This window comes from Oncorhynchus mykiss, chromosome 6, assembly GCF_013265735.2.
Source record: "Oncorhynchus mykiss isolate Arlee chromosome 6, USDA_OmykA_1.1, whole genome shotgun sequence".
Lineage (NCBI taxonomy): Eukaryota > Metazoa > Chordata > Actinopteri > Salmoniformes > Salmonidae > Oncorhynchus > Oncorhynchus mykiss.
This window is the reverse complement of record NC_048570.1, coordinates 39,357,032-39,618,933: the sequence shown is the minus strand read 5'-3', so window position 1 is coordinate 39,618,933 and position 261,902 is coordinate 39,357,032. Positions and strand designations below refer to the sequence as shown.

The 261,902-nt window shown below is 43.5% G+C and overlaps 5 protein-coding genes and 1 long non-coding RNA gene across 15 annotated transcripts in view; 2 read left to right on the top strand and 4 right to left on the bottom strand.

Annotated features, from left to right (window-relative positions):
* Nucleotides 1-35,506: 35,506 nt before the first annotated feature.
* On the bottom strand, nt 35,507-82,290 carry pgm5 (phosphoglucomutase 5). The gene is made up of 11 exons (XM_021606441.2): nt 81,636-82,290; nt 79,900-80,062; nt 73,775-73,921; nt 69,777-69,902; nt 69,438-69,628; nt 66,873-67,027; nt 50,974-51,089; nt 43,904-44,039; nt 42,955-43,138; nt 40,385-40,522; nt 35,507-35,983 (listed from the first exon to the last, which is right to left on the bottom strand). Exons 1-11 carry the CDS (start codon nt 81,891-81,893, stop codon nt 35,894-35,896), a joined length of 1,704 nt encoding a protein of 567 aa, XP_021462116.1. The 5' UTR covers nt 81,894-82,290; the 3' UTR covers nt 35,507-35,893.
* An 854-nt stretch (nt 82,291-83,144) lies between these two features.
* On the bottom strand, nt 83,145-84,998 carry foxd5 (forkhead box D5). The gene is made up of 2 exons (XM_036980089.1): nt 84,112-84,998; nt 83,145-83,921 (listed from the first exon to the last, which is right to left on the bottom strand). Exons 1-2 carry the CDS (start codon nt 84,847-84,849, stop codon nt 83,805-83,807), a joined length of 855 nt encoding a protein of 284 aa, XP_036835984.1. The 5' UTR covers nt 84,850-84,998; the 3' UTR covers nt 83,145-83,804.
* A 7,289-nt stretch (nt 84,999-92,287) lies between these two features.
* Nucleotides 92,288-97,211, bottom strand: cbwd (COBW domain containing). The gene is given in 5 exon segments (XM_036981746.1): nt 92,288-92,372; nt 95,454-95,550; nt 96,356-96,442; nt 97,117-97,163; nt 97,165-97,211. Coding segments are annotated over 5 exon segments (363 nt in total).
* Nucleotides 97,212-101,810: 4,599 nt separating this feature from the next.
* On the top strand, nt 101,811-178,382 carry dock8 (dedicator of cytokinesis 8). 2 transcript variants are annotated; one of them, XM_036980088.1, is made up of 47 exons: nt 101,811-102,029; nt 119,179-119,293; nt 124,263-124,438; nt 126,378-126,449; nt 127,916-128,024; nt 130,390-130,602; nt 132,264-132,349; nt 133,307-133,373; nt 139,324-139,473; nt 140,472-140,552; nt 140,643-140,802; nt 140,976-141,109; nt 141,813-141,906; nt 142,179-142,341; nt 147,917-148,034; nt 148,141-148,211; nt 148,321-148,465; nt 149,025-149,126; nt 149,370-149,465; nt 149,542-149,776; nt 150,053-150,217; nt 153,973-154,148; nt 154,391-154,486; nt 155,231-155,323; nt 155,436-155,585; nt 155,794-155,907; nt 156,133-156,288; nt 158,628-158,946; nt 159,258-159,409; nt 162,475-162,657; nt 162,792-162,918; nt 163,101-163,185; nt 163,380-163,476; nt 163,754-163,888; nt 163,978-164,130; nt 167,537-167,695; nt 167,777-167,877; nt 168,206-168,398; nt 168,649-168,792; nt 169,236-169,367; nt 169,527-169,661; nt 169,778-169,864; nt 170,010-170,246; nt 170,420-170,563; nt 171,843-171,949; nt 174,752-174,922; nt 178,102-178,382. In XM_036980088.1, the coding sequence occupies exons 1-47, from the start codon at nt 101,977-101,979 to the stop codon at nt 178,151-178,153; spliced, it is 6,303 nt and encodes a 2,100-aa protein (XP_036835983.1). In that variant the 5' UTR covers nt 101,811-101,976; the 3' UTR covers nt 178,154-178,382. The 2 variants fall into 2 exon arrangements, with proteins under 2 accessions (XP_036835983.1, XP_036835982.1); XM_036980087.1 differs by having other exon boundaries at nt 155,228-155,323.
* A 5,580-nt stretch (nt 178,383-183,962) lies between these two features.
* The window catches only part of aopep (aminopeptidase O (putative)), a 121,501-nt gene continuing 43,561 nt past the window's right edge, over nt 183,963-261,902 (top strand). For 4 of the 9 annotated variants that reach the window (XR_005052096.1, XR_005052097.1, XR_005052098.1 and 1 more), the window contains exons 1-14: nt 183,964-184,114; nt 195,297-195,976; nt 196,149-196,318; nt 196,412-196,574; nt 197,093-197,461; nt 230,818-231,046; nt 237,579-237,685; nt 244,684-244,786; nt 244,949-245,056; nt 245,755-245,798; nt 246,485-246,538; nt 246,636-246,696; nt 253,545-253,607; nt 255,690-255,773. Coding sequence is in view for 5 of the 9 variants with exons in the window: in XM_036980082.1 (XP_036835977.1) it covers nt 195,324-195,976; nt 196,149-196,318; nt 196,412-196,574; nt 197,093-197,461; nt 230,818-231,046; nt 237,579-237,685; nt 244,684-244,786; nt 244,949-245,056; nt 245,755-245,798; nt 246,485-246,538; nt 246,636-246,696; nt 253,545-253,607; nt 255,690-255,773 (2,208 nt within the window). In the remaining 4 variants the exon portion in view is untranslated. Of the gene's footprint in view, nt 184,115-195,296; nt 195,977-196,148; nt 196,319-196,411; nt 196,575-197,092; nt 197,462-230,817; nt 231,047-237,578; nt 237,686-244,683; nt 244,787-244,948; nt 245,057-245,754; nt 245,799-246,484; nt 246,539-246,635; nt 246,697-253,544; nt 253,608-255,689; nt 255,774-258,641; nt 258,743-261,902 lie in introns of all 9 variants that reach the window. The other 5 variants (XR_005052099.1, XM_036980086.1, XM_036980083.1 and 2 more) reach the window with 5 other exon arrangements.
* On the bottom strand, nt 213,673-216,397 carry LOC110525923. Its single transcript, XR_005052100.1, has 3 exons — nt 216,170-216,397; nt 214,470-214,603; nt 213,673-214,323 (listed from the first exon to the last, which is right to left on the bottom strand). It is a non-coding gene; the product is annotated as an uncharacterized LOC110525923 (long non-coding RNA).

The following is a 261,902-nucleotide window of genomic DNA, read 5'->3' as shown; positions in this document are numbered from 1 at the left end:
TGAAATATATTATTTTTCTCACCCATCTACACACAATACCCCATAATGACAAACTGAATCAATACATATTAGAATCACCTTTTGGCAGCGATTACAGCTGTGAGTCATTCTGGGTAAGTTTCTAAGCTCTTTCCACAACATTTGCCCATTTTACTTTTTATGTTTTTTTCAACCTCTGTCAACAATGTCATTGCTAGACAGCCATTTTTTTAGGTTGTCTGGCTGAATGGTGAATTTTTTTCATCCCAGTGTCTGTTGGAAAGCAGACTGAACCAGGTTTTCCTCTAAGATTTTGCCTTTGCTTTGCCCTATTCTGTTTATTTTTAGCCTTAACTCCCTAGTCCTTGCTGATGACAAGCATACCCATAACATGATGCAGCCACCACCATGCTTGAAAATATGAAGAGTGGTACTGTTGTTGGATTTGCCCAAAACATAACGCTTGGTGTTCAGAACCTGTTTGCCTTATTGCAAACGGGATGCATGTTTTGGAATATTTGTATTTTGTACAGGCTTTCTTCTTTTCACTCTGTCGTTTAGGTTAGTATTGTGGAGTAACTACAATGTTGTCGATCCATCCTCAGTTTTCTCCTATCACAGCAATTAAACTCTGTGACTGTTTCAAAGTCATCATTGGCCTCATGGTTAGCGGTTTCCTTCCTCTCTGGCAACTGAGTTAGGAAGGACGCCTGTACCTTTGTAGTGACTGTATGTATTGATATACCATCCAAAGTATTATTAATAACTTCACCATGCTCAAAGGGATATGCAATGTCTGCTTTTTTATTGGTACCCATCTTACCAATAGGTGCCCTTCTTTGCGAGGCATTGGAAAACCTCCCTCGTCTTTGTGATTGAATCTGTTTGAAATGCACTGCTCGACTGAGGGACCTTACAGAGATGAGGTAGTCATTCAAAAATCATGTTAACCACTATTATTGAGTCCATGCAATTTATTGTGACTTGTTAAGCAAATTTTTAATCCCAAACTTATTTAAGGTCGCCATAACAAAGGGGTTAAATACTTACTGACTCAAGACATTTTCAGCTTTTCATTTTTTATTCATTTGTATTTTAAAAAAAATTGAAGAACACAATTCCACTTTGACATTATGTGGTATTGTGTGTAGACCGGTGACACATTATCCAAATTGATACCTTTTTTAAATTCAGGCTGTAACACAACAAAATGTGGAAAAAGTCAAAGGGTGTGAATAGTTTCTGAATCCACTGTATGTAACAAACATGTATGTTACATTCCCCACAGTGTTGAGAGAACATGGTTTATCAGTTATCGTGTGTGTTTGTGTGTGTGTGTGTGTGTGTGTGTGTTTGTGACGTTAGGGGAGGGAGTGGGAACAGGTGGTACCTCAAGACTACAGGCAGTCCTGACAGCCGTAGGGTCCCTAGACTCCCATCCCTCATTAAATATTGACACAGAAACACTGGAACTGTCTGTGTGTGAACAGTAATGAAGCACAGACACACAGAGGTGGGCACAGCAACGCAGCAGCACAAGCTGTGTGTACGTGTTGGTACAGTAATAAGGTACGTTTGTCCACAGAGATATACACACAGATACTTCACAATTAATCACAATTACATCAGTCAGAGGGAAGTTAGAGCTGTCCATTTGTTGTGATGTGATGGATACCTTCTTGTGACAAACAGTTGGTGCTTGTGAGTCTGTAATCCTGTTGACAATGTTGCCACACCATCTCAATTCCCCAAAGTGTTGAGAGAACAAGGTGTGTGTGTGTGTGTGTGTGGTAGGGAATGGCCATAGCATAGAAAACCGGTGCAGTGCTGGTGTTAATGACGTCCCTTGGGTCCCTACTGTACAGCTGCTTGTACAGACCTGTCTCACTGTATACCTCTAATGAAATCATGATCACACACGGTCCCCTTGTGCCAAAAGCCCTTTTCCTCCCCATCAACATCAATCTCTCACACATACACACACACACGCATCTTCCTATATGTCTCTAACACACATACACGCAAACTCTCTAAAACATCTGTCAAATCACTTTCAGATATCACCCTAATACTTGATGTCTATACAGCAAATTGGCCAGTGTTACCTAGTGTTGATTTTTGAGTGTAACATTTCTAGTGTTGATTCAAGTGTTAAATTAAAACTCATTGGTGCAAAACAACCCCAGTGTTGGTGTTAATAACCAGTTAAACCAAAACCATGCAGATCATATTTCCCAGCATGCTCTATTGCAGGTAGCTTTTTAGAATTGTTTGTTTTCAATATCTGTTTTTGCATTTACATTGATTCATTAACGTTATGCTACTCAAAACTAAATAGGATACATTTTTCTAAACTAATCCAATCTGTTACTTGGATTTATAGCACCCATTACTGAAATGGTTGTTCCAGATTAGATGGTTTAGGCAGTTTCATATCTTAGTCTTCCCAACTTGACATTCATTATGAATGCAAATGTTGGATTTCCCCACTCTGGCTAGATTACAATAGGAATTACACATCACTTTGCAAGCTATCATAATGTGATTTGCAGGCCTGAAAACCACAAGTTTCAGGCCACTATATTATGGTAAAACTAGGCCCTCAAAATAAGCTCTAATTTAAACCCCCTAGAGTCAATGTCCATGTCCCACAGAACTGTAATTTCCATCATAATGAAATTCCCATAAAAATCCTGTCAGTTCAGGGCTGAAAAGTAATGAATGCAACAAACATGTCTCTGTCACTAACAAATACCACCCATGACTGTAACTACAATTCACTCGACGGGCAAGGCACTCTGGGAAATATGCAAATAAGGCTTTACACTAAACGGTGTGTTGATTTAACACTGAAAATGTATAGCCACTGGACCAGTGTTACATTTAACACAGTCAGTGTTGAATTAATACTGGAGAATTTGCTGTGTAGTTGAGAGAAAACCATTTGTACTATACTGTAAACATTTTGCGGATACATACAGTACCTAATGCATGTTTAATTGCATCTTATCACAAGTGTCGGTGGAAAATCAGTGATCCTATGGAAAGAGGTTGTATATGTAGTATGGAGAGTCTTGATGCATGTATTTTGTAAGTGTATCCTCCCTGGAAACGAGTGGCACCTTGCAGCCGAAAGAAGTGCCAGCGTTTGCAAGGTGACCCTTTTTTCTTTTTTTTTTTTACATGGTCCTTCGAGACCAGATTTGAACCAACAACCTACCGAAGGATACCACATAACACCCTCTGAAAAGATAGTGTGCATGCTCACTAAACCACCATCGAAAAAGGTTTTGGATAGTGTTTTGGTCATCAGTGGGACCTCCTCCTGTTCTCTGGCTGTTTTAATTTGATTCCCCCTGAAAAAAGTTCCAGACCTTTTATGGCACAAGAGAGTTTTTCTAGCCTTTGTGCCATAAACCACCGTACAAGAGGAGAGATCATAGGCCTACTCGTGATACGCTAGCGAGCAGTGCTCCCAGCGGTTTGGTCACCCGTGGGACTGTACTTCTTTCTCTTCTGAGAGAGCTGTTACAGTTTGATCTTCTTCTCTCCCCTCCACCAGCCCCGGGGCGTCTGATTAAATGCTAATTAAAGCCGTTAGCCATGCTATCGCTGGCGCTAACTCCTCTCTCTGTCACCGAGATTAATGCCCCTCGTTTATCATTCCACCTCACCGGCCCGGGATACCTGCCCACAGAACCTGATCAAGACATCCGTTCCCCACTCCCCTCCCGCTACCTGCCTCATGGAGATCGAGGAGGTTTTTAACATTTTAATTTGAAAATTGCCCTCAATTACATCGACAGTGAGCGACCACTTGCTGGAGCGCTCTCTCTGGTTGAGTGGGAAGAGGATGGCGAAGCGGGTCAGTGAGCGCGATGAGCGATACGGGGACATTAATAAAAAGAGAGAAGTTCATTTCAAGCCGAGGGGACTTCAGTGCGGGAGCAGCTCTCATTATTTAACTCCAGTTTTATTTAAAGGACTTTATTTAAGGGTACCAAGTTAATATGTCCTCCAGGACAGAGAGTTAAAGCGCCTGACACAGTGAGAAAGTTAGGGGCCATAAGTTATACCCTGTGGAAACACCGTAGACTTGTCTTTTTATTCCTTTTGACAAGTAGACCTTTTCAAGCATTAAAACCAGGATAACTTTTAGAGGCATATAAACTTGATAGAACCGTGTTAGACGGTACATTGACTTTTATACTTTCACAATCATTGGCTCACAAAGGTAGAATATGTTCCAATAGAACTCATCAGAATGGGTAGATGTTATGCATGGTAACAGGGCAGCCAAGTGCAGCTTAAACAGTCCCAGGATGATCGTTTCATTAAACACGAGAACCTTGTCCTTCAGAGTCCTGGTGAATCTCCATTTTGTGTTTCTCATGTTCGTTCTGAAATGGCAGAGGGGACGAGACTTTGAACCGAATACTATGCGGTGATTGACAGGGATTGGCTGGAGCCGTGCTTGCTCCAACGACCCTGCGTTGAAAGCTGTGAGCTACAATCATTCGCCTTTTCAATCTCTACATCAAACTATTAAAAAATTCAATAAAAAAATAAGCTCAGAGTTCATGAACAGAACAATCAACTGCTAATATAATATGTATAATCAGGATAAGTGCCGTGAAGGTCATCAGTTCCAATGCAAGTAGCCATTCTTTCTACTTGCTCTTCATATCCGTGCTCCTGTATAGTACAGCGTAAAAAAATCCTATGCCATAGTGCACACCAGGAGTCAACTGTGGCAGTAAGACACTCCCATCTCTCTGCTCCACAAATGGCCTACCCTTCTGGCTCAGAAATGAGCTGGGCCCCAGAGTGTTGCTATGAAATGGTTTCCAAGGACAATTAACAAATATAAGGACATTTTATGTGGCAGTGACCAGTTGGCAAAAACACTTTCTCACTTCATCTCACACTGTCAGTGCCAGGACATTGCCGGATCTGTGTCCAAGCCTCCTAAATCTCTCTCCCGGTGTTTAGAATCCTGTTATATGAACAGGGAGAAATGAAGGAAAAACCCACTGCGCTGCCCAGTCATCCTCTTAATGCCTTAATATAACTCTCCTATTGTTCACTGTAATGCTTTCTACATTTTATTGTCTCACAGTAAAGGACCCCAATAAAGAATATTTCCGATTATTCAATAGAAGCTACGGTATGGGAGTCGGTCAAAGGCATGATCAATAGCATGACAATGGTTAATGTTCTGAGCTGGAGATATACCCCATTTGAAAAAATACGATAGTATACGATAGTATAATACTTTGCTGTAGTATTCAATTTAGTGTATACTGTAGTATTTACATAGTATAAATACTGTAGTTAAATAAAACTGTACTATACTGTATACTATAGCAATGAATGTATTGTTTTTGTGGATTGTAGTATACTGTAGTGTTTTTGTCAGATGATGTAATAGTACTATGATGTACTATTTCCTGTAGTGGTTTTGTGGACTGTAATATACTGTAGTGTTTACTGTAGTGTTTTTGTGGACATTACTGTAGTATTTACTATAGATGTTTTCATTTTATCTTTGACATAGAAGTGGAGTCTTTCTCCTTCAGGAAACCTACCAGAGAAATAGTCAAATAGAAATGTTTCACAACTTGTAGGACAGGGGTCTATAGCAAATAAGAAACTGAGATTAGCTCTACTTCTCTCCACTGCAGCAGGCATCCTGTGCCCAATGAGCAGAGACAAAGGAAGGAAAGAGAGGGATAGGGTGAGAAATAAACAATGGCATTCATGTTCAGTCAGTGAGACTCACCAACAACGCATGGAGAGCAGACCTGAAGGCTACCGAACATCTAACCATGATAATTTACATTATCTCCCAGTGCTATATCACCTGGGGACAGAACATTTTTCCATTTCTGGGTGAAGCCCACACTACCTGTGTGAGTACAACATAACTGTTGCCGGTAGCTGGCTCTTTTGAGGGTGCTGGCCTAGGCTGCTAAGTAAAAAATGAAGTTGTGAAAAGTATTAGCTATGTAAATAAAATAGGATTTGTTGATTGAATACTGGTTGTTTTTGTATGAAATGCACGGGTCGGTTGCTGTTCTATAGACATGACACGTAGTGTGAAAAGGTTCTACATTCGTTACTATCGTACCAGCCGAGTTTGATTATCCTATCCTGTGTTCTCGACCTCTGCAGTCACCAGTCTCATTTTGCTCTGCTGTGAAGAGATAGGGAGTCAAAGGGATGCACATTTCATCACTACCCCATTCCCCTCCCCCGCATGCAAATGCAGATGGCCCCAGGCTAGTCCCATGCTTCTCTATATGCAGAACCAGTGACAGGCATTACACACCCTTCTCCCGACTGTTGCAAACTGTTCCCCTTAACAACCTGCCACTGTGTCCCTCTCTGGAAGTCCATCACTCAGTATGGATGGCTGTGATTGGACCAGCCACTCCGATGAAGGCTTTAATGATGAAACATGTTGTTTTGTAATGGTGGCTGAATATCTCTGTCATTCAATTAACAGACATTTATTGGACTGCGAGGTAACAATAGTATAATTTGTCATTATACCTTAAAATTCACTGTATCACAATTCCAGTGGGTCAGAAGTTTACATAAACTAAGTTGACTGTGCCTTTTAAACAGCTTGGAAAATTCCAGAAAATGGTTTCATGGCTTTAGAAGCTTCTGATCGGCTAATTGACATTATTTGAGTCAATTGGAGGTGTACCTGTGGATGTATTTCAAGGTCTACCTTCCAACTCAGTGCCTCTTTGCTTGACATCATGGGAAAATCTAAAGAAATCAGCCAAGACCTCAGAAAAACAATTGTAGACCTCCACAAGTCTGGTTCATCCTTGAGAGCAATTTCCAAAAGCCTGAAGGTACCACGTTCATCTGTACAAACAATGGTACGCAAGTATAAACACCATGAGACCACGCAGCCGTCATACCGCTCAGGAAGGAGACACATTCTGTCTCCTAGAGATGAACGTACTTTGGTGCGAAAAGTGCAAATCAATCCCAGAACAACAGCAAAGGACCTTGTGAAGATGTTGGAGGAAACAGGTACAAAAGTATCTATATCCACAGTAAAACGAGTCCTATATCGACATAACCTGAAAAGTCACTCAGCAAGGAAGAAGCCACTGCTCCAAAACCGCCATAAAAAAGACAGTCTATGGTTTGCAACTGCACATGGGGAGAAAGATCGTACTTTTTGGAGAGATTTCCTCTGGTCTGATGAAACAAAAATAGAACTGTTTGGCCATAATGACCATCGTTATGTTTGGAGGAAAAAAGGGGAGGCTTGCAGGCCAAAGAACACCATCCCAACCTTGAAGCATGGGGGTGGCAGCATCATGTTGTGGGGTGCTTTGCTGCAGGAGGGACTGGTGCTCTTCACAAAATAGATGGCATCATGAGGGAGGAAAATTGTGGATATATTTAAGCAACATCTCAAGACATCAGTCAGGATGTTAAAGCTTGGTCGCAAATGGGTCTTCCAAGTGGACAACAAACCCAAGTATACTTCCAAAGTTGTGGCAAAATCGCTGAAGGACAACAAAGTCAAGGTATTGGAGTGGCCATCACAAAGCCCTGACCTCAATGCTATAGAAAATGTGTGGGCAGAACTGAAAAAGCGTGTGCGAGCTAGGAGGCCTACAAACCTGACTTAGGCCTACAAACCTGTCAGGAGGAATGGGCCAAAATTCACCCAACTTATTGTGGGAAGCTTGTGGAAGGCTACCTGGAACCTTTGACCCAAGTCAAACAACTTAAAGGCAATGATACCAAATGCTAATTGAGTGTATGTTAACTTCTGACCCACTGGGAATGTGATGAAAAAAATAAAAGCTGAAATAAATTATTCTCTCTACTATTATTCTGACATTTCACATTCTTAAAATAAAGTGGTGATCCTAACTGACCTAAGACAGGGAATATTTACTTGGATTAAATGTCAGGATTTGTGAAAAACTGGCTAAGGTGTATGTAAACTTCCGACTTCAACTGTATCTACTCCTCCTTTTTCTCTACCTCAATTTCCTCTTTTCTACTTCTTCCATTTTCACTGAGAGATATGACAGTGTTAATGAGTTTGTGTTAGCTTGTGCAAGTATGTGTCTGTGTGTGTGTGTGCTGCCAGTTCCACAGTTTTACTTTAAGTTGTCGCTGAACCGGGTGATAATCCATGTCTTCTACAGGGAGGGAAAACAATAACAAAAGGATATAGGTACTAATGAAATCCTAGGGGGAGAGAGATGGAAAGGAAGAAAAAAAAAGGACATCGAGAGAAGGAAGATAGAGGTGGAGGGAGAGAAAGAAGGTGGATGAAGTGGGGGATTGAATAAAGGGAAAGAAAAGGAAAGAGAGAACTACAGAGAAAGAGAAAATAAAGTGGGACACTGAATAGACGAGAGAGAGAGGGAGAGTAAACAGAGCAAGGCTGCTGAGAGTTCAATATCAGTTGAGACAGCGTCACTCTCTCCAGTGTCTGTGCATCCACTTGCTCTCTGACACATTAGTCTTGACTTGAATAGGACTCAGGCCCAGAGCCATTCTCCATCAGGCCCCCACTCGCCACTGGGATTGGATTAGGGCAGCCCATTATACTGTTGCCATGGTGACCTGGACACCTCCGCTGATGAAGTGAGAGTTTGAGAGCAATAGCCAGACTGAGATGCAGAGGTGTGAGTGTGTGTGTTTGTTTGTTCATTTATTTCAATTATTCAAACTTAAAGAGATACTTTGGGATTTTGTCAATGAGGCCCTTTATCAACCTCCCAAGTCAGATGAACTTGTGGATACCATTTTTAAGTCTGCGTGCAGTTTGAAAGAAGTTAGAGGTAGTTTCGAGAGCCAATGCTAATTAGCGTTAGCACAAATCAAAATCAAATCAACTCAAACGTTTTGTCACATGCGCCAAATACAACAAGTGTAGACTTTACCTTGAAATGCTTACTTACAAGCCCTTAACCAACAGCACAGTTCAAATGACTGGAAGTCTAGTTACCCATAGACTTCCAGTCATTGTGCTAGCACTAGTTAGCAACTTCCTTCAAACCGCACGCAGAGACATAAAAATGGTATCCACGAGTTCATCTGACTCTGGGGAAGTAGATAAAGGGTCTCACCGACAAAATCCTGAGGTATCCCTTTAAACATTTGAATTGCTGGTATTACCATTCATATTATTTTGATTTCATTCCCTTTAATAACCTTTCTTTGATTATTGAAATGTCAGTGCTGGCTGCCCTGCATGTTTTAAATACATCTAACAGGCATAATTCACATACAGAAATAACATTTATTTCAATAAAAGACTGAGCAAACTTTTATTAAAATTAAATTGCAAAACAAAAAGAAATACACAGGGAGGTCTATTCAGGAATCAAATGACAGAGGTCATTATAAAGCTCGAGCTTGTTTGGATTTAACCAATTTCAACTAATGTTTATGTAACTTATTCTGGTTTACCTGCATGTTGATGTATATGGGTTCTATTGTGCCCGCTTCAGATGCAAAATCCAAAGGAAACGTAGTAAAACCGTTAACCAGAACAATCCCACTGGGCACAGACATCAGTACAACGTCTAGTTTTGATTTACATTTGGTTGAGTTGTCAACAAACGTGAATAAAATAAAAAACTTTAAAAAATCACCAAGTCACCATCCACCTTTGGGTTAAATGTTGGGTAAAAAATACACAATTCCCTAACATTCGAATCCAACTAGTTTTCCACGTTGATTCAACGTCATCACATTGAATTTTTATTGTTGAAATGATGTGGAAACAACGTTGAATTAACCCGTTTTTGTCCAGTGGAATGTTCTTCAATCATGCCCAGTCCTTGGGAATTCAGCTCGTCAAGGGCTTGACGATTCGTTGCCTAGTTGAATCTGGTTTGTTATAGCTGGGCTAGAACAAAAGCCTGCACAGCCCAGTCTCCATGACCAGGATTAAAGCGGGGTGGCTGGTTGCACAAGACTAGAGTATGTCACAAACACTGTCTTAATGGATGGCCGGATAAGAGATGCCATCCAACGCACCATCTGGCTAATGCCCTGTCCTCCGGTTATGAATGACACTAAATTGTGCCCAGGAGAGAACAGCCACATGTTCCTGATGAAGGCTGCTAGGGTATTAGGGATCCCCAGATCCCCGCCAAGCGGGCCGTTTGTCATACGACGGCGTGACACACAACAGGATGTGGCTAATGAATAAAAAGATACGGTTTTAATGGATGGTATTTATCCAGCACCTTTCTTTTAGCTTTGACATACGGTACATGGCCATAAGTAGGTGGACACCCCTTCAAATGAGTGGATTTGGCTATTTCAGCCACACCCGTTGCTGACAGCTGTATAAAATCGAGCACACAGCCATGCAAACATAAACAAACATTGGCAGTAGAATGGCCTATACTGAAAAGCTCAGTAACTTTCAATGCAGCACCGTCATAGGATGCCACCTTTCCAACAAGTCAATTCATCAAATTTCTACCCTGCTAGAGCTGCTCTGGTTAACTGTAAGTGCTGTTATTGTGAAGTGGAAACTTCTAGGAGCAACAACGGCTCAGCCGTGAAGTGGTAGGCCACACAAGCTCACAGAATGGGACCGCTGAGTGCTGAAGCGCAGAGCGCGTAAAAATCGTCTGTCCTTGGTTGAAACACTCACTACCGAGTTCCAAACTGCCTCTAGAAGCAACTTCAGCACAAGAACTGTTCTTCAGGAGCTTCATGATATAGGTTTCCATGGCCGAGCAGTCGCACACAAGCCTAAGATCACCATGTGCTTTGCCAAGCGTCAGTTGGAGTGGTTTAAAGCTCGCCGACATCGGACTCTAGAGCATTGGAAAGGCGTTCTCTGGAGTGATGAATCACACTTCACCATCTGGCAGTCCGACGGACTAATCTGGATTTGGAGGATGCCAGGAGAATGCTACCTGCCCCAATGCATAGTGCCCACTGTAAAGTTTGGTTGAGGAGGAATAATGGTCTGGGACTCTTTGTCATGGTTAGGGCTAAGCCCCTTATTTCTAGTAAAGGGAAATCTTAACGCTACAGCATTCAATGACAATCTAGACAATTCTGTGCTTCCAACTTTGTGGCAACAGTTTGGGGAAGGCCCTTTTATGTTTCAGCATGACAATGCAGTGCACAAAACATGGCCCATACAAAAATGAGGTCCATACAGAAATGGTTTGTCCAGATCAGTGTGGAAGAACGTGACTGGCCTGCACAGAGCAATGACCTCAACCCCATCGAACACCTTTGGGATGAATTGGAACGCCGACTGCGAGCCAGGCCTAATCGCCCAACATCAGTGCCCAACCTCACTAATGCTCTTGTCGCTGAATGGAAGCAAGTCCCCACACAATGTTCCAACATCTAGTGGAAAGCCTTCCCAGAAGAGTGGAGGCTGTTAAAGCAGCAAACGGGGGACCAACTCCATATTAATGACCATGATTTTGGAATGAGATGTTAGAAGAGCATGTGTCCACATACATTTGGTAATGTAGTGTAGCTTTTTATCAGTGGTATCCACCGTTGACGTGGTAGAGAATGCATCTTGGTCTGTTGAAGTTCCACATAGCTGTTTACATTGCAAGAGGAGTAACTCACCTCTCCTCACGGACCAGTGATGTGTAGCACCCACCTTGAGGATGCACGGCAGCCATTTTGTGCCAGAGTGTTCCCCACATCGTGTGTGAATGTGCCATCGTCTGTCCATTTCTCCACACATCCCAGTATTACTAAATAAAAGACTGGGATGGGCCAACTCAGTGAGGGGCTGAGGGTTAGAGAAGCCCAATAGGGAGAGATGTGGAGAGGAGGACTCGTCTGTTTTTGAATTCACCACAGTGTGCCGTGGCCAGGCAGATGGGGGAGGTGGAGGTAGAAATAAAACATGCATGAGTCGCCTGCAGCCCAGGAAAATAATTACTGTCATTTAGCAGACATGTAGAGGGAGCAGCGCAGCCCAGCCTGCCCCCACCTCCCTCCCTGCTACAGCCAGACCCTGCCTGCATACCGATGAACAGAGAGAGAGGGGGAGAAGAAAGAGAGAGAGGGGGGAAGAGAGAGAGAGAGGGGGGAAGAGAGAGAGAGAATGGTCACTCGAAGAGAACCAAGTTATAAATGTGTGTGTGTGTGCGTGTGTGTGTGTGTGTGTCTTACCCTGTAGAGGACTATACATTCCAGGAGGGCTAGCGAGTTGAAAGTGTACCGTTTTTCCCCCTGCTGGAAATACTAATAATACCAAACTAAATGCAGGAGATAATTTAATTTAATCCTAACTCTTGGTCTAAGATTTACCTCTAATTCGATGACTGTATGCACACATCACATGAGCAAAGATGCACATTTGCAGCTCTATTCTCCTCAGTTCATAGTGCCGTAGCATGCAATATCTGGTCCACTGGCTTAATGAAGAGAAGCTATTTATTTCCCTTACTGGAAGATCAGAGAGAGTTTTGACCTGTCTCTCTCTCTCTGTGTTTATCTCTATTGCTGCTGCTCTCCCCCTCTCTCTTTTCCTTCTCTCTCTCTCTCTAAGCAGCCTGAACTCAAGCAACTATAGATTTATACTACATGGAGTGCTGCCAGCGTAGGCCAAATGCATGAGGTGCTCCCCTGGTGACTCCCTATCATTCTTTATGGCTGATCCACTGGTCCTGCGTTCATTAACGTGAGTTATACGGTGTGATTATTACCTTCCCCAACCTCAGCCATCCTTTCAGCCCCAGAGGAATGCAATGCTGCAACTCTATGCCACTCCTCACGTACTGTACTGTACACTGCAACATCTGCCTCCAACATGTTCTGAATCAAGGTCTGCATCTATGGGCCCAAAAGTAGTGCACTATAGAGGGAACATGGTGCCATTTGGGAAGCATTGGGGAAGCAATCCAGGTACACGCTTAGAAAAAAAGGTGCTATCTAGAACCTAAAATGGTTCTTCGGCTGTCCCCATATGACAACCCTTTGAAGAACCGTTTTGGGTTTCATGCAGAACCCTTTCCACAGAGGGTTCTAATTCACATGGAATCCAAAATAGTTTTTACCTGGAACCAAAAAGGTCTCTCCTATGGGGACAGTTGAAGAACCCTTTTTTAAATTATTTTTTTATTTTATTTTATTTTTTACCCCATTTTCTCCCCAATTTCGTGGTATCCAATTGTTGTAGTAGCTACTATCTTGTCTCATCGCTACAACTCCCGTACGGGCTCGGGAGAGACGAAGGTTGAAAGTCATGCGTCCTCCGATACACAACCCAACCAAGCCGCACTGCTTCTTAACACAGCACGCATCCAACCCGGAAGCCAGCCGCACCAATGCGCCGGAGGAAACACTGTGCACCTGGCCACCTTGGTTAGCGCACACTGCGCCCAGCCCGCCACAGGAGTCGCTGGTGCGCGATGAGACAAGGACACCCCTACCGACCAAGCCCTCCCTAACCCGGGCGACGCTAGGCCAATTGTGCGTCGCCCCACGGACCTCCCGGTCGCGGGAAGAACCCTTTTTTCGAAGAGTGTGTGAACATTCCTTGTAGTGGTCCGTTACAAAGTCATGAATAATAATTAGCATTTTCTTTCTTCATGTAAATACATTAAGATATAAAGGGGTAACATATACAGTATACATAAATGTTGAGTTGAATCAAATGTTTAAACCTTTTCTCATGCATGGAGTCTTCACAGTTTTAGCAAAAATCCTGTGACATAAAACGGCACCTTTCTTTCATTATATTTATGCTGTTGTTTGTTGTTATATCATATACTAAGAGCTCTATTCAATCCGATCCGCTTTAACCTGCATCCGCATAGCAGTTGTTTTGGCGGTGTCGGAGGTGGAACTGCGTTAGAGCTGTCAAATCCAAAAGCTGCTCCTGGCGTTATACCTAAAGTGGGTATTGGCATAGGCTGCACAGAGTCACATGAAAAACAAAAAATGTAGTCGATGTCCATGCCTCCGTAGAAATCTACTTAGCATAATACAAAAATTCCCATAAAAATGTGTCTGTTTAAGCTAGAGATATGTTTTTTTTGTTGATGCATGGGCTGCGTCTCAATCCGCCGTGTTTGTCAGACCAGGAGATGAAAATCGGTCTTCTCACGAAAACCTCTGTAGCGTCCAAGTGGGGTTGGCCTACTCATCTGACGGAAGTACTGCCGATCTGTAAACTTCTGTCTGTAGCGACTGAACAGTTTGGGCTACACACTAATATGACCCCTCTATGGCAAGGTGAGACTCTCATGAACAAGTATATGTCGCTGTTCTCCGTTTTGCTCTAGGACGCTCACGAGCCTCACAAGACAAGTCTGAAAGTAGCCTGGTACCAGTTTTACAAAATGAATGGAAGTACAGTATACAGGGCATTCTGAAAGTATTCAGACTCCTTGACTTTACGTTTCGTTACAGCGTTATTCTAAAATGGAATAAATAAATGTTTTCCCTCATCAATCTACACACAATACACCATAATGACAAGTGAAAACAGGTTTTTTAGAAATGTTTGCAAATGTATTACAATTTTTTTTTTAAACAGAAATAAATCAAATGTTACTTGTCACATGCGCCGTATACAACAGGTGTAGACAGCGAAATGCTTACTTACAAGCCCTTAACCAACAATGCAGTTCTAAGAAAGGTGTTCCTTTTGTCCAGGTGGGAAAGGGCAGTGTGGAGTGCGATAGAGATTGCATCATCTGTGGATCTGTTGGGGTGGTATGCAAATTGGAGTTGGTCTAGGGTTTCTGGGATAATGGGATAATGGTGTTGATGTGAGCCATGACCAGTCTTTCAAAGCACTTCATGGCTACAGATGTGAGTGCTATGGGTCATTAGTAATTTAGGCAGGTTACCTTAGTGTTCTTGGGCACAGGGAGTATGGTGGAATGCTTGAAACATGTTGGCATTACAGACTCAGACAGGGAGAAGTTGAAAATGTCAGTGAAGACACTTACCAGTTGGTCAGCGGCCTTGTGAATGTTGACCTGTTTAAAGGTGTTACTGACATCGGCTGCGGAGAGCATGATCACACTGTTATCCGGAACAGCTGGTGCTCTCATGCATGTTTCAGGGATACTTGCCTCGAAGCGAGCATCAAATTAATTTAGCTCATCTGGTAGGCTTGTGTCAGTGGGCAGCTCTCGGCTGTGCTTCCCTCTGTAGTCTGTAATAGTTTGCAAGCCCTGCCACATACGATGAGCGTTGGAGCCTGTGTAGTACGATTTGATCTTAGTCCTGTATTGACGCTTTGCCGGTTTGATGGTGTATCAGTGGGCATAGCGGGAGTTCTTATAAGCTTGCGGGTTAGAGTCCCGCTCCTTGAAAGTGGCAGCTCTAGCCTTTAGCTCAGTGCGGATGTTGCCTGTAATCCATGGCTTCTGGTTGGGGTACACAAATAGCACAGTTGGTTCAGAGACTATAAAACAGCAGCCCTCCCCTCCGGCCCCATCTTCTCCCTTATTTACATAAGTATTCAGTAACTTTGCTATGAGACTCAAAATTGAGCACAGGTGCATCCTGTTTCCATTGATCATCCTGGAGATGTTTATACAACTTGATTGAAGTCCACCTGTGGTATATTCAGTCAATTGACAGTGCATGTCAGAGCAAAAACCAAGCCATGAGTTCGAAGGAATTGTCTGTAGAGCTCCGAGACAGGATTGTGTCGAGGCACAGATCTGGGGAAGGGTACCAATACAATACAACAGGTGAAGACTTTACCGTGAAATGCTTACTTAAAAGCCCTTAACCAACAATGCAGTTCAAGAAATAGAGTTAAGGAAATATTTACTAAATCAACTAAAGTAATAAAATAAAATAAAAAAGTAACACAAGAAAATAACATAACAATAATGAGGCTATATACAGGGGGTACCGGTACAGGGTCAATGTGCGGGGGTACAGGTTAGTTGAGGTAATTTGAAAAGTCACTATGCATAGATAATAAACAGCGAGTAGCAGCAATGTAAATAGTCCGGGTGGCCATTTGATTAATTGTTCAGCAGTCTTATGGCTTGGGGTAGAAGCTGTTCAGGAGCCTTTTGTTCCTAGACTTGGCGCTCCAGTACCGATTGTTCTCTCTGCTACCGCACGGCAGTCTATGACTTGGGTGACTGGAGTCTTTGACAATTTTATGGGCTTTCCTCTGACACCGCCTAGTATATAGGTCCTGGATGGCAGGAAGCTTGGCCCCAGTGATGTACTGGGCCGTACGTAGTACCCTCTGTAGCGCCTTAAGGTCAGATTCCGACAGTTTCCATACCAGGCGGTGATGCAACCAGTCAGGATGCCCTTGATGGTGCAATTGTAGAACTTATTGAGGATCTGAGGGTGAAAAGGTGTTGTCATGTCCTTTTTGCAACTGTCTTGGGGTGTCTGGACCATGATAGTTCATTGGTGATGTGGACAACAAGGAACTTGAAACTCTCAACCCGCTCCACTTCAGGCCCGGCGATGTTAATGGGGGCCTGTTCTGCAGCATTGAAGGTCCTCAAGAACACAGTAGCCTCCATCATTCTTAAATGGAAGAAGTTTGGAACCACCAAGACTCTTCCTAGAGCTGGCCGCCCGGCCAAACTGAACAATTGAGGAAGAAAGGCCATGGTCAGGGAGGTGACCAAGAACCCAATGTTCACTCTGACAGAGCTCCAGAGTTCCTCTGTGGAGATGGGAGAATATTCCAGAAAGACAACCATCTCTGCAGCACTCGACCAATCAGGCCTTTATGGTAGAGTGACCAGAGAGAAGCCACTCCTCAGTAAAAGGCACATGACAGCCCACTTGGAGTTTGCCAAAAGGCACCTGAAGACTCTCAGACCATGAGAAACAAGATTCTCTGGTCTGATGAAACCAAGATTGAACTATTTTGCCTGAATGCCAAACTTCACGTCTGGAGGAAACCTGGCACCATCATGCTGTGGGGATGATTTTCAGCGGCAGGGACTGGTAGACTAGTCAGGGTCGAGGGAAGATGAACGGAGCAAAGTACAGAGAGATCCTAGATGAAAACCTGCTCCAGAGCACTGAGGACCTCAGACGGGGGCGAAGGTTCACCTTCAACAGGACAATGACCCTACGGCTGTAATCGCTGCCTAAGGTGCTTCAGCAAAGTACAAGGTAATAGGGTCTGAATCCTCATGCAAATGTAATATTTAATTTTAAAAAATTATATATATATTTTACAATCTGGGCCACTTACATCTGAGCAAATCTGTGTGTGTGTAGCAATGGAATGAAACATCCAACCAATGCCTCAAGTGTCGTGCTGTAGGTTCACCACACACCCAAAGGGTTGTGGGGCAGTGTCCAGAAGCAACCCCTAGCCCCAACCCCTAGACACTTGTGGAGATGTAGTACTGCAAGAATTCCACCAAACATACTGGAAGGTAAGGTGGCACTCTCATCATCTCAAAAGCCATCAATCCCTCTCTGATCTCCACAAGTGTCTATACTCTGGGCAGTAGGGGCTAGGGGTTGTTTCTGGACAGGCCATGGGTATTATGGTAGCTTAGTCTGTCAGTCTATCACTGTCTAAAAATGTTAATGCTTCCTCTGTCCTTGGGAGAATCTCTATTGCATTTCTTTGATTCTTCACATCCTCTCTCCTCGTCCCCTCAAAACCCATTGGATGAGAAGGTCAGAGGTCCCTCCCCTCTTATTTTCTTATCCAATGGGTTTGAGAGGAGAGAGGATGTGAGGAATGAAAGAAATGCAATTGAGATTATCTCCTTGTTTCCTCAAATCCCTGTCAAAGCACATTGGGGAGAGGAGAGAAGGTTTCTCCCCTCGGGCTCCAATGCACTTTCAAGGAGAGGCAAGGAGTGGAGGAAAAAAGGACAAAGCAATCATTTGATGTTTACTAGGCATGGCAAAGACATTTTGAATGACATGTAGGTGTTTTGTTGTTGCTAGGTGGAGTTATGGTCTCATTGTGCCTATCTAGACGATTTTCCCTGCAACTACACATGTGAAGCTGCAATAAAATAATATTTAAATGTGAATCATTTTTAAATGTTGACCCCGATGTCACACATTGGCCCCTTTATGGTATGTCTGATCTGAGAATATCATAGTCTTATTTTTAGAGATCCAGAGTAAGGAACCACAGACACTCAAAGCATAGGTGTCCAAAGAGAAAACCACAAAAAATATGTTACCTCTGGAGGCAGACTCAATTGCCACACTGCCTTGTGACAATCTATTCAAAACATTTTTTTTTCAATACCCTATCCTTAGAAACTCATGTCTTCATGTGAACCATAGTGGTATAGACTGTTGCAGTGTATTTTGTAGAAAAGTGTAAATAAATGTGTGTGTGTGACATCCATACCCCCTGTCTGCTGAGCCTCCCTCTCTCCGTGTGTGCATGTGTATGGTTCAGCCGTGGAGCAGCAACAGGCCTATTAAAACTCCCCGGGACTCCATCGATCTCCACATCGATCCTCTACTGCTCCAGCCTCCACCTTACAGGGGTAGTCTAGACAACGTACTAACTACCTGGATATTGTCCACTACTACAAGGGGAAGCAACGTGTTCCACTACAGCCCGGTCCCAATTCAACACCATAAACACGGATCGGAGTTGGGGACTTTAATGGTTAGTATTACCCTGGAGGTAAGTCTACACACATGGCTGTAATGGAATTACATGAGCATCGTCATGTTTTGGGGTTGAATGACAAATTCCTAAATGTTACAGCAAGACAAACACCCTTCGTATTTTGCGTTGTGGTGTCTCTCCCTGTGACAATGCCCAAGAGGGTAAGACAGTATGTATGGTGTGAAGAGGTCAATGGGTGAATGAGGTGAGAGACATGTCTTTGTTGAAACATGACAGAATAAAAAAAAAGCAAGCCAGTGCATGGAGCTGCAAGTACAACACACTACACACTACACACACACACACACTACACACACACACACACACACACACACACACACACACACACACACACACACACACACACACACATCTGGCACGCACATCTGGCATGCACATCCTCTCCACAGTCACACGAGGGGTAGCCTAATAAAAAAAAGAGCATTGCATGGGCACAGCACCAGAGTGTTCTGAGAGTACGACACGAGTGCGATAATGTTCCAAGCTGCTTGGTGATGCAAAAAGTGGTGACGCAAAAGCATGTGTTATTGTTGAATGAATAGTCACTAGTACTACTGCTTCTCAAATATGCGAAACAAAAAGTAAGCTTGAATGGTAACATCCTCTGTTGGCTTGCCTCCCATGTTCATAGTTGAGTGATAAGACATTTCTCCATAACAATAAAGATTGATGTGATTGTAAAACAAGTGCATAGTTTCAGACAGACGTTATTTGCTGCCTGGAAACCAGAAGAGCTGTTAGATGGGACAATGTGTGGGAAATCTCAACCACAATTCCCCGTGCTAGACTTTGGTTATCAAAACCAGATTGACAGCATCTGTCATATGCTCCCAAATTGTTTTGATTAGTCCTATAGAACTGCAAGAGTCATTACATTACAAGATCATGTTTCAAATGATACCCTATCCCACTGGGCAAAAACTGGTTGAATTAACGTTGTTTCCACGTCGTTTCAACAAAACAAGTCAACGTGATGACGTTGAATCAACGTGGGGAAACTGATTGAATTTGCAAAAAGTCATCAAGGTAAGGGACATTTTTTTTTTTCCACACCCAACTTTGAACCTAAATCCTATGACAATATGACATTTTAGTTTTTTGTTTCACGTCGGATTCATGTTAGTTGACAACTCAACCAAATGTAACTAAAAACTAGGCGTTGAAATGACGTCTGTGCCCAGTAGGATGTTACTCGGGTATCGATGCAACACAATCTTGTCACTGCTTCCAGCAGACCATGAAAGTACAGTTGTTGTTTGTTTTCCACTTATGTTTGGTTCTGGTTTATGTAATTGTTGCCAATAGTACTAGTACACAATGTTTAAAGTTGATCACATGTATATAGTCTGTTATATATTGCATGCCCCTTGACCTAATCCCAACCAAATGGGCCTCATCATAGAAGTTTGTTTAAGACCACCCAAAAAACAGTCCAATAGCGCCCCCTCTGGATTTCTGAAGTTTTCCGATGTAGGCTCCTCTGCGTTCACTGCAGTCAAGAAATATTATGTGTGTGTGTGTGTGTGTGTGTGTGTGTGTGTACCGCAAATCCCCAAAAGTCCCCATAACGATAGTAAAACGAGGAAAATTCTCCCTCCTGGAGACATTTCCCTCATCCCCACGAGGGGTTAGATTTAGGGTTAGAGGTTAGGTCAACCCTGTTAGGAGTTAGGGTTAGGGCTTAAGGTTTAGAGTTAGGGTTAGGGTTAGTGGTTAATGTTAGGCTTAGGGTTGAGGTTAAGGTTAGTGTTAGGTTTACAGTTACGGGCTATGGAAAATATGGCTCACCAACAGCACACATACACACACATTCTCTTATCAGAAGAGGCTGGTTCGATGTTCATGATAACATGTTTTCTTGTATGCCGAATAAACCAGATATTGTTGTTGTGGAGGGAAGTGGGCTGCTCATTTGATAGTTACAAGGAGCAGGCCTAATCGGACAAGCCCCTCATATCACACCTAGTCGGCCTGGGATACAGATGCAAGTTGGTGGCATTGATATTTGTCAGTCTGGGACACGTACATAGGCTTACGGTGCATGGCCTTCAGATTGCAGGCCTGCTTAAGAGTAGAGCAAAACAGCTCTGTTTCAGCCGTTATGGGTAACCTAGCTGTGTGGAGGAGAAGCTACTGCTCTCTTTCAGCCGTTATGGCCGGCCTAGCTGTGAAGAGGAGAATGTGCTTTTGTTTCCTTAAGTGTCCTAGCATCAATGACCTTTGAAACGTTTGAATCCTTTACGATGTAACGTGATTTGCGGATTCAAATAAGGTATTTAAAATGTGTGTGTGTGTGTGCGTGCGGGTGCGCGTGTGTGTCTATTTTGCAAGCTTGTGTTTGTGCACATGTGTATTGTATGTGACTGCCTCTACGTGACATCCATGTACACTTTCATCAATATAGTGTGTGCTCTGTGCTTGCGTTGTCCTGCCGTGGCATGATGTGTGTATGACACTATAACAGATGAGTAGTGTAATGTTCCATATTGCGGTGAGTGTGTGATGTGTATTAATGACGTTAGGAGGAAGGAAGGGCAGGTCTTCATCAGGGTCCAGCTGATTAACGAGCAGTCCTTCAGTTCTGTCCATGTCCCCAACACTAATGGGACTGGCTTGCCTGATGGATCTTCATACATCTATAATTATAACTCAGTTATAAGCCCTACATCAACCCCCAAAGACTGTCTCTGAGCTCACACCAAAGTTGTTTAGTGATTGTGTGTCCTTGGATGTTTGATTAGCTTCTTGTTTTCATTTTCACGCTGGTTACAACCAGTGGTTCAATTGAGGATTCATAGGGAAGGGAGTTCTGTTTAGAGGGGTTAGGGATAGGGTGATGGCTAGGGTTAGGGTTGAGCCAGGGTTGAACATAAGGGTTAAAGTTGTGGTTTAGGGTTAGGAATGAGTCGGAGTGTAGACATAAAGTTAGGGTTAGGATTAGGGCTATGGCTAGGGTTATGACTAGGGTTAGAGTTGAACTATGGCTTGGACATGAAGCTAGGGTTAAAGTTAGGGTTATGGCTAGGGTTAGAGTTGAACTATGGCTTGGACATGAAGCTAGGGTTAAAGTTAGGGTTATGGCTAGGGTTAGAGTTGAACTATGGCTTGGACATGAAGCTAGGGCTAAAGTTAGGGTTATGGCTAGGGTTAGAGTTGAACTATGGCTTGGACATGACGCTAGGGTTAAAGTTAGGGTTATGACTAGGGTTAGAGTTGAACTATGGCTTGGACATGACGCTAGGGTTAAAGTTAGGGTTATGACTAGGGTTAGAGTTGAACTATGGCTTGGACATGAAGCTAGGGTTAAAGTTAGGGTTATGGCTAGGGTTAGAGTTGAACTATGGCTTGGACATGACGCTAGGGTTAAAGTTAGGGTTATGACTAGGGTTAGAGTTGAACTATGGCTTGGACATGAAGCTAGGGTTAAAGTTAGGGTTATGACTAGGGTTAGAGTTGAACTATGGCTTGGACATGAATAGATAGAGACACTCATTATCAGCTACTTTTACGGACCACTAATCACTAGCGACAGACAAACAGGTCAAAACTATCTCATTTCAACCAATAGGCTGAAGTCAAAACGATTCAGATTTGAAATGGATATTTATTATGATGCATTTGAGGGGTAGGACAACATGGCTTGTTGAATGCTCGGGCTAGGCCCTAGGGCCATGATTGGTGAGAGGAGTTTGCCACTGTAAGGGGATGTTGGAATATACCATTGCAGGTGGACAAATGCTATTATTCTTCTGATGTATGATTAATGACTAATTAGGAATGTTTAAAACAGCAATAAACACAAGCCATGAAATTCTATTCCGTAAGATTCATTCCATTGTCTTACAGCGAGGCCAGTAATATCCTACAGTGCATTTCCAGTTCACTGTTTCTTTTATAAGGCCCTTATTCATTGGCCTTATCTATCAGTCTGGACATTGAGTAAAGTTCTCCTGACCAAGGCTACACTTCAGGTGCTTTGAACACCTACAGTACCTTCGGAAAGTATTCAGATCCCTTGACTTTTTTCACATTTGTAAGGGTCTGAATACTTATGTAAATGTGATATATATAAAAAAAAAGGTTAATGTTCTAAGATTTTAAAACCCTGTTTTTGCTTTGTCATTATGGGGTATTGTGTGTTTAAAAAATATATATATATATTTTTATTTCACCTTTATTTAACCAGGTAGGCTAGTTGAGAACAAGTTCTCATTTACAAATGCGACCTGGCCAAGATAAAGCAAAGCAGTGCGACACAAACAACAACACAGAGTTACACATGGAATAAACAAACATACAGTCAATAATACAATAGAAAACATCTATATACAGTGTGTGCAAATGAGGTAGGATAAGGGGGTAAGGCAATACATTTTTCGCCATAGTGGCAAAATAATTACAATATAACAATTAAACACTGGAGTGATAGATGTGCAGAAGATGAGTGTGAAAGTAGAGATACTGGGGTGCAAAGAAGCAAAATAAAAAATAACAGTATGGGGATGAGGTAGTTGGATGGGCTATTTACAGACAGGCTATGTACAGTGAGACCAGTGAGCTGAGATAAGGCAGGGCTTTACCTAGAAAATACTTATAGATGACCTGGAGCCAGTGAGTTTGGCGAAGAATATGAAGCGAGGGCCAGCCAACGAGAGCATACAGGTCACAGTGGTGGGTAGTATATGGGGCTTTGGTGACAAAACAGATGGCACTGTGATAGACTGCATCCAGTTTGCTGAGTAGAGTGTTGGAGGCTATTTTGTAAATGACATCGCCGAAGTCGAGGATCAGTAGGATAGTCAGTTTTACGAGGGTATGTTTGGGAGCATGAGTGAAGGATGCTTTGTTGCGAAATTGGAAGCCGATTCTAGATTTAATTTTGGATTGGAGATGCTTAATGTGAGTCTGGAAGGAAAGTTTACAGTCTAACCAGACACCTAGGTATTTGTAGTTGTCCACATATTCTAAGTCAGAACCATCCAGAAACGGGCGGGCAGGTGTGGGCAGCGATCGGTTGAAGAGCATGCATTTAGTTTTACTTGCATTCAAGAGCAGTTGGAGGCCATGGAAGGAGAGTTGTATGGCATTGATGCTCGCCTGGAGGTTAGTTAACACAGTGTCCAAAGAAGGGCCAGAAGTATACAGAATAGCGTCGTCTGCGTAGAGGTGGATCAGAGAATCACCAGCAGCAAGAGCGACATCATTGATGTATACAGAGAGAAGAATTGAACCCTGGCACCCCCATAGAGACTGCCAGAGGTCCGGACAAGAGGCCCTCCGATTTGACACACTGAACTCTGTCCGAGAAGTAGTTGGTGAACCAGGCGAGGTAGTCATTTGAGAAACCAAGACTCCGATAAGAATGTGGTGATTGACAGAGTCAAAAGCCTTGGCCAGGTCGATGAATAAAGCTGCACAGTATTGTCTCTTATCGATGGCGGTTATGATATTGTTTAGGACCTCGAACGTGGCTGAGGTGCACCCATGACCAGCTCGGAAACCAGATTGCATAGCGGAGAAGGTACGGTGGGATTCAAAATGGTCGGTGATCTGTCTGTTAACTTGGCAGTATGGTAGGATGTGAATACAGTGGAGGTAAACCTATGCATTGAGTGACGAGGAGGGAGATATTGTCTCTAGTAACATCACTTAAACCAGGTGAGGTCACTGCATGTGTGGGAGGTGGAAATAAAGGGTTAGCTAAGGCGTATTGAGCAGGGCCAGAGGCTCTACAGTGAAATGAGGCAATAATCACTAACCAGAACAGCAATGGACAAGGCATATTGACATTAGGGGGAGGCATGCGTAGCCGAGTGATCATAGGGGTCCAGTGAGTATCCCGGCGGGCTGGAGTCACGGCGATTCAGACAGCTAGCGGGCCGGGGCTAGCAAGCCTTAGATGGAAGTCGCGACAGAAGAAGTCTATTGTAGCCCCCTCGTGCTGTTACGTCGGCAGACCAGTCGTGATGGATCAGCAGGGCTCCGTGTGGTAAAAGGGTCCAGGCCTATTGGCAAAATAGGTATAGTGGCCAAAGAATTTGTCCGATGGGCCTCTTCAGCTAACAGTCCGATATGCTCTAGACAGCTAGCGGGCTGCGGCTAGCAGGCTAGCAGATGGGCATTCAGGGGACGTCGCAACGGAGGAGCCAGTTGAAAAAACCCCTCGGGGAGATTACGTCAGTAGTCCAGTCATGATGGATCGGCAGGGGTCCAGGCCAATTGGCAAAATAGGTATTGTAGCCCAAAGAGTGGCTAGACGGGAGATGGGCCTAGCAAAGGCTAGCTCCAGGCTAATTGGTTCTTGCTTCGGGACAGAGACGTTAGCCAGGAGTGGCCACTCGGATAGCAGCTAGCTAGCTGCGATGATCCAGTTGAAAAGGTTCAGAGATTGCGGTAGGAATCCGGAGATTTGGAGAAAAATAAGACAAATTTGCTCTGGTTTGAATCCCGCTGTGCAGACTGGCAAGAGTTGTCCGGGCTAAAGGTTAGCTGATGACCGCTAGCAGTGGCTAGCTGACTACTAGCTAGTAGCTAGTTAGCTGGCTAGCTTCTATTGGGGGTTCTGGTTCAAAAGTAAAGAAAATAGCAGATCCATTACCACATTGGGTGAGGCGGATTGCAGGAGAGTATGTTGAAGTTGAGGTTAAGAAAATATAAAAAAAGATATGCGAAGAAAAAATATATAAAAAGATACGCCATCTTGGAAATTATGTTTAGATTGAATAGGAAAAAAACAATTTAATCAATTTAGAATAAGGCTTTTACGTAAGAAAATGTGGAAAAAGTAAAGTAAAGTAAAGGAGTCTGAATACTTTCCCGAATGCACTTTATTACTTCATCACATTGGACACAAGTCACATGATTTAATTGGTTTGGTTATTATTCCCAACTGCTTGTGTAAACTAAACTGAACCAATCAGGGTTGAGTAAAACCTTGGGGATACAGTATTGATGCATTGGAAATATACATTGAGTTAATATCGCCATAGAGGATGGAGAGGTATTCTGCGATACCTTAGCATTGGTTAGCTCCACTCGCCCCCAGCATGAGCTCAGCAAGGTAAGGCCATGTAGAAGATGAACGTGTCACTGATAAGAGCAGGTACTACAAAAGCCTGTATCTCTACCTGAGCGTCACTACAACCACTGATAAAAGGGCCTTTTCATCAGTGTGTTCAGGAAAGCAGCCATTCACAATATCACAAGAGGAAATGCTAGCCATTCATAATCTTTCACCTGCATGTGTTGATTCACAAACAGTGAAAGACTAAGGGGTTAGAGCAGGACGGACTGGGGCTCGTTAGCGCTTCAGGGAAAGGTGAGATAAGAGGCACAGGAAAACCTAGCGACTACTCATGCATGCAATGTGCTGAAATGCACATTGATGTTTTATAAGTATTCACAAGAGCTCATAGCTGCTTTATAGTCTGTGTAAACACCTATTAATGCATTAATATAATGCAGTGTTTCTTAATCCTGGTCCTGGGGATCCAAGGGGTGCACATTTGTGTTTTTGTCCCTAGCACTACACACCTGATTCCAATAATAAACTCATCAAACCTTTGATTAGTGTAATAATGTGTGTGTATGCCTTTTGGTCCTCAGGATTAAGAAACACTGATGTAATGCAAAACCCCGTCTTTGAGTTTGTGATGAAGCCCTTTATAACCAAAATGCATTATGCAAATGCATAATGCAAATGTTGACATCATTATTATACTTACAAAATTAATACATTTTAACACATATGGAATCATGTAGTAACCAAAAAAGTGTTAAACAAATCTAAATATATTTTATATTTGAGACTCTTCAAAGTAGCCACCCTTTGCCTTGATGACAGCTTTGCACACTCTTGGCATTCTCTCAACCGGCTTCATGAGGTAGTCACCTGGAATGCATTTAAATTAACTGGTGTTGTTACGGTTTTCTTGTGGTGAAGGAGAGGAGGACCAAAATGCAGCGTGGTTATCTTGATACATGTTTAATAACGAAATAAAAAAACGAACAAAACAAGAAACGTACCACGAAAACCTATACAGCCTATCTGGTGCAAACAAACACAGAGACAGGAACAATCACCCACGAAACACTCAAAGAATATGGCTGCCTAAATATGGTTCCCAATCAGAGACAACGATAAACACCTGCCTCTGATTGAGAACCACTTCAGGCAACCATAGACTTTCCTAGAAAACCCCACTATACCAAATCCCAATACCTACAAAAAAAAACAAGACAAAACACACCACATAAATAACCCATGTCACACCCTGGCCTGATCAAAATAATAAAGAAAACACAAAATACTAAGACCAGGGCGTGACAGGTGTTTCTTGTAAAAGTTAATTTGTGGAATTTCTTTCCTTCCTAATGTGTTTGTGCCAATCAGTTGTGTTCTGACAAGTGGGGGGTATCCAGAAGATAGCCCTATTTGGCAAAATACCAAGTCCATACTAAAACAAAAACAGCTCAAATCAGCAAAGAGAAACGACAGTCCATCATTACTTTAAGACATGAAGGTCAGTCAATCCGGAACTTTAATCAAAAACCATCTAGCACTATGATAAAACTGGCTCTCATGAGGCCCAACACAGGAAAGGAAGACCCAGAGTTACCTCTGCTGCAGAGGATACGTTCATTAGAGTTACCAGCCTCAGAAATCGGCAATTAATTGTACCTCAGATTGCAGCCCAAATAAATGCTTCAGAGTTCAAGTAGCAGAACATCTCAACATGAACTGTTCAGAGGAGACTGCGTGAATCAGGCCTTCATGGTCAAATTGCTGCAAAGAAACCACTACTAAAGGACACCAAAAAAAAAAAAGAATAATTCGTTGGGCCAAGAAACACAAGCAAAGGACATTAGACTGGTGAAAATCTGTCCTTTGGTCTGATGAGTTCAAATGTGAGATTTTTGGATCCAACCCCCGTGTCTTTGTGAGACGCAGAGTAGGTGGATGGATGATCTTTGCATGTGTGGTTCCAACCATGAAGCATGGAGGAGAAGGTGTGGTGGTGTTGGGGTGCTTTACTGGTGACACTGTCTGGGATTTATTTAGAATTCAAGGCACACTTAAGCAGCATGGCTACCACATCATTCTGCAGTGGGACTATCATTTGTTTTTCAACAGGACAATGACCCCAAACACACCTTGAGGCTGTATAAGTGCGATTTTACCAAGAAGGAGAGTGATGGAGTGCTGCATCAGATGACCTCCACAATCACCCGACATCAACCCAATTGAGAGGGTTTGGGATGAGTTGGACCGCAGAGTGAAGGAAAAGCAGCCAACAAGTGCTCAGCATGTGTGGGATCTCCAAGACTGTTGGAAAAGCATTCCAGGTGAAGTTGGTTGAGAGAATGCCAAGAGTGTGCAAAGCTGTCATCAAGGCAAGGCATCAATCAAATGCATTTTGATTTGTTTAACACTTTTTTGGTTACCACATGATTCCATATGTGTTATTTCATGGTTTTGATTGACGTCTTCAATATTATTCTACAGTGTAGGAAATAGTACAAATAAATTTGTGTCCAAACTTTTGACTGGTACTGTATATTTTTCAACCATTCAACTAGTCACACCCTGGCCTAACCAAAATAGAGAATAAAAAGCCTCTCTATGGCCAGGGCGTGACATAAAAAGGTATTAGAAAACACATGAAGCTGATTGAGCGAATGCTTAGAGTATGCAAAGCTGTCCTCAAGCCAAAGGATGGCTACTTTGAAATAAAGAAAAACCTGTGAATGAGTAGGTGTGTACAAACTTTTGACTGGTACTGTATACATCACAAATCAGGACATGACCCTGATCCAGACACGGGAGGCGGATTGTACAGTCCTCAGATGATTTATTAGAAACGGGGAGACAAACACAAAGACAGGTGAAACAGATGAGGGTGTGACAGTATATATATTTATTTTTTTGCTCTCAAATTCCCACTGGGTACAGACATAATTTCCACATCTAGTTTTGATTTTACATTTGGCTGAGTTGTCAACTAACGTTACTTCACCGTGAAATCAACAAAAATTCAACATTTAGGTTAAAACTTGAAATTACCCTACATTGATGACTTTTTGCAAATCCAATCAGTTGTCCACATTTATTCAACATCATCACATTACATTTTTTGTTGAAATGACATGGAAACAACATTCATTTAATCAGTTTTCCAATGTAGATTCCTTCACCTCCAATGTCAATTTTGTCCATTTTCAGAGTCACATGTTGATAGTTACCCTGTGAATAACGCAAAGACAGAGTCAGTGAAAACATTGGACACAAGATGAAGAATTAGGGGTTTATGTTCATTAGCATCAAATTGATACTTATAATGTAGATTCCCTCACCTCCAGTGTCCATTGCTGACTGACAAGTTGACAGTTACCTTGTGGATAATGGAGTCAGTGAAACAATTCCACACAAGATAACAAATAAATAAGGGCTTAATGTTTGTGAACACATTTTTATTTAATTGGGAACTAGTTAACTAAATGATACAAAAGACTACTTACATTGGATGGGGTCTATCCATAGGCAACTGTGCTCCAGACCAGAAGGATCCACTGCAGGAGGTACAAATATATTGTTTGTTGTTGCTATAAATAATCCAGCTAGCCAGTTCTATCAGAAATATCCCCCTCACTAAACCTAGCTAAGTTAGCTAGCTAGCAAGCAACACGTTGCTTGGCTAGCCAAGAACATTTTAACAATAGTTTTGGCAATGAAATATCTAATACATGACATTAACTCTACTGAACTCTACAAAACAATTCTTACCAGTCACACTGCATGTTCGTGGCAAGCTAAAGAAGGAGCTAGCTAGGTAGGTAGCTAGCTGTGTTAGTTAGCAAGTTCGATGAAAACTCTTGCTTGCAGTTGAATAAATGATCTTCTTCCTTCGTCACCCATCAGGTTAAAAACATATTTTAATTAAATGTTATGAATGGATAATAAAATGACCAAAAGCTTTTTGGCAGTGACAACAGCTCTTCTCCTTCTTCAGAAGAAAATTCAAAATTGTAAAGTCTGCTCCATCAATTGGAAGTGGGGCTGTGGATGGGGATCGGGAACGTTTCAAATTTTGATTGACAGCTCGGGAAACATATTTTAATGTATTAAAAAAATTACTTTCAAGTGTTTTAAGTTTCCGAAATAACACCTCATGTATTTTTACTATGTTTCATAAGTGGCAGGTAGGCTATTCCTCAATTTCTGTAGAATTGATTTTCAACTGCAACTCCAGTTGATCCAACTTAGCATTGCAAAACACCACTCTGGGAACCTAATGCTAAGGACGGAGAAGGTTGTGAGGTGAGTATGTATTTTAAAAATATTCATGTACATATATTTTATTTATTTATATATTTGATAAATACATTTCCCACATATATTTAAATATATTTATATTTTATTGAAATATATTCCAATATATCATTTTTCTGTATGTGCGATTTACCCGTGGCTAAAGACAAACATACTTGGAAGAATGTGTGTGTGTGTGTGTGTGCACGCATGCATACATGTGGCATAAACTTCCTGAAAGGTGAAACGCTGCTTAAAATTATACTATGTTAAAAAATATATCGTAAGAAAACATGTTGTATAAACAACTGGACTTCTGCCTTTAATTCCGTCAGTCGCCTTTATAATGAATGATAAGGCAAACAAATACACACACACACACATAGATAAAGACACAGGCTTTGTGGCTGTAATTTCACACATCCAGAACACAAAACATTCAAAACAGAGGCATGATATTAACAATTGGTGTCTTATCAACTGCTGAAATACACAGCTTGCTTCTTTTCTTTGCAGACCAAATAATATTTAAAATGTTGATATAAATAGAGAGTGAATAGCGCTTGCTTGCTATTGGCCCCAGGTGTGACAACAAGCAGGACGTGGTGGCCTCAGAGATGCGTGTGTGTTTTGTGGGGGGGAGCACTCAGGTGTGTGTGTGTGTGTGTGCAGTGGAGCAGAGCTCAGGTGATGACGGTGGGGCTGCGGCGTCCTGTCCTCTCGTGGATGTCAGAGATCTTCAGGGCGATGGCAATGAGGGGACCCAGCACCGCCTGGGACACAGAAGACACACACAGCTTTATACGCACTTCACACATTGCACTAATACTGACAATGGGGGGACCAAGCACCGCCTGGGATACAGACAGCACACACTGCTTCATACACACTTCACACAATACACCCATTACTACCAATACTTCAGGCTTTCTTTTCTAATGCCCATTAGAATGCCCATAGAGACCTTTAAAGGATGCACTACCACTGCTCATGTTCCAATAAGTGTACAATGTGAGTGTGGTATTGGTATACTAGCAACATAGTTACAGCATACTCAAAACGCAGGACGGCCAAGGGACAGTGACTGAGAATATGTTAATCCCTTACGTCCCTGTGTAAAAGGCATTGAAGGTAATCAGTAGTAGTGGTAGATTATAAGCCTGATTGCATTGGCACTGTCCTTAACCCTAACACCGGAGCCTTCTACACTACCCACATTGGTTCCACTAAGAATCCAGTGTTGGGGAGTAGTGAACTACATATAGCTGTACTGTACAAACTTAATCAATTATCTAAAACCACCTTCAGAAATCAGGGTTATACTGTAAACCACCAAAAACAAATGACAACTACAGCCTGAGCATACAACCAAAAGCCCTCCAGTCTTACAGATAACTGTCCAACCAGACACCATAAACATAAACTATTAACACCTATTAATGCATTAATATAATGCAGTGTTTCTTAATCCTGGTCCTGGGGATCCAAGGGGTGCACATTTGTGTTTTTGTCCCTAGCACTACACACCTGATTCCAATAATAAACTCATCAAACCTTTGATTAGTGTAATAATGTGTGTGTATGCCTTTTGGTCCTCAGGATTAAGAAACACTGATGTAATGCAAAACCCCGTCTTTGAGTTTGTGATGAAGCCCTTTATAACCAAAATGCATTATGCAAATGCATAATGCAAATGTTGACATCATTATTATACTTACAAAATTAATACATTTTAACACATATGGAATCATGTAGTAACCAAAAAAGTGTTAAACAAATCTAAATATATTTTATATTTGAGACTCTTCAAAGTAGCCACCCTTTGCCTTGATGACAGCTTTGCACACTCTTGGCATTCTCTCAACCGGCTTCATGAGGTAGTCACCTGGAATGCATTTAAATTAACTGGTGTTGTTACGGTTTTCTTGTGGTGAAGGAGAGGAGGACCAAAATGCAGCGTGGTTATCTTGATACATGTTTAATAACGAAATAAAAAAACGAACAAAACAAGAAACGTACCACGAAAACCTATACAGCCTATCTGGTGCAAACAAACACAGAGACAGGAACAATCACCCACGAAACACTCAAAGAATATGGCTGCCTAAATATGGTTCCCAATCAGAGACAACGATAAACACCTGCCTCTGATTGAGAACCACTTCAGGCAACCATAGACTTTCCTAGAAAACCCCACTATACCAAATCCCAATACCTACAAAAAAAACAAGACAAAACACACCACATAAATAACCCATGTCACACCCTGGCCTGATCAAAATAATAAAGAAAACACAAAATACTAAGACCAGGGCGTGACAGGTGTTTCTTGTAAAAGTTAATTTGTGGAATTTCTTTCCTTCCTAATGTGTTTGTGCCAATCAGTTGTGTTCTGACAAGTGGGGGGTATCCAGAAGATAGCCCTATTTGGCAAAATACCAAGTCCATACTAAAACAAAAACAGCTCAAATCAGCAAAGAGAAACGACAGTCCATCATTACTTTAAGACATGAAGGTCAGTCAATCCGGAACTTTAATCAAAAACCATCTAGCACTATGATAAAACTGGCTCTCATGAGGCCCAACACAGGAAAGGAAGACCCAGAGTTACCTCTGCTGCAGAGGATACGTTCATTAGAGTTACCAGCCTCAGAAATCGGCAATTAATTGTACCTCAGATTGCAGCCCAAATAAATGCTTCAGAGTTCAAGTAGCAGAACATCTCAACATGAACTGTTCAGAGGAGACTGCGTGAATCAGGCCTTCATGGTCAAATTGCTGCAAAGAAACCACTACTAAAGGACACCAAAAAAAAAAAAGAATAATTCGTTGGGCCAAGAAACACAAGCAAAGGACATTAGACTGGTGAAAATCTGTCCTTTGGTCTGATGAGTTCAAATGTGAGATTTTTGGATCCAACCCCCGTGTCTTTGTGAGACGCAGAGTAGGTGGATGGATGATCTTTGCATGTGTGGTTCCAACCATGAAGCATGGAGGAGAAGGTGTGGTGGTGTTGGGGTGCTTTACTGGTGACACTGTCTGGGATTTATTTAGAATTCAAGGCACACTTAAGCAGCATGGCTACCACATCATTCTGCAGTGGGACTATCATTTGTTTTTCAACAGGACAATGACCCCAAACACACCTTGAGGCTGTATAAGTGCGATTTTACCAAGAAGGAGAGTGATGGAGTGCTGCATCAGATGACCTCCACAATCACCCGACATCAACCCAATTGAGAGGGTTTGGGATGAGTTGGACCGCAGAGTGAAGGAAAAGCAGCCAACAAGTGCTCAGCATGTGTGGGATCTCCAAGACTGTTGGAAAAGCATTCCAGGTGAAGTTGGTTGAGAGAATGCCAAGAGTGTGCAAAGCTGTCATCAAGGCAAGGCATCAATCAAATGCATTTTGATTTGTTTAACACTTTTTTGGTTACCACATGATTCCATATGTGTTATTTCATGGTTTTGATTGACGTCTTCAATATTATTCTACAGTGTAGGAAATAGTACAAATAAATTTGTGTCCAAACTTTTGACTGGTACTGTATATTTTTCAACCATTCAACTAGTCACACCCTGGCCTAACCAAAATAGAGAATAAAAAGCCTCTCTATGGCCAGGGCGTGACATAAAAAGGTATTAGAAAACACATGAAGCTGATTGAGCGAATGCTTAGAGTATGCAAAGCTGTCCTCAAGCCAAAGGATGGCTACTTTGAAATAAAGAAAAACCTGTGAATGAGTAGGTGTGTACAAACTTTTGACTGGTACTGTATACATCACAAATCAGGACATGACCCTGATCCAGACACGGGAGGCGGATTGTACAGTCCTCAGATGATTTATTAGAAACGGGGAGACAAACACAAAGACAGGTGAAACAGATGAGGGTGTGACAGTATATATATTTATTTTTTTGCTCTCAAATTCCCACTGGGTACAGACATAATTTCCACATCTAGTTTTGATTTTACATTTGGCTGAGTTGTCAACTAACGTTACTTCACCGTGAAATCAACAAAAATTCAACATTTAGGTTAAAACTTGAAATTACCCTACATTGATGACTTTTTGCAAATCCAATCAGTTGTCCACATTTATTCAACATCATCACATTACATTTTTTGTTGAAATGACATGGAAACAACATTCATTTAATCAGTTTTCCAATGTAGATTCCTTCACCTCCAATGTCAATTTTGTCCATTTTCAGAGTCACATGTTGATAGTTACCCTGTGAATAACGCAAAGACAGAGTCAGTGAAAACATTGGACACAAGATGAAGAATTAGGGGTTTATGTTCATTAGCATCAAATTGATACTTATAATGTAGATTCCCTCACCTCCAGTGTCCATTGCTGACTGACAAGTTGACAGTTACCTTGTGGATAATGGAGTCAGTGAAACAATTCCACACAAGATAACAAATAAATAAGGGCTTAATGTTTGTGAACACATTTTTATTTAATTGGGAACTAGTTAACTAAATGATACAAAAGACTACTTACATTGGATGGGGTCTATCCATAGGCAACTGTGCTCCAGACCAGAAGGATCCACTGCAGGAGGTACAAATATATTGTTTGTTGTTGCTATAAATAATCCAGCTAGCCAGTTCTATCAGAAATATCCCCCTCACTAAACCTAGCTAAGTTAGCTAGCTAGCAAGCAACACGTTGCTTGGCTAGCCAAGAACATTTTAACAATAGTTTTGGCAATGAAATATCTAATACATGACATTAACTCTACTGAACTCTACAAAACAATTCTTACCAGTCACACTGCATGTTCGTGGCAAGCTAAAGAAGGAGCTAGCTAGGTAGGTAGCTAGCTGTGTTAGTTAGCAAGTTCGATGAAAACTCTTGCTTGCAGTTGAATAAATGATCTTCTTCCTTCGTCACCCATCAGGTTAAAAACATATTTTAATTAAATGTTATGAATGGATAATAAAATGACCAAAAGCTTTTTGGCAGTGACAACAGCTCTTCTCCTTCTTCAGAAGAAAATTCAAAATTGTAAAGTCTGCTCCATCAATTGGAAGTGGGGCTGTGGATGGGGATCGGGAACGTTTCAAATTTTGATTGACAGCTCGGGAAACATATTTTAATGTATTAAAAAAATTACTTTCAAGTGTTTTAAGTTTCCGAAATAACACCTCATGTATTTTTACTATGTTTCATAAGTGGCAGGTAGGCTATTCCTCAATTTCTGTAGAATTGATTTTCAACTGCAACTCCAGTTGATCCAACTTAGCATTGCAAAACACCACTCTGGGAACCTAATGCTAAGGACGGAGAAGGTTGTGAGGTGAGTATGTATTTTAAAAATATTCATGTACATATATTTTATTTATTTATATATTTGATAAATACATTTCCCACATATATTTAAATATATTTATATTTTATTGAAATATATTCCAATATATCATTTTTCTGTATGTGCGATTTACCCGTGGCTAAAGACAAACATACTTGGAAGAATGTGTGTGTGTGTGTGTGTGCACGCATGCATACATGTGGCATAAACTTCCTGAAAGGTGAAACGCTGCTTAAAATTATACTATGTTAAAAAATATATCGTAAGAAAACATGTTGTATAAACAACTGGACTTCTGCCTTTAATTCCGTCAGTCGCCTTTATAATGAATGATAAGGCAAACAAATACACACACACACACATAGATAAAGACACAGGCTTTGTGGCTGTAATTTCACACATCCAGAACACAAAACATTCAAAACAGAGGCATGATATTAACAATTGGTGTCTTATCAACTGCTGAAATACACAGCTTGCTTCTTTTCTTTGCAGACCAAATAATATTTAAAATGTTGATATAAATAGAGAGTGAATAGCGCTTGCTTGCTATTGGCCCCAGGTGTGACAACAAGCAGGACGTGGTGGCCTCAGAGATGCGTGTGTGTTTTGTGGGGGGGAGCACTCAGGTGTGTGTGTGTGTGTGTGCGGTGGAGCAGAGCTCAGGTGATGACGGTGGGGCTGCGGCGTCCTGTCCTCTCGTGGATGTCAGAGATCTTCAGGGCGATGGCAATGAGGGGACCCAGCACCGCCTGGGACACAGAAGACACACACAGCTTTATACGCACTTCACACATTGCACTAATACTGACAATGGGGGGACCAAGCACCGCCTGGGATACAGACAGCACACACTGCTTCATACACACTTCACACAATACACCCATTACTACCAATACTTCAGGCTTTCTTTTCTAATGCCCATTAGAATGCCCATAGAGACCTTTAAAGGATGCACTACCACTGCTCATGTTCCAATAAGTGTACAATGTGAGTGTGGTATTGGTATACTAGCAACATAGTTACAGCATACTCAAAACGCAGGACGGCCAAGGGACAGTGACTGAGAATATGTTAATCCCTTACGTCCCTGTGTAAAAGGCATTGAAGGTAATCAGTAGTAGTGGTAGATTATAAGCCTGATTGCATTGGCACTGTCCTTAACCCTAACACCGGAGCCTTCTACACTACCCACATTGGTTCCACTAAGAATCCAGTGTTGGGGAGTAGTGAACTACATATAGCTGTACTGTACAAACTTAATCAATTATCTAAAACCACCTTCAGAAATCAGGGTTATACTGTAAACCACCAAAAACAAATGACAACTACAGCCTGAGCATACAACCAAAAGCCCTCCAGTCTTACAGATAACTGTCCAACCAGACACCATAAACATAAACTATATACACACTGAAGATACAGTATGGCAATTCTTTATAGGTTAAGTATGTGACAGCTGTTATCATTTGATTGGGTTTGTTTAGTAAGGGAGGACTCACCTACAGTCACTAGTGAAAGTCTACAGACCCCTTTCACAGTCTTCACATTTTCTGCCATAAAATTACATTTAAAACTGGAATACAATCAACACAATCTACTCCACGTTTTCAAAATGAAATAAAATGATAGAACATTTTCCAAATGAATACAAAATAAAGAAACTAAGATGTCTTAACTGTGTATGTCTTTACACCCCAGAGTAAAAGGCCCAGTGCAGTCAAAAATGTTTTATATATAGTTCCACACTATGAAGTTGGAATAATACTGTGAAATTGTAAAAAATGATGATAATGCCTTTTTAGAGTAAGAGCTGTTTGAAAAGACCGCCTGAAATGTCGGATTGCATTGGACCGTTTCATACTTAGTGGAAGCACCTTTGGCAGCAATTACAGCTGTGAAACATCTTGAACATGATTCTACTAACTTTGCACAACTCTTAGGACAACATTGATCCATTGTTTTTGTCAGAATTGCTCAAGCTCAGTAAATTTGGTTGGGAATCATTGATGGACAGCAATATTCAAACCTTGTCTCTGATTTTCAAGCAATTTTAAGTCAGGACTGAAACTGGACCACTCTGGAATACTCAACACCTCTTGGAAAGCCATTCTGTTTAGATTTTTTTGTCACTTATATTTTTGGGGCATTAGAATTCATGTTCATTGTGATCCTGACAAACTCACCAGTCGCTCGTGGTGACAAGAATACCAAAAACATGACGATGCCACCACAATACTTGAAAATACAGAGGATTTTACTCTGTGTTGTATTGGATTTGACCCAAGCCTGCAGTTTTTAATTTGGGCAAAAAAGTTAATTTCTTTGCCGTGTTTTCTTGCATTATTACTTAACAGCCTTGTTGCACACATAATGGATGATTTGGAGTAGATATTTGAGCACAGGCTTCATTCTTTTCAAGGTTGTTTATCCTCTGTATTTTCAAGTATTGTGGTGGCCACATCCTGTTCACTGCCAAAGAGCTTCCACCAAGGATTATTAACTCTGGGGTGTGAAGATGTACGCAATCAAGACATCTTATTGTGACCATTGTGAACCATGCCCCTATTGTTGACAATGCCATTGTCCTTGTGGTTAAAAAATTAAGTAATTAGATAAAAAGAAAATTACAATGTTCCATACACTCTTTCAAAAGCGTTCTTTGCGGACAGTAAGGGTTCTTCCAAGAACCGTTTTCATTTGAACAATCCTTTTGGAAGACACATGTTCTTTGTCAGGCAAAGAGTTCTACCCAGAACAGAATAAAGTTTTTTTTTTTTAAGTGTTCTTTGATGATTGTTTGGAAGGCAAGGAGACAAGATGGAGTATTGGTGTCTCTGAGGGGTCTTTGGTCTGGTTTGCTAACTACCTATCTGACTGCCTGTCACCAAGGGATTACCCCAAGGCTCGATCCTAGGCCCCACGCTCTTCTCAATTTACATCAGCAACATAGCTCAGGTAGTAGGAAGCTCTCTCATCCATTCATATGCAGATGATACAGTCTTATACTCAGCTCGCCCCTCCCCGGATTTTGTGTTAAATGCTCTACAACAAAGTTTTCTTAGTGTCCAACAAGCTTTCTCTGCCACTGGTTGATGCTTATTTATAAAACATTCTTGGGCCTCACTCCCCCCTATCTGAGATGTCTACTGCAACCCTCATCCTCCACATACAACAACAGTTCTGCCAGTTATATTCTGTTAAAGGTCCCCAAAGCACACACATCCCTGGGTCGATCTTCTTTTCAGTTCGCTGCAGCTAGTGACTGGAATGAGCTGCAAAAAAACACTCAAACTAGACAGGTTTATCTCCATCTCTACATTCAAAGACTCAATCATGGACAGTCTTACTGACATTTGTGGCAAATTGGCCAGTTTTATCTAGTGTCTGTTTTTGTGTAATATTTCTAGTGTTGATAAAGGAGTTAAAAATAATCCCAGTGTTGGTGTTAACAACCAGATTTGAGTGTGATTGTGTAATGTTTTACTGTGTTTAGAGTCAAACTATAAAAACCAAGCCCATCGATATCATATTTCCCAGCATGCTCTATTGCAGGTTGATTTTCATAATTGTTTGTTTTAATATATGTGTTTTTGCATGTATGTTGATTGGTTGACTAATCCTATTCTACACAAAGATAAATAACATACATTTTAAGAATTGACCCGGCTGTGTGTATCCAATATGTTAGTATTTGGACTTATTGCACCCATTACTGAGATGGTTGTTCCAGTGGTTGTTCCAGTTTAGATGATTTAGGTAGTCACATTAATCAAATTCTGAATGCAGATTGCAGGTGATTAAAAGTTCAAATTGTTGGATATCCTTGCTCTGGCTGGATTCCAATAGGAATTACAATTCATTTTTGCCCGCTGTCATTATGTGACTTGCAGGCCAGGGGCCTCATTTATAAAACAGACTTACTATAACTTGCGCAGGAAACCACATTTGAAGTAGTTATTGATAAAAACCTTACTTTGACATGGAAATGATCTTATCTCTACACATAGTCTAGACTTGACGTGAGTAATTTTCCTGCTGGTTTAGGTACGGCTATTCTTTTTATCCCTTGCAGTTAAAGGTCAGACCGTTTATTTTTCACATCAGCCACAGTTCTGTCTTGCTGCCCCACCTCGTTCACTGCCGCGGCGACACGCTACCAAGCTACCTGTTTTGGCTTTGTTTGTCAACCCACTATTTAGTCCACAGAATAATACGTGTTGCCTGTCTTCAATCTCCTCCACCATCTCCATGATCTCGTCTTCCAAAAAGTTTCCTTTTCTCTTTTGGTCCATGGCTATTCCTGACTAAACCCTCATTTGTGCTAGCATTCTATAAGGGGAAATCGCTGATTGTAAGGCACGTTCAGGTGCCGTCAATTGTAAGTTCATTTGAGATTTATTGATCACAGGTGCGTAAGTTACAAATGGGCTTCTTAGAACCTGCGTAAGCAAGGTTTTTTATGCTCAGTATCTTTAATGAATCGAACGTAAGCACACTGTCGGAAATGATCTGACGACTAAGTTCAAGTATAAATCTAAGATATATATTTTTTAACGAGGCCCCTGATGTGGCCTGTAAACCAGGAGTTTCCTAACAACACTGTGTTAGGGCAGGGGTTCCCAAACTTTTTCATTTAGGTCCCACTTCCAGCATTGGGGAATATTCCGGTGTGCATGCACCATGTCTATTTCTATGGGCACAAGCACTGTACATGAGACAGACTGTTCACACCCGTCTTATTGGTGGAAAAAACATTGAGCAGGTTTAAAGCTTATTTCCTGCAACTTGACACATTTTGTCATGGGGTGCAGAGGCAATGTTGCAGTTTTAAAGAGAGGGTTCTAGGCAGAACAATTTACAGGTGGTTCTATGAAGAACCCTACATAGAAGGTTCTAGCTAAAACCCTCTGCAAAAAGGGTTCCCCTATTGGAACAAATCAAAGAATCATAAATGGTTCTACTTAGCACCTTTTTTCTAAGACTCTAGATCCTCTCCTTAGTTCATGGGCCTGTAAGCTTGTAAATACAGAAAGAAACAGAAAGACCCTCTTATTGCCATTTCTGAGTTGTCGGAAACAAACACACACACACACGCACATACTATAATGGTATAGTACCTATCATAATGGATTCCAGTGTAAACTCCCTACCTGAGTTTCTCTGTTTTGTCTCTCGGGGTCTCTCTCTAAGCTCTCTGCATAGATCCGGACCGTGGCCCCGGCCCCTCCCCCACTCCCACTCAGACGGAAGACCAGACGGGATGCATCAGTGAAGATGATCCGCAGACCCTGTAAATAGACAGACCAGAGGCAGTGAGACAGGTAGACAGACAGACCAGAGACAGTGAGACAGGAAGACAGACAGACCATCGGCAGTGAGACAGGTAGACAGACTGACCAGAGGCATTGAGACAGGTAGACAGACTGACCAGAGGCATTGAGACAGGTAGACAGACTGACCAGAGGCATTGAGACTGGTAGACAGACTGACCAGAGGCATTGAGACAGGTAGACAGACTGACCAGAGGCATTGAGACAGGTAGACAGACTGACCAGAGGCATTGAGACAGGTAGACAGACTGACCAGAGGCATTGAGACAGGTAGACAGACTGACCAGAGGCATTGAGACAGGTAGACAGACAGACCAGAGGCACTGAGACAGGTAGACAGACAGACCAGAGGCAGTGAGACAGGTAGACAGACAGTCCAGAGGCAGTGAGACAGAGGACAGTCAGTGCTGTTTAATGCAGTATCAAATGACATCCACTAGATGCCGCTGTAGTCATATGAGTAAAGGTAAGAATTGACCCGGCTGTGTGTATGCTTACCTACAGTGCAACCCTATCTGTGTTTGTGTACATGTAGTTGTTTGTTTGTGTCAGGAGAGAGAGGGTCAATGTACACACAATGTATGTGTGTAATCTGTCTATGTGGTAAGAATTCAGTAGCAGGCTACAGAGACAACCCACTCATAGCTCTGTAAAGCCTCTTTTCCCTCGACATGTCATCACAGCCAGTCTAAGTGTGTGTGCGCATGTGTGTTTGTTTGTATGTGCACAGCATGTGTACAGTATCTCTGTATGTGTGAACATTTGTGAGCTTGTGTCTCTGTTTTAAGAATGTATGTATACTCCTGTGTGTGTGTGTGTGTGTGTGTGTGTGTGTGTGTGTGTGTGTGTGTGTGTGTGTGTGTGTGTGTGTAAATATGCTTGTGTGTGTATGTATGTGTGTGTACACATGTATGTGTTGGACAGCTGACACCGCCCTCCCTCTCACAAGCAGACAGGCAGAGGGGAGAGACAACAGCTGACACAACCCTGTGTCTATGTGGAATGTATCATGTAATTATATGGACAAGGGGGAGCAGGGTTTACCGGGGGAGGGGGGAGGGGGAGGGGAGGAATGTCACACTTTTGATTGACTGACTTACTAGCTGTAATTGCTGTGCCTCTGTGGAGCACTGTGAGCTCACGGTGACAGTAAAGGATGGCCCAGGTTTGATCCTGCTACTGTCACAGGCCCGATTGGGACTGTGACTGACTGCAAACACACACATACACAAACGTACAGCTAAACACACACAAACACACGCGAGCGCACACACACACGCTTCCATCTCTTATGTCATCATACATCCCAGACCAAGACTCCTGACACCAATGGGTGGCCATCAGGATTTTACGAGTCATTATTTTGTCTGTGTTGGTCTGTGTGTGTCGTATGAGCTGGGGCTGGAGGCTGAGAAATGTCGATGCCAGGCTAGTTTCCACACATTCCAGGACAGAACGAGGTAGTCCGCAGGGTAAGCTTCACAGGCATGGATATGATGGAGGCGCGGGGCAGTGGCGTGTGTGTCTGTGTTTACATTCACCAACAGTAGACTGTCTATAACACTCATCATCTTTACTGAGATGTGTGTGGATAGCTGACACTGACTCCGATTCATCAGTCTTTACACCAATCACAACAAAGGCCCCAGCCGAGACATATCTGCCTCCACCAATGACATATAAATAAAGGCCACGCCAAAACATTAGCCACTGTGACATCACTGCCTTATGCACATCACTTGTTCCCAAACCGTTTAGCCCTGTGACCCACCTACAACGTTGGGAGTCTTCTCATGACTCAACATGTCACCAGAACCAATGCCATAGACATGGTTAAATGTGCTGAATAGCTTTGCTTCTGAAAAAAAAATGCAGGACTCGACTGTGACCAGCGGGGCCTTCACACCATTTGGGAACCAGTGAAGTAAGAACCGGAGAGAAGTGTTTACCACTCAAAAGTATGTTCAACATCAACAGTAGGCCAACTGTTCCTAACCAGAGGTTGTATATCACTCCACTACTGTATCTCTGCCTGTCTAGCTGCCCTGTTTCTGTCTCTCAGTACTGGTGCAAAGCAGTGCTCTACTGGATGTGTGTGTGTGTGTGTTTACTGGCTGAGGAGGAGGGATAGAGACAGCCATGCCCAAACATGGAACCCCACTCTAGGCACATGCACTCTGGGTGGTGTGGAGTAGGAGGATAGAAAGAGAGAAGGATAGAGGGAAGAGGAATATATGCCGACTTTTTGACTAATAAAGTGACCAATTAAATAGACCTCATAGACAACCAAACCTCCTTTCCTTCTCCCCTCCCCTCCTCCCCTCCTCTTCTCTCCCCTCTTCTCCTCCTCTCCTTCCCTCCTCTCAGAGCCATGGGGCAGGTAGACTGACCTGGTTGCGGACCACAGTTCCGTCCACAGGGTCGACGTACTCAAAGTTATCAGCCCGCTCCACGCTGTAGACGGTGTTCCCCACCGCAAACTTCTGGCTTGGGAAGGCTTTGTCTGTGATCACCCCCTCCAAGTCCCTCATCAGATAGAAGGCTGCTCTGGGGTCCACGCCCTCATAGTCAAACCTGGGGACACACATTCACAGGTGTGAACACAGGTGCCCGCGCACAGATTACATTTACGTTTTAGTTATTTAGCAGACGCTCTTATCCAGAACGACTTACAGGCGCAATTAGGGTTAAGTAACTTGCTCAAGGGCACATCGACAGATTTTTCACCTAGTCGGCTCGGGGATTCAAACCACATACACATACGCAGCATAAAGACACACAAACACTCCTTGAAACCACACGCATAGAGACAAACACATTTTAAGACACTTAATTAATTGTAGAGCTTCTTTAAACCAAGTTGGAGCCTTGACATTTAAAGACACTGCACAATTCCTTATATAAAACTCCATTCATTTTCTAAGTCTTCACAGTAAAGCCCAAACAAAGTCCCAAACAGTTTGGTCTGTGTTGAGACTGAGGTGGTTATTTCCCCTCCATCTCCCTCTGTGTCCTGTGGGAAGTCTGTGTCAGGTTTAGGAACATTTACGTGGGAATATTGAGGATTATGTATTTGGACAATGGGGAACACTGGCAGTACTAGTCTCTCGGTCTCTCCTGTGGGAGCAGCTAAAATAAGAGCCTAGAAGGGGGGGTGGGGACAGGGGGACGGACTGAGATAAGAGACTAATGGGGGGTGGGGGGGGTGGGAGGTGCATAACGGAGTCACCCGGGGCAGGAGATGGGGACACCTTATGCAACACCAAGGCATCAATACGGTTTTAATGGAGGGGGGGGGTCCATTAATTGATTGCATAGCAGAGTATCGACTACAGTGACCTGCAGAAGTAGTTGCGTCCGAGCTTGGCCCAGTGGTCCTTGACGATCTCATCCACGCCCTGTTTCCTGGCAGCCATCATGGACAGCCACACCAGCACCGACCACAGACCGTCCTTCTCACGGATGTGGTCTGAACCTGTACACGGGTGGAGAAAAGTTAGCCCAGGAGAACCTTCATAACCTTGTTATAACCCTGTTTTAAACCTTCATAACCCTGTTATTACCTGTTACAAACACATAGAGTGGGATGTTAGACCAGCATGGGATATTTTCTAAGGGATGTTACCCTGGAGGATTCCTTGGCTAAAACGGATTAAAACAAGGTTTATTTCATAGGCCTTTTAACAGACATTCTAACAGGCGTTCTGACAAGAACCCTTTCCTCAGTTCAACTCTGAGCCATAGACTTTAACAGCCACTAGTTTGTTTCTCTGGCTCTCACACAAACACTGGATGGATGCCTCTCCTGAGTCTCTCTGGGAGTCTGAAGGCTTTCTACAGAACAGGAAGCCAGCTCTCTCACAACACATTCTGTTGGTAGTACTATTCATATTGCTGATATTGATGTCACTCAGTCGGGTTGGAAAATGGTGCTTGTAGAACCAGGGTTGTGGGTTTGATTTCCGCATGGCCACATATGCTGAATGCATGAGTAAAAGTGTTGTTATTTTGAAGACACTCTTATCTAGAGTGACTTACAGTCTGTGTTAACTGTAAAGTATTTAGATAAAGGGTTGACCATATGACATCAGCTATAGTTGAAGCCGGAAGTTTACATACACCTTAGCCAAATACATTTAAACTCAGTTTTTCACAATTCCTGACATTTAATCCTAGTAAAATTTCCCTGTCTTTGGTCAGTTAGGATCACCACTTTATTTTAAGAATGTGAAATGTCAGAATAATAGTAGAGAGAATAATTGATTTCAGCTTTTATTTCTTTCATCACATTCCCAGTGGATCAGAAGTTTACATACACTCAATTAGCATTTGGTAGCATTGCCTTTAAGTTGTTTAACTTGGGTCAAACTTTTCGGGTAGCCTTCCACAAGCTTCCCACAATAAGTTGGGTGAATTTTGGCCCATTCCTCCTGACAGAGCTGGTGTAACTGAGTCAGGTTTGTAGGCCTCCTTGCTCGCACACGCTTTTTCAGTTCTGCCCACAAATGTTCTATAGGATTGAGGTCAGGGCTTTGTGATGGCCACTCCAATACATTGACTTTGTTGTCCTTAAGCCATTTTGACACAACTTTGGAAGTATGCTTGGGGTCATTGTCCATTTGGAAGACCCATTTGCGACCAAGATTTAACTTCCTGACTGATGTCTTGAGATGTTGCTTCAATATATCCACATCATTTTCCTCCTTATGAAGCCATCTATTTTGTGAAGTGCACCAGTCACTCCTGCAGCAAAGCAACCCCACAACATGATGCTGCCACCCCCGTGCTTCACGGTTGGGATAGTGTTCTTCGGGTTGCAAGCCTCCCCTTTTTCCTCCAAACATAATGATGGTCATTATGGCCAAACAGTTCTATTTTTGTTTCATCAGACCAGAGGACATTTGTCCAAAAAGTATGATCTTTGTCCCCATGTGCAGTCGCAAACCGTAGTCTGGCTTTTTCATGGCGGTTTTGGAGCAGTGGCTTCTTCCTTGCTGAGTGGCCTTTCAGGTTATGTCAATAAGAGGAGTTGTTTAACTGTGGATATAGATACTTTTGTACCTGCTTCCTCCAGAATCGTCACAAGGTCCTTTGCTGTTGTTCTGGGATTGATTTGCACTTTTCGCACCAAAGTACATTCATCTCTAGGAGACGGAACGCGTCTCCTTCCTGAGCAGTATGACGGCTGCGTGGTCCCATGGTGTTTATACTTGCGTACTATTGTTTCTACAGATGAATGTGGTACCTTCAGGCGTTTGGAAATTGCTCCCAAGGATGAACCAAACTTGTGGAGGTCCACAATTTTTTTCTGAGGTCTTGGCTGATTTCTTTAGCTTTTCCCATGATATCAAAAAAAGAGGCACTGAGTTTGAAGGTAGGCCTTGAAATACATCCACAGGTACACCTCCAATTGACTCAAATTATGTCAATTAGCCTATCAGAAGCTTCTAACGCCATGACATAATTTTCTGGAATTTTCCAAGCTATTTAAAGGCACAGTAAACTTAGTGTATGTAAACTTCTGACCCACTGGAATTGTGAACCGTTAATTATAAGTGAATTAATCTGTCTGTAAACAATTGTTGGGAAAATGACTTGTGTCATGCAAAGTAGATGTCCTAACCAACTTTCCAAAACTATAGTTTGTTAACAAGAAATTTGTGGAGTGGTTGAGAAACGAGTTTTAATGACTCCAACCTAAGTGTATGTAAACTTCCGACTTTCAACTGAGCATTGGGCCAATAACTGAAAGGTTGCTAGATCGAATCCCCGAGCTGACAAGGTAAAAATCTGTCGTTCTACCGCCAAACAAGGCAGTTAACCCACTATTCCTAGGCCGTCATTGTAAATAAGAATTAGTTTCTAACTGACTTGCCAAGTTGAATAAAGGAAAAAATAAAAACAAAGTCGGCTGGGGAGAGAGGAGTATACTAACACAAACAGACTGGTATCTCTTTAAGTGCAGCTAGTCTCTCCGTGGCGAGATCAGTCTGTTCACACTGCCAGTGATCTCTAACTGAGGTGGGCTATTCTACACTAAGGACCAGATCTAAGTGTGAGCTGTAGTGCAAAATTCGCACCTGTTGGTTTTAGATGGGAATAAAAGACGTAAACCATAAAGTTATGTGCATTCGCAAAGTATTCAGACCCCTTTACTTTTTCCACATTTTGTTACGTTACAGCCTTATTCTAAGACGGATTGAAAAGTTTTTCTCATCAATCTAAACACAATACCACATAATGACAAAGCACATTTTTGAGGGAACCCCCCCCCCCCCCCTCCAAATATCTAATTGACATAAGTATTCAGACCTGTACTTTCTTGAAGGACCTTTGGTAATGATCAAGTCTTCTTGGGTATGACACTACAAGCCTGGTACACTTGTATTTGGGGAGGTTCTCCAATTCTTCTCTGTAGATCCTCTCAAGCGCTGTCAGGTTGGATGGGCTGCGCCGCTGCACAGCTATTTTCAGGTCTTTCCAGCGGTGTTCAATCTGGTTCAAGTCCAGGCTCTGGCTGGGTCACTCAAGGACATTTTCCCTTGCTTTGGCAATGTTAACATATGTTTTCCATGCCAATAAAGCCCTTGAATTGAATTGACTTGTACCGAAGCCACTCCTACGTTGTCTTGGCTGTCTGCTTAGGGTTGTTGTTCTGTTGGAAGGTGAACGTTCACCCCAGTCTGAGGCCCTGAGCACTCTGGAGCAGGTGTTCATCAAGGATCTCTCTCTACTTTGCTCCGTTCATCTTTCTCCTCGATCCTGACTAGTCTCCCAGTCCCTGCCGCTGAAAAACATCCCCACAGCATGTTGCTGCCTCCACCATGCTTCACCGTAGGGATGGTGGCAGGTTTCCTCAAGATGTGACGCTTGGCATTCAGGCTAAAGAGTTCAATCTTGGTTATATCAGACCAGAGCATCTTGTTTCTCATGGTCTGAGAGTCCTTTAGGTGCCTTTTGAAAAACTCCAAGTGAGCTGTTATGTGCCTTTTACTGAGGAGTGGCTTTTGTCTGGCCACTCTACCATAAAGGCCTGAATGGTGGAGTGCTGCAGAGATGGCTGTCCTTCTGGAAGGTTCACCCATCTACACAGAGGAACTCTGGAGCTTTGTCAGAGTGACCATCCGGTTCTTGGTCACCCCCCTGACCAAGGCCCTTCTCCCCCGATTGCTCAGTGTGGCCGGGCGGCCAACTCTAGGAAGAGTCTTGGTGGTTCCAAACTTCTTCCATTTAAGAATGATGGAGGCCACTGTGTTCTTGGGGACCTTCAATGCTTCAGACATTTTTTGGTACCCTTCCTCTCATCTGTGCCTCGACACAATTCTGTCTCAGAGCTCTACGGATGATTCCTTTGACCACAGGTTTGGTTTTTGCTCTGACATGCACTGTCAACTGTGGGACCTTGTATAGACAGGTGTGTGCCTTTCCAAATCATGCTTCTGTAGGGCTAAACCTGCAGAGTTCATGTATGAGCTTTAGAATGTTATAATTATAGCCAATGCCTGGGCTTTTCTCCATTTGATTTTTAAAAAACATTTTGTATCATGTTAAATATTAGCCACTATCAGCAGCCAGCATTAGTAAGACCCACATACGTTAATAACAGTCCCTTTAATGTTTGTTTCCTTCAATTTGAAGCTTACATTTTGCATCATTCCCTGCATTTACCTTTCTTTCCTCTGTCACATCAGTGTAAGTTGTTCCTGAGGGTTACTGGATCATATTAGGCTAATGCTGTGCAATAATTTAGGACATATAGCCTATTTGAATAATTCTGGAACTCAGACCACACGTAGCAGGTTAAACCTAGAGCCTGGCGCATGGTTCACGACGATTGGACCGTTGTCATCACAGTTCCATGACTAGTGAGAGTTTGGGTACATTCATAGGACTATTATTCAACCCCTATTGTACACTTTTCTTTCCACCTTCCAACATTTCATGGTTTGAACTTGAATATGACAACTGTCAGGATGAATCAAACCACTGTATGTATTATTCATCAATATATTTTGTGCATAAAGGCTCTCTAAACCTGTTTTATTTTATGATTCATACATACTTTCCTTAACCCTAAAATGTGCCTAAATAATCTACAAAATCAGAGTATTTTTTTAAATCTACCACTTAAGGCTGAACTGAGACGAATATGCATAGATGGCTGTCTTTCATTGATCCCTATTTTCTGAACCCATTCTCTCGATGTATTCTAGTCTGTCGGCAAAATTATAATTAAAGGTACACCATATTTAAAGGGATGGCTTAAGATAAATGTACTGAAACCCCTATTGAATGAAAACTCCAAGAGAAAATCTGTTGGCCAGCAAGTGGGAGGGTTTTCAGCGGTTGAATGACATTTATTCAGCGTGCGCAAGTGAACCACGCCTGCAAAGCCCATTATGCACCTTCATAAGTCTGAATAACAACTACTAAGAAGTGCGCAAGAAAGGCGGAATTTGCTAAGTCGGAATCGGCCTATAGTACACTGAAAAAAATAAAGGTTCTCAAATTAAATGGTTCTTTGAACCTTTGAGTTAAGAGTGGGGTTCTGGACATGATATCTACAGTTCTTCCAAATTCTAAAAGGTTCTCAAAATGTATGGAAGCCTGCAGATGTGTCCCTTTCATAGCACACAGCAAATTCACCAGTGTTAACTAGTGTTGATTCTTCAGTTGGACATTTCTAGTGTTGAGTTAAAACATTACTATAAAGAGTTAAAATAACATTCAGTGGTATAAAATAACCCCAGTGTTGGTGTTAATAACCAGAGTTTAACCAAAACCATGCCGATCATTATCATATTTCCCAGCATGCTCTATTGCAAGTTGATTTTTATAATTGTTTGTTTAAATATCTATGTTTTCGCATGTACATTGATTGATTGAATGCAACAACTATGTATCTGTCACTTGCAAACACAATTCACTCTAAAGGCACCCTGGGAAATATGCAAATCAGGGTTAAAAGCAGGGCTATTCAATTCCGGTCATGGACGGCCAAAAAACATTTCCGGTTTGGGATTTTGTATGGTTCTTCAAAGAACCATCCCATTTATGGTTCCAACTTGTACCTTTTACATCTGATCCTTTCTTTTTAACATATATTTTTTGTTATGTTCTATGTTTTGTTTCCTGTGGAAACTAAGAGGTGCATACTTTGTTGTGGAGTAAATGTTTAGTAAGTCTGGCCCTAATAGAACACTGTACGGCTGTTGGGAAATTGACAGTTGCCAATTTCCGCTGCCCCGCCGCTGTCTCTCTCCACCCCCTCTGTCTTTCTGATTTCATTGAAGTGAATTTTGTTGTGGACACGCGCATGTACGCACGCACGCACGCACACACACACACACACACACACACACACACACACACACACACACACACAGGATGTCTTTACAAGCTGTCTAATAAAACAAAAAAAATCACAAGATCAAAATCACAAGATCAGTCCTTTCCCCATCTGCCTCTTAGTGTATAACAATAAGAAGAAGAATGAAAAGAATAATGATAATAATCTCAAACAAACCACCAATTTGAGTCTATGCCAATTTCAAGACAAAGAGCAACTACAATGTAATGGTTTTATGAAGCAGTTTAAGAAGATCTCAAAGCTCAAATTGGATTCTATGTATGTAAATTAGAAGACAAACAATACAGACCGGACTAATGTTTATGAATAAAAGTTCCAGCTGTAGCTGTTTGACAGGGAGAGAGAGGATCGAACATAGCCCTAATTTACTGCTGCTCTTTCTAGCCGTTTAGCCTTAAATGGGTCGAGCAAAGCACAAAGTCACATAGCACTCCGTCCTATTCATCTCTGTCTCTTCCACTTTTTTCCCCTGCTCTCCATTCCCCCTCTTTCTGTTTTCCCTTAATTACCTCCTTATCTACTGTCCCTCTACATCTCTCTTTCCTTCCCTCTCTCTCTCCTGCTCACTTCAACTTTCTCTACTTCTTTCTCCTGTTCCCCCCCTCCCACCTTCCCTCTTTCTCTCTCCATCCAGAGAGAGAGAGAGAGAGAGAGAGAGAGAGAGAGAGAGAGAGAGAGAGAGAGAGAGAGAGAGAGAGAGAGAGAGAGAGAGAAAATAAGAAAGTTTTTCCTGGTGGGCTGAGCAGCTGCCAGCAGAGGCAGCGGGTTCTGGCGTTTCACAGAGCTCCTCTCTCCTTTTATAGCAGAAGAATGGGGATTATTTACACACACACACACACATCCCCTCATATGTATTATGCTGGGATGACTTCCACCAGGCCTCTCTATTTAAGGATGTGATGTACTGTATATGAATGCTGCAGGAACAGACTGGCTTTTACTGAAAGTTGAGCAAACTTAGCTGTTAACAAGCTGCAGAATGGCTCAGATGAATGTAAATGTCAAACAGGAGTAGAGAGAAACAGTCAGTAACACTCACTTGTCCCGAAGCTCTCCTCTCCGCAGAGCGAGCACCTCCCGGAGTCCATCAGGTTCCCAAAGAACCTCCAGCCTGTAGGAGTCTCATACAGAGCCACCTTCAAGGCCTTGGCCACACTTCACACACACACACACACACACACACACACACACACACACACACACACACACACACACAAACAGAGCTCGGGTTAGTGATAGTTACAGTTTGTATACACACATAGATATACACACACACACACATCATTTGGATTGGACAACACACCTCTGGAGAACATAATCAACAGTAGCCTTTCTCCAATGTATGAGTAGCCCCTTTCTCCAGTTATGAGTCAGAGCTCACAAACTACAAAGTGACCTTTCAGGCTGCTGGCCTCCCAGATCAATCTGCCATCTACTCATCCAATAACTTAATAAGGAAAAAAGAGAGCATCAAAACTAGCTAACCTTTCAGCTAATTGAGCCATGTGCTCTATCACACAGTCGCAGAAAGAGAAAGTGACAGCAAGAGAGAGAATACCAAAATACCGTACGACAGACAATGTATACACCCTTATTGACAAAAAAAAAAAAAAAGCAAAGTCTTCTCATGCTTTGTTGATTTCAAAAAAGCTTTTGATTCAATTTGAGGATCTCCTATACAAATTGGTGGAAAGCGGTGTTGGGGGAAAACATATAACATTATAAAATCAATGTACACAAACACCGTGTGCAGTTAAAATTGGCAATAAACACACATATATATTCCCTCAGGGTTGTGGGGTGAGACAGGGATGCAGCTTGAGTCCCACCCTCTTCAAAATATACTGTATATCAATGAAATGGCGAGGGCACTGGAACAGTCTGCAGCACCCAGCCTCAACCTACTTGACTCGGAAATCAGATTTTGCAGATTAACTGGTGCTTCCGTCCCCAAGCAAGGAGGGCCTGCAGAAGCACCTAGATCTTCTGCACAGATTCTGTCAGACTTAGGCCATGAGACTGAATCTCAGGAAGACAAAAATAATGGTGTCCCAAAAAAGGTCCAGTAGCCAGGACAACAAATACAAACTATATGTAGACATCGTTGCCCTAGAGCTCACAAAGAACTCGTCACTGTTGAACGCGGAACAAGGGAGAGCTCGGTTTGTTGTTTTGGAAAGTCTATTGAAAAAGTTTGGTTACTACCTAGCTACCTTTTGAGTTTGGATCCCGCGACACATTTGACATTACTTGCTGGGACCGCAACTATCTGTCCAGTGATCCTGCCGACCAAGGCCGAGTCTGAGGAGATGTTTGGCGTAGCAGCTAGCTAGCTGCCTATCAAGGTAGTGGTGTTTTCCTGAGAGCTTGAACACAGCCCGCGACTCGGTTAACCTATGGCTGGGACCACGGATTGTCCCGGGCTTGTGGCTGTACCCCTGCTGTTTGTTGTTTTCTTTTTCCTTTTTTTCTTTTTTTTTTACCCCGTTTCCTCCCCAATTTCGTGGTATCCAATTGTTTTAGTAGCTACTATCTTGTCTCATCGCTACAACTCCCGTATGGGCTCGGGAGAGGAAGGTTGAAAGTCATGCAACCTCCGATACACAACCCAACCACAGCATGCATCCAACCCGGAAGCCAGCCGCACCAATGTGTCAGAGGAAACACCGTGCACCTGGCAACCTTGGCTAGCGCCACAGGAGTCGCTGGTGTGTGATGAGACAAGGATATCCCTACCGGCCAACCCCTCCCTAACCCGGACGACGCTAGGCCAATTGTGCTTCGCCCCACGGACCTCCCGGTCGCGGCCGGTTACGACAGAGCCTGGGCGCGAACCCAGAGTCTCTGGTGGCACAGCTGGCACTGCAGTACGCGCTGTACTGCAGTGCCAGCCCTTAACCACTGCGCCACCCGGGAGGCCCTTGTTTGTTCTTTTCAATCTTCCCTGCGACCTGCCTGTCTGTGAGGTGTGAGGAGTAACAGTGTAGTCTACGTTGTTACCATGACAAAGACCAAAGCCAGCGGGAGTACCGTTGAGCACAGTGTTGTCTCTCTATCACAGGTGCATCTTTTAAGTAAACAAAAAGAGTTCTACAAGCAGTTGTTACAACAACAAGATAATAGCTTCACGTGTTTTGTCCAAATACTGGTGGAGTCAATACTGGTGGCAGCAATCTGTAAATTATTCAGAGATGACATAATTTCTGTATGTGAATCCAACAATTACGGATAAATCAGATTATCTCGAGAGACAATCAAGGTCGAACAACATGGTTGTGGACGGAGTTGCAGAATCTCCACAAGAGACCTGGACGGAGTCTGAAGACAAAGTGAGGGAAATGATCTCGGAGAAACTGAAGATTTGAACACAGGAAGATTGAGGTGGAGCATGCCCACAGGACTGGAAAACCCACCACCGACCCAGGTGACAGGACCAGGCCGATTGTGGTCAAGTTCATATATTAGCCATTACTGAGACTCACTTACCGTAATTTCCGGACTATAAGCCACTACTTTTTTTCCCACGGTTTGAACCTCGCGGCTAATTTATGGATTTTTCCCGCTTTCACAAGATTCGTGCCGCCAAAAAACTGAGCACCGTCACATAATGTGACGGAAATCGAGCGCGCTCAAACTTCCCATCATTCTGATTACGGTAGTCATTTTGTCACCCTCATCATGGCAAAGACACGGATAAATGCATATGATGCAGCTTTCAAGTTGAAGGCGATCGATCTGGCTGTTGGAAAAGGAAATAGAGCTGCTGACAGCGTGGAGCATTGTCAAAAAATCCACTATCATCAACGGGTTTCGAGAGGCTGGACTGCTTGCTGCGTGTTGAAGAGGGCAGCGACCCAACATTGGATGAAACAATTCTGAGGCTATTCAACTCTGACACCGAAGGAGATGACTTCAGTGGTTTCAGTGCACAGGAGGAGGAAGATAGTGACCAATGACTTTCTTGGTAGGCTACTGTTTACTGCTATTTTTTTTATTTTTGTTACAAGCCGTGTTTCATTTAAAGGCTGTGTAAAGTTCATTTGTTTCAATGTACCGGTAGGCACCTGCGGCTTATAGACATGCGCAGCTTATTTATGTACAAAATACATATTTGCGGTTTATATTCAGGTGCGCTTAATAGTCCAGAAATTACGGTAGATAATTTGTTTGATGATACAGCAGTAGCAATACAATGATAAAACATCTATAGAAGAGACAGGAATCCTTATGGGGTAGGTGTTGCTGTATATATTCAGAGCCATATCACTGTAATGCTTAGCGAAGATCTTATGTCAACTGTTATTGAAGTGTTGTGGTTGCAGGTTCACCTGGCACATCTAAAGCCTTTTCTTTTGGGCTGTTGCTATAGGCCACCAAGTGCTAACAGTCAGTATCTAAATTAGAGGTTGACCGATTAATCGGAATGGCCGATTAATTAGGGCCAATTTCAAGTTTTCATAACAATCGGAAATCGGTATTTTTGGACACCGATTTGGGCGATTTTTAAAAATGTTATTATTTATTTATAATTATTTTTTACACCTTTATTTAACTAGGCAAGTCAGTTAAGAACACATTCTTATTTTCAATGACGGCCTAGGAACGGTGGGTTAACTGCCTTGTTCAGGGGCAGAATGACAGATTTGAACCTTTTCAGCTCAGGGATCCAATCTTGCAACCTTACAGTTAACTGGTCCAACGCTCTAACCACCTGATTACATTGCACTCCACGAGGAGACTGCCTGTTACGCGAATGCAGTAAGAAGCCAAGGTAAGTTGCTAGCTAGCATTAAACTTATCTTATAAAAAACAATCAATCAATCATAATCACTAGTTAACTACACATGGTTGATGATATTACTAGTTTATCTAGCGTGTCCTGCGTTGCATATAATCGATGCGGTGCGTATTCACGAAAAAGGACTGTCTTGCTCCAACGTGTACCTAACCATAAACATCAATGCCTTTCTTAAAATCAATACACAAGTATATATTTTTAAACCTGCATATTTTGCTGAAAGAAATCCAGGTTAGCAGGCAATATTAACAAGGTGAAATTGTATCACTTCTCTTGCATTCATTGCACGCAGTCAGTGTATATGCAACAGTTTGGGCCGCCTAATTTGCCAGAATTTTACGTAATTATGACATAACATTGAAGGTTGTGCAATGTAACAGGAATATTTAGACTTATGGATGCCACCCGTTAGATAAAATACGGAACGGTTCCGTATTTCACTGAAAAAATAAACGTCTTGTTTTTGAGATGATAGTTTCCGGATTCGACCATATTAATGACCTAAGGCTCATATTTCTGTGTGTTATTATGTTATAACTAAGTTTATGATTTGATAGAGCAGTCTGACTGAGCGATGGTAGGCACCAGCAGGCTCGTAAGTATTCATTCAAACAGCACTTTCGTGCAGTTGGCCAGCAGCTCGTCGCTGTGCTTCAAGCATTGAGCTATTTATGACTTCAAGCCTATCAACCCCCAAAATTAGGCTGGTGTAACCGATGTGAAATGACTAGCTAGTTAGCGGGGTGCGCGCTAATAGCGTTTCAAATGTCACTCGCTCTGAGACTTGGAATGGTTGTTCCTCTTGCTCTGCAAGGGCCGTGGCTTTTGTGGAGCGATGGGTAACGCTGCTTCGAGGGTGGCTGTCGTCGATGTGTTCCTGGTTCAAGCCCAGGTAGGGGCGAGGAGAGGGACGGAAGCTATACTGTTACACTGGCAATACTAAAGTGCCTATAAGAACATCCAATAGTCAAAGGTATATGACATACAAATCATATAGAGAGAAATTGTCCTATAATTCCTATAATAACTACAACCTAAAACTTCTTACCTGGGAATATTGAAGGCTCCTGTTAAAAGGAACCACCAGCTTTCATATGTTCTCATGTTCTGAGCAAGGAACTTACACGTGGCACATATTGCACTTTTACTTTCTTCTCCAACACTGTTTTTGTATTGTTGTATTATTTAAACCAAATTGAACATGTTTCATTTTATTTGAGGCTAAATTGATTTTATTGATGTATTATATTAAGTTAAAATAAGTGTTCATTCAGTATTGTTGTAATTGTCATTATTATAAATACATATATATTTTTAAAATCGGCCGATTAATCGGTATCGGCTTTTTTTTTGGTCCTCCAATAATCGGTATTGGTATCGGCGTTGAAAAATCATATACGGTCGACCTTTAATATAAATTAGATGTGTGGATTGCTTGATAGTCTATGTGATGTAAACAGAGAGATCTACTTTCTTGGGGACCTAAATATTGACTTTTTTTGTATCATGCTGTACTCTCAAGAGGAAGCTTCTCACTGTAACCAGTGCATGTAATCTGGTTCAGGTTATTAATCAACCCACCAGGGTGTTTACAAACACTACAGGATTAAGATCATCCACATGTACTGATCAAATTTTTACTAATACTGTAGAATTTTGTCTAAAGCTGTATCCGTACACATTGGATGCAGTGATCACAACATAGTGGCTCTATCCAGGGAAGCCAACGTTCCAAAAGCTGGGCCTAAAATAGTATATAAGAGATCATATAAAAGATTTTGCTGTGACTCTTATGTGGATGATGTTAAAAATATTTGTTGGTCTGATGTGATTAACAAGGAGCATCCAGACGCTGTGCTTGATGAATTTACATACAAACAATTATTTACAAACAGACATGGGGGAACAGAGGGTTAAATAATGAACAAGTAATTGGGGAATTGAAACCAGTTGTGAAAGACAAAGACAAAACAAATGGAACATGAAAAGTGGATCGGCGATGGCTAGAGGACCAGTGACGTCGACCGCCGTACGCCGCCGGAACAAGGAGAGGGACCAACTTCGGCGGAAGTCGTGACACTGGCGGCACATTTGACTGGCTGACTTACTGCAAATTGAGAAATGATGTGGCTAAACTCAACAAAAAAAGAAGAAAAAACTGTATTATGGAGCCAAGATCAATGATATAAAGAAATATGGAAAAAAAACTTTGGAGTACTTTATATGAAATTATTAGCAGAAAGACATTCAACTCCATATTTCATTGAATCAGATGGCTTATTCATCACAAAGCAATTTGATGTTGCCAATTATTTGAATGATTACTTCATTGGCAAAGTGGGCAAACTTAGGCAGGAAATCCCAAAAACGAACAGTGAGCCATCATACTCATGTATAAAAAAACAAATAATGAAAGAAAAGCATTGCAACTTTACATTTTGTAAAGTTAGTGTGGGAGAGGTGGAAAAAATATTGTTATAGATCAATAATAACAAACCTCCTGACATTGACAACTTAGATGGAAAGCTACTGAGGATGGTAGCTGACTCTATAGCCACTCCTATCTGTCATATCTGAAATATCTGAGCCTGGAGGAAAGTCTTTGTCGTCAGGCCTGGAGGGAAGCCAAAATCATTCTGCTACCCAAAAGTGATAAAGCAGCCTTTACTGGTTCTAACAGTAGACCTATCAGCTTGCTGCCGGCTCTTAGAAAACTGTTGGGGAAAAAATGTGTTTGACCAACAATGCTTCTCTGTATTTATTTTTTTACTCAACCTTTATTTAACTAGGCAAGTCAGTTAAAAACAAATTCTTATTTACAATGACGGCCTACCCCGGCCAAACCCGGACAACGCTTTGCCAATTGTACGCCGCCCTATGGTACTGCCAATCACGGCCTGTTGTGATACAGCCTGGAATTGAACCAGGGTCTGTAGTGACGCCTCTAGCACTGAGATGCAGTGCCTTAGACCACTGCGCCACCTGGGAGCTACAACACTTAATTGTAAACAACAGACTTTCAGCATGCTTTAAGATAAGGGCACTCAATGTGTACTGCACTGACACAAATGACTGATGATTGAATGAAAGACATTGAAAGTAAGAAGATTGTGGGAGCTGTACTGTTAGATTTCAGTGCAGACTTTGATATTATTAACTTGTTGAGAAAACGTATGTGTTATGGCTTTTCAACCTCTGCCATATCGTGGATTCAGAGATATCAGAGGATTTTCTTTAATGGAAGCTTGTCAAACATGTCAAGTGTGGTGTACCGCAGGGAAGCTCTCTAGGCCCTCTACTCTTTTCTATTTTTACCAATGACCTGCCACTGGCATTAAACAAAGCATATGTGTTCATATATGCTGATGATTTAACCATATATGCATCAGCAACCACAGCTAATGAAGTCACGGAAATCCTTAACAAAGAGTTACAGTCTGTTTTGGAATGGTTGGTCACTAATAAACTGGTCATGAACATTTCTAAAACTAAGAGAATGGTATTTGGTAAAAATCATTCCCTAAGTTCTAGACCTCAGCTGAATCGGGTAAGGAATGGTGTGGCTGTTAAACAAGTTGAGGAGACTAAATTACTTGGTGTTACCTTAGATTATAAACGGCCATGGTCAAAACATATAGATTCAATGGTTGTAAAGGGGAAGAGAGGTCTGTCGGTAATAAAGAGATGCTCTGCTTTTTTGATACCACACTCCACAAAGCAAGTCTTGTAGGCTCTAGTTTTATCTTGTCTTGATTATTGTCCAGTCATATGGTCAAGTACTGCAAAGAAAGACCTGGTTAAGCTGTAGCTGGCCCAGAACAGAGCGGTACGTCTTGATCTTCATTGTAACCAGAGGGCTAATATTAATACTATGCATGCCAGTCTTTCTTGGCTAAGAGTTGAGGAAAGACTGACTGTGTCACTTCTTGTTTTTATAAGAAACATTAATGTGTTGGAAATTCCAAATCGTTTGAATAGTCAGCTTACACACAGCACTGGTACACACACTTACCCCACCATGTCACGTTGGCATAAATGATTCGGGAGACAGGCGCAGGAATGCTTAAGAGTTTTTTTTATTTAGCCCAAATTACGGCATGCCGTGTAAAGGCACGGGGACAAAGACCAAACAAACACGTAACAAAACACAGGGTAGAAACTCAAAACAAAAGAGCGCGGAGTACCTCAAATAACGATAATAATAATAATTACGAGACCCGTAATCATCTGCGCAATCTACAATCCCGACACGCTACACCAGCAGCACAACAGTCCCGGCCTCGAGGGAGATCACAGGAACGCAGTGCGGGTCGACCAGGACCCGATGCAGCTGCCGAAGTTGTGTCGTCTTCGGACGGGCCAGTTGAAGCTGCCTGCAGTTGCAGCGTCGTCGGATGGACCAGTTGCAGCTACTGATTTTGCGTCGTTGGATGGAACCGTTGTGGCGACATCGGACGGCCCAGTTGCAGCTGCCGAAGTTGCGGCGACGCCATACAGACCAGTTGCAGCAACGTCGGACGGGTCATTCCCACTGTCTCTCTTAATGGTAGATTATTCTGTCACGTCGGTATGACGGGTCGGGAGACAGGCGCAGGAATGCGTAATAGTTTTTTAAATTTAGCCCAAATTACGGCGTGCCGTGTAAAGGCACGGGAACAAAGACCAAACAAACACGTAACAAAACACAGGGTAGAAACCCCAAACAAAAGAGCGAGGAGTACCTTGAATAAATAACACACACGCACAATGATTAACCCACGGGATGAGACCTGTAATCATCTGCGCAATCCACAATGGCACAAAAGCCAAAACACAGGTACTCACACGCACCAAAATGATTGACAGCACCATGGTGAACAAAGGGCACATGTATACAAATACAATCACTGGGAATAGGGGCCAGGTGTGCATAATGAAAGTTCCAGAGGGACCCGTGACACACCAGACATGCCACCAGGGGTCTTTTTACACAGTCTCCAGGTCCAGAACAAATTCACGAAAGTGTACAATCTTATACAGAGCCATGAATGCATGGAACTCCCTTCCATCTTATATAGTGCAAGTGAACAGCAAACCTTGTTTAAAAAACAAATAAAGCACATCACGGCACAACGCCACTACCCCATGTGACCGATTTGTTGTGTGTATTTATTGACATGTACAGTGCAATTGTAAAGTATTCAAACCCATTGACTTTTTCCATATATTTCTACATTACAGCCTTAGACTAAATAGTTTTATCCCCTCATCAATCGACACACAATACCCCATAGTGAATGCTGCAGAGATGGCTGTCCTTCTGGAAGGTTCTCCCATCTCCACAGAGGAACTGTGAACCTCTGTCAGAGTGACCATCTGGTTCTTGGTCACCTCCCTGACCAAGGCCCTTCTCCCATGATTACCCAGTTTGGCCAGGCAGCCAGCTCTAGGTAAAGTCTTGGTGGTTCCAAACTTCTTCCATTTAATGATGGAGGCTACTGTGTTCTTTGCGACCTTCAATGCTGCAGAAACTGTGCCAGCTCTACGGACAATTCCTACGACCGCATGGCTTGGTTTTTGCTCTGACATGCACTGTCAACTGTGGGACCTTATATAGACAGGTGTGCCTTTCCAAATCATGTCCTAACAATTGAATTTACCACAGGTGGATTCCAACCAAGTTGTAGAGACATCTCAAGGATGATCAATGGAAACAGGATGCACCTGAGCTCAATTTCGAGTCTCATAGCAAAGGGTCTGAATACCTATGTAAATAACACATTTCTGTTTTTTTATTTTTAATACATTTGCAAACATTTCTAAAAACCTATTTTTGCTTTGTCATTACGTGGTCTTTAACACGTTTTAGAATAAGGCTGTGACTTAACAAAATGTGGAAAAAGTCAAGGGGTCTGAATACTTCCGAATACACTGTATGTGTAACTGATCCACACACATACTACATGTTAATGTTTAGAAACGTATGTAAATTGTAAATTCTTTTGTCTGTAATGTATTTTTTGTTATGTGTCGGACCCCAGGAAGAATAGCTCTCGCCTTTGGCGTCGGCTAATGGGGATCATATCAAATCAAATCAAACTATACCTAACCCGGGCCTCAACATCATAACCCTCTGAGAGACAAGGCAAGAAGGGCCTTCTATGCCATCAAACGGAACATGAAAATCGACACCCCAATTATGATCTGGCAAAAAGTACTTGATTCAGTTATAGAACCCATTGCCCTCTATGGTTGGAGGTTTGGGGCCCATTCACCAACAAATAATTCACAAAATGGGACAAACCCAATTGCACAATTCTTTGTATACAACGCAAAACCCCAAACAATGCATGCAGAGCAGAATTAGGACTATACCCGGTAGTTATCAAAATCCATAAAAGAGCTGTTAAATTTTCCAACCATCTAAAAGAAAGCGATGCACACATATTCCACCACAAAGCCCTCACCTACAGAGAGATGAACAAGCAACTGGTTCTGAGGCTCTGTTCACAAACAGACCCCACAGAGCCCCAGTACAGCAATACAATTAGACCCAACCAAATTATGAGAAAGCAAAATGATAAATATTTTTGACAGAATCAACCAAAGAACTGAGAAAATTGTAATGCTATAAGGCCCCAAATAGCAAGTGCACAGTGGCAGAATACCTGACCTCCGTGACTGACCCAAAATTAAGAAAATCCTTGACAATATACAGTCTCAATGAGCATAGCCTTGCTATTGCGAGAGGCCGCCATAGGCAGACCTGGTTCATCGAGAGAAGACAGGCTATGTGCCCGCTGCCCTTAAAATGGTAGAAACTGAGCTGATATAACTAATATTTACCTGTTTATTTATCTTTCCCTACTATTCATACTACAACTATTTGTGCATTGGTAAAATAACACCTGAAATGTCTAACTTTTTTAACCGTTTTTGAGTGTTGTTTTGTGTCTTCTTGCTTTTCTCAATTGCTTTGGTAAGGTAAAGACATTTCCCATGCCAATAAAGCCCCTATGAATTGGACGAGAGAGAGAGAGAGAGAGAGAGAGAGAGAGAGAGAGAGAGAGAGAGAGAGGTTTCGAGTGAGGAAGCAGAGAGATAAAATCGAGAGGGAGAAGAGAGCAGGATGGAAGGAAAGTCTAAAGAGAAAGGAATAGATAGAGATATCAAAGGGAAGGAGAAAGAGAGAACATATAGGGAAAGAGGGAAAAGGGGAGGGAGCTAGAGATAAAGGGGCAGAGAGAGATAGAGCAGGAGATGAGGGAGGCAGGGAGGGAGAGAGACTTGTAGTCTGTTCTCTGGGAGAGAGCTAGTCAAAGTTCTAGTAAAGAACCAAGATGACCCCACACCTCCTCACCTAACTCTCAGTAAATACATCAAAGCATATGCAGCACTCACTTCTGTCATCATGAAATGCTTTGAGAGTCAAGGATCATATCACCTCTACCTTACCTGGCAGCCCAGACTCACTTCAATTTGCCTACCGCCCCAATAGATCCACAGACGATGCAATTGCCATCGCACTGCACACTGCCCTATCCCATCTGAGGAATGCCTATGTAAGAATGCTGTTCATTGACTATAGCTCAGCATTCAACACCATAGTACCCTCCAAGCTCATCATTAAGATTGATGCCCTGGGTCTGAACCCCGCCCTGTGCAACTGGGCCCTGGGATTCCTGACGGGCCGCCCCCAGGTGGTGAAGGTAGGAAACAACACCTCCACTTCGCTGATCCTCAACACTGGGGCCCCACAAGGGTGTGTGCTCAGCCCCCTGTTCACCCATGACTGCGTGGCCATGCACGCCTCCAACTCAATCATCAAGTTTGCAGACGACACAACAGTAGTAGGCCTGATTACCAACAATGATGAGACAGCCTACATGTGGTGCCAGTAAAATAACCTCTCACTCAACGTCAACAAAACAAAGGATCGTGGACTTCAGGAAACAGCAGGAGCACCCCCCTATCCACATCGATGGGACCGCAGTGGAGAAGGTGGAAAGCTTCAAGTTCCTCGGCGTACACATCACTGACAAACTTAAATGGTCCACCCACACAGACAGTGTGGTGAAGAAGGCGCAACAACGCCTCTTCAACCTCAGGAGGCTGAAGAAATTTGGCTTGGCACCTAAAACCCTCACAAACTTTTATAGATGCACAATTGAGAACATCCTGTCGGGCTGTATCACCGTCTGGTATGACAACTGCACTGCCCGCAACCGCAGGGTTCTCCAGAGGGTGGTGCGGTCTTCCCAACGCATCGCCAGGGGCAAACTACCTGCCCTCCAGGACACGTACAACACACGATCTCACAGGAAGGCCAAAAAGATCATCAACGACAACAACCAACCGAGCCACTGCCTGTCCACCCCGCTATCATCCAGAAGGCGAGGTCAGTACAGGTGCATCAAAGCTGGGGCCGAGAGACTGAAAAACAGCTTCTATCTCAAGGCCATCAGACTGTTAAATAGCCATATATACTGTACAAAGTCTTGAAATCACTGGCCACTTTAATAATGGAACAGTAGTCACTTTAATAATTACTCATCTTTTATGTATATAATGTATTCTATTCTATTCTACTGTATCTTAGCCTATGCCGCTCTGACATTGCTTGTCCAAATATTTATATATTCTTAATTCCATTCCTTTACTTAGATTTGTGTGTATTGTTGTGAAATTGTTAGATATTACTGCACTGTTGGAGCTAGAAACACAAGCTTTTCACTACACCCGCAATAACATCTGCTAAACACGTGTATGTGACCGATAAAATTTGATTTGATGGGTGACTATTATTATTTCCATCACAAATGAGTCATTCAAAAGAACATGCAACTAACAACTGTTTGCTGATCCCAAGTTGGAAAAACTCCTGAACACATCGCACTTCAATTCCAGATGCTGAATGCTGGATTGTGGAATTCAGTTGGAATTCTGAGGTCGTGATATCCCGGTGGGTGAGACGTTGAGATGTTGTCTACACCGTGAAATAAACCCACAGTTTTTGTGTGTGTGAAGCCTTTTTATTTCCCTCGGGGAAGGGCTCTGGAACAGAAAGCCTGGCGTTCCAACAAGAAAATGGAAACTCTGACCCTTTGACTCACTGTTGACGTTTCATTCGCATGTCTGCAGCCAACACAAGCACCCGGCACGGCCCTGGTCATGCAGAACGTTGCTGCAACGTTAAGGGGATGTTGGGGCAGCGATAGGGGGGGGGGGGGGGGGGGGATGTTGGGAAAAAGTTGTTTGTTTTCCACGACATCATAACAGCGCTGAGGGAATGGGGTGCTTTTCTAGGGCTTAATGCTCACACCAGCTGTGCCCTGACCACAACCTGACAACAACATAACATAAGCACTAGGCCCCTTCAGAGCTGACACACACGAAACAACCTGACACGAGCTCACAGCTGACACATAACATTCCCCAAACATTCCAGCGATGCTTTCGCAACGCTGTCAATTGTCTCAATAGGAAAACTCGAAAGGGAAGAGGACAGTTGCTTGTTGACTTGGTTGACTCCCTTCATGCTTTCAGTTAAACTGGGAACAGCAACTGTTTTCAAAAACGGACTTCGGTGATGATAGCCGATATCGGTACACAGATAGTTTTTAGTCCAGTATTACTCCTCCCATGGGCGTGTCCTGATTCAGCTGTCAGGAAAGGCTTGGAAGACACATACAAAGACAAAAGCTTCATAGTCATTTAATTAGCATGTATCTTGTTCTCCAGATGCAATCATCCTCATTTTCCTCTCAGTAACACAAAGATTTGTCGTCAAATGTATGTCCTCTTATAAAAACCTGTTCTTTGTTCAGTATGAGAGTCGTGTTCCCATAAAGTTGTTGACTAGGAGAAGTAAACACAGTAGTTAAATTCTAATGAGAGCTATTTGGGCCTGTATCTGAGAAGCAAGCTCATGTCCAACTGTCAATCAAACTATCCAAGGCTGATATCTCTCTGCTCGTTAAATCTCTCCAGTGTAAAAAGACATGTTAGAAATGGACACATGGGTGAGCACTACTTCTTTCTCTCCTTCTCCATCTCTCTCTTCCTTCTGTCTCTCTCTCTCTCTCTCCTCTCTCCTGCGCTCTCTCTCTCTCCTTCTCTATTTCTCTCCCCACTCCTCTCTTTCTCCATCCCTCCCTCCCTCCCTTCTCCCTCTCTCTCTTTCTCTTAGTCCCTCCATCTGTGTCCACAATGAAAACAGCCTCTTTCCCAGCAGTCTTTGCCAAAAGGGAGGGATGTTGGCAGACGAGTGTTACTGGAGACGTGGGGAGAAGATGGACAGTTTGGCCCAGGGACATGAGGGTCAGTAAGACATTGTATAAGAATGGATCTGGTCTCCTGAATGTCCTCCATATATCCTGTTGTACCCCTCCTCAGGTTCAGGATGACAGAGAAGGATGAGCGGGGGGATTTTCGCAACAGGTGCTGGGCTCAGCAATGTCTCCCTGGCAACTAGCGTCACTTTCCAGTCTTATAGATGAGACCCACGTAAACACACCCAAATGCAGATACGAGCGCGCACACACACACACAGACCCAACCCTACCCCCCACACACATACACACACTTATCCCAGTACAAAAATCAGGGAGACAGAATTTAAACTTTTTAAAAAGGCCTTGTTTTTCACTGGTTTATCCTAGTAACAAGCAGAACGGTGGCCTAGCCAAACCCCTCCTCCCCTCTTCCTCCTCCCTCTCTCCTCCCATCCCCCCTCCCTGGAGTGGCCAAAGCAGAGGCAGATGTTTCCCCTCCCACCTTCCCTTCCCTCACTGCAGAAACATAGGGCTTCCCTCGCTTGCGCACACACACGCACTCACACACACACACACACACACACACTCTCACACACACACACACACACACACACACACACACACACACACACACACACACACACACACACACACACACACACACACACACACACACACACACACACAAATCACACAAATATACAAGTATACACTGAGACACACAGGCACATAAACACAAGAACACATATATACATGCAAGCATATACATGCAAGCATACACACACACACACACACCGACAGACAGACAGATAGATAGAGCATGGTTGCTCTCACACTCCTTAAAAGGCATACTACTGGGCTGTGGCCATCATAAAGCTCCCCAGCACTCACTAAATAACACAACACTATTGAGATACGCTGACACCGGTACCGATACAGTACAGGAATCAGCCAGTGTGTGTGTGTCATATGGGCGTTTTTGTATTAATGGGTGTTGGATGACCTTGTGGTGCATTGGGACTCATGAAGATCATCTTTCATGTGTCAGTGTGTTTTGGAACAGGACATTGCAGTCATCAGTGTGTCCATGATGTTTCTATATCAGAAGACATAGCCCCAGCTCTCGTTCATCAGGTGATGAGGATAACCCTGTCTACGCTGAACTGGAGGAGGAGGGAAATGGTACGGTGGTTAGTTACCTGTGCAACCAAAGTAGGGAGGTGTACAATGTTTTCCCTTTTGACTTTCTATAATATAGTACATATTTAGTTAGTGGACAGGATGAAGGCTTGAAAATGGATTGTCTTGTTATTCAAATTACTCTGCTAATCCCCTGACTTCTCCCTCTTTTGTGTGCACGCGAATATGCATGTGTGTGTGTATACTGTACATATGTGCGCGTGAGATCAGTTCCACGGCGAGGGGGCCATCAATGACGTGATGTCACGTCAACCTCACAAGTGACCTAGGGTTAGCGATAGCGGCCGCGGCCCCTTGAGATATGGGCTTGGGGAGTGAGCTCATTTCCTCCATGGCTGTCAGCATTAACAGGACCGCCACTGAGTCCACCAACCCTCAAGAGAAGAGAGGGTCAGGGGCCAGGTTCACACACACACACACAACGTTAATGTACATTACTGACCCCTTGATCAGTGTGTGTGTGTGGGGGGGGGGATTGGGGTTCGCAAGAGTGGAAGACATAAGGATGAATGAGAGAGAGGGATGAGCGAGAGAGAGAGAGTGAGAGAGAGAGAGAGGCGGAGGGGGGGGGGGGGGGGGGGTGAGGCTAAGGTGAAGAGGTGCTGAAAAATGGAAAAGTCATGTGGAGCATTTTATCCAGCAGCCACAAACAGGGTATAGGGATATTGGTGTGTGTGTGCGTCCTACCTGTCGAGGGCAGTGCTGGTAGCCATACTCCTAGCGAAGCCCTTTAGTCCCAGCTGTCTGAAGTAGGGGATACAGGAGAGGTTGGCAGCCATAACAGCCAAGGAGTCTGAAGGGTTCACAAAGAAACCATTCTCACCCAGGATCATATACCGGTCCTGCAACACATACACTCATCAACCATACAGCAATACATGAAGAAATATACAATGCCTAAGACATAAATACCTCATCTAATCCACTAATTCAAGTATCTTAAAGATAAACATTTGCTGTTACTCTAACTGGCACTCCCATCCCTACCAGTTGATACACGGTTGTTTTAATTGCATCTCTCCCAATCAAATCAAATGTATGGGACACACTCCTTCCTACTAAGATGCAACACTCTAAGCACTGGGAGAGGGCTCCAATGGAACATAAAAGAGTGACATAATTCTCCTGATGCTCGGCCCGGTAATTGAGTTAGGCTAATGTGCGTGAGCGTGGCGCTGGTACAAATTACTATGTGAAATGTTGTGGGGGAAAAAAGAGATGTCTGTCACAGATATTAGCTGGTCCCATTGCCTAACATCCTGCTATTGACAAGGAAATAAATGCAGACAAAAACAAACAAAGGCAATTCCACGTTCCCATTAGAAAGCAGACCTGGGTCCACATAGATCAAGTTTTTTTTTCTTCTTTCAAATACTTGATTTGGCTTGATTTGGCATGCTGCCAAGGAACCAATGGAATAGTCCCAAAAGTGTAAACGCTGCCCAATTAAGCAGAATCAAACATGCTCATTAAACGTCCTCATCAGCTCCCCTGAAAGTGTATTGTAGTACTTTGTACATTAGTACTTTGTACATACAGTGCCTTCAGAAAGTATTCATACCCCTTGACATATTCCACACTTTATTGTGTTACAGCGTGAAATCAAAATGGAATAAATTGATTTTTCTCTCACCCATCTACAAACAATACCCCATAATGACGAAGTGAAAACGTGTTTTTAGAATTTTTTGCAAATGTATAGAATCGCTTTGTGGCAGTGATTACAGCTCTGAGTCTTTCTGGGTAAGTCTCCAAAAGCGTTCCACACTTTATTCAAGCTCTGTCAAATTGGTTGTTGATCAGTACTAGACAACCATTTTCAGGTAGCCATAGATTTTAAAGCAGATTTAAATCAAAACTTGGCATTGTGTTTTAGGTTATTGTTCTGCTTAAAGGTGAATTAATCTTCCAGTGTCTGGTGGAAAGCAGACAGAACCAGGTTTTCCTCAAGGATTTTGCCTGTGCTTAGCTCCATTCTGTTACATTTTTTTATCCTGAAAAACACCCCCGTCCTTAACAATTACAAGCATACCCATAACATGATGCAGCCACCACTATGCTTGAAAATATGGAGAGTGGTACTCAGTAATGTGTTGTATTGGATTTGTATTCAGGACAAAATGTAATTGCTTTGATACATTTTTTACAGTATTACTTTAGTGCCTTATTGAAATCAGGATGCCTGTTTTATTCTGTACAAGCGTCCTTCTTTTCACTCTATCAGTCAGGTTAGCATTGTGGAGTAATTACAATGTTGTTGATCCATCCTCAGTTTTCTCCTATCACAGCCATTAAACTCCGTAACTGTTTTAAAGTTTCCATTGTTAAATCTCTGAGCGGTTTCCCTCCTCTCCGTCAACTGAGTTAGGAATGACACCTGTATCTTTGTAGTGACTGAGTGTATTGATATACCATCCACTGTATAATTAATAACTTTACCATGCTCAAAGGGTTATTCAATGTCTGATTTTTTACATTTTTACCCATCTACCAATAGGTTCCCTTTGCGAGGCATTGGAAAACCTCCATGATATTTGTGGTTGAATCTGTGTTTAAAATTCAGTGCTCGACGGAGGGACCTTGAAGATAATTGTATGTGTGGGGTACATAGATGAGATAGTCATTCAAAAATCATGTTAAATACGGTTTTGCACACAGAGTGAGTCCATGTAACTTAGATTTTTTTAACGTTACCATAACAAAGGGGTTGAATACTTATTGACTGAAGACATTTCAGCTTTCATTAATTAATTTGTAAAAATGTCCAAAAAACATGATTCCACTTTGACATTATGGCGTGTAGGCCAGGGAAAAAAGATCTACATTTAATTCATTTTTAATTCCGGCTTTAACAAAGTCAAAGTCAAGTTCCGCAGTGGGATCACCAAAATAAAAATTAAAAATAACAGTTAAGAGAACCGATTATTGTATGGGACAATATACAAATGTTTTTAAGAAAGATACAATTGTATTGAGTTAATGTATTTATTGGTTTCTTTTCATTTTGATAAGAGATGAAAATGCAATGAATTGAAGGTTATTTGTTGATGTAAAAATCGAAACGTAATGATTTTAAGATGGTGTCATTAGATTTTGGGTGGGGTGGGGTCGCAAGAAATTCTTGTGGGAAAAAATGGGATCCCCGCTGAAAAAGTTTGAATACCGCTGCTGTAACACAAGAAAATGTGGAAAAGGTCAAGTGAATACTATACTTTGTGAAGGCAGTGTTCCTCTCCTCCTCAGATGTCTTACCCCGTCTGCATCGAACGCAGCTCCGAAACCAATGTCTCCGCCCTTCATGGCATCAACCAATGGGGCTGCGTATGTGAGGTTGGGCTCTGGAGGCCGGCCCCCAAAGTCCTCCATGGGGACACAGTTGACAGCCGCATTGGCAGGAGCCCCCAGCTCATCACACATGATACGGCGCACGTACAGACCCATCACTGACAATAGAGTACAATATAATAGAAAATAATACAATGGAATATAATACAATACAACAAAATACAATAGAACACAATACAATATAATCACTGGTAAGCACCTGATACAATACTGTAATTACTTTGGTCTTTATTAGTATTGTCCTACCTCCGTTCATGGCGTCTATGCGTATCTTCAGCTGTTCAGGTCCTGTCAGAAGGCTCTTGATGGCGTTGAAGTCAAAGATGGTTCTCAGCAGGTTGAGGTACAACTCCACCGAGTCCACTATCTCAACTAACAACACACAGAAGAGGAGGGCAGTGGCTCAGAGACTAGTGTGTATCTGCATGTGTCTATCCATCCAATAGCATGTATGCTACTTTTATGCAAGGACAGAGTGTATGTGTGGTGAGACTGTGTATGCCTGGCGTGTGAGTGTGTGAACATACAGTGCATTCGGAAAGTATTCAGACCCCTTCACTTTTTCGTCATTTTGTTACGTTACAGCCTTATTCTAAAATTGATTAAATCATTTTTTCCCCTCATCAATCTACATACAGTACCCCATTATGACGAAGCAAAAACTTTTGAAAAAAGAGTAATACCTTATTTACATAAGTATTCAGATCCTTTGCTATGGGACTCGAAATTGAGCACAGGTGCATCCTGTTTCCATTGATCATCCTTGAGGTGTTTCTACAACTTGATTGGAGTCCACCTGTGGTCAATTCAATTGATTGGACAAGATTTGGAAAGGCAAACGTCTGTTTATATAAGGTCCCACAGTTGACAGTTCATGTCAGTGCAAAAACCAAGCCATGAGGTTGAAGGAATTGTCCGTAGAGCTGGACAGGACAGGATTGTGTCGGGGCACAGATCTGGGGAATTGTAACAAAAATTGTCTGACGCATTGAAGGTTCCCAAGAACACAGTGGCATCCATCATTCTTAAATGGAAGAATATTGGAATCACCAAGACTCTTCCTAGAGCTGGCCGCCCAGCCAAACTGAGCAATCAGGTAAGAAGGGCCGTGGTCAGGTAGATGACAAAGAACCGGAAGGTCATTCTGACAAAGCTCCAGAGTTCCTCTGTGGAGATGGCATAACCTTCCAGAAAGACAACCATCTCTGTAGCACTCCACCAATCAGGCCTTTATGGTAGAGTGGCCAGACGGAAGCCACTCCTCAGTAAAAGGTACATGACAGCCCACTTGGAGTTTGCCAAAAGGCACCTAAATACTCCCATGAGAAAATATTTTCTGGTCTGATGAAACCAAGTTTTAACTCTTTGGCCTGAATGCCAAGCGTCACGTCTGGAGGAAACCTGGCACCATCCCTACGGTGTAGCATGGTGGTGGCAGCATAATGTTGTGGGGATGTTTTCAGTGGGAAACTAGTCAGGATCAAGGGGAAAGATTAATGGAGCAAAGTACAGAGAGATCCTTGATGAAAACTTGCTTCAGAGCACTCAGGACCTCAGACTGAGGGTGAAGGTTGACCTTCCAACAGGACAACGACCCTAAGCACACAGCCAAGACAACGCAGGAATGCCTTCAGGACAAGTCTCTTAATGTCCTTGAGTGGCCCAGCCAGAGCATGGACTTGAACGTGATCAAACATCTCTGAGGAGACCTGAAATAGCTGTGCAGCGACACTCCCCATCCAACCTAACAGAGCTTGAGAGGATCTGCAGAGAAGAATGGGAGAAACTCCCCAAACAGGTGTGCCAAGCTTGTAGCATCATACCCAAGAAGACTTGAGGCTGTAATCGCTTCCAAAGGTGTTTAAACGAAGTACTGAGCAAAGGGTCTGAATACTTATGTGAATGTGATATTTCATTTTTTTTAGTATTGTTTTTTTCTATGTCAGTATGGGGTATAGTGTGTAGATTGATGGGGGGAAAAAACAACTTAATACATTTTTGGTTAAGGCTGTAATGTAACTGTCACGATCGTCGTAAGGAACGGACCAAAATGCAGCGTGGTATGTGTTCATGATTAAGTTTTTAATTAAAGAAAGCACTGAACACTGAATACAAACTATACAAAACAATAAACGAATAACGACCGTGAAGCTATAATGAGAACTGTGCTGACACAAGCAACTAACATAGACAATCACCCACAAACAAACAGTGAAGCCCAGGCTACTTAAGTATGATTCTCAATCAGAGACAACTAATGACACCTGCCTCTGATTGAGAACCATACTAGGCCGAAACATAGAAATCCCCAAATCATAGAAAAACCAACATAGACTGCCCACCCCAACTCACGCCCTGACCATACTAAATAATGACAAAACAACAGAAATAAAGGTCAGAATGTGACAGTAACAAAATGTGGGAAAAGTAAAGGGGTCTGAATACTTTCCCGAATGCACTGTATATGTGTTTGCAGTGTGTCTGCGTCTACTCTGTGTGTGTGTCTGCTCTGTGTATGCTGCTCTATGTGGGGGCGTAGGAGCCCCCCCCCCCCCCCCCCCCCCCCCCCAATGTTAGAAACATGCCCCCCCCCACACACACACACAATTATTCATATTTTAAAAATGTTTATGAACTCTCACCTTGCTGAGTTACAAAAGTAGGATACACAAGGTGCAATTTCAAAATGTGGTTGTGCATCAGTCGTTTTATCTTGTTATGTCAGTCACTGAGAGTCACTCAATTAGCCATGTCAGCTATAAAAAAAATGCATGTCTAGCCAGCTATCTAAACTTCTAAATGGTCGAATTACCGACCAGGGAGCCCCCATTGATTTTGTTAGTCACTCTCACTCAGATATTATATTAAAAACTGAAAACATTTCTCTCCAGGAAATTGCAAGACATTTGTCTCATGGGGCAGAGTAGAATTAACCACCAACTAAATTTCATTTAGGGCCCCCAAACGCTAGGGGCGACTCTGACTGCAGGTGTGGGTATGGATGTGGGTAATCAGACCTGATAGCCACTGCAGTCCCTCGTGATGAGTTCAGATTTTTTGTGGCCCCGACCCCCATCAAAGTTGCCCATCCTTGGTTTACAGCAGGGGCAGTCAACTCTTACCCTACGAACCTGCTAGTTTTCTGTTCTTCCTGATAATTAATTACGCCCACCTGGTGTGCCAGGTCTAAATCAGTCCCTGATTAGAGGGGAACAATGGAAAAAAAAGGATTGGAACTGGCTTCACGGTCCAGAGTTGAGTCTGAGGGGTCTAGGGCAGCGTTTCCCAAACTCGGTTCTAGGGAACCCAAAGGTTGTACGTTTTAGTTTTTGCCCTAACACTACACAGCTTATTCAAATTACCAAAGCTGGTTGATTATTTGAATCAGCTGGGTAGTGCTAGGGCAAAAACCAAAACGTACACTCCTTGGGGTCGCATGGGGCGAGTTGGAGAATGCCCTGGTCTAGAGGGTGTAATCCATGTGTTAACTTCATTCAGGAGAGAGGCAACGATGATGATTCCCACGGACAGACAGATAGCAGAGAGGGAGAGCAGGTAAGACAGTGAGAAGTGCCTCTCCAAGCTCATAGAGTTCATAGACTGATGATCTGTCAGAGTGTGAATCAGTCGGAATGATCAAATATGGTCTCTGATGAAACGATAGCAGTTTAAGTCTAGCGGGTGTATTGCATGTGTTAACTTCATGCATGAGAGAGGCAGCCATGAGGATATTTTATTATTTATCAAAACAGTTTTTAACACAGTATAATAACTGTATTATAAGTTGAAAATATTACATTAAGTTTCAACCCAGACTGTATGTAGAGCAGCAGTTGTAACAACCTGACATAGTGGAAGTGAGAAAAATACTAGGAAATGAATCATACAGTAGCAGAGAAAGAGTACAAAATGGTTGTGTAATTTAATATATGCACATTAACAGTCACACTGGTATTCAGTACAGTACGAATGGCCATGGCCCTCAAGACTGATTGGACTGTATCGGAGTACGTGCCCCTCTACAAGGGCCCCCTTAGCCTTGTAAATTTGACCATTTGTAAGTTAATATTTTTCTGTACCCTTTTTTCAAAAGTCACTAGAAATGAGCATTTAAAACCTATTTTTTCAACAACAAAAAATCCCACATAGGAAAATAGTTCCCCCCAATATCAGAGTGGCTTCTATGCCCCTGGCTCTGTGTGTGTCTGGTCTGTGTGTGTCTAGCCCGTGTGTGTGTCCAGTACCTCTGAAGGGTTTGAACTTGTTCTCCAGGTCAAAGTCGTGGCGTCCCAGCCTGGCCAGGTCAATGCGGAGGTCAGGACATATGGCATACTCCTCCAGGGTCCTACTCACCTGGGCAATCTTCTCCATCACCGTGTCTGGAGACGGGCCTATTGGGGGGGACACACGGTTACCATGGACACCAATGTTTGCACATTATGTACCCTGTTCCTGGCCTATGGTTGTTGTTATACAGTGGCTTGCGAAAGTATTCATCCCACTTGGCATTTTTCCTATTTTGTTGCCTTCCAACCTGGAATTAAAATTGATTTCTGGCGGGTTTGTATCATTTCATTTACACAACATGCCTACCACTTTTGGGGTATGTGTCTATAAGCTTGGCACATCTAGCCATTGAAATTTTTGCCCATTCTTCAAGGCAAAACTGCTCCAGTTCCTTCAAGTTGTATGGGTTCTGCTGGTGTACAGCAATCTTTAAGACAAACCAGAGACTCGCAATTGGATTGAGGTCTGGGCTTTGACTAGGCCATTCCAAGACATTTAAATATTCCCTCTTAAACCACCCGAGTGTTGCTTTAGCAGTATGCTTAGGGTCATTGTTCTGCTGAAAGGTGAACCTCCGTCCGTCCAAGTCTCAAATCTCTGGAAGACTGAAACAGGTTTCCCTCAACAATTTCTCTGTATTTAGGGCCATCCATCATTCCTTCAATTCTGACCAGTTTCTCAGTCCCTGCCGATGAAAAACATCCCCACAGCATGATGCTGCCACCACCATGCTTCACTATTTGGGATGGTGTTCTCGGGTAATGAGAAGTGTTGGGTTTGTGCCAGACATAGCGTTTTCCTTGATGGCCAAAAAGCTACATTTTAGTCTCATCTGACCAGAGTACCTTCTTCCATGTGTTTGGATAGTCTCCCACATGCCTTTTGGCGAACACCAAACATTTGTTCTTATTTTTTTCTTTAAGCAATGGCTTTTTTTCTGGGCACTCCTCCGTAAAGCCCAGCTCTGTGGAGTGTATGGCTTAAAGTGGTCCTATGGACAGATACTCTATTCTCCGCTGTGGAGCAGTGCAACTCCTTCAGGGTTGTCTTTGGTCTCTTTGTTGCCTCTCTGATTAATGTCCTCCATTAATGTCCGTGAGTTTTGGTGGGCGGCCCTCTTTTGGCAGGTTTGTTGAGACCTGCCATATTCTTTCAATTTTTTTATTATGGATTTAATGGTGCTCAGTGGGATGTTCAAAGTTTCTGATGTTTTTTTATAACCCAACCCTGATCTGTACTTTTCCACAACTTTGGCCCTGACCTGTTTGGAGACCTCCTGGGTCTTCATGATGCCCCTTGCTTAGTGGTGTTGCAAACTTTGGGGAGCTGTACTGTATGTATGTTTAAGTCTCTGAACTGTGTGTGTGTGTGTGTGTGTGTGTGTGTGTGTGTGTGTGTGTGTGTGTGTGTGTGTGTGTGTGTGTGTGTGTGTGTGTGTGTGTGTGTGTGTGTGTGTGTGTGTGTGCTATCCCAGGGGATCATGTCGCAGGTAAAGCCCACCAGGTGATGTTGCAGGGGGTCCATAAACTCTATGAGCTTGATCAGTCCCCACAGGTGTGGGGGGAGGAGCCTAGGGTCAACCACCTAGTCTTCATTTGTCAGCACTGTGTGTGTGTGTGTCTGAGCATAAGTGTGTGAGTGTGTATGAATGCATTCTTCTGATGTGTACCTCACTCAATAAAGCCTTTGTATCCCCTCACCTCTACAGGGAGGAATCTGGACAAAGAGATCCTACAGGAACAGTTCATCTCAACAGTACTAAAGGTGGGGGACAGGAACTAAACAAGAACTCCCCCCTCTCTCTCCTCATGGTGAACTATTCCAGTTTATTCCTGATACACTTCACATTTGGACCTACCTACTGCAATTGTATTAATCCTCATAATTCTGGTGTTCCACTTCAGTCCAGGAGGACCTCAAAACGTTATGGTATTTACTGTTAATGATGACTACATGCCAAATCTGATAAGCATCTTATTGACTACAATACAAACAGGTTTTACGGAGAGCTACAGTGCCTTGCGAAAGTATTTGGCCCCCTTGAACTTTGCGACCTTTTGCCACATTTCAGGCTTCGAACATAAAGATATAAAACTGTATTTTTTTGTGAAGAATCAACAACAAGTGGGACACAATCATGGAGTGGAACGACATTTATTGGATATTTCAAACTTTTTTAACAAATCAAAAACTGAAAAATTGGGCGTGCAAAATTATTCAGCCCCTTTACTTTCAGTGCAGCAAACTCTCTCCAGAAGTTCAGTGAGGATCTCTGAATGATCCAATGTTGACCTAAATGACTAATGATGATAAATACAATCCACCTGTGTGTAATCAAGTCTCCGTATGAATGCACCTGCACTGTGATAGTCTCAGAGGTCCGTTAAAAGCGCAGAGAGCATCATGAAGAACAAGGAACACACCAGGCAGGTCTGAGATAGTTTAAAGCCGGATTTGGATACAAAAAGATTTCCCAAGCTTTAAACATCCCAAGGAGAACTGTGCAAGCGATAATATTGAAATGGAAGGAGTATCAGTCCACTGCAAATCTACCAAGCCCTGGCCGTCCCTCTAAACTTTCAGCTCATACAAGGAGAAGACTGATCAGAGATGCAGCCAAGAGGCCCATGATCACTCTGGATGAACTGCAGAGATCTACAGCTGAGGTGGGAGACTCTGTCCATAGGACAACAATCAGTCGTATATTGCACAAATCTGGCCTTTATGGAAGAGTGGCAAGAAGAAAGCCATTTCTTAAAGATATCCATAAAAAGTGTTGTTTAAAGTTTGCCACAAGCCACCTGGGAGACACACCAAACATGTGGAAGAAGGTGCTCTGGTCAGATGAAACCAAAATTGAACTTTTTGGCAACAATGCAAAACGTTATGTTTGGCGTAAAAGCAACACAGCTCATCACCCTGAACACACCATACCCACTGTCAAACATGGTGGTGGCAGCATCATGGTTTGGGCCTGCTTTTCTTCAGCAGGGACAGGGAAGATGGTTAAAATTGATGGGAAGATGGATGGAGCCAAATACAGGACCATTCTGGAAGAAAACCTGATGGAGTCTGCAAAAGACCTGAGACTGGGACGAAGATTTGTCTTCCAACAAGACAATGATCCAAAACATAAAGCAAACTCTACAATGGAAAGGTTCAAAAATAAACATATCCAGGTGTTAGAATGGCCAAGTCAAAGTCCAGACCTGAATCTAATCGAGAATCTGTGGAAAGAACTGAAAACTGCTGTTCACAAATGCTATCCATCCAACCTCACTGAGCTCAAGCTGTTTTGCAAGGAGGAATGGGAAAAAATGTCAGTCTCTCGATGTGCAAAACTGATAGAGACATACCCCAAGCGACTTACAGCTGTAATCACAGCAAAAGGTGGCGCTACAAAGTATTAACTTAAGGGGGCTGAATAATTTTGCACGCCCAATTTTTCAGTTTTTGATTTGTTAAAAAAGTTTGAAATATCCAATAAATATCGTTCCACTTCATGATTGTGTCCCTCTTGTTGTTGATTCTTCACAAAAAAATACAGTTTTATATCTTTATGTTCGAAGCCTGAAATGTGGCAAAAGGTCGCAAAGTTCAAGGGGGCCGAATACTTTCGCAAGGCACTGTAATTGTTGAGACTTGGTGTAATTGGGCCACTTGTTCACGGGCCAGATGCTATGAGGAAACATTAGATTAGTGTGTGAGCGGACTTAATCCATAATCAACCATGTTGGCTATCTCATTACCCAGTGAAACACCTGACCCTCAATCAAGGTAAAGCGACAACTTCAAAATAGAGATGTGATTAGTGCCCTTACTTGTCATTTTCTCTGTAAATGATTTGAAACCCTAGAAACCCTAGAAGGCCAGCATCCCGGAGTCGCCTCTTCACTGTTGACATTGAGACTGGTGTTTTGTGGGTACTATTTCATGAAGCTGCCAGTTGAGGACTTGTGATGCGTCTGTTTCTCAAACTAGACACTCTAATGTACTTGTCCTCTTGCTCAGTTGTGCAGCGGGGCCTCCCACTCCTCTTTCTATTCTGGTTAGAGCCAGTTTGCGCTGTTCTGTGAAGGGAGTAGTACACAGCGTTGTACGAGATCTTCAGTTTCTTGGCAATTTCTCACATGAAATAGTCTTCATTTCTCAGAACAAGAATAGACTGACGAGTTTCAGAAGAAAGTTATTTGTTTCTGGCCATTTTGAGCCTGTAATCGAACCCACAAATGCTGATGCTACAGACACTCAACTAGTCTAAAGAAGGCCAGTTGTATTGCTTCTTTAATCAGAACAACAGTTTTCAGCTATGCTAACATAATTGCAAAAGGGTTTTCTTATGATCAATTAGCTTTTTAAAATTATAAACTTAGATTAGCTAACACAACGTGCCATTGGAATACAGGAGTGATGGTTGCTGATAATGGGCCTCTGTACGCCTATGAAGATATTCCATTAAAAATCATCCGTTTCTAGCTACAATAGTAATTTACAACATTAACAATGTCTACTACGCTGTATTTCTGATCAATTTTATGTTTTTTAATGGACAAAAAATGTGCTTTTCTTTCAAAAATAAGGACATTTCTAAGTGACACCAAACTTTTGAAGTATGGGTGATCTCTATTCTAGCTCCTAGATTATGGATCATGTGACACTTAGATTGCACACAGGTGGACTTTATTTAACTAATTATGTGACTTCTGAAGGTAATTGGTTGCACCAGATCTTATTTAGAGGCTTCATAGCAAAGGGGGTGAAAACATATGCAAGCACCACTTTTCCATGTATTTATTTTTTATTATATTTTTTTTTTACCGTTTTCTCCCAATTTTGTGGTATCCAATTGTTTTTTAGTAGCTACTATCTTTTCTCATTGCTACAACTCCCGTACGGGCTCGGGAGAGACGGAGGTTGAAAGTCATGCTTCCTCCGATACACAACCCAACCAAGCCGCACTGCTTCTTAACACAGCGCGCATCCAACCCGGAAGCCAGCCGCACCAACGTGTCGGAAACACCGTGCACCTGGCAACCTTGGTTAGCGCGCACTGCACCCGGCCCGCCACAGGAGTCGCTGGTGCGCAATGAGACAAGGATATCCCTACCGGCCAACCCCTCCCTAACCCATATGACGCTAGGCCAATTGTGCGTCGCCCCACGGACGACAGAGCCTGGGCGCGAACCCAGAGTCTCTGGTCGCCCTTAACCACTGCGCCACCCGGGAGTCCCCTCCATTTAGTTTTTAAATGTATCTTTTTACCAAGTTATTTTTTTTCATTTCACTTCACCAATTTGGACTATTTTGTGTATGTCCTTTGCATGAAATCCCCACCCCAAAAAAATCCATTTAAATTACAGGTTGTAATGCAACAAAATAGGAAAAGGGGGATGAATACTTTTGCAAGGCACTGTACATGTTTAAGAACAGTGAAGCCTATGGTGGCATATTAATGCACAACTGTTATTCATAGGAAGTTAAATAAAATCTTGCTCTAGATTGAGAGGTTATGTTACTGAGTAGTCATAATCTTCTATACACCATGTGAGGATTGTAAGAAGCTACTGGAGTCATGTAGACATTGACAAAGTGAACATTGTGTAGAATCCTTTTGAGAGCCACAGTCTGTGGGCTCTGAAAGATAACTACTGTTGCGTGAGACATGAGGGATGAGGAGAGCAACACCACTTTGCTCTATTTATAGGACTGGAAGATGACTGAGATTCCACAGTAAAACCCTGGGGACTCGGAAGGCCTGTCCATGATGGAACTTCAGGAATATGTGAGTATTCCTAGTTTAGAGAATACACGGATAATTGATGGGGCTGTGAGTGGGCTATGGTGCCAACTCTCTTAACTCAGTCAATAAATCACCAATATTGTATTCATATAGCACTTTTAACAAACACATTTATAATAAAGAGCCCACTAATAACCTGGGCATAAAGCCAAGAAGAGCAAGCACATGTATCAGTGGTGAAAAGAAAACTCCTTAGGTAGGAGGACATCCATCAATCCTTTAACTGACTGACAAATTGACTGGCTGGCAGGTTGACAGCAATCAGTCAAATAAGCACCTCACCTCCATTGGCCACGTTGAATTTGACCCCAAAGTCTCCCCCGGGGCCTCCTGGATTGTGACTGGCTGTCAGGATGATTCCACCAATAGCCTTGATCTTCCTGATGATGCAGGACACAGCAGGGGTGGAGAGAAGACCGTTGTGTCCAATCACCAGCCGACCAATCTGAAAGAAACAGACAGAGGGAGAGTTTGAGGAACTTTAGCTGACTGAATCTTATTCTGGGACCTATGTACATATTGAAGTAATTAATTGTATCATACATTATTCAAGACTAAAGCATGTACAAACATCGCAACTCAAGAATGAAAAGGCCTATTATTGTAGACTAGCTCAGTGTAGCTTACAGAATGATTTAATTCGCATGTCTTTATTGTAATGCGCTTCAGAACTCTTTAGTCAAGAGATGTTTTCTAGAACTGGTCATGTGGCTTATGTCATGACGCTCAGGGCTTCATCTTTCCAGACCAGATGCGTCCAGAATTTGGCACGGACTGAGGTTCCAGACGTTCTATCAGGCTTGGACTAGGCTACATTCCAGACAGTCATCATGTGCGTCTACATCCATTTATTGAAGTAGCGCGAATAGTCTCGCATGTTCTGTCCCTAGGCTTTAGCATCTCAACAATTCTAAATAAAAGTGTCCTCATTCTTGTGGAATTAATTATTATGACGTCGGCGCATCTCCCCACTTCATGATTTCGAGAGAGAGAGAGAGAGAGAGATACTCTTGGCTCTATTCAATCAAACCCGGTTACCTTGTTTTTGGCATAAGAGCAAAAACATTTGTATGGTTTGAAAACAAAATAAAATCAGCTGTGGTAATGACAACATTCTCTCCTCGTAAAAAATAAATATATATATATTTATATTTTAACATATCCCAGACATCGCTTTGGATCGAATAGTGCCCTTTGGGTGCGCACTTAACACCTGCCTTGCCCTGTCAGCGACCCGTTGTAGGTCATGCCTATCATCATTCCATACTCTGCCCCCAGAATTTCACAAATATTCTTTCAATGTCTTCCCCGCGCTTATCTCATGTGAGTTTGGCTCGTGGCCACTAAACTGGGTATCCCCCAAGCTTCGAACGAAGCAGGGAGGAATGTAGCTGAGTGGCGCGTGGGCAGGAGTGGACGAGGAATTGAACAGCCGATAAAGCAGGAGACATTAAACTGAGCCAGCAGAAAAAATAGACCCATCTCAAAACAAATACATTCCCCTCAGTTTTTCATTTAGGTATTTCACCAAGCTTGTTGTCGCATAGATCTGAGAATAGACCGCTGTCCTTTCCAAGCGCTCTGCGCAATTGGTTAAAAGGCTCCGCCACTCACGCAAGCCCGCGCACGCACGCACACACACAAACAAACACACTGACACTGGGAGAGGGTATAAACTTTAGGTTGTAACATAGCCTGCCTATCTATATCCACGTACGCCTATCGCCATAATTCTGAGTGTTAACACAAGGCCACTGGATTGACTAATCGTTTCAGAGGCGCATAAACAGAGCAGGCTATGCTAGGTAAACTAGTGTACAGCCTTCCCTTGTATGCACTTGCCTAGAGTTTCAGCTGTATAAACCATAGTTTATACGACCCATAGGCATATGGAGGATTAACAATCAAATACCATGGTTTATTATGCTATTTCTGTGCTTCGTTTATCATGATCATCATTATCATCATCACGAACCCTGAACCATTCCAAACTTTCTGGAATGACATTCTTGTCTTACCCCGTTGGCAGCGGCCATCTGAACTATAATCTCGGTGGCTGCTCGGCTGAAGTAGCGTCCGTCGCTGCCCACCACCATCGTGCATCCCTGGCGGTCCCTCAGGTCGATGGACGACAGTACACTTTGGATGTAGTTCTGCAGGTAGTTCTTCTTGCCCTCGAACACAGCCGTCTTCCGCCGCAGCCCGTTAGTACCGGGCCGCTGGTCATCAAACGGGCTCGTCTGGACCGTTACCACGGGAATGGGGTTTGTCTCCATCCTCCGCACAAGAACCCACCGGGAGTGGCGGGTCGACTGGCTACACCGGGGATGACTCACTGTCGGCTGGATAGAGGTGGAGAGTCAAACATATGTAGGAGACAGACTGTGTTAGGGAGGTGAGACGTCCAGTGATGTCCGCTCTAGTCCTCCAGAAGTAGCACTTTCGAGGGAGGTGGGGGATGCGTTTACGCAATGACAGCACACCAGCGCTTTCCAGAGGGATGGCTATTAAGATGATAAATCCCCGTCAACAAATTCCTTGGCTTATAAACTCGGTTTGAGATATATGCTAGTTATAGGCCTGCTGTAGGTTTTAAACACATGCCACAGAAAACTTGCAGTGAGAGCTTTGGATAGGCTAATGTAATATTAAGCCAAGTCTTCTCTTCCGCCTGACAACTCCCTATTTTCCAAATAAGCCCGACTCTCCACAAGGACATGCGCCTGCCAAAATCAGGGAGGGCCAAAAGCCCCTACAATCAGCTGCGCCTCTGGACAAAAATAGCCCGGTGTAGTACGGGGAGAATTGTGTCGAGCTGGGGCTGTAACCGGACAAGGCAAAGCAGTGTCAGTGTGCGAGCATTAAGCAGTTAACGGTCAAAGACTTGCGGAAAAGTGACGAGGCAGGATCCGAGGGCGCACTGTTGGCCATGGGCAAAGCAATGCGTCAAGCAGACCTCCCCTGTCCCACATTTGAGGCAATATAGTACATGGTAAAGTAAAACATACTAGTTGGTTTTAAAATTGTACTTTAAGCTAATGGACTAGAATGATAACTAAACTGTGACACAAATGGAGTGCGTCTTATTTAATGGCAGCTCTCTCTATCTCTCTCGCTCTCTTTGTACTATAATGCATAAAAGCTAACATCAGAAGAGCAAGATGCGTTATGGGTGGCCAGAGAGAAGCATATGGGCTGGTTCACTGATGCATAACTTAGTGGACAGCGCAACCAGGAGCAAAAACAAGGAAAGACATTTTTGTAAAACGTGCTTTTTCAAAATTGTAGGCCTATTGGTCCTATAAACGTAGTTGTCTGTATTGAAATGCATTAAACCTGGGCCACACGGTGGCAGCATTGAACTGGCCGAGAGCTGGATGCAGACGTTCTCAAGCTTTCATTCGATTTTGTAAGGAAATTAAGATAGAATCAATTTTATTTTAATGGATATTTAATGTATTTAAAAGCGACTCAATTAAATATTACAATAATTATTTGCAATAAAACAAAACAGGGCACGAAATTCGTACTGATGAGACTGATGTGTTTTATTGACAAACACGGGTTGTTTCGCCAATTACAGGACAAACAACATTTATGAAAATAAATATGAGCCTAGGCTTACAATAATTCACAATAACAACTGTCATTTACTGTTCCGATGCCTATTTTGCCTTTTTGCTAAGTAATTATGTGCATTATATTATAGTCCTGCTAATTTAGACCTGGTTTTCCAGAAATCGAAATTGGAAACCTTTAGGTGCAATCATTTCCTCGGGTTATTTTGTACTAATAGATGGCATCTTTAGCAGTCAATTTCTAAGTGTAATAAAATGTGGGGAAGGAAATAATTTGGCCTAAGCATAATCAAACACCGCAAACTAAACTATTTTTATTGTTTCATTTCAATGTCGAAAATCAAAATTACAATGGATTTTTAACATTTGGCAAAAGTGGTTCCACTTTCACATTGACACCATATTTTAACAAATATATTATCAGTCTTCATATTTACATTAACTTCATTTGACATACTGTATTCAACATTGAATGAACATAAACAACATGCAGTTTAAATACTTTCTTTGAGAAATGCGTAAACGTGTCTCCATTGGATCATTGTATCACTTGTATACAAACACAGAGGTTTCTTTGGTAAAAGCTATAACAAACAAACACTTCAACAACTAAGGTAAGGCATTTGGACATTCTCTGTTATTGAAGGAACAGCGCTCAACATTGCACTTGGGCAGAATGGAGTCATTGGGAGCTGGAATCAGGCTCGGGAACCAAACGAGCAGGGCCTGTGGGAAGATCAACAGAACAATGGGGGTTGGAGTTCTGTGGATTTGAGTTATGTGATACATAAGGAAAGGTTCTAGTCATAATGCTGTCAATACTGAATGAACACTTCGTATGTGTGTCGCTCGCAGCCTTCTGTACTGCGGGAGTTGCTGCGTAAAGTTGCTTTCTGAAGTCCATGGGGGCAACTACCTTACAGCTGCTGCTTAGACTCGGGTATGGTAGGTAGGAGGAAGGTAGCATGACAAGCCCGTCCTGAACGGGCATACACCAGAGAGGGGCAGCCGGTGCGCTCACTTGGCTTTGGACGCAGTAAGGCCGGTAACAGCTAAAGTTTGGGTAAAACATGAGTCCATCTTTCATACACTCCGGCTGGTTTCTCTTAAACCTCTTCCTGCGCCGGAGAAAGCTGCCGTTGTCAAACATGTCCTCAGATGCGGGGTCCAGAGACCAGTAGTTGCCTTTGCCTGCGTTTCCAGGCTCTCTTGGAATCTTGATAAAGCAGTCGTTGAGTGACAGGTTGTGCCTGATGGAGTTCTGCCACGCCGGAAACTTCTCCCGGTAGTAGGGGAACTTGTTGCTGATGAAGTCGCAGATGCCACTCAGCGTCAGTTTCTTCAGAGGACACTGTAAGATTGCCATGGTGATGAGAGCGATGTAGGAATACGGGGGCTTTACAGAACCGCGAGGTCTTCCCAATGAAGGTGTGTCTGCACAGAAACTATTCTCGCTCTCCCCAGATGAGTCGAACTCAGAGCAGTCCAGTTCGACGCTGGACTCGGCGGATGAGCGAGGCTCCCTGGTGTTGTCCGTCCGGTAGAGAAGATGCCGGTCAAGGAGAGGCTCGTCCTCTCCCGCTATGTATACTTCATCCTCGTTCAGTGGCAAGCCAGTCTGCTGGGACGTTTCATACTCCTTGGAGAGGGTCATGGCTCAGACCACAACGTCCACACACGCGTAAAAGCGAAACTTTTACCACCGTATCATTAATTCTTAACACGCGTAAAAGCGCATAAATATATGTATTATCTGACTTTCTCGGCTCGTCCTGTCCCTGTGGTCCTGGTCAGCCTGTTTGTGTTGACCGTGGGAGTTTAGTTTTTTATTAGTGGGCTGTTGTTGTACCCCCCGCCACAGCCCAGTTACACTCAGACCTATCAGAGACGTCCCTCGCCCCAGGGTGTCAGGACAGACAAAGGGAAAACTATTCCGGAGAATCCTCACATACATAATATTGATCTAGTATGCAGACACCTCAAAGTTCATGGAGCATAAGACCTTTAAATGAAATATACTTATCATAATGTAGTTCCTATATATAGTTTGCAAAAATGATTTATTACAAAGCGAGGGTAGAATCAGATGGTGATTTTTAGCAAGATCCCTAATACGTATCCAGTTCCTTCTATCAAAGTGCCCCGCTCCAGACATGGCACATTATGTCTACAAACGCAAATACATCACGGTCAACTTTATACCCTTAATTGGTATACAGTGTGTTCAACTTTATTCACGGTCAACATTAGAGCGATAACCGTGGCACATTTCCTGTTCAATTAGGCCTATTAAAAGCTACGCAGGGCAGAGAATAGAGTAGCACAGTAGCTCGGCTGGAGCCGGGGATGCAATGTGAAGTTTGAACACCACGCCTACCGCTGATAATAAACGCAGCGTTTTACCCCCCAGACCCCCGTGGTTTCGTTAAGTTTGCCACCTCGGGATGCCCGCAGGTGGTGTGACCGTGAAAATGGCCGTGGGACAGCTCCCCGTGGCCGGGAGAGTAAAGAGGCTATAGAGGCAACTTAACGAGCCAATAAGCATCAGAATCGGGTGGAACACTGCGCAGCTGCACGGGGAGCTATAGGGCTACGGGACATAGCCGGCGTGAATGGCCACAGCAAATTAGACGAGCATTTAGAACTAGGCAAGACAATGATGTTAGAAAATGACATTTTAACAAGTTTAACTGAGTTATCATATAGGGTAAAATTGGAAACAGACTATAAGCCAAAATTAATTTGACTTAAGACAAACCATCCGATTTTACAGGGCAATTCTCCGTCTAATTAGCCGTTTACTTCCACCTATTTTATTTAAATTCGTTATTTTACATGAATCGCAAAAATAAAACTCCCTACATCTTCTCACTATGGCAAATTCCTTGACTGAGACTTGTCAGCATAATTCTTAGTAATTCAGAATGTGAATGGGGACCCCATGCAACGTCACTTCACAACAATAAAACAAAGGTGTTATATGCTTGCAGCGTTTTTACGCACCTTGTGGAATATCGCATTGGATTTTCGCACGTTAGTTAAACACCTTCAGACAAGACCCGAGTTTAAATCAATTCGCTAGTTCACAATTATTAGCCATTACAACAAAATGCCAGTCAATACTTTATAATAGTGAAACATTAAATATTGTAAACACCTATCTTTAAATCAGATTCTTGTTTATTTCAATAATTTAAACAGCCCTTACGTGATAATATGTGAAATACAAACAAACGTATTATTCAAGCGCTTGGACATTTACAGACCAGCCTAATTCTGTGTTGCACCACTTTTGAGATGTGATAAAAGTCTGTACAAAACCTTAACTTCACCAACAACTTACAGACCTAAAACAGCCTAACTATTGAGGAATACACTCAAACTCCAATGAATAAGGTATTCATTGTTAGGGGTGTATTGTTAGGGGTTTCCAAAGTTAAAAATAATTTACAGAGAACATGACAGTAAGGGGCTAATTACATCTCTATTTTCAAGTTGTCGCTTTATCTTGATTGAGGGTCAGGTGTATCACTGGGTAATGAGATAGCCAACATGGTTGATTATGGATTAAGTCCGCTCACACACTAATCTAATGTTTCCTCATAGCATCTGGTCCGTGAGCAAGGGGCCCAATTACATAAAGTCTCAACAATTGGTGCTCCGTAAAACCTTACTGTATTGTAGTCAATAAGATGCTTATCAGATTGGGCATGTAGTCATCATTAACAGTAAATACCATAACGTTTTGAAGTCCTCCTGGACTGAAGTGGAACACCAGAATTATGAGGATTAACACAATTGCAGTAGGTAGGTCCAAATGTGAATTGTATCAAGAATAAACTGGTAGAGTTCACCATGAGGAGAGAGAGGGGGGAGTTCTTGTTTAGTTCCTGTCCCCCACCTTTAGTACTGTTGAGATTAACTGTTCCTGTAGGATCTCTTGGCACAGACACACGCACGCAGACACACAGCGCTGACTTATGAAGAAAAAGGTGGTTGACCCTAGGCTCCTCCCCCCACACCTGTGGGGACTCATCAAGCTCGTAGAGTTCATGGACCCCCTGCAACGTCACCTGGTGGGATTTACCTGCAATAGACACGATCACCTGGGATAGCTTGGTCGCAAATGGGTCTTCCAAATGGACAATGACCCCAAGGATACTTCCAAAGTTGTGGCAAATTGGCTTACGGACAACAAAGTCAAGGTATTGGAGTGGCCATCACAAAGCCCTGACCTCAATCCTATAGAAAATGTGTGGGCAGAAATGAAAAAGCATGTGCGAGCAAAGAGGCCTACAAACCTGACTCAGTTACACCAGCTCTGTCAGGAGGAATGGGCCAAAATTCACCCAACTTATTGTGGGAAGCTTGTGGAAGGCTACCCGAAACGTTTGCCCCAAGTTAAACACTTTAAAGGCAATGCTACCAAATACTAACTGAGTGTAGGTAAACTTCTGACCCACTGGGAACATGATGAAAGAAATAAAAGTTGAAATAAATAATTCTCTATACTGTTATTCTGACATTTCATATTTGTAAAATAAAGTGGTGAGCCTAACTGACCTAAGACAGGGAATTTTTACTCTAATTAAATGTCAGGAATTGTGAAAAACTGAGTTTAAATGTATTTGGCTAAAGGTGTATGTAAACTTCCGACTTCAACTGTACCTAAAGTGTCCAGAAACAAATACACACAAAACGTTGAATCCTAACTTGAAGTTTGCTTCCATATCAAATGTTGCCCAACTTACATCTCCCATGAAGATCAATGGGCAGCAGGTATCCTAGTGGTTAGAGTGTTGGACTAGTAACCGAAAAGTTGCAAGATCAAATCCCCGAGCTGACATGGTAAAAATGTAGGTCTGCCCCTGAACAAGGCAGTTAACCCACTGTTCCCAGGCAGTCATTGAAAACAATAATTTGTTCTTATCTGACTTGCCTAGAAGGTTAAAAAAAATGAATGCATGATTTTGATGGAAGGTATACTGTAAAATAAATGCACACTGTATTAGTACAGGGATGCCTATTGAAAACCAGTGACAAAGGCTGAATGTTGTTTCACATTCAACCGAATGACATTCATGGGATGTCCAGCTTTGTTCTTGAATGCTTTCTCTCACAGAAGATCCTGGAAAGAAACAAGCTATTGTAAAACGGAACGTTTCTGATGTGAAAAGGTTAGGTTTCTTTGGTTTCAAAACGTTGATGTTATAGCCTTCACGAGAATCATCAGTCTCGGGCTCCCGAGTGGCGCAGCGGTCCACGGCACTGCATCTCAGTGCTAGAGGCATCACTACAGACCCTGGTTCGATTCCAGGCTGTATCACAACAGGCCGTGATTGGGAGTACCATAGGGCGGCACACAATTGGCCCAGCACATGGTTAATATTGTTGCATTTTATAAGCGTAAAAGCAACTAAACGTAAACTAGTTTTTGTCCTTGAAATGACTACTCTAAAAAGGACTACTGTTGCTTTATGGTTGTTATTCAAACTTTGATTGCAAGAAGTTCTTGGGAAACAAAACCGTTGCATGCTTTATATTGCTAAATAAAACAATAATTTCATTAATGTCAATATAATCTGCTTAAGTAAAGTAAATCATAGTTAAATCGAACCAGCACATTCTTAACATTTAACAATAGTATTGTCACACTACATTTTAAGTGCTGCTGATGGGTTTGTCCACGAATTCGTCAAAAAGCTCAACTCTATCAAGCACCATAAACCAGTTGTGACGCCCTTATTTACCCCCCCCCCCATCCTCTCTTTACCCTCCCACTCCCCCCGCTCTCCCTCCCTCCTGTTGTATACTTCCTTACAGCATTTCAAGGGCACTTCGCATATATTTTGGGCATTGTGAGGAAGTGTTAAGGTTACACACTTCCTTTTTCATTTGGTATAACACTCTCATTAGCATGAAAAGAGAAACTTGGAGGGAGGGAGGGGAGTTTGGCCCTATGGGGGCAGGACGGTGGGGCAAGGGAGGTTTAGCTAATTTGTGGGAAAGGGGACCTGGCAAAAACTGATGACAATGCAGACATTAACCCCCCCTTAACAAGCCCACGCCCTGTGGTAGCTGTTGTGAGGAGCAAACAACATGACTGAAGACCAATGCCAAGCCAAGCCTGTCTCGTTCAACTAACCAATGAGCACACTACCCCAGCATTTCCCCATATGATGGCATTTGAGGCAGGATAATCAGGACAGATATCTTTGGGTCGCAGACTAAAAATTGATCCTGGTTTACTTGGTTTACTGTCACAAGCACAAAAACAGAAAAGCAGAGTGTGGACTTTTCACTAGTGTGTCAGCCCCTGAAGGCATTAGGGGCCAAACTCTGCCCCAGGACTGTATCTCCCTGTCCCACTGCATACAGAGCAGGGCTGGGGCCGATTCCACTTCAATACAGGGGGTAACTGAAATTCAAAAAATTAATAAAAAAAATGTCCCATTATTTTCACCTCCTCAAAGGTGAAATATAATTGACCCCAAACCTGTGGTTGTTGATTAGACGACTGCTAATCTATTCTTTATAAATGCCAGATTGTGGGCCGTCTGTGGGGAAAAAAACTAGACCAAAACGATATTGTTTAAGCCATGGATAGAGTAGGCCTAGTCAAAGTAATTTCCCTTTCATGGATCACCATTGGCACTCATTACATTGTCTAGATGTGGTCTTGTTGCTTCCACAAGCTGTAGCTTTTCTGCCAAACTGTAAGATAAAGAAGCAACAGTGAGGTGTGCAGTGTTTCTGTAGTATCTTTGTTTACATGACAACGGACCATGCAAACACATGGCTTGTTCTTCAATCGGGAAGCATCTAACTGTGAGATTAATATGGTATTCTTTTTTAGAGCCTGTTAAGCATTCTGTGATGTTATATGGCTGCAAGAAGAAAGGTATTTTCATATGTCACTGCAAACAGCAATGCAGGTCTAGGGAAGATAGGATTTTGAATGAGAATCAAGTGTGTGTCGCCACAAGGTTAAACAAGACTGTGTGTGTCTGTGTGTGTGTGTCTGTTGGGGCATATTAAGAGAGAGATCAGCTGTGGACCGCAAATCCCCCCCCCCCCCCCCAGATCCTGTCCTGTTGTTCCTCAACCTCCCCCATTGACCCCACAAGGAGAACAAACATTGTACAGCAGCTTTAGCCCTCTCTGCTGCTAGTGCCACACAAGTGGACTGGTGGGGGGTTTCTTCAAACAACCAGCGTGGGCTCTGGGAGGCCAGAGGGGGGTGGAAAGCCAGGGAAAGGGCCTATCTGTGTGGACAAGTGTGTTTAGATGACTCTCCTCAGGGATCATCACACACACACACACACACACACACACACACACACACACACACACACACACACTAATCCACTGCAGCTGGCTGGGAGAAGAGAAAACACCAGTGACTGCATTCATGTGAAGAGTGTGAAGAGAGGTTTACCACTACTGAGTCTATTCATGTGGAGAGGTTTACCAGCACTGAGTCCATTCATGTCATTTAAGTTTTACTGTGGTAAACCCCCCCCTCCCCCCACATGGACTTACAGTACACCAACCTTTCCATAGCTTGGGTCCTTCATTACAGGGAAACAAGGTCAACAATACCACCTCTGTGTGGGCTGCTACACTGCCATGTTTAATAGACTTTGCTCGTAGAGAGTGATTGAGAATGGAGCTGAGAGTGGTGCAGTCCTGATGATTCAAAGCCACACTTACTTTACTCCAGGGATGCAGATCCAGTACCTGAGATAGGGCCACCCAAGGGAAACAAGTAACATAAAAGCAGGTTGATGTGTATTGTCATGAGTCTAGTCCTGGGGGCAGAACTGAGCGATTTCCCCTCAGCTGCCAGCTGCAAAGTCAAAATTGGCTATATTGTAAAAATTCATGGAAACAAAAATTGCTTTTTGGGCTGAAATTAAGGTCAGGGTTAGGCATTAGGGTTAGCAGTGTTGCTAAGTTTAGGTTTCAAATCAGATTGTATGACTTTGTGGCTGTGCCAGCTAGTGACCACTCGGAACAAGATTCATGACAAAAACGCTAACCTGCCAAGTAAAACACGGCTGATCTTTGGTTTCATTATAACGGGAGGGGAGTAGACGGTGGGTCAACGTAGAGGTGCACAAAATGCTTTGATATTTGCATTACAACATGCAGATGCAATGAAAGCAACAACGTTGATGATACAATACCACTGCAATGAATAGGACTCATCTGGACTGTTATTAATTAAACCCTTTATAAGATCCAGTCCACAGAGAACCGTTGACACATGACAGGAGTTGTGGGATTGCTGTTCAGGTTAGCCCTCTATCTGTGCTCTGTTGCCTCTGAGTGCAGAGTGGATCCGAGACACACCCTGCCTTTGATACATGCAGAGCGTCCGCACGCACATGCGCACACGCACACGCACGCACGCACGCACACACACACACACACACACACACACACACACACACGCACACACGCACACTCGCACACACACACACACACACACGGTGGTGCCTGGTGGGGCGTCAGAGAGCAAGCGCTTGTGGGAAACTGAACACCGTAGGGTTGGGGGTTGTGTTTGTGTAGGCGGGGGTGCAGCCCTGTGGAGATGGGGGGGGGGCTAAAAATACAATGTCATGCCTAATATGTTTCATCTGCGATACAAGGACAAAGCTGGGAAAACATGCAAGGGGGATAATTGGGGGTGTGTGCTTGTGCTAGTTGTATGTGTTTGAGAATAGTCATAGTAATTTCCCTGTGATGTGAAGCATGGCGTTGTCTCCATGTCTGGTTATGTCTCCAGGTGAGAGTAGTGCTACAGTAGACAATGATACACGTTCAATAACCCTCCACCGTTCATTTAGGCCAAATGAACCAACCCACCTTGACTTAAGCGTTTCCAGAATCTTGACCAGACCATTTAGAGACCTGTAGAGGAAAGGATATATGTTTATTATTACGCAACAATACCATCTATAACATATAGTACTCACACATCTGATCTGAACAATCAAAAAGCGCTATTACAAATTGAAACAGATCATCACTTGGCTAATCTTTTATCAGGACAGTGTATTTGTTAAAAAAAGGTCTGTAAAAGGTGACTAGTTGTCTCTAAGGTGCTTGAGCTCCTCTCCAGTCACCAGGTCAGTCTTATTGATGATGGTCAAGTCTGCAAGGGCTATCTGCCTGCAAATACAACAGTAAAACTGATACAGTAACCATTACAAAGTTGTCTGGTGGTAACACTGGTGCTGGTGTTCCACTTTACTCTTTTCTGCGCTCACCCCCTCACCCCCCCCCTGGGGTGGATGTGTATACTGTGTGTGGGTGGCATGGTAAAAGATGTGCTACGTTCAAATGGGACCCCCATTTTGTTAGGAGAGGAAAATACAAACAGAGAGCAGAGGGTCTGAGGGTGTGTAGACATTCCTCTCTGTTGTATCAACAACATCACCAGGCAACCAACGGACTGATGGGACAGTGGGTGTACCAAAACTAAAAGCCACAAACGGAGAACCTTTCTGGAAATACAACTGTGAAATGATGTGTTTGTATAAAATTAGGCATTGGTGGTTAGTAAGTACAACACATTGTTTCTTCTTGCGTTGACACAGAGAGATACAGAAAGGTAGAGATGGACAGACACAGAGAGATACAGAAAGGTAGAGATGGACAGACAGAGAGAGATACAGAAAGGTAGAGATGGACAGACAGAGAGAGATACAGAAAGGTAGAGATGGACAGAGAGAGATACAGAAAGGTAGAGATGGACAGACAGAGAGAGATACAGAAAGGTAGAGATGGACAGACAGAGAGAGCATGCCTGGCTGCTTCATTGACCAGTCACTCTGGTTTATCCTCTGCCGGATGCTGCAGGAAGATAATCAATTAACCAAAGGGAGTGAGTCCGACTCTCGGTTCTGACAATTCATCACCCTCCGGTCTACTGATGTAAAAGAAAGTGTAAGCTAGTTTTCACCTTTTTAACTTCCTTTCAAACCTGATTAAGCCCTGGGACTGGAGAGTAGATACATGGGCCCTCTTATGTTTTCTGCAGGTTATACAATAATGATGTCTTCATCCATCTTCCAACCCCTCATGTCACAGCTGACACAAAACGTGACGACACAAAAATGAACAGAGGAACTTGAGCAAAACTCATCTATCCAACCTGTGATAGCAGAAAGAAATCACCTGTTGAAACCACGTGAGATAAATCCGATTGACCTTTTCTATGCCACTGTCAGGGATGAAGCGAGTGCTGGTTCCATCCCAAGTGAAATATGTAATAACAGAGGGACTAGGGGTTGTAACCTCGTCTCCTGACCCCTACACATCAACCTGTCAGCGGATGTCCCTCAGCTACGGCCTGTTTTGTATTTATTTTACCTTTATTTAACTAGGCAAGTCAGTTAAGAACAAATTCTTATTTTCAATGACGGCCTAGGAACAGTGGGTTAACTGCCTTGTTCAGGGGCAGAACGACAGATTTGTACCTTGTCAGCTAAGGGATTTGAACTTGCAACCTTTCGGTTACTAGTCAAATGCTCTAACCACTAGGCTACGCTGCCACCCCTAGGCTGCATAGCGAGTGATGGAAATCAAAAATGAAATGCAATGATCACCACTATTATATCACCTTCCTCCATCACCGTAAACACGCTGGCCAATACCAGGACACCCTGGGGCCTGGTGGTGAGTGAGAGGCCTGGGACTTGAGTTCCCACCTGCCCCAAGTCAGATTAGTATTTCAGGGGGTAGAGGAGCGTAGAGGGGGTATGACCGTCCTATTAGAGTGATCTGCTCTGATATCAATTACCCCTTCAGTTTCGATCAGCCTCAGCCCCCCCGTGTCACTTGGCCTGTTCATCCCTATAGGGTTTGAGTTGGGGAGGGTGGTGTGCATGTAGGGGGTTTGCAACTCTCTATATACAACTTGCAGTCAAGAAAAGATAGGTTGACAGATTGAGGATTGTTGTGCGATATCAACTTTGACATATTACAATAAACAGGAAAGGACTCTTGACATGGAGCTTTTGAGAAATAACATTTCTATTTTCCTGCCTGAGGATTTCTATCAAAATGAACATCTTTCCGGTGTGACGTTCAGGAGAATGTAGAGTAATAAAGATAAATGAACACTGACTCAGCCATGTTTGAATGTGCTTTTACCTGTGTTCCGTATGTTGCGTGGATGACTGTGGCTATACCTGTAAACAAACATAACCAGAAAAGGCAATGAGAGGGCTTGTACACACTCTAAAAATATGAACTCTGACACTGCAGCCTTTTGGTGTTTGGTTTAGCCTGTGTGTTTAAGTCACTTTCTCTGAGGGGTTTTCCAAGTATTCTGTCATAACAGAAGGAACAGCTGAGTATTCCTACTGGGCAGTGGACATTCCAAACATTTTCTCTGTTCTACAACAAGAGAAAAAAAAACCTTAGGAGAGTAATGAAAACACTGTTTGTGAGTGGCATCCCATGCACCACCGGTCCAGCCTCTTCCTCAATGGGAGGGGCCAGCCCCCTGGGACATCTCTGATTGACAGGCCCGTCTGTGCCAATGACAGCCCTGTCTCAGTCAATAACCAGCCTATCTCAGCCAATGACACAGTGGAGGGGTGAGGCGAGTCCCGGTCTGAGCACGCTCTGTCAGGCCCGTGTGTGTGGACCAGTGGGCTGTGGCTGGCTGCATCCCTGGACCACTGACACCTGTCACTTATTGACAAACTCCAGTCGTCACAGGGCTCTCCCTGTAATGGCCTCCTATTGATTTCCTTTTCCCCCTGAATCCCTGGCTAAATGTTTACGGCCTGATGGCTTCCCTGTCCTGATTGAAATAGGCGTTTCAGATATCACTCCCCAATCCAGAGGGTGATGCGTTTCCCTAGAACCTATAGATGAGCAGGCGCTGTTTTCGTTCTCCATGATTCTCCCTCCGGGCGGCCAATGCCAGGGAATAGAGGGTATGTCATGGGTAATGTAAGGAGACAAGCCTTATAACCAGGAGTGGAAATGCTAAACTAACCAAGCATATCCACTTTTAAGGTAATGCATTGTAATGTAACCCACAAACCTGCGAGGGTTTGTTTGTTATTTGTTTTGCACAATGTGTGTAATTTGCCGTTGTCTCTAGAGGGAATTAACATTGAGATTAGGAATACTGAATATATCTATTAATCAATATGAAGTTCTACATGTCCATACAGATTTGAAAGCTACTGTGATGTAAAGTGGCAATATTTCTTATCGTTAGAATACGCATACTTGCCGGAGCAGCAGAGGCAGCCGTTCCTGAGCTCCAACCATTCCTCATACAGCTCTCCTGCATGGCTCACAGCTAGAGACTTCTCCAGAGCGCCTCCTACAGGACAGACGAGGGACAACAATATTATCAGAGCAGTAAACATGTTCTTTTTTGACATAGAACCATAGCACACAAAACAGAACACATCAGCTTGAGAAAAATTCATTTGGCACAGTAAAAAAAATGAAATCTGGTCAAAATGTAGGCAAAACATTTTTGTTTAGACGCACTACTACTTGCACCTGATAAAACACGTGTATGTTCAAAGCACACATCTGTTGTTACTCAGCTATAACCTTATAGCGTTCCATTGACCGAGTCCACACAGATATTGTAGGCTTATTTCATGATAATTGACAGCCAGACTAAACTACATATTACCTCAATTACCTCGACTAACCAGTGCCCCCCGCACATTGACTCTGTACCGGTACGCCCTGTATAGAGCATCGCTATTGTTATTTTACTGCTGCTCTTTAATTGTTACTTTTATTTCCTCCTTTTTGGGGAGGGGGATTTTCTTAACTGCATTGTTGGTTAAGGGCTTGTAAGTAAGCGTTTCACTGTAAGGTCTTCCTACACCTGTTGTATTCGGCGCATGTGACAAATAAAATGTGAACTTTGATTTGATTCTCAAGTGAGGCTGTACATGACCTTGCAGCAGCTCAAGAGTTTCATCTATATATTTGAACCAAGCTCTCTTCTGCTCCCTAGAGCACTTAACCCTGTGGTACAACCAATAAAAGACAATGCACATCCTTGAACACACTGCCTTCGGGAAAACAGCTGTAATGAAGCAACAAGTAATTGTGTACCTTCCCAAAAAATTGATGGGACAACATTACCACAAAAGTGAACATACCTTCTCCAAATTCATTGAGTATGACAGCGATTATCTTATTGTGTTGCTCCGTTAAAATGTAATTCAACAGCGTTGTCTTCCCAACACCTATATGGGTTATGAATTAAATGTTATGGTCTGCAGGCGAGGTATGAACTCTATTCATAGCACACTGTAATTACTGTAGATTTCTATCCCAGTGGTAAATCACTACCCATGGACATGGGGACCTACAGGGTGGGCAGGCTTTTCGTTCCAGCCCAGCAATAACACACATGATTCAACTAGGGCCTAATCAAATTACTTGTGAGCTAGACGGACCGGGTGTTTTAGGGGTGGGTATAATTTGTGTTACGTTCCAACAGGAATCTGTTCTAAAAACTTTGTAAAGTACAAGGATGCCAACAAACAACACATACAACATAGCATGATCAATTCACCTAGTTAACTAGCTGTCGAATAGGCATCAACTCACCACGTAGCTTATTCTTAATGTTTGTCCATAGGCTACCAGAGTGAGGACAGACCCGGTATCTTAATTTGCCGCTATACAACTTTGTATGCGTTGTTTGTTGGCAACCTTTGTTATTTACGACGTTTTTGGAAGAGATTCCTGTTTGAAAGTTTCACAAATTATACCCACCCGTGTTTTAGTGCTAGGCTTGAAGAAGAAAAAAATACACATCATGTATCTCTCGGGACCAAGATTGATGGCCACTACCTTCACACTTTTTTCTAACACAGCAGTATACATTGGGACTAGACTGACCTGGCTATCATACCGAGGTAGCCAGTGATGATGGTCACAGGTATCTGCATGCCAGGTGAGAGGCTTTCCTGATATGGGGAACTCTGGGCAGTCATCCTCCTCGTCCATTAAAACCTAATCCATTATTTTTGCAAACAGAACAATCTGTAAATCTGTACTGTATTAATAGCGTTAATAGCTAACATAGCTATAACTAGGGCTGTGCGGTATACCGTATTTTCTGATATACCAGTATTGATGCAGGGACCGGTTTGAGTTTTTACTTTACCTTCTACACCGGTATTTGAATGTTTGGTTTGTTTAACGTACATTTTTATAGTTTACTTTGCTACTTGAGTCATCACTCTCCGCTCTTTCTCTCTGTGCCACCTTCCATACAGGAACACATTTGATGTTCAACAACGAGACACTTGCGTTCAGTCTGCATGGTCAATGCAGCACATTGTTAGGGTTGCGTCAATTCGAATCTGGTATCAGGATAAATATGACATTGAGTCACCGATTGTATACTATGGATTTTTTATTAGCTAAGCAATAAGTGGTAAATGCAATTTTCGTATATACGGGCTCTCTGTCCCACCTCGCAGGGCAAACAGAGAACTGACTTGTTCCTGACAAAGATATTATGAACATACTCTGACAAAGGTAGTTCCTGCTCCCGAGACGGCCTGTCAGAGTAGAGACTGGGCGTGGTTTAGACTCACCCACCCTATCGTTGATTGATGGCGCAGAGGCTGGTCCCAGCCCCTAAAGCGCTTCAGCAGTCAGTTGTTGTAGCTGTGTAGAATATACAGTTATCAGGCACCTGGCTCCTGTTATCTAACAAAAGACTGTTTGTTCTCGCAACACTACGTTCTGAATGTGCCCCCACCAACTCATTGCACAGTTCCTGTCTTCATGTCATTCTGTATTTTTCCATCATGAGAAAGGCCCATGGCCCTGAAACTGTTAACAATGTCTCAAGTCAGCAATGTTGCATAACACATACATCCACACAAGCCAACAGCAGATAATATTCAATCACATATATGGTAACGGGCTATAGTGCATAACACAGAATCTCACAACATTCAACAATGTTGATTACAACAATGCTGTTTTCACTTTGCTTATTATAAATCCACTAGCGTTCTATAATGACACTATTAGTTTGTGTTTCTTACATCAGCAAACAGCTAGTTTGTCTTTTCTTAGCAAGTTACCCTAAATCTTGAGAGCCGCTAATTGTTAGCCGCTAATAGCTAGCTAACTAATAAATGTACTGAGTAAGAGACGTAGCTAGCTAATACAGCCTGATAATTCCAGTGATGGTGTAGACCGAAATCATCATCTTGTTTGTGCAACAGTATCTTCTAAATCAAAGAGGAATATGCAAAGCAAGAATATGTTAGCTACAATCAGTAGCTAAGAGAAAACACGCAACGTAGCCAAACGCTGATAGGGTCCACTAGGAAACACTTTAGTTCCTATCCTGTCACAATAACTCCTCCTTGGCATTTTAATTTGTTGTCATCTCAAACGACACTGTATTCAAAGTGCCCACTATTATATTCTAACTATAGAATTAGAATGGTCATTCTATTTTCATGATTCCAAAAGTTTTGCTCTAATTGGCAAGTCAAATCGCAATTGCAACATTTGGTTAAAAATATGTCCTAGATGCTTTGTCCATATCGTGCAGCCCCATGTGGCAGTGTGAATATTCTCTCAATTGAGCAGCAGTGTAAAGTACTTAAGTAAAAATACTTTCAAGTACTACTTAAGTTTTTTTTTTTTGTATCTGTACTTTACTTTACTATTTTTTTTATTTTTGACTACTTTTACTTTACTACATTCCGATAGAAAATATTGTACTTTTTACTCCATGCATTTTCCCTGAAAACCTAAAAGTACTCGTTACATTTGTAATGCTTAGCAGGCCAGGAAAATGGTCTAATTCACACACTTGTCAAGAGAACATCCCTGGTCATCTACTGCCTCTGATCTGGAGAACTCACTCAACACAAATGCTTTGTTTGTAAATTATGCCTGAGTGTTGGAGTGTGCCCCTGGCTCTCCGTAAGTAAAAAAAAGAAAAAAAAGAAACGGGTGCCATGTGTTTTGCTTAATATAAGGAATTTGAAATTATTTATACTTTTACTTTTGATACTTAAGTATATTTAAAACCAAATACTTTTAGACTTTTACTCAAATAGTATTTTACTGGGTGACTCACTTTTATTTGAGTAATTTTCTATTAACGTATCTTTACTTTTACTCAAGTATGACAATTGGATACTTTTTCCACCACTGCAATTTAGTGCAGGAAATTGAGAAATTATAAGTGCTGAAATTTGTTTGGATTGAAGTTGAATTGAACAGTATAAAACCATCAGAAGGGAGAAAGACCCATTGAAATCACTAAGAATGTATGTGTTGCCACCCTAGGATCACTCACTACTCATAAAGCAAATGTAGAACTTTTTTGTTTAGTTAACTTAAAATACTGTCAAAAACCATCATACCGTCCATATTTTTTTTTTAAATACCGTGTATTAATATTTTGGCCATATCGCCCAGCCCTAGCTATAGCCCTTGTTCATGACTCTCAGTTCCATTACATTATACATAAGAGTCATTGGACAAAAGCAGAACATTAACATGCATCCCTTGCAGTACGGTTTTGGAAGCATTAGGACCTTTTATTTCATATCAGCGAGAAATAATAATAAAAAAAGGTTAAATTGATACACTCCTTTATAGGATTAGGGTTCCCACAAGGCCATATTTTCATGTTACAGAATTATTTACGGAAAACAGACAGAAGACTGTCTGCATTTTCACAGGCAGCCCAATTCTGATATTTTTTCCCCACTAATTTGTCTTTTGACTAATCAGATCAGCTCTGAAACAGACCTGTTGTGATTGTGCAAAAGACCAATTAGTGGAAAAAATATCAGCAATGGTCTGCCTGTGTTAAACGCAGCCAGTGGACTGACTACCTGTTCTAATTAGCCATCTGCATATTCCAACACTTGTATGTAAAAGGAAAACGGACGCAACAAACGTGTTGTCATTCAAAAATACTGTCAGCTACAACTGTGCTAAAACAGGTTAAAACAGTGTACATTAAATGTGTATTTTGCTTTTGAAGGGGGATTTGTTTTGTTTCTAGAACCGTTCCGCAATTGAGAATCGATTCACGTTTAGATGGAGTAACGTTATTTGTCTGTTTTGGTTTCCAGAGCCAATTGAGATTTAAACTGAACATGTAACGTTAAGGTCTTGACCTTGGACCACAAGGAGAAACGTTAGGCTCATTTAGCCTATTACTGGGCTAACATAGCCAGTTAATACGTTAACTTTTCATTTCAAGCACAGGTCTAAGTTAGCTCTTACAGCCTTAGGTTGAATCTGGTATATTTGGTCAAATTGCAAGCTGTCAACCTGGGACCGTTTAAAAAAAGTCCAGCAGTGCTGTAGTATAGAGAAGTCAGCTAGCTGGCTAACTCTGCTTCTAGGCTAGCTTGCTGACGCTGCCCATTCATGCATATATGAAATGTTAGCAGAGCAGCTAGCTAGAACATCGCTGCGTTTAAAACTGTCCCATCAATATGGCAACTGTCAGTCTGAAACAATTCAAGGCAATTCATTGAATTTACTTGATTTTAGCTTTAATTAGTAGGCGATTACTATTTCCATGTTGATGCTTTTGTCATGTGTTCCTTTCAGTTTTGTACAACAATATAGACAATCCGTCTGAGAAAATGATTGTTAGTTAAACAATTCCGCAAGACCCACCGACATCTCCGAGACGTAGCTAGGTATTCGTTAAAAATAAGTATGAAAATACACACATCTAATCAATACGACGACTTAACTATCGCGAACAACGTGCGGCTGAATATATCATGTCAACACAGTTATTGTCTGACGGTAGAGGGCGCACGCACCTAGCTCATCAATCACAGGCTATAGCCAACGATTTGTATAACTAAACCAAGATAGACCACACCGCGTGGTTTCAAATGGGAACAAATGAGCCAGAACAAGCAAGGAGATGGGCAGAGCCAAGCACGAGCTAACGAGATTCCATTGGCGCGTTCTAGAAAATATTTGCATATTTCCTTTAGGGAACGCCCGTAACGTGTGCGTGTGCACAAACTCAATTCACCATTGCGTCCTGTCAACAAAAAATACCCCAGAAAACTGTACTGAGATCGGATGTTTCATCGATGAGAAAATGTGCAGAATGTCGTATGTCGACATGTCTTCTCCCACCGCCGACCGCTGGACTTCCTCTCACTACCATATTTGAAATTGAGTGGAAATGCCAAGCGGAAGCTTCACATTTATTCATCCGGTGAAATATCTGTATCATTGTTCTATTTGTGCTTTAGGCTTCCATTTTTTTAACAAACATATCCCCTCTGATGTAGTCAATCTTTTATACTTTTATATGAACCCACCTAGTGAAGATCAAACTCCCGTCCAATCTAACCCTCGAGGTGCGGAGCACATGCCACTGTCAACAAACGACTTTTCAACAGTTGTGCTACTACACACATTTGGGATCAGAACATATTACAAATAAATGGTAAATGGTTTATGTCAATGTGGGGAGTCCAACACTTCTCTCACCAGACTGCTTATTACGCAAACCCAAGGGCTTATCTAGCAGCGAGAGTGTGCGTGTCTGATCCTCTCACACTCTGCAGCCGGTGTCTGGCTGTTTAGGATGGGGAAGGTTTCAAATGCGGAAGTTTCCACCCATAACGCTGCCACCCCGAAGATGAGGCTTGCAATGACATCTGCTTTAGCAGCGCGTTAGGAGAAGTTACCATTCCGCAGGGAAACTGTTGCTATACCTCCGCGGAACTGGAGTAAACTTCACATGGCGTCTCTGGCCAGCGCAGAGCGACGTGCGTTCGCTCTGAAGATCAACAGGTAATGTTCGTCTCTTTCACACACCTTTATGCCTTTTGCGTCAGGTTTGATTTGAGTGAGCTGTGTTACGCCAAAGGACGGGGAGTGGATTCCTTAACGGGCAGAGCTACATGTTGTGAATGTTTGTTAATACTGTAGGCTAGGCTACTCTATCATGGGTGGGTTGCTTTCCTTCAGTTAAACACTGAGATATTTGCTTTAATAACTATCAATAATAATTCTCTATGAATAAGGATATTAAACAGAATATTAAACAGGCTTTTGAGTGTAATAAACCAATCACACATTTTATTATACCATCTTTAAAGTAGTAAACTAACAATAAAACCCTATTCTATCAACAGTAGAGCTTAGATACTGTATTTCCCCCCAATGAACAAGAAAACATGCATATTTTCTGTCTACTTACAGCTCATTGAGTTGATGCAAACATATTTTTGTCTGCTTCATTTCCTCCTCATTGGGTATGTTTCTATATCTGGTCTGTATTTGATCATTTCCCCTCTGCATGGTGTATATGAAGCCCATCTAGCAGCCCAGTCGGAGATGCTATAAATTAAGGGATGTAGTCATTGTTCCTGCTCTGACACATTGACCAGGTGCAGAGGAAGTAGTATATGTGAGACCATTGTGTGTCATGCCGTTAGGCCATTGATAAAACAAATACATATCTCCCATGGCCCTATAGACTTCTATAACTTTACATTAAAAAAGGAGTAACTGTGGAGGTGTGTATTGAGTAACCCATACCTCTTGCCGTTTCTGAACATTTTGTGGCATTCTAACATGTATCCAGTATCCAAATCGCCAACCTAGACTAAACTATAAGTTATATTACACATTAATCGATGTGTATCCTGTCCATTTAGCTCAGTCACTCACCCCCTGCCTTCAGTATGCTGATGAGACCTACCATTTATTGGATTGTCAGTTTGATTGAAGTGGAGAAGATGGGGCAGCATCTCCTGTGTAATAGGGCTGAGGTCAGCTGCTGAAAGGCAGAGAGCATTTTATCTTGCTCCTTGAATGAACTGCTAAGCCAGCTAATTGTCTGGCTCTGTCTCTACAGCCTATATTGTCCACATGGGTTTTTGTTGCTGACCATAGCTGGTCACCAACCTATGAAAGTTCAGGATTGTGTGTGTGTGTTCCCATGATATGTGGGAAAGAATGTAATAGCAAATTCTTTTTTTTACAAAATATTGCGATTTGATTGGCTATATAGGTAAAAAAAAAAAAAAAAAAAACTTGGGTGAACTGATGGAATCTTAGAAATATAATGAATTATATTAAGAAGAGAAGTGGAAAGCAGCACTGTTCTAGTTTGGAATAATACACATTTTACCTAACAGAACCAGCCAGGTCACCTCTGATACAAGTCCGTATTTGACGTCCATAAATTTCTGAGGATGTTGGGAGATGACGGGAAAAACCGGCTGCTAGGGGTAAAAGTGAGCGCTGTTACCTTCAAGTAGGTTTCGTAAGCATCTGCCTCTGATTCCAAAGGATGCATGTTTGAATCAAGTCATAGAAAGTTGTTTTTGATATTTTTGCTTTAAGCCTATCCTAAACCTTAACAATTACCTTGACCATTCAGAGTCAATGGCTAACCTTAGGAATAGACTTTAACTTGAAATACTTATGTACAAGCTCTTCCCAGTGATGCAGTGTTTCAAATAAAATAGAAACACAAGGAATAAAATAAAATACACAAGAATGGAGCTACAGTGCATTCGGAAAGTATTCAGACCCCTTGACCTTTACCACATTTTGTTACAAAACAGCCTTATTCTAAAATGTATTAAATATTTATTTCCCCCCTCATCAATCTACACACAATACCCCATAATGACAAAACATAACGTTTTTTTTATACATTTTTGCACATTTATTAAAAATGAAAACAGAATCACCTTCACTCCAAAATAAAAAAATCACCTTTACTCAGTACTTTGTTGAAGCACCTTTGGCAGCGATTACAGCCTCGATTTTTCGTGCGTATTACGCTACAAGCATGGCACACCTGTATTTGGGGAGTTTCTCCCATTCTTCTCTGATGATCCTCTCAAGCTCTGTCAGGTTGGATGGGGAGCGTCGCTGCACAGCTATTTTCAGGTCTCTCCAGAGATGTCCGATCAGGTTCAAGTCCGGGCTCTGGCTGGGCAACTCAAGGATGTTCAGAGACTTGTCCTGAAGCCACTCCTGTGTTGTCTTGGCTGTGTGCTAAGGGTTGTTGCCCTGTTGGAAGGTAAACCTTCGCCCCAGTCTGAGCTCCTGAGCGCTCTGGAGCAGGTTTTCATCAAGGATCTCTGTACTTTGCGCTGTTCATCTTTCCCTCGATCCTTCTAGTCTCCCAGTCCCTGCTGCTGAAAACATCCCCACAGCATGATGCTGCCACCACCATGCTTCACCTTAGGGATGGTGCCAGGTTTCTTCCAGACGTGAGGCTTGTCATTCAGGCCAAAGAATTCACTCTTGGTTTCTCATGGTCTGAGTGTCCTTTAGGTGCCTTTTGGCAAACTCCAGGTGGTCTGTCATGTGCCTTTTTACTAAGGAGTGGCTTCTGTCTGGCCAATCTACCATAAAGGCATGATTTGTTGGAGTGTTGCAGAGATGGCTGTCCTTCTGAAAGGTTCTCCCATTGCCACAGAGGAACCATGGAGCTCTGTCACCTCCCTGACCAAGGCCCTTCTTTCCTGATTGCTCAGTTTGGCCAGCTGCCCAGCTCTAGGAAGAGTCTTGGTGGTTCTAAACTTCTTCCATTTAAGAATGATGGAGGCCACTGTGTTCTTGTGGACCTTCAATGATGCAGACATTTTTTGGTATCCTTCCCCAGATCTGTGTCTCGGAGCTGTACGGACAATTCCTTCAACCTCATGTCTTGGTTTTTGCTCTGACATGTACTGTCAACTGTGGGACCTTATATAGACAGCTGTCTGCCTTTCCAAATCCCGTCCAATCAATTGAATTGACCACCGGTGGACTCCAATCAAGTTGTAGAAACATCTCAAGGATGATCAATGGAAACAGGATGCACCTGAGCTCAATTTCGAGTCTCATAGCAAAGGGTCTGAATACTTATGTAAACAAGGTATTTCTGTTTTTGATTTTTTTATACATTTGCAGAAATGTCTGGAACCTGTTTTCGCTTTGTCATCATGGGGTATTGTGTGTAGATTGAGGATGTTTAAAAAGGCTGTAACGTAACAAAATGTGGAAAAAGTCAAGGGGTCTGAATACTTTCCGAATGCGCTGTATATACAGGGAGTACCAGTACCAGATCATTGTGCAGAGCTTCGAGGTAGATGTGTACATGAAGGCAGGGTAACGTAACTAGGCATCAGGATAAATAATAATAAGAGGAAAATAAAGAACAGAGTAACAGACTGCCTCAATTACGCTAATACCAAAGAAAACAAAGACCCGAAGAGCCTTCTTATTATAGGCTCATTTCAATCATGTAGTTTCCAAAAAAGGGTTAAACAAATCAAAATGTATTTAATATTTGAGGTTCTTCAAAGTAGATGGGTTACCTGAGGTGCATATGGTACTTTTTTGTTGCTGGATCTTTGTGGAGTTTTAACACATTTTGGGTCTGCCCGGAATTGTGTGTTCTCTAAGGTGGCAATTGGTCCGCGGATGAAAAGGAAAACCAACCAAAAACCAACCAGGTTTTCTTTGATTAGTCTCGCCTCATTTATTTTCTCCTGTGGATTATATATGGTAGTTGGAATCCAATTTGAAGGTGTATTACCGCCACCAACTTCTTAATGCGTTTGAGCCACTCAGTTGTGTTGTGACAAGGTAGGGGGGGTACACAGAAGATAGCCCTATTTGGTGAATGACCAAGTCCATATTATGGCAACAGGAGCTCAAATAGGCAAAGAGAAACGACAGTCCATCATTACTTTAAGACATGAAGGTCAGTCAATCTGGAAAATGTCAAGAACTTTGAAAGTTTCTTCAAGTGCGGTCGCAAAAACCATCAAGCGTTGTGATGAAACTGGCTCTCATGAGGACCACCGCAGGAAAGGAAGACCCAGAGTTCCCTCTGCTGCAGAGTATAAGTTCATTAGAGTTACTAGCCTCAGAAATCGCAGCCCAAATAAATGCTTCACAGAGTTCAAGTAACAGACACATCTCATCATCAACTTTTCAGAGGAGACTGTGTGAATCAGGCCTTCATGGTCGAATTGCTGCAAAGAAACCACTACTAAAATACACCAATAAGAAGAAGAGACTTGCATGGGCCAAGAAACACGAGCAATGGACATTAGACCGGTGGAAATTTGTCCTTTGGTCTGGAGTCCAAATTGGAGATTTTTGGTTCCAACCGCCGTGTCTTTGTGAGACGCTGTGTGGGTGAACGGATGATCTCCGCATGTGTATTTCCCACCGTAAAGCATGAAGGAGGAGGTGTTATGCTGTGGTGGGGCTTTGCTTGTGACACTGTCTGTGATTTATTTAGAATTGAAGGCACACTTAACCAGCATGGCTACCTGCAGCGATACACCATCCCATCTAGCTTGGGCTTAGTGGGACTATCATTTGTTTTTCAACAGGACAATGACCCAACACACCTCCAGGCTGTGTAAGGGCAATTTTACCAAGAAGAAGAGTGATGCAGTGCTGCATCAGTTGACCTGGCCTCCACAATCCCCCAACCTCAACCAAATTGAGACGGTTTGTGTGTTCAGTATATGTGGGAACTCCTTCAAGACTGTTGGAAAAGCATTCCAGGTGAAGCTGGTTGTGAGAATGCCGAGTGTTCAAAGCTGTCATCAAGGCAAAGGGTGGCTATTTGAAGAATCTCAAAAACAAATCAAAATATATTTTACAGAAAACTTATTTTGTTATTACATGATTCCATATGTGTTATTTCTTCATAGTTTTGATGTCTTCACTATTATTCTACAATGTAACAAATTGTAAAACTAAAGAAAAACCCTTGAATGAGTAGGTGTTCTAAAACTTTTGACCAGTAGTGTGTGTGTAGGGTCAATGCAGATAGTTTAGTTAGGCTTGGGGGTAAAGCTGTCTCGGACTCTATTGGTCCAAGAGCTGATTCTCCGGTACCAATTTATATATGAATTAAATTAATTATGCAGCCCTAGTGTGTGGGTGGGTGGTGGTTCACCCCTAACAACAGTAATCTGTCACTCACTGAGTTTGACACATTTCTGCAGTTGTGTGATGATGAAAAGCTATTGTTTACATTCTTGACGGACAATTTATCAGCCATTTGTATTTTTCCAAATGTGAACACGTTTCATACTCTGTAACGTTGAATGAAGTAGGCAGGCAGTTTGGAAGTAATATACAACAAATCCACTCAACCCTTTTTGGCTCTCCACTGTTGGTCCAGTGCACTGTAGCATGTCACACATGCACGCAAACATACGCATGCAACGATCAGCACATTCCTCTTTCTCTCTCAAGATGGAGTGAGAAGGAAATCCTGCTATTTGATATGGTTGTTTCACTTCTCTTTTCACTTCATGACTGTTTTAAAACAGGAAATATTGGTTTCTTACCCAAGATAGAGGAGGAATTAAAGATACGTGCAAATATTTGCTCTGTAGAAAGAATGTAAATGCTATCCTCTCTACTAAGGGAAATGTAGAAATCAATTAAAATGTCAATGAAATATAGACGGTGTTCTTAGGTCTACACCTGATGTCAGTTAAACTCTGCGAATAAGCATTATACTTTGAGTATAATAGGATAGTAGACCAGGTAGGATTGCAGACCAGTGTTGATTTGAGGCCTTCCTAAATGCTGGGTCTGGACCCTCTACGCGCTCAGGGCAGATTCCATCCTCCACTCTCTCTCCTTGGGGCATCATGGGAAAACTATCTTGCCAGCTATTTGATGTGTTTGTTTCTGTCTTATCCCCCCCCTTCCAACCCTCTTCTGGACAGGAAGCTGAGCTCTGATGCCACTGATAGGACTGACTGGAACCCATTTAGTCTGCAGCTGGAAGCTACTGTATGTGGGACACAAAGGGGACATCTCAATAGTCTGAAGTAGTTTCCCCATCTGCTCTCTTTCACCTGAACTGACTTTTTAAGGAACTGAATGGTTGAAAGACACTTCCTTGTGGGAAATGCATCAGGTATCTATATAGTTTCCTCCATGCCCATGTTTTCAGATTAGTGCGAATGAAGTAGAGAAGTCGAGGAGAGGAAGGTACTTCAGACTATTATTGAGATGCACCCAAAGGATCACCCAGCTCCAAAATAATGACTCAATGGTAATACTAGCGTGTGGGTGGTTGTAACATTGATCATGACTGGGCCCGTTGGCTGAATTAAAGGTTTAGCTATCTGATGGCCCTGAGCCTGACAGCGTGAGCATAGCTGTGAGTGATAATAGCCTACAGTGAGGAATGCTACAGAATGATCCAGAAATGCTCAAAGGCACTACACACAAGTGCCGGCCTGCCACATAGTATGCAGCCTGGCAAAAAAAGACTGAGCTTTTTCCTGTCAGCAGAACTTACCCTCAGGGCATTTCCATGTGAAAGGACTCATGATCACCAACATCGGAAGTTCATAAGAGCATGTCAATTCTGTCGTCAAATGAAACCTAAGAGTCACATTTTTTGTTGAAATTAAAGCACACTGTATATACATTTTTAATCTATCTACCAGAGAAAGTCATAAAAGGTATTATAAATACTTTAAAAAACACAATAATGTTGACGTAAAGACTCCTGCCAACTAGTACAGTACCAACACTTATATTTAGTTTTGGAGAAATGAGTTGCCTTGTGGAAGTTTAAGTAACATTGCCAAAAAAAAAACACATCTTTAACATATTTTCTGACTCCCCAAAGACACAGAAAATGTAACTCGGTACAATAGTTTGTCTGAGAAAATCTGTTATTCTCTGGCACACTTAGTTGAAATCACAACAGCATGATATCAGTCCTGTCCACTGGGGAGCTATGGAGTTAACAGGGTAAATACACTTGCACTGTAAATTGTTATTTGGGTTCTGTGAAGCAAGACAGACGTGAATATAGCATTTGACTGTTGTTGAGTTGACTATTGTGGAAAGCACATCATAGGTGGTTGAGTCCGTTGCGTGTTTACAAAGATGTTGCCAACATTTGACTCACTTTCTGGGTGTCGGATCTTCACTTTTAATAATATGTTATGGTGTAATAAGGTGTTAGGCTAGCTGTTTCAACACCTTTTAAATACTGTTGTTGTTGACTTGGTTACAATTCCTCCTGTCAGCAAATAGAAAGGGAAGTCCTACCATTTTGGGAGAACATCAACAGCCTACCACACAGTGCCTTTAAAGGGGCAATCTGCAGTTGTTACATCCATTTTTTTGACTAATAAATTAATGATATGTAACCCATTGATTCTTGAAGAATATAACTTATGTCTCATGAGCTTAGTTCGACTATCGTACCCCAGCAAAGTATATGTAAACAAACACTATAGCCTCAGTCTAAACATGCTTAGAGCTATAATTTTGACATCATGGATGGTCAGTCCTTGGATCCATAGCTCTGTATACATTTGAGTGGTTACATTTCTCCAGCCCCATCCTTCAGTTTTTTCTTTACTGAAACAGAGCCAGTGAGTATGCTATGTTATTGTTACAACTGCAGATTTCACTTTTAATGAGATGGAATTGAACCATGCTATGCTGACTGTTGTGGCCTGCCTGGCTTTGGCCTTTCACTAAATCTGTTACTTCGGGAAGTTTTGGGCCCTGTTTCTTAATAGAGTTATGCTGTATGTTGGCTTGTCTCACTTTATCATGCCTTATTTTGTGTGTGTGTGTGTGTGTGTGCACGGTTGTGTGGTGTGTGTGTGAAAGGTGGAGTAGTCTGCTTGTGTTTTAAGGTGTTCTCTATTTAAACTAACTCTTGACTTTGGACAACCACTTTTGTTGACCCTTGTGTATAGAGTTTATAGTTAATGTGCCTGTCTGTATATGCCTTGTGTTGGTTAGTGAGTGGGTGGGTGTGTGTCTGGTAGGAGTTGTTTATGGAATTAGTGAGGTGGCTGTGTGCCTAGCTCTAATTTGTGACCACGCTAGTCGCATATGCCCCTAAATATTTTGCTGTGTGACCTGACATTTTTCATATTCACCCAGATAATTCATTGAATGACAATTCTATTTTTGCCATTGGGAGCAAGCACTCTGGCTGGTACATCTGCATCATATTTGACCTGCAGGGAAAGTCACTACATTGTTTTATTTCACATCACATGTGAGAGAAGAGAGAATTCAGGAACTCTTGTAGGAGGACAATGGATAATATGTGTGAAATGTATCAATTAAGAAAATTACTGTAAAAACTGTTAAATCCCCTTGGATTGATGAGGAATTTAAAAATTGTACAGTTGAGAGGGATGAGGCAAAAGGTATGGCAAATAAGTCTGGTAGCCCAACTGACTGGCAAACGTACTGCAAATTAAGAAACCATGTGAGTAAAATAAATAAAAGTAAACTACACTATGAAACAAAGATGATAAATTATATAAAGAGTGATGGCAAAAAGCTTTGGGGCACCTTAAATTAAATTTTGGGAAAAAAAGCCAACTCGATTCCTTCATTTATTGAATCAGATGGCTCCTTCATTTATTGAATCAGATGGCTCCTTCATTTATTGAATCAGATGGCTCCTTCATTTATTGAATCAGATGGCTCCTTCATTTATTGAATCAGATTAATCATTCCTCACAAAGCCCACTGATATTGCAAACTACTTTAATTACTTTTTAATTGGCAAGATAAGCAAACTTTGGGATGACATGCCAGCAACAAACGCTGACACTACACATCCAAGTATATCGGACCAAATTATGAAAGACAAGAATTGTACTTTTGAATTCCATAAAGTCACTGTGGAAGAGGAGAAAAAAAATATTGTTGTTTATCAACAATGACAAGCCACCAGGGTCTGACAATTTAGATGGAAAATTACTGAGGATAATAGATGATATTGACACTCCTATTTGCCACATATTCAATTCAAGCCTACTAGAGAGCCTGTGCCCTCAGGCCTGGAGGGAAGCTAAAGTCATTCCGCTACCCAAGAATAGTAAAGCCCCCTTTACTGGCTCAAATAGCCAAACAGTCAGCCTGTTACAAACCCTTAGTAAACTTCTGGAAAAGATTGTGTTTGATCAGATACAATGCTATTTAACGATAAACATATTGACAACAGAATTTCAGCATTCTTTTAGGGAAGGACACTCAACAAGCACAGCACTTACACAAATGACTGATGATTGGCTGAGAGAAATTGATGATAAAATGATTGGTGGATGTCTTGTTAGACTTCAGTGCAGATTTGGACATTATTGATCATAGTGTGCTGCTGGAAAAACGTATGTGTTATGGCTTTACACCACCTGCTATAATGTGGATAATGAGTTACTTGTCTAACAGAACACAGAGGATGTTCTTTAATGGAAGCCTATCAAATATAATCCAGTTAGAATCTGGAATTCCCCAGGGTAGCTGTTTAGACCCCATGCTTTTTTTCAATTTTTACTAACGACATGCCACTGACTTTGAGTAAAGCCAGAGTTTCTATGTATGTGGAATACTCAACGCTATACACGTCAGCTACTACAGTGACTGAAATGACTGCAAAACTCAACAAAGAGCTGCAGTTAGTTTCAGTGTGGGTGGCAGGGAATAAGTTAGCCCTAAATATTTCTAAATCTAAAAGCATTGTATTTGGAACAAAACACTCACTAAACCCTCAACCTCAACTAAATCTTGTAATAAATCATGTGGAAATTGAGCAAGTTGAGATGACTAAACTGCTTGGAGTAACACTAGATTGTAAACTGTCATGGTCAAAACATATTGATGCAGTAGTAGCTAAGATGGGGAGAAGTCTGTCTATAATAAATTATGCGCTGCCTTCTTAACAACACTACCAACAAGTCAGGTCCTACAGGCCCTAGATTTGTCGCACCTGGACTACTGTTCAGTCGTGTGGTCAGGTGCCACAAAAAAGGACTTAACTGCAAATAGCTCAGAACAAGGCAGCATGGCTGGTCCTTGGATGTACATAGAGAGCTAATATTAATAATATGCATGTCAATCTCTCCTGGCTGAAAATGGAGGAGAGATTGACTTGTTCGTTATTGACATGTTGAATGCACATGGATTTAGTACTGTTGATATGTGTTAGTGGTGGAGTAGGGGCCTGAGGGCACACAGTGTGTTGTAAAATCTGTGAATGTATTGTAATGTTTTAAAATTGTATAAACAGCCTTAATTTTGCTGGACCCCAGGAAGAGTAGCTGCTGCTTTGGCAGCAGTCATTCATTTCAATGGGGATGTCCACAACGGAGTGGCATCGCAACGCCCCCTTGCGTCCATGGCTCAGTTGCGAAACACATGCCGCCTACTTGCGTGTAGGCAGTCATTGTAAGTAAGAATTTGTTCTTAACTGACTTTCCTAGTTAAATAAAGTCTTTAAATAAAATCTTTCCATTTTTCGAAACTCTGCGTTGTCTTCAGTCTGGTCAGATTCTGTCACTAGAACCTAACCACAGAACAAGATGAAAATAATTCTGTTTTTTGGCGATGGCTTTATGGGATAGCTAGCAACTTATAAACAATATAATATATGCCATTTAGCAGACGCTTTCATCCAGCAAACAGTTAACCAATCCTGTTAATGAGTATTTTAATAGTAATGTTGAATAATTCAACATTGGCTGTTAAGCCAATTATATTATATGACTGTAGCCTCCCGTTTTAATTCTGGAAAGTGTCTTGTGATGGTAATGATACGTTTACATTTTGGTGATAATTATTAGGTGTAGGAGCTACAGTTACTTCAACCTAACCTAGCTTTTAGCTAGCTAGTTAACGTTAGCGGCTCTGTGTAAGCTAGATTGACTTGCTAGAAACTAAAATAAAAATGTTTCTCCTGTCTTGAATGAAGAGGTGATATTTTGCAATTTCTCAAAATAAATGCGATCTCTGTCCAGAGACATGCTCTCCTCTGTCTTGCGTAACAAACACCAGGCCTACACTTGTCCAACCAGTAAGACTGTGTGAAAAGGACATTATGACCAACTTAATTTCATCCATTTGTGTACAAGGCGTTAGGCTGTCTCTGGGTTTTACAATACAATAAATGAAGGAAGCATTTATGTATTACAAAATTTGCTACTATTGGTCAGATTTTTGCAACTAATATACCAATCATGTCATGTTTTGTGTTGTATTCTAATTGTGATTGGTCTATTAACCTTAGATGCCATTTTGAATTATCTAAAATACTATTTTTCTAATCTATAACAAAATTATGAAGGCAAAGGGCCAAAAACATTGTTTTACTGTTAACACAAAAGAAGCACTTGTTGCTGATTGTTCTCTTCACTTCATTTTTCTCTGTCATGATGGTTGGGCCTTTACAATGCAGAACGTTCAAAAGCCCAAACCGTTCAAATGGTATGACCCATATTAGCAGAGTGACATTTTGTATTTCTATCGTGGATTCGCGGGTCACATCATTTCATAAACCTTGTCGTGGGCCATTTTAAAGTCTGCTACTTGCGGCCGCTAACTATTGGTTAATAACAAACAACCTTGTCCAGTCATGTTAGAGCTGGCAAACAACCAGTAGGGTTTAAGATTACACTGGAAGAAAGGAAAGGAGCTGTGTTTTTGTTTTCCACTCCTGCTACTAAATGTTAGGTTTTTATTTAACCTTAGCAGTAATTGTACAAAACTACAGTAGAAGATACAGTATGTACGCATGATGAGTTGATTTGGATACTGTACAACATATACTGTACAAGCATTGCTATCATGGCTTTGTTTATACAATGGGCTTATTTTGATTCCAGCCGTAGCATCTTCACTCCAAGTTGTATGTTTACAGTTGGGTCTTGTACATATATTCGACCAACCCATGGAACATCCAGTTCAGACTCACATTCCTTAGACGTTCATAAAGGTGCGGCGAATACCAGAGGTAGTCTTAGAATGGCCTTTGTACTCTTTAGTATACGCAACTCTCCTGGCGAACTGCAGTGGTGTTATCAGTGTTTTATGCCATGCCTCCTCCTGCATACTTTACCTTAATAACACTTTTCTAATTTGAGTGAACTATCCCTTTTTTTCGCTCTCTTGCTTTCTCGCATGCTCTCTCTCTCTCTCACACATACTGCCCAGTCTCATTCCATGGGGTCACTGAGCCTGTTAGGAGGAACTGCAACCACATGGCTCTGAAGGTCATGACCTGGGCGGGATGCAGGCAGTTGGGAGGAGAGTAGCATGCAAATGAACACAAAGCAAAGTCCAACAAGTTAGAGCCACAGCCCAGAGCCACATACACCATACAATGTGGTAAACACATCACATTTTGTCCAAATTCACACTTAAGCCACAAGAGGAAAGTTGACAAAATGGTATGGGAGGTTAACTATAAACTGTGCTAGACTGACGTAAAACTACCGCCTCAGAGTTTCTGTTGGCTAGCAACACATGATAGTCCTGGGGTTGAGATGCCCACATAATTATGTTGGTTGGGGAAGGGGCGGAGGTGATCGTTTAGTTGCAGATCAGAGCTATGGCCACAGTGAGTTAATGAACACAAAGTAGCACATGAACAGCATGGGGACTGGGGGAGAGTCAGGGCCACTGACCCATTTGGCAGTGCTCCTCAAAGATTCCCAACTCCAAGTTTCAAGTTTTAATGTCACATGCACAAGTATAGTGAAATGCCTTTCTTGCAAACTCAAAACCCAACAATGCAATAATCAATAACAATATATTACTAGAAAAAAAACATGAAATATAAGAAGAAAAATGAAGAATTTTTCGTGTTTGAAAATACATTTAAATATATATATTTTTTAATCTATTTTCTATTTTTAAATTGAATATACCTTCTGGTAACCCGCCTCACCCAATGTGACACAGATCCACCATTTCTTTAGACCTTATAGCCAGAACCTCCATTAGCTACTAGCTATTTAGCCATTGTTAGCCACTGCTAGTGGACTTTCCTTCTGCACAGACACCAGCCGTTTATTTAACCAATAATTTACCACTTTCAGATGAGTAAACAAGGTGACGATTAAATATTGACTGCTATTGATGTAAAAGATTACCAGGTCTTTGAGTTTATTCGGAAGATAACAGCTCTATAAACATTATTTTGCAGTGCCCCGACTTTCTAGTTATTTGTTTACCTGATTAGCTTAATCGGGTAATATTAATTACAGAGAAATGATTTTATAGAATAGCATGTCATATCACTTAATCCGGCATTGCCAAAGACACGACACCACCATACCCATCTGTACATTATGCCCTGAATCTATTCTACCACGCCCAGAAATCTGCTCCTTTTATTCTCTGTCCCCAACGCACTAGACAACCAGTTTTGATAGCCTTTAGCTGTACTTTCATCCTTCTCCTCCTCTGTTCCTCGGGTGATGTGGAGATTAACCCAGGCCCTGCGTGTCCCCAGGCACTCTCATTTGTTGACTGTAACTGAAAAAGCCTTAGTTTCATGCATGTTAACATTAGAAGCATCCTCCCTAAGTTTGTTTTACTCACTGCTTTAGCACACTCTGCCAACCCTGATGTCCTTGCCGTGTCTGAATCCTGGTGTAGGAAGGCCACCAAAAGTTCTGAGATTTACATACCCAACTACAACATTTTCCGTCAAGATAGAACTGTCAAAGGGGGAGGAGTTAGCCTGCAAAGTTCTGTCATACTGTCCAGGTCAATGCCCAAACAGTCGAGCTTCTAATTTTAAAAATGAATCTGTCCAGAAACAAGTCTCTCACTGTTGCCGCCTGTTATAGACCCCCCTCAGCTCCCAGCTGTGCCCTGGACACCATATGTGAATTGATTGCCCCCCATCTATCAGATTTTGTTCTGTTAGGTGACCTAAACTGGGATATGCTTAACACCCCGGCAGTCCTACAATCAATACAACTAGATGCCCTCAATCTCACAGAAATGATCAAGGAACCCACCAGGTACAACCCTAAATCCGTAAACATGGGCACCCTCATAGATATTATCCTGACCAACTTCCCCTCCAAATACACCTTTGCTGTTTTCAATCAGGATCTCAGCGATCACTGCCTCATTGCCTCTATCCGCTATGGGTCCGCAGTCAAACGACCACCCCTCATCACTGTCAAACGCTCCCTAAAACACTTCAATATGCAACTTTTCAGTGAAGTCAGGAACCAATACACACAGTCAGTCAGGAAAACAAAGGCTAGCTTTTTCAAACATAAATTTGCATCCTGTAGCTCTAACTCCAACATTTTTGGGACACTGTAAAGTCCATGGAGAATAAGAGCACCTCCTCCCAGCTGCCCACTGCACTGAGGCTAGGTAACACTGTCACCATCGATAAATCCACGATAATCGAGAATTTCAATAATAATTTCTCTACGGCTGGCCATGCTTTCCTCCTGGCAACCCCAACCCCGGCCAACAGCTCTGTTCGCACTAGACATAGGCAGATACTTGCCCAAGCCTCCCCAGCTTCTCCTTCACCCAAATCCAGATAGCAGATGTTCTGAAAGAGCTGCAAAATCTGGACCTGTACAAATCAGCTGGGCTAGACAATCTGGACCCTCTCTTTCTAAAATTATCCGCCACCATTGTTGTAACCGCTCTTTCGTATCATCCGAGATCCCTAAACATTGGAAAGCTGCCATGGTCATCCCCCTCTTCATAAACCGATCACTGACCATTTCGAATCCCGCCGTACCTTCTCCTCTGTGCATTCCGGTTTCCGAGCTGGCCACAGGTGCACCTCAGCCATGCCCAAGGTACTAAACGATATCATAACCACCATCGATAAAAGACAGTACTCTGCAGCCGTCTTCATAGACCTGGGCAAGGCTTTTGACTCTGTCAATCACCGTATATTTATCTGCAGACTCAACAGCCTTGGTTTCTCAAATGACTGCCTCGCCTAGTTCACCAACTACTTTTCAGATAGAGTTCAGTGTGTCAAATCAGAGGGCCTGTTGTCCGGACCTCTGGCAGTCTCTATGGGGGTACTACAGGGTCCAATTCTCGGGCCACCTATTTTCTCTGTATATATCAACACTGTCGCTCGCTCTTGCTGCGGGGGATTTTCTGATCCACCTCTACGCAGACGACACCTGGCCCTTCTTTGGACACTGTTAACTAACCTCCAAATGAGCTTCAATGCCATACACACTCCTTCCGTGGCCTCCAATTGCGCTTAAACGCTAGTAAAACCAAATGCATGCTCTTCAACCGTTCGCTGCCCGCACCCGCCCTCCCGACTAGCATCACTTCTCTGGACGGTTCTGACTTAGAATATGTGGACAACTACAAATATCTAGGTGTCTGGCTAGACTGTAAACTCTTCTTCCAGACTCATATTAAACATCTCCAATCCAAAATTAAATCTAGAATCAGCTTCCTATTTAACAACAAAGCCTCCTTCACTCACGCTGCCAAACATACCCTCGTAAAACTGACACTCCCTACCAATCCTCAACTTTGGCGACGTCATTTACAAAATAGCTTCCAATACTCAGCAAACTGGATGCAGTCTATCACAGTGCCATCAATTTTGTCACCAAAGCCCCTTATACCACCCACCCACTGCGACCTGTATGCTCTAGTCGGTTGGCCCTCGCTACATATTAGTCGCCAGACCCACTGGCTCCAGGTCATCTATAAGTCTATGCTAGGTAAAGCTCCGCCTTATCTCAGCTCACTGGTCATGATAACAACACCCGCTCGTAGCACGCGCTCCAGCAGGTATGTCTCACTGGTCATCCCCAAAGCCAACACCGCCTTTGGCCGCCTTTCCTTCCAGTTCTCTGCTGCCAATGACTGGAACGAATTGCAAAAATCGCTGAAGCTGGAGATTTATATGTCCCTCACTAACTTTAAACATCAGATATCTGAGCAGCTAACCAATCGCTCTATCACTCCAGTGTTAATTTGCTAAACTGAAATTTCTTCGCTACTATGGCCTATTTTATTGCATCACGCCATTTGCACACTGTATATAGACTTTATTTTTTCCTCTATATTTTTTCCTCTATTGTGTTATTGACTGTACGCTTGTTTATTCCATGTGTAACTCTGTGTTGTTGTTTGTGTCGCACTGCTTTGCTTTATCTTGGCCAGGTCGCAGTTGTAAATGAGAACTTGTTCTCAACTAGCTTACCTGGTTAAATAAATAAATAACAATGTCCCTACCAGCCTATTGTCGCAAATGCTTCCCAGTGTATTTCTTTGTAGGCTATAGCCTTGAATCCATTGAATAATATAGCCTAAATAATACATTTTCATTCCTTCTTAGGCTCCCTGTCTGGCTCCTGATGTATTTTGAGTGTTTATATGCTGATTTAATATGACGTAGCCTATTTGGAGTGATGTGCGATTGTTACATTCACCTTTTCATGTTTATTCAAATACTTTTAATGTCAAATCATATGGTTTGGTGTCAATACTTCAAAACCAAATGGTAGTTCCAGGTAGTTCAATTGTGATTTTAATGAATGGAGCGAATTTGGAGCGGCAGGTTTTATTATCATGGAGCGGTTTGTAGTGGAGCGGTTGGAAAGGACATAGAGTGCCCTCCGCTCCATGAACGATGGCTGGGATTCCCAACCTCTCGACTCTGCACACATACTCTGCTGCGCACACACATGCACACACACGCACATACACACTTTACATAGGCAGACTGCAGCACATTTTTGCTACTGAGGGACAATTCATGTATTTTCTATTACAGCAGAGAAGGAGATGGCATTGTGTACCTTTTTGGTAGGGGTCCAATGATATGGTGGATTAATTTGTCTATAAAAACAGTAGCTGAGCATCTACATGTACTTTCTCAAACACCCTGAGACACACAGACCTCCCCCTTCCCCCCCCCCCCCCCCCCCTTCCATACACATTCCTCAGTAGTCTGAATGACTTTCGTGAATACTCAATCAGCGACCAACCTTACCTGCCCCTCAAAGCTCATGAGATCAAGGTGTGAGTGTGAAACATCTCTGCATGCTCTCCTCTGTTCTAATACCCTTTTCAATACCTGTCCACTCTTTCTCTCAGGGACCTTTTTGATCATCTGTTTGGCCGCACATCTCTTACGAGTTTCTCCTCTCTGTTTCAGACACTCGTCTGCTGAGATCAGGAGACACTTTGGTGGGACGTATGGCTCCCCTCAGGTCTCCATGCAACACAGTCATCATGGCTCCAACGCATCTGCCTCTATGTGCTTCACCGTGGTGAGTTCCGCTACTACAGGACTACTACAACCAACTATGCCCTTTCATGGGTAGCAGCAAATAGCGCCACGGTGTAATATTTAGCTACCCTGATTCTGAGTGAGACTCTCAGACAGCATTTTGTGCTGTAGGCCTAATAATGTAATCCTAAAGAGGGATTTTGTCCCACCAGACATTGTGACCCCTCACTTATTCTCTCTCTCTCTCTCTCTCTCGCTCGCTCTCTCTCGTACTAAGTGCACTAATACCTCTCTATATTTGACAGGCTTAAGGCATCAGGGTTTACTGTAAGTCTCTTCATATCATGACTTGCCTAGTTAAATAAAGGTTAAATAAAAAAAATAAAAACATCTCTCTGATATGTCTCTGTCTGCTGCTAGGCAGCTGACTAGGCCAGAGGAGGGAGAGTTGGCCCATCCCCTAGTTATTATTATGATTAATGTCCAAACTGCTTGGGAAATGGGTCAAGGCGCAGGCTACTGTAGAGATATGGGATGGCCTGCTTACCTTCCAGCTTACACTGGCAAATATGTAATATCTGTGGATTTGCAATGCAGGAGAGTGGTTTTTAATAACATCCTCTGCATGTTGATATTTTCCCATGGTGCATCATCAGCGGAGGAGCTCAGTGGAGCTGCAGGCAGATGTGTGGGATGATGATGATCATTGCTATGATTCATCTCTCTATTTTTAGGACATATAATGATGCGCATTGTTATTAGTTAATAATCATTTCCAAAATTATGGATGACGTGAGTGTGTGTGTGTGTTTGTGTTGCGCTTGTCTGTGCGTGCCCCGCTTTTGTAAGCGTGTGCACTTGCATGTGTGTGTGGTGTGCACCAATTTGTCAACTTCCCTCTTACATGTTGAATATTTAGCAGGGTAAGTCTACTTCCAATTCAGTGGATCTCGAGACCTACACTTTTATGTTTAAAATGTGTGTGTAAAGCAGCCAGTGTTTAGCTTAGAGGCAGGTGATGTGTTGTTAGACTGGGTATTTGGTACAGCCTGTGGGTAGTAGTTTCCTCTTAGGGAAGTAGGTTACTGGTTCTTTATTAGGCTGAAAAGACACATTGCGGAGTTGGGTAGTATAACTGTGTTCAAATCAAATTGTATTAGTCACATGCGCCAAATACAACACCTTAAAGTGAAATGCTTACTTACGAGCCTCTAACCAACAATGCAGTTTAAAAAAATACGGATAAGAATAAGAAATAAAAGTAACAAGTAATTAAAGAGCAGCAGTAAAATATAGTGTGACTCTGTACCGGTACCCCCCTGTATATAGTCTGTGTGGAGGCACTGGTTAGTTGAGGTAATACGTACATGTAGGTAGAGTTATTAAAGTGACTATGCATAGATGATGACAACAACAGAGGGTAGCAGCGGTGTAAAAAGGGGAGGGGATACAATTAGTCTGGGTAGCCATTTGATTAGGTGTTCAGGAGTCTTATTGGGGGTAGAAGCTGTTTAGAAGCCTCTTGGACCTAGACTTGGTGCTCTGGTACCGCTTGCCGTGCGGTAGCAGAGAGAACAGTCGTGCGGTAGCAGAGTGAACAGTGTTACTGTTAGGGATAGGCAAGATGTATCCTCATGTATATCTTTTGGACAAAATACTAAACACCCCCAGGACAAAACAACAAATGTGCATATTATGTATTAGAAAATATTATATTTTAAAGGTATTATCAAATATAATTACAAAATGCACAAAAGTGATTGAAACATGTCTTGCAGCTTAAGTGTTATTGAAATGCTTCCCATCCCTGCTTACTGCTTCAGGAGCCATATTGTAGTAGTCTAATAGTCTGACTGCTGGTATGGACAACAGCCTGTTACTGGCCCAGCTGAGAGCAGCTCTCCATAGTGCAGGATGCCTGGGAGTTAGGACAGAGGTATGCATATATTTGCATGTATTTGTTTCATTTGGCTCCCATGCTAAGGAAGGGAAAGAGAACATACAGTATATTATGAAAGGAGATATGCAGCCATGATTCCCCAAGCATTTAAATGTCTGGGGTTCACTCAAATAACTTGGGGAGTATTAGGATGCTTGTCCAGATTCACTCCTCACACGAAACAAAATAAAAGCAATGAAGCCTTGTACCATCTGGTAAAGCCATACTGTTTATATTGAACACATCACCCTCTTTTTTTTTCTTCTTTTGTCTCTTTTTTGTCTATATCTCTGGTCTTTCTCTCTGTGTTGCAAGTTCCTGTTTTCCACCTAGCATAGTACTACTGGTGTAGTAAAAAAACACCATGGATGACGTCAAAAACATGTCAGAGACCAAGGAATCCAGGACTGCTTTCACATCTGTTTAACACTGCTTTTCTTTTCTTTTTTCTTTTCTTTTCTTTTCTTCTTTCTTTCTTTTCTTTCTTTCCTTCTTTCCTTCTTTCCTTCCTTCTTTCCTTCTTTCCTTCCTTCTTTCCTTCTTTCCTTCTTTCCTTCTTTCCTTCTTTCCTTCTTTCCTTCTTTCTTTCTTTCTTTCTGATTTCAAAAAATGCTTTACAGCAAAAGCACCACAAACGATTGTTAGGTCACCACCAACTCACAGAAAGATCTTCATCAGATGACACTCATAGGACTTCATGTTACACAATACATGTATGTTTTGTTCGATAATCTGCATATTTATATATAAAAATCTCATTTTACATTGGCGTGTTACGTTCAGTAGTTCTAAAACATGTGGTGATTTGTGCAGAGCCACATCTATTTACAGAAATACTCATTATAAATGTTGATGAAAATACAAGTGTTATACATGGAATTAGAGATATACTTCTCCTTAACTTCTTAAGGTATCCTCTTAAGGTATAGGGGGCAGCATTTTCAATGGGTTCTCATGGGGAAACGATATTTCTTAACTTGTTTTCAGTTCCTACCGCTTCCACTGGATGTCACCAGTCTTTGGAATTTGGTTGAGGTTATTCATTTGTGCAATGAAGAAGTAGGCCATCTAGGAACTGCGTAACACTGTTGAGAGTTGGGCAAGACGTGAAAAGTAGCTTGGTTTGTTGTTTTCCTGTATTGAACACAGAGAGACCCGTCTTCAATTTGATTGATTTATTAACGTTTAAAAATACCTAAAGTTGTATTACAAAAGTAGTTTGAAATATTTTGGCAAAGTTTTACAAGCAACTTTTGAAATATTTTGTAGTGACGTTGCGCATTTTGGAAGCTGTTTTTTTCTGGCTCAAACGCGCCAAATAAATGGACATTGTATATATATATGGATGGAATTAATCGAACAAAAGGACCAATTGTGATGTTTATGGGACATATTGGAGTGCCAACAAAAGAAGCTCGTCAAAGGTAAGGCATAATTTATATTTTATTTCTGCGTTTTGTGTAGCGACTGCAGGGTTGAAATATGCTACCCTCTTTGTTTACTGTTGTGCTATCATCAGATAATAGCTTCTTATGCTTTCGCCGAAAAGCCTTTTTAAAATCTGACATGTTGGCTGGATTCACAACGAGTGTAGCTTTAATTGAGTATCTTACATGTGTGATTTAATGAAAGTTTGATTTTTATATCATTTTATTTGAATTTGCCGCACTGCAACCGTCCCCTATACCATAAGAAGTTAATGCAACCGCTGTGTCAGTTTTCAAATTTTAACGGAAAAAGCAAAACCATGCAATAATCTGAGTACAGCGTTCAGACAACAAATCAGCCAAAAAGGCTGGAGGTGTGAAGTTGTTGCATTGCCAGCTTTTCTGAAGGGCTCTCCAGGTTGTTCTCCATTCAGATCTTCTTTGCTTTAGAACAGTAAACTGAAGTTCTTCAAGGCCCATTGAAGGTTTCTGAGCCATACTTCACAGATTACCGTATAATAATTGAACTACTGTATATGCAGCCACACAGTTACTGCTCCAGCGATGTAATTAGACGAGAATTTGGCAGGTACCAATTTATAACCAATCAGGTATTGTTTTATGTGCGTGTCTTACAGCTTCCACATAAAGAGTCATTTCATTTAAAGACCACAGTAGTTACAGTACCGACACAGCATAACAACAACTTAACAAAACCGTTGTCTGTTTTTGTCTGTAATGATGTTCCATACATGACCCAATGAGCTGTCATCCAAAGGTCAGTCACCCGTTGGGATAGGGAGTTATAGGGGTATAGTTCCCCAGGGGTTGTAGTATGGTTGCAGAGGGTTAGACTCTTAAGAGGAGGATGAATGGACTAATATGATAGGAATGGATAATGGTCTATCTGAAGTTTCCATGTAAGGTTATGTCAAGATCCTCTAAGTTCCTTTTCTCTCTCTATATGAGCTCGGTCCTATCATTCCCGACAGATCTGAGGTTGTTGAGAGCAGAGTAGTGATCCAACCTGTCCTCCTCCCAGCTCTTTAATATTTGGATTATGACAGAGGGCTATAAAAACTCCCTGTGCTGTACCCAGGCCCCCAAAGCCTTCAAGGATGATTCATCTTTCTGTTTTTCATTTCTTTCTCTCTGTCACTCTCTCTCACACTCTCACTCTCTCTCACACACACTCACACTTCGTTTTGGTAAGTTCTTGGTATGCTTCAAGTCCAGGCAATCCTTTCATTGATGCCAATGAATACATATCTGGCTCTAACCTCTATCAATTTCACATTTAGATGCACTACAGTGACTGTATTCATAACCTTAAGAATGTCATCATGTAGTTGCTTTGTGTCTTAACCATTTCCTGCCTGTGCCCTCGGCATGAAACAAAAAAAAAGGTTCTCTCTCTTGCCCCTCAGCTATTTCTCTCTCTCTTCCCCCTCTACCGCTCTCTCAATCCATCTCTCCATCTCCTTCTCCCCCTTTCGCTATACTGTATACAATATAGTACAGTATAGAAAACATACTGTATATCTCTCCACTCTAGTTCCAGTCTGTGTTGTCTATGTAATACTTGTCTGTTCCTCTATTTAACCGTTCCCTTTCTCTCTCTCTTTCTCTTTCTCCTTCTCCAGCCCCAGTCGTATGACGCGGTGGAGCCCTTGGACTTGGAGGAGTTTCTGATGTCACAGCTGCAGGGCGGAGACGCCGCCCTCATGCGGGAGCTCGGAGATTTCCCTGACGACGACCTGGAAGTAGAACATGTGGAGAAGGAGTGTCGGACCGTACGCCACTCTGTACCCGATGAGGGGTGGGTTGCATGGTCACATGTTCAATATAGAATAAAGTCGACCATACCTGTTACTACAGTGGCAAGAAAAAGTGAACTGTTTGCAATTACCTGGAATTCTGCATAAATTGGGCATCAAATTTGATCAGATTTTCATCTAAGTCACAACAATAGACATGCATAGTGTGCTTAAACTAATAACACACATATATATTGAATACATAATACATAATATGAATACGTAATACATAATATGAATACACAATATTGAATATATTGAATACATCATTTTATCATTCACAGTGTAGGTTGTAAAAAGTATGTGAACCCCTAGGCTTATGACTTCTCCAAAAGCTAACCTGGAGTCCAATCAATGAGACGAGATTGGAGATGTTGGTTAGAGCTGCTTTGCCCTATAAAAAACACTCACAAAATGTGAGTTTGCTATTCATAAGAAGCATTTCCTGCTGTGAACCATGCCTTGAACAAAAGGGATCTCAGAAGACCTAAGATTAAGAATTGTTGACTTGCATAAAGCTGGAAAGGGTTACAAAAGTATCTCTAAAAGCCTTGATGTTCATCAGTCCACGCTAAGACAAATGGAGAAAGTTCAGCACTGCAAACATTGCTGCACGTCTGAAGTTTGCAAAAGTGCACCCGGATGTTCCACAGCGCTACTGGCAAGATGTTCTGTGGACAGATGAAACTACAGTTTAGTTTCATGAAAGAAACACACAACTCTATGTGTGGAGACAAAAAGGCACAGCACACCAACATCAATACCTCATCCCAACTGTAAAGTATGGTGGAGGGAGCATCGTGGTTTGGTGCTGCCTCAGGGCCTGGACAGCTTGCTATCATCGATGGAAAAATGAATTCCTAACATTCTCCTGCAAAATGTCTTCATCTGCCCGCCAATTTGAAGCTCAACAGAAGTTGGGTGATGCAACAGGGCAACGACCCAAAACACAGAAGTAAATCAACAACAGAATGGCTTCAACAGAAGAAAATACGCCTTCTGGAATGGCCCGGTCAGAGTCCTGACCTCAACCTGATTTGAGATGCTGTGGCATGACCTCAAGAGAGCGGTTCACATCAGACATCCCAAGAATATTGCTGAACTGAAACAGTTTTGTAAAGAGGAATGGTCCAAAATTCCTCCTGACCGTTGTGCAGGTCTGATCCACAACTACAGAAAACGTTTGGCTGAGGTTATTGCTGCCAAAGGAGGGTCAACCAGTTATTAAATCCAAGGGTTCACATACTTTTCCCACCCTGCACTGTGAATGTTTACACGGTGTGTTCAATAAAGACATACAAACGTATAATTGCTTGTGTGTGATTAGGTTAAGCAGACCGTGTTTGTCTATTGTTGTGACCTAGATGAAGATCAGATCACATTTTATGACCAATTTAGGCAAAAATCCAGGCATTTCCAAAGGGTTCACATACTTTTTCTTGACACTGTATATTGCTTATGCCTATTAGATCTCCACAGATTGTGGAGAGGGCCTGGGTCTAGAGTTCAGGGGTCGGCATTGATTTAAGCCAGGCTATAGTCCCGGTAACTTTCTCTGCTAAGAACCTTTATCTGTTTCAAGGGCCCCAACTCACTAGTTTACTAGCTCCCACTACAATGGCTTATCATACCTCAGAAGGCTCTTACACAAACCAGAAAGTACTGTGCCAGTGGTATCTTAGCGTCTTTGGATTGTCACTCACCTTGAACATGATCGCACAGGTAATGCTGATAAGATAGGAATGCAGAAGGAGTGGAACGGGGTCATATGCAGGCTGTCTGTCGAGGGTATTTCCGCATGTGTGTGCGTGCCTGCACACGTGAATGAGTGCATACGTGTGTGTGTGTGTGTGTGTGTGTGTGTGTGTGTGTGTGCTGCCGTATGTGTGTATGTGCGTTCCATCCTTCTCATTCCCTCGCTGTCCTCCTGTGTCTCTATAGGGTGGAGTTGGATTTCCATGTGAGGGACTGTGTTCAGAGTTACACCCAGCCCTGGCTGATGGTCAGCAGGAGGTAAGCTTCTTATGATGGCACATAATGATGGCACATAATGATGGCACATAACCCTTGTTGTGTGTCCGCTACTGGTCATTAACCCTTGATGTGTGTCCGCTACTGGTCATTAACCCTTGATGTGTGTCCGCTACTGGTCATTAACCCTTGATGTGTGTCCGCTACTGGTCATTAACCCTTGATGTGTGTCTGCCACTGGTCATTAACCCTTGATGTGTGTCCGCTACTGGTCATTAACCCTTGATGTGTGTCCGCTACTGGTCATTAACACTTGATGTGTGTCTGCCACTGGTCATTAACCCTTGATGTGTGTCCGCTACTGGTCATTAACCCTTGATGTGTGTCCGCCACTGGTCATTAACCCTTGATGTGTGTCCGCCACTGGTCATTAACCCTTGATGTGTGTCCGCTACTGGTCATTAACCCTGAAGCGCTACTTGGTGTGCGGGCGTTGGGACAATATGACTAAAGGCATTGGAACACCAACTCAAGCCTACATGCCAGGTGGCTCGGTCTCCAGGACCAGGGTTGGTGACCGCTGGTGCAGACGACACAGTGGAAACCTATGCAATGGTTTTTACATTGGGAACCTACAGAATGCAGTGGTTTATGCAGTGGTTTATACAGTGGAAACCTAGGCAGGATTTATACAGTGGAAACATATGCAGTGGTTTATACAGTGGGAAACTATGCAGTGTGGAAACCTATGCAGTGATTTATACAATAGAAAACTAGGCAGTGGTTTATACAGTAGAAAACTATGCAGTGGTTTATACAGTGGAAACCTATGCAGTGTGGAAACCTATGCAGTGATTTATACAGTAGAAAATAATTAACCACTGAGTGATTTATACAGTAGAAACCTATACAGTGGAAACCTTTGCAGTGGTTTATACCGTGGAAACCTATGCAGTGGTTTATACAGTGGAAACGTTATGCAGTTGTTTATACATTGGAAACCTATGCAGTGGTTTCTACAGTGAAAACCTATGGAGTGGTTTATACAGTGGAAACCTATGCAGTGGTTTATACAGTGGAAACGTTATGCAGTTGTTTATACATTGGAAACCTATGCAGTGGTTTATACCGTGGAAACCTATGCAGTGGTTTATACAGTGGAAACGTTATGCAGTTGTTTATACATTGGAAACCTATGCAGTGGTTTATACAGTGGAAACCTATGCAGTGGTTTCCTTGTCAGATGCATGTCCTCGCCCCTCGTTTGTCTCACAGGAAACAGAGAGATGTCTGAGAAACTGTGATAACACCTCTCTTCATCTTCACACACTGATTACAGCCAAGGCCTGCTGGTTTTATCTCTCTCACACACACACACACACACACACACACACACTGCGGTTCTGTTTGTATGTTTGTATCTGGTTTGTAATTTGGTTTTTCGATTAAAATGCCACTGGTGTATTAGTAACCATGCCGTATCTGGGGTTGTGTGTGTGTGTGGGCAGGTGCCAGGGAGATGGTTGGAGTGCATATTCCGAGCGGGCAAGTCTACACAAAACTCTGCAGAAACAGACTTTTGAATCCGACCTCCAGCCAGAGAAACAAGAGACACGGGTAAGCACAAAATATACACAAGAATGCGTACACAACACCACGACAAAGATGACCCAAAAAGGTTTTTAACCAAATAGATCAGGGTTCGGGTCCGCAATCAGCAGTTCTGTCAGTCCCATTGTCATCAGGAGACCAGAGTACATCCAGAGTTTACAGTAGTATCGCATGCAGCTCTCAGATACATTACCGATTTGAAATAAACAGAGTAACATGATACCCTGGGTACTGTATAAGAGAAAGGTAACATGATCATTATGAAACATGAATACTACAGTTGTTTCAATCTCCGGACTCCTCAGATCGATTGTTATAGATCGTTTTTTTTAGCTATATGCAGTGGTTTATACAGTAGAAACCTATGCAGTGGTTTATACAGTAGAAACCTATGCAGTGGTTTATACAGTAGAAACCTATGCAGTGGTTTATACAGTAGAAACCTATGCAGTGGTTTATACAGTAGAAACCTATGCAGTGGTTTATACAGTAGAAACCTATGCAGTGGTTTATACAGTAGAAACCTATGCAGTGGTTTATACAGTAGAAACCTATGCAGTGGTTTATACAGTAGAAACCTATGCAGTGGTTTATACAGTAGAAACCTATGCAGTGGTTTATACAGTAGAAACCTATGCAGTGGTTTATACAGTAGAAACCTATGCAGTGGTTTATACAGTAGAAACCTATGCAGTGGTTTATACAGTAGAAACCTATGCAGTGGTTTATACAGTAGAAACCTATGCAGTGGTTTCCTTGTCAGATGCAGCACCACAGGTGTCCTCGTCTGTCTCACAGGAAACGGAGAGATGTCTGAGAAACTATGATAACACCTCTCCATCTTCACACACTGATTTAATGGTGAGGACAATCTAATCAGTGTGGAATGAAAGTGGAGTGACTGAGCAAGAACGTGAGGGAGAGTGGAGGGAGAGGAGGGAGAGAACGGAGAGGAGGGAGAGAACGGAGAGGAGGGAGAGAACGGAGAGGAGGGAGAGAACGGAGGGAGAGGAAGGAGAGGAAGGAGAGAACGGACGGGTTGGGGAGCACAACACTGAACACAGAAGTGTTTTGTCATTCCTATTACCTCTATCCTGGCGCCATCTCCCTCATGTTTACCCAGCCTGCCCTGCACACAATGATGTGTGAATATTCATGCAGTCCTCATCTGTTTCCGTCCAGCCCCAGTCAGCATCCAATTCTCTGTCCTGCCAAGTCCCCAGACAGCACCCAGCCAACCCCATGCTCCACCTCTCTCAGCCCCTAGTCCCAAGCTCAAAGCTCCAACCTCCTGACAGTCAAGTCCCAACCCCAGCTAACCTCTGTCTCCAGCCTTAGCCAGCCCCCAGCTCTATTCAACAGTCCTTCCCCCAGCACCAGCCATCCTCAGTCAGCTCCCAGCACCAGCCAAGTTGTCCCCAGCCCCAGCTCCTCTCCCCATCCCCAGCCCCATTCCCCAGGTATTGCCAAGCCCCAATCACCTAAACCATAGGCCCTTTGTTCCAGCCGTGGGTTTCCCATCTGCTCCAGTCTAGAGAGAGGAGAAGAACAGGCTTATTGTAACTCCGCCTCTAATAGTCCCATGCTCCAACACTGCAGCACTCTGGCGATCATTAGCAATCCTGTGGGGTTGCCTGGAGCCCTGTGGCCCAGATTGGGGACGCCTGGTTGGGGTTGGGGCACTGTGAGGCAGTGGTCGGGGTGTGGAGGTTAGATGGAAGATGGATGGATGTTTCCTCTTACGTTTTAAAGGGTGAAATTCCTGGATTGTTGAAGACGAAAGATTTGAGTAAATATTTTAACCCAAATGAGGCAAATTTGCTGAAGGATGGCAACAGAGAAAATTTAATGAAGGGTGCGGGTGCGCTGTGAGGAGGGAGGGAGGGAGGGAGGGAGGGGGGATGGCGTGGTTGGAAGTAGGACGTAGATGGAAAAATCCAGAGCCGTCTTGTCATGTAGCTCAGTGGTAGAGTGATTCCATGTTTGCAATACCCCTGATTAACACGGGTCTCTCTGTGATGGTAGGACGCACCCCTTTGCTCCGAAGTTGCTGGGCTCCCCTGGAGTTGAACCCATTAGTCATGGATTCCATGAGGTTGCCTCGATTCCCTTGATGTTAGGAATCTATGGACGACGTCTTACCTCTCCGCTGCACTTGCATAGCAAGTTACCGGCCTAAGCTCTTGAAGTAATGCAATTATTTGGAAACACTTGCAATGCAGGCCTACATTAAATATACTTTTGTTTGGGAGAAGTGACATGATTTTGTTGGCAGAATTTAGTATTTTGGATCTTCTCTTTTCCATCCTCTTCCTACCTCCTCACTCCCTGTCCGTTCCCTCTCTTCTAATACCTGTCATTATTATTACAGGTGAAGTCCCCCTCCCTGGCGGTACTGAGTGATGACTCCGGCAGGACCCTGACCTCCTCTGACTTTGACCTCCGCTCTGGTCTGACCCCTGACCCCAGACTGGACGGGCTACTGCGCTTCAGTAACCATGATGACCTGGACAGGTTCAACCTGGAAGCCCGGCAGGGGAACCGCCACGCAGACCTGTTCGCCTTGTACCCACCCACCGACGAGGTGAGAGAGGGACATGCTCGCGCCCGCACACACACGAACACTAGCGATGCGCGGGTTGACTCATAACCTGCAATCCCCGCGTTTACAGTCCCGAGTGGCGCAGCGGTCTAAGGCACTGCATCTCAGTGCTAGAGGCGTCACTACAGACCCCGGTTCGATTCCGGGCTGTATCACAACCGGCCGGGATTGGGAGTCCCATAAGGCGGTGCACAATTGGCCCAGCGACGTCCGGGTTAGGGTTTGGCCGGGGTAGGCCGTAATTGAAACTAAGAATTAAGGGTTTAGGGTCACAAAGTATTGTGTGTATAAAGGGTGGGTGGATTGAAAAAAAAGAAAACAATACTATAAAAAGTCCATAAATGTGTCATTCTTGTGAAATTGATATCTATGTGCTACATTGAGGTTTTTCTTTTCATTATTTTAGGCTTCCTGGCATTAGTGCATAAGCCTAAGCTTTATGGCATAACAGTAGGCGTGCCAAATAGCCCAGGCCAGTCACCAAACACTTTTGTTGACGTCAATCTACTGAGGAAAAAAGGACAATGTCGGAGTTGAATTCAATAGGAGAAAAGCTGGGAAATGCAGAGTTGAAAATAGAAGGGAAGTGTTTTGGAAAGATTTAGTGAAGAGGAATATAGCAGAGGCTCTATACAAATTTGACAGTCACAAGACGGGGGATTTCAAATAGGCCTAAGGCACATAAAGGGAACTGTACTTTTTAGATGGGTTAAATGGAAACTGAAATCTGGACATTGACTGTAGGTGTATAACCTCTCACATGGTCTTCATATTAACTCTTGCAGAATTAAGCATTTCTTGAAGTATAATGATAATTTTAACATAACATTTTGACTCGGGAACAGGAGTGAAAAAATAAATACAAAATTCATTCAGCATCTTGAGAGAATGTAAATGCGCAGTTACAGTATATACTGTCTGTAGAGGTGTATCATGAAGCTGATTTAGTATTTCAACCACATAAAATATGAATCTAAGCCAAACTGAAATCTTATCAGAAACATGTTGTCATTTTTACAGCTTTCTATTTCCTTAGTCAAACTAATTTTGCACAGAAAATCTGACCCGTTTACATTTTTTGTCATTGCATTTTCTCCCCGGTCCCTAAACTTCTTTGCTCTGAGAAAGAAGCATTAGATGACAGAGCACTTTACAGATGTCAACTAGAGTGAAGCATTTATGACATTCTGGTGAGCAAGGGTTTATTTAGTCTTCTAGGGCAACATATAATAACAGAAGAGAAGCTGCATGTATCGAATTATAGACAAGTTGACTAACAAATAGCCTACCCAAATGTCATAAATTATAAAAAGAATCATATGTAAATCAGGCAAAAATAAACCTGCTCCCACTGTCCAAAAAATGGTTTCATCGTCTCTGACTGTAGCCTACAGCACATTTTCTATATTAGAAATCTATATTAGCGGGTTACCCTATTTTAGGGTCGGTTGCGATCCTCAGGTTTGAACTTTATCACATATAGTCGGGTGGTTGTGGATGGGTTATTAGCAATTGCCGGCAGGTGCGGGTGAACAAACAACTGACCCGTACATCACTAACGCACATACATGAATACAGAGCATACTTCAGAGGAAGCTTGAATTGATGAGTGGCTAGATCATGACATTCCTCTGGTATTCCAGGATGATGCGGTGGAGATCCGGCCTATTCCCGACTGTCCCAAAGAGCACATGGGAGACAGGATCATCATCCGGTGCCAAGCCATCAGGTACAGTAATTACATTACTTATCACAGAAGGAAAATAATTGTATGCGTCTAGCTAACTAGCTACCTGTATGTGAGCATCAACAGAGTGTGTCTGACAGGGTGTCAGAGAGAGACGTGTAGACCACAGAAAGTTTGTGTGAAAAGAACACTGAGAGGACATTTTAGCATGAATTTGTGTGCAGCTGCAGCTGTCAGACCATCATTTGTCTTGGAGAAGTCTAACCAGACCATTTCGTTTGGTCTGAACCATTGCCGTTAGTGTGGTAGCTGTGCGGTACAGTGGCTGTTGCATTTCTTCTAAACCAGGGGTATTCAACTCTTACCCTACGAGGTCCAGAGCCTGCTGGTTTTCTGTTCCACCTGATAATTAACTGCACCCACCTGATGTCCCAGGTCTAAATCAGTCCCTATTTAGAGGGGAACAATGAAAAAATGCAGGCCAACTGGCTTCGAGGTCCAGAGTTGAGTTCGAGGGCTCTAGACAATCACTTTCTGTGGAATACAGTCCCTCTCTCTCTTTCCCTCACTCATTTTCTCACCCTCTTCCACATTTTATATGTGGGCTCGCCTCTTCTTTCTCTCTCTCTCTCTTTCTCTGCATTCTCTCTTTGTTCTCTCTCCTTTTCTCTCTTTCTGCCTCTCCCACACCGTTAAACTGCCAAAGATTTCCGCTAAGTTCTGCATCATCTCTAAGCAGTGTTTTGGCAGCAGCCTGTCCCAACCTTCAGCTCGACTCATCGCTCTCTCGATAGGCTTAGTGCTATGCATGTGCTATGCTATGCAAGTGCATGCGTCCACATTTCGTCTCACTGTTGCATCTGTTGATTATCCCGAGTTGATGAATAGAGTATAGTACAATAGAATAGATTGATTTTAACAGGTGGTGTTTGCTTGCTGGTCGACACACTGCTGCTATGAAATGACAGTCTGATACTCTTTCTCCCCGGTCCGCCATAGGTTTGAGATTGATGTGGAACCACTGTTTGCCACCCTGGCTCTGTACGACCTGAGAGAGAAGAAAAAGGTACAGTAGGCCTTCTGATTTTTATATATTTTTTTCAGAGTGCTGTATTCTTTGTCCTGCTTATGAGGTGATGAAGAATCCCATGTTGTTGGAGGTTAATGCGTGCCAAGGACGAGACGCGCCATGGCAAAACGTCGGCCGCGCACAGTAGATCACCTTCTCGGTGTCGCAGTTGATCACCTTCTCGGGTGTCGACGATCCGGGGTCGATTCAACATGTAGAGTTGTCGGGGAAATGAACAGAAAGTGACAGCCGATGTCCTGGTCAGGGGCAATAGGACTTGCTTTTCACTGTTCGTCAGCACAGGAGCATTCCGTCCTTTCGGTGATGTTATGGCCAGTGTGTTAGGTTTGTGTTGGTGGTCAAGTGAAGTGATGTATCAGAGGTGATAGCCAAGGCTTTAGCCGCAGTCCGGAGGCCCTGGGACTGAGAGGCCTCACCAGTAGAGCAAGCATAGCCGCGTTCATAGGAGTGAACCATCTAATTCCCACTGTACTCTCCTATCCAAACACAACACCGTTAGCCAAAGCTAGTAGCATGTGTGTTATGTACTTACACAGCTGGATATTTATTTGGAGTGGAATTTGGATTTTGGGGTTTTAGGCCTCAAGGGCTCCACATGTCCCTCATTAGGATTTGAGCCACTGACCTCATGGTCATCTGGCCACACTGCATCCTGGTTGGGCAGTCTGTGAAAGTATTACTGTTTGTTTTGTTTTGTACTGCCTTTCCCTTTATCATGCACCACATCAACTGCATAGCGAGGGACTAGATGCTGCTATTCTCCATAAGTTTCATCGGGCACAATGTGTTATTGTGAAGGTTAGCACACCATCCTCCTTATTGAATTCATTAGAGGAGGGCGCAGATGGACCTGACAAAGACACCATGTTGTTGGCCCATGAATCATCCCTCTGTTACAGCCCAGGATGACATACTGTCCGGCTTGTTTAACCAATTACAATTGATATGACTCGATCTGGAAACGAGGGGTTTGGTGACTGAGGTTCTCTCTCTTCTGTCGCTGTCTCTCACACTCTCTCTCACACTCTCTCTCGATCTGTCTCTGTCTGTTTGTCTCTCTTTCTTTCTGTGTGTCTCTCTCTCTCTCTGTCTCTCAGTCTCTCTGTCTCTCTCTCTGTCTCTCTGTCTCTCTGTCTCTGTCTGTATTTCTGTTTCTGTCCCTCTTTATTTCTCATGTTCTCCATAGCTTTTCTGTTTCTATGCAGTGAAATGCTGTGTTTTAATGTTGTTTTGGTTTCAAATCTGGGAAATATGCAGCAGATGTTGATATAATTCCCTTGAAACGTTCCTCTAATCCTGTCCTGTCCTGACTGACCGACTGAGAGGGTTACAGTACACCAGGGGTCCCCAACTAGATTCAGCCGCAGGACAGTTTTGAGTGGATGGTCTGGGGGTTGGAACATAATTCTGAATCATTTGTACTCTGCAAGAAGCTCAAACAGATATTACAGTATGTTTCACAAAAACCTAATAATTTAAAACCTTGATTACACTCGTGCCTGGTCAAATACAGTATGTCTCTCTATTTATGAGTGGAAGTACTTTGGAAAAGATATCCTAAATTGAAATAATTGTGAGCTCAAATTCTAGTGATTTTTACAGTATTTTATGCCCTCCCCCCAAAAAGAAAAAAATAAGACAATTTGATTTTTTTTCTCAGAAAACTTTTGCGTGCCAAATAAAATGCCCCGTGGGCCAAATTTGACCCGTGGGCCACCCACCAGTTGACAATCCCCTGCAAAACACAGTAAGGAACGATTATTATAGCGACAATGGTTATGACTATTAGACCAACCACGGTGTGCGTATTAACTACAACAGCAATAGGATACCAGCATGGTGCATCCAGAGGTTAAGTGAAGGTTTGTGCCAAATGTTTAGGACCCAGCCAGGGATCCTCAGCTGTGCTGTGTCTCATCAAAATTAATGTGACGTGCTGTGGAACTCTTGGCTTTTTAAAGTTAATAACCTTTGCATAGCTGTCACTATGGAGACGATGCGAAATGTTGAACTTTGAAGTGTTGACCCCAAGTATCAGAGAGAGACGGACGGCAGTTTGTTGGTAGCAGTCCTGCTATGAAATGTTAAAGACTGTTGTAGAAGACTAATAATGTGACATGTGGAATGAGGAGAAGTTGTAATGGACCTCACATGACACTCAGAGTACTGGGTCTCCATAGGGTCATCCTTTTCTTAGGACACAGTCACAAAAGGAGGCATAGAAACAGAGGCTTTTTGCCATTTTGGCTTTCTTTTAAATGTTTTTTTTTTGTCATTGCTAGGGCTAGCTGCGATTCAACCAAGGATTGTCTTTTGACAAAAGTGCTGGGAGACACTTCGTTAAGAGAAGATCGGGAAGTGGAGACTGAAAATAACCCTACCCCCAATATAGCTGGTTTAGCGTTTTTGGAGTTAAGCGGGCAATATTGGGGTAAGGTTATTTTCTGTCTCCACTTCCCGATCTTCTCGCGACAAAGTATGTCTCCCAGCACAATGGTTGAATCGCAGATATGCTAGGACCAGTGTGCTATTGATGTGCTATTATACAGATGCAGTCAAATACACTGAACAAAAATATAAACGCAACATGTGAAGTGTTGGTCCCATGTTTTACGAGCTGACATAAAAGATCCCAGAAATGTTCCAAAAAGCTTATTTCTCTAAAATGTTGTGCACAAATTTGTTTACATCCCTGTTAGTGTGCATTTCTCTTTTGCCAAGATTATCCATCCATCTGACAGGTGTGGCATAACAAGAAGCTGATTAAACAGCATGATCATTAGACACAGGTGCACCTTGTGCTGGGGGCAATTAAAGGCCACTCTAAAATGTGGAGTTTTGTCACACAACACAATGCCACAGATGTCTCGAGTTTTGAGGGGGTGTGTAATTAAGCTACGGACAACGAACACAATTGCATTTTATCAATAGCAATTTGAATGCACAGAAATAGCGTGACAAGATCCCGAGGCCCATTTTATTTTAAAGATACAGTATTGGTGACCAACAGATGCATATCAGGTTTCCTAGTGAAATCCATACGTTGGGGCCTAATGACTATTTTCCTCATATGAACTGTAACTCAGTAAAAGTAATTGAAATTGTTGCATGTTGCATTTTATATTTTTGTTTAGTAAATATTGGCACTCTTGCATAAAAAAATAAAATAATACTTTTTTGGGTGTGATTACACGTGTATTTGTTTGATTTACAGCAGCACAGGACAAATAAGAAAAAAATTAATAAAAACAAATGTAGATTTAAAGTCATAAATGGTCAGACAGTGCATTCGGAATGTATTCAGACCCCCTTATTTACATAAGTATTCAGACCCTTTGCTATGAGATCCTGTTTCCATTGATCATCCTTGAGATGTTTTTACAACTTGATTGGAGTCCACCTGTGGTCAATTCAATTGATTGGACAGGATTTGGAAAGGCGCACACCTATCTATAAAAGGTGCCACAGTTGACAGTGCATGTCAGAGCAAAAACCAAGCCATGAGGTCGAAGGAATTGTCCTAAGAGCTCTGAGACAGGATTGTGTCAAGGCACAGATCTGGGTACGGGTACCAAAAAATGTCTGCAGCATTGAAGGTCCCCAAGAACACAGTGACCTCCTGCATTCTTAAATGGAAGAAGTTTGGAACCACCAAAACTCTTCATAGAGCTGGCCGCCCAGCCAAACTGAGCAATCGTGGGAGAAAGGCCTTGGTCAGAGAGGTGACCAAGAACCCGATGGTAACTCTGACAGTGCTCCAGAGTTTGCCAAAAGGCACCTAAAGGACTCTCCGACCATAAGAAACAAGAATCTCTGGTCTGATGAAACCAAGGTTGAACTCTTTGGCCTGAATGCCAAGCCTCACATCTGGAGGAAACCTGGCACCATCCCTACGGTGAAGCATGGTGGTAACAGCATCATGCTGTGGGGATGTTTTTCAGTGCCAGGGACTGGGAGACTAGTCAGGATCGAGGAAAAGATTAACGGAGCGAAGAACAGAGAGATCCTTGATGAAAACATACTCCAGAGCACTCAGGACCTTAGACTGGGGCGAAGGTTTACCTTCCAACAGGACAATGATCCTAAGCACACAGCCAAGGCAACGCAGGAGTGGTTTTGGGACAAGTCTCTGAATGTCCTTGAGTGGCCCAGCCAGAGCCCGGACTTGAACCCGATCTAGCATCTCTGGAGAGACCTGAAAATAGCTGTGCAGCGACTCTCCCCATCCAACCTGACAGAGATTGAGAGGATCGGCAGAGCTTGTAGTGTCATACACAAGAAGACTCAAGGCTGTAATCACTGCGCTTCAACAAAGTATATAGTAAAGGATCTGCATTTTTGTTTGCTTATATTTCTAAAAACCTGTTTTTGCTTTGTCATTATGGGATATTGTGTGTAGATTGATGAGGGGGGAAAACGATTTAATCCATTTTAGAATAAGGCTGTAACACGACAAAATGTGGAAATAGTCTAGGAGTCTGAATACTTTCCGAATGCACTGTAAATGGCCTAGACAAAATTATTCACAATTCACATTCATTTGGTTGGTTGGAGGCAATGATTTTCGTATACTGTGTAATTGATCTCACCTGTGGTAAATTGCAGGGCCCTTTTATAACCATTGCGTAAACTATTGAGTAAATTTCACACCACATTTCTGAATGCGCTTTTTCTGAAAAGTCTGCATGTCCAGAAATATTGAGATTTATAAACTTAGCGCATGCTTTCCATGTAGGCCTATGCATGTTTCCCGTTAAATATGGGACCTGTCGTAAAACCGTGCGTGTGCGAACGGGTATTAAAACTCAGTTTCGGAATAATTATTATTATTTTTTTTTATGGTAACAATAACCCCCTGTATTTTGGGGATTATTGGAACTAGGTCACGACAGTTTCTATAAGAAAGAGCAATGGCAATTTTGATCACATTGTCCGTAGATGTGTGGGCAGAATGTTTTGAGATGTGTGTGGAACGCGCAGGAACAGTAGCCTTCACGTTGTTACTCTTAGCTGCCTATATAGCAAGTGCCATGTCCGCGCATTCTGAAAGATAGATTGTATGTTCGAAACTATTTTAAAGTAGGCTAACTGCTACAGTCCACACTTCTATGTATGTTCAATATTTAGTTTTTCAATCGATTATTGGGTTTCTATGTCCTGCCATAAACTCTGAGATTAAATAGGTTTATGATGTCGCACTCCTATTGCGCAGCAATACTGTATCCTACCCATACTGTTAAAAATGCTACATAAGCTACCGGTCTATTTACTGTGTTGGCAGAATGTTTTAGTCTTTTGCAGTAATTTTATTTATGTATTGTTTGTATAGCGTTGTGTTTGTGTGCTTGTCCTTGTCTAGCAGTGTTTTGTTACTTGTCATGTTTTGTAATTTTGTGGACCCCAGGTAGAGTAGCTGATGCTTCTGAAAAAACTACTGGGTGTCCAAATAAATAAATACATTTATGCTGTATACCACACACTTTTTTGGGGGTATATTTTGTACACACGCACAGTTTATAAATGAGGCCCCAGGTGCCTACAGGGTAAAAATAGCCATTCAAATGGGTTTGAAAAGAAAGAACAGAACATTCTGCTCCATTGCACTCCATTGTAAACTGAAAGGGTGCCAATATATTTGACTGCATCTGTAGTAGAATGGTGATTTATAGTAGAGCTCTTAGCTGAGTGGGGGAGTGGGTTCAACAGCTCGCTGCATGATCCCAACCTCTAAAAAAGTCACATGGTCAAAAGCCTGTCGGACAGAAACCAGTTGGAATGTAGGATGAGGGAAAAGGGCCTGTCCCAATACTAATTTCTCTACTGGGTCACATTACGGCACAGCGTAGCAAAAAGTTTTGCAACGAGTTGGTCCAATCCACTACGAAGGTGAACTCCAGCGTTGACCTTCTATGTTCGACTTCCTCAGATATCCGAGAACTTCTACTGTGATCTGAACTCGGATCAGTTTAAAGGGTTCCTGAAACCCCACACGCCACAGACGGACCACTCCACCCTCTCCCGAGCAGCCATCTTCTCCATCACATACCCCTCCCCAGATATCTACCTGGTCATCAAGGTAAGAAACACCATCTTATCCACCTGCATCTATCTACAGTACTTTCTCATTCAGGTAATACGCATACCTATACTGTGCATAGATCTCCAGTTGTTGGTCATTAAGGTAAACATTATAGACCTATCTACCTCCTCACATATTTCCCATGGTGCCTCTATCATTTGAGTTCATCTTAAGTTCATTGTTAGAACCTTTTGTAGGAGCATCATTAAATCTCTGCGCTGTTTCCCAAAACCACAAACACTTGTAATCTAAAACCTGCCTCAGCTAAGTGTCGTTAGATGCTTTTTTTTTGCCCTCCCACGTCACTTTAAACACACAAGATCTCCGCTAAACATAGAATCACATGGTTTATCCATCTCTCTGTCCACCAATAACATCAGAACAAAGTAGACTACAAATACAAAGTTGCCAATGTTTTTGCAATTGATACGTATAAAAATATGCTTAAAATGAAAACCGAGATTACTGCATTCAAATATTAACAGTAAGCTATAGGCCTATGTCAATCATATTGAAATACATTTCTTGTCCAATCCCTTGAGTTATCTGTTTCTACTTGTAGGCTACTGTCTGTAATTTGCCCCAATATATTGTCTAGCCTCACATGTGCGCAATGATGTGCCAAATTGGGGATTTCGTGCATTTGCAGCCTTAGGTGGTAATATCTATCTGGGAGCTGATCCGTCGTCAGTATTGTGAAATAATTATAATGTCAGGGAAAGATTTGAATGGAGAAAGCTGATCCGAGAGAAGTGGTCCCTTTTGATCTTATCAGTATTGACACATGCTTCAACGACCGGTCTCTCTGCGTGGTGTTTTGGGAAACGCATGTCACATCTTCGGGCGTTGTAGGAAAGATGCACTGTTGAAACACTCGTAAGCTTAAGTTCCCGTCGCGATCGGGGAACTGGGCCCTTTGTGTTAAGGTAACATATTTTATGTCACTGACCATAGACACGTGTGTACAGTATTAGTTTGTCCTGGCTGTGTTTCAGATAGAGAAGGTGCTGCAGCAGGGGGAGATCAGTGACTGTGCTGAACCGTACATGGTCATGAAGGAGAGTGACTCAGCGAAGGTAGAGTGCCATGAGGAGGCGCGACACACACACACACACACACAGCAGCTATAGGTTGTAATTGTGGTTATGTGTGGTTCCCTGGATCAGAATAAGGAGAAGTTGGAGAAGCTGCGCAGCCAGTCAGAGACGTTCTGTCAGAGACTGGGTCGCTACCGTATGCCCTTCGCCTGGGCCACGGTCAACATCATGAACGTCATCAGCACCGCCACGCTGGACCGGGACACCACCGACTCTGACAGCCTCAATGGTCAGTGTGTGTGTGTCTGAGATTGTTTAATTGTTTTGCGAGCGAGTGTGATAAGCTGGTTTACTCTTGATCTGATGAGTCCAAGGCTTTTCGGATCGTACCTTACGTTTACCTTACTTTCCCTTTCTGTACCTAACTTGAGGGACTTGTCATGGTTCAATTCCCCTGTCCAGGTAAATCCAGCAGTCTGGATAAGAGAGGCCAGCTGCCCAGGAGGAACTCTGAGAGGTTCGCTACCATGGAAGACCAGTGTAACATGTCTGCCTTCAAACCTGCTACCATCACCATCAGCACCTTCTGCAAGCAGGTCTGGACACATGCGCTATAGAAAACAATACATGCACACACACACACTACAATATAAGCATCGCTACAGCGATATTAGCACCGATATGCTCAACGTTGTGGGTGTCACCTCGAGACAAGAAATGATTTCATTTCACACATAATCCACAGAGCAGACAAACATGTGATAAAGCCTGGCCATATCTAACCAGATGTCATATACACTTACCGTAAATTCTCCATAATATTTGCAACCGTAGATGGTAATATTTCTCTAGGAGCTGCTCCGTCATCAGTATTGAGAAATAATTCTAATGTTGAGGAAGGAAGGACATAATCCACATAGCAGACATGCATGGAATAGCATCGCACAGCAAGGGTGCATTTTTCCATCCTATTATCATCTGTGGATAAGCCCAAGAATCGGTGTCGCACCCCTCAATAGTTGCACCCCTCAATATGTGCCCCAAGTATTTGTCACTTTCTTACAGTATGTTTAGTTGTTGGAAAATATGAGAGGTCTGCTGTGCAACACTGCATCTTCACACTGTTTAACTCTTGAGACAGTATATCATCCCCACCACACCTCTTCAGCTATGCAGAAAGCCCTTGTCCGACACTGTTGTTTTTAGCACATGGTGAACGTTTTTTTGGGCTCTGCTTTTTCTACAGATGAACACAAACCCATGTGTATTTGACTGAACTAGGATCCTGCTGTGTTTCAGGAAGGGGACCGTCTGAGTGATGAGGACTTGTTCAAGTTCCTGGCAGACATCAAGAAGTTCTCATCCCTGCAGAGAAGAATTAAAACCATATCAGGTAATCCTCCATTCAACCACACAGAAAGACCTGGCTATCTCTGTATGCTGTTTCACTCCGTTCCACCCAACAGCACGTGACTATAATGTACGAGTTCTAAGAGCTAGTTGTGTGTGTGTGTGTGTGTGTGTGTGTAAATGTTATGCCTGGGTTTATGTGTCTAAGTGGGACTGCAACTTTCCTTTACGTGTGACCTACTTTGAAATATCTCTCTGAAGAATTTGTGTAGTTTGAGACTGTGTTTGACTTATTTCTGACATGGTCCATGTTAGGGATGATTAAACTGGATGTGACCCCGGTCCATGACAACCCAATGGCATGTCTCTCTGCTGAGCTGATCCCAGTCAAACCAGTGGCTGAGAAGAACCTGAGACCTATCAAAGAGGTGTTGGAGTTCCCTTCTAGTGAGGTCTATGTTCCCCACAGCACTTACAGGTGAACACACACACACACACACACACACACACACACAGTCCATGCATACAAAACACACACAGGCAAGCGCACACAGGCAAACACACACACACAGAGTTCATGACAGCATTTACAGGTTAGTTCACTCACTGCATCCCTCTCTGCTCTGTAGGACGAAATGCTTTCTGTTGTGAGATGTCTTGAAACACCTTTTCCAATATTGCATATTCTGCATGTTCTCCTCAAAGCTCATTTCATCACTTCATTGTCGGTGGATTTAGCCTTTAGCGAGTTAGACAGAATGTATTTACCAAAGAACAAACACTATACAGTATATCACAAAAGTGAGTACACCCCTCACATTTTTGTAAATATTTGAGAGTAACTTTTCATGTGACAACACTGAAGAAATGACACTTTGCTACAATGTAAAGTAGTGAGTGTACAGCTTGTATAACAGTGTAAATTTGCTGTCCCCTCAAAATAACTCAACACATCCATTAATGTCTAAACCGCTGACAACAAAAGTGAGTACACCCCTAAGTGAAAATGTCCAAATTGGGCCCAAAGTGTCAACATTTTGTGTGGCCACCATCATTTTCCAGCACTGCCTTAACTCTCTTGGGCATTGAGTTCCCCAGAGCTTCACAGGTTGCCACTGGAGTCCTCTTCCACTCCTCCATGACGACATCACGGAGCTGGTGGATGTTAGAGACCTTGCACTCCTCCACCTTCCGTTTGAAGATGCCCCACAGATGCTCAATAGGGTTTGGGTCTGGAGACATGCTTGGCCAGTCCATCACCTTTACCCCCAGCTTCTTTAGCAAGGCAGTGGTTGTCTTGGAGGTGTGTTTGGGGTCGTTATCATGTTGGAATACTGCCCTGCGGCCCAGTCTCCGAAGGGAGGGGATCATGCTCTGCTTCAGTATGTCACAGTACATGTTGGCATTCATGGTTCCCTCAATGAACTGTAGCTCCCCAGTGCCGGCACCACCATGCTTGACTGTAGGCAAGACACACTTGTCTTTGTACTCCTCACCTGGTTGCCGCCACACACGCTTGACACCATCTGAATCAAATTAGTTTATCTTGGTCTCATCAGACCACAGGACATGGTTCCAGTAATCAATTTCCTTAGTCTGCTTGTCAGCAAACTGTTTGCGTGATTTCTTGTGCATCATCTTTAGAAGAGGCTTCCTTCTGGGACGACAGCTATGCAGTCCAATTTGATGCAGTGTATGGCGTATGGTCTGAGCACTGACAGGCTGACCCCCCACCCCTTCAACCTCTGCAGCAATGCTGGCAGCACTCATACGTCTGTTTCCCAAAGATAACCTCTGGATGTGACGCTGAGCACGTGCACTCAACTTCTTTGGTCGACCATGGCGAGGCCTGTTCTGAATGGAACCTGTCCAGTTAAACCGCTGTATGTTCTTGGCCACCGTGCTGCAGCTCAGTTTCAGGGTCTTGGCAATCTTCTTATAGCCCAGGCCTTCTTTATTTAGAGCAACAATTCTTTTTTTCAGATCCTCAGAGAGTTCTTTGCCATGAGGTGCCATGTTGAACTTCCAGTGACCAGTCAGTATGAGGGAGTGTGAGAGCGATGACACCAAATTTAACACACCTGCTCCCCATTCACACCTGAAACCTTGTAACACTAACGAGTCACATGACACCGGGGAGGGAAAATGGCTAATTGTGCCCAATTTGGACATTTTCAATTAGGGGTGTACTCACTTTTGTTGCCAGCGGTTTAGACATTAATGGCTGTGTGTTGAGTTATTTTGAGGGGACAGCAAATTTACACTGTTATACAAGCTGTACACTCACTACTTTACACTGTAGCAAAGTGTCCTTTCTTCAGTGTTGTCTCATGAAAAGATATACTCAAATATTTACAAAACTGTGAGGGGTGTACTCACCTTTGTGATATACTGTATAGACAGAAGTACTGTATGTGGACACCCCTTCAAATTAGTAGACTCTGCTATTTCAGCCACACCCGTTGCTGACAGGTGTATAAAATCGAGCACACGGCCATGCAATCTCCATAGCCAAACATTGGCAGTAGAATGTCCCGTCCTGAAGAGCTCAGTGACTTTCAACTTGTCAGTTTGTCACATTTCTGCCCTGATAGAGCTGCCTTGGTCAACTGTAAGTGCTGTTATTGTAAAGTGGAAACGTCTAGAAGCAACAATGGCTCAGCCGCGAAGTGGTATGCCCCATAAGCTCACAGTACGGGACTCTCGAGTGCTGAAGCACGTAGCGCGTAAAAATCATCTGTCCTCGGATGCAACACTCAATACCGAGTTCCAAACTGCCTCTGGAAGCAACATCGGCACAATAACTGTTTATCGGGAGCTTCGTGAAATGGGTTTCCATGGCTGAGCAGCCGCACAAAAGCCTAAGATCACCATGTGAAATGTCAAGCGTCGGCTGGAGTGGTGTAAAGCTTGCCGCAATTGGACTCTGGAGAAGTGGAAACTTGTTCTCTGGAATGATGAATCACACTTCACCATCTGGCAGTCCAACGGACGAATCTGGGTTTGGCGGATGCCAGGAGAACACATCCTGCCCAAATGCATAGTGCCCACTGTAAAGTGTGGTGGAGGAATAATGGTCTGTGGCTGTTTTTCATGGTTCGGGCTAGGCCCCTTAGTTCCAGTAAACAGACATCTTAACGCAACAGCATACTATGACATTATAGACGATTCTGTGCTTCCAACTTGGTGGCAACAGTTTGGGGAAGGCCCTTTCCTGTTTTAGCATGACAATGCCCCCGTGCACTAGCCTGCACAGAGCCCTGACCTCAACCCCATCGAACACCTTTGGGATGAATTGGAACACTGACTGCGGGCCAGGCCTAATTGCCCAACATTGGTCTCGACCCCGCCCTGTGCAACTGGGTACTGGACTTCCTGACGGGCCGCCCCCAGGTGGTGAGGGTAGGCAACAACATCTCCTCCCCGCTGATCCTCAACACTGGGGCCCCACAAGGGTGCGTTCTGAGCCCTCTCCTGTACTCCCTGTTCACCCACGACTGCGTGGCCACGCACGCCTCCAACTCAATCATCAAGTTTGCGGACGACACAACAGTGGTAGGCTTGATTACCAACAACGACGAGACGGCCTACAGGGAGGAGGTGAGGGCCCTCAGAGTGTGGTGTCAGGAAAATAACCTCACACTCAACGTCAACAAAACTAAGGAGATGATTGTGGACTTCAGGAAACACATCGATGGAACAGTAGTGGAGAGGGTAGCAAGTTTTAAGTTCCTCGGCATACACATCACAGACAAACTGAATTGGTCCACTCACACAGACAGCATTGTGAAGAAGGCGCAGCAGCGCCTCTTCAACCTCAGGAGGCTGAAGAAATTTGGCTTGTCACCAAAAGCACTCACAAACTTCTACAGATGCACAATCGAGAGCATCCTGGCGGGCTGTATCACCGCCTGGTACGGCAACTGCTCCGCCCTCAACCGTAAGGCTCTCCAGAGGGTAGTGAGGTCTGCACAACGCATCACCGGGGGCAAACTACCTGCCCTCCAGGACACCTACACCACCCGATGTCACAGGAAGGCCATAAAGATCATCAAGGACATCAACCACCCGAGCCACTGCCTGTTCACCCCGCTATCATCCAGAAGGCGAGGTCAGTACAGGTGCATCAAAGCTGGGACCGAGAGACTGAAAAACAGCTTCTATCTCAAGGCCATCAGACTGTTAAACAGCCACCACTAACATTGAGTGGCTGCTGCCAACACACTGACACTGACTCAACTCCAGCCACTTTAATAATGGCAATTGATGGGAAATGATGTAAATATATCACTAGCCACTTTAAACAATGCTACCTTATATAATGTTACTTACCCTACATTATTCATCTCATATGCATACGTATATACTGTACTCTATATCATCGACTGTATTCTTATGTAATACATGTATCACTAGCCACTTTAACTATGCCACTTTGTTTACATACTCATCTCATATGTATATACTGTACTCGATACCATCTACTGTATCTTGCCTATGCTGCTCTGTACCATCACTCATTCATAGATCCTTATGTACATATTCTTTATCCCCTTACACTGTGTACAAGACAGTAGTTTTGGAATTGTTAGTTAGATTACTTGTTATTTCTGCATTGTCGGAACTAGAAGCACCAGTATTTCGCTACACTCGCATTAACATCTGCTAACCATGTGTATGTGACAAATAACATTTGATTTGATTTGGTGCCCGATCTCACTAATGCTCTTGTGGCTGAATGGAAGCAAGTCCCCGCAGCAATGTTCCAACATCTAGTGGAAAGCCGTCCCAGAAGAGTGGAGGCTGTTATAGCAGCGAAGAGGGGACCAACTCCATGTCAATGCCCATGATTTTGGAATGAGATGTTTGACGAGCAGATGTCCACATACTTTTGGTCATGTAGTATAGCTTCAAGCACTGTTGGTCCATTACTTACTACCCCTAACAGTGTATTCACTGTCTCCATTCTTACCGCCATGTATACATTTCCCTTCATGTGAGCTTTACACATGTTAGACGGCCAGTCTCTAGGTGTGATTGTACTGACCACAGCGCAATGAGCACGTAGCTTCAGGCCTCATAGTTTCCATCAACATTGTAAACTCTTCTACCAAGAGCCTGACCTGAGACAACCCCCAGTGCTGTCAACACTTCACTCCTTTCTCCTCTTTCCGCTAAAAATGGCACCCTATTCCCCATAGGACAGTGGTCAAAAGTAGGGCATTATATAGGGAATAGGGTGCCATTTTGGGACACACGCTAAGAGTGTGTCTCCTGTCTCAGGACAGATGACCACATTTGTTATGTTGTTTTTGATGCCGTGCAATTGTGCAATATCATGCATTTTGTACTTAGCTCCACAGAGTGCCATCTAGTGGTCTAGTATTGATGTGCAAGCTCAGGCTGTCTTAACTCTGAGGTGGGAGCTCTGCACATGCCTAATGGGTTTTTCCTGACCATCTGACCTGACCGAATGCACTAGCATTTAACAGGGGTCTGTGCTAGCCGAGAACTTCGGGAAGTCCCTACCCTTAAACCATAATCCTAATTTTAACTCCTACCCTAAACGTAACCATAACCTAATCGTAACTTTAACCCTAACCATTTAAAATGTCAACTTCAATAAGGTAGGGACGTCCCAAGGATCCCGGCTAGCACAGACCTTTTCACAGGCTACAAGTACAGCTTGGGCTGCGTCCCTTTTTAATATATCCTTTCTCCTGAAGTGTGCATTTACTCACCACTTCCCACAAATCTAAAATAATTGGATTAGTGGAGGCATGGGCTCGTGGGAGTTTCCATATTTCTTATGCCAGTTATTTCCTTTCGAATCAGTGAAGGGACGTGAACAGGTGGGAGGAAGGAGAGATAATTGGCATATCCCAAGTGTTTTTCCTGGAACTATTATTCTCTCTTAAATGCCCAGACCATCCTATCCACCATGAGGATGTACTGTGAAAAATCTCTATCTCTCTCTCCCTTCGTCTCTCGCTCACTCTCTCCGTCCCTCTCTCTCCCTTCGTCTCTCTCTCTCTCTCTGTCCCTCTCTCCAGGAACCTGTTCTATGTGTACCCCCAGCGGCTCAACTTTGTCAACAGGCTGACTTCAGCAAGGAACATCACCATTAAAATCCAGTTTATGAGTGGAGAAGACCCAAGCTGTGTGCTGCCTGTGAGTTTGACATACACACACACACACACACACACACAATGTGTGTCGCTGTGCCATTTTTGGGGGCGTTTTTATCGATTTTACTCTGCTTTCTTTTTCCTCCTAGGTCATTTTTGGAAAATCAAATGGTCCTGAGTTTGTGCAAGAAGTATACACCCCAGTCACGTACCATAACAAGCAAGTGGATAGATACTAATAATAAAACTACTGCATGAAATGCATATTACATTTTCTAACATAATAAGCTTCATTTTTTTCCTGTGTTCTCTGTGTGACTGGGACTCAGGTCTCCAGACTTCTATGAGGAGGTGAAGATAGCTCTGCCTGCCAGGCTGACTGAGAGACACCACCTTTTGTTTACCTTCTACCACATCAGCTGTCAACAGAAACAGAACCAGACAGCCACCAGTGAGACATTCATAGGATTCTCTGTAAGTCTGATCCTTCACACCTGGTCTCACCTGGGCCTATAGTCATGAAGTGCCTCAGAGTAGGAGTGCTGATCTAGGATCGGCTCCCCCCTGTCCATGTAATCGTATTCATTGTGATCGAAAAGGCAATACTGATCCTAGAGCAGCACTCCTACTCTGAGACGTAATGGCTGCGTTTACACAGGCAGCTCAATTCTGATCTTTTTGCCCAATTATGCGCAAAAGATCAGATCTGATTGGTCAAAAGACCAATTATTGGCAAAAGATCAGAATTAGGCTGCCTGTGTAAACACAGCCTTTATAAATACAGTCCCTGGTCTCATCTGATCTGGATCACACTGGTTTCACGTGGTCTTACATGAACATGCAGCTACTCTACTGAACGTGGCGATGCACACAACAGTTCATTCATGTGTATGTATGATCAATATGTTTGGTAAGTGATACTCCTCAATGATATGTAGATAATCTATCTCCTGTACGTGGGTGTCCATAGTGTCTGTCAATAGTCAATGTGTGCTGCTAGCTGATGTACTGTCTATCCCTCTGTGTACTGTAGTGGCTGCCTATACTGAGTTGTGACAGATTACAGACTGGTCAGTATTGCCTTCCCATCGCCCTGGACAGACTGCCTGTCAACTACTCACTGCACTCACCTGAGGTAACCGTTCATTTGTCCATTTCAGTTCTCCAGACAACAAAAATATATATTAATATATATATATATCTGTAGAATGTGAAGAGGAGTGGCTCCCCCTTGTGGATAGAATATACTTATTTGCCGTTTATTGATTGATTTACTAATTTATTGATTGGGTTTAGATTTTTTGTTGAAGCGCAAGGCTTGTGAGTAGGCTCAGAATTAATAATATGTCTCACTCTCTCTCTCTTTCTCTCTCTGCAGAAAATTCCCCCTCAGGTCCCTCCAGTCAGGTGGATGGAGAGCCACAAAGGAGTGTTCAACCTGGAGATACAGGCTGTGTCCTCTGTACACACACAGGTGAGTCTATACACATGCACACACACACAAACACACACTATTTTTTATATATTTTTTAACCCTTTCCCCACCCCAGGATAACCACTTGGAGCGTTTCTTCACGTTGTGCCATGCCCTGAAGGGCGGAGCGACGTTCCCACTCCGGGTTCGGGAAGAGAAGATTCCGGAGAACAAGCTGGAGCACGAGCTGAAGCTGAGCATCATCTCCCTGCCCTCCTCCAGACTAGAACCTCTGGTCCTCTACCTCCACCTGGTCTTTGATCAACTCTTCACCCTCATCATGCAGCCCATGGTCATCGCTGGACAGATAGGTACCTATATATAGGGGGACGTCACCTTGGTTTTCAGACAGACAGGCACCCAGGGGGACGTCACTGTCCTGGGCTTTCAGACAGACGGGTATCTAGGGGATGTCACCTGGGTTTTCAGACAGACCGATACCTAAGAGGACGTCAGCATCCTGGGCTTTCAGACAGACGGCTAGAGCAGGACAGACTGGAAGGACAGACAGGAAGTGGGAGAGTTCACCTGATGTGTTTGACCTGTGTTGTGTTAACTGTGTGTGTGTGCATGTATTTATTTCCTAGCCAACCTAGCCCAGATAGCTTTTGAGTCGGTGGTGTCCATCGTCAACAGTCTCCACAACAGCCAGGAGCTGGCCAGGGACCAGCAGGGTAGGAACGGTCTCCTAGCAACATACCTGTACTGGGTTTTCCGCCTGGCCGACCCTCCCCGGGATCTCCTCAACACAGGTAGGTACCACCAGACACGTTGTCATGGTGATGGGAGTAAGAGACTGGACGTCACTTTTACATGAAATTTGCCTCGTGAGCACTACTAGAATATGCTTCGCTGAACACAGTAACTGCAGATAAGATACATGAAACAGTACTCATTTAAATGAAGGGTAACTATGTAATTACACCAATACATTGCTATAGTATTTTACCTAGTTCTTTTCAGATGACCTCATTTTGCTCTGTTGTAGCTTTGGCAACTGTGTGTTTTCTATCCCAGTTTGCTCCTCTCCCTGTAGGCTTTACAGACGCTCCCCACCCCTTAGCTGCAACCCTTCTAATTTAGTGTACCCTGCGCGCACAACCCACGTGGAATTTCTGGTCTCCGGCAGCGTTTGGAACTGCCGATCTGAAGTCAAGAATGCCGAGTTCATCTCAGCCTACGCTGCCCTTCAGTCCCTAGACTTTCTGGCCCGGATGGAGACATGGATCACCCCAGAGAACACTGCACAGGGCCACTCATTTCTCCGGTGGAGATTTTGTCTTTTCTCCGTCACTCACCTGTCCATCTCCTCATTTGAATTCCATGCTGTCACTGTCACTTGTCCACTCAAGCTTTACGTTGTTGTCTATCGCCCACCAGGTGCCCTTAGAGAGTTCCTCAATGAGTTTGACACCTTGATAAACTAATTTCCTGTCGATGGCTCACCGCTCTTTGTACTGGGTGACTTCAACCTCCCGATGTCTGACTTCGATTAATTTATTTCCAACTCTTTCCTTCCCATCCTTGCCTCTTTTGACCTTTTGACCTTTTGCAGTCCCCTGTCACTCACAAGGCAGGCAATACTCTTGACCTCCTCTTCACTAGAGGCTGTTTGCCTACTAATCTCAAGGCAACCCTCCCTCCAGGTCTCTGATCACTACTTTGTTTATTTTTCGGTCTCCCTCTCCTCCAACCCTAGCCACTCAGCTCCTACCCAGATGATCATGCACCGTCGCAATTCTCTCCCTCTCTCTCCCTCTCGCGCTCTCTCTCCCTCTCGCGCTCTCTCTCTCTCTCTTTCTGTCTCTCTCTCTCTCTCTCTCTTTCTGTCTCTCTTTCTGTCTCTCTCTCTCTCTCTCTCTCTCTCTCTCTCTGTCTCTGTCTCTCTCTCTCTCTCTGTCTCTCTGTCTCTCTGTCTCTCTGTCTCTCTGTCTCTCTGTCTCTCTGTCTCTCTGTCTCTCTCTCTCTCTGTCTCTCTGTCTCTCTGTCTCTCTCTGTCTCTCTGTCTCTCTGTCTCTCTCTGTCTCTCTCTGTCTCTCTCTGTCTCTCTCTGTCTCTCTGTCTCTCTGTCTCTCTGTCTCTCTGTCTCTCTGTCTCTCTGTCTCTCTGTCTCTCTCTCTCTCTCTCTGTCTCTACTCTTTTCCTCTTCTATCATATCTCCCTTCTGCTAAATCCTCCTGCCTCTTCGACCCTACTAACCTCCCTTTACGCATGCTATGACTTTATGACTTTATCCTTTCCCCTTTCTTCCCGGCCGGCTCGGCCCTCCCCTCCTGCTCTGTGGCTGAGTGACTCATTACGAGGCAATGGAGGAGAACTTCACTTCTGGAGGACCTATTATCCTTTCACTCCCTCCTCTCTACCTTCTCTTCCTCTGTATCTGCTGCTAAAAGCACTTTCTATTGCGCTAGATTTCAAGTGTCTGCCTCTAACCCTAGGAAACTTTTTCCACCTTCTCCTCCCTCCTTAATCCTCCACCCCACCTCCTCCCTCTCTGCAGATGACTTTGTCAGCCACTTTAAAAAGAAAATTGTCGACATCCGCTCTTCATTCACTCAGCTTATTGAATCCACTGGTCCCACTCCCACTACCCTACGCCTTGACCTCTTTCTCCCCTCTCTCTCCAGATGAAATCCTGCGACTAGTGAGGTTCAGCCACCTGACAACCTGCCCGCTCGACCCCATCCCCTCCTCCCTTCTCTCGACCATCTCTGGAGACCTTCTCACTTCCCTCATCCCAGACCACTGACTCAAACATTTCCAGAATCGCTCCCCTCCTCAGGAAACCAACACCCTCTGATGTCAAAAACTACAGGCCCTTCTTTATTTTCTTTCCAAAACACTTATGCGTGCTGTCTCTGACCGACTCTCACACTATCTCTCTCAGAACCATCTTCTTCACCCTAACCATCAAAACGTGTCACTCAACCGAGACTGCTCTTCTTTGTGTCCTGGAGGCTCTCTGCACTGCCAAAACTTCATCACAGTTGACAACTCCATGGTGTCCCCCTCCCAGAATGCAAAGAACCTTTGCGTGACCCTGTCGTTCTCTACAAACATCAAAGCAGTGACTTGCTACGCAGGTTCATGCTCTACAACATCTGTAGAGTACAACCCTGCCGCACACAGGAAGCGGCGCCGGTCCTAATCCAGGCATTTACCATCTCCCGCCTGGACTACTGCAACTCGCTGTTGGTTGGGCTCCTCGCCGGTGCCATCAAACCACTGCATCTAATCCAGAACGCTGCACCCCGCCTGGTGTTCAACCTTCCCAAATTCTCCCATGTCACCCCCGGTCCTCCGCACACTCCACTGGCTTCCAGTCAAAGCTCGGATCCACTACAAGACCCTGGTACTTCCTATCTTCAGGCTCATTCTCAAACCCTACACCCCAACTCCGTTCTGCCACCTCTGGTCTCTTGGCCCTCCCACACCAACGGGAGGGCAGCTCCAGTTCAGCCGAGTCCAAACTCTTCTCTGTCCTGGCACCCCAATGGTGGGACCAGCTTCCCCCTGAAGCTAGGACAGCAGAGTCCCTGCCCATCGTCTGAAAACATCTGAAACCCTTCCTCTTCAAAGAGTATCTTAAATAATCCCACAGCACCCCCTCCTCGCACTTGATTCTTACTTCCTCTTACCTGCAGTGAAGCCGCTCAACATTTACATTACATTCAGTCATCTAGCAGACACTCCCGTCCAGAGCGACCCACAGGAGCAACCAGGGTCAAGCTTCCCACCCAGGGGCACATCGACAGATCTCCCACAAAGTCAAATAATTGGGGACTTGAATAACCTCCCGCCTCTTGGCCACAGGCCCAACCTCCCAACCGCCAGGCCACCAACCATCCAAGATCCCCCACAGTTCCCCCAAGAGCTGCCCCTCTAGCATTCGAGACCCTCCCACAGCCCCCCTCTCCCCCAATAAACCTCCCACTCCACTCCCCACCTCCAAACTTCACAAGCCCCGTATAGATGTGTAGGTTAAGTGTGTAGGTTCAGGTTCAGTGTGTAGGTTTAGTGTGCAGGTATAGTGTGCAGGTTCAGTGTGCAGGTTTAGTCTTTAGGTTCAGTGTGTAGGTTCAGTGTGTAGGTTCAGTGTGCAGGTTTAGTGTTTAGGTTCAGTGTGTAGGTTTAGGTTCAGTGTGCAGGTTTAGTGTACAGGTTTAGTGTTTAGGTTCAGTGTGCAGGTTTAGTGTTTAGGTTCAGTGTGCAGGTTTAGTGTTTAGGTTCAGTGTGTAGGTTTAGGTTCAGTGTGTAGGTTTAGGTTCAGTGTGTAGGTTTAGGTTCAGTGTGTAGGTTTAGGTTCAGTGTGTAGGTTCAGTGTGCAGGTTTAGTGTTTAGGTTCACTCTGTAGGTTTAGGTTCAGTGTGTAGGTTTAGGTTCAGTGTGTAGGTTTAGGTTCAGTGTGCAGGTTTAGTGTTTAGGATCAGTGTGCAGGTTCAGTGTGTAAAGCGAGGTGTGACGAGGTAGATCATGCCAGTGACATGGCTCTCCCCTGTGTGTCCAGGTCCAGATGGGGTGTTACCTCCCACTGAGGGCCGCTACAGTACTATGGGGCGGGCCTCGGCCTCCACAGTAGGAGCCATGTTACTGCAGTCTCGGCTCCGCAGCAGCAGCAACCCTGATATCCCTGCTCCACACAGTGCAGAGGACACAGAGGTCAAAAACATCCTGTCAGCTAAGGTACTGATACACATGCAGAGCCGTGGTTGAGTGGGTAACACACACGGCAAATCCATGTCTGTGTCCCAAATGGCAACTTGTGGGCCCTGGCCAAAAGTAGTGCACTATATAGCGAATAGGGTGCCATTTGGGACGCAGACATGTCTGTTTGTCTCTGTGTTTCTAAAGCACCAATAACCCAGATGGTCCAGTGTGGTTCAGGTTCTTCATGACCACCCCGTTGTTGCGGTCTTCTCCGTCAGGGCTACAACAATCCAGGCTGTCGCATGTCCACCTATGTGGATTCGAGCAGCCACCCTCAGAGGTCTACAGGCGGGACCCGGCCCTCCAACAGAAAGGTAACGCATACCAGAAAGAGCCCCCGTAATAAATCGTTATTCACAACTGTGATACCAACAGTCACCAGTGGAGGGCAGTATTATACTGAGAAGGCCAGAGCATATACTAACATGTAAACTTCTGTAAACTACTGTGTCTTTCATACTGGCTAAACACTGACAATAACATCCCCATTTGCATTCTGAGTAGAATGCTATTTATACATCTCGTCGGGATATTACGTAGTAGCCAGTAATATCTTCCATATAGTGTGATGTGTGGTTCTATGGTTCTGGAGCAAACTACACTGCATGTGATATAGAAGCTGAACATGACGTTGACCTGAGGTTCTACACAGTCTCAGACTTAACAGACATCAGATTGTGTGTGTGTGTGTGTGTGTTTCAAAATGAAATCACTTTGAGATGCTGTTCTTGTGTTGTCTGCCATGTGCAAATAAGACCCTTCCCTTGAAACGGTGTATCTGATTTCCCTGGCTGGGGTCACAGTGGATTGGCTAGCTCTGGTTTGTGTTGAACTGAGGATTGTAGCCACCAGCTATAATGTGACTGTCTCAGTCTCTATCTCTCCATCTCGCTATCTAGCTAGCTAACATATAGGTTTAGCTTATAAGAAGTACCACTGAGATAGTCGGGATGGATGTGGTTCTTATAAAGAGTACGCTGTGTTCTACATATAGGTTAGCAGACACTACTGTATTAGTGGTGGTAGTGACCCAAGGCTCTCTGTTTCTCTGACAGCAGTTCCATGAAGAGTTGGCTCTACAGATGGTGGTCAGCACAGGAGTCTGCAGAGAGAATGTATACAAATACGCCTGGTTCTTCTTTGAACTGCTGGTAAGTGTGTACAATGTATTTTACAATATAGCCTTAGTGCGTTTTGCTTAATGGAGTTGTTTATGGATTACAAAAAGTGTGTGTGTGTGTGCGCCTCTCTCTCTCTCTCCAGGTGAAGAGCATGGCCCAGCATGTGTCTCAGCTGGAGAAGCAGGACGTCCCTCGCAGGAGCCGCTTCTCAGACCGCTTCAAAGATGACATCGCCACCATCGTCTCTGTGGTTACCGCCGAGATAGGGACCATCCTGGTCAAACAGCAGAAGGTTCATAACAGTGTATAATTCATATACGCTAGCACTTTTTTTGTAGACTCAATTCATCATATCATCACTTAACTTCCAATACTAATTTTTATAAAAAAATAAAAAAATATTTGATCTTGTCTCTCTAATGAGACCGTTGGCTGGTATCAACTGTTTGAAAAAAAAAAATCAACTGTTTGTTTGTTTGTGTTGTTGTTGTTATTGTTAGGAGATGGAGCAGGCAGAGAAGGTCAACATCAGCCTTGCCTTTTTCCTGTATGACCTGCTGTCTCTCATGGACCGAGGCTTCGTCTTCACCCTGGTCAAAAACTACTGCAACCAGGTCACTACCACAATACACTTCCAAACCACAATATTCAACCGTCCTATTTTAAGTGACACTACAAAATATGGTAATTACATGGTAGTTACCTATAGGAAGTTGCTTACAGCATAACTACAAAGGAGGTGACCAATTCTAGACTCTATTTCTCTGTCGCTGACCATATCCCATGTCAATAACTTAACCATGTGACCTGCCATAACCTTTCTGATTGGTTATTTCCAGATGTCGGCAAAGAGCATTTCCATGCCAACCATGATCAGTATACGATTGGAGTTCCTGCGTATCCTGTGCAGTCATGAGCACTACCTCAACCTCAGCCTTTACTTCAGTAGTCCCGCCTCCGCACCTGCCTCCCCATGCCCATCCATCTCCTCACAGGTCAGTCTGCATGTCAGTCAAAATCCTATCGGCCAGTCCGCAGCACTAACCTGGCTTTGGGATTTCAGGTTATAGTGGAGTATTGTTAAGTCGGGGGAAAGTATTGTTGTGTGAAGTGCTCTTTCTCTCCTTGTCGTTTCATTTCCTACCTCTTGCTCTCTCTTCTTCTCACTCTCTCACCCACCTCTCTCTCTCTCTCTCTCTCTCTCTCTCTCTCTCTCTCTCTCTCTCTCTCTCTCTCTCTCTCTCTCTCCCCCCCGTCTCTCTCTCTCTCTCCCCCCGTCTCTCTCTCTCTCTCCCCCCGTCTCTCTCTCTCTTCCCCCCGTCTCTCTCTCTCTTCCCCCCGTCTCTCTCTCTCTTCCCCCGTCTCTCTCTCTCTCCCCCCGTCTCTCTCTCTCTCTCCCCCCATCTCTCTCTCTCTCTCCCTCTCCCCCCGTCTCTCTCTCCCTCTCCCCCCGTCTCTCTCTCTCTCTCCCTCTCCCCCGTCTCTCTCTCTCTCTCACTCTCCCCCGTCTCTCTCTCTCTCTCTCTCTCCCTCTCCCCCCGTCTCTCTCTCTCCCTCTCCCCCCGTGTCTCTCTCTCTCTCTCTCCCTCTCCCCCCGTGTCTCTCTCTCTCTCTCTCCCTCTCCCCCCGTCTCTCTCTCTCTCTCTCTCCCTCTCCCCCGTCTCTCTCTCTCTCTCTCCCTCTCCCCCCGTCTCTCTCTCTCGCTCTCCCTCTCCCCCCGTCTCTCTCTCCCTCTCCCCCCGTCTCTCTCTCCCTCTCCCCCCGTCTCTCTCTCTCTCCCTCTCCCCCCGTCTCTCTCTCTCCCTCTCCCCCCGTCTCTCTCTCCCTCTCCCCCGTCTCTCTCTCTCTCCCTCTCCCCCGTCTCTCTCTCTCTCCCTCTCCCCCCGTCTCTCTCTCTCTCCCTCTCCCCCCGTCTCTCTCTCTCTCTCTCTCTCCCCCGTCTCTCTCTCTCTCTCCCCCGTCTCTCTCTCTCTCTCCCCCGTCTCTCTCTCTCTCTCCCCCGTCTCTCTCTCTCTCTCCCCCGTCTCTCTCTCTCTCTCCCCCCGTCTCTCTCTCTCTCCCTCTCCCCCCGTCTCTCTCTCTCCCTCTCCCCCGTCTCTCTCTCTCTCTCCCTCTCCCCCGTCTCTCTCTCCCTCTCTCCCCGTCTCTCTCTCCGCGTCTCTCTCTCTCCCCGTCTCTCTCTCCCCGTCTCTCTCTCCCTCTCCCCCATGTCTCTCTCTCTCTCCCTCTCCCCCCATGTCTCTCTCTCTCTCCCTCTCCCCCCGTCTCGCTCTCTCTCTCTCCCTCTCCCCTCGTCTCTCTCTCTCTCCCTCTCCCCCCGTCTCTCTCTCCCTCTCTCTCTCTCTCCCTCTCCCCCCGTCTCCCTCTCCCCGTCTCTCTCTCTCCCCGTCTCTCTCTCTCCCCGTCTCTCTCTCTCCCCGTCTCTCTCTCTCCCCGTCTCTCTCTCTCCCCCCGTCTCTCTCTCTCTCCCCGTCTCTCTCTCTCTCCCCGTCTCTCTCTCTCTCCCCGTCTCTCTCTCTCTCCCCGTCTCTCTCTCTCTCTCTCCCCGTGTCTCTCTCTCTCTCTCCCTCTCCCCCGTCTCTCTCCCCCCGTCTCTCTCCCCCCGTCTCTCTCCCCCCGTCTCTCTCCCCCCGTCTCTCTCCCCCCGTCTCTCTCCCCCCGTCTCTCTCTCCCCGTCTCTCTCTCCCCGTCTCTCTCTCCCCGTCTCTCTCTCCCCGTCTCTCTCTCCCTGTCTCTCTCTCCCCCTGTCTCTCTCTCTCCCTGTCTCTCTCTCCCTGTCTCTCTCTCCCTGTCTCTCTCTCCCTGTCTCTTTCTCCCTGTCTCTCTCTCCCCGTCTCTCTCTCCCCGTCTCTCTCTCTCCCCGTCTCTCTCCCCGTCTCTCTCCCCGTCTCTCTCCCCGTCTCTCTCTCCCCGTCTCTCTCTCCCCGTCTCTCTCTCTCCCCGTCTCTCTCTCTCCCCGTCTCTCTCTCTCTCTCCCCGTCTCTCTCTCTCTCTCCCCGTCTCTCTCTCTCTCTCCCCGTCTCTCTCTCTCTCTCCCCGTCTCTCTCTCTCTCTCCCCGTCTCTCTCTCTCTCCCCGTCTCTCTCTCTCTCCCCGTCTCTCTATCTCTCCCCGTCTCTCTATCTCTCCCCGTCTCTCTCTCTCCCCGTCTCTCTATCTCTCCCCGTCTCTCTATCTCTCCCCGTCTCTCTATCTCTCCCCGTCTCTCTCGCTCTCCCCGTCTCTCTCTTTCTCTCTCTCTCTCCCGTCTCTCTCTCTCCCGTCTCTCTCTCCCCCGTCTCTCTCTCTCTCCCCCGTCTCTCTTCCCCGTCTCTCTTCCCCGTCTCTCTCTGCAGAGCTCCAGTTCATGTAGTTTCCAGGAGCAGAGGATCCTGGGCCTGTTTGATCTGTCCCAGGAGTTTAAACAGCAGCACTACCTTACTGGTCTACTGCTCACCGAGCTCAGCGCTGCACTGGACATGGAGTCAGAGGGGTCAGTAGACACACACAGGGGTAAGGTCCAGATGAAGGCCATCAATGCCACCTACAGTCTGCTGTGTGCCCATGACCTGGACCAGCGCTGTGCCCAGCCTGAGGTCAGGGCCAAGGTGGCCACTCTCTACCTCCCCCTGGTGGGCATCATCATTGACTCCATCAACTACCTGGACTTCACAGGTACTGGCCTTGGCCACATTTCCATATCCACCCCTAGACCGTACCCATGTGCACTTAATGTACACTGGCTAAGGAGTTGGTTGATTGGTTTGGAACTGGGTTTATGTGAACTGTGTTTCGAGTGTTTGGTGCAGAGCCGTGGCTGGTAACAATCGCCGCTCTCAACAAATATGCCACTCCCCACCGGAGACGACCCTTTCAACTTTCTCCTCTCTCTACCTCTGTGTAACCCTTTAGTAACTTCTAATCTGTCTAAATAAAGCTTAAAACTACTTTCAAAAAAAGTATTTGACCCTTGTGTGTCTCTGTAGTGTCCGAGGCTCGCGGAGGGAAGAACAAGACGGGTGGATCAGACGAAGACCCCGACAACGTCACGCCCATCAATCAGTCTATTGCCATGGCGATCGCCGGCAACCCCTTCAACACCTTGGCGAGGAATGCCCTGCCTTCCATGGCGTCTGTGGTAAGACTGTAGGAATGTTGCTATGGTTTCGTATCAGTGGGACTTTCTCTTTTCACCTCCGAGCACATACTGTATGTTTGAGTTCCTCAATCAGACCTGGAGAAAGCTTGCTTTTCAAACTGCATCAAAGTGATTTTATTAACATTTCAATTAGTGGAGTCAACTACTTGCCCACAAACTTGGTGTATAATTGCTCTGCGTTTTTTGTGGCTAGCAGTGTCCGCCTGTGTGTTGGCGCATTGTAACAGGTGTGCTGCTGTGAGGTAGACTGATGAGCTGTCAGATGCACACCCGCACTCCATCCATTCTGAGACGCCAGCTCTCTCTCTCCCTCGCTCTCGTTCTCGTTCACTCACTCACGCAGACACACACACGGGAGATGCTTTATGGGCAGGCATTATAATCATAAGTGACCTGGGCTGTCCTGAGCAACACAAGACATCCATCAAGCGTAGCCACGGCGACACTGCAGCCACTGAACACCTTCACTCTTGTCCCTCCTCTCACAACTTGCCTGTGCTAGATGAATGTATGCCCTATATGCGCTATACACAATGCTATCGATGACTGGTCTACTCTGAGTATTCATCCAACTCAACCCCTTAGTGAAATGGGGGGCACCTGTTTCCTCCAAAAGGAGACTCCATAAGCCACACTACATCTCCGATCACATTGCAGTGAATCTGTCCACTTTAAAGTGTACATCTCTAATCCCCTTCCTCTACCAGTCTGCTGAAGGCCTTTGCAAGACTGTACCTCGGATTCAGTCTTTGGCGATTACCACTTCACACTGCGCGATGTTACCAAATGTGAAATCTTGATATCAACCTGGGCCAGATTTGTACGATTTTGCTCCGGTTCTGTCGTCACATTCTGCGATTGGCTTGCTAGGCGACGTCAGGCCGACATAGAAATAGAGATAAAATGAATCACTAACCTTTGATGATCTTCATCAGTCAACTGCAGCGGTGTATTGGACCTGCGCATGTGCCCAGCACTGGCGTTGCAAGACTCACTCTATGCTTAATGCGCGAGTGAAGTGAGATATAATTTTTTTTTACGGAAAGTATCCATCTTAGAAATTAGTTTTCACGTGCAAACTTTATATGAGCGTTTTATTTTGATGGCCCATTTTGTGCATTAAAACTTCTTATGGCTGGGTGGCAGTATTGAGTAGCTTGGATGAATAAGGTGCCCAGAGTAAACTACCTGCTACTCAGGCCCAGAAGCTAAGATAAGCATATTATTAGTAGATTTGGATAGAAAACACTCTAAAGTTTCTAAAACTGTTTCAATGATGTCTGTGAGTATAACAGAACTCATATGGCAGGCACAAACCAGAGGAAAAATCCAACCAGGAAGTGGGAAATCTGAGGTTTGTCGTTTTTCAACTCTTTGCCTATCCAAGATACAGTGTAAATTTGGTCCGATTGCACTTCCTAAGGCATCCACTAGATGTCAACAGTCTCTAGAACCTTGTTTGGGGCTTCTACTGTGAAGGAGGGAGGAATGAGAGCTGATTGAGTCAGGTGTTTGGCAGAGTGCCACGAGCTCATTCAGGCACGTTCCCGTGAGAGTTAGCTGCGTTCCATTACATTTCTACAGGCAAAGGAATTCTCCGGTTGAAACATTATTGAAGATTTATGTTAACATTCTAAAGATTAATTATATACATCATTTGATGTATGAATGGAATTTTTTGACATTTCGTCTGGCCTGCGCGTCGTGAATTTGGATTTGTGAACTCAAGGCGCGAACAAAAAGGAGGTATTTGGACATAAATTATGGACTTTATCGAACAAAACAAACATTTATTGTGGAACTGGGATTCCTGGAAGTGCATTCCAATGAAGATCATCAAAGGTAAGTGAATATTTATAATGCTATTTCTGACTCCTGTTGACTCCACAACATGGCGGATATCTGTATGGCTTGTTTTTGTGTCTGAGAGCCGTACTCCGATTATTGCATGGTGTGCTTTTTCGGGTAAAGCTTTTTTAAAATCTGACACAGCGGTTGCATTAAGGAGAAGTTTATCTAAAGTTCCATGCATAACACTTGTATTTTCATCAACATTTATGATGAGTATTTCTGTAAATTGATGTGGCTCTCTGCAAAATCACCAGATGTTTTGGAAGCAAAACATTACTGGACGTAATGCGTCAATGTACACTGAGATGTTGGGATATAAATATGAACTTTATCGAACAAAACATACATGTATTGTGTAACATGAAGTCCTATGAGGGTCATCTGATGAAGATCATCAAAGGTTAGTGATTCATTTTATCTCTATTTCTGCTTTTTGTGACTCCTCTCTTTGGCTGGAAAAATTGCCTAATTGCCTACCTAACATAATCAGATGGTGTGCTTTTGTCGTAAGGCCTTTTTGAAATCGGACACGGTGGTGGGATTAACAACAAGTTTATCTTTAAAATGGTGTAAAATACTTGTATGTTTGAGGAATTTGAATTATGAGATTTCTGTTTTGCGTTTGGCGCCCTGCACTTTCACTGGCTGTTGTCATATCGATCCCGTTAGCGGGATCTAAGCCATAAGAAGTTTAACAATATCCCATCGGGTAGCCTGATTTCAGATGTGTCATGTACCAAGATGATTAGGGAAATAGTTTTTCTTGCGCAGCATGTAGGCTAAACGTTTACATCGAACTATTAGGCCTATATTAATCGGACTTCACAATAATCGTATGTGCCGGCTGTGTACCTATTGGTTAGTCACCGGGATTGCCTCGTAGCGCCAGCCACACTACACGATTAAGGCAACAAAATTCTGACACTGCTTAAACTTTGTCAGAGCCTACGATTGCACGTAGCTGCACTTAATCGGCAGACCTTGACCCTGTCAGCCTGAACGAGCCAAGACGTCCGACAATCGTTTACGAGCTAAGAATTTGCCCACGTTGTGGAAATTTTGTCTGGAATGGCAAAATTGTTGCATAAGATGGCTGAAATCGTTCAGTCTTCAAAAGTCTTAAGGCCGTGGCCACCCTGTGTGTGCATGTGTTTCCTATAGTAGTATAACTCTGTCTCTCTCCTCTCTACCAGTCTGGTAAGGCGGTGGCCACCTTGTCAGCAGAGACCAGTCGTAACCTGCTGCTGTGTTTCCTGTGGGTGATGAAGAATGCTGAGAGGAGTCTGATCCAGCGCTGGACTGTCGACATGCCCTCAGCACAGCTCAACAGACTGCTAGAACTACTCACCATCTGTGTTTCCTGCTTTGAGTACAGGGTAACAATGTCTGCACCCTGCATGGAGTACATACCTAATTAATTTGTGTAAAATATGATGTAAATGTAAAACATTTTCTCACTGTGTGTGTGTGTGTGCATGCCTCTGCACTTGTGTGTGTGTGTGTGGTGCAGGGGAAGCTGAGCAGTGAAAAGGTGAGCACCCAGGCCTTACAGAAGTCCCAGCAGGCCAAGATGCAGCTGGAGGACTCCCTACTGAGGGGCATCGGAGCACGGGGGGAAATGATGCGCCGGGTTGGAGGTCAGTCCCACCCACTACTCTCTCTGATTGGTCAGAACTACCGTAGCGACATGCACAGTACACATCTTCTAAGTACATCTCCTGAAGAGCAGCTGAAAAGGGGAGGATGGTACTCCTAGGCTGCTTTTTGATTGAACGAGAGCCTGCCTGCCCTCTTATCCCTGACCCTTTGACCCGGACAGGAAGTGACCGCGCAGGTCAGAGAGAGAACCTACGCTGGAGGAAAGACCTGACGCAGTGGAGGCAGACCAACGACAGACAAGACAAGTGAGTTAGACAGACACACACACACACACACACACAGGTACATACGCAATTCTTGCAAACATGTATTACTCATCTCTCCTGGTAACTATGGCTCAGAAGACCAATTGTCAGGCAGTGTCTTGTGAAGACAATGTCAAGGAAGAGAACCCATAGAGGCAGAACGAGGTCTCATCCTTGTGCCTTTTTACCCTCAGAACGAAAGCAGAGCTGGACCAGGAGGCTCTAATCAGTGGGAATCTGGCTACTGAGTCCAACCTCATTGTCCTGGACCTACTGGAGACCATAGTACAGGTCACAACATCGCTCTCCTTATTGTTTCTCTCTACCTGTTCTTCTTTCTTCCGTCCGCTCTCTCTTGCTCTCTCGCTCTCTCTCTCTCTCTCTATCTATATATATATATATATATATATATATATATATATATAGTTGTGTTCGAGATTGACGACTGCTGATTGTTTGTAGATCAGTCTCACGGCCTGCGTCACAATGTCCTCTCTGGTTCCATTGGCTGACCGTAATCTTTCTCTCACTTGTGGTTGGTTGTCATGACAGTCTGTCTCCCGCACAGGCTGTTCCGTTGGCTGACACTAAGGACAGTGTAGTGGGCGGAGTACTGAGGGTGTTGCTACACTGTCTCACCTGTAACCAGAGTACAACCTTCCTGTCTCACTGCTTCAGCACGCTTCGAGCGCTCATCGTCAAGGTAGGGTGTGTGTGTGTACACACTATGTACTGACAGTATTGTGTGCTGCGTGCGCGTTTGTATACTGACAGTATTGTGTGTGTGTGTAGTTTGGTGACCTGTTGTTTGAGGAGGAAGCCGAGCAGTGTGCCGACCTGTGTCAGAAGGTGCTCCAGTACTGTAGCAGTCATGAGGATGGAAACAGAAGCCAGGCCTGCGCTACCCTATACCTCATCATGAGATGCAGCTTCAGCTCGGCCAACGTGAGTACACGCACGCATGCACGCACACTGATTCCGTCTCATCCGTTTTCCTCTACCACCCAGCTTTAATGTCTTTTCCATGTCTATTTTGAGCTCAGTGGAGACATCTGCTGAGTGATGTGTTTCTGGGTAGTGAGAAGTGAACAGGGAGATATGTCACTGTCTAACCCCTGTGTCCCGGCCTTTCTGTAAGTAATGTGCGAGTTAGAAAAAGGGGGATGTGGAGAAGGAGACGGCGCGTGGGAGTGAGAGGGAAGGACAGAAGGTCATCTGAGCTTCTCCCCTCTTGGCACAATCTCTAATTCAGAGTGAATGACCTTTACCTCTTCTGTTTTAAACAACCTCCATAGCCGTGACGTGAAGGATCTCCTTCACCCACTCTTTGTTTGTTTTCATCCCCCTCACCACCTCTCCATATCCCATTTAGCATCTAAATAAAACCATGAAGCAGGGGTCATATTCATTAGTGCACACCGTTGCAAAACGTAGCCAAGCGTGTTGCCACAAGTTTCTTATTGGACAAGTTCAGGTTGTCCCCTCCCGGTGTCGGGCCATGTTCTTCAGTTTGGTTCCTAGTGAAAAAAAGGTTTTTCCAGGGAGGACATGCATACGAAGAGAACGAGTGAAAGAGAGGAGGGAGGATGGTGAACTAGAGTTTTTGATGGATTGCCAGTGCACAGTTGAAGTGAGGCCATCTTTCGGGATGATGGTGGAGAGATGGAGAGAGGGTAGGGGAGATGGAGACCGAGTGAGGGGATGACAAATAGTGGAAAGAGAAAGGAGAAGGAGTGAGGTCATCACTCAGAGCCCCCCACACAAGGACAACACACACACACATATACACACACACATTGTATCAATGCCAGTGATGGCCGTTTAGGCCCTGGCTCCACGTTGGATTTAACAGAATGGGGCCGTAGAGATGATCCATAGGTGATTATGTCGCAGCTAATGGGAGATCGTTTCCCGCTTTGCTGCTGATGGTGGAGATAGATGGGGTTACACACACACACACACACACACACACACACACACACACACACACACACACACACACACACACACACACACACACAACCATGTCAGGGTTAAGCCTTCCATTACCTGGAGGAGACTGTGACACCCTTAACAACAACTGGACTGACCTAGAAAGAAGAAGAAGAAGGATAGAGAGAGAGACATGACCTGGACAGAGAGAGGGACATGACCTGGACAGAGAGAGGGACATGACCTGGACAGAGAGAGGGACATGACCTGGACAGCGAGAGGGACATGACCTGGACAGCGAGAGGGACATGACCTGGACAGCGAGAGGGACATGACCTGGACAGCGAGAGGGACATGACCTGGACAGCGAGAGGGACATGACCTGGACAGCGAGAGGGACATGACCTGGACAGCGAGAGGGACATGACCTGGACAGCGAGAGGGACATGACCTGGACAGCGAGAGGGACATGACCTGGACAGCGAGAGGGACATGACCTGGACAGCGAGAGGGACATGACCTGGACAGCGAGAGGGACATGACCTGGACAGCGAGAGGGACATGACCTGGACAGCGAGAGGGACATGACCTGGACAGCGAGAGGGACATGACCTGGACAGCGAGAGGGACATGACCTGGACAGCGAGAGGGACATGACCTGGACAGCGAGAGGGACATGACCTGAACAGCGAGAGAGACCTGAACAGAGACAGAGACCTGAACAGAGACAGAGACCTGAACAGAGACAGAGACCTGAACAGAGACAGAGACCTGAACAGAGACAGAGACCTGAACAGAGACAGAGACCTGAACAGAGACAGAGACCTGAACAGAGACAGAGACACAGAGACATCGACACAGAGACCTAGAGACAGACCTAGACAGAGACCTAGAGAGACAGACCTAGACACACAGACATCGACACAGAGACCTAGAGACAGACCTAGACAGAGACCTAGAGAGACAGACCTAGACAGAGACCTAGAGAGACAGACCTAGACAGAGACATCGAGACAGAGACAGACACACAGACCTAGACAGAGACAGACCTAGACACACAGACCTAGACAGAGACATCGAGACAGAGACATCGAGACCTAGACAGAGAGTCACACACAGGTATGAAAGTAGTAGACCAACAGATAGACCCTTAAAGGGACCTGAACAGAGACAGAGACCTGAACAGAGACAGAGACCTGAACAGAGACAGAGACCTGAACAGAGACAGAGACCTGAACAGAGACAGAGACCTGAACAGAGACAGAGACACAGAGACATCGACACAGAGACCTAGAGACAGACCTAGACAGAGACCTAGAGAGACAGACCTAGACACACAGACATCGACACAGAGACCTAGAGACAGACCTAGACAGAGACCTAGAGAGACAGACCTAGACAGAGACATCGAGACAGAGACAGACACACAGACCTAGACAGAGACAGACCTAGACACACAGACCTAGACAGAGACATCGAGACAGAGACATCGAGACCTAGACAGAGAGTCACACACAGGTGTGAAAGTAGTAGACCAACAGATAGACCCTTAAAGGGGAATATTTACAACCCCAAAGTCTACTTTATTAGCCAATACACGACTGAGCAATGTCATATCATTCTTTAATATGTCCTTTTTATAGCTTGCTTTTATGTATACAGCCAGCCATGCTAGTAAAACTGTAACGTTAGCCTGTGTTACTGTCCTGAACATCTCGAAAACTACAAGTGTTGTATTTTTGAACGAAGAATTCCAGAAAGTTCTAGACCTCAGCTGAATCTGGTAATGAATAATGTGGCTGTTGAGCAAGTTGAGGAGACTAAATGACCTTGTTACCTTGGATTGCAAACTGTCATGGTCAAAACAAACGGATGGATGGTTGTAAAGATGGGGGACGTCTGTCTGTAATGAAGACCTGCTCTGCTCTTTAGACTCCACACAGCAAGTCCTGCAGGCTCTAGTTTTATCATATCGGAATTATTGCCCGGTCATAAGGTCAGGTGCTGCAAAGAAGGACTAGGAAAACTGCAGCCGGCCCAGAACAGAGCAGAACGTCTCGCTCTTCACTGTAATCGGAGGGATAATATCGCAACAGCTAATGGGGATCCTAATACGATACCTACATACCCTCCACTCTAAGCCCTGATCCTGAGGATAGGCCTCCTCCCTGTCAAATCCACCCCTCAGAAATGACTGTCACAGAGGGCCACATAACAGCTCCCCCGTCTGTGTGTGCAGCAGCACTAGCCTGAAGACGAGGCGTGATCTGCCTCCCAAAGAGCACCCTATTCCCTATACAGTACACTCATTTTGACCCGGGCCCAAAGGAGTGCACTATGTAGGGAATAGGTTGCTCTTTGGGATGCAGACTAGGTCAACCCTAGATGTTCATGTCAGTCCCTCTCCCCCGCTGTGCAGAACTTCTCCCGGGTGAAGATGCAGGTGACCATGTCTCTAGCCTCTCTGGTGGGGAAGTCAGATGACTTCCACGAGGAGTACCTCCGCAGGTCCCTCCGCACCATACTGGCCTATGCCGATGAGGACACAGAGATGCAGAACACACCTCTACCTTCGCAGGTAACGCACACGTTCGCACACGGACTGCGGGAATGCCATTCACAAACGCGTTGATATCGACCCCAGCCCTTGTCTGTGTAGGTGGATGAGCTGCTGAGGAACCTGAACAGTATCCTGTCAGACACGGTGAAGATGAGAGAGTTCCAAGAAGACCCAGAGATGCTCATGGACCTCATGTATAGGTACACACACACACACACACAGACTCCTGCTTTATGTCTCTGTGGTTTGGTTGTTTCTCCTCTGTTTGTTGCTCACTATGGAAACCATGTGGTAGCAGTTTGGTACAGTGATCTGGGTTTGTGTATGTACAGTAAATACATGCAGGTTGTGTGTGTGGGTGTGAATGCATGCTCTCTCAGTGCACGGGTCATCTGCTTACATTCTGCATCTATAAAAGGCTGTTAAAGCTTCAATTTACGTTAGGCTACCTAAAACTGACCGCCAGCCCTCCCCAGGGGTCAAGAATTCGGCATCACTCACGCACTTCCTCCCTCCCTCTCTCTCCAGGATAGCAAAGGGTTACCAGACGTCGCCTGACCTGAGGTTGACCTGGCTGCAGAACATGGCGGAGAAACACAAGAACAGGAAGTGTTTTACAGAGTCGGCCATGTGTCTGGTCCACGCTGCAGCCCTGGTGGCTGAATACCTCAGCATGCTAGAGGACCACAAATACCTACCTGTGGGCAGTGTCACCTTTCAGGTGCGGTACACGCACGAACACACAATACTGAATCTGGAATGTTGGTATGTTGACTGTGGCCAGAAGGGGGAACTGTACACTGAAAACATAATATATAGATTGTTTGGCTGCTATCTTGGTTAATCACTTGGGGACAGATGTTTTAGTAAAAAAATGCTATATCAGTAACACTTGATTGGTTGGTTCCCTTTTGTAATATGCTGGACGAGTCTGATTGGTTGGTTGGTTGGTTGATTGATTGGTTGTGCAGAACATCTCTCCCAACGTGCTGGAGGAGTCGGCAGTGTCCGATGACGTCCTGTCCCCAGACGAAGACGGAGTCTGCTCGGGGAGATACTTCACCACCGGTGGGCTGGTGGTCCTACTGGAGCAGGCAGCAGAACTCTTCAGCCAGGTACGACACACACACACACACACTGAGTGGAGGACATGCGCATGCTAAATAATGGTACTGCTGCACTTACATAAACGCACAACAATCGTACACCACGTGGCCAAAAGTATGTGGACTCCTCTTTTTAAAATGACCTCAACCCCATCGAATACCTTTGGGATGAATTGGAACACTGACTGCGGGCCAGGCCTAATCGCCCAACATCAGTGCCCGACCTCACTAACGCTCTTGTGGCTGAATGGAAGCAAGTCCCCGCAGCAATGTTCCAACATCTAGTGGAAAGCCTTCCCAGAAGAGTGGAGGCTGTTGTAGCAGCAAAGGGGGGGACCAACTCCATGTTAATGCCCGTGATTTTGGAATGACACGTAAGACGATTAGGTGTCCGCAAACTTTCGGGCCATGTATTGTATGTTGTGAGTGAGTGTCGTTGCTGTTGTTTTCAGGGTGGTCTTTATGAGGCAGTGAATGAGGTGTACAAGATCGTTATGCCTATCCTGGAGGCTCACAGAGATTTCCGGGAGCTGGGCTCCGCTCACCACAAACTCCAGAGAGCCTTCGACAACATCATTCAGAAGGTACAGACAGCCGCATGGACTACCGTTTATGAAGGGCTTTACATCCATATGAAGTGTTTACAATCATGGTGAAATGCTTACAATGAAAATAGCCTTTTTAATTTTAATTTTTTATGCACAATACTGAGTCTCTTTCTTGTGTTTGTCTTGTCGTCCCAGGGCCATAAGAGGATGTTTGGGACATATTTCCGAGTGGGGTTTTATGGGGCCAAGTTTGGAGACCTGGACGAACGAGAGTTTGTTTACAAGGAGCCAGGGATCACCCACCTGCCAGAGATATCCCACAGACTGGAGGTGAGAGAGTGTGTGTGAGGATGTGTGTGTGTGCCCACCGTTGTGTGCATGCTTTTACCGTAAGGATATAAGTACCGAATGTATTCACATGAGTACCGTATGCATTGCTGTTGTAGAACTTCTACAGTCAGTGTTTTGGAGATGCCCTGGAGATGATCAAAGACTCCAAAGACATAGACAGGAGCAAACTGGATGCTAACAAGGTGCAGTATACGACACTACACTACCAAGTCAACACCAAGTCATTACTGCCGAGACCCGTTTGACTACCTTCTCCGACTTGCATCTGTCAAACGACAAGATGCATCTCTTCATTTACACCCTCCCCCCCCCCCCCCCCCCCCCCAGGCCTACATCCAGATCACCTATGTGGAGCCCTTCTTTGACGATTATGAGATGAAAAACCGCCTGACCAACTTTGAGAAGAACTTCAACCTGCGTCGCTTCATGTACACCACGCCCTTCACCAAGGCCGGGCGGCCGCGTGGCGAGCTCAGCGAGCAGTACAAGAGGAAGACCATCCTCACCACCCTGCACGCCTTTCCCTACGTCAAGACACGCATCAACGTCATCCAGAAAGAAGAGGTATGCTGGTGGAACTGAGCGCGTACAGCTTCTCAATGCCTGGGTCCCTCGTTGCCTTTTGATCATTACTGACTTTTAGGCAAAAAGACTGATATTTTATCTCTCCAAATCTAACTCGCACACTCCCCCTTTCATTCTTCTTCCTCTACCGCCCCCCCTCCCCCCATCTCCAGTTTGACCTGACTCCCATTGAGGTGGCCATCGAGGACATGCAGAAGAAGACCAGGGAGCTAGCAGTAGCCACACACAGGGAGCAGCCCGATGCGAAGATGCTCCAGATGCTTCTACAGGGCTCTGTGGGAGCCACTGTCAACCAGGTACCTCCAGCCACCTGCCTTGGCCCCTAAGAATGGAGTCTTTTCCTTGCCTCTCGTATTTTCTACCCCCGCGTTTGCATTTTAACATAGAGCTATTTCTGACTTATTGCTGTTACTCGGTTATTGAACGTTACTCCTCAACTCCACACAACAAATAAAGACAAAAAAACAAGTTTGAAAAGCCGACTGAATTGGTTCGCATAGTGTATATAGCAGGCAATCGTTTGTGTTCTCCTGAATCCTCATGAATCTAGAGGAAGCATCCAGTCTTGTAAGTTAACGTGACGATAAACAGCAGGTGGGAGACATGACACATCAAAGAGTCCGGTTCAACCCTAACATCGTCTGTACAGTGCCTCTGCTGATTCGTTTTTAAAACCTTAATTCACAACCTCTCCTTTCATGTCTGCGCTAAACACGGAAACCCTTTGATCTGATGGCTTACAGCTCCCGTCAAACGTTGGCTAAAACGCTAGAGTAATGATGTAGTTACAACATCATGGCCCCAGCTTTCTCTTGGATAGTCTAATCTGACAGCAACCCCTGCTTTCACCTGCTGACTGTATACACAACCTTAATGCTCACGCCGTCCATAAACAAACACAGCCCTGGGCCTAATCAGTAGAGAGGCACGGTTCCCCCCCTCTATGTCCGTCGGTCCGTCTGTCTGTCCAGGCCCTAGCCTAGCACCTCTGCTTCGAATGCTCGTCAGGGCTCGTTTGCTATGCCTGGCGTGACCCGGTGTCACGCGAATGTGCAGTGGTTTCAGGATGATTAGAAGTTAGAATAACAAGATCCCAGAGAGGGAAAGAATGTGAGCCAAAATGGCTGCTCGTAGGCAGGGTTCAGGGGTGACCTTAGCCACACAGCAGGCCAATCCGGGGTCTCTCGTCTGATCTCTTGGCTGAACATCGTGGCCTTTGGACACATTGGCCGTGTCTCATATGGCACCCCGTTACTTATGGCCTATGAATATATGAAGCTCTGGTCAAAAGTAGTGTCATTTGGGACACGGACATTATTAAGCCTTCTGTTAGGAAGTAGTTTCCTCTACTGAAAGCAAGGCATTCATCATCCACTCTCACACACACACTTTCTTCCTCCCACTCCTCCCGCTCTCCTTCTTCCTCTTTTATACCATTTTCTTCCTCTGTTTTCCTTCTGTCCTTCGCTCTCTCTCTCTCTCCTCCTCCCTCCCGCTCTCTCTCCTCCCTTGCTCTCTCTCCTCCCTCGCTCTCTCTCCCCTCTGTCCCTCCCTCCCGTCTGTCTGTCTGTGTAGGGACCATTGGAGGTGGCCCAGGTCTTTCTGAATGAGATCCCAGCGGACCCCAAGCTCTTCCGTCACCACAACAAACTGCGCCTGTGTTTCAAAGAGTTCATAATGAGGTGAGAGCCAAACCAAACACCACAGAGAAACCCATGGCTCACCAGCCAGCCAATGAGAGCTAAGAAACCCTGACTTGCTTTGGCTGCAGTCCGATTCTCTAATCTTTTCCCCAAAGTGTGCACTCGTTATCAGTTCTGGCACGAATACAGTATTTGGTGGAATATACATTTCTGGCGTTAATGGTGTTAGTGGTGTCTTGAAGCACAGACACTCTCTAAAATAGTACTGTCGTATGGTGGAAATAGAAAAGGACACTAAAATAGTACTGTCATATGGTGGAAATAGAAATGGACACTAAAATAGTACTGTTGCATGGTGGAAATAGAAAAGGACACTAAAATAGTACTGTTGCATGGTGGAAATAGAAAAGGACACTCTAAAATAGTACTGCCGCATGGTGGAAATAGAAAAGGACACTCTAAAATAGTACTGTTGCATGGTGGAAATTGAAAAGGACACTAAAATAGTACTGTCGTATGGTGGAAATAGAAATGGACACTAAAATAGTACTGTCGTATGGTGGAAATAGAAAAGGACACTAAAATAGTACTGTCGCATGGTGGAAATAGAAAAGGACACTAAAATAGTACTGTCGTATGGTGGAAATAGAAAAGGACACTAAAATAGTACTGTCGTATGGTGGAAATAGAAAAGGACACTAAAATAGTACTGTCGTATGGTGGAAATAGAAAAGGACACTAAAATAGTCCTGCCGCATGGTGGAAATAGAAAAGGACACTAAAATAGTACTGTCGTATGGTGGAAATAGAAAAGGACACTAAAATAGTACTGTCGTATGGTGGAAATAGAAATGGACACTAAAATAGTATGGTCGTATGGTGGAAATAGAAAAGGACACTAAAATAGTACTGTCGTATGGTGGAAATAGAAAAGGACACTAAAATAGTACTGTCGTATGGTGGAAATAGAAAAGGACACTAAAATAGTCCTGCCGCATGGTGGAAATAGAAAAGGACACTAAAATAGTACTGTTGCATGGTGGAAATTGAAAAGGACACTAAAATAGTACTGTCGCATGGTGGAAATAGAAAAGGACACTAAAATAGTACTGTCGTATGGTGGAAATAGAAAAGGACACTAAAATAGTACTGTCGTATGGTGGAAATAGAAATGGACACTAAAATAGTATGGTCGTATGGTGGAAATAGAAAAGGACACTAAAATAGTACTGCCGCATGGTGGAAATAGAAAAGGACACTAAAATAGTACTGCCGCATGGTGGAAATAGAAATGGACACTAAAATAGTATGGTCGTATGGTGGAAATAGAAAAGGACACTAAAATAGTACTGCCGCATGGTGGAAATAGAAAAGGACACTAAAATAGTACTGCCGCATGGTGGAAATAGAAATGGACACTAAAATACTACTGCCGCATGGTGGAAATAGAAAAGGACACTAAAATACTACTGTCGTATGGTGGAAATAGAAAAGGACACTAAAATAGTACTGTCGCATGGTGGAAATAGAAAAGGACACTCTAAAATAGTACTGCCACGTGGTGGAAATAGAAAAGCAAGCGAATGACAGTAAAACCAGCTACTGTATGCACACACAGCATCTCAGTCTTGGTAATGTGTTATTACTGGAATACATTCATAGGTGATACTAAAGGAAGCTAGACAGGTAACTAAAACATGATTTAATACAACACAACAAGGTATTTCATTTCCCGTTGGGCAAATGAATAAAAGTTGTTTTCCATTTAATATCATTCAGCTGCATTTGGTTTTGAATGGAACAGAAAAGTTTTATTGTTGCCTGGGGAGTTAAATTTTATTTAGAATATTTTACAAATAATTTAAACCAACCGTCTAAACGAATGAGGCAGGCGATGTGGTTATTTGGTCCAGGGTGTGTGTCTGTGTGTCCCTGTATGCAAGAGTGTGTGCCTCGCGTGGGAACGTATCGTTTGCCTCCGAAAGGTGGCTTTCATTTTGGAACCCTCATGCCACATTCCAACTGCCTTGATTCCTGCAAGCAGGCTGGCAAATATTTACCGTAATTTCAAAAATGTTTATTTTCTTCCATAATCCATGCAAGCTGGCACGAGCTCCTTATAGTATCCACTTATCATCCTGCTATTTGCGCTGGAAGGGCGATGGCTGCTCTCTACAGCACATTGAAGGTTTTTAAATGCTTTTGTTTCCCCCCGTCTTTCCAGCAGTCCCTATGCATTTACCATATACCGTTAGATTACATTTTCCGTATTACTTGCACTAAAAGGGGAGAGTTAAGTGCAACCATGTGTGTTTTTAAAAAATGTTTTAAAGCATCCTCGTCTTTCCATTTCCCTGTGCCTCGTTTGTCGCCCATTATGCATGTTGTAATTGTGAATGTGGGCATGACCCTGTTCTCTGGAATGAGGTTCAACCTCAGGCTAGTTTGTTTGGTCATCGGTCACTCTTCTCCCTGCCACTCTCAGCACAGTACTACAAGACACATTTCTTCCTCGAGCATTCCTGTAGTAAAGAGGCAGGGCTCGGAGAAAGCCCCAATCAAATACAGATGGACACACAGGGGTTGTTTTTAATAAGGTGAAAACGTTTATACATTTCAATGTGAACAGATTTGGGGTCAAATCCATGTCAGTCACATTGTTAGCTCAGGAAATGAACTGGAATCCGTAAATAGAAAATAAGGAAATTAAATACATTTACAAATAATAAGAAAGTCCTCCGTAAAGATCACTGACCTGAAATGACTTTTCAGGAGGAGATGAGAGGAGACTATTGAGAGAGAGCCTACAGTATGTATTTTCCCCCCACTGTTCGTCTGTAGGTGTGGCGAGGCTGTGGAGAAGAACAAGCACCTGATCACGATGGACCAGAAGGAGTACCAGCACGAGCTGAAGAAGAACTACAACCGCCTGAGAGAGAACCTGCGGCCCATGCTGGAGAGGAAGATACCCGAGCTCTACAAACCCATCATCAAACCACGCTTGGAGAACAGGTAACTAGTGCTGCGAGGGTTGACTCCTAACCCGCAGTCCCTGCGGTTGTATCTGTGGGGCGGGCGGGTTTAGGGTCATGAAATATTGTGTGCATGAAGGGCTTGTGGGTAGCGGTTGGTTGAGTAAATATGTTTTAAAAAAAATCGAAATTGTATAATTCTTGTGCAGGCTATGTTTACATTTTCTTTACATTATTTTTGGGCTGTGCCATTAGTGCATAAACCTAAGCTTTAGGGCCTGACTTTACGCGTGCCAAATAACCTACACACCAATTGCGAAACGGCTTTTGGGAACAGGCAGAAAAAGTGAACATTTGAGCCACTGAGGCAAAAAGGACAACGGGTAAAGCTGCAAAATGGAAAATAAAGAGAAGGGAGGACCAGAAAGGTCACGTTTGGGAAAGATTTGGTGACATGGTAAAAGAGGATGATAGCAGTGCTGGCTATGTTATGTATCGATTGTGAGCCGCTACACAAATACCACAGTCACAAGACGGGGACTTCAAATAGGTCTAATGCACGTCAAGGGAACTGTAGCCTACTGTTTAGATGGGTTAAATGGAAACTGAAATCTGGACACTGACTGTAGGTCTATAACCTTTCACACAGAACTCCTGCAGGATTAAGCATTTATTGCAGTAAAATGATACACCAAAAACATTTTGACTCTGGAACAGGAGGGGAGAAATAAGATTTCTTTCTTTCAGCATTTTGAGAGAATGCTAATGTGCATTTGGGGACCGTATGTAGAGGTGCCATCATTATCATAAAATCTGATAAGATTTCAGTTCGGCCTGGATGCATATTTTATGTGGCTTGAAATACTATCAGAAACTTGTTGGGTTGTCTTCACAGCTTAGTATTTCCTTACAATCAATCAAACTCATGTCATTTGGAGATTTTAAACAAAAAATCTTTCACATTTTTGGGCTTAGTTATTGGATTTTCTCCCCGGTCCCTAAAAGTCTTTGCTCCGCGAAAGAAGCAGAGATGACAGAGCACTTTACCGATGTCAACTAGATTGAAGCATTCATTCAATCATTTATGACATTATTCTGGTGAGCAATGGTTTATTTAGTCTTCAAGGCCACATATAATGACAGAAGAAAAGCTGCATATATCTAAGTTGACTAACAAATAGCCTACCAAAATATCAGGAACTACAGTATAAGCAGAAACATAGCTACACTGAACAAAATTATAAATGCAACATGTAAAGTGTTGATCTCATGTTTCATGAGCTGAAATAAAAAATCCCTGAAATTTTCCAAATGCACTAAAAGCTTATTTCGCTAAAATGTTGTGCACAAATGTGTTTACATACCTGTTAGTGAGCATTTTTCATTTGTGAAGATAATCCATTAACCTGACAGGTGTGGCATATCAAGAAGCTGAATAAACAGCATGATAATTACACAGGTGCACCTTGTGCTGTGGACAATAAAAGACCACTTTAAAATGCCACAGATATCTCAAGTTTGCAATTGGCATGCTTACTGCAGAAATGTCCACCAGAGCTGTTGCCAGAAAATTTGAATGTCAATTTCTCTACCATAAGCTGCCTTCAACGTCGTTTTAGAGAATTTGGCAGTACGTCCAACCAGCCTCACAACCGCAGACCACTTGTAACCACACCAGGACAGGACATCCACATCCGGATTCTTCACCTGCAGGATTGTCTGAGGGGGTGTGGGGAGAGGAGAGTGCTGAGGAGTGTTTCTGTCTGTAATAAAGCCCTTTTTGTGGCAAAAACCTAATTCTGATTGGCTGGGCCTGGCTCCCATTGTGGGTGGGCCTGGCTGCCAAGTGGGTGGTCCTATGCCCTCCAAGGCCCACCCATAGCTGCACCCCAGCCCAGTCATGTGAAATTGATAGATTAGGGCCTAATGAATTTATTTTTAATTCACCGATTTCCTAATATGAACTGTAACTCAGCAATATATATATATATTAGGCAACAACAACAGTGCACCCGTTGTTCAAAAATCATTCTGCCGTCTCTGACTGTAGACTACAGCGTATTTTTATTTTTGTTTTTTGTTTGGTAATAATAATTGCCAGCAAACATGAATACATACATACAAAACACCCCCCAGTCCCGCCCCGCCCGAGGACCTAAGGGATAAAATGACTAAAATGACAAAAATCGAAGCAGCACATACATCATGAAGTGTTTCAGCAGTTCAAAGTGCCTTCTTTAGCTCCATGAATGCGAGCGGTAGACAGCTCCATATAAACTACATCCCAAAAATGGAGGATCCCATTGACGGATAGAGAGTGAGTGTGGAGGCTTCCGTTGAACTGCAACTAAAACATTGAGCCACACCTGGAAGACCTCTTTACCATAAAGTATCAAGAGGAAGAGGTTTATAAGAAGTTGACATTTTGGAAACTAGACCCTTTGAGTTGAATAACAATCTGTAGGATGTAGCATCAAAGCTGACTTCCAAGGTACACCATGAGCCCTAAGGGCAGACCTACGCCGTAAATAGAAGAAATAAGATTTAAAACGGTATTTTAAGATCTGGTAATGAACAATGTCCCTCATACCACTTAAATTCTCTATCCTTCCATTGAGGAAAACGTATTGGTCGACGACCAAGTAAAAGACCCGAAGAACCCACATGCCATTTACATATACCACCACGGGACCAAAACGTAGCTTACATTGTTTGATAGAAATGGCTACAGCACATTTTCTATATTTGCGGGTTAGGGTTGGGTGCGGGCATCAGATTTTCACTTTATCGCATATAGTCGGGCGGAAGGGTTATTAGCAATTGCGGGCGGTTGTGGGTAAACAACTACAGGTAACGCATTATCAAAGTGTGCCATGCAGGGTTGAGTTGAGTCCAGTTGGGACCAAATGTGAGGGGAAATGCTATCCTATTCCCTATTTATTACCCTATTTTTGAACAGATACCTGTGGGCCCTGGTCAAAAGTAGTGCACTATATAAGGACTAGCGTTCCATTTGGAACACTATTGATACCTGAATCTGTTTCATAAGAATGCTTCATTTAATTGAATGTTCATCCTATCAACAGTGAGGTTTGCTTCTGTCCTCAATGTGACAGTTGCTATGTATTATTTTTTTTAAATGTTGCCTATTCCACCATGCAAATGTAATTAAACAGTCACATCCTCTCCTCCTCTCCCTCTATGCTCTCCCCTTCAAAGAGATTCCATCAAACGGCTCAGTTTCCGCAGAGCCCCGGAGGAAAACTCCTGAGAAGGACAGATTTATCTATCTGAGAGAATCTCCAGAGGCCGGAGAAGTAAGGATGTTGTAAAAGTAGAAAAGGAGGTGAAGAGGAGAAGGGAGCTAGCAGTCCTCATTCACCATGGAAGAGCAGTACACACATGATTACACAATGGAGGACTTACAATCATGTCTGAATCAACACAACATTGCAATACATTGTCATTGCTTGTTGTTTCTTCTTTTTTTTTTTTTTTTTACAAGAAGCACAAATACGTTGTGTGAGACCATAATGAGCACATTACGTAGCAGGTAATGTGCAATATTGAGCAAATTTGTCATTTACCAGTTTTTTTTTAACATATTGCTAGTTCTCCTGAGTTCTATGATTACTGTGAGTCCTAACAATGCTGCAAACTGCTGTGGGTTTGAGAAAGAAGGGTAAAAGTCCCACATTATAGTCCTTGCAGGGCCAGGGACTGTGTGTGTGTGTGTGTGTGTGTGTGTGTGCCCGTGCACCACAATACAAGGGAACATGTTTTCTTTTTGTAAGTGTCCAGATAAGGAATGCATGACATCTGACTCGTACTAAATGACTGTTCTCTGCAAAAGTCCTCCTGGACTTGCACTTGTATGTGTGCAACTCTATAGACTCTCACACTGTAAAAATAGAACTCTCCAGTTAACTCGTAATGCTATATTTGATATATACTTAGTGTACAAAACATTAATATTGAGATGCACCCCATTTTGCCCTGCGAACATCCTGAGGGCAAAATTCGTCGGGGCATGGCTAGAAGGTGTCGAAAGCCTTTCACAGGGATGCTGGCCCGTGTTGACCACAATGATTCCCACAGTTGTGTCAAGTTGGCTGGATGTCCTTTGGATGGTGGACCGTTCTTGATACACACGGGAAACTGTTGAGGGTGAAACACCCTGCAGCGTTGCAGTTATTGGCGCACAAATGTTCAAAGGCATTTAAAAAATGTGTCTTGACCATTCACCCTCTGAATGGCACACATACACAATCATGTACACTGATTGAAGTGGATTTAATAAGTGGCATCCATAAGGGATCATAGACTGATAAATTAAATCCAGGTAAAAGCTATGTCATGGACAGAGTTCCAAGTGTTTTGTACACACTCAGTATATATATACAGTGCCAGTCAAACGTTTGGACATGCCAATTCATTCAAGGGTATTTCCTTTTTTTTAAAACTATTTTCTACATTGTAGAATAATAGTGAAGACATCAAAACTATGAAATAACACATGGAATCATGTAGAAACCAAAAAAGTGTTAAACAAATCAAAAATATATTTTAGATTCTTCAAATTAGCCACCCTGATGACAGCTTTGCACACTTTTGGCATTCTCTCAACCAGCTTCACCTGGAATGCTTTTCCAAAAGTTTTGAAGGAGTTCCCACATATGCTGAGCACCTGTTGGCTGCTTTTCCTTCACTCTGCGGTCCAACTCTTCCCAATCCATCTCAAATGGGTTGAGGTCAGGTAATTGTGGAGGCCAGGTTATCTGGTGCAGTACTCCATCACTCTCCTTCTTGGTCAAATAGCCCTTACACAGCCTGGAGGTGTGTTGGGTCATTGTCCTGTTGAATAACAAATGATAGTCCCACGAAGCGCAAAACAGATGGTATGGCGTATCGCTGCAGAATGCTGTGGTAGCCATGCTGGTCAAGTATGAATTCTAAATAAATCACAGACAGTGTCATCAGCAAAGCACCATCACACCACCTCCTCCATGCTTCACATGGGAACCACACACGCGGAGAACATCCGTTCATCTACTTACAAAGACACGGCGGTTGCAACCAAAAATCTCAAATTTGGACTCATCAGACCAAAGGACAAATTTTCACCGGTCTAATGTCCATTGCTTGTGTTTCTTTGCCCAAGCAAGTCTCTTCTTCTTATTGGTGTCCTTTAGTAGTGGTTTCTTTGCAGCAATTTGACCATGAAGGCCTGACCCACGCAGTCTCCTCTGTGCATTTAATGTTGAGATGCGTCTGTTACTTGAACTCTATAAAGCGTTTATTTGGGCTGCAATTTCTGAGGTGCAGTTAACTCTAATGAACTTATCCTCGGCAGCAGAGGTAACTCTGGGTCTTTATTTCCTGTGGGGGTCCTCATGAGAGCCAGTTTCATCATAGCACTTGATGGTTTTTGCGACTGCACTTGAAGAAACTTTCAAAATTCTTGAAATGTTCCAGATTGTCTGACCTTCATGTCTTAGTAATGATGGACTGTCATTTCTATTTGCTTATTTGAGCTGTTCTTGCCATAATATGGACTTGGTATTTTACTAAATAGGGGTATCTTCTGTATACCACCCCTACCTTGTCACAACACAACTGATTGGCTCAAATTCATTAAGAAAGAAAGAAATTCTACAATTAACCTTTAACAAGGCACACCTGTTAATTGAAATGCATTCCAGGTGACTACCTCATGAAGCTGGTTGAGAGAATTCCAAGAGTGTGCAAAGCTGTCATCAAGGCAAAGGATGGCTGCTTTGAAGAATATCAAATCTAAAATATATTTTGATTTAACTTTTTTTGGTTACTACATGATTCCATATGTGGTATTTCATAGTTTTTGATGTCTTCGCTATTATTCTACAATGTAGAAGATAGTAAAAATAAAGAAAAACCCTGGAATGAGTACGTGTGTCCAAACTTTTTACTGGTACTATATAAAGTTGAAGTCGGAAGTTTACATACACTTAGATTGGAGTCATTAAAACTTGTTTTTCAAGAACTACAAATTTCTTGTAAACAAACTCTAGTTTTGGCAAGTCGGTTAGGACATCTACTTTATGCATGACAGATGTAATTTTTCCAACAATTGTTTACAGACAGATTATTTCACTTATAATTCACTGTATCACAATTCCAGTGGGTCAGAATCTTACGTACACTAAGTTGACTGTGCCTTAAACAGTTTGGAAAATTCCAGAAAATTATGTCATGGCTTTAGAAACTTCTGACAGACATAATTTGAGTCAATTGGATGTATTTCAAGGCCTACCTTTAAACTCAGTGTCTCTTTTCTTGACATCATGGAACATCTAAAGAAATCAGCCAAGACCTCAGAAAAAAAATCGTAGACCTCCACAAGTCTGGTTCATCCTTGGGAGCAATTTCCAAATGCCTGAAGGTACCACATTCATCTGTACAAACAATAGTACGCAAGTATAAACACCATGAGACCACGCAGCCATCATACCGCTCAGGAAGTTGAACATACTTTGGTGCGAAAAGTGCAAATCAATCCCAGAACAACAGCAAAGGACCTTGTGAATGTGCTGGAGGAAACAAGTACAAAAATATGTGTATCCACAGTAAAATGAGTCCTATATGGACATAACCTGAAAGGCCGCTCAGCAAGGAAGAGGCCACTGCTCCAAAACTGCCATAAAAATGCCAGACTATGGTTTGCAACTGCACATGTGGACAAAGATTGTAATTTTTGGAGAAATATCATCTGGTCTGATTGAAACAAAAACAGAACTATTTGGCCATAATGAGCATTGTTTCGTTTGGAGGAAAAAGCAAGCCGAAGAATACCATCCCAATCGTGGCAGCATCATGTTGAGGGAGTGCTTGGCTGCAGGAGGGACTGATGCACTTCATAAAATAGATGGCATCATGAGGATGGAAAATTATGTGGATATATTGAAGCAACATCTCAAGGCATCAGACAGGAAGTTAAAGCTTGGTTGCAAATGGGTCTTCCAAATGGACAATGACCCCAAGCATACTTGCAAAGTTGTGTCAAAATGACTTAAGGACAACAAAGTCAATAATATAAAATGTGTGGGTCGGAACTGAAAAGGCGTGTGCGAGCAAGGAGGCCTACAAACCTGAATCGGTTAAACTAGCTCTGTCAGGAGGAATGGGCCAAAATTCACCCAACTTATTGAGGGAAGCTTGTGGAAGGCTACCTGAAACGTTTGACCCAAGTTTAATAATTTAAAGGCAATGCTACCAAATACTAATTGAGTGTATGTAAACTTCTGACCCACTGGGAATGTGATGAAAGAAATAAAAGCTGAAATAAATCATTTTCTCTTATTCTGACATTTCACATTCTTAAAATAAAGTGTCGATCCTAACTGACCTAAGATTGGAATTTTTACTATAATTAAATGTCATGGAATTGTGAAACACCATAAACTCAGTTTATGTAAACTTCCGACTTCAACTGTGTGTGTGTGTGTGTGTGTGTGTGTATATAATTTTTTGTTAGCCTATTATGTCTCTGTAGATACTAACAAAGATTAATTTATTATGTGTTCACAAATGCATCAAGGCACATACATCATAACTGATGCCATCACCAACCAAACCTAAATGGCAAATCTGTATGTACACAGAGACTGAAATGCTATTTAGATGACACATCAGAGAATGAAAATACAAATGTTTACAGTTATGATACATTTATTTTATTTTCTTCATGAAAATATATATTTTAGATAATATACAGTATCATCACTTTAGCTGGCAATAACAATATTGAAACAATGTTGTTTACCATGACTAAATGTGACAAAGCCAATGCACATATCAAGTTTGTTTTTGTTGTTGAAAAAATTGTATTAGGTGCCAAAATAAAGACATCCTACAATCTATGTTTACTGTACCAACAAGACAGGTTTCAAGTATTTGCCCAGGCTCTTAATCTTGTTTGTTAATGTTGATGTCATGTTGTAGAACGTCATGTATACCAATAGAGAAATCCTTTGTAATACTACTGGGAAACGCAATACTCTGATTAGAAATACTTATGGGCAAAGATGGGTATGGGTATTCATTCACATTATATTCTGTGTTCTGTTACATTGTAGCTGCATAATAGTACAGTAAGTGAGTATAGGACATACTGTAGGTAGTGGCCTACCAATAAACACTGGATTCCTTGTTTTTCATTTTGTGGTATTTTTAATCTGTTGTTCATCAGTGCTTTATTGAAAATGTTGGATTTGAATGAATTATAAAGCACACATGTCAATGCCATGCAATTCTGTAGGCTACATCTTTGCTGTGGTCATTATTGCCCCACGTATCACTCACTACATTATCATTAGACTTAGCATAGGCCTAGACTAGAGAACTCATGATTTCACAATCCACATTCTTGCAAATATATATACTTTCGTCATTATCTTAAAATGTTGGATATTTATCCTCCTTCGGTTACATGGAAGCCTGAATTGGAATTTAGAACATCCCGAATAGGCCTACAGATTTAACTAGATTCGTAGTATACCCCTCTGCTATATTCAGATAAGCAACCTCGTTTTTATTTTACCAGAGCGCAAGAGCTCCTTTATATAGCTCCACCTCGAAGATTACAACAATAGTCTAGGTACAGTAGGTTAATTCATGAGACATTTTAAACATGACTAGGTTTACTTTCGTATCATAGAATGCATCATATAATCCACATTTCCATTGTATAATTTATCAGTTTTTAATCATAATCCACTATAAAAAATATATAAAAGCATTACACAAATTGAGAAATTATTTTAATACACGGAAAATACACCACTGGACAGGAGTATTTTCCGCGTGAAAAACAGGCAACGTTCCCGGGCGCGCATTTTCCCCACCCTGATGTATATTTTCGGTTTATACTTTAGCATGTGTTACATTGATTTTATTTTACCATTGAAGTGTTTTGTAGGTTATTATCAGGTTATATTAAGTTGCACTGAGATTGAACTACAATTGTTTTCTTTTTTTTTTATATACAATTGCCTACATACTGTATTGTAATAAAACATGCAGGGAACAGGTCTCGAACCCTCGACCTTCTAGCCCGAGGTCCGGCGCTCTATCGACTGTGCCGCAAAAGCATGCTCGATCTACTTCACGTCGCCTGAATATGACGGCATAAACCCTTGCCATGGACATGCTCGTACTGTCTGTGCCGGGAACTGGATGCAGCCACTCCAACCAGGTTAGTGCCTACGACAGTCCACAAAACAGAGCATTACTGTTTTCGTATTCGCTATAATATCTTGTGTATTGAATGCACAGGTCTTGTCTCCTTTTACAGAAAACACTGTTAGGAAATTACCCCCGCTTTCGTTTTAAAACCATGCACATGTGGCTGAGGCTCCAGTAAATGTTCCGCCATCGGATGCTTTATTTGAGCGACGACCTGCCACCTCCCCTCTCTCACCACTAACGAAAGTAGATTAATATAATATATAAATATGTAGAAACAAGTAAGAGTTTAGCCTACAGTCCTAAATGAAGCAAAATGCCGCAATGATGGAAATACCTTCAAGTTTACATACATGTCAATGTGACATTTATCATGATGTAAAAGTACCAACTATTCACAGTGCATGAGTGGCAACCCAAAGTGTGGGTGGAGTATTAATTATTATAGGCTACCTACTCATCACATAAGGTTTACTAACGACTGCTGTGAAACAATAGAGAGAACAATAGTAATGTTTTGTTGAACAAAGCCTATGGGAAAATGAATTGAATTTTTGGTTAAACGCCAAAAATATGGTCTCTGGTAAACACCGGCTTAAGAGATCTTAAAAGTTTTGTTCTATGAAATAATCTTCAGCTGCCAACATCACTTTTTGTGAATTTTGAAGCATTTAAGTAATAAAATGAACACAACGCACATAAAGGCTTTCCAAATTCACAAAGGTTGTGTTAACTGACTGATATTATCTCATAGTACAAAACATATCAGATCTCTTAAGCCTGTGTTTACCACAGACCGTATTTTCAGCGTTTCGCGGCGGCCGGTAGACTAGTGGTTAGAGCGTTGGGCCAGTAACCAAAAGGTTGCTGGATCGAATCCCAGAGCTGAGGAGGTAAAAATCTGCCATTCTGCCCCTGAACAAGGCAGTCTACTTTCCATCAGACACTTGGAGAAGAATCCACCTTTCAGCAGGACAATAACCTAAAATGAAAATGGCAAATATTGTATAATCCAAGTTTGCAAAGCACTTAGAGACTTATCCAGAAAGACTCACAGCTGAAATCGCTAACATGCATTGACTCAGGGCGGTTGAATATTTATCTTATCAAAATATACATATTTATTTTCCATTAACAAACATTTGATAAAAACATTACAGTATTTTGTGTAGATTGTTAACAATTTGTATTTTATTTGAATCCCGCTTTGTAAAACAACAAAATGTGGAAAAAGTCAAGGGGTGTGAATTCTTTCTGAAGGCAATGTCTCTGTGTCACTTTGTTTTTATTCTCCTACTTCCTCTCAGGGAGAGACATTTGAGGAACTCACACTGTACAGTTTAATTGCAGCTTTGGCCTGCCAAGCCTCCATAACCCTGAGGCTGGAGCAGGGGAAATGGAAATGCTAGGTTGTAACGGCAAAGTGACTGGCTGGCTGGCTCTCATAGGGGACCTTCAGTTTACTGTAAAACAGTTTGCTTTTTGGAGCTTGGACCTGTAGGCCTGCGGATCCATTTCCCCCCAAAATAAATATGTATACAGTATATATATTAAAACATTTTTGGCTGGGGGACTCAGTCGGGGTCTGAGTCCCCCAGCCAAAAGTGCAATTTCGAGATGTGGATAATTAGTTTTTCTCTTGTTATGTTAGTCACAGACAGTCACTCAATTAGCCCATGTCAGCAATTATTTTTGATTGGTATTGTATGTTTGTCAGGCCTATATAGAGCCTTCGGAAACTATTCAGACCCATTGACTTTTTCCACATTTTGTTACGTTACAGCCTTATTCTAAAATAGATTAAATAAATACAAATTCTCAGCAATCTACACACAACACCCCATAATGACAAAGCGAAAACAGGTTTTTAGACATTATTGCAAAAAAAACAGTGTTAAGCCAAATTTCGTTAGCCACCTGAGGTTGAAGAGGTACTGTTGCTCCTTCTTTACCACACTGTCTGTGTGGGTGGACTATTTCAGTTTGTCAGTGATGTGTACGCCGAGGAACTTGAAGCTTTCCACCTTCTCCACTGCGGTCCCATCGATGTGGATAGGGGGGTGCTCCCTCTGCTGTTTCCTGAAATCCATGATCATCTCCTTAGTTTTGTTGACGTTGAGTGAGAGGTTATTTTCCTGGCACCACACTCCCAGAGCCCTCCCTGTCGGCTGTCTCATCGTTGTTGGTAATCAAGCCTACTGCTGTTTTGTCATCTGCAAACTTGATGATTGAGTTGGAGGCGTGCATGGCCACGCAGTCATGGGTGAACAGGGAGTACAAGAGGGGGCTGAGCACGCACCCTTGTGGGGCCCCAGTGTTGAGGATCAGCAAAGAGGAGGTGTTGTTTCCTACCTTCACCACCTGTGGGCAACTTGTCAGGAAGTCCAGGACCCAGTTGCACAGGGCAGGGTTCAGACCCAGGGCCTCAAGCTTGATGATGAGCTTGGAGAGTACTATGGTGTTGAATGCTGAGCTATAGTCAATGAACAGCTTTCTTACATAGGTATGCCTCTTATCCAGATGGGACAGGACAGTGTCCAGTGTGGTGGCGATTGCATCGTCTGTGGATCTATTGGGGCGGTAAGCAAATTGAAGTGGGTCTAGGGTGGCAGGTAAGGTGGAGGTTAGAGGTCGACCGATTATGATTTTTCAACGCCGATACCGATTATTGGAGGACCAAATAAGGCAGATTTATTGATTTGTAATAATGACAATTACAACAATACTGAATTAACACTTTTATTTTAACTTAATATACAGTGGGCTCCAAAATTACTAGCACCCCTGACTGGCAATGCACAAACAATGCTTAAACAAATATAAACAATATAATTATAGAGAGAAACTCAAAATACCAACATGTGAGAAATACTGTACTTTAGGGCAATTATTAGAAAATTCAAAAGATATGGAACAGTTGAAAACCTCACAGGTAGAGGACGAAAATGCATTTTGACCCCCAGGATAGGGAGGAGGATGGTGAGAGAAGCAACAAAATCCCCAAGAATCACTGTGAAAGAATTGCAGGCCTTGGTGGCGTCTTGGGGTCACCAGGTTTCAAAAAGCACCGTCAGACGCTACCTCCACATCCGCAGGCTCGTTGGAAGGGTTGCCAGAAGAAAGCCCTTTCTGACCCCAAGACACAGACGCAAACGCTTGGAGTTTGCCAAACGTCATTTCAATCATGACTGGAAGAAGGTGCTCTGGTCAGATGAGACCAAAATGTAACGTTTTGGTCAGATACAGCATTGACGTTGAAACAGGTGCATACAAGAAGAGGAACCTCATACCCACGGTGAAATATGGAGGGTGGTCAGTGATGTTTTGGGACTGTTTTAATTCCAGAGGTCCAGGGGCACTGGTTAAGATTGATGGCATAATGAATTCTACCAAGTATCAGGCAATTTTGGCTGACAATCTGGTTGCCTCTGCCAGAAGGCTGGGACTTGGCCGTAGGTGGTCTTTCCAACAAGACAATGACCCGAAACATACCTCAAGATCCACACAGAAATGGTTCTGTGACAACAAAATCAATGTTCTGCCATCGCCATCTCAGTCGCCGGACCTCAATCCAATCGAAAACCTGTGGGCTGAGTTGAAGAGGGCAGTTGATAAGTTCAAACCCAAGATTGTGAAGGATCTTGAAAGGATCTGCATAGAGGAATGGTCCAAAATCCCTCCAAATGTGTTCCTTAACCTTGCCAAACATTACAGGAAAAGACTCCATGCTGTTATCCTTGCCAGAGGTGGTTGCACTAAGTACTAAATGAGTGCCAATAATTATGAAACCTTGATTTTGGTTAAATTTATTGTTGGTTCCATAGAAACGTTAATAAAGTACAGTATTTCTCACATGTTGGTATTTTGAGTTTATCTCTATAATTATATTGTTTATATTTTTTCAAGTATTGTTTGTGAGTCAGTAATTTTGGAGCCCACTGTATATAATACATCAATCAAATACATTTTGCCTCAAATAAATAATGAAACATGTTCAATTTGGTTGAAATAATGCAAAAACAAAGTGTTGGAGAAGAAAGTAAAAGTGCAATATGTGCCATGTTAAAAAGCTAACGTTTAAGTTCCTTGCTCAGAACATGAGAACATATGAAAGCTGGTGGTTCCTTTTAACATGAGTCTTCAATATTCCCAGGTAAGAAGTTTATTATAAGAATTATAGGACTATTTCTCTCTATACCATTTGTATTTCAAATAACTTTGACTATTGGATGTTCTTATAGGCACTTTAGTATTGCCAGTGTAACAGTATAGCTTCTGTCCCTCTCCTCGCCCCTACCTGGGCTCGAACCAGGAACACATCGACAACAGCCACCCTCGAAGCGTCGTTACACATCGCTCCACAAAAGCTGCGGCCCTTGCAGAGCAAGGGGAACAACTACTCCAAGTCTCAGAGCAAGTGACATTTGAAATGCTATTAGCGCGCACCCTGCTAACTAGCTAGCCATTTCAAATCGGTTACACCAGCCTAATCTCGGGAGTTGATAGGCTTGAAGTCATAAACAGCGCAATGCTTGAAGCATTGAGAAGAGCTGCTGGCATACGCATGAAAGTGCTGTTTGAATGAATGCTTACGAGCCTGCTGCTGCCTACCACCACTCAGTCAGACTGCTCTATCAAATATCAAATCATAGACTTAATTATAACATAATAACACACAGAAATACGAGCCTTAGGTCATTAATATGGTCAAATTCGGAAACTATAATTTCAAAAATAAAATGTTTATTCTTTCAGTGAAATAGTGAAAATGTATCTAACGGGTGGCATCCATAAGTCTAAATATTCCTGTTACATTGCACAACCTTCAGTGTTATGTCATAATTACATAAAATTCTGGCAAATTAGTTCACAACGAGCCAGGTGGCCCAAACTGTTGAATATACCTTGACTCTGTGTGCAATGAACGCAAGAGGAGTGACACAATTTCCCTAGTTTAATGTTGCCTGCTAACATGAATTTATTTTAACTAAATATGCCGGTTTAAAAATATGTACTTCTGTGTATTGATTTTAAGAAAGGCATTGATGTTTATGGTTGGGTACATTCGTGCAATGATTGTGCTTTTTGCGCTTTTGTTAAATCATCCCCCGTTTGGCAAAGTTGGCTGTTTGTGCGAATGCTCCCATCTATCCACGGTTTCTGGATGGGGTTGGTTTTGACCTGTTGAGTGTAGGGGGCAGTATATTGATGTTTGGATGAAAAACATACCCAAATTAAACTGCCTATTTCTCAGGCCCAGAAGCTAGAATGTGCATATAATTCAGATTAGGATAGAAAACACTCTAAAGTTTCCAAAACTGTCAAAATATTGTCTGTGAGTATAACATAACTGATATTGCAGGCGAAAACTAGGAAGTGCCTCTTATTTTGAAAGCTCCCTGTTCCATTGCATGCCTTCCCTCCATTTAAAGGGATATCAACCAGATTCCTTTCCCTATGGCCTCCACATGGTGTGAACAGTCTTTAGACATAGTTTCAGCCTTTTATTCTGAAAAATGAGCGAGAACGATCACATCGCGTCAGTGGATGGCTGGGTGCCAGCAGAGTTTTGCATGCGCAACAGCTTGGAGCAGACATCTTCTCTCTCTCCTATTGAAAAACCTACGGTCCGGTTGAAATATTATCGATTATTTATTGTAAAAACAACCTGAGGATTGATTATAAAAAACGTTTGACATGTTTCTACGAACTTTACTGATACTATTTGGAATTTTTGTTTGCCCCGTCGTGACACATTTATTGTGTAACTGGGAGTCTTGTGAGTGCAAACATCCGATCTTCATCAAAGGCAAGTGATTCATTTTATTGCTTTTCTGACTTTCGTGACCGATCTACTTTGCTGCTAGCTGTTTGTTTTGTTTTGTCTGCTAAGATAGATGTCCTTACATAAATGCTTGGTTTATGCTTTAGCTTTAAAGTGTTTTTGAAAGCTGACACACCAGGAGGATTGACAACAAGCTAAGCTATGTTTTGCTATATTGCACTTGTGATTTCATGAAAATTAAATATTTTCAGTAATTTAATTTGAATTTGGAGCTCTGCAATTCAGAGGATGTTGACGAAAATGATCCCCCTAACGGGATGGGTGCACCAAAAAGTTAATAGGCACAGTGGTTACAACATCTCCTATGCACTTCCTGATAAACTCATTCACCGTATCGGTATATGTGTCGATATTATTTTCTGAAGCTACTCTGAACATATTCCAGTCCGCGTGATCAAAACAATCTTGAAGCGTGGATTCCGATTGGTCAGACCAGCGTTGAATAGTCCTTACCACGTGTGCTTCTTGTTTGAGTTTCTGCCTATAGGTAAGGAGGAGCTAGATGGAATCGTGGCCCGAGTTGCCAAATGGAGGTCGAGGGAAGGCCTTAAATGCATTCTGGAAGGTAGTATAGCAATGGTCGAGTGTTTTAGCAGCATGAGTACAACAATCAATATGTTGATAGAATTTCGGTAGCCTTTTCCTCAAATTTACTTTGTTAAAATCCCCAGCTGCAATAAATGCAGCCTCAGGATATGTGGTTTCCAGTTTGCATGAAGTCCAGTGAAGTTCTTTGAGGGCCGTCGTGGTATCCACTTGGGGGGGATATAGACCGCTGTGGCTATGGTTGCCGAAAATTATCTCGGGAGATAGTACGGTCGGCATTTGATTGTGAGATATTCTAGGTCGGGTGAACAGAAGGGCTTGAGTTCCTGTATGTTATCACAGTTACGCCATAAGTCATTATTCATAAAACATATACCTCCACCCTTCTGCTTCCCGGAGAGATGTTTGTTCCTGTCGGTGCGATGTACTGAGAACCCAACTGGCTTTACAGAGTCAGAGAGTATATCTCGAGCGATCCATGCTTCTGTGAAGCAGAGCAGGTTACAATCCCTGGTGTCTCTCTAAAAAGCAACTCTCGCCTTGAGCTCATCAATTTTATTAACCAGAGATTGGACATTAGCGAGTAAAATACTCGGGAGCGGTGGGTGGTGTGCTTGCTTCCTAAGTCGGACCAGAAGACCTCCTCGAGTACCTCTCCTTCGCCGGTGTTGTTTTGGGTCAGCCTCTGGAATAAGTTCAATTGCTCTGGGGAGAGCAAACAAAGGATCCGCTCCAGGGAAGTGGTAATCCTGCTCCTAATGCTGGAAGTTCTGGTGAGTTACCGACGCTCTAATATCCAATAGTTCTTCCCGGCTGTATGTAATGACACAAAACAATTCCTGAGCTAATAACGTAAAAAATAGTACATAAACAAACAAAATACTGCAGAGTTGTATACAAGCTAGTCGCGATGTTGACTTCTTCGTCGGCGCCATCATCATATCATGTCAGTGGCCTCCATCATTCTTAAAAAGAAGAAGTTTGGAACCACCAAGACTCTCCCTAGAGCTGGCGTGCCAGGCCAAACTGAGCAATCGGTGGAGAAGGGCCTTGGTCAGGGAGGTGACCAAGAACCCGATTATCCCTCTGACAGAGGTCTAGAGTTCCTCTGTGGAGATGGAAGAACCTTCCAAAAGGACAACCATCTCTGCAGCACTCCACCAATCAGGCCTTTATGGTAGAGTGGCCAGACGGAAGCCACTCCTCAGTAAAAGTCACATGACAGCCCACTTGGAGTTTTCCAAAAGGCATCTAAAGACTCACAGACCATGAGAAACAAGAATCTCTGGTCTGATGGAACCAAAATTGAACTCTTTGGCCTGAAGCCAAGCGTCACGTCTGGAGGAAACCTGGCACCATCCTTACGGTGAAGCATGGTGGGGGCAGCATCATGCTATGGATGTTTTTCAGCGGCAGGGACTGTGAGACTAGTCAGGATCGAGTGAAAGATGAATGGAGCAAAGTACAGAGATCCTTGATGAAATCTTGCTCCAGAGCGCTCAGGACCTCAGACTGGGGCGAAGGTTTCTTAGATATTACTGCACTGTCGGAACTAGAAGCACAAGCATTTCGCTACACTCACATTTACATCTGCTAACCATGTGTTTGTGACCAATAAGATTTGATTTGAGGTTCACCTTTCAACAGGACAACGACCCTAAGCACACTTCGTGACAAGTCTCTGAATGGCCTTGAGTGGCCCAGCCAGAGCCCGGACTTGAACCCGATCGAACATCTCTGGAGAGACCTGAAAATAGCATTGTAGCGACTCTCCCCATCCAACCTTTTATTTATTTTATTTATTTTACCTTTATTTAACCAGGTAGGCAAGTTGAGAACAAGTTCTCATTTACAATTGCGACCTGGCCAAGATAAAGCAAAGCAGTTCGACAGATACAACGACACAGAGTTACACATGGAGTAAAACAAACATACAGTCAATAATACAGTATAAACAAGTCTATATACAATGTGAGCAAATGAGGTGAGAAGGGAGGTAAAGGCAAAAAAGGCCATGGTGGCAAGGTAAATACAATATAGCTAGTAAAACACTGGAATGGTAGTTTTGCAATGGAAGAATGTGCAAAGTAGAAATAAAAATAATGGGGTGCAAAGGAGCAAAATAAATAAATTAATTAAATACAGTTGGGAAAGAGGTAGTTGTTTGGGCTAAATTATAGGTGGGCTATGTACAGGTGCAGTAATCTGTGAGCTGCTCTGACAGTTGGTGCTTAAAGCTAGTGAGGGAGATAAGTGTTTCCAGTTTCAGAGATTTTTGTAGCTCGTTCCAGTCATTGGCAGCAGAGAACTGGAAAGAGAGGCGGCCAAAGAAATAATTGGTTTTGGGGGTGACTAGAGAGATATACCTGCTGGAGCGTGTGCTACAGGTGGGAGATGCTATGGTGACCAGCGAGCTGAGATAAGGGGGGACTTTACCTAGCAGGGTCTTGTAGAGGACATGGAGCCAGTGGGTTTGGCGACGAGTATGAAGCGAGGGCCAGCCAACGAGAGCGTACAGGTCGCAATGGTGGGTAGTATATGGGGCTTTGGTGACAAAACGGATTGCACTGTGATAGACTGCATCCAATTTGTTGAGTAGGGTATTGGAGGCTATTTTGTAAATGACATCGCCAAAGTCGAGGATTGGTAGGATGGTCAGTTTTACAAGGGTATGTTTGGCAGCATGAGTGAAGGATGCTTTGTTGCGAAATAGGAAGCCAATTCTAGATTTAACTTTGGATTGGAGATGTTTGATATGGGTCTGGAAGGAGAGTTTACAGTCTAACCAGACACCTAAGTATTTGTAGTTGTCCACGTATTCTAAGTCCGAGCCGTCCAGAGTAGTGATGTTGGACAGGCGGGTAGGTGCAGGTAGCGATCGGTTGAAGAGCATGCATTTAGTTTTACTTGTATTTAAGAGCAATTGGAGGCCACGGAAGGAGAGTTGTATGGCATTGAAGCTTGCCTGGAGGGTTGTTAACACAGTGTCCAAAGAAGGGCCGGAAGTATACAGAATGGTGTCGTCTGCGTAGAGGTGGATCAGAGACTCACCAGCAGCAAGAGCGACCTCATTGATGTATACAGAGAAGAGAGTCGGTCCAAGAATTGAACCCTGTGGCACCCCCATAGAGACTGCCAGAGGTCCGGACAACAGACCCTCCGATTTGACACACTGAACTCTATCAGAGAAGTAGTTGGTGAACCAGGCGAGGCAATCATTTGAGAAACCAAGGCTGTTGAGTCTGCCGATGAGGATGTGGTGATTGACAGAGTCGAAAGCCTTGGCCAGATCAATGAATACGGCTGCACAGTAATGTTTCTTATCGATGACGGTTAAGATATCGTTTAGGACCTTGAGCGTGGCTGAGGTGCACCCGTGACCAGCTCTGAAACCAGATTGCATAGCAGAGAAGGTATGGTGAGATTCGAAATGGTCGGTAATCTGTTTGTTGACTTGGCTTTCGAAGACCTTAGAAAGGCATGGTAGGATAGATATAGGTCTGTAGCAGTTTGGGTCAAGAGTGTCCCCCCCTTTGAAGAGGGGGATGACCGCAGCTGCTTTCCAATCTTTGGGAATCTCAGACGACACGAAAGAGAGGTTGAACAGGCTAGTAATAGGGGTGGCAACAATTTCGGCAGATAATTTTAGAAAGAAAGGGTCCAGATTGTCTAGCCCGGCTGATTTGTAGGGGTCCAGATTTGCAGCTCTTTCAGAACATCAGCTGAATGGATTTGGGAGAAGGAGAAATGGGGAAGGCTTGGGCGAGTTGCTGTTGGGGGTGCAGTGCTGTTGACAGGGGTAGGAGTAGCCAGGTGGAAAGCATGGCCAGCAGTAGAAAAATGCTTATTGAAATTTTCAATTATGGTGGATTTATCAGTGGTGACAGTGTTTCCTATCTTCAGTGCAGTGGGCAGCTGGGAGGAGGTGTTCTTATTCTCCATGGACTTTACAGTGTCCCAGAACTTTTTTGAGTTATTGTTGCAAGAAGCAAATTTCTGCTTGAAAAAGCTAGCCTTGGCTTTTCTAACTGTCTGTGTATAATGGTTTCTAGCTTCCCTGAACAGCTGCATATCACGGGGGCTGTTCGATGCTAATGCAGAACGCCATAGGATGTTTTTGTGTTGGTTAAGGGCAGTCAGGTCTGGGGAGAACCAAGGGCTATATCTGTTCCTGGTTCTAAATTTCTTGAATGGGGCATGTTTATTTAAGATGGTTAGGAAGGCATTTAAAAAAATATCCAGGCATCCTCTACTGACGGGATGAGGTCAATATCCTTCCAGGATACCCCGGCCAGGTCGATTAGAAAGGCCTGCTCGCTGAAGTGTTTCAGTGTTTCAACCTGACAGAGCTTGAGAGGCTTTGCAGAGAAGAATGCGAGAAACTCCCCAAATAGAGGTATGCCAAGCTTGTAGCGTCATACCTAAGAAGACTCAAGGCAGTAATCGCTGCCAAATGTACTTCAACAAGGTTCTGAGTAAAGGGTCTGAATACTTATGTAAATGTGATATTTCAGGTATTTACTTTTAATACATTTGCAAAAATGTATAAACACTGGTTTTGGTTTGTCATTATGGGGTATAGTATGTAGATTGATGAGGGAAATAAACAATTTAATGATTTTTAGAATAAGGCTGTAACGTAGCAAGATGTGGAAAAAGTCAAAGGGTCTGAGTACTTTCCAAAGCCACTGGATGTGGACCACCTTACCTGGCTGATAAGGTTGATATGTACTGTATACTGTACATATTGATTGAACGCTCTATCAGTTGATTGATTGATTGACATTGTGTTTTCCTCTAGAATTAAATAGATGACCTCTGATGAGAAATGGATGGTGATGGTGATATGGACCCAGGCAGGGACGACTTGCCCCTCAGAGCCAACACCAACCACATCCTGGTCAGACACTATGTCTTGGACCTGGACATAAGCCTCCAAACTAAGGTTATCACTGGTACTGTGGTGCTCTTCCTGGAGCCAGGCCCACTGGCTGGAGATGGGAATGAGGCTGGGGAAGGGGCCCCAACCCCACCCCAACCATCCCAGACCGATGACTCCTGGGAGGATGAGAGCCACAGAGACTTTACCTTAGTTCTGGACTGCTGTGACCTCACTGTGTCAAAAGTAGAGGAGTTGGACGTGACCTCTGTGTCAGATATGCAGGGTCTCCTAAAGGAGGTCAAGGGTGAGGGGTTAGGGGTTGGCCCACAACCAGACAGCCAATCAGCTGTGCTCATTCAGAGGCTGATCTCCCTACCGTCCACCCAATGGAAAAAGCAACACCACCTGTACTTCCAGTGCAGTCATGCCCCTGCTTCTGAGGGTGGGGGACCCCTCATCTTCCACACTGACCGCTGGAGCCTGCAGGTGAGGAAGAGGGGGGTTCGGACCATCCAGGAGTTCCCCCGAGCCCTGAGGGTCTGCTACAAGACCAAGCCGGAGGGAGGCTCTGTCAGGTGGACTAAAGATCAGGACAACAGGTGGGACATCTATCTACTGTATGCTTCATGCTCAGACTGATAACATATAGGACAGAAGTTGTTTCCATCTGTCTACTCTCAGGGTGAAACAAACTATCCAGTAGATAAACCAAGATAAACCTGTCCCATGAACAGTACGATGAAGGAAGTTGTTTACCGTTTACTCCTCTAGGTCATGTGTTTACACCGCCGGCTCCCCCATCAACAACCGTGCCCTCTTCCCCTGTCAGGAGCCTCCTGTCGCCATGTCGACGTGGCAGGCCCAGGTACGAGCCCCTAGGGAGTGTGTGGTTCTATTGAGTGGAGAGAACCAGGCCCAGCCCACGCACCTGCACCACACAGGTACTACACTCCTGATCAGTGTACAGCGGATAAGTGCAAAGTGGTACAGTTCACCAGTCCACTCACCCACTCTCTGTCTCTCTCTCTGTCCAGGTCTCTCTAGCTGGGACTACTATGTCACTATGCCTATGCCTGCCTCCACTTTTACCTTGGCAGTGGGTTACTGGCGCCAGGCCACAGCACAACTTTCCACAGCACAGCTTACCCCTCCTGTGCAGGGTACAAGGGCTGGGGCTTCTCATACGCATGCTGGCAGGTATGATTTATTTCCCGTAAGAACCTCTCTTGTCCCCCCCCCCCCTTCGTGGTTTCCCTCCAACCCAGCCATACCAGGCGGTAGAACCAGGTCTTCCCCAGCAGTGCTTTCCACTGCCCTGAAGAGTTCTCCACAGGCTGAGGGTTTGAGGGTTCCACCAGCATGCTGGCAGCTCTGTCATTCTTCCCGTAATACCACCCTTTCTACCTCCTCCTCTCATGGTTTCCCTCCAACCCAGCCGTTAACCCCAGGGCTTCTCCTGCTACAAGGAGGGCCTTTTATCCTCAGTGAACGGCTAGAGGAAACTTGGAACACATTTGGGTTTTGCAGTTCCAGTACTAAGATGGAGTTACTGTAACTAAATGGAAGTCCAATTAAATGTAATGTTTGGGTTTTCTCTGGCTTTCCTGTGTGATGCCATGTTCCATATTTCCATCACTCTCGTTTCTAAGCCCGTAGTCAAAATAGCGAAAATACAAGCCTGAATTCCCCCCCCCCCCCTTCTCCCCATCACACAGCTTGGACCTGAATCCATTCACCAACATGGACCATCCCATCATCACCAGCCCACAGTCTACATTAGTCTACTCAGGCCTGAAGGATGAGAAGCACTCTGAGAGCGTCTGCTTAGGTCTGGGCGATGACAACTTCACCTGTTGCCATACTGATTACCCCTGTCCATTCACCGACCCATCCGCCTGGAGCCAAGAGGTGGTCCCTCACCGGATGTTTGCCCCGCCCTCTCTGCTGCAGAAGGCCCAGGTCCAGGTCCTCCCCCTTCTGCCTGGCTGCCTGGCTGCAGCCCACGCTACCCTGGGGGTTCATCCCTTCCCCCGCCTCGACATACTCATCGTCCCAGCAAGCTTCTCTAGCCTGGGCATGGCCAGGTAAGACTGGAGGGAGGACTGGAGGAAGGGATATGTATCGAGGAATAGATCATTTCACCACTCATGCACGCCTGTTTTGTTACTTTCAAATCTGCTGTTTTATTTACATCTGCAACTCGTTGACATGACTACTTTGCATTCGTGAACATGAACACTCGTAAAGCACCAGTGGCAGCCATGTTTCCCTCGTGTGTCTATATCCTTAATGGAAATATACAGATTCCACGTTTGCAATAAAGCTGAATAGCAGACAGCCCCATGAACCCCAGTCCAACACCCCAACCCTTGGTCGACCCTCCAGTTGAAAGAGCCTGCTAGCCCCCATTCACCTCCCCGGCAGTGTTAGCTCAGACAGCCAGTCAATAGGGCTCTGTGTGTGTCCATGTTGTGTTGTTGACCTGGTCTCCAGGTACACTGGTCTGTTTGTGTCGGGCTGTTTAGTCTGCAGAGTGGAGGTCTGATGTTTAGAGGAAACCCACGGGTTGGCACACTACTTTACCCCATCAACAGCCCCCCCCCCCCCGTATATCTCACGATGCTGTTGACCTCTCTCTCTTTCTCTCTCTTCTGCACAGCTGTCTTTCCTATTTTCCTCCAGTTCTCTCCTCGTCCTCCTATATTAAGGCCTTGGGGGTTAACCACCACTCTGTTGATGTTTTGACTGCCCTGAAGCAGTCAAATTGCCCTGTTGGACAGCTACTGTAGCAGTTCACTTCCTCCATGCATTCAGACTTTCAGTAGCTAAGCTACATCTTTCTCTGTGTGGGCTAGACAGAGTTTTGTGTTGCAGTTTTGATGAATGGTTCTTGGTTTTACTGAGAAGGCGGGAGCTCTACTGAATTTATAATATTTGTATTGCCAAGTACAGTAGATTCATTTGCAACAACATTTTGGTCCAATAACCTTTCTTTCTTAACCTTAGTTTTACTAATAGTCTACATGAAGTCTGAGAGGCAGTGGATGTTTCGAAATGTGTGTCAACTTATTTTCCTGTAATTTAATGAGGCGATATGCTTGGTACACATACATGCAGTCCCCATTGAATGTTCTGTTGTTTAGATTTTGGGGAAATTAAGTTATGTTTTTCTATGCAAAATAATTTGAGCACTTTTTGTGTGTGTGTGTGTGTGTTTTTATGGGAGTGAAATCCAGCCAGTGTCATTTAGATTAAGTTTGACTGAAGTTAAAATGGGAAGTTTGGGCCAAATAAAAGCTCAAAACATCTGCCCTTTTTTTTACTATGCTCTTGATAAAATAAATAAATGCGTCTTTTGGGTGGCCAGTGGACAGTGGCCCAGTGTGTGTAGGCTGCCAGTGCCAACACCCTCTCTCTCTGCACCAGAACTCTGTCTGTAGTCTTCCACAGGAAATGAGGTCAGAACTGAATGTACTCCACAGGTTATGATGTCATTGGGAGGGGATCAGAAACATTGTAAAGGACAAAAGGTTTCCAGAGGGTCAACAACTCTGAGCCCAGAGCTCCAACTCACATATACACATATAGTGGCAAGAAAAAGTATGTGAACCCTTTGGAATTACCTGGAATTCTATATAAATTGGTCATGAAATTTGATCTGATCTTCATCTAAGTCACAACAATAGACAAACACAGTCTGCTTAAACTAATAACACACAAACAATTATACGTGCAGGGTGGGAAAAGTATGTGAACCCTTGGATTTAATAACTGGTTGACCCTCCTTTGGCAGCAATAACCTCAACCACGTTTGCTGTAGTTGTCGATCAGACCTGCAGAACGGTCAGGAGGAATTTCGGGCCATTCCTCTTTACAAAACTGTTTCAGTGCAGCAATATTCTTGGGATGTCTGGTGTGAACCGCTCTCTTGAGGTCATGCCACAGCATGTCAAATCGGGTTGAGGTCAGGACTCTGACTGGGCCACTCCAGATGACGTATTTTCTTCTGTTGAAGCCATTCTGTTGTTGATTTACTTCTGTGTTTTGGGTCGTTGTCCTGTTGCATCACCCAACTTTTGTTGAGCTTCAATTGGCGGACAGGTAGCCTTACATTCTCCTACAAAATGTTTTGATAAACTTGGGAATTCCTTTTTCCTTTCGATGATAGCAAGCTGTCCAGGCCCTGAGGCAGCAAAGCAGCTCCAAACCATGATGCTCCCTCCACCATAATTTACAGTTGGGATGAGGTTTTGATGTTGGTGTGCTGTGCCTTTTTTTCTACACACATAGAGTTGGATTCTTCTTAACCTCATTGAGCATTCTGCCCTGTGCTCTTAGTCATCTTTGCAGCACGGCCACTCCTAGGGAGAGTAGCAACAGTACTGAACTTTCTCCATTTATAGACAATTTGTCTTACCTTGGACTGATGAACATCAAGGCTTTTAGAGATACTTTTGTAACCCTTTCCAGCTTTATGCAAGTCAACAATTCTTAATCTTGGGTCTTCTGAGATCTCTTTTATTCGAGGCATGGTTCACATCAGGCAACGCTTCTTGTGAATAGTTCTTTATTGGGCAGGGCAGCTCTAACCAACCATCTCCAACCTCGACTCAATGATTGTACTCCAGGTTAGCTGACTCCTGACTCCAATTAGCTTTTGGCAAAGTCATTAGCCTAGGGGTTCACATACTTTTTCCAACCTGCACTGTGAATGTTTAAATGATTTATTCAATATAGACATCATGTTTATAAGGTGCTAACACCTTAAGGCTGCTTTATTCTTTGCATTGCAAGGTTTGAGGATAGCTTTTGCCCTGGCTTGCCCTGGCTGTTTGAACTTGAGCTACGTAGGTGTAGTTGACAAAAAAAGAGACTCGGAGGATTCACTAAGCCCAGCAGACTCCTGCCATGCCTGCGTGGGTCACAACCCAGCCCCCCCCCCCCCCCCCCCCCCCCCCCCCTCCCCATCTCTTTGCGTGTGGTACACTCCTGCAGGCCTCCAGACTTAACCGCAAGGCTGCGCCACATGCAGGAAGGAGGGGGAGGTCGACTTAACATGGACCAGAGATGGAGATTGGGAGATGGGGGTGGGAAAGAAGGGGCATGGGAGGTCTTGAGCCATACCTAACCACAAGACTGCCTACATGGAGGATGGAGGGAGGTTAACAAAACATGGAGATGGAGACGGGGTGGGAGGAGGAGAAAGGGGTGGGAGGAGGAGAGTTTAAGGAGGGGTTTTAGCCATGGATCCCCCAGGATGTGAGAGAGGATGTGTGGATTATTCCCAGCAACAAAAGCCATTAGTCCCTGGAAGGACTTCAGAGGCTGCAGCTCTTTAATCTGCAGATTGGGAAGTATGTGGGCCTGAGTTCTTGGGGCCAGGCCAACCGCTGCTTTTCTAGCATGCCCCTGTATAAAGAACAACAGGGGTGGCTGAGGAGAGTAGAGGGAGGCAGGCAGGGGGGCATTAAGTTATTGTGCTGGGATACGGGGAGGGGGGGGGGGGGTTAAGTTTTTGTACCCAGATACGGGGAGGGAGGGAGGGAGGGCAGGAAACCAAAGATTAAGAAGTCAAGTAAGGGCAGGTCTGGACTGACGGCCTGTGCCATGTACACTGTGTGCCCACAAATCTGTGTGACTCTATGTAGTGTATAATTAATACTTGCAAAGAGACAGAACACCGTTTACACTTGCAAACAGTCAGTGAGCTACATGACTTTACACCAGCCTCTGTCAGAGCAGATGTCAAATTAGTTGAATAGCCTATTTAGTTTGTTTTGTTATATATTTTATATTTTGTGGTTTCTGTCTGTTTATACACGCCATTCATAAACAAACACTCCTTACCTGGGCCAAATCAGTAGAGGGTTCCCCTCTGTTGGTCTGTCTGTTTGTCCGACTGTGTCTGTCTGTCTGTCTGTCTGCCTGCCTCTGTCTGTAGAATCACCATGGTCAAACTGTTAAAGGCTCTGGTATTTGGAGGCAATGTGTGTGTCCTCTCCTGGTGCTGAGACAAGAGGAGGAGAAGGAAGAGGAGGAGAGAGGGGAAAGAGGGGGGTGAGGAGAGAGGGGAAAGAGGGGGGTGAGGAGGAGGGGAGAGGAGGAAGAGGAGGAACAGTAAATGGGAAACATCAATGCGGACAGCAGGGGAGCTACTTAGCTCAGAAACACTTCCACACTTTGGTTAAAAACAACCCATTGTCTACAGTGGATGGAATGACATGAGAAAGTTGTAAAACTGAGACCTTGAAAACACTGAAGTGACTTTGAATGGCTGCTGCAGATAGAAGTCCTTCAGCACAAGTCATTTAAATGTAAGGGTGTAATGTTCCCCAAACTCACAGTTCGGTGCGTATTGCGTTTTCGGGGTCACAGTTCGATTCGGTTTCGGTACAGCCGGATGAAATGAAATGCCAACCATTGCTGTAGTACATTTTTGTTTATTTAAGAAAATACAAAGTTCTGGTATTCCTGATTCCGTATATGATCATGAGTCATATAATTCCTGATGAGAGCACAATCAGGAGTAGCAACACTTTGTCTTTTCTTAAATGAAACCACACGATTACTCATCAACAACAATACTAAAATAAAGTGCACTATGTGTGTGAAATCAAAATGTAAATATGGCTCAGACATCATATAGGCCTATCCCAATGGGCATACAATGTGATAAAGATGTCCTTTACTGGTTGAAACCAGATTAAAAATGTATTTTTCATATTTTGGTTGATATCTGTTTTTGGTAAAAATCTGATTCAACTAAATCAAATCAAATGTTATTAGTCACATGCGCTGAATACAACAGGTAGACCTTACAGTGAAATGCTTATTGATAAGAATAAGGTAACAAGTAATTAAAGAGCAGCAGTAAAATAACAACAGCGAGACTATATACAGGTGGTACTGGCACAGAGTCAATGTGCGGAGGCACCGGTTAGTTGAGGTAATATGTACATGTAGGTAGAATTATTAAAGTGACTATGCATAGATGATGATGACAACAGAGAGTAGCAGCGGTGTAAAGGTGGGGGGGTGCAAATAGTCTGGGTAGCCATTTGATTAGGTGTTCAGGAGTCTTATGGCTTGGGGGTAGAAGCTGTTTAGAAGCCTCTTGGAGGCTTCTGACCAGTTATCTAAATGCTACTCAATGAATAGACACCAGTCTATATATACATGTGCAAAGTGTTTGTGATCCATGCACCCAGTGCATACAGTGCATTCGGAAAGTATTCAGACCGCTTGACCTTTTCTACATTTGATTATGTTACAGCCTTATTCAAAAATGGATAAAATACATGTTTTGTCTCATAAATCTACACACAATACCCCATAATGACAAAGCAAAAACAGGTTTTTATTTTTTGGGGCAAATGTACCCTTTGCTATGAGACTCGAAATTGAGCTTGGGTGCATTCTGTTTCCATTGATCATCCTTGAGATCTTGATTGGAATCCATCTGTGTTAAATTCAATTGGTTGGAAAGGATTTGGAAAGGTACACACCTGTCTATATAAGGTCCCACAGTTGACATGTCAGAGCAAAAACCAAGCCATGAGGTCGAAGTAATTGTACGTAGAATTCCAAGACAGGATTGTGTCAAGGCACAGATCTGGGGAAGGGTACAAAAACATTTCTGCAGCTTTGAAGGTCTCCAAGACCACAGTGGACTCCATCATTATTAAATGGAAAAAGTTTGGAACCACCAAGACTCTTCCTAGATCTGGCCGCCAGGCCAAACTGAGCAATCGGGGGAGAAGTGCCTTTGTCAGGGAGATGACCAGGAACCCGATGGTCACTCTGACAGAGCTCCAGAGTTCCTTTGTGGAGATGGGAGAACCTTCCAGAAGGACAACCATCTCTGCAGCTCTCCACCAATCAGGCCTTTATGTTAGAGTGGCCAGACGGAAGCCACTCCTTAGTAAAAAAGCACATGACAGCCCGCTGGGAGTATGCCAAAACAAAATTCTGTGGTCTGATGAAACTAAGATGAAACTCTTTGGCCTGAATGCCAAGCGTCACGTCTGGAGGAAACCTGGCACCATCCCTACTGTGAAGCATGGTGGTGGCAGCATCATGTGGAGATCCTTGATGAAAACCTGCTCCACGGCGTGTCCTTGAGTGGCCCAGCCAGAACCCAGACTTGAACCCTATCTAACATTTCTGGAGAGACCTGACAATAGCTGTGCAGCGACGCTCCCCATCCAACCTGACAGAGCTTGAGAGGATCTGCAGAGAAGAATGGGAGAAACTCCCCAAATACCGTTGTGCCAAGCTTGTAGCTTCATACACAAGAAGACTCGAGGCTGTAATCGCTGACAAAGGTGCTTCAACAAGGTACTGAGTAAATTGTCTAAATACTTATGTACAGTGCCTTGCGAAAGTATTCGGCCCCCTTGAACTTTGCGACCTTTTGCCACATTTCAGGCTTCAAACATAAAGATATAAAACTGTATTTTTTTGTGAAGAATCAACAACAAGTGGGACACAATCATGAAGTGGAACGACATTTATTGGATATTTCAAACTTTTTTAACAAATCAAAAACTGAAAAATTGGGCGTGCAAAATTATTCAGCCCCCTTAAGTTAATACTTTGTAGCGCCACCTTTTGCTGCGATTACAGCTGTAAGTCGCTTGGGGTATGTCTCTATCAGTTTTGCACATCGAGAGACTGAAATTTTTTCCCATTCCTCCTTTCAAAACAGCTCGAGCTCAGTGAGGTTGGATGGAGAGCATTTGTGAACAGCAGTTTTCAGTTCTTTCCACAGATTCTCGATTGGATTCAGGTCTGGACTTTGACTTGGCCATTCTAACACCTGGATATGTTTATTTTTGAACCATTCCATTGTAGAATTTGCTTTATGTTTTGGATCATTGTCTTGTTGGAAGACAAATCTCCGTCCCAGTCTCAGGTCTTTTGCAGACTCCATCAGGTTTTCTTCCAGAATGGTCCTGTATTTGGCTCCATCCATCTTCCCATCAATTTTAACCATCTTCCCTGTCCCTGCTGAAGAAAAGCAGGCCCAAACCATGATGCTACCACCACCATGTTTGACAGTGGGGATGGTGTGTTCAGCTGTGTTGCTTTTACGCCAAACATAACGTTTTGCATTGTTGCCAAAAAGTTCAATTTTGGTTTCATCTAACCAGAGCACCTTCTTCCACATGTTTGGTGTGTCTCCCAGGTGGCTTGTGGCAAACTTTAAACAACACTTTTTATGGATATCTTTAAGAAACGGCTTTCTTCTTGCCACTCTTCCATAAAGGCCAGATTTGTGCAATATACAACTGATTGTTGTCCTATGGACAGAGTCTCCCACCTCAGCTGTAGATCTCTGCAGTTCATCCAGAGTGATCATGGGCCTCTTGGCTGCATCTCTGATCAGTCTTCTCCTTGTATGAGCTGAAAGTTTAGAGGGACGGCCAGGTCTTGGTAGATTTGCAGTGGTCTGATACTCCTTCCATTTCAATATTATCGCTTGCGCAGTGCTCCTTGGGATGTTTAAAGCTTGGGAAATCTTTTTGTATCCAAATCCGGCTTTAAACTTCTTCACAACAGTATCTCGGACCTGCCTGGTGTGTTCCTTGTTCTTCATGATGCTCTCTGTGCTTTTAACGGACCTCTGAGACTATCACAGTGCAGGTGCATTTATACGGAGACTTGATTCCACACAGGTGGATTGTATTTATCATCATTAGTAATTTAGGTCAACATTGGATCATTCAGAGATCTTCACTGAACTTCTGGAGAGAGTTTGCTGCACTGAAAGTAAAGGGGCTGAATAATTTTGCACGCCCAATTTTTCAGTTTTTGATTTGTTAAAAAAGTTTGAAATATCCAATAAATGTCGTTCCACTTCATGATTGTGTCCCACTTGTTGTTGATTCTTCACAAAAAAATACAGTTTTATATCTTTATGTTTGAAGCCTGAAATGTGGCAAAAGGTCGCAAAGTTCAAGGGGGCCGAATACTTTCGCAAGGCACTGTAATTGTGATATTTCTGTTTTACATTTTTCATAAAAAAAAAAGTTTTATGGGGTATTGTGTGTAGATTGATGAAGAAAAAACAAAATGTGGAAAAAGTCAAGGAGTCTGAATACTTTCTCAATGCACTGTATAAGACACTAGAACACTTACAGTTATTCAAATTTGAGTAATGTTCAGCAGGGTTTGCATGATTCAGCTTAGCACACTTGGCATACAACAGCTGGCAGAGCACACCAAAGCCGGTTAGAGTCTTTGGCCATACTGTACCCAGTCAACATGCTGGGCTCGGGCCTATTCCGTTTGAGATGTGGGGGACTCGGCATGGACTCGGTCGGACTTGGGGGGCTTCATGCGGTCCAAGCTATTCCAGAGTTTGGCAGAATCATATTACTCTGGGTTCCGGCTAATGGTACTTGGGCCGATTCCACTTAAGCTTATCCAGCCCGATTAACTTTTTCAGGAGTAGGGCCATTTGAGGAATTTTATGGTAATACCAATTGAATATACAAAGCGTTGTGATATTTCACCTCCAAGTCATCGAATTTGCTAGGTCATTAAAATGTCATATTTGTGACAGTCTCTGGGGTCATGTACTGTAGCTATGAGAGATGGTCCCTAATTTAGAGAATCTCCAATGCTATAAATGCATTTGTTTTTACTACAGGCTATGGGAGTGTTTTTTTTGTACTTGCAGTCCACCCATATGAAAAGTGCACAGTCACTTCCATAACATTTGTTATAGGCTACCAGCATGTAAGATGAACATGCACAATATTACAGGATACCCTTACAAGAATGCACCTCCGTTAAAATGCAATAAAACTGCAGTACAATGAAATAATGTTTTTTTTTTAATTAATGATATCTGGTAGCTTGCTGTGTGTATTGGCTTCTAATGATACTCTTTTGTTGATGTCAACTGCACTGTTTGTGTTGCACATTTTCTTTTGTTCCACGGAATGCAATTTTGATGTTCTGTTATGACTAATTACATTTGTTTACAGAATTTAACAAATCACACGTAGGCCTGTCTTTTATTTCAATATCCTACTACAATCCACCAGGGTTTACAAAACCCTTCTTTTATTCCATTTATTTACATCAATAACGAGTAAGAAATTATTGCACCTGAATTTGACCCTGAGAATGTGACAAGTTATATTTTCCCTTAAAGCTTTTAAGTAATTAACGTAATGTGTTCAGTATTTCCGAAGTAAAGCGGCGGTTTGTTGGGGAGAAGAATGTCAAGGAAAGTTTTGCTAGCTAGCTAACGTTAATCATCCATGGACCTGGTAACTTTGTACCTGTTGTAGCTAGCTAGCTAACGTTAATCATCCATGGACCTGGTAACTTTGTACCTGTTGTAGCTAGCTAGCTAACGTTAATCAACTATGGACCTGGTAACTTTGTACCTGTTGTAGCTAGCTAGCTAACGTTAATCATCCATGGACCTGGTAACTTTGTACCTGTTGTAGCTAGCTAGCTAACGTTAATCATCCATGGACCTGGTAACTTTGTACCTGTTGTAGCTAGCTAGCTAACGTTAATCATCCATGGACCTGGTGACTTTGTACCTGTTGTAGCTATCTAGCTAACGTTTTGGCATTTGTATATCTGTTTAGTTATTGACAGTACATGTGTGTTTGTGTGTGTGTATGTGTGTGTTCTCTCTCTCCGTGTGTGTGAGAGAGGGAGAGAGAGAGATGATGATCACAATAACTTTAGAAAACATTGTCATGTCAACGGTTTCATGCTAGCTGTGTATATGTGTCAGTGTGTTCTGTGAGAGAGAGAGAGATGATCACAAAAACATATGTAAAATGTTGTCGTCATTGTGTCATGCTAGCTGTGTGTTTGTGAGTGTGAGAGAGAGATAAATGGTTGATGAATATACATATAGGGAACTGTGTGTGTGTGTGTGTGTGTGTGTGTGTGTGTGTGTGTGTGTGTGTGTGTGTGTGTGTGTGTGTGTGTGTGTGTGTGTGTGTGTGTGAGAGAGAGAAAGCGAGAGTGTCTGAGCTAGCCTAATTCTTGAAACATGTATCCCCCAATATGTATGTGAATTTTCCTGATTCATCAGGGATACTTGTATTTTGTATTTGACAATACATTTAGCCAATCCCTGCTCCCCCCAACACTCATTCTAACGTTACAACTCTCAACTGCCCTTTTCAATTCTTGATTTTTTTTTTTGCAGGAATCTTCTAGCTTGGATTGAGGAAGGAATGAAAGGGAAGAAGTGCAGAAGTTATCCGACTGACTGACTAAGAAATGTAAATAGCTTAGGTTTTGCTGTCTCTCTCTCTCTCCTGTCTGCCAGATTGCTGAGGGGTAACGTAGTCAATGTACTTGCTAAGCCTGACTTAGTGAAGACCTTACGCAATGGTTAATCATGATTCGTCTCTGTCTTTACAGTTCCTGAAACATGTCAATGACCTGAGGCATAGCTTCTGTTACACAATGGCCGCCTACTCAGTTACCAGTGACCTATTCGGCCACATCCCAGGAAAAGGGGAGAGCAGCACCACCACTCTTTAAATCCACATGTTGTGACGGGAGAAAAAAGAGAGAAAAAAAAATGTTCCCGTAGTAAAAGGGATATTTTGTCAGGACAAGATGCTAGAATATGCATATAATTGACAGCGTAGGATAGAAAACACTCTAATGTTTCCAAAACTGTAAAAATATTGTCTGTGAGTATAACAGAACTGATGTTGCAGAGGAAAGCCTGAGAAAAATCCAATCTGGAAGTGCCTCCTGTTTTGAAAGCGCTGCGTTCCAATGAGTCCCTATTGAGCAGTGAATGGGCTATCAACCAGATTACTCTTTCTCCGTATTCCCGAAGGTGTCTACAGCATTGTGACGTAGTTTTACGCATTTATGTTGAAGAATACCCGTAAGCGGCTACATTGCGTAAGTGGTCACCTGATGCTCCCAGAGAGATTCTCGCGTAAAATACAGAGGTAGCCATTACTCCAATCGGCCCTACTGAAAAACGAATTGTCCCGATGGATATATTATCGAATAGATATTTGAAAAACACCTTGAAGATTGATGATAAACAATGTTTGCCATGTTTCTGTCGGTATTATGGAGCTAATTTGGAATATTTTTCGCTGTTTTCGTGACTGCAATTTCCGGGCGATTTCTCAGCCAAACGTGAAGAACAAACGGAGCTATTTCGTCTACAAAAATAATATTTTTTGAAAGAAGGAACATTTGCTATCTAACTGGGAGTCTCGTGAGTGAAAACATCCGAAGCTCATCAAAGGTAAACGATTTAATTTGATTGCTTTTCTGATTTCCGTGACCAAGTTACCTGCTGCTAGCTGGACAAAATGCTATGCTAGGCTATCGATAAACTTACACAAATGCTTGTCTAGCTTTGGCTGTAAAGCATATTTTGAAAATCTGAGATGACAGGGTGATTAACAAAAGGCTAAGCTGTCTCAATATATTTAATTTGTGATTTTCATGAATAGGAATATTTTCTAGGAATATTTATGTCCGTTGCGTTATGCTAATTAGTGTCAGGCGATGATTACGCTCCCGCATGGGGAGTCACTAGAGGTTATTAAATCCATAGGAGTGTATATTTTGGTAACGTCCTCCAGGAACTATAAAAAAAACACAATGTTTACATCTTACAGTTAATATAAGGGCACAAGGCAAAACCCAAATGCAGACACAGGAGGCAGATGGTAGAGCTCCAATATTTATTATAACAAAGGGAGTAGGCAAAGGCAGGTCGGGGACAGGCGAGAGTTCATTAACCAGGTCAGAGTCCAAACAGTACAAGATGATAGGCAGTCACGAGGTCAGGCCAGGCAGGGGTCAGAAACTAGATCCGAGTCCAAAAACAGTACAAGGGGATAAGCAGGCTGGTAGTCAGAACAGGCAGAGTGGTCGGGCAGGCGGGTTCGGAGTCAGGACAGGCAAGGGTCGAAACCCGGAGGACTAGATTGGGAAAAATAGGAGCAAGGAAAAACGCTGGTTGACTTGGCAAACAAGACAAACTGGCACAGAGAGACAGGAAACACAGGGATATATACACTGGGGATAATAAGCGACACCTGGAGGGGGTGGAGACAATCACAAGGACAGGTGAACCAGATCTGGGTGTGACACTGATCTTCAAATTGATTCCTACTAGCCAGCTTTGTAAGAGCTAGGTTTGTACTAGCTATACTGATGATCATGAATTTTTTTTCTCTGCATCAGGTCTTACTGAGACTGGATTCCCCAAGAGACATGGTATTCAGCTGCCCATGATTGCCTGATCTTACACTCTTAGGAAAAAAAAGGTGCTATCTAGAACGTAAAAGGGTTCATCGGCTGTCCCCATAGAACCTTTTAAAGAACCCTTTTTGTGTCACCCCCTGCACTCGAGGGAGCCAGGCTGCCCTGCATTACGTGCACTCCTGCCGCCATCACGCACGTCAGCGATTTATTGGACTCACTTTGGACTCAATCACCTGTTTATTACCGCCCCTATATTTGTCAGTTCCCCAGCTCTGTTCCCTGCTGCTGCATTAATTGTCTTATGTCTGTATTCCCTGGTTCTGACGCTGTTCCTGTCCTGTTCCGATTAAATTCTGACTCCCCGTACCTGCTTCTCTTCTCCAGCGTCATTCCTTACATTTTTGGTTCCATGTAGAACCCTTTTACCTGGAACAAAAAAGGGTTGTCATATGGGGACAGCCAAGGAGATCCAATTGAAATGGCACTGCTTCTAATAATATATGTTTGTAAAGCAAATAAAATCCCATTTCAACTTTAATTGCAAAAACCTTGTGTCCTGATTCAAGACTCATCCACTGGTGAGTCATGTAAAGTTCCTCCCATTTGTCTCTAGCCCATTCTCCCTATCGCTCACTCAAACTCACACACGTGCACAGTTGCAGAGAAGAGGAAGAGATTTGCAAATTACACCCATTTCTAACAATGTTTGTTGCAGAATTGATATGACAGACATAACTTAAGAGTAAGTGTCATGAAAAGCCAGAAAACTCAGGAGGTTGATGTGTTGCGGGCCCTTTGGAAAGTCCTAAAATATGCCCCTGACCGCCATAGTGGAGGACACAAAGTATGTATATGATTAAGTTGCTCTTTTTTGAAGACATCTCTAAGCTATGACTTCCACAAATTTCTTCAACTAGTACCATGGAAATACTTTGAGCCAGCTGAGTCCACAAAGTTTCTTCAGGAATGTCCTCAAATTGATAGTAGTTATGCGCAGATTTTCTTCACTACAGCTCTGACCCATCACACCACTCTTATTAATCAAATGAAACAATCGGCCTTTATATACTCTGTGTCCCGATCTATCTATGCATGTAATGCCTGTGGGTGAATTATGAAACAATTACTGTATGCAGATGTGCAAAAAAAATGGTTGCTTGATCTATTTTAAACGTAAGAATATGTTGCAGATTTAAACTTATTGGTGACTATGGAAACAAATAGAAACGTAATGAACAATATTTTCAATATCCAACTTTTTCCTCTGCAATACTTTTTTCCAGTAGGTAATAAGCAAAGAAAAATATGTCACATTCTGGTCAGTAATACTGAAGTCACACTGACTTCCTTTCAACCAGGTTTTGCCAACTGGGATGCTATAATGTTAAAGAGAAAAATATGCTCACTTGTCTGACTCTCATAAAAGGGGGCATGTCTGTAGCACAGTACTTCTCATTTCCCACTCTGGGGTAATGTGATGGGCTGTCACTGTTAAGTAGCTCTCTGTAGCCCTGGAGGTCCATCCATCTGTAGTAAGTGCAACACAGGGTGCATTGGCCAATTCATTGACAATTTCATCTTTAGCTTGCATATATAAAGCAGTGCGTGAGGGCAAAGTTCGCAATGTGGCTCGAGCACTTTCACAGGGTGGGGCCCCGGCATACCTACTGAACGGAACAAACATACCTCAAAGTATATTCAAAAACGTTTTGGGAAATGTGTCGTTCGGGAAAAACCATTCTGCAACGTAGAAACATTCAAGCAACTAAACGCACCCCTTGTTTAGGGCCTAGTTGGAACAAAATCCTGCAGTACCGGTGGCACTCCAGGAACAGGGTTGCCTACCGCTGCTCTAGGGTCCTGTGGTGAAGCAACTGCTATGCAAGGCATTGGGCAACAGCTTTCTTCCAGGGCCCATATTCACAAAGCATCCCTGAGTAGGGATAGTGATCTAGGATAACCTCCCCCTTGTCAATGTTATATTACTCAGTGTGAAGGCAAAACCGATCCTAAAATCACCACTCCTACTCTGAGATTCTTTGGGAATAAGGGTCTTGGCCTATCAGCATGTTGGCCTGTCAGCATGTTGGCCTATCAGCATGTTGGCCTGTCAGCAATGCCACTCCACCTGAAATGCAAAAAAACATGAATAGGAATTAGCTTAGTCAGTAACTTAGCTAACTAGGTAATTAAACACTTATGTAAATGTGCACAAGCCTAATTAGCCAAATTATATGAAAACAACACAGCCTATTTGAAGTGAAATTATACTGAACAAAAATATAAATGCAACATGAAAAGTGTTGGTCCCATGTTTCATCAGCTGAAATAAAAGTTCACAATTTTCCATACGCACAAAAAGTTTTTCAAATTTTGGACACATTTATTTACTTTCCTGTTAGTGAGCATTTCTCCTTTTCCAAGATAATCAATCCACCTGACAGGTGTGGCACATCATGAAACTGATTAATTTTTTTACCATAAGCCACCTCCAACGTCGTTTTAGAGAATTTGGGAGTCCGTCTAACCGACCTCAAAACCGCAGACCATGTGTAACCACGCCAGCCCATGACCTCCACATCTGGCTTCTTCACCTGCGGGATCGTCTGAGACCAGCCACCCTGCCAGCTGATGAAACTGTGGGTTTGCACAACCAAAGAATTTCTGCACAAACTGTTAGAAACTGTCTCAGGGAAGCTCATGTGTGCTCATTGTCCTCACCAAGGTCTTGACCTGATTGGAGTTCAGCACGCTGGAGAAGTGTACTCTTCACAGTTGAATCGGTTAGTGTAGGTAATTGAGTAATATGTACATGTAGGTAGGGGTAAAGTGTCTATGCATAGATAATAAACAGTAGCAGCAGTGTATTTGAAGAGTGTGAAGGAATGTGAATGTATGTGTGTGTGTGGCGGCAATATGTGTGTGTGTGTTGGAGTGTCAGTGTAGTTAGTATGTGTGAGTGTGTGGTTAGATTCCAGTGAGTGAACATTGAGACTGTGCAAGAAAATCAGGACAACAAAAATGTGAATAAATAGGGAGGTCAATGCAAATAGTCCGGTTAGCCATTTGATTAACAGTTCAGCAGTCTTATGGCTTGGGGGTAGAAGCTATTAAGGAGCCTTTTGGTCCCAAACTTACCGCTTGCCATGCAGTAGCAGAGAGAATATTCTAAGACTTGGGTGGCTGAAGTCTATGACAATATTTTGGGCCTTCGTCTGACACCCCGCCTGGTATAGATGTCCTGGATGGCAGGAAGTGCGGCCCCAGTGATGTACTGTGCTGTTCGCACTACCCTCTGTAGCGCCTTGTGGTCGGATGCTGAGCAGTTGCCATTCCAAGCGGTGATGCAACCATGCTCTCGATGGTGCAGCTGTAGAACATTGAGGATATGAGGACCCATGCCAAATCTTTCCAGCCTCCTAAGGTGGAATACATTGCTGTCATGCCCTCTTCACGATTGTCTTGGTGTGTTTGGACCATGATTTGTCAGAGCGTATATGGCGTCGTGTGGGCAAGCGGTTTACTGATGTCAACGTTGTGAACAGAGTGCCCCATGGTGGCATAGGGGTTATGGTATGGGCAGGCATAATCTACCCATTGAGCATGTATGGGATGATCTGGATCGACTTGTACGATAGTTCCAGTTCCATCCAATATTCAACAACTTCGCACAGTCATTGAAGAGGAGTGGGACAACATTCCACAGGCCACAATCAACAGCCTGATCAACTCTATGTGAAGGAGATGTGTCGCGCTGCATGAGACAAATCGTGGTCACACCAGATACTGACTGGTTTTCTGATCCACGCCCCTACCTCTTTTTTTAAGGTATCTGTGACCAGATGCATAACTGTATTCCCAATCATGCGAAATTCATAGTTTAGGACCTCATTCATTTATTTCAATTTACTGATTTTCTTATATGAACTAACTCAGTGAAATCTTAAAAATTGTGCATGTTACGTGTATATTTTTGTTCTGTGTAGTGTAGCAGGTTCAAGGGTGTGGGGTTTCCACGTCACCAAGTTCAATAAATAAACACGAACAAGGAGCACAGCTAGAATGCAAATGGGGAGTTTATTAGGGAGTTTTGCACACTGGGGAAAAGGGGGAATTCACCAACCCACAGTCCACAATCTGTTCTTGTTGTTCGTTCCGTTCTCCAGGGGTAATCCTAAAACTCGGGTCCTCAGCCAAACTGAGTCGGTACACAATGGGGTAATCAAACAGTCCAAGTCACAACATGTAATCACACAGATATTTCTCTCTCTTCTCACTCTACATGCTTCCCTGTCCGTTCTCTGCCCCTTTGTGCAGGCTGCTTCCTCTTTTATCCCCAAGTACTCCCTGGCTTAATGAGCAACAGGCTCGCCTCATTGGGGCAGGAAGTCCATATAAGACTCGGGGGTGGAGCCAGCAGGCTGCAAGATATCCCTTCAATAACCACTCACCTCACGCTGCTGTCTGCCACACTGGGAGGGAGTGGCGGTCCAGCTCCCTAGAGCGTCCCTCCTGGAGAGGGCATTGGCATTTCCATGGGCTGCACCTGATCTGTGGGAGAGAAGGGAGAGAGTCCTGTTGACGCTTGGGGCACTTCTCGGATCGAGAACATCAGGTTGGGTAGCAGCTGATCCCAATTCCTTCCGTCCACCTCCATCACCTTCTTTAGCATCTGCTTCAGGTTTTGATTGAATCTTTCCACCAACCCATCGGTCTGCGGGTGATACACCAAGGTGTGCAACTGGGTTATTTTCATTCAGTTTGCATAGATCCTTCATGATTCGCAACATGAACAGGGTGCCCTGGTCGGTCAATATCTCATCGGGATGTTTACTCAGGAAAACAGCATGACTAACTCACGTGCAATTCCCTTGGTGGCCATGGTGCGCAGGGGAATGGCTTCTGGGTACCAGGTGGCATAATCCAGAATCACCAGGATGTATTGGTGCCCCCGGTTGCTCTTGGGTAGAGGTCCCACCAGGTCCCTTGCGATCCTGCTGAAAGGGAGGGAATTAAGGGGCTGCGAAAGTAGGGGTTTGGCACTACTTGCTGGCACTACGGGCAACTGGGGCAGTAATCTTCCACTCTCTTCACCCCCGGCCAGTAAATCGTGCCTTGATCCCCTCCATGGGCTTTCCGTCCTCCACGGTCACCTGCTGGAGAGCGCTGGCCAAGTTGGGATCCTCCAGTTGGGCCGTGCCGAACCGGCCCACTAGAGAGGTGGGCTCTGGTGCCACCTCATGGTCCATCGGGAACATGTCTTCCCGACTCGCCACCTCTCCCTTCAGTCTTGCTCACCCTCCGAGAGGGGTTCTGTTGAAATCTGGGGTTCCACTTCCTGGAATCCACACATCCGGGCATCCCTCCTTCTGGCTTCCCTCCCACCTCTCCGGCTTCCTCCTCACTTCTGGTTCCCTACATATCCGGACATACTGGTCCACAGTTGGCGAACGTCGGGGAAATCCCTCCCGATAAGGACCGGCACAGGCAGGTTCAGGATGACTCCCACTGGCCCCGTGTGTTGTCCCTTTGTGGTCTGTAGGTGTAGGAGTGTGGTAGGGTAGACCTTGGTCTTACCGTGTATGCATGTGATGACCACGATGTCAGCCAGGTTCGGGGACTGGGCGATGTCGGGGTCACCATACTCCCGGAGTCCACAAGTGCCGTTGTGTCCTTTCTGTTGGCTCTTACCGGGGTGACAGGGGAAGGACCACTCTCCTGAGCCCAGCATGCCATCAGAAAGCCACAGGGCAGTTGCTTGGCTTGCTTATTTTTTTGCTTCAAACGGGAGAGAGCATAGAAATGTATCTATGACCACTTTCTCAATGGGCGTGAGCATCAGTGTTTTAGCAGTTAGCCAGTTCTTGGCCAGCCTAATTAGATCATGCATTTTCAATCGGGGGGACGCTGTAGGATCATACGCCCAATCATGGAATCTTTGTGCCCTGTTAATCAGGGTGTAACTATACCGACGCAGGATTTCCTTTTTCAGCCCCTCGTAATGTGTCACCTGGTCAGCCATCAAATCCTGATAGGTCTTCTGTGCCGCACCTGACAGGAAGGGTGCTAGCAGGCTGGCCCATTGCTCATGGGGCCATTCCCTAGCCGCCGTCCTCTCGAAGGCTTGGAGGAAAGCCTCGATGTCGTTAGCCTCTGTCAGCTTCAGTATAAACCTACTGGGTTTGGGACAAGAGTCTGCTGCACCTGCCGCATTTTCGGCCTGGGCGGCTGTCAGCTGGCTGAGTTCAGCTCGCAGGAGAGCGGTCTGCTGGCTCTGTTCCTCCAGCAGTTCCCGATGCATAGCCTGCTGGGCTATGTTCGTCTCCACCAGCTGTTTCACCAATGCTTCCATTGTGCTCCGTGCCTGTTATTGAGTTATTAGTTATTGAGCCTGGTTTGGGTTGCCCGCATTCTCCACCACATGTAGCAGTTTCAAGGGTGTGGGGTTTCCATGTCACCAAGTTCAATAACCAAACACGTACAAGGAGCACAACTAGAATGCAAATGGGGAGTGTATTAGGGAGTTTTGCACACTGGAGTAAAGGGGGGAATTCACTAACCGTTTCACAGTCCACAATCCGTTCTCATTGTCTGTTCCGTTCTTCAGGGGTAATCCTAAAACTCGGGTCCTCAACCAAACCTGTACACAAGTGGGGTAATCAGACAGTCCAGGTCACAACAGGTAATCACACAGGTATTTCTCTCTCTTCTCACACTTCATAACACACTCTTCCAACTCCATTCTCTGCCCCCTTTGTGTAGGCCGCTTCCTCTTTGTCCCCAAATACTCCCTGGCTTAATGAGCTACAGGCTCGCCTCGTTGGGGAAGGCAGTCCATATAAGGCTCGGGGGTGGAGCCAGCGGGCTGCAATGTATCTCCCTTCAATAACCACTCCCCTCACCTCTCCCTGCCGTCTGCCACAATAGTTTCAATCTATATGGCTGTAGTCCGGTGCCTTATTGTCAAAAGCAACCCACTCATAACAGTCACCTGGTGCAGCCAGACAGTCAATGGCTCAGTGTTCCAAAACTGTTCACCTGTTTCTACGTCAAACAAGGTGTTTTTATGGTGCACGTTTAGCACAGCGGCATATAATCAATGTTATTTTTTGCAATTCCTTCTTGCTCCAGTGTTAGGAATACTGGAGTGATGTCAGCGTAAATGTGTCAACATGTTTGAGGTGATGGCAGCTGCATAGGCTATTCTGGTTGAGCTGTGGAGGCATGCTCTCTTTGTCCATCGCTGTTGTAATCTACTGGGAGACCAAAATGTTATCAAACTGGAGATCTAAACGATGATGGAGAATCCTCCTGGTTTCGCCCACCACTCGCCATCGTACAGAACTAGTTCCAGGCTGCATTTTTAAAATTACGTTGTTCGTTTCATTGCGACGTGCATATTGTATCTAGATGCAAAAGTATCTTGTATTTTATTTTGATGTATTGTTCTGTCGGGTATCTTGTATTTGTATTAAGATACTTTTAGATGTATCTTTTGACAATGCCTGCATGCATGTACACACACACACACACACACACATACATACACACAGCGTATAGAGATCCAGACACCCCCCGCAGGGAGAGGCCTGAGATCAGGGTCACTTTAATAGCTCCTTCTCGTTATGTGGGGACCTAAAATGTAGTTCCATTGAAAATTGTATTTTCCCTAACCCCTTATATTAACAGTAACCTAAACCTAACTCCTAACCCTCAACCTAACCACTTACTCTCAACCTAACCACTTACCCTAATTGAGACTCTAAACCTAAACCTAACCCCTAAGCTTAAAATAGGAAGACACTTCCTTGTTTTCATTTGTGGAGACTTTTTAGGTCTGCACCCACTCACACACACGCACACACATACACACACACACAAACGCTGCTGCTGCTTCCTGATGAAAATGTCTTGTGTCTGTATGACATAGTGTAGATGAATGTGGAGGAGTTAACTGCTCTGTATCACTTCTCTTCAGTTTATTTATTGATATCTAACAGATTTGTCATAGCACACACATGACTCAGCTCTGTCCCTGTTTGACTTTGGAATGACCTAATGCAGGTCTGTGTGCCTGTGTGTGTGTGTGCTACTATGTGTGTGTGCGTGCATACACTTTTTGTCTGTGTGTGTGTGTGTGTGTGTGTACGCCTGTGTGTGTCTCTGTGTGTGTGTACGCCCATAATCTCCCCATCACGTCGGGCCACATCACCCTGTTCCAATGGGGAGTTTCAGGAAGGGCACGGCATTTCCCCCGCTCTTTGAAGCGGCTGGCTGTGTGTCCCTCAGCAGCTCTTTCAGAAGCAGCAGGACATAGCAGGAATACTCGGCTCGCCACGTGGGCAAATAAGGATATTTCTCCCGGCAGGAAAATCTGGTGGTTTCCACAGTTTTTAGACGGAAATGACCCAAGGACTTGAAATAGGGTATTATTCTGGACTGGTTTATTCTCCCTCACATAGCAGAGAGGGTATTGATAGTGCATTTGGATGACGCACAGTTTTAATACAATAGTCTGGTAACGTGCTTAGTAGTGTGCTTGGATGACATCAGACATATATTGTGTTATTTGTTTGACACGATATAATAGATTGCTGAGATGTATTATCACGTGTCAGAATGAATCTTCTATTCATATGAGCCTTCTAATAAATCTACTACATAGTGAGTGCTGTCCTATTCATTGTTGATGGACTACATGCAGAACCAGTTTTCTGTTCTGCAGGGAAGCAAAATAACTTTGGAATGAGCACATCGTTTGCTTATTTTGTTTTTGCCTGATACATCAGGATGCTTTCTGACTGAAACATCCCGCCATTTATCAAACCCAACAGACCCCCCCCCCCCCCTCCTTTCAGTGCTAGATGGCGGGCACTGATACGCTCATTCTCAGCATGTCCTCTCTCTCTCTCTCTCTCTCTCTCTCTCTCTCTCTCTCTCTCTCTCTCAGCACGTAAGCCCACACAGAGCCCCTGCCAACTCCCTCAATCACAACTATTATCCCAATTAGAACAACACTAAAATAGCACACAACGAACGGCTTAATGCACAAGCAATTACTTTGTTCTCAAGATGTATTATTTTCTATTCAGAGAGAGTTTGACCTGAGATTGCCTCTCCTGCCTCGGTGTGAATGGGTCCTAATGGATAGGGAAACGAGAAGGTTAACCTGTCTGGGAGGGAATCGGTGATATAAGGAGTACTACAGTAGAGACGACACCTGGAAGACACCTGATTTAACAAATATGTAAAGAATTAGCAGGTTGTTAAAAGGCCAGATCCACGTCCTCACCGGCTGAACTAGGTGGTAATATACCTGTCAGATGCACTAGGCCTGAGTTATGTCCACATCCTGACCTCTGTGAGAGGTCGTAGAGGAAGATTTTCAGCTTGACTTCAGACCACTGCATAGTTTATGGGCATCAGGAAGTAAGGGTGGCCATTGGTACCCGTAAGGAGGAAGTGGAGAAGAGTGTGTGCCATATCCCCCAGAGTACAGCTTCTGTCCTGAAGCAGTTTAGTTCACTAGCTGAGCTGTCTGTCACAGGCTGTCTGTCACCCACTTAACCCTGGGTTGAGTACAGAGGACATGGTCTGTATTCAAAAAGCATCTCAGAATAGTGCTGATCTAGGATCAGTTTTGCCTTTGAGACCACAATTATATGGACAGGGGGGACCTGACCCTTGATCAGTGGTCCTACTCTGAGGCTTTATTGATTTGGGCTCAGGCTTCTATTCAAGCAAACCAATATCCAGAAGTTTCTGGAGTTAGAATAAAAATTCAGTTTCAGAATCCATGTTTGTTCGGTTAATAAAACAATGTGTACTCTTGTCTTGTTAGTGGTGGATGGGGAGTTTGTCGGAGGAGTTGTATTAGCTAAGTCTTCCCAGCTGATAACAGACTCTCTTTTCGTCCAAAACACAACTCTGTGGGTGGAAACAATGAGCATATGACAATGTCATGATGTCCTCACGTTAGTTGGTGGGACCTAGGACACCCCATAGCACCCCCATGGCACTCCCATAGCACCCTAACCTCTCAGTGTGACCGATGTTATGTGTTAATGATGTTTAACTCCACATTGAACGTCATGTGACCAGAGCTGACAGGACTAGTTGGTGCAGTGAGACGTGAGATTGACCATGATAGGGGGTGCGAGGCAGGGATAGCATAGACGGGTTGGTTGTTTAGCAACAAAACTGACGCGTGCTCAGCTATGGGGGAAATATACAGGGTTGGCTTTGATTGTTGTCAACGTGTAAGCTATATTTAATCTCCAATGTTTATTGAAAACATAAATCCATTTGCACAATGAGCACCTGTTGTCTCTCAAATACATTGTTGCAGTTGTTGGTTAGCTATTTTAGCCATATTAGCACTGATGTGAAATCTGTCAAAACGCCTCAAAACAAGACTTGGTGTCAAGAGCAAGACGAAACGAGCTGAGACGAGCAGAGTCACGACAACACGCTGACTTCTGCCCCATGGAAGCGTGCACATCGTTTCCCTGACGTTGTCGGCTAACCCAGCTGTGAGTGAGTGAGTGAGTGAGTGAGTGAGTGAGTGAGTGAGAGAGAGAGAGAGAGAGAGAGAGAGAGAGAGAGAGAGAGAGAGAGAGAGAGAGAGAGAGAGAGAGAGAGAGAGAGAGAGAGAGAGAGAGAGAGAGAGAGAGAGAGAGAGAGAGAGAGAGAGAGAGAGAGAGAGAGAGAGAGAGAGAGAGAGAGAGAGAGAGAGAGAGAGAGAGAGAGAGAGAGAGAGAGAGAGAGAGAGAGAGAGAGAGAGAGAGAGAGAGAGAGAGAATAGCTCATTAGTTGGTGAGAAAAGGGGGGAGATAGAGGGTTGAGGAGGGGAAGACGGAGCGGAATCCCATGTGATGTGGTCACAGTGTGGGAGACAGATGTGAGGCATTATGAATGTGTCTCAACCCTAATAGGCCAAAAGAAGGAGAGTTAGTGGTAGAGAGAGAGAAGGGAGAGATTTTCCTTGCCTTATTGTCACTCTGTCTCATGGTCTCCTTTATTCTCTCTCTCTCTCCCTCCCTCCCTCCCTCTTTCTCTTTCTGTCCTTGCCGCCCCCTCCCTCTCCCCCTCCTCTCTTTCTCTCAGTGGATTCCCTTCCTTTCTTCTCCCCTCTCCAAAGTGAGGTGGTCGGTAACTCTAGAAGTGTGCGACAGAGAGCGTCTCTTTCAGACCGAGGGACTTTGTCACCAAAGACAGCTGTTAATCAAATAGTCAAGGATGAGCTAGCTCTTTCTCCACGTCTTAAGTGGACTCCTCTCTCCTGTACGCACACAATAGAATCTGACGATTGGAGGAAGGCTCTGCATGCCTGCACCTGGGGATAAAGGCAGGAATGTTCAGACACACTGTAGTAATTGCTAAACGACTAGATTTCTCTCTCCGGTTCTTTTTTTCTAGGGCCTTATTGCACTTTAATGCATTTTCTGCCCTTCCTCTCACTCCCCCTGTAGTTGAATTCCACCCCTCTTCACTTCAAAAGTATTCTTGGTTGTTTAATGAAGATAGCAGGGTCCAATTTAGAATGTGTGTTGTTATTGCTAGAACATTCCTCCCCTGGTTATCTGGGGCCTCCACTTCCTTGCTCTCGATCTGTTGTATAGGTTTACCGTCCGTCCCCACAAGGTTCTCAGCACTCGAGTGCCTGCTTTTAACCCTTACTCTGCCACAAAATGCTCTGCTGTTTTCGAATGAAACACAACGACTTGCTTGACTTGATCGGAAGTATAGTGTGGGAGATAGAGTAACATCCGCTCCCTGTTTCTACTCCCACCACCAGTGATCCTTAATAAAGCTTTTCTGAGTGTTCACGGACATGCTCTCTGGTCTGAAACGAGGCTTTGTTGGCAGTACCCGAGTGGTCAGTCACATAGTGCCAGATTCCCGTGCAATAAAGCTGCATCTTCGTTCCCTCGCTGATGAATGGTTATCTAATGTTCCCTCTGGTCAGCCACAGCGAGATGGTCAGAGTTATTTGTTGTTGTCATATTCTCACCAGATGATGGTCAGACGTGGTTATTGCTTTCTCCGGATGACTACTCTGCCTCTGAACGAGGCTATACAAACAATGGGTGCGGACCGCGTTAAAATCACAAGAGCGGATGAAAAAAACTGTATTTCATAGTGAGATTGTCTCTTTTCCATCCAGACCGTGTTTTGATTACAGTTTGGGCTACACCACCAGCTGTTTGCCGATGTTCAGCAGACCCAGTGATATAGTATACATTATCTACACTATTTATGCAATGTATTGCCCCATCTATGGCTGTGGTGTCTGAAGAGTGACATTGTATTGCCTTTTCAACCGTCTAATCTGTAATATAAAGGAGCTGGCAGCAGCTGCCATCTGCCCTGTGTTTAACAGTAACACTGGCACACTGTACCATAACTCTGGATTAACAGCCTTTGCAAGACAGGCCTGTCGCTGCACACCCATTCCACTGACTAATGGATGAGTCCAGTGCACCCATTCCATTAGGTGATGGATGGGCTCATTGTGTGGTGAGGGGATGTTTATGCAGTATCTTTTTTTATGACAGGCTCTTTGAGACTGAGGATGGTAGGTAATTTCATTAGTCTGGGTAGAGCCAGACATCTTAACGTCGGAACGAGATATTTCAAACCCAGCGCTGTGTAATGTTCAGTACAAATTGTCTCGATGGGTCGGGCTTTGCCTGCAGTCTGAGGGAAAGTAGCAGGGTTTTCAGTTTGATACTGCACATGTTGTCAAATATCAGAGTTTGGCTGTTCTGTCTGTATATACATACATCTGTACGTGGGTTATTGAGTATTGACACATCTATAGCTTATGTATGTGATTTACAGATGTTTCAATTTGTTGTTAAAATAATGTTGGTAGCAACGTGAAGATCATTGTGGAAATCTGTTACAGCTCAAGTCGAATACAAAACCTACAATGCAATGCTCTCTATATGGGCTTGCTGGCTACACTATAATGCCACAGTCACAATAATACCAAAGTCAATATCAGTATTTGAAGTAGCTAGTTACCGTAGATACAAAATCGACTAAACGAACTGCACTTGTAAATTAGGAGTTTACAATCGCACCAGGTTCAACCTGCAGATCGGGTGCTTTGCAGTGTAGAGTCTGACGTTCGCAACGGCACCATGCAATGCACCTGTAACGTCCGTCGATAAATGAAGACCAAGGTGCGGCGTGGTAGGCGTACATTTTCTTTTAATTATAAATGCTCCACCAAAAACAATAAACAACTCAACGAACGTAAAGCTAGGAGTGCAAACACATGCAACAACCAAAGACAAGATCCCACAACATAAGGTGGGAAAAAGGGCTGCCTAAGTATGATCCCCAGTCAGAGACAATGATAGACAGCTGCCTCTGATTGGGAACCATACTCGGACAACTACCAAATAGAGAATTTAAAGGATCTCTAAGGGCAGGGCGTGACAGTACCCTGGCCTGAAGAGGCAGAAAAATAGGAAAAATGTGGCGGATCCTCTGTTAAATTACACATTTCCCGAGGTAGGAATATTGCAAAAATAGGATCAGTGGCTCAATCGAGAGAAAACAACCTCCCGCGTTATGACACTGGCCAGCATTGAAATCTGACATGTATGATAGAAGATCTCGCGATCAAAAAAACATCATCCTATTAAGGTAAATGGCAAGGGTTCAGATATACATGAAAACATGAAATAGCCCCGTGAACCGATAGGACATCGCTCAAAGATGCACAAATACGATATAACATTCAAAATGGTTTAATCTCTCCCTTTGACACTAAGGAGTCGTATCAGTCCCCTACAATCAAATGACTCCTATTATTGTCTGTAACGTCGATCTAACTGGCTGTTCAAACCAAATGCACCGGTGTAGGATTTGAGTAGCGTTGATAATTTACCCGTGTTTTTTTTTTTTTTTGACCACATGATCTTACAATGAGTTTTTCTTGTTCAGGTCACATGGTGTGTGTGTGTGTGTGTCCAGTGCACTGCGGTGCATACGTCTTTGTGTGTGTGTGCATGTGTTCTCTCTAACACCATAGAGCTCTAGTCAGGTGTTTCCTGTATTCTGATCAGCTGGAGGTGGGACAGGAGATTCCTGTCTGATTACTCCCAACATCTCTGACACACGACTAAATGTACATCCCTCAGCCGTGAGGACGTGACTGGACTCTTACATACCGTCAACACAACGGATTGAATAAACATCTGCTTTCGCTTCAGAACCTAGACTCTCTCTCTCTCTCTCTCTCTCTCTCTCTCTCTCTCTCTCTCTCTCTCTCTCTCTCTCTCTCTCTCTATGTGTGTGTCTATTCTGTTGTATGTTGAAAGGCAGCTGGCCTCTGAAATGCTAATGGGGAGCAATCAAGTTAACAGGCAGAGAAAGCGGGTCACACTGATACATAACACACAATGTCTGAGTGGCTTCTCTACTGTTCTCCATAGTGTGTGTGTCTGTGTGTGGTAATATACTTGTGCGGACCAGAAATCCAAGAATAGTAAATCAAGGAGAGTTCAGACATTTGGACAGCCCTTAGAAGGAAAAAGGCTTAGGGTTTAGGGTTAGAATTGGGGTTAGGGGTTAGGGAAAATAGGATTCTTTAATGGGAATCAATTGTTGTTCGCCAAAAAAAGTCCTCACAAGTATAGTAATACACAACTGTGTGTGTTGTTTTTTTGTAGTCCATATGGATCCTATTGCTCTGCTCTGTTATGCTCTGGACATCAGCACGGATACATACCAGCTCAGTTAGAACCAGCTGAGTGTGTGTGTGCAACTGTGGGTGGGTGAGGTAGGATGGGCTGACTCTGAGTGTGTGTGTCTGTCTGGTTTTGTGTGTGTGTGTGTGTGTGTGTGTGTGTGTGTGTGTGTGTGTGTGTGTGTGTGTGTGTGTGTGTGTGTGTGTGTGTATGCTGGGTCAACACCACAGAATGTGACTGTCTCCTCATTGGTAATGGCGCCTGATATCTGCAGTGATAAGTATTTTCAGGATGTGATGCGAGCCCTGCATGTGATGTGGCCCTACATGGAGTGGCATTTGGCCGGGCCCCTGGGGCCAGCCTGGGAACAGAACACAGCACAGCAGCACACAACTGATCGTCAGCCAGGCTGGAATGCCAGACATTTGAAGTCAGACTTGTTAAAAAAAGGACGGAGGGTAGGAGATTGGTCAAATAGTCTCCTGTGTCGAAAAATAAGCCCACAGAGAAAAAAAACAACAGACAACACTTCCCGCAAGCCAACATTAGTGAGTGCCACTCTGCTCTCTGAGTTCTTTCTTATTGAGACCGGGGACCTCAAAGGTGGCTTTGGTGTGTGTGTGTGTGTGTGAGCGTGTGTGTGGCACTCTTCAGGGAGGAGAAAGAGGAAGTCAAATTGCCTCTTGGGGCAGTCCGAGTTTCAGTCGGTGACACACACCCCCATACCCAGACACACTCTCTCCGTCTCTGTATCTGTCTCGTTCTCTTTCTCTCTGTAAATGGGTGGTGGTGAGATGTCATTACAGAGCCATGATAGGACCTGATGCATAATGCATCCAGCCGTCCTGCTGCTGAGGAGCAAGTGGCCTCTGGTCAGGATGGAGGGATGAATTATGGATGGAGGAGCACTCGTTCACTGGTTTTGCACTAAATCTGGATCTTCCCCCGAACACCTCTTACTTTTAGCCAGAGTTGTCTTCTGTGGCATAAAGTTACAGTTTACAGACAAAAAGACTTAGGGCTGTTTTATAACAGTGTATCAGGACTTCTGCTCGCTTTCTGACAGTGAAATTCTTTGACTATACACACTGCTCATTCAAGGGTTTTTCTGTATTTTTACTATTTTCTACATTGTAGAATAATAGTGAAGACATCAAAACTATGAAATAACACATGGATTCATGTAGTAACCAAAAATGGTTAAACAAATCAAAATATATTATATATTCTTCAAAGTAACCACCCTTTGCCTTGATGACAGCTTTGCACACTCTTGGCATTCTCTCAACCAGCTTCACGAGGAATGCTTTTCCAACAGTCTTGAAGGAGTTCCCACATATGCTGAGCATTTGTTGGCTGTTTTTCCTTCACTCTGTGGTCCAACTCATCCCAAACCATCTCAATTGGGTTTAGGTTGGGTGATTGTGGAGGCTAGGTCATCTGATGCAGCACTCCATTACTCTCCTTGGTCAAATAGCCCTTACACAGCCTGGAGGTGTGTTTTAGGTTATTGTCCTGTTGAAAAACAAGTGATATGCCTCCCGGGTGGCGCAGTGGTAAAGGGCGCTGTACTGCAGTGCCAGCTGCGCCACCAGAGACCCTGGGTTCGCGCCCAGGCTCTGTCGTAACCGGCCGCAACCGGGAGGTCCGTGGGGCGACGCACAATTGGCCTAGCGTCGTCCGGGTTAGGGAGGGCGATAATCCCACTAAGCGCAAACCAGATGGGATGGCGTATCGCTGCAGAATGCTGTGTTCTGCTGGTTCTATTCTAAATAAATCACTGACAGTGTCACCAGCAAAGCACCCCTACACCATCACACCTCCATGCTTCACGGTGGAAACCATACATCTCACAGCGTTTGGAACCAAAAACCAAAGGACAGATTTCCACCGGTCTAATGTCACAGATTTCCACCGGTCTAATGTCCATTGCTTGTGTTTCTTGGCCCAAGCAAGTCTCTTCTTCTTATTGGTGTCCACTCAGGGCTCCTGAGTGAGGCAGCGGTCGGTCTAAGGCACTGCATCTCATTGCTAGAGGTATCACTACAGACCCTGGTTCGAGTCCAGGCTGTACCACAACTGGCCATGATTGGGAGTCCCGCAGGGCGGCGCACAATTGGCCCAGCGTCGTCTGTGTTAGGGTTGGTTGGGGTAGACTGTCATTTTAAATAATAATTTGTTCTTAACTGACTTGCCTAGTTATATAAAGGAAAAAAAATAATAGTAGTTGTTTCTTTGCAGCAATTCGACCATGAAGGTCTGATTCACACAGTCTCCTCTGAACAGTTGATGTTGAGAAGTGTCTGTTACTTGAACTCTGTCAAGTATTTATTTGGGCTGCAATTTCTGAGGCTGGTAACTCTAATTAACTTGTTCTCTGCAGCAGAGGTAACTCTGGGTCTTCCTTTCCTGTGGCGGTCCTCATGAGAGCCAGTTTCATCATAGCGCTTGATGGTTTTTGCGACTGCACTTGAAGAAACTTTTAAAGTTCTTGAAATTTTCCCGATTGTCTGACCTTCATGTCTTAAAGTAATGATGGACTGTTGTTTCTCTTTTCTTATTTGAGCAGTTCTTGCCATAATATGGACTTGGTCTTTTACCAAATAGGGCTATCTTCTGTATATCACCCCTGCCTTGTCACAAGACAACTGATTGGCTCAAACGCATTAAGAAGGAAAGAAATTCCACAAATTAACTTTGAACAAGGCACACCTGTTAATTGAAATGCATTCCAGGTGACTGCCTCATGAAGCTGGTTGAGAGAATGCCAAGAGTGTGCAAAAAAAAAAACTTGGAATGAGTAGATGTGTCCAAACTTTTGACTGGTACTGTACTTAGTAGGCTACAGAAATGTCCCGAAGCATTAGATAGAGTGCAATAAAATTATGCAACACAGCGTCAAACTAGAGCATCAAATTGAACTAGAATTAATATCCTCTTTGAGTCAGTAGGTGACATGTCCTAGCAGTCACTGACAGACAAGTCAGGGTGTGTGTGTATCGCGGGGGTATGAGAGTTGCTGTTGTTGCATGCCTCCTCCTCTGGTGGGACGACATTACTTGTCGCCTCTCTGACGGATTCAACCTCCCTCCTAAGAGCATGTGCAGGCACCATCCCTGAAAGACGTTCTTTGTTGGACACACACAAACACACATACACTGCAGGAACCAACAACAAAAGGCCCGCTTATCCAATTGTGGGGAACAAGATTAGGGCAGAAATACACTCATAAAGCAGGCATCTTAGCAGCTGCTGTCCTACTGCTTCCCTCTGTCTCTGCAGCTACTAGCCACCGAGGTAAACAACAAAACACAGCTACTTGTGTAGCTGTATTTCACATTTTTTGTGAGGATGCTAAACATGGATCTTAATAACAGTGGGTGCTGTTACACACAGACCACACGTATAATAGATTCCCTGTCTCCTATCTGATAAATGTGTTAATAATCCCTGGGAAAATATATATCTATTTTTTAGAGGAACAGGAAGACTGTTCCTAGTGTGTGTGTGTGTTGTGTATCCTTCTCTCTCCCTCTCCAGTGACAGATTTTGATATATCCTTTCCACCCTGTCTCTGCACACACTGATTTCCCACATAGTCCACTTAGCTTGCTCAATAATTGGGTTATGGAAAGGAAAGGAAAATAAGGATGGTGTCTTTCAGTGCTTCTGAGTGCTTGCTCTCCTATCATAGAAAGTAGTCCCTCCTTATGAACCCTTGAAGCAGAACTCACGTTTAACATAGACCACATAGGTAGGACTGGGAGGTTTTCTTGCTCCCAAATAGTGCCCTTCTTTTGACCTAGGTCCATTGGGGCTCTGGTCAAGGTAGTGTAGTATATAGGGAAAGGGTGTCATTTGGGATGAACACATGGTCCTAACCGTAGCACAGAAATAGAATGGGGAATGCTGCTGATTCTAGGTGGGCTAGATCAATGTCATATGGTGGGTCACACCTTTTATAGCTGGGTCATGGAACATTTAGGTGTGTCCCAGGGATTACGATTGTAATCTGTCTACTGGTATGTTTGTTTTGAGGAGAACTGTGGTTTTCTTAGTCCTGGTTTTCTTAGTTCTTAGTTTCCAGCAGGTGAACAGTAGACGTGTATAGAGTTCTAGAGCGTCTGAATGGATGGCCGGCCCCTGTTATATGAGCAGGGAAAGAGAAGCCTATTCATTTGCACCTCTCTGACCCCTCTCCCATTCTTCTGCTGTTCTCTGTGTGAAAAATAGGCTGCCTCTCACGCACACCAGCCTCAGGCCCTCAGGGTAGGGTAGGGGTGTTATTTAAGATGGGAAGAAGTTGGTCCAGGAAAGGTTTGCAGCCGTGACCCTGGTTGTCAGCCATGACAAATTAGACCATTTCTACCTCACTGTTCAAAAGGAGTCACATGATTTATGTCACAACTCTCAGATGAAGCTATTCTGTTGTCATTATATATTGTGTGTGTGCGTGCGTGTGTGTGTGTGTGTGCGTGCGTGCGTGCGTTGACAGAATGGTTATAGTAAGTGTATTGTGAACCCTGCATGAATTCTATTCAAATGCACACAATAACGCTTTCTATTCACCCATTTATTTCAATTGATTATTAGGCGGGCTTGAATATCAGTGGCACTTGATATTATGTTACACATCACCTAAGAAATGACATGGCGACACGGTCAGTACACGGTAATAACCTATGAAATACTTGCTACCTAAATGCCTTACAAGGGGCCACCATACATTGGTTTGTGATTGTATGGGAAAGCTAGGACTAACAGTAGACACACGTACATGTCAGATAACAGAACACGACACGAATGGGAGCTGTGCTGCAGCATGACCACGGCTGTTTACTGTTTGTTTTACTGTCATCGCGTGTAACCAGAGAAACTTTCCAAACCCTCGTCAAACCTAACATTTACCGTTGATTGGGGGGGGAAAAAAGACAACTCTCTTAATGTGGGTTATTTTATCAGCCACAAATAATGGTCTGAAGGGTAGAACGTCATCTAAATCTGAGTTTGGACTACTAACCCTGTCTCACATTTGTTAAGCATTACGCTGGAATGCAGGGGAGCTGCCTTCATAGAAACCACTGTCTGTTTTTCTTCCCTTTCCTCAACTCTGATTGGCTCGGAGCTTTGATAAAAAGGTTCTTATTGGTGGATAGTGTGGATAATCCTGTATCCAGTTTGCTGAGCAGTGTGTACACGGAGCTGTCTATTCCTAAAGGGACGTTTAAGGTATTCCCCTGGCAGAACAAACATCGCTGTGTCCCATTTCACCTGCATGGCTGGTGTGTACAACACACTCACACACACACATGGTCAAACCTAAAGGGTCACATCAGGTATTCCTCTGGCGGAACGTGAACATATCTGCGCACTCATATCATCTATATGATAAACGTGTATTTAAAGTGCAGAACACAGTACGCCTGAACCTATCTGAGGGTCATACTCCACGAACAATTACTTAATCCACTTCGCCACACTGTGTTCTTGGGGTGAAGAGGAGGGTCCTCTATGAATGCCTCCCAAATCTCAGAGCCCTATGGGCCCTGGTCAAAAGTAGTGCGCTGTAAAGGGGAAACGAGTGCCACTTGGGACGCGGCGTATAACTGCCTCCAAGCGACTGTAAAATCAAATGAAAAACATTGGACCTCCACCGTTTCCAGCAAAGTTGTTGGATCTGAAGTTTTTTGTTTATTTGCCTGCTAACCTTTTTATTTGACTCGTTCAGTTGACTGAGAACACATTCTCATTTACAGCAATGACCTGAGAGTTTTCGCTTTTGCAGTCAAGATAAGGTCAATGATGTGAAGCCTAAACCGAGGCAGACCAGAGTGCTTGGGTTCGCGGTAGGTGGTAGAGTGATGATACAGGCAAATGCTGGTTTAAATGTAATTAAAATGTACCTACGCTCTGAAGAGGGCTGTAAAGCCGAAACATCTATGTACGCTATCCCCAATGCAGTAAAAAAAACACAAAAAAAACAGAATAATTAAGTAAGCTTTTTGCGACATATTTTTGAGTGCGAACCAATTAACCTCTTTGGGTTACCCAGACTGGATGATGACTGGAGTTTTTCTGTCAAACATGTTTTTGCAATGACATTATGGGTAATAAAGCAGGGGTGGAGACAGACAAGGAGAGGCTGTAGTCGAGGAGATGTCTCCCGCATACAAACACATATGCAAGAAAACATACACAGACACACACACACACACAGTCGTCATGGCGTCGTTAGGGCTATGTCCTCCTCTGTAATCATAGGTTGGCTTCGTTCCTACCAATTGTTGATCTCTCTCCAGGGTAGCGGAGGTGTGTGTGTGTGTGTGTGTGTGTGTGTGTGTGCCCGGACGTGCATGCTAGGTTCGTGATTTTCAAGCATTCAGTGAGCTTTTCCTTGTTCTCTCTACATACATGATTTGTTTGTGCTTATACCTATCTTTTAGTTTCCTGCATGACCGTGTATATTCAGGTTTATTCATTCTTGCCTGTTCTCACCCCCGCAGCCCCCACATCATTTTCCTGTCACAGAGTGTGCTGTGTGGAGACAGAGAGGGAGACGGAGAGGGAGTTGGAGGAGAGCGGGGCCTGTCTCTGTGTGGGTCTCGTCTGTGCCATGAGTTGTCCCACTCGTGGTTTGGCCTTGCCATCGGGGCCCGGGACTGGACAGAGGAGTGGATCAGTGAGGGCTTTGCCACCTACCTGGAGGACATCATCTGGGCCCGGGCACAGCAGGTACTAGACTATCAGCTGTCCCTTGTCAAAACAGAGTTTACTCCCAGACACACACTGACCTAAGGTTTATGCATTTCCCCCACCTCATGATTAAGGTTATGATTGGGGTAAAGTGAGCTGATCCTAGATCTGTGTTTAGGGGTAATGTCTACCCAGGGCCAGTCAAAGGGCAATAAGCAGATGGGTTGGACAGCTATGTGTTATTATGTTTGCTGCTATGGCAACCTGCAGACCAGTGAGGGCTTTGCTACATACTTTCAGGGCCAACCTGGGCCAGAGCACGGCAGGTGTATTGGACTATACAGACCTATATAGAGGAGAGATGAGTCACAGCAGGATACTGGACAGCATCTTCGGACAGTGTGTGATCACTGATGTCTTGGAACAAGGTTTTGAGAGTTTGAGATTGGCGTTTTAGTCACACAAAAGAGCACAGACCTGTGCAAAACATACCGTAAAACTCATTACAGCCCGAAGCACAATTACATTTGAAACCTTTCGTCAAAGATGTGCGTTTATAAGGGGAATAATATTTCACCCGAGTCTTGGAATCTGTGTGATGAAGGTGATGCACACGATAAACTGCAAGTTGCAGTGTTTGGAACTGGCATAGAATAACAACACCAGTCATTTGAAGTATTCGGGTTGTTCTGCTCACTGCCATTTTCTGGTGCAAAATGCCTCCCCGAATCTCAAAGGCATCACTTGAAAGGTGCAATGGATAAAAAGAAAAGGGAGGAAAGAGGAGAAAAGGGATGAAGTGGATTAGGGCTGACCCCCATTTAGTCGGCTGCTCCATTGTTTGGTTGATAGGCTGTTGGTCGGCCGAGATTTCTGTAATCGAGCAGTGGCAAAAAACAACAACAAAATATTCATAAGAGTACAAGACTGATTTGCACCTTTCTCAGTGGACTAATCCATTGTGGAGGCCGTGGGGATGGCACAGTCCATCAACTAAGTCATGTGCTGCTGAAATTGTATATGGTTAAGGACAATGGTGCAACACTTATAAAAATAGCATTCTTTTATGACAAATGATCTTTCTCACTGCGTTGGATAGCGGTCGCTGTCCACGGTTTCTGAAACAACCGTGTGCTGATGATTTGGCGTCTTTTCCTAGACCATGTTGCTCTGTGCATCATGGCAATGTCCACCAGAGTATCGGAGGTAGCAGCGGCGTTAGGAGAAGAGAAAACAGCCCTTGCCTTAATCGTCTAAGGAAGGTGAGGAGAGAGGACACCCCAACTTATTTAGGTCTATAATCAATAGCCTGACTGTTAAATGTGCCTGGCTTTATAAATCATCCATAGATATCGCCAGAAATAAGACAGATCCTGCTTCTGTTGCCTGTTTGAGTGTTTGTTTAATGGCCTCACGCAACATCACACGTTGGATAATCTTTGCTATGCTGTAATAAAAGCCACTTTGAAATAACTTATAATGTATTTAGTGTTGTTTACACTGTTCCAAATTGTCTCAAAAATAATATTTATCATAATAGTTTTTCTTGATCTCCTTCTTATTGTTATTATTGCTATTTGTCTTATGATCGTCATTATAATAATAAGTAACGTCGTTATCATTAGTAAGTTTAGTATAGCAGCCTTGCATAACCACCATCGAGCTGTAGGCCTAAGAGCGCATCCTGTTTGGTCTTAATACCATCACTTAATTTGGCCTATATTGCAATACTTATACACAGTTGAAGTCGGAAGTTTACATACACCTTAGCCAAATACATTTCAACTCAGTTTTTCACAACTCCTGATATTTCATCAGAGTAAAAATTCCCGCCCTAGGTCAGTTAGGATCACCACTTTATTTTAAAAATGTGAAACGTCAGAATAATAGTAGAGAGAATAATTGATTTCAGCTTTTATTTCTTTCATCACATTCCCAGTGGGTCAGAAGTTTACATGCTCTCAATTAGTATTGCCTTTACATTGTTTAACTTGGGTCAAACGTTTCGGGTAGCCGTCCACAAGCGTCCCACAATAAGTTGGGTGAATATTGGCCCATTCCTCCTGACAGAGTAACTGAGTCAGGTTTGTAAGCCTCCTTGCTCGCACACGCTTTTTCAGTTGTGCCCACACATTTTCTGTAGGATTGAGGTCAGGGTTTTGTGATGGCCACTCCTTGACTTTGTTGTCCTTAAACCATTTTGCCACAAATTTGGAAGTATGCTTGGGGTCATTGTTTGGAAGACCCATTTTCGACCAAACTTTAACATCCTGACTGATGTCTTGAGATTTGCTTCAATATATCCGCATAATTTACCCCCCTCATGATGCCATCTATTTTGTGAAGAGCACCAGTCCCTCCTACAGCAAAGCACCCCGACAACATGATGCTGCCACCCCAGTGCTTCACGGTTGGGATGGTGTTCTTCGACTTGAAAGCATCCCCCTTTTTCCTCCAAACAAAACAATGGTCATTATGGCCAAACAGATCTATTTTTGTTTCATCAGACAAGAAGACATTTCTCCAAAAAGTGCGATCTTTGTCACCATGTGCAGTTGCAAACTGTAGTCTGGCTTTTTTTTCGGCGGTTTTGGAGCAGTGGCTTCTTCCTTGCTGAGCGGCCTTTCAGGTTATGTCGATATAGGACTTGTTTTACTGTGGATATAGAAACTTTTGTACCTGTTTCCTCCAGCATCTTCACAAGGTCCTTTGCTGTTGTTCTGGGATTGTTTTTCACTTTTTGCACCAAAGTACGTTCATCTCTAGGATACAGAACGTGTCTCCTTCCTGAGCGGTATGGCGGCTGCGTGATCCCATGGTGTTTATACTTGTGTACTATTGTTTGTACAGATGAGCGTGGTACCTTCAGGCATTTGGAAATTGCTCCCAAGGATGAACCAGACTTGTGGAGGTCTACAATTTATTTTCTGTGGTCTTGGCTGATTTCTTTTGATTTTCCCATGATGTCAAGCAAAGAGGCACTGAGTTTGAAGGTAGGCCTTGAAATACATCCACAGGTACACCTCCAATTGACTCAAATGATGTCAATTAGCTAGAAGCTTCTAAAGCCATGACATAATTTTCTGGAATTTTCCAAGCTGTTTAAAGGCACAGTCAACTTAGTGTATGTAAACTTCTGAATTGGAATTTTGATACAGTGAATTATAAGTTAAATAATCTGTCTGTAAACAATTGTTAGAAAAATGACTTGTCATGCACAAAGTAGATGCCCTCTCCGTCCCAGTCTCAGGTCTTTTGCAGACACCATCAGGTTTTCTTCCAGAATGGTCCTGTATTTGGCTCCATCCATCTTCCCATCAATTTTAACCATCTTCCCTGTCCCTGCTGAAGAAAAGCAGGCCCAAACCATGATGCTGCCACCACCATGTTTGACAGTGGGGATGGTGTGTTCAGCTGTGTTGCTTTTCCGCCAAACATAACGTTTTGCATTGTTGCCAAAAAGTTCAATTTTGGTTTCATCTGACCAGAGCACCTTCTTCCACATGTTTGGTGTGTCTCCCAGGTGGCTTGTGGCAAACTTTAAACAACACTTTTTATGGATATCTTTAAGAAATGGCTTTCTTTTTGCCACTCTTCCATAAAGGCCAGATTTGTGCAATATACGACTGATTGTTGTCCTATGGACAGAGTCTCCCACCTCAGCTGTAGATCTCCGCAGTTCATCCAGAGTGATAATGGGCCTCTTGGCTGCATCTCTGATCAGTCTTCTCCTTGTATGAGCTGAAAGTTTAGAGGGACGGCCAGGTCTTGGTAGATTTGCAGTGGTCTGATACTCCTTCCATTTCAATATTATCGTTTGCACAGTGCTCCTTGGGATGTTTAAAGCTTGGGAAATCTTTTTGTATCCAAATCCGGCTTTAAACTTCTTCACAACAGTATCTCGGACCTGCCTTGTGTGTTCCTTGTTCTTCATGATGCTCTCTGCGCTTTTAACGGACCTCTGAGACTATCACAGTGCAGGTGCATTTATACGGAGACTTGATTACACACAGGTGGATTGTATTTATCATCATTAGTCATTTAGGTCAACATTGGATCATTCAGAGATCCTCACTGAACTTCTGGAGAGAGTTTGCTGCACTGAAAGTAAAGGGGCTGAATAATTTTGCACGCCCAATTTTTCAGTTTTTGATTTGTTAAAAAAGTTTGAAATATCCAATAAATGTCGTTCCACTTCATGATTGTGTCCCACTTGTTGTTGATTCTTCACAAAAAAATACAGTTTTATATCTTTATGTTTGAAGCCTGAAATGTGGCAAAAGGTCGCAAAGTTCAAGGGGGCCGAATACTTTCGCAAGGCACCGTACTAACTGGATTACTAATTGGATACCACGAAATTGGGGAGAAAAAAGGGGGTAAAATTTAAAAATAAGAAGAAAAATAAAAAAACAAGAGTCCCGCTAGCAGGGCAACGTCCGATGAACCTGGAGGGCGCGCAATTCAAATAAATAATCATAAATAAATATGGATATTAAACATTTAGGTACATATAAGTGTCTTCTATCGGTTGAAAGACTAAGTTCTTGTTAATTTAACTGCACTGGCTGATTTACAGTAGCTATTACAGCGAAAACATGCCATGCGATTGTTTGAGGATGGGGCCCCACATCAAAATATTTTTCCACCGTCACAGGTTTCATAAATTCACTTAATAGCGATTAAATATTCACTTACTTTTTGAAAATGTTCCTCTGGTTTGTCATCCAAAGGATCCCAGCTATAACATGTAGTGTCGTTTTGTTAGATAAAATTCTGCTTTATATCCCAAAAAGTTGATGGCGCCCAGTTTAGTTGGCGCCATCAATTTGAGTAATCCACTCTTTCAACATGCAGAGAAAGGAATCTGAAAATCTACCTCTAACGAGTCAAAATACATTTCTAATTACTCCTCGGATACCCTAAAATGTAATCAAACTATAACATTTCTTATGGAAAGAAGTATGTTCAATAGGAAACCGATTTTAGCAGGTGCGTCCTGTCTTCATTCCGACTTCAACTGTAGGCTACTGTATCGATCAATCATTAATTTGTTCATGTCATCACACAGCATAGAGTCATTCATGATTTGAAATACAATCAAGCATTTGTTGTAAAAATAAAATAACAAAGCGACCCATGAATAATTAGCGTAAACAATAAATAAAGCATTCCATTTTGACAATTGCATTTTTGAATGCATGTGACTGTTTTTAGTATTTTTCTGTAATAAAGGCTTATTTTGTGTTGTCTACATTGTTCCAAATGGTCAGAAAAATGATCTATATATAATAATAATCTAGCAGCACCTGTTTGGCACACATAATATGCACACAGCGCTTGCTCCTTCTGTTTCTTGATCTCCAATATTTTCCACAATTAGTCAAATGTCTTCCACACATCTGACTTCCCCTTTTCCTCCTGAGCAACCAGTAAACATTCCTTGGTTTTGAGTATATTTGTCACGTCATCTGCATCTATTTTGCTGTCACGTGTTACGGTGTTCAGAGTTCGGTATAAACACATTTATTGGGAATGTTTATCCTAAACAAATGAGGGATTTCGGTAACAAAACGTTTAGGTCAGAAATGGCGGTAATTATGTTGCAGCTTCAGCAACACAGACAGTGCGATAAACACTGTTGATGATCTGTGGTGGTCGCTGCAGCAGGGAGGAGAGAGAGAGACAACGGGTGCCAGTCTCACAGTTGCTCACTGTCAATTTATTTTTACACAGCACAGCAAGTCTGAGCCTGGCCCGGTCATTTGTATGTCTTAATTATTTCCTCAAACAGAGAGCTTAAAGCATCAGACAATGTCCGTGCATATAGATGCATACAGATGACTCTCAGTCGACCAAGATTTTCTTTCGTCCGGAACAGCCCTAAAGTGGATTGTTTCCAAGTATACACTCTTTTTTTCCTCGCCATATACAATTACCGAACGCTGTTCTTCTCGTGATTTGTATCATCCAGAGCCATATACTATATACAGAGCAGTTTGGTAAAGTGACTAAACTCAGCTTGACATTTCAAATTGTAACAAGCGCCACGTTGAAACCAAAACTGTATCCAGTGCAAATTAGACTTACTGTCATGGAACGTTTGGTTCCTACATAAAGTAAAACTCTTCATCCCATCATAAAGACAGTGGAAAGAAGGAGAAAAGGAGGGTGAAGTTGTTTTTCAAGCCTGTATAGTGACAATCCTCCCACAGTCTTCCCCTCGGCATCTAGAATTACCCAGAAATGTTCTTCTTTTGTCTATGCTCTTTAATCATGTCACTTTTATGACATGAGTTTGGCTCAGTGCACACAGTTAAACCCTGACAACAGTTAAACCCTGACATGGGCCGCATCCCAAGTAGCACCCTATTCCCTATAAAGTGCTACTTTTGACCAGGTCCCATAGGGTAATAATGGACTATAGTGAATAGGATTCCCTTTGGCTTACTACTGGTATTACTCCACATGTATCCTTTTTTTATAATCACCCTCCCTGTCGTTCTCTCTTTCTCTTTGTCTCGCTCTGGTCTCTCTGTCCCTCCTCCTCCCTTACATCTTTCTCTCTGTGTAGTTGTCCAGCAAAGAGACAGAGGAACAGTCTCAACTCAAGGCTCTGCTGAGGTGGAGGAGACTCTCAGACGAACTACAGAACTCCGAGGAGCAGCTGCAGATCCTCAGGTCCATTTCTCATTGGTTAACTGGCCTGTCAGTCTATCTGACTGACTATTCGTTGGTGGTTGGTCTGTTATCCGTGCCTTACCGTTTGCCTCTCAGCACAATTGTAAATGCAAATCCATTTGTTTGTAGCTGTAGAGTCTGTGGCAATGGTTATCATCCAATGTACTCTTTCAACATTGACGATAACTTGTGGGTAGAGCTGTATGTGTATGTGTCGAGGTGGCGATAACATCACAGTGCATTCCTGAGATTCAGGTGGAGCAGGTGTGGCCATGCATAGGGTGTGCCGGAGGGGGGAGGGCGTGATTGGTGCAAAGTTTATTGGCACCTGTCAGGACAAGATACATTTTTTATTCATTTAACCTTTATTTAAATAGGAAAGTCTGTTAAGAACAAATTCTTATTTACAATGATGGCCTACCGGGGAACAGTGGGTTAACCGCCTTGTTCTGGGGCAGAACGACTGATCTTGTCACCTCTGGGATTTGATCCACCAACCTTTCGGTTACTGGCCCAATGCTCTAACCACTAGGCTACCTACCGCCACAAATAAATAAATGAATAAAATAAAAAAATCCTGCTGACAGAATTCACACCAGCCATACATTCTGATTGCTTAGGTGTTTTGTGAAAGCACCCTAGTTCTGACCACGATAACTCGTTTGTCGAGTGCAATGTCTGGAAAGCTACTAGCAACGAATCCCAAACGCCCTGTAGAAATCTCAAAGCGTGTGAAGAAACAAAAAGAACCCACAAACACGATCTCATTTGCAACACAGTCCAAGTTGGCCAAAATGCAGAGTAATCCCCTTCGATTAACCCTTGACAACCCTAGCCTAGCAATGGCGGTTTCATAGACTTACCGAGCCATGTCTCTACGAGTTCTTCTAGTCAAATTACCAGTGTAAATGTGTGGAATAACATTGGGCGCAAAGTCAGAAGATCCTAGTCAGTTGGGCTGTTGCGGTGTTGGCTACAGGCCAGTGACAGACTCCCTAGACTTCCTCCCTGTACAAAGCTGATGTGGCTTTATTGCCAGACATTAATTGTGGTGGAATATAATATAAATAACACGTAGTTTTGTTGTCAGTGCTCCGAACATTCTAGAAGGCGTGATGAGATGGAACAACCCAAAAACAGTACTCCCTGTCCAAAGCAGCAGATGACTCATCTGAAGGCTGGTTTTGTTGCTCAAGTTCACTCGGTCACTGCTCAAACACACATTTGAACACATACACAGTTTTGCATGCAAGCACGCATTCACTTACACGTTCATTCACTTACATGGCATACACACACACACACACACACACACACACACACACACACACACACACACACACACACACACACATACAAATACTGGTGTTTAAACACTGGCGGGCCCCATAGTTTATCTGTCCCGTTCAGAATAGTTATATTTAGAGACTTGAGGCTGAGAGGTGATTATTCCTACTGATTTATCGGTGTGGTTGCTAGTGTTTTTATACCTTATCCGGTTTCCACAGTGAAACCTGTGTAATCTGTAGACGTAAGGATATACCCTAAGGAGCTATAAACCTGTGTGTGTGACATAAAGTGCTGTCTACTCTGGTAATAGCCTCTGATTTCCTCTGATACGCACACACCCACAAAGGCACACACACACTAAAAACAGATTCACCCTCCCACCCATCCATCCAATGCATTGTAATGGGTGGGAATCCTTTGTCTAACAGGTCTATGATGAATCTGTGTCCACACTTTCTCTCTCCACGCACATCTGTTGCTGTTTCTAACACACACACAAACACACACACACACACACACACACACACACACGTACAGTACGCTTTCTCTCTCTCTCTCTCATCCTCTCTTTAATGTAATTAAATTCAATTCAGTATACTTAGTTGACATGGAAAGTAAACACTTACATTGTCACAGTAAACATGCAGCGACAATGGTCAAAGACAGAAATATACTAGACTGTTTGTAATTACGCAATAATAGTGATAGTGATATTGTTATATGTCTCTCGCTCTCAGTGGTTTTATATCGCTCGCACACACGCACGCACACACACACACACACACACACACACACACACACACACACACACACACACACACATACACACACACACATACACACACACACAGACTGCTCTGGGTAGATATGCTCCGGTCTAAAAAGGGTTCAGTCTTATCACCTGTGGACAGAAAGACAGAGAGAAAGGGGATCACGAGCTGCTTTACATCACATCAGTATTCACAGAGAAATCAACACATCAGAAGACATGAGAGATAGAAGAGAGCTCTGGCTAGAATGTTGGTGAACAAACGTTTTGCCTCGGGACCCAAATTGAACCAGGTTCTCAGTATTCGCATCACAATTTTTTGGGGGCCAAAATGCAATCTGTAAAACGGTTTTTAATGCTATATTGATAGTAAATGTACCAATTATATGACCAGGGAACAACAGTCGCACCTTTTTCATGGTAAATAATTAAATTTCGCCCATTTTCTTGATGAAGAATGTTAAGCTCACTAAAATCAATAAAATCCGCTAAATAGCGCTATTAATAACTCTATATTGAAAATACTGTGATAGGTCAGAGGTTAAATTATTACAAAATATATTCTACACACTTTCTACCTGGTTTTAGTCATTTAAGTTCAGACTGGAGTATTTTTCATAAAAAAATCTATAAAAGGGCCTCCCGAGTGGCGCATCGGTCTAAGGCACTGCATCTCAGTGCTAGAGGCGTCACTACAGACCCAGGCTGTGTCACAGTGGTCTAAGGCACTGCATCTCAGTGCTAGAGGCTTCACTACAGACCCAGGCTGTGTCACAGTGGTCTAAGGCACTGCATCTCAGTGCTAGAGGCGTCACTACAGACCCAGGCGGTGTCACAGCGGTCTAAGGCACTGCATCTCAGTGCTAGAGGCGTCACTACAGACCCAGGCTGTGTCACAGCGGTCTAAGGCACTGCATCTCAGTGCTAGAGGCGTCACTACAGACCCAGGCTGTGTCACAGCGGTCCAAAGCACTGCATCTCAGTGCTAGAGGCGTCACTACAGACCCAGGCTGTGTCACAGCGGTCTAAGGCACTGCATCTCAGTGCTAGAGGCGTCACTACAGACCCAGGCTGTGTCACAGCGGTCTAAGGCACTGCATCTCAGTGCTAGAGGCGGCACTACAGACCCAGGCTGTGTCACAGCGGTCTAAGGCACTGCATCTCAGTGCTAGAGGCGTCACTACAGACCCAGGCTGTGTCACAGCGGTCTAAGGCACTGCATCTCAGTGCTAGAGGCGTCACTACAGACCCAGGCTGTGTCACAGCGGTCTAAGGCACTGCATCTCAGTGCTAGAGGCGTCACTACAGACCCAGGCGGTGTCACAGCGGTCTAAGGCACTGCATCTCAGTGCTAGAGGCGTCACTACAGACCCAGGCTGTGTCACAGCGGTCTAAGGCACTGCATCTCAGTGCTAGAGGCGTCACTACAGACCCAGGCTGTGTCACAGCGGTCTAAGGCACTGCATCTCAGTGCTAGAGGCTTCACTACAGACCCAGGCTGTGTCACAGCGGTCCAAGGCACTGCATCTCAGTGCTAGAGGCGTCACTACAGACCCAGGCTGTGTCACAGCGGTCTAAGACACTGCATCTCAGTGCTAGAGGCGTCAATACAGACCCAGGCTGTGTCACAACGGTCTAAGGCACTGCATCTCAGTGCTAGAGGCGTCACTACAGACCCAGGCTGTGTCACAGCGGTCTAAGGCACTGCATCTCAGTGCTAGAGGCGTCAATACAGACCCAGGCTGTGTCACAGCGGTCTAAGGCACTGCATCTCAGTGCTAGTGGCGTCATTACAGCCCCAGACTGTATCACAAGCAGCCGTGATCGGAAGTCCCATAGGCCGGCGCAAAATTGGCCCAGCATCGTCCAGGTTAGGGGAGGGTTTGGCTGGGGGGGCTTTACTTGGCTTGTTAAGAAGCACGGTTTGGTGGGCCATGTTTCGGAGGACGCGTGACTCGACCTTCGCCACCCGAGCCCTTGCAGCGATGAGACAAGATCGACATGGGGGAGAAAAAGTGGGTGATAAATAAACGTAATAAATACAAAATGTTTTGTTTTACAATCGGGACCCATTCAAAACCTCCCGCGACCCAAATTTGGCTCGCGACCCACCAGTTGACAATCAGTATACAGTCATTTCACTGCTACAGTAGTACGCACATTAGCCCGACTAAACTCAACTCCACCATTTACGCTGGAGTTGATTGGCGACTATTGTGGCGGACTGGAGCGCCGGCGTCACATAAAAACGACTGATTTCAGCATACGCACACACAATCTGAACAACCTATAGGGTGTTATGATTTGTTCTAACCAATCTTGACTTTGTGTTGCCTGGCCAACAGGGGAGGAGTCCTCAGTTATGTCAACCATGTCTACTGCATGTCTGGCTATGAGAAATCTCTCATGGTTAAACCAACCTTTGCTAGTTTTGGTTATTTTTTTATTTATTTTACCTTTATTTAACCAGGCAAGTCAGTTAAGAACAAATTCTTATTTTCAATGACGGCCTGGGAACAGTGGGTTAACTGCCTGTTCAGGGGCAGAACGACAGATTTGTACCTTGTCAGCTCGGGGGTTTGAACTCGCAACCTTCCGGTTACTAGTCCAACGCTCAAACCACTAGGCTACCCTGCCGCCCCTAGTTTTGGTTATCTTTCACAAAGAGATTCTTCCAGGTAGTGCAATCACATATAACGATGTAATTTTGTTCGATGTGATTAATATAATTACTGTAACGTTGATGTTATTCAATTAGCGGTTAACTGTGTCCTGAGCAGATCCTAGTCATGTACTGGATCTGAAATCGATTTCTTCAGCTTCTGCCATCTCCACAGGGAAACGTCAAGAGAGGACAGAACTCAGGAGGTTCAAGTGACACACACACACGCACACGCGCGCACACGTACACACACACAAATACATACAGAGTGTACTAAGAAGAGGTTTCCGGTGAATTCCAGGAAGCTGATGATTTTCCTCTGTGGTCCACTCTGAGCGGACCAAACACTACTGTCATTTCCTCTCCTCCAATCTCATCCCCTCCCATCACGCTCACCCTAATGCAGTTTATACTCCATTAGCTGCTGGTGGAAGAAGGGTAAATCGGGTAGCTGACCAGGCCTGTGTAACCGGAAACAATCACAAACAATCGGCCAGATGGCTGAGAGGAGAAAAACAACCTCAGTAGATCAATTACACAGATACCCAGTGTTGTCATGACGAGCGCTGTGTGTGTGTGTGTTTCACCTCTTTGCAATGCGCAGAGATCTACAGTGTGTTGTCATGAGGAATGTGTGTGAGTGAGTGTGCACCTTTCACCCTGTCTGTAGCCGCGCCTCAGTCGGAGGGAGCTGAGAGAATGGGCCAGTGATGAGGAGTGTATTGATCAGCTAGCCAGGCCGCCTGCCCTGCCTGTGTATCGACGGGAGCAGACTGATCCTTCAAGGGTTCCGTATTGGCAGCCCGAGTTAATCTTCTCTAAACCATCAATACATTTGAACTGGAACTATCATCACATCCTGAGTCAGACAGAGCACGGGAATCACTTTGTTGGTTGTATTGCTTTTTTGTGTGTGAATTCCCACATGAAAAAAATGCTATAGTTTATTATAGTATTAATACTGTAGTATTACTATAGTTAAACTGTGGTGTTTTTGCGGACTTTAGTATGCTGTAGTATTTACAGTTTACTATTGTATAAATAATGTAGTGTTTTTGTGGACAGTGTTATACTATAGTATTTACTGTTGTGTTTTTGCAGACAATACTGTAGTATTTACTATAGTGTTTTTGTTTTATTATCTTTGACCTGGAAGTGCTGGCTTTCTCCTTGAGGAAACCTACATCTATAACATGTAAGAGGTATAGAACTGGGATCTGAACGGATAGTTCAGAGATTCTGCTCCTTCTATAACCTGTAGGGAATAAAATGTAACGGTTTATACTTGGCATGTATGTTTCTCACTTAGGGGTGGCACATATTTGTATATGGGGGAGGGAAAGGGGCAGGAAATGCAAATGAAATACTTTAGCATTACTATATTTTTTTTAAACAGTGCTTTTGTGGACATTGATGAGCACTGAAGTGTTTTTGCAGACTGTAGTATAGGATTTATTATAGTATTCTACAGTAAGGACTACACATGATCAAGGGACACTGCAGTGTGTAGTATTGTATTCTACAGTATACTACAGTCTGCTATAGAATTCTATAGTAAGTACTGTAATATTCTATAGAAAACTGAAGTATTTTTTCATGTGAGGTGTGTGTGTGTTTCATTGTTTTGTGTGTGTGTGTGTGTCTTCTGTGTGCGTGCATGTGCATGCGAGCGTGTGTGTGTGTTCTCATGAAGGCAGAGCTCAGTGAGTCATGGGCAGTAAAGTCAAAGCGTAGCGTGGTGAGGTCGTATAAACACTATAGAATGCCATTATAAATCTGGATGTGATTTGTGGCCTGCCTTTAGGACAATGGCAGCCTGTTTAATGTACAGGACCAATGAGAGAGGTTACACGGGTGGATTATTCCTTTTAACTTCCTCATCTATTGGAAAAGGAGCCCACTTTACATTTCAAAAAGGTCATACCATAGTCATTTCTGTTGAAAGAAATAGGAGCAGGGCCAAGTAGTGCACCACTGACTGTCCTGTCTGGCTGTCTGTCCTGTCTGACTGTCCTGTCTGACTGTCTGTCATGTCTGACTGACTGTCCTGTCTGGCTGACTGCCCTGTCTGGCTGACTGTCCCGTCTGACTGTCCTGTCTGACTCTCCTGTCTGACTGTCTGTCCTGTCTGACTGACTCTCCTGTCTGACTGTCTGTCCTGTCTGACTGTCTGTCCTGTCTGACTGTCTGTCCTGTCTGTTTGACTGTCCTGTCTGTCTGACAATCCTGTCTGGCTGTCTGTCATGTCTGACTGTCTGTCTGACTGTCTGTGTGCAGGCCCAACATGGAGAGTACAGGCCAGGTCAGTGAGTCTGGGTCGTCCCTGGTCAAACATGCCCTCAACCCTGAGAAAACCTTCATGCAAGTCCACTACCTCAAGGTACGGAGAAAGAACACAACATGCAGTAGGACCAGTGTGACAGTAGCTTAACAAATACTGGAGGTGTCCGTCTCCCATCTCTTTAGGTTTTGTATTTGTTTGGTATTTGATGTCCCCTCCTGCTCTGATGGATATGGTTTGTGTGTGTTTTTTCTCTTCCAGGGCTACTTCCTCCTCAGGTTCCTGGCCAGTAAAGTAGGACTTGAATACTTCCTCCACTTCTTCAGACTCTTTATAAAGAAATACCATGGACAACTAATTCTCTCTCAGGTAGGTGCTACTGTGTTATTACAAAGTCAATTTCACATGGAAAACTGATCTACCACTAAGAGAAATGCTGTTAACCTAAATCTTTGAGTCAACTCTCTCACACAAGTTGTCAGTGGTTACTCGTTAATGCAGACATGCATTCTGCTGCACCGAAACCATTAAGGTGTCGGTTGAGGTGGTATTGAAAGGGATAAAGCAGTCAGCGTTTGAAACACTCTCTCTCTATGTAAATGTTGATCCGACTGCCTTACCTGTCAAGAGTTGTTGGTCCTGCCAGGACCTTATGGCTGTGAGCGCTCACACCTGGCCATGTGCGTGTTCTTTTGTGTGTGTTTCTGCACGTGTGTGTGCACGTGTGTGTGCATGTGTGTGTGCACGTGTGTGTGTGGTTGTGTTCGTGTGTGTGTGTATGTAAGCCACCACACCTGGCCCTTGGTGCCTGCAGTAGAGGCCCCGGGGCCCCATTCATTAATGAATGTTTCATAAACACGTTCAGACACAAAGCAGTGACCTAGGTTCACAGGCACAGAGTTATTCTAAGAAAACTAATCATTATACACACACACACACACACACACACACACACACACAGACATACTATACATACATACTGTACATACATGCATACATACATACATACATACTGTTAAATACATGCACTGAACTACATGCAATTAATCATTGATGTTTTGGTTCAGGATTTCTTGCAAATGCTGCTGGAGACCTTTCCTGACATGGAGCGGTAAGTGGATATTAGTCATTCATAAACTGACAATTGTAAACCCAGATCCACTAATGTTTACTGTGAAAAGACGACCGCTTTCTCACTCTCTGCTATCTCTTTCCTCTCTACTCATCTCACTCCCTCGCTTTCTCTCCTCCTCCATTTATCGTCTCTCTCCTCTCTATTCAGTCTTTCTCGCGTTGCCTCTCCCTCACAACAAATTATCTGTCCCTCCCTTTATCTCACTCTCTTTCTGTCTTCTCCACTCCCTCCTCCCTTCTCCCTCCTCCCTCCTCCCTCCTCTAGCCTCCTCCCTTCTCCCTCTCAGAGCGGTGTCTTCTCCCTGCCTGTGCTGTAGCCTGTGTCCAGAGCAGATTGATTAAATTAAAGTGAGAGTTGGCGGGAGAGTTAGGGTCGGTCAATATTTGTGTCTGCTGTGTCTGACTGTAAACACCACGGACTGAAAGAGACTGGAGACAGGCTTAGGAAACTTGTGTGTGCGTGTGTGCACATGCATGCATACGTGTGTGTGTGTGTGTGTCTGTGTGAATGTGGGCAGTTGGGTTTGTGCCTGAATTTCCCCTTTCTACTACAGATGTGGGATCTTAATTTGAGCCAGTTTGCCACAGCAGGAAACTAATCCTGCAGCAATAGGACATTTGAATTATTATGTGGATTGTAATTAATGGCCGTTTTTTTTGTAGGGGTCAAATTAAGATCCGACATCTGTATTTGAAGGTGTTGCCCGAAACATTACGGTAACTATTTTCCCAGGATGATGTTCTATCATCGTGTCTTAGGTAATCACAGTGGTTCCATTAACAATAATAATTATGTTCTGCCATTGTGTTCCAGACAAGGCCTAACCCTTGAAGCTATTTATGCAGACTGGCTGGATCGACCAGGAGTTCCTAAGGTAAGCTGCATGGTTGGAACGTACTGTATGCAGTTATACTGGCCAGAAAGGGCCTACTATATTGATGTGGAGGTTGGACTGTGGAGCTATTCCCCTTTTGTATTATTACAAGACAGAGAGTTGGCAGACTGAAACACCAGGCAGACACCAGTTCAAGCTTAACAACTATGTATTATTCATTACAATAAAAACATTGTGGTCGTGTGCAATACCAATACAACATTACTGAAAATGTGATGCACAAGGTTCGAAATGGAGAGCACACACATACACACGCACACACACTCACACACACACACGCGCGCGCACGCACACGCACGCACACACACACCCCCGCTCTATCTCTCTCTCAATTCAAGGGCTTGAGTGGCATGGGAAACATATGTTAACATTGCCAAAGCAAGTGGAATAGATCATAAACTAAAGTTAAATAAACAACAAAAATGAACAGTAAACATTACACTCAAATTACAGTTCAAATATTATATTATGTCGTATTATGTCTATATAAAGTGTTGTAACGATGTGCAAATAGTTAAAGTACAACAGGGAAAATAAATACGGGTTGTATTTACAATGGTGTTTGTTCTTCACTGGTTGCTCTTTTCTTGTGGCAACAGGTAACAAATATTGCTGCAGTGATGGCTCACTGGTATTTCACCCAGTAGATATGGGAGTTTATCAAAATTGGGTTTGTTTTTGAATTCTTTGTGGATTTGTGTAATCTGAGGGAAATATGTGTCTCTAATATGGTCATACATTTGGCGGGAGGTTAGGAAGTGCAGCTCATTGGCGGGAGGTTAGGAAGTGCAGCTCATTGGCGGGAGGTTAGGAAGTGCAGCTCATTGGCGGGAGGTTAGGAAGTGCAGCTCATTGGCGGGAGGTTAGGAAGTGCAGCTCATTGCCGGGAGGTTAGGAAGTGCAGCTCTGTTTCTACCTCATTTTGTGGGCAGTGTGCACATAACCTGTCTACTCTTGAGAGCCAGGTTTCTCAATAGCAAGGCTATGCTCACTTTCCTTAATTTTTGGGTCAGTCACAGTGGTCAGGTATTCTGCAGCTGTGTACTCTCTGTTTAGGGCCAAATAGCATTCTAGTTTGCTCTGTTTTTTTGTTAATTCTTTCCAATGTGTAAAGTAATGATCTTTTTTTTCCTCATGATTTGGTTGGGTCTAATTGTGTTGCTGTCCTGGGGCTCTCTCGGTCTCTCTCTTTCTCTCCCTCTTTTTATCTCTCCCTCTTTCTCGCTCTCCCTCTCACTCTCTTTATATTCTGGTGTTCATATAAAGTATGTTGCTCTATCAGCAGAGTCACACGACTCATTTCTCTTGCAATAACACTGGTGGATATGAATGGTGCTATGTTTCTCTCTTCGTTAGGAGGTTCTAGTGCACCAGACACCATTTAAATCTTGAAAACATCTCAGCTGTCTGCCAGTCACAGCCCTCCTACTCCCACGACTACCTCACAATCAATCAGCGACTACTCCTACTGTTAATCCCTATGGTCACTGATCTTAATTACCTTTGTGGTGTTCCGCTGTCTAGCAACCTTCACCTGCTGGAATATTCACTGGGATGATGTCGTCATCCGCTACCTCGGAATGAGTGGCGGTTTGATGTGTCAGTAACAGCGGCGGCACTTGGATCCAGTCAGACCCTTTTAGATACCGTTCTTTTATCCTTCCTTGTCTTGATCCATTATCCGAAGGTTAATATTGCGTTGAACTTGAACATGGCTGGAAATAGAAAATGTCAGGAAGCTGTTTAGAGGCCTAATAATAAACAATGACATCCACACACATCCCAGAAAGGCCAAATGGAATGGGAACTGAACAGCGTTCTATTTTAGACCGCTGTTAAGTATGAGTAAGCAGGCGGTTTGGGGATGATGAATCTAGGGTGGGTCATGACACTTCAAATCAAATTTCAATAAGGGCCCTCCAGTCACCAGAGCATTGAAAGGACTTGTCTTATCCGACGCGTTGTGTTTATATTTCCCCTGTTTAGGGTTGCAAAAATTGCAGCAACTTTCCCAAAATTCACGTTTCCCAGAAGTCCCAGTTGGAATATTCCTGGAATCAGGAGGAAATAAACAGAAAGTCCTTAAATCCTCTGAAAAGGATTTCTGGACGTTTTGCAACCCTACCCCTATGATCAGATGTGAAAACTGTTAGCAGTGTGTGACGGGAAAGGGAACTGGCCTCATCCAATGTTTAGTATTGTGTTTTCCGTAAGCGCCAGCTGACAGTCAAATACCTGACTACTAACTCAAATCAAATGCCACCAAATGTAATTTTGTTTGGAAAAACAACTGCGGGTGGCAAGTCATAGCACCTCCATAGATGGCTACTTTTTCATTACATTGGCTATTTTCATGAACACACCCATTCTACCTGATTTATGCACAGCAGCCATTTTGTACAATAAGGCTGACTATATATGTGTGTGTTTGGCCTTTCCCTGTGTGTGTGTGTGTGTGTGTGTGTGTGTGTGTGTGTGTGTGTGTGTGTGTGTGTGTGTGTTTGCGTGTGTGTGTGTGTGTGTGTGTGTGTTTGCGTGTGTGTGTGTGTGTGTGTTTGCGTGCGTTTGCGTGCATGTGTGTGTGCAAAAGCCTAGCTATGCAATGCTATGTCTGATCCTTCAATACAATGGCACTTTACTGCCTCAACGTTCACTACATTCTACACTATTCTATTCAATTCAAATGGGCTTTCTTGGCATTGGAAACATATTTACATTGCCAAAGCAAGTAAAACAACTAAACAACAACGACAAAAAATAACTACATTTAATTCAACAAAACAAACATTACATACACAAAAAGTTTCAAGAGAAACCATGTTTAAAATATTAGATGATTATTGGTTCAAAATGTATTATAAACTGGGTGGTTCGAGCCCTGAATGCTGATTGGCTGACAGCCGTGGTATACCACGGGTATGACAAAACATTTATTTTTACTGCTCTAATTACGTTGGTGACCAGTTTATAATGCCAGTAAGGCACCTCGGGGGTTTGTGATATATGGTCAATATACCACGGCTAAGGGCTGTATCCAGGCACTCCGCGTTGCGTCGTGCTTAAGAACAACCCTTAGCCATGGTATATTGGCCATATACCCCACCTCCTTGGGCCATATTGCTTATAAACTGGGTAGTTTGAATCCCCTGAATGCTGATTGGCTGACAGACATGGTAAATTAGACAAAACATTTTAATTATGCTGGTAACCAGTTTATAATAGCAATAAGGCACCTCGTGGGTTTGTGATATATGGCCAATATACCACGGCTGTCTGTCACTCTATCTGACTCTCTCTGTTTCTCTCTCCTCCCCCCCAGTGTTCTTCACTGGTTGCCCTTTTCTTGTGGCAACATGTTACAAATCTTGCTGCTTTCATGGCACATGGTGGTATTTCACTCAATAGTCTGTGTAATCTGAGCAAAAAATGTGTCTCTCATATCGTCATACATTTGGTCGGAGGTTAGGAAGTGCATCTCAGTTTCCACTTCATTTTGTGAGCAGTGTTAACAAAGCCTGTCTTCTCTTGAGAGCCAGGTCTGCCTACGGCGGCCTCTCTCAATAGCAAGGCTCTGCTCACTGAGTCTATACATAGTCAAAGCTTTCCTTCATTTTGGGTCAGTCACAGCGGTCAGGTATTCTCTGGGGTCTGGTCTCAGGACCAGCTTGCTTAGGGGACTCTTCTCCAGGTTCATCTGTTTGTAGGTGATGGCTTTGTTATGCAAGGTTTGGGAATCGCTTCCTTTTAGGTGGTTGTAGAATTTAACATTTTTTTCTGGATTTGGATAATTAGCGTGTATCGGCCTAAATCTGGTCTGCATGCACTATTTGGTGTTTTATGTTGTACACAGAGGATATTTTTTGCCGAATCCTGTACGCAGTCTCAATTTGGTGTTTGTCCCATTTTGTGAATTCTTGGTTGGTGAGCAGGCCCCAGACCTCACAACCCTAAAGGGCAATGGGTTCTATAACTGACTCAAGTATTTTTAGCCAGATCCTAATTGGTAGGTCAAAAGGAACATACCTTTTGATGGCGTAGAAGGCCCTTCTTGCCTTGTCTCTCAGATAGTTCACAGCTTTGTGGAAGTTACCTGTGGCGCTGATGTTTCGGCCGAGGTATGTATATAGTTTTTTGTTTGCTCTAGGGGCAATGGTGTCTAGATGGAATATGTATTTATGGTTCTGGCAACTGGACCTTTTTTGGAACACCATTTCTTTGTCTTACTGAGATTTACTGTCAGGGCCCACGTCTGACAGAATCTGTGCAGAAGATGTAGGTGCTGCTGTAGGCCCTCCTTGGTTGGGGACAGAAGCACCAGATCATCAGCAAACAGTAGACATTTGGCTTCAGATGCTAGTAGGGTGAGGCCGGGTGCTGCAGACTGTTCTAGTGCCTTTGCCAATTCGTTGATATATTTGTTGAAGAGGGTGGGACTCAAACGGCATCCCTGTCTCACCCCACGGCCATGTGGAAAGAAAAGTTTTTCTTCTTCCAATTTTAACTGCACACAATTTTAACTGTTTGTGTACATAGATTTTATAATGGTGTATGTTTTTCCCCCAACACCGCTTTCTATCAATTTGATTTCCATGCCAAATTGAGTCAAAAGCTTTTTTGAAATCAACAAAGCATGAGAAGACTTTGCCTTTATTTTGGTTTCTTTGTTTGTACATTAGGGTATGCAGGGTGAATACGTGGTCTGTTGTATGGTAATTTGGTAAAAAGCCAATTTGACAATTGCTCAGTACCTTGTTTTCACTGAGGAAATTTACGCATCTGCTAATAATAGCCTAGTGGTAGCCTAGTGGTTAGAGCGTTGGACTAGTAGCCAAAAGGTTGCAAAATTGAATCCCTAAGCTGACAAGGTAAAAATCAGTCGTTCTGCCCCTAAACAAGGCAGTTAACCCACTGTTCCTAGGCCATCATTGAAAATAAGAATTTGTTCTTAACTGACTTGCCTAGTTAAATAAAGGTTAAAAAATAAATGATAATGCAGAGGATTTTCCCTTGGCTGGTGTTGACTCATATTCCACGGTAGTTATTGGGGTCAAATGTGGGGTGAACAGTTCTTGTTACAAATATTAGGGAAGATGCCAGAGTTGAGGAGGATGTTAAAGAGTTTAAGTATAGCCAATTGGAATTTGTGGTCTGTATTCTTTATAATTTATTTTAGGAAACCATCAACACCACAGGCCTTTTTGGGTTGGAGGGTTTGTATTTTGTCCTGTGGTTTATTCTGTGTAATTGGAGAATGCAGTCAGTTCTGGTAGTCTTTAATAGTTGACTCTAAGATTTGTATTTGATCATACATATGTTTTTGCTGTTTGCTTCTTGTCATAGAGCCAACATGATTTGAGAAGTGGTTTATCCAAACATCTTTGTTTTTTGATAGATAACTATTCGTGTTGTTGTTTGTTTAGTGTGTTCCAATTTTCCCAGAAGAGGTTAGTTAGTTTCTATGGATTCTTCAATTACATTGAGCTGATTTCTGACGTGCTGTTCCTTCTTTTTCCTTAGTGTATTTCTGTATTGTTTTAGTGATTCACCATAGTGAAGGCGTAGGCTCAGGTTTTCTGGGTCTCTATGCTTTTGGTTGGAGAGGTTTCTCAATTTCTTTCTTATGTTTTTGATTTCTTCATCAAACCATTTGTCATTGTTGTTAATTTTCTTAGGTTGTCAGCTTGACTTTTTTTGATTTGATAGGATTCTCTCTCAATCTCTCTGTACACACTGTAGTATTTGATTACACACTTCTGTCTCAGATCTGTTAGTCACACAGCTAGCCTCTCTCTTTTCTCACTCTACCCCCCCCCCTCTCTCTACTCTCATCTTTCTCCTCCCTCTCTCCACCTTATTATCCTTCTCACCATCTCTCTGTGATTCAAAGTTGAATAGTGGCTTGGGTGAAAGCTTTAATAAGGTTAAGTGCTGTGTGTGTGTGTGTGTGTGTGTGTGTGTGTGTGTGTGTGTGTGTGTGTGTGTGTGTGTGTGTGTGTGTGTGTGTGTGCGCGCGTGTGTGCGTGCTTTACGTGTACGCTTTGCGTGTGTGTGGGCGTACAAGAGATTGTGACTTAGTCCTGTGGGATGCTCTAAACACTGCTTTTGTTAATGAGGGGATTTTCCCTCTCCTCCACCTTCTGTTCTTCTTCTTCCCCCTCTTCCTCTCACCCCCCTCCAATCTCCTACTCCTTCCTCTCACCCCCCCTCCAATCTCCTACTCCTTCCTCTCACCCCCCCTCCAATCTCCTACTCCTTCCTCTCACCCCCCTCCAATCTCCTACTCCTTCCACTCACCCCCCTCTAATCTCCTACTCCTTCCACTCACCCCCCCCTCCAATCTTCTACTCCTTCCACTCACCCCCCCTCCAATCTTCTACTCCTTCCACTCACCCCCCCCTCCAATCTTCTACTCCTTCCACTCACCCCCCTCCAATCTCCTACTCCTTCCTCTCACCCCCCCTCCAATCTTCTACTCCTTCCTCTCACCCCCCTCCAATCTCCTACTCCTTCCACTCACCCCCCTCCAATCTCCTACTCCTTCCACTCACCCCCCCTCCTCCAATCTCCTACTCCTTTCTATCATCCTCCAAAGTCAAACCGTGAGTTTCTGTCAGAAAGAAACAAGTGATCTTGCTCCCTCCCCTTCTTTCTTTCTCTCTCTCCTCCCTCCCCTTCTCTCTCCTCCCTCTCCTTCCCCCTCTCTTGCCTACCTCCCCTTCCCTCTCTCTCTTGCCCTCTGCTCAACATTCCTTTTTTCTCCTGTTCAATCTCTCTCTCTCTCTGTCTTCCTCTCACTGGTTCACTCACTCCTCTCCTCTTTCGTTCAGTGGCTGTGTGAAGGGAGTGTCGTATGGACACAGACTCGGCTGGTGGAAGACGTCAAAGCGGAGGTAAGGACACATCTCCCCCTCTCTCTTTCCCCCCCTTTCTCTCTCTCTCTTTCCCTCTATCTATTGCTCTCTTTCCCCCCTTTCTCTCTCTCTCTTTCCCTCTATCTATTGCTCTCTTTCGTCCCCTCTTTCCTTCACCTGCTCACAGAGATTTGGAGTTGTTTCCTCGGCTGTTTTGATGCACATTTTCACTCTCTCGCTCTCTCTCCGTGGCAGCCTTTCTCACTCTCCTTTTCTCTCTCCCACTTTCCCCCTCTCTATCTCCGTCTCTCTCCGTGGCAGCCTTTCCCCCTCTCTATCTCCGTCTCTCTGTCACCGTCTCTCTCCATACATACATCTGTTGCGAAAGTGGGGAAGCACTGTCTTTTTATTTGTCTGTACCTTACAGGCAGAGGATTCCTTACTGACGGAAAGACGAAATAACAGATCTGACTAAAAAATGTGTGTGTGTGTGTCTGTGTGTGTGTGTCTGTGTGTGTGTGTGTGTGTGTGTGTGTGTGTGTGTCTGTGTGCGCCTGCAATATGCGCTATTGATAGATAAAGTTGTATTTAGGGTGCTTGTCTACGGCATTTTGGTAGTATAGCCATGACCACACTCTGTAGGGACTGTTATATTGTCGTGGCAAGGACGCTGTCTGTCTCTACCTTCACCACTTGACTCGCTGTTGGGGCTTGCGTGCGAGCAGCCGTGTGTGTGTGTCTATACAGGGCTCCAGTCCAGACTAACATATTCCCCTGGTGGCACTGGTGCCACTAACTTTTTCAGTCGATGGCACCAGCCCATGATTTGGTGGCACACAGATATTGTTTTTCACGGCGTCACACAATCAAATTAATTTCAATCATCGTCTTATAAAGTCATTATAAAGTATACAATGTTTGATTAATAGGTGTAATAGGCTACTGAGGTGTTATTCAATAAATGATTCCACATATTTTGATTTGCAACCTAATCCAGTGATTGTCATACATTTTTGGTTTTACAATGAACTTTTGTTATATTTTACTGTCAAAATAGGGCTCCAGAATTGCCCATTTTTTTTGTTCAATAGAGATGAACTTGCTTTCATTTTTATGGGCACTAATATTATCTATTGGCCTAATTCAATTGGTGCTAATTCACCACATAAGACAGTGGAAACTCAAAACACATTAGCTAGATCGCTTGCTTTAAATATAACACCTACTGCTAGTCGACATGTATTAATCTAACAGTAAATGTAAGAATTGCAATGAGGCCTAGTGCACCCGCGATGGCCGATGCGCAATTTCGCGCACTCTGTGTTTCAAAGCCATATCAGATATCTTGATTGTAAAACAGTGTGCTTTGAGATCAATGATGATCATTGAGAAATAAAGATGATACCTACAGAATGCTGAGAACCTCATCTCTTTAATATGGATAACTAGTTGCTTCCAAAATGGTTTTGTTTTTTCGCAATTGCATTTTGAAATGTTATACAATCACAAGGGGTTACACGAGGGGGGAGAGAGTGTGAGAGACTTGCTCATTACAGCAGCCAGCCCCAATGGAACAGGTGGGCACAGTGGCAGGGCAGACCGTTTTATTACAGGAATCATGAGGATAATGCACTTTACTGTTAAACAAAATCCAGTTTTTTTTCTGCCCCAAAAATATGACTTTTTAATTCATGGTGACCAGGTAGAATGTGGTGACCAGGTAGAATGTGCAGCTCTCAGAGCCAAGTTAAAGGGTCCCAAAATGTGGCTAAATGGTCGCAGTTTGGAGCCCTGCAATGAGTGTGTGTGTGTGTGTGTGCGAGACAGTGTAAGCAATGGAATGTGTGCCTAAAGTCTGTTTATACTGTAGTTACTTACTCATATTAGATGTGTGCTGTTTTTACCCTGACCTCTCTCTCTCTCTCTCTCTCTGTTTTTCTCCTTCCATCCCTCTCTGTCCTTCCTTCCCTCCCTCCCTCCCTCTCTCTCACTTTCCCTCTCTCTCCCTCTCTCTTTTTCCTCCATCTCATTCTCTCCCTCCCCCTTGCCATCTCTCTTCATTTATCTCTCTCCTTCTTTCCTCTCTCATCCCTTCCTCTCTCCCTCCCTCTCCCTGGGCAGGTAGCAAAATGGATTGGTCTCAGTCCGAGCGTTGGAAAAGGCAGAAAGCGGAAGAAAGCTGGACTGAACGTGAACTTCAAAGAGGTACGAGCCCTCTTTGGCCCGAGTGACGCTTTAAATAGACCTCTATCTCATGCGCTCATGGCCTCAGTGTGTCTTTCACTGACTCAGAGCTTCCAAGTGCTCTCTCTCTTGCTCTCTCCCTCTCTCTCTAGGCCTCCCTATGCTTTTCCTTCTCTCTCTAGTATGTTTAGAGCCGTGTTAAGGTGTAGAGTTATGCTGCATTTCCATTGTGTCCCGGGGTATAGCATCAACACGTCATGTTCCAGACTGTGCCTCTCTCCGAGTGTGTTTGCAATTCGCGCACACACACACACACACACACACACACACACACACACACACACACACACACACACACACACACACACACACACACACACACACACCTGTATCACTAATGAGCCAGCACCAACCTACAGTATAAACCACAGAGGTCTAGGAACCTTTAGCCTGTATAATACTGCCTGGGATAATGAACCTCCTGGCTTAGCTGCTACTGAGCGTTTTAACGGGAGGCTTTAGCATGTACTTATCACTCGCAAAGGATTCGGTGGATACAATAATTTTGACAGGGAGTTTTTCGCGAACCATTCGTGCATTAACAGTATCTGACCTGCGATGAATATAAGTGAAAAGTTAGTATGGCACCTGTTTTGTTCTTCAGTGTGGAATACATGTCGTTTTGTCTATTAGAATACATGTTGTTTTGTCTATTAGAATACATGTTGTTTTGTCTATTAGAATACAGGTTGTTTTGTCTATTAGAATACAGGTTGTTTTGTCTATTAGAAAACATGTCGTTTTGTCTATTAGAATACATGTCGTTTTGTCTATTAGATTACATGTTGTTTTGTCTATTAGAATACATGTCGTTTTGTCTATTAGAATACATGTTGTTTTGTCTATTAGAATACATGTCGTTTTGTCTATTAGAATACAGGTTGTTTTGTCTATTAGAATACATGTTGTTTTGTCTATTAGAATACATGTTGTTTTGTCTATTAGAATACATGTCGTTTTGTCTATTAGAATACAGGTTGTTTTGTCTATTAGAATACAGGTTGTTTTGTCTATTAGAATACATGTCGTTTTGAATATTAGAATACATGTTGTTTTGTCTATTAGAATACATGTCGTTTTGTCTATAAGAATACAGGTTGTTTTGTCTATTAGAATACATGTCGTTTTGTCTATTAGAATACATGTCGTTTTGAATATTAGTATCTGGGACCTTCTCATGTTAGATATTTTACGTTAACTGAACTTGAGTCAAACTCCTAAACCTAGCAAGAGTTGTTTCTGTGAAACAGCCTTCCTCCAGTAACAGCCTGGGTAACAGCTTCCTCACCACCTCATCTTGCAGGTTGGCATATTTATGGCCTCTGAGGGGGCAAACACACACACACACACACACACACACACACACAAAGGGGCAGCGAAAGGGCCTCTTCCTGTGGGAGGGAGAGTACGGAAATCAGACCCATGAAAGAATAGCCAATTACTGTTCGCTTGGCCACGCACAATAGTCTGGGAGAGAGGGAGGGAGGGGAGGTGGGGGGCGTTCAGTGTTTGAAGTTACGCCATAAAAGCCATCCTGAAAGGAAACACGACCCAATCCACCTCGGCCCACCCCACCTCTCACCACCTCCCTCCCTATGCCTCTCCCCTGCTGCCCATCATCCCATCATCCCTCTCTCTCTCTCTTTGTTTCTGTGTACAGAGGGAGGGCCTGGATGGGCCAGGTGTATTTTATATTACTCCTTCAAACGTGCCTGCCGCATTCTCCCCCCCTCCTCCCCCTCTCTTCCCCCATCTGCCTGTCACAGGTCTATAAATCACCAAGCAGACCGGCTATGAAAACCGGCGAGGAGAGAGGGAGAGGGGGAGGAGGGGAAAGGTAGAAGAGAAAGCAGGAAGTGAAGAGCACAGGGGAAGAGAAGGGATGAAAGATGGGGGAGAGGGTGGACAAGAGCGAAGAGAGAGGTGAAGGGATAATGAAGAGAGGAGAGCAGAAGACAGAGAGGATAGAAGGGATGAGAGAGGGTTGCAAAATTCCAGTAACTTTCCCCAAATTCCCAGATTTTCTAGAATTCTTAGTTGGCAGATTCCCAAAATCAGGAGTGATAAGCAGGAAATCAGGAATCCTCCAACCAGGATTTCTGGAAAATCTGGGATGTTACTAGAATCTTGTAACCGAGAGAGAAGTACCTGGAGAGAGTAGAGTAAGAGTAGAAAATAAGGAGAAAATATTTGACTACAAGAGAGAAGAGAAGAGATGATGACAAATATGAAAAAGGATGAGACAAGAGAATTGACAGAACAAGATGAGAAGAGAAGAATGGAGTGAGGAAGAGAAGAGTGCTGTTGACTGGATCCTAGTCCAGACTGGCCAAAGGCATCAGGCATGAGACAGAGCCAGTGTAGCATTTAGCACTAATGACATCATAGATGATTAGAGGTCTAGACACACACACACACACACACACACACAGTCACAGTGTATAGAGAGTCAGACACCCCCCCACAGAGAGAAGCCTGAGATCAGGGTCACTTTAATAGAGCCAGACTTTATTACCTCCTTCCCTTCATCGCTTTTATGTACCGTGTATGTGTGTGTGTGTGTGTGTGTGTATGTTTGCATGCATATGTGTGTGTACGTGTATATGTGGTTGTGTGTTTGTGTGTCTTTGTATGTGTGGGTGTGCACATGATTGTATGTATGTGTCTGTGGCTGTGCGCATACGTATACAGTATGTGTGTATGTATGTGGGTGTATCAAGGGTCTACTAAAGGATATTAGTCATGCTCTTGTGGTAATGGGCCTCATTTTGCTCTCATTTTCATCTGTGGTCGGTGTAATGAGAGGGTCTCTCTGCCCCTGCTAATCAGCTCAGGAAACCCTGTAGGGGAAGGCAGTCTGACACCGGCGGGCAACAGCTTCTTTGGCCGACATCCCAGTCGCTAACCAGGTTTCCATCCAATCTTTTAATGTGAGTATAGATGGTTAGATTATAATCACCAAGTCCTTGATTAGTGAAATCAGGTGTGTGAGAGTTGGGCTAGAACAAAACCCTTCACACCAAGAATTGGGCTGTTCTGTTTTGCTTGTCTGTGGTAAATCTTCTTGCTGTACACTGCTTGGGAATGTTCCAGAGACTGAGGGAAAATGGGGGAAATTAGTCTCCGATCAACACAATATCAACTCATTCACACCTAGGTGATGACCTGTCCTATATAACGCAATCCACCGTTTACTGATTGCCATAGCAACAGGCACTATGCATACCGGCCCCCTCCCTCTGCTGCCTCCTGAAGTCAAGTCAACAGTGACTGTACCACTTCTTTTACATTTATATTTTAGTCATTTAGCAGACGCTCTTATCCAGATCGACTTATAGGAGCTTAAATATATTTATTGCTTAAATATAGCATGGTGACCTCAGTGTTCCTTTGCAGTGGTCGTGACGTGTTTATAATGGGACTTATATGTGTTAACACTAGGAGAGCCAAGAGAATCATGTTGACTCAAAGAAAGTATTTTTTTAAGTCATGTCCCCCCCCCCCCCCCCCCCCCGTCCTTGACTTTTACTAAATATGTCTATATAACACACTATCATTGTTAGAATCTTAATATCACAAACCAAATTTGTGTTATGAGTAGTTTTAAGAGGACATAAATTTCCCCCCCCCTGCATTCACCGCAAATCACTCACTGGCAGTCAGCCTGCGTAACTGATGGCCCATCAAAATGGCAAAATGTGTAGATTTGCAGGAAATTAGCTTTCAAACTGCACAATTGTCTCTCAGCCTCATGACAAAATGTGTACAACAGTATTATAAAACTGTACATTTTTCTCTCTGCCCCATGGTTTTTTGGGGGTTTAGCCGAAAGACAAGTCTTTAAATGATGGGTGAGAATATTATCAATTGTTAAATTGCATATCAAGAATCTGATGAACAGTGCAGCTCGAAAGTGACAGAGGCAGGTAAACATTTTGATGTCTATATAGTATCAGAAAGACTATTAAACTCTGAACTCCATTTCAAAATCTAACTTTTTGGCAGAATTACCATGATTCCATCCGCTCCCAACGTGAACTCGCAACACTCAAAGCACAGTATTATATTTCAACTCAAAATATGCCATTCTGTTCTTTTGAAATGCATTTTAAATGATTATTATTGCGATTGCATGTACTGTATGAAATGTATGTATTAGACTGTTAAAATGTTGGCGTTCAAAAGATGTCATGGAATGGATGACTTTCCCATAAAATTCAATTCAACATTTTGGGACAATGTAGCCCCCCTATTTACACAAATGACAACAAACATGTCACTCAAATCAATACTTCCTAGTTCCATGTATCAAACAGTTATTTCAGTTATACTAAAACTAGGAAAATCTGGAGAGTCCCCTTCTGATTAAAGACCCATATTATAGACCCCCAATTGTGACAATAAAATAATAACAAAGCTTATAAGCAATAGAATATCAAAAGTCTTCCCAGACTTGATACATAGCAACCTAACAGGGTTTTATTTAAAATAGACACTTACAAACAAATACAAGAACATGTTTCAGTTTAATACAATACGCAAAGAAACAAGACATAGATTAATCAATAATGGCTGTTGATGACAAAAAGGCTTTTGACTGTCTTGAATGGCCTTCTCTATTCAAAACTTTGGAAGCTCTCAACTTTCCAGATAAAATAATACATTTAATAAACATGTTATATAACTGTCCTAAAGCAAAAATATAAACAAATAATACATTATCTGATAAAATCGCTTTAGAAAGGGGCACAAGACAGGGATGTTCACTCACTCCACTCCTGTTTGCAATAGCAATTGAACCACTTGCAGAAAGAATTAGACCGGACCCAAATATAACAGGTACCAGTATTGGTAAACATGAATATAAACTAAATTTATTTGAAAATGATCGCCTGATATACCTGACCAATATTGAAAACTCAATGCCCTCTTTGCTAAAAATGTTTTCAGAATACCAAAAATGATTTTATTTTTAAATAATGGCAATAGGAAAAAATAAATATATCACTACAGTATCTACAGCAATCATTTGGACCACAAAAATTTGAAATACTTAGGATGCTTAATAAGTGACAATAAACAAAAAATATATAAAGATAACTTAAATTCATTACTCAACAATATGAAAGCAGATCTAAGTAAATGTAATAATCTTCCCATAAATCTTACAGGTAGAATAAACCTCTTTAGAATGGCATGGCAGCCAAAGTTTTTGTATTTATTTTCGGTAATACAAATTACCCCACTGATGACATTCTTTAAAAAAGTTTAATCGGTAATAACAGACTTTATACTGTATGAGCAAATAAAATGAATAGAACAACAATAAAAGTTACACAAGTCCGAGGGTGGTTTTAACCTCGCTACCCAAGGCTTTTACATGCAACATATAGTTAAATACACTAAAGAGGAACAATGGGTACATATTTAAGATGTGCATGCTCATCCCCAGAATCTAAAGCTGAGAAAATGAACAACACAATAACAAAATGGAAGAAAATGAAACATATTCTACAGGAACCAATATCACTTCCTAAAAGCACAACAATCCTTGGATTCCTTTTCAGAATTCAAAGCTAAGTTGGTCCACATGGACAACTAAAGGCATAGTAACTGTAAATGAATTGGTAACAGGAAATACATTTATTTCCATGACGAGGGAGATGATGATGATTTCCATGTTGTTTTTGTGATATGGAAGACATCTAAACCTTGCAGAGAGCATATCCAACTGACAATCTCTTAGAAAAAAATATGAACTATTGGAACCAAGACATGAAAAGAATTGATGTTGGCACAAGATAGAGGGAAAGTTGGAGTTTAAACTAACGAATTTACATTTAACAAAAATGTACGCTTAATCCAGTAAGGTCTGGGTGCCTTGTAAGGATCCGACGGCGAGTGGGTAATCCGCCTCTACCATCAGTCTTATTAACCAACGTGCAATCATTGGATAATAAAATGGATGAGCTCCGATCAAGACTATCCTACCGACGGGACATTATAAACTGTAATATCTTATGTTTCACCGAGTCGTGGCTGAACGACGACATGGATAACATAGAGCTGGCTGGGTTTTCGGGGCATCGG

What these genes read in the sequence shown, in the direction of transcription:
- pgm5 (XM_021606441.2), bottom strand. Translation starts at nt 81,893, where the DNA reads ATGGAGACAAACCCCATTCCCGTGGTAACGGTCCAGACGAGCCCGTTT. An exon ending in CAAGTTCAAACCCTTCAGAG is followed by an intron (nt 69,903 to 73,774) that starts GTACTGGACACA and finishes GTGTGTTGTTAG; the next exon opens with TTGAGATAGTGGACTCGGTG. An exon ending in GACAAAACAGAGAAACTCAG is followed by an intron (nt 35,984 to 40,384) that starts GTAGGGAGTTTA and finishes TCTGTGTCCCAG; the next exon opens with GCGGTGCTGGGTCCCCTCAT.
- foxd5 (XM_036980089.1), bottom strand. Translation starts at nt 84,849, where the DNA reads ATGACCCTCTCCAAGGAGTATGAAACGTCCCAGCAGACTGGCTTGCCA. An exon ending in GTCTAAGCAGCAGCTGTAAG is followed by an intron (nt 83,922 to 84,111) that starts GTAGTTGCCCCC and finishes ATCTTCCCACAG; the next exon opens with GCCCTGCTCGTTTGGTTCCC.
- dock8 (XM_036980087.1), top strand. Translation starts at nt 101,977, where the DNA reads ATGGCGTCTCTGGCCAGCGCAGAGCGACGTGCGTTCGCTCTGAAGATC. An exon ending in ACCAACGACAGACAAGACAA is followed by an intron (nt 163,186 to 163,379) that starts GTGAGTTAGACA and finishes TTTTACCCTCAG; the next exon opens with AACGAAAGCAGAGCTGGACC. An exon ending in AAACCACGCTTGGAGAACAG is followed by an intron (nt 174,923 to 178,101) that starts GTAACTAGTGCT and finishes TCCCCTTCAAAG; the next exon opens with AGATTCCATCAAACGGCTCA.